Source organism: Myxocyprinus asiaticus, chromosome 21 (assembly GCF_019703515.2).
Source record: "Myxocyprinus asiaticus isolate MX2 ecotype Aquarium Trade chromosome 21, UBuf_Myxa_2, whole genome shotgun sequence".
In the NCBI taxonomy this organism is placed as follows: Eukaryota; Metazoa; Chordata; class Actinopteri; order Cypriniformes; family Catostomidae; genus Myxocyprinus; species Myxocyprinus asiaticus.
This window is the reverse complement of record NC_059364.1, coordinates 39,835,626-40,123,983: the sequence shown is the minus strand read 5'-3', so window position 1 is coordinate 40,123,983 and position 288,358 is coordinate 39,835,626. Positions and strand designations below refer to the sequence as shown.

The 288,358-nt window shown below is 38.4% G+C and overlaps 1 protein-coding gene and 3 long non-coding RNA genes across 5 annotated transcripts; 1 reads left to right on the top strand and 3 right to left on the bottom strand.

Moving 5' to 3' along the window:
• Positions 1 to 109,620: 109,620 nt before the first annotated feature.
• LOC127412415 (uncharacterized) lies at positions 109,621 to 113,729 on the bottom strand. Its single transcript, XR_007892417.1, has 2 exons — positions 113,385 to 113,729; positions 109,621 to 111,075 (listed from the first exon to the last, which is right to left on the bottom strand). It is a non-coding gene; the product is annotated as an uncharacterized LOC127412415 (long non-coding RNA).
• Positions 113,730 to 113,879: 150 nt separating this feature from the next.
• LOC127412408 (homeobox protein Meis1) lies at positions 113,880 to 190,402 on the top strand. 2 transcript variants are annotated; one of them, XM_051648737.1, is made up of 13 exons: positions 113,882 to 114,507; positions 115,905 to 116,125; positions 117,298 to 117,439; positions 117,674 to 117,724; positions 118,314 to 118,364; positions 119,250 to 119,396; positions 128,072 to 128,183; positions 147,534 to 147,679; positions 164,761 to 164,837; positions 182,248 to 182,306; positions 184,309 to 184,398; positions 184,881 to 184,974; positions 189,125 to 189,273. In XM_051648737.1, exons 1-12 carry the CDS (start codon positions 114,496 to 114,498, stop codon positions 184,937 to 184,939), a joined length of 1,167 nt encoding a protein of 388 aa, XP_051504697.1. In that variant the 5' UTR covers positions 113,882 to 114,495; the 3' UTR covers positions 184,940 to 184,974; positions 189,125 to 189,273. The 2 variants fall into 2 exon arrangements, with proteins under 2 accessions (XP_051504696.1, XP_051504697.1); XM_051648736.1 differs by lacking the exon at positions 184,881 to 184,974 and having other exon boundaries at positions 113,880 to 114,507; positions 189,125 to 190,402.
• On the bottom strand, positions 130,437 to 151,139 carry LOC127412416 (uncharacterized). Its single transcript, XR_007892418.1, has 3 exons — positions 151,001 to 151,139; positions 150,730 to 150,908; positions 130,437 to 130,855 (listed from the first exon to the last, which is right to left on the bottom strand). It is a non-coding gene; the product is annotated as an uncharacterized LOC127412416 (long non-coding RNA).
• A 12,464-nt stretch (positions 190,403 to 202,866) lies between the features above and the next one.
• Positions 202,867 to 216,773, bottom strand: LOC127412418 (uncharacterized). The gene is made up of 2 exons (XR_007892420.1): positions 216,576 to 216,773; positions 202,867 to 205,342 (listed from the first exon to the last, which is right to left on the bottom strand). It is a non-coding gene; the product is annotated as an uncharacterized LOC127412418 (long non-coding RNA).
• Positions 216,774 to 288,358: the final 71,585 nt, after the last annotated feature.

Sequence of the window (288,358 nt, the reverse complement as noted above, 5' to 3'; positions counted from 1 at the left end):
GTAAAAAAGTGCCTCCCACGACCTTGTCAGCTCTTCATGCACTTCTGGGAAGAAAGGAATGGGGGCGGGGCGTGGCTTTGAGCGGCGCCGCGAGCCCAGGAACCAATCGTCGAGCGCGAGGGTTCAGGGAAGAGCGGAGGGTTCCACTCTAGCCGACGCTCACAGCTGCCCGGGAAAGCATGTCATCATCTCCACGTCAGCCTGTGACTGGGCAGTCATCCCCGAAAGGAGGAGCCCAGCTGAGGCTTCCATGTCCGACTGGACGAGCCCGCTCCCCGATGCTGTGCTTGAGAGCTCATCACTTTCGCGGGCTCTGAATAAGAGGTCTAACTCACCGTGAGACGAGCCAGCGGATTCATCCGGAAGCGTGCTGGGGAATGGGAGGTCCGTGGGGAGATACCCGGCAGAGGCGGTCCCAATGGGGTCCCCAAATCGCCCCCAGTGTTAGGCGCGCTGGCCTCATACCCGTGGGTAAAAGGACTGAGGTGGAGAGCCTCTGGGGTGGCTTTCTTTCTTATGAAGGCGAGCCGCATCCGCATCGTTGCCATGGACATGTCCTTGCAATGAGTACATGACCATCCACGAAAGCTGTCTCTGCGTGAGCAGTGCCCAGACACGAAAGACAGTGATCGTGACCGTCAGAAGGCAAGAGATAACGAGCGCAACCAGGAATAACACACAATCGGAAAGGCATCTTTAAAAAGACATTCCGTGTGTGCCGCTCTTTTAGAGAAATATACACTTATTTCTGCTGAAGCGCCCAGGGGCATTCTCTGCAGTGCACCAGTGCAGAGGAGGGAGAAGCCGCTGAAATGCACCGTCAGATCCAGCAGAGGTGAATGAACAGTCGTGGGAATTCATCTCAGTGAGCATGACCGTTCGGCTCCGAAGAGAAAATCTGAATGAGTGGTTGCATACCAGCTCCTTTTATACCCGTATGTCCGGGGGAGTGGCATACAAATACCACTCGCCAATTTTCATTCGCCTTTTATCAAAGACCAGAGGTGTCTCGGGCTCCCAAGAGTGACCACTAGTGTCACTACATCGACACAACGTTGAGTGAGTGACAGATAGGGAACTCTAGTTACAGGTTAAAATTTAACAGGCTTAATATGGACTTGCTCAGCATTCTGCAAAAACTTACCCATGCGCTGTGCTGCCTTTATCAAGCAGTGACAAAATTGTGTGTTGTCTGATAACAGGTATAGTTTCATTCATTCTGTTATTATTATTTAGAGGTTATTATAAGCACTAAAGTTGGTCCATCAGTCTCATGCCCTGCAGAGAGAGAAAAACAGATGTCATGAGCTCTACGTTGTATGATCATGAAGGTTATTGAATATTTTTGTAATAAATAACTGGATGCAGGTTTTTATTTGGACTATATAGGGCTACATTTCTAAATCTAAATGTTAATAAGCTTTTATGAGTAAAATAACTTATTGAATGTGTAAAGGACAATGTTGAAACAAGAAATATTATTTTGTGCAATTAGTCATGCAAATGCTTAAAATAGGAACATCTTGTGGAAAGTTCTGCCATACAGTTTATTGTATATTCTTCTAGGATTTTGATGACGTGAATGAGCTGAGAAAATGCGACCTTCCCAACATGAACAGTTACAGCCATAACGGCAACAAAAGTGGTATAAATCATAACTTCAAATTTTTGCTCCCAAACAACACATTTAGGATAAACTGTAATCTTTAAATTCTCCATGGGTTCACTTTCAAATACTGCGAGTTAAGCGAAAGATAAATAAGCAAATGCTCACTCCCATTTAACTGAGCTAATGGAATTTTTGTCCCTGAAAACTTTCCTACTAAAACTACTAATGGTTAAAATGTTTCAGTGACATATTAAATATATAATATATACAACATTGTGTCACTCACTCGACGACACAACGTCGAGTGAGTGACAGATAGGGAACTTTATATATATATATATATATATATAAAGTTCCCTATCTGTCACTCACTCGACATTGTGTCGATGTAGTGACACTAAGGGTCACTCTTGGGAACCCCAAACACCTCTGATATTTGAAAAAAGGCCAATGGGAATTGGCGAGTGCAATTTGCATGCCACTCCCCCGGACATACGGGTATAAAAGGAGCTGGTATGCAACCACTCATTCAGATTTTCTCTTCGGAGCCAAGCGGTTCTATTCATTGAGCTGAATTCTCAGCGATTCTCATTCACCTCCTCTGCTGGATTCTATGGCGCATTTCAGCGGCTTCTCCCCCTCTGCACCGGTGCAGTGCAGAGAACGCCCCTGGGTGCTTCGGCAGAAATAACTAAAACAAAAAGAGTATATTATAAAAGAGTATATTTTCTTCTAAAAGAGCGGCACACATGGAACTTCTTTTTAAAGATGCCTTTCTGTTTGTGTGTTATTCCTGGTTGCAGTCGTTATCTCTCGGCTTCTGATGGCCACGATTGCTGTCTTACTTGTCTGGGTGCTGCCCACGCGGAGACATCGTTCGTGGATGGGTTTTGTCTTTACTGTAAGAACATGACCATGGCAACATTGTGGTCGCGGCTTGCCTTTGTGAGAAAGCAAGCCACCCCAGCGGCTCCCCGCCTCGGTCCTTCTACCTACGGGTATGAGGTCACGGTGGTTAGCACTGGGGGCAATTTGGGGACCTCAATGGGAGCACCTCCGCCGGGTATCCCCCCACGGACCTCCCTTTCCTCAGCACGCTCGCTTGCCCCGGTCGGGCTCTCGGATGAGACCGCCAGCTCGTCTCAGGGTGAGTTCGACCTCTTATTCGGAGCCCGGGAAGACGATGAGCTCTCGAGCACCGCATCAGAGAGCAGGCTCGTTCAGTCTGACATGGAGGCTTCGGCTGGGCTTCCTCCCTTGGGTACGGTCGCCCAGTCGCAGGCCGACATGCTTACCCGGACAGCCACGAGCGTAGGGTTAGAGTGGAACCCTCCACTCTCCCCTGAACCCTCGCGGCTCGACGATTGGTTCCTCGGCTCGGAGCGCTTCTCACGGCCGCGCCTAACCCCAGTTCCTTTCATCCCGGAGGTGCATGAGGAGCTGACAAGATCGTGGAGGGCACCTTTCACGACCCGATCCCGATCTCTCAGCTCCCCCGCCCTCACTACTCTCGATGGTGGGGTGGCCAGGAGCTATTCGGGGATCCCCCAGGTGGATAAGGCGCTCGCGGTGCACTTTTGCCCGCAGAGCGCCACCACCTGGCATGGGCGCCCGAGGCTCCCATCCAGGGCCTGTAGGTTCACATCGTCACTGATGTCTAAGGCCTATGGTGCCGCTGGACAAGCCACCTCCGCCCTGCATGTCATGGCTCTCCTGCAGGTACATCAAGCCAAGGCACTGAAAGAACTGCACGAGGGTAGTTCCGACCCGGGATTGATGCAGGAACTGCGCTCGGCGACTGACCTCACTCTCCGGACAACGAAGGTCATGGCGCGGTCTCTCGGGCGGGCGATGTACACCCTGGTGGTCCAGGAACGCCACCTTTGGCTCAACCTGGTTGAGATGAGAGAGGCTGACAAGGCACGGTTCCCTAACGCCCCCATCTCCCAGGTTGGCCTGTTCAGCGACACCGTCAAGGACTTTGCCAAGCAGTTCTCGGCGGTGAAGCAGCAGACGGAGGCCATTCAACATATCCTGCTCCGGCACGGCTCAAGACCCCGCACCCCGTCTGCTTGTCACCAAAGGCGTCCTCCTGCAGCAACAGCACCGGCTCTGCCACAGCCCGCCCCCATGGCTTGGCCCCGGCGTGGAGACACCGCAGGAAGCAGATGCCACCCATCTCACGGCTGGCCGCCAAGAACCCGAGAAAGGATTCGAAGCGCCCCTAAGACGGGCAACCCAGGGACGAGGAGACCCGCTGCTCTGGAGCTGGTGAACAGACCACTCCATCCCCAGGTGGAGGGCCGGGAGGAGAATCTTTTGTTTCATTTTCATTTAATTTCACCCAAGAGGCTGCAGTACCCAAAAGTTAAACAAAAGAGCGGTTTTCTTGTTCTCTGGGTCACATATCTGGTGCACACGGCCGTCATCATGACCACCGTCAACTATTCCATTTCGGCAGGTTTGGCGCTCCAGCGGCGGCCCCCCCGCCCCTGCGTACCCAGCTGTGGCACAAGCATGCCCACACCGGGATGTTCCGATGGACTGCAGGGACGATATACTTCCTCCCCCCTCCCCAACCGATCCTATGGTGGGTAACAGGAGCCAGGTAAGTGCTTCGATGTCCCTTGACTCAGCACGGCCAAGGGGCTCAAGCCCCCTCAATGTGGCGCCTCAGGCTCTGCCCCACCGCGAGGCCCCACCCGCCGGTACATCCGATGAGATTGTCCCCTTGGTCCCCCTCACCCAGAGCTTGAACGCGTGGCTCGTGCTTTCCAACCTGTCGCGATGGCTGATCCAGACCGTCCAACTCAGCTATGTGATTCAGTTTGCTAGGCATCCGCCCAGGTTCAGCGCCATCTGCTTCACCTCGGTGAAGGGCAAGAACACCTTCTACACCTTCTATGGAAGGGTGCGATAGAGCCTGTCCCTCCGGCCAAGATGAAGAAGGGGTTTTACAGCCCCTACTTCATCGTACCAAAGAAAGGTGGTGGGTTGCAGCCAATCTTGGACCTGCGAGTACTGAACCGGGCTTTGCACAGACTCCCATTCAAGATGCTGATGCAAAAACACATTCTAGTGAGTGTCCGGCATCAAGATTGGTTCATGGCGGTAGACCTGAACGACGCGTACTTCCACGTCTCGGTTTTACCTCGACACAGACCCTTCCTGTGGTTTGCTTTCGAGGGCCAGGTGTACCAGTACAAGGTCATCCTCTTCAGCCTGTCCTTGTCCCCTCGCATCTTCAGGAAGGTTGAAGAGGCAGCCCTTGCCCTCCTTAATTATCTCGATAACTGGCTAATCCTAGCTCACTCTCGGGATGTGTTGTGTGCACACAGGGACCTGGTGCTTACACACCTCAGCCGGCTGGGGCTTTGGGTCAACTGGGAAAAGAGCAAGCTCTCCCCGGTTTAGAGCATCTCTTTTCTCAGCTTAGAGTTGGACTCAGTCTCGATGATGGCATGCCTCATGAACGAGCACGCACAGTCAGTGCTGAACTGTCTGAAGGCGTTCAGACGGAAGACAGCGGTCCCACTGAAACTTTTTCAGAGGCTCCTGGGGCATATGGCATCCTCAGCGGTGGCCACACCACTTGGGTTGATGCATATGAGACCGCTTCAGCACAGGATTCAGACTCAAGTCCCAAGATGGGCATGGCGCCATGGGACACATCGTGTCGATGTCACGCCGATCTGTCGCCGACTCTTCAGCCCTTGGACCGACCTGACATTTCTACGGGCAGGGGTTCCCCTAGAACAGGTCTCCAGGCGCATTGTGGTTATGAGGGGCACCTCCAAGATGGGCTGGGGCACCGTATGCAACGGGCACGCAGCCGCCAGCTCCTGGACTGGCCCGTGGCTACATTGGCACATCAACTGCCTCGAGTTGTTGGCAGTAATGCTCACCCTGCAGAGGCTTCGGCCATTGATCCAGGGCAAGCATTTGTTGGTTCGGACAGACAACACGGCAACTGTTGCTTACATCAACCACCAAGGTGGCCTACGCTCCCATTGCATGTCACAACTCACCCGCCGTCTCCTCCTCTGGAGTCAGCAGCACCTCAAGTCACTGCGAGCCACTCACATCCCAGGTGAACTCAACACCGCAGTGGATGCACTGCCATGACAGGTTACACTCAGGGGAGAGTGGAGACCCACCCCCAGGTGGTCCAGCTGATTTGGAGTCGATTCGGTTGAGCACAGGTAGACCTGTTTCCTTCCCGGGAGTCCTCCCACTGCCCGCTTCGGTACGCCCTGACCGAGGCACCCCTCGGTATAGACGCACTGGCACACAGCTGGCCCCAGTACTACACAAATATGTATTTCCCCCAGTGAGCCAGTGCAAGGTCAGGGAGGATGAGGAGCAGGTCATCCTGGTAGCACCCTACTGGCCCACCCAGACATGGTTGTCAGACCTCACGCTCCTCGCGACAGCCCCCCGGCGAATTCCCCTGAGGAAGGACCTTCTTTCTCAGGGACGGGGCGCCATCTGGCACCCACGACCAGACCTCTGGAATCTCCATATCTGGCCCCTGGACGGGACGTGGAAGACCTAAGTGGCCTACCACCCGCGGTGGTAGACACGATCACTCAGGCTAGGGCTTCCTCTACGAAGTGCCTGTTTGCCTTGAAGTGGTGTCTGTTCGCTAAGTGGTGTTCTTCCTGACGCGAAGACCCCAGAGATGTGCAGTCGGATCGGTGCTTTCCTTCCTGCAGGAGAGGTTGGAGGAGCAGCTGTCCCCCTCCACCTTGAAGGTGTATGTAGCCACCATTTCGGCACATCATGATGCAGTGGATGGTAAGTATTTGGGGAAGCATGACTTGATCATCAGGTTCCTGAGAGGCGCTAGGAGGTTGAACCCCCCCAGACCACGCCTCATTCCCTCATGGAATCTCTCTGTAGTCCTTCGGGGACTATGGGGAGCTCCCTTCGAGCCGTTGGAGTCAGCTGAGCTAAAGGCACTTTCTCTGAAGACTGCCCTCCTGACTGCGCTCACTTCCATCAAGAGGGTAGGGGACCTGCAGGTGTTCTCTGTCAGCGAAACGTGCCTGGAGTTCAGCCCGGGCTACTCTCATGTGATCCTGAGACCCCGACCGGGCTATGTGCCCATGGTTCCCACGACCCCATTTAGGGATCAGGTGGTGAACCTGCAAGCGCTGCCCCAGGAGGAAGCAGACCCAGCCTTGGCATTGCTGTGTCCGGTGCGCGCTTTACACATCTATTTGGATCGCACGCAGAGCTTTAGAAGCTCCGAGCAGCTCTTTGTCCACTTTGGTGGACAGTGGAAAGGAAGCGCTGTCTCCAAACAGAGGATCGCCCATTGGGTCATTGACGGCATCATGATGGCATATCACGCTCAGCACGTGCCACCCTCCGTGGGGCTACGAGCCCATTCTACCAGGGGTAGACCATTCGACGCCCAATAGAGCGTTGGGGGAGGTTACGTGACTGCCTGGTGCGCTGGCTACGAGACACACAGTGGTCTGCCCGTCTCGCACCGCCTGTCCACGTAACACAGTTCAGCTAGTTGTGGTGTTTTGTATAGGGACCCCTAATGTCACTACATCGACACAACATTGAGTGAGTGACAGATAGGGAATATCCTGGTTACTTTTGTAACCTCCGTTCCCTGATGGAGGGAATGAGACATTGTGTCCCTCTTGCCACAACACTGAACTACCTGCTGAAATGGCCGGGACCTGGTCTCAGCTCCTCAGCACAAAACCTAAATGAGTGGTTGCATACCAGCTCCTTTTATACCCGTATATCTGGGGGAGTGGCATGCAAATTCCACTTGCCAATTCCCATTGGCCTTTTTTCAAAGATCAGAGGTGTTTGGGGCTACCAAGTGTGACCCCTAGTGTCACTACATCGACACAACATCTCGTTTCCTCCATCAGGGAACGGAGGTTACGAAAGTAACCAGGACGTTTACCTGTGGTGACAGTCTGTGTAGCTGTCGGTTGAGCTTCCAGGACTCCAGTGCTGTGAGTCAACCAATGACATGGTGGCTTTGATAGAATTTATTGACCGTTATATTCAAAACCCAAAAGTGCAGGAATAAAGAACCCCTAATGCCCAATGCAAAGAACCATTTCATCACAAAAGGGTTCTTCAGGAAGATATGGTTCTAAATAGAACTAGTAAGGTCAGTAAAGAACCTTTGAAGAACCGTATTTTTTTGGTGTGTGCATTAAGCCTTAGTGTTTAAATGCAGCCTAATAGACCTGCTGCAGTCTGCTGACTGTTTACTTGGATAATTGCATAAACAGATATACTGACACAAATTACAGCAAAAAAAATGCAATTGAAAACAGTGATGCACAGCAGCAATAACTAAATATTTCACTCAATAAAGATGTGCGTTGCTTGTTACAAGCTTTTTAACCCTCAGAGACCCTCAGAGAAAAATTATCCTCCTTGAAAGTGTTGTTAGGAAGCAACTGATTTTTCCTGTTTTGTTTTGGGAGGAATAATAAAAAAAATAAATAACAAAAATATAAATATATATATAATAAATATATATATATAGAGAGAGAGAGAGAGAGAGAGAGAGATGTTTCAAAATTTCAATGATGGCCATTAAGGCTACCCACTGTTTTTTAGACAGTAAAAATTCAACACACAGAATTGTTAACTTTTTAACAGTAAAGGTAAGTGCATGATTTGACTACTTTACAGTCATAAGGACTTGGTATTGATGATATATGTGCTGGTAAATCTAAATAATAACAATAAAATATCTCTATGTAATTTAGTATACTTAATTTACCACGAATACCATAAAACAAAGTTTTGTTGTTGTTGTTGTTGTTTGTTAGTTTGTTTTTAGGCTATGGAACAGAAAAATCATTTAGAACAGTTTTATGTGATTTACTGAATAGGCTTGATTGTATGAATATATATATATATATATATATATATATATATATATATATATATATATATACACAGTGTATATAAAGACCACTCATGCCCTAATTTGCATTTTTGCGTGAGATGTAAACATCAGTATGTCAGTATATATGTTGAGAATTAAGAAAAAATATAACAGGTCAGATACTTAGAAAATAGCTACATTTCCAAAAGTGTTCGAAATTATGTCGACTAGAATTTTTTCTTTGTATGTGACTTTAGCAGGCTCTGACTTGTTATGTGTACTGTAGTTTTTACCCATATTTAATGAATATTGATTATTATTTAATTGCTTTAAGCACGCGTTGCAATTCTGCTACGCTGGGTCTCTGAAGATTAAGTTTAATGCTGTTAACTTAATCGAGATTAATTCATTCAAAATCCCTCATTGTTTTTGAGCAAGAAAAATACTGCTCTAATTAAATGATTTCATCTGATTTTCATATTTATTTATATATAGTTACATTTTTAAAAATATATTACCACTTTAAAGAGGGTCAGTGTAGTTACATTTTGTTAGTACTTTAAAAGATTATCTTAACAGTAGCTGAACTTGTACAACTTTTTATTATGAGTAGTTTGTAGCTTGGCAAGCTACAGTTTTAAAGTAGCTTTCCCAATTGGCTCTAATAAAGAAAAAGAGACTAAACAAATGTGCTTTAAGTCTAAATTTATCGCCACAACTTCAAGGCCTAAGTTCCAACAGAGGAAATTGTAGAATATGAAATGGGTCATCTGAGAAAAAGGCATCAGCAAACAAGAATCAAGCACAAGAGGAAGTAAAATGTTTTCAATTCCCACTCGTATTTTATTCAAAAAGTATTTTCTTCCAGTTAAATTTGGAATTGTGACAGACAATGAAAAGAAATCCTTTCGGATAAGGTTGTTACATGGTGAATGCTACAATGCTTTGAACTTATGTCACACAGAATTAACCCGCAAGCGGGGGTGTGAGGGATTGAGATAAACATGTTTGTAATGGTATATAATAATATCCACTTTGGCCAATGCTTTTTTTTTTCTTTCCCGCTGTTTATTTCCATGAATGTATCGCAGGAAGTTGCAACTCCTTAGCAAGCTGTGATTATTTTGCCATCTCCCCCTCATCTTTTCTCTTTGTTGTCATGCCGTCAGTACTTAAAACGTTCCAGTGATTTTAATTTCACTGACATAGGCACAAGCTAAGGCGATACATATGTGCCGCAATGTGTGCAAGATGCTGCTTTTCTTCAGATTTGATCACGCACTTGCGGAAACAGATTGTGGTGCCGGAATGTGCCACTGAGCCTTACAAAGCCCATCTGTTTGGGCGACCCAGTGGAAAGCCGAACGTAGCGGGCAGCAGGCAGAATGATAAAGTACCCATTAAAGATAAGGGAGGCTGGGGTGGCCCACGAGATGGGCCCGCAATTCTTCCCCCTCTCACCTACTCGGTTTCATCATGGTAGCATTTTCTCAGGGACTGACATACTTTCAAAAAAACTGATATTACTTTTATTTTTTTTCTGTTTGTCACGTCACCTATGAAGGTTTGTGATGGGGGAGACATATAACAGCTTTAAATAAGCATGTGTGTGATTCAGTGCTTTAGAATTGCTGGAATTTTTCCCTCACTCGTTGTATTCGGTACATGTGAATTGCTGGTGTGTCATCCTGATGCTAATTCCACCTCTTCTCCAGTAAGGCGTGGAGCGTTGCACTTCAATGACAGCTCGATAACTAGATCCAGTTGAGGTGTCTCGGCTACATTTCCTATTTGCCGTCTAATTCACACATCACAAGCGTATACTCACAAAAGTGCTGCTGAAACCAGGAAAAGACACTGCTGCGGAGGATTCAGTAATGTTGTCCACTGGGAAACATACAGAGAGAGAGACTGTATCGTGTGCACGCTGTGTGTGATGGGTCGGGTCAGTGGAAATGTACACAAGGCATGTTTCAAGACAGATTCTCCTGTAGGATGGCAAAGAGAAAGAGAGAGAGGGAGAGAGAGGCAAATTTAGTCGCAGTGGCCAGGAAAAGGGTTTGACTGGAAAGCTGTGTTGGGTTATTTTTAATTCATGCGCTGCCACCTGGTTAATGGAGTTTTTGAATCTTGCTGGTTTTTCTGACTGAAACATGGCTTGTTTTAGATGATCAGCTCTCAACCAAAAGGACTGAAATTATTCATGCTTCCTACATTACCGGTCCATGGTAATATAATGTTATAATGTTCAAATAGGCAAATGTAAAAAAAACGTTAGATTCTAATGAAAGCAAACAAAATATGTAGTCTAGGTTTTTGGAAAAATGCAATGCAAAGTGCTGTCTGGAGGCTTTAATGTCTTTTTTAAAGGAATATTCAGGGTTCAGTACAAGTTAAGCTCATTCGACAGCATTTGTGGCATAATGTTGATTACCACAAAATTTGACTCATCCCTCCTTTTCTTAAAAAAAAAAAAAAAACTAAAATCGAAGTTGCAGTGAGGCACTTACAATGAAAGTGAATGGGGCCACTTTTGGAGGGATTAAAGGCAGAAATGTGAAGCTTTTAATTTTATAAAAGCTCTTACATTAAATTCTCTGTTAAAACTTGAGCTGTAAAAAATAATTTTTTAAGTCCTTTTAGGGTTTGTTAACATTACATTGTCATGGCAAAGAAGCTGCAAAATTGGCTATAACTATACACAGAAAAGGTTAGTAAGTGGTTTTATCACACTAAAATCTTGTTAACACGCATATTGTTTACGTCTCGTGGCTATACTTTTGAAACAGTGAGTATTTTAATGTTTACGGATTCTCTCCATTGACTTCTATTGTAAGTGCCTCACTGTAACCTAGATTTTTGCTTTTTTTAAAGAAAGGGAGGGGCAAGTTTAAATACATTTTTGTGGTAATTAACATTGTGCCATAAATGCTGCCAAATGAGCCTAACTTGTATTGAACTCGGAATATTTAACAGCTAAACCTTTTTTCCTTTATTTAATTGTTATAGTCAAGGGCATTTTTTTTTATTTTTTTTATTTCTCCAAGCAAAATGTTTGGTTTCCTATTGTTGTTTATTTGTAGGTGTGGGTATCGATACATATTTCCCATTTCGATTCAATTCTGATGCACAAGCTATCAATCTGATTAAAATTTAGTTACGATTTGATTGGAGTCTTTGGTTAAATTTTAATTATAATGTCAATTTTGCTTGCATATGAAAGAAATTCTCTCTCAGCTAATGATGTAAATTATACAGGGGACCTTCAAACTTGGTACATTATGAAAATATTAATTAAAGAAATTAACAACAGGGCCCAAACTATGTAGTTAAGTTGCTATTTATTAAGATAGAATAATCAACACAACCAAAACTGAAGTAAACTTTAGTAAAAAAAAGAAGAAAACTGAATTCAAATATTGTTCTCAGGAAATTAAGAATCAATATCACGATAGTTAAATAAAGATTTTGATTTATCATTAAATTTATATTTTTACCCAGCCCTATTTATTTAACATTAACATTATTGGTAACACTTTACAGTAAGGTTCAATTTGTTAACACTAGTTAACGACATTAGTTAACATGAACAAACAATGAACAATTATTTTACAGCATTTATTAATGTTAATGTGAAATGTTAATTTCAGCATATACTAACAATTTTTTAAATCAAACGTATTTGTTAACATTAAATAATGCACTATGAACTAACATGAACTAACAATGAACAATTGTATTTTTATTAACTAACATTAACTAAGATTAATAAAAGCTATATAAATATATGTTGTTCATTGTTAGTTCATGAAACCTAATGCATTAACTAATGTTAACTAATGGAACCTTTTTGTAATGTGTTACCACATAATTTATCTTTAAATCTTTGGTTTCTTTTAAACAGACTTGCCAATATATTTTTTTTAAATTACTGGTGTTTGATCAGACAAGCATCACATTTTGAACAAACTCCTAACCCTAAGTATTAAAGCATGCATAAATGATTCCTCATATCATTTGGCTTGTTGAGGAGAGTTATGCCATTACTTTTTGGATGTACATATTTTGCCTGGTAGACAATGAAACAGATGGAAAAAAAATATATATATGGAGACCAGAATATCAGAGACTTGGGAGTGAGCTCTTTTGACTTGTGCCAGTAAGCAACCACTTAGAAACCATCCAAAAAACCTTAGCGACCACCAAGCAATGCAAGGGTTTTATGGGTGGTTGCTTAAACACTCAGAACACCTTAGCAACTGCATAGCAACACCCTGGCAACCACCAACATCACATTAGCTTCATGGCAGTGATGTTTGCCTGTGCATACAACACTCCCATTTTCTTTAGAAAATGTAAAAAAGTTTTTGTCTTTACACTTAACTCCAACATCCAGACATAAACCATATTCTTACATAGTTTTTCCTTTATTAAGGATTTTATGTGCTCTGGGATTATATGACCTGGCAAAGAAAGCTCAGATCATTTTATTAGACAAAATGGAGAGTATATTGCCTTTTTTTCTTCATGGGAAATGGTTCTCACATGTAATACTCCAGATATGTAAAAAAGGCTAAATCCTTGAACAAAGAACATCTTAGGTAAAAGAGTTTCTAATTGCAGAAAAACCAATTACCTCGATATTCCCTGTCTCTCTGGTGTGTGCACACAGGGACATGCTCCGCTAGCAGTTTGCTTGTAGAATTAATCACTTTGATGCCAGTTTGAGTGATCCTATCAAATTAAGCTTTTGGTCAAGCATATTAAACAAAAGAGCTTGGATATATCTTTAATATAACTGCAGTGTGGTCCGCATCAAATTGAAATAAATCAAACATCACGTTAATAGGTGCTGTCTAACATCACTTGGCAGCTTGTGGATGACTCGCCGTGCCATGATCAGAGATGCCAGGCAATCTAATCATCGGCTGCAAATTAAAATGATTTTAATAGTCATAGCGCACACATGCACTGTCCTAGAGTCACTCTCCTCTGACGGTGGCTGGTTACACTGCATTACGCATGGATGAATGGACCGTTTTCGGGGGCGAATCGATAGGCTTAACTAAGACGCGTGGTTATCTTGATCAAGGCTGTAAATGAAAACAATATCTTTGAGATAAAGTTATCCATCCGCATGATTAAAAAGCTATCTCTGTTTGATCAGAGTCCAACATAAGTCAGTCACTAATGAGAAAAACTTTGATGCTAAAAAATTATGTTTGTTCTTTTGCCCAAAACTGTAAGTAAAGATTTCATAAATATCTTTTGAAGAAAAGGAGCCTTGTTATTTTCAAGAAATTCTGCGACTTAAGAGAAAAACTTTGATGCAGCTACAAAATTATCCTTTTTTTCACATGGCCAAAACTGTAAGCAAAGATTTTACAAACAGCTTTTGAAGAAGCCTTGCTCTTCACAAAATATTCACGTGCGCGCTCAGACACCAAAAGCCTTTTTAACAAGCACTTGTCATCAGATTTGTTTGTTGAAGGGTATAAAAGTGGGTATTAAGCACCCACGCACGTTTCTGGAATCCTCCTTTTCTGATCATAAGATTGAAGTGTTGTTTATTCAAATATGAAAAAGTGAGCTTTCAACTTTCTCAGTCATATGGAAGACAGGTTTAGTGCAACAAAATGAGCATCAACAAAGTTGATATGGGTATTTACCAATAAAAGCCCCTGTTTTTGTGCTGAAAAGATGTAAGAGGATTATGGTAGTTTAGATTTTGCACTGACCGGGTTCAGGGCCCTTGGCTTTGAATCTAATTGTCATTGTTCTTTCCTTGCAGGCTGAAAATCCTTGCGCTTGTTTCCTGAAGCAGGTCAACAGTCAGTTCAATGTGTTGAAAAGGTGACTGACTGTGCAGATGGTGCTAACACGTCTGGCTTCCTGCGCACTGGTGAGTGTTTATATGCACGAAGGCTCAGATTTACACCGTGTGAGTGTTACTTTTATTCATAAACTTTTTTATTCAAGATTTTGAAGATTAATAAGATTTCATTTAATATTCTAAACATCTCTCCTTTACTTACCATTAAAAACATTTTATAACTAGATAGGGAAAGTTTTCAAAACAAAGTTTGATTTTTGGCTTGACACAGCCTTGTCTGAAAGTTTAAAATAGCTGAAAAAGTCCTGAAGGTGAGAGAAAAAGTATATCTGTACACTTGCTGTTCTTTAACTGGATTTATCATTTGTATATTTATCATTTAAAAATGTATATAATAATAATAATAATAATAATAATAATAATAATAATAATAATGTCCTGTAGGTGAAAGGAAATTTAGGCCTCATGTACTTTAAAATTAAATTTTATAGTGTTAAAGGTTGAATTAGATGATAGATAGATAGATAGATAGATAGATAGATAGATAGATAGATAGACAGACAAACAGACAGACAGACAGACAGACAGATAGATAGATAGATAGATAGATAGATAGATACTATAGACAGACAGACAGACAGTCAGACAGATATAGTTATAGATAGACAGGCAGACAGACAGACGGTTGAGGGAGCATCATGATTTGGGGCTGCTTTGATGCTTCGGGGCCTGGACTGCTTGCCATCATCGTGGGAAAAATGAATTCCCAAGTTTATCAAGATATCCTACAGAATAACGTCAGGGTGGCACCAACTGAAGCTCTATAGAAGTTGGGTGATGCAGCACAACAATAACCTTAAACATCAAAGTAAATATACTACAGAATGGCTTAAAAAAAAGAAAATCCTCCTTTTGGAGTGGCCCAGTCAGAGCCCAGACCTTAACCCAATAGAGATGCTGTGGAATGACCTCAAGAGAGCCGCTCACACCAGACATCCTAAGAATATGACTGAGCTGAAGCAGTTCTGTAAGTAAGAATGGTCCAAAATTCCTTCTGAACGTTGTGCAGGTCTAATCCACAGCTACCAGAAACGCTTGGTTGAGGTTATTGCTGCCAAAGGAGGATTGACCTGTTATTAAATCCAAGGGTTCACTTACTTTTTCCACAGCACTGTGAATGTTCAATGGGATGTGTTCAATAAATACATACACGATTATAATTGTTTGTGTGTTGTTAGCTAAAGCACATTGTGTTTGTCTGTACTTGTGACTTTGATGAAGATAAGATCACATTTTCAATTCAACGGCTCAGTCACGAAAGCTTCAGAATGCTAAAATAGCTCACAGCTTTAATGCAGAAAACCAGCTAATTCTACAGGGTTCACATACTTTTTCTTGCCACTGTAGATGGACAGATGGACGGACGGACAGACAGACAGAAAGACTGATAGATAGACTGATAGATATTCGACATTGTGTGAATTTGCTGAATTTTACTAAATGAACAGCATTGCCAAACTTTCTTTTTCTTAGCATTTAAAAGTCAAATTCTGTATAAGAGATCAGTAATACAGGCCTGTGTGTTGTCCTTGGCCAAGATGGCTGCAGCTCCCGTTGGTCTTGCAGCAGCAGTGGTAGAGGATGAGGAGCCAGGGGGAGGGAGGGACATGGCAGATTTTTCACCTGGAGGCAAATGCAGGAAGAGGAAACTGTGTGCTTCATCAGGGAGCTGCTCGGCTCAGCTCGCCACAGTTCTGGGAAACACATCTCCTCTGTCATTCATTATTCATCCAGCCTCACAATTATTTCCTATAATGCGTATGCTATGAGCATGCCCTGATGCTGTTCTCTATGCAATAATACACAAATTGTGCCTCTTATATGTTTACTTATTTATTCATTTATACCGGTTCCTGCCTAAATATTAGCAAGTAGCTTCACTCTAGAGTTTCTTAGTTAAAGGAGTAGTTCATCCGATAATGAAAAATTTCACATCATTTACTAATCCACATATTGTTCCAAACCTGTATGACTTTCTTCCATGGAACATAAAAGCAATATCCAAACTGCTCTGTGCCATACAAGTGGATGGTGATTTTTTTTTTATTTATTTATTTTATTTATTTATTTTACTGCCAATGTCCAATTAGGGAAAAAAATTAAAAAAATAAAAAGCACCGGTATCATGAAAGCAGTCCATCTGATGTGTGCATTAAGTTTCAAGTCTTCTGGAGCCAAAAAGTATAGCTATCTGTGAGGAACAGAACAAAACATTAATTAATAAATTATTAAAGAAGATTATTTTTGATTAAATACAACAATTAATAATTATTTTATTTAATTAATAAATAATTTTATGTTGTAGGTACATAATTATATTATTATTTTATTATTTACAAATTATGTTACACTTTAAAATAGGTAAACTGTTAGCTTAAGAAGCTATTTCTATATATCTATATATATAGATACATTTTTTTTTTTTTTTTTTGATGTAACCTAATTGATTCACACATGTTGAATAAAATGTTTGACTTGAAGCACATGAGGCACATATTTTAAGGTTTACTTTTTCAGTGTACTTTAAAATAATAACTGCATATTTTTACAATTACAAATTATTGTTATATGTAATAATTGATAATTAATTAATAGTTGTAAATAAATAACAAATAAATAAATAAGTACATTAATAATAATAAGCATTCTACTACTACTACTACTCACATTGTGCCTATCACATCTAACTAGCAAACAGAAACACTGGCCCAGACACTCAACATCCTGTATGTATTTTCCTTACAGTCATTCCATCTCTTTCCTCATGTTACAGCTGCACACACACTCTGTCTCTTTTCATCTCTTTTATATGACTCTGGACTTTTTGCACATTCTCCGGTGTTAATGTAATTCCACATTTTCTTTAGCACTTATTAAATTGCTTGTAATCGTAATGGCTGATGAAATGGGCCGAGACAGAAATACATGGCCTAAAAATCATCATATTGCTTACAGAGACACTTTCCCCATTAGTTTCCTTACAGCCAGCATAAAAATACATTTAAGCAGAGGCAGATGAGAAACAAACCCTCTCATAGCTGCTATCAAATGTCACTTCTTCGTGTGTGAATCGCAAAGTTATGGCTGTGACATAATTAACTGCAAATTGACAAAGCTGTCATCTTTAAAGGCCCAGATTTCTTTAGGTCATTCCTGTTATGCCATCCCTTTTGAGCTCTGTAACTTTAATCAGTGTGCTTGTGTTGTGATTTTAGGAAGTGTTTAATAAAAGGGTATACCAGGCTTTCAGAAATATGTTCTGGTCAAGCTCAGGCACTATAACTTGATTTTTTACACAGTGGCAAGAAAATCTTTCAAAGTAAATAAATAAATAAATGAATAAAAAATAATGCTTACTAATGTTTGAGCAATTGTTTTCCCACCAAAAAACAAAACAAAACAAAAAAAAAAACACTAATATTTCAGTCTTTAAAAATGGTCAGTTTTATATTTTATCTAATATATTAAGGCAAACAGTATATGATGGAGACATAAAAAAAATGTACTGCATGGAATGACCCCATACTCTTATATCTTTATTCTCCTGCTATAGTTGACTGCTGTACACTCTCCTGTACACTCTCCTGTACACTCTCCTGTACACTCCGGTGCATGTTTTCTCTTTTAAATTGATTTCACTTACTTGGAGAACTTATTCAGTCTTTGAAGTTTCTGGCCCCAGGCATTATACTATACGTTTGCTCTTGTCTGACACTTCCTGATATTTGGGCCTTATCAAAGCATCATTTTATCTTAATAAACCTTAATTTGAAGAAATAGCAATTTAGTTCCTGTATCTGCAATCTGCTTTGATATCCAGGATGTCTGGCAGCTATAAAGATTTAATAGATAGAGAAAGTAAATTCAAAATATCCTTTACAAAGAGTCATGCATTTCAATTAAATCAGACTGCAAGGAACAGCATGTCACTCATGCCAAAATGTGGGTCTGTTTTTTATCATAAAATCAATTAATTATTAAATGAGGGTCAATTCTGAATGAGGGATTATGTGCCAAATCAATTTTGCAGGTCTTAGTTCTATTTTTATTTAAAAGCTCTGAAATCTGTCGGGGGTGGGGGGCACTTTTGCACTTTTAAGTTAAGGATAATAATACTGATCTCATTGTCCCCTTATGCAACTGATTTTATTCCTTTAAAAAGCTAAGGTTTTCAGATCCTAAACACTATTTGGTTGAAGCATCAGGAGAACTTTTATCCGCAGTTCCTAATGAAGCACCTAAGGTTGTTAATATGGAGAGCAAACCTGATAACGTTTAGTCCAGCTGAAGCTGTATAATTTATAAAAAGGTTGCTCCTGTGAAGTTCCTAGTGGCCCATTGGGTTAGATATTGCAAATAATTTGAGGGAGGTTTTATTGGGACCTGTGTGGAGCAGTTCCCTATCTGTCACTCACTCAAAGTTGTGTCGATGTAGTGACGCTAGGGGTCACTCTTAGGAGCCCGAGACACCTCTGGTCTTTGATAAAAGGCCAATGAAAATTGGCGAGTGGTATTTGCATGCCACTCCCCTGGACATACGGGTATAAAAGGAGCTGGTATGCAACCACTCATTCAGATTTTCTTTTCGGAGCCGAACGGTCATGCTCACTGATCTGAATTTCCACGACTGTTCATTCACCTCTGCTGGATCTGATGGCGCATTTCAGCGGCTTCTCCCTCCTCTGCACTGGTGCACTGCAGAGAATGCCCCTGGGTGCTTCGGCAGAAATAAGAGTATATTTCTCTAAAAGAGTATATTTCTCTAAAAGAGCGGCATACATGGAACGTCTTTTTAAAGATGCCTTTCCGATTGTGTGTTATTCCTGGTTGTGCTCATTATCTCTCGCCTTCTGACGGTCACGATCATGGTCTTTCATGTCTGGGCACTGCTCACGCGGAGACAGCATTCGTGGATGGTCATGTACTCATTGCGAGGACATGTCCATGGCAACGATGCGGTCGCGGCTCACCTTCGTAAGAATGCAAGCCACCCCAGAGGCTCCCCACGGGTATGAGGCCAGCACGGCTAGCACTGGGGGCTATTTGGGGACCCCAATGGGACCGCCTCCGCCAGGTATCCCCCTGTGGACCTCCCATTCCCCAGCACGCTCGTCTGCCATGATCGGGCTTCCGGATGAGTCCGCCGGCTCGTCTCACGGCGAGTTCGACCTCTTATTCGGAGCCCGCGAAAGTGATGAACTCTCGAGCGCAGCATCGGAGACCGCTCAAAGCCATGCCCCGGCCCCGTTCCTTTCTTTCCGGAAGTGCATGAAGATCTGACAAGGTCGTGGGAGGCAATTTTTTACTGCCTGGTCCCGATCTTTTCAACTTCCCCACCCTCACTACCCTCGATGGTGGGGCGGCCAAGGGCTATTCAGCAATCCCACGGTGGATAAAGTCGCTTGCGGTGCACCTATGCCCGCAGAGCGACGCCACCTGGCGCGGGTGCCCAAAGGCCCCGTCCAAGGCCTGTAGGTTTATGTCGTCTCTGATGGCTAAGGCCTACATTGCTGCTGGATAAGCCGCCTCCGCCCTGCACACCATGGCTCTCCTGCAAGTCCGCCAAGGCACTAAAGGAACTGCACGAGGGTAGTTCCACCCCAGGGTTGATGCAGGAACTGTGCTCGACAACTGACCTCGCTCTCCGAGCGACGGAGGTCACGGCGAGGTCTCTCGGGCAGACGATGTCCGCATTAGTGGTCCAGGAGCACCACCTTTGGCTCAACCTGGTCGAGATGGGTGAGGCCGACAGGACACGGTTCCTTGCTGCCCCCCATCTCCCAGGCTGGCCTATTCAGCGACACCGTCAAGGACTTTTCCCAGCAGTTCTCGACGGTGGAGCAGTAGACGGAGGCTATCCGGCATATCCTGCCCCGGCACTGCTCAAGATCCCGCACCCCGTCTGCTCGTCGCCAAGGGCATCCCCCTGCGGTGACTGCACCGGCTCCACCGCAGCCCGCCCCTTCGACCCGGCCCCGGCGTGGAGCCCACCACAGAAAGCAGACGCAACCCGTCTCGCTGGCGGCCAAGAACCCATGAAAGGCTTCAAAGCGCCCTTGAGACAGGTGACACAGGGACGACAAAACCCGCTGCTCTGGAGCTGGTTAGCAGATCTCTCCATCTCCCGGTCAAAGGCTGGGAGGAGAATCTTTTTGTTACCTTTGCATTTAATTTCGCTGCATGCCCAAGTGGCTGCAGTACTCAAGAGTTCAGCAAGATCGGTTTCCTTGTTCCCTGGGTCACGTATCCGGTGTGCACGGCCGTCATCACGACCACTGTCCACCACTCTATTTGGCAGGTTTGGCGCTCCAGCAGCGGTCTCCCGCCCCTGAGCGCCCAGCTGTGGCACAAATCCACCCCTGATGTGACAGTCTTCATGGGTCACGAGGACAGGCCTTTTCCTCCCCGTCCTAGGCTGTTCCAGGGGTGGTCACAAGGAGCCAGGTAGGTGCTTCGATGTCCCTAGACTCAGCACGGCCATGACATGGTGTGGCACCGCGAGCTCCACCCTGGCGCGAGGCCCCACCTGCTGACGTTGTCCCTTTGGTCCCCCTTGCGCGGAACTTGGACGTGTGGCTTGCGCTTTCCAATCTGTCACGATGGCTGGTCCGGACCAACCCGACTCAGCTACGCGATTCAGTTTGCCAGGCGTCTGCCCAGGTTCAGCGGTATCCACTTCACCTTGATGAAGGACGAAGGACTACCCTCCTACGGAAGGGCGCGATAGAACCTGTCCCTCCGGCCGAGATGAAGAAGGGGTTTTACAGCCCCTACTTCATCGTACCAAAAAAAGGCGGTGGGTTGCGGCCAATCTTGGACCTGCGAGTACTGAACCGGGCTTTACACAGACTCCCGTTCAAGATGCTAACGCATTCCCGCGAGCGTCCGGCATCAATATTGGTTCGCTGCGGTAGACCTGAAGGATGCGTACTTCCACGTCTCGATCCTTCCTCGACACAGACCCTTCCTGCGGTTTGCATTCGAGGGTCAGGCATATCAGTACAAGGTCCTCACTTTCGGCCTGTCCTCACATCTTCACGAAGGTTGCAGAGGCAGCCCTTGCCCCGCTAAGGGAGGTGGGCATTCACATTCTCAACTATCTCGATGACTGGCTAATCTTAGCTCACTCTCGGGACATATTGTGTGCACACAGGGACTTGGTGCTCTCACACCTCAGCCGACTAGGGCTTCGGGTCAACTGGGAAAAGAGCAAGCTCCTCCCAGTTCAGAGCATCTCTTTTCTCAGTTTGGAGTTGAACTCAGTCTCTTTGACAGCGTGCCTCACGAACGAGCGGGCCCAGTTGGTGTTGGCCTGTTTGAAGGTGTTAAAACAGAAAACAGCGGTTCCACTGAAACTTTTTCAGAGGCTCCTGGGGCATATGGCATCCTCAGCGGTGGCCACCCCACTCGGGTTGATGCATATGAGACCGCTTCAGCACTGAGTTCAGACTCGAGTCCCGAGATGGGCATGGACCCATGGGACACATCGCATGGTCATCACGCTGGTCTGTCACTATCTTTTCAGCCCTTGGACCGACCTCTCGTCTCTACGGGCAAGTGTTCTCCTAGAACTGGTCTACAGGCGCGTCGTGGTCACGACGGATGCCTCCAAAATGGCCTGGGGCACTGTTTGCAATGGGCACGCAGCCGCTGGCTTTTGGACGGGCCCGTGACTGCATTGGCACATCGACTGCCTCAAGTTGTTGGCAATTCTGCTCACCCTGCGGAGGTTTCGGCCGTTGATCCAGGGCAAGCACGTGTTAGTTCAGACAGACAACACGGCAACGGTAGCATATGTCAACCACCAAGGCGGTCTGCGCTCTCGTTGTATGTCACAACTCGCCCGCCGTCTCCTCCTCTGGAGTCAGCAGCACTTCAAGTCACTTCGAGCCACTCACATCCCGGGCAACCTCAACACTACTGCGGACGCGCTGTCACAACAGGTTACTCTCAGGGGAGAGTGAAGACTCCACCCTCAGGTGGTCCAGCTGATTTGGAGTTGATTCGGACAGGCACAGGTGCACCTGTTCGCCTCCCAAGAATCCTCTCCACTGCCCGCTCTGGCACGCCCTGACGAGGCCCCCCTTGGCATAAATGCGCTGGCACACAGCTGTGCCCCCTGGTATGCGCAAATATGCGTTTCCCCCAGTGAGCCTACTTTCACTGACCCTGTGCAAGGTCAGGGAGGCTGAGGAGCAGGTCATCCTTGTTGCACCCTACTGGCCCATTCAGACGTGGTTCTCAGACCTCACGCTCCTTGCGATAACCCCCCGGCGAATTCCCCTGAGGAAGGACCTTCTTTCTCAGGGACGGGGCACCATCTGGCACCCGCGACCAGACCTCATGAATCTCCATGTCTGGCCCCTGGACAGGACGCGGAAGAACAAAGTGGTCTACCACCTGTGGTGGTAGACACGATCACTCAGGCTAGGGCCGCCTCTACGAGGTGCCTGAAGGGCTTTAAGTGGTGTCAGTTCGCTATGTGGTGTTCTTCCCGATGGGAAGACCCCCAGAGATGCGCAGTCGAATCAGTGCTTTCCTTCCACCTTGAAGGTGTACGTTGCCGCCATAGCAGCACACCACGACGCAGTCGATGGTAAGTCCTTAGGGAAGCACGACCTGATTATCAGGTTCCTATGAGGTGCCAGGAGGCTGAATCCCTCCAGACCGCACCTCGTTCCCTCATGGGACCTCTCTGTAGTTCTGCAGGGTCTACAGAGAGCCCCCTTTGAGCCTTTGCAGTCAGCCGAGCTTAAAGCACTCTCCTTGAAGACTGCCCTCCTGACTGCGCTCACTTCCATCAAGAGGGTAGGAGACCTGCAAGCGTTCTCTGTCAGCGAAACATGCCTGGAGTTCGGTCCGGGCTACTCTCACGTGATCCTGAGACCCCAACTGGGCTATGTGCCCAAGGTTCCCACAACCCCTTTTAGGGACCAGGTGGTGAACCTGCAAGCACTGCCCAGGAGGAGGCAGACCCAGCCCTGTCATTGCTTTGTCCGGTGCGCGCTTTACGCATCTATTTGGATCGCACGCAGAGCTTTAGAATCTCTGAGCAGCTCTTTGTCTGCTTTGGTGCACAGCGGAAAGGAAGCGCTGTCTCCAAGTAGAGGATCGCCCACTGGCTCATTGACGCCATAACTATGGCATATCACGCCCAGGACATGCCGCCCCTGGTAGGGCTACAAGCCCATTCTACCAGGGGTGTAGAGGCCTCCTGGGCCCTGGCCAGGGGTGCCTCTCTAACAGACATTTGCAGAGCAGCAGGCTGGGCAACACCCAACACCTTTGCAAGGTTCTACAACCTCCGGGTGGAACCAGTTTCGTCCCAGGTAGTGGCATGCAATACAAGCGGATAAGCCCGGGATAGTCGGCCGGGTGTATCACTTGCACATAGCGCCTTCCAACTCCTTTTGAGCTGAGGACGTGCACCATTAATTCCCAGTAGTGTTCACAAACTTTGTTCCCTGGTTGACTTCCTCCGAGTCCTGTGGCAGTCAAGTTTTCGGAGAGACTCGCTGCCGGCCCAGTACACGTGCTAACTAAGAGTCCTATTCTGGGGTAGGTGCTCCACATGTGGTGGTTCCCTGTAAGGCTAACCCCATGCGATATATATCTTCCGCTAATTCGTTTCCCTGTTGGCAAACTGCTTCTTCCTTGGGCAAAGCCCCTCTGCCCTAGTCTCCATGTTTGTAGTAACTCCTCCCCCATTTGGTAGGATCTACCTTGAAGACACTCCACATGGTCAGAAAGACTTAAATATCCCCCCCCCCTCTTTGGGCGAGGTATGGTCTCCGCGGTGTCTTCCCCTTGGGAGGGACACCCCCCGACTAGACCTGGCGGCCCAGTCGGATAATCCCCCTTCTTTTTTAGGGAGTGGAAAAAAAGAAGGGGAAAAGAGGCCACGACTGGGTTAGCCTGTCTCTATCTTTTGGGTAGTTGACTTGTCCCCAAAGGGACATTCGACACTCATAACTATGTTGGGGGAGGTTATGTGTCGACCTGGTGTGCTGGCTATGAGGCACACAGTGGTCTACCCACTACACACCGCCAGTTCACGTAACACAGTTCAGCCAGTTGTGGCGTTTCGTATAGGGACCCCTAGTGTCACTACATCGACACAACGTCGAGTGAATGACAGATAGGGAACGTCATAGTTACTTGTTTAACCTCCTTCCCTGATGGAGGGAACGAGACGTTGTGTCCCTCCTGCCACAACGCTGAACTACCCGCTGAAATGGCCGGACCTTGTCTCGGCTCCTCAGCATAAAACCTGAATGAGCGGTTGCATACCAGCTCCTTTTATACCTGTATGTCCGGGGGAGTGGCATGCAAATACCACTCGCCAATTTTCATTGGCCTTTTATCAAAGACCAGTGGTGTCTCGGGCTCCCAAGAGTGACCCCTAGTGTCACTACATCGACACAACGTCTCGTTCCCTCCATCAGGGAACGGAGGTTACACAAGTAACCATGACGTTAGCCTGAGTTGCCCTCCTCATGTTGAATTTATTGTAAGAATCACTTCAAGGAATACTTAAACAGAATTGTTCTAAAATAATATTTAATATCCTGCTCCAGCCAACCTGGGTGGATCTGTTATATTTGATTTGCGCCGTTGTTAGTTGATCAATGATTTGTTCTGAGATTTAATACTTTTGTCGAGTAAGTGTGGACAGTCATGTGTTGATGTAGGCTATTCACCTGTCTGATGTCATAAAGTTGCGGAAGTTCTGAATAAGTCATTTCTGCAGCATACTTTCAGTACATGGTAATTCTTTGGACTGCACAGTACAGCACAGTACGTTTTGAGTTCTGAAATGTACATTATGTTTTCATAATACATCAAGAGATTTCAGGCCCTATAGCGTTAAGTGCAGCACTATGTCATAAGTCATACACACAAAGTCAATGGGCAAGGCCAGGAAGTTTTGGTATTTTCGTGCAAGCATGCACTAAGTCTAGGCACAAGTGAGTTTGGCGAAATAGCGTGCAAAGCGCTAATGGGCTGGGTCAAGTGCAATTTAATTCTGAGGTTCTTCTCCAGCCCCATCTGCATCCGATTATATACAGTAATCTATTCCCTGTCAAGCACCAGCGATGTAAACAAAGACAGCACATTCATAAGAAGTTGGAAATGTAAATGGACAGTATGCAATGAATTATAGAGAATGCAAATATTATTAATCATTTTCATCTACTGACACACAAATCATGGGTAGTGTTAACAGTGATTTTATCGGAATGCAATTCACTTCTTCCGGTATAAAATTAATTTATTGAAACATGAAAAAATTAAACCAAAAATATTTCTAAACTCAAATTACACTACAAACGAAACAAAACTATAATTAAAATAATGAAGTGCTCAAAAGAATCATACCAAATCCAAACATTTTACTCAATCCAACTTCTTCCTCCACTCTTCCACTTCTGCAGTGACTTAAAATCACTCTTTGACAACTGGTGGAAAAATACCAATAAAAAATAGATCATAAATACAATAGTTATATATAAAAATAATAATAATAATAATAATTGAAAAATAAACCATGACCTAAAGATAGTTTAACACAAATCTTGTAAATATTTGTTTCGTACAATGGCTACAACAGTTAACATCATTGACATAATTTGATGTTCCTCTTTATTAACAGAGTATGGAAAATAACAGATTGTGCTTTGCACCACTTCATTTACATACAATAGACCCACAGATAGTGCAAACACTCCCACCCATGGCCACTTGTGCTTTGCACTGGTACGATAATTGCACTTAGAATTAGTGCTCCCATGAAAATTGGATAAGACATTTTCTCTGCGCTTTGCACACTCACGGAAATAGAGCCCTTCATCTCAGAATGTAAGGGAAAATGTATTCCCTTGTAATTTGACCCCTTTAAGTGACTAAGCATTTGTTAACCAGTTAAACTTGTAGTTTCTCACTAACACTGTACTAGGTTGCACCATTTAGTAGTTAGTTGCAAAAAGTAGCACTTACTAAGCCCCTAGTGTAAACTGTATGTCCTGATTTAAGTAAGATCTTCCAAACATCTTTAGTGCAACGATATCATGATCTCTGAAAGCCTGCGAGCTGGTCTGAGGCTGAGTGTGAGTATGAACAGAGGTGTGAGAGATAACAGTCAGGCTTGAGTAGATGTTCCTCTGTTGATGACTGATGAAGGCTGACGGTGCCAGTGCCCATCAGCGTAAGTGAGCAGCCAGGAGCAAATGAGATTCATTGAAGTTAAACGCTCAGGTTTGGCTAGCCGACCACACAGCACACTGGTGTCATGTCACATTATGACATGAAAGTGACTGGAATTTGGAGCACATGGACGGTGGAAATGTGTGAGGTGTGTGTGTGTGTGTGTGTATTCTCGCAGTCATCTCACAGAACATCCTTACTGCCTGAACACTCACTGAATTGACCCTTCGCTATTGACCCCACCTTAAAAGCGCTTCTCACCAATCCTGTCTTAGCAACTGTTGCCCTGACGCCATTACCTTCCGACAAGCGTTTGCCTTTTTACAATGAGAGCCTATGGGTGTAATGTGTTTGTGTACTTTTAAGTGAGATATTATAAAAAAATAATTTAAAAAAAATTAAAAATCGTTGTTGCAGGGTCATTTGTAATAGTTATGCGAGTTATCCAGAGAGGATACACACAGTGTTTTTTTTCTTTTAAAAAAATAAATAAATCTGGAAAAGAGCATTGGATTAAACTGTGTCAGTCCTCATTCCAAATGAACATATAACATCTGCAATGACATCTACATTTGCTCCAAGGTAAATTAAAGCTAATAACTGAATGTTCATTTATTTATGTAATGATTCATGTAATAGTAAAAGCGATAGTAAATAAAGAGTGCACAGATCATAGTGTGTTATGTGATGTTATAAACAGCTGTGTTCACTTACACTAATGTTATTGGATGTGTAATCGCCATTAAATTAAGTTTTTCTCTTTTCAAGTGCCTTGATTCTGATTCACAGTCTCCACAGTTTTTAATGAAATTACTATGTAATTTAACAGTTTCTTTTACAGAAAACTTCAGATAAAAATGCTTTAAAATGTCACTCTTCTAACCAGCCCATGTCAAAATATTATCCATTCTGTTTATGAGAATATTTAGCCAAAAACTGTCGTTCACGGCAATCTCACATTCATTCCTACTGGGAGTTCTACAGAGCTTGTCAGAGCGAGCAACCGTAACCAAGGTGGGCGGAGCTTAGCGAAGGGCCAATTGCACTGTTAGAAATTATTTACATTTAACAATTAGTCTCATGGAAAAACATCAGTTCCTATCTGATCGTTTGCCAGGTCGGCTGCATCAAAACTGGTTCAAGGCATGTAGTAGAAAGTAAACCATCTATAAGCAGAGCTGTATTCCACTTCTGAATTATGACTGTACTTTTCAGATAACCCCACCCCTAAATGACCCGAAAAAACAAAACCAGTGGTTGGTCACTTTACATGCCGGTAATATGGTCTCTTCCTGTCAAAGTGGGCAGAATAAGCTGCAAGATGGGCCAGATTTTGTGCCAATGGTCAAAAGCCTGGCTACATGTAATCAGCATGTAATGGGTCTTTCATTATTTCACAGTATGCCCACCTCTTCAGACACTACTACACCACTAAATTGGCAGGTATATAAATGCTCAAATAAGCAAACGAGTAACTGAGGTCTTAATCAAAATTATGATGTCATAGATCTCTTCTAGCTCTCTTTCAGAAAGTTGACTGTTGGCAACACTTTTTTTGTTGTCAACTCAAAGGTCTTCTACTTGAAGTTGTACAATCCCATTCCATTTAAAGGAACAACCTCAAACACTGTCTCTCCTTCTATTTTTTCTCCATTGACTTGCCACATTGGACATTGGGCCTTTAGAAAGTCTTGGTTTGAAACAAAGAAAGCTTGCCATTGTCCCTCACAGGAAAATCAGCGAGAAAACAAAACAGAAAGCTCTTCTAAATGAGACAAATCTTTATGGAGATAAAACAATAATCAGTGCTCAGTCGATTCATGCCAGCTAAAACAAAGGAGGCCTTTATTGGCCTCTGTTGAATACTGCTGCTTTGATTGCGCAGAAACACAGCTGTGCGTCTTTATAGAGACAAACTGATTGTCTGTCCATACCTTGACTGTGCTGTGCAGGAAAAAGCCCCATTATACACAGTCACCTTCATCTATGTCGGACTCATAATGAAGATTTTATTAGACAAATGTTTTGGGAAGATTGTCACACAGCCAACACAATGATGTCGCGAAGCAGCAGTATGAATAATACTTACCTAACTGCAGATGTACAATTGTACTTCACAATTTGTTTTTCATTTAATGTTAGGCCTCATCTGTCTTATGCTATTGCGGTTTCAAGGACTTGTGATTTTCAAGCATTTAGGGCATGTTTTGAACTTTCACAAAACTCATAATCATGCCCAGACCCAGACTATGTTTGGAAGAGCATACTATATATTGTGTGTATAATTATTATTATTATTATTATTTTTTTTTCTGTATGAGAAGAATACTCTGATGACTTACAACATTTGCTAAACTGCACACTGCACAAAATACTGTATGCCACAATGCCATTTTTGACTCATTTTGTTTATAAAGTTAAGAGATTTCTTTTTCTTTTTTTTTCTTTTTTTCACAAAATTAAATTGAAAATACAAAATAACCATTTTCAAGATGATAAATGGATGGCACTCACATGCAACATGTAGAAGTCATGTGCCAACATTGTAGCATACTTCTGTTTGAAAGTTTACCATGGAATAATGCAGCCTGATTTCATGAACATTACTTAACCTTGGCGACATTTTTGCAAAACCAAATTATGTTCTTCATTACACGTTTCGCTGCAGTTTCCTTGTGAAATGTGTCATCATTATATGAGGTATTTAAGGTTTATGTATTAGATGGAGTTTTTAATGAGTAAAATGTACCTCCCTAACCTAAAACTTTAACCAAAACCTAAAAGCGAAGTTTAAATTTCTCCCAAACAGATGAGGTTTTTAACACAACCTACCTCCCTTCTCTAAACTTTAAACCTAACCACTGATGTCATAAAAAGCAAATGTGACATGAAAAACACATTTTCTGAAGCAACAACATCATTTTGTGGTGTTTCCATGACAGTTTCAGCTCACTTATCGACTTGCAAGTCGTACCCCAGTCTCTCTATCAGAAAAGCTACCGCACAAATTGATTGTGTTTGAACAAGCTTGCAAATTTAGTTATGTAATCTAAACATTAATATAAATTTAGATAATATTATTTTATTACACAAATAAGTGCAATATTAAATAATCTTGCATTTTTCATCCAATCGAAATGCTGATTTTAAAGTAAAGTATTTATTTTGAGTTGGGATGTAATACATTTAGGCTGTGTTCACATTTGTAGTTCGGTTCTCTTGGTCCTCTTGTTCCGGACCAACAAAGAAAATGATACATATAGTCCTGATTCACTTAGCGTTCACACTGGCATTTTTAACACCTCTCTCTCCTTTCCTTACTTTCCTTCATTCTATATATGTATGTTTTGCTTAGTTTGTTTGTATGTTAGTTATAGTTTCATTTATTAAATCCCTTATATTCACAATTGATTGTCTCTGTGTTCCGCTCACAATTCAAAGTCACTGAATGTTGCTCCTTGCTACATGCTAAACTACTGCTAGCACTGTATAAGTAGGAAGGCTATTGTTCCTTGGCCAGGAAAGTAATCTTCCTAGAATTGATAAATAATTATATTGTCTGCTCGGTGGACGGACAGATCAGGTAATTGTAATATCGATTCTGCTACAGTTAATTCTAAGATCTAATCTAAATATTTATTATTAATTATAACCAGTTATAATTAATTATAAATAATTCCCTTTTTAAGCTAATTTGCTACACAGGTGACCATCCAACCTTAACTAAAACCAGAATAGAGTACTTTAAGCTTAAGCTTCATCTTAGTAGAAGGGTCTAAAGATAAAAAAAAAATGTTGGGTAGAGTTGGCCTCATGTAGCACAGATGACAAAGAGGGCATTGCATTAACATCAGCACTTGGCTATTCACCCTCAGTTTGTGACTGCGGATGGTGCAGTGGTAGTCGCATCATTTCACATAGGGGCTGCTGGTGTGCTGATGGTGCAGTGGGCAGTGTATGGTGTCCTGTTGGAGGCATAGGACATGCAAGTGAAATGGATTGCTGAGGCTGCAGGTCAACTTGTGTCACGGTGTGTTCAGGGACTGACACTGAAGGGGTAGGCATCACTGGGGCTCCCGGATGTGAGTGGAGATAGGACAGTGGTGGGCCAATTGGTTTATCTTGGCACACTGCATTTATCAAAGTGCCCATTACCTGAAAAAACATAGTGTTGGTAGCCTGCTGCTGAGCTTGCAAAGCTTGAAACCTACGTTCTTCGGCTTCCTGGTTTGCTTTCATCCATTTTTCAAAGGCTGCACTCTCCTGTTGTTGCAGATTATGTTCAGATTCTTGAAACTCCTTCAGCAGTTTGCTCTGATGTTGTATGAAGGTCTGGAGGTCAAGACTCTCACCCTTCTTTTTCCTCTTACATGCCTGAGCCCTTGGGGTGGCCTGTTCTTGCATGCTTTTTCCACTCATTTGGTTGTCTGGCATCTGTTCATCTACACTGTACTCAGCAGATGCCAGCCCCCCTTACAAGACAGAGTAAAAATAAAATAAAAATAAAAAAGTCATTGTGTTGTATTTTTATGCAAAGTCATGTATATCCAAAACAATGTTATGATCACATTCAGTCTATTACTACATATTTCTAGATAACCAAACCTCACTCACAATTTCAAATAAATTAAAATAAAAAACACTTTGTTGACCTGAAGGAATTTTGCCTTGCACGTTTTAAAAAACAAAAAAAGACACACTTTGGAGACACAGGCAACACATCAGTAAAAACATATTAAAAAAAATATGATTTTCGATCTGGGGAAGTGTACCGTTACTCAACCTCTGTGCACCTGCCACCTAATATTAGCTTGTTTAATGGCTAAGTAAGCAAATTCTCGTCCTAGCGGGCTGATACCGATTGCTAAGCCTTGGTTCTCGATAAAATCATATTGTTTGATTAGCTAACAATCGGCAACTGGTTTGAATGCTTACCTGAGTCTTCATTGTCAGCATTAGATGATTTCTTCATGTCGTTCAGTTCCAAGTTTTCATCTGTGTCTGCTGTAGTGGTCTCGGTGGACTCTTCAGATGATTCAATGACATTTACAGGGTTGGAAGTCGGACTTGTGCCAAGAATTTGATCCATATCTTCATACCATAAAAATGTATCATTTTCTTCACCAGAGCTGCCACTTCGACGCAGAGCATCATGTACTTTTATGTGCTGTTGACGCAGCTTCTTCATTTTTATGTGGCACTGTTCCACACTCCTGTTGAACCCACTTTTCCTTAACCTATCACTGAACATTTTGAACAGTTGAGCATTTTTGTGCGTTTTTTAGAGAATACTGGAAATATGCTCGTCGGACCAAATGTTAATAAGGACCTTTACGTCCTCATTGCTCCATGTTTGCCCTCTGCTCATTTTGTTTTGCGTAGCGTACACCGCTCTTACCGCCCTATGTTTTCAAATCATGTGATTTTAGGGTCGCATCTTGTGACGTCACATCCTATTATTGGTCCGTTTAGACGTCTTTGGTCCATGTTGCGATCATATTTCAATTGAACCGCACCAGAGTTTGTTTGGAAGCGGACCGAGACCCACTATTCAGGCTTGTTTTGTGCGCACCAAGGTTCGGATGGCAGCGTTCACACTTGTTCAAATGAACCACACTAACAGAGCAATCGCACCAGAGTTCGTTTTAATCAAACCAAACCTGCCCTTACTGAACACACCCTTACTGATATTAAGGAAAGTTAATTTCGAATTTATAGGGCTAATTTGAAATATTTTTGAATTTTTGAAGGCAAACAAAACCATTTACTTCAGATATTTCCATCAAATGTGACAGGTTTCTGTAAAACAAATGGCAAATTCTTGCAGCATAGCATGTTTATAATGCGCTGTGCAGTTGAGACCAGTTTGCGAGTAAACGCACCCTTCTCTGCGCTAGCGCTGCTCTGTCCATTGGTTATTGATCCAGGTGGCAAGAGTTTTGTTGTTCCGCTTTGAGTGTTTGCTGTCTGATGTTTCTTTTATGCAACCAAAAGCAGTAGCACATAAACAGAGACAGTTGGTCAACTCTGTAGTCGCACCAATGTGACCTATAACAAAATTTTGTCGCACCGGCAGGAAAAATGGTTGCAAAATGCAATATGGCAAAAAAGGAAAAACATTTGCAATGCGAGAAACCTCCCATAATTTGGTGCCAGTGTGTTTTATTTATTTTTTTATTTTTTGCAAATCCGCTCTGCTTTAAAACTTCACTTTTGTAATTCTGACCATTTTGTTTAACCTACATCCAACAGTTTTGTCTTCTTCATCACCCCATTCTGCTGTTGTGTGTATGCGTGTGTGCAGTGTTCACCTAGTCTCCTGCACTAACACAGATGCAGCAACATCTGTGCTCTGCGGCTCCCATGTGCAGCCCGCTCTCTCCTATCTCAGCATGGCCCTCTGATTGTCAGGGCGGATGGAGAGAACAATCTGGAACTTCTGTTGCATCACTCGCCCCATGGGATTCTGGACTTATCAATTATAAATCTGCTGAGATGACACACTACATTTATTTTTCCCTTTACCTTTGTCTCTCATTTTCCATTTTGAAATGTCTCACCATTACACGTAGTCTAAATCTTTCCTAAATTAGGAAAAGCTGCATACATCACTGTCCCAGGCATTGATGCGAACTAAACTAACAAAAAGTAGCAACGCGACTAACTTAACTACATTGTTCAGTAGACATTAATTAAGCTGTTTTAAAAACAATGTTTTTTTCCAGTAAAAAGATACTTTTAATCACAGAGAATCTGGCACACTAGTTCCGAGTCCCCACCCTTGAAAATCCTCTGCCCCTATGACACTGAGTTGATTAAATTGGCTGAAAGAAGTTTTTGGAATTCTATTCTATGCCTGATTGCAAATCCTACAGTATTGCTTGAAGATTTAATGTTAATGTTATTATGTTGTTTTAATCATGAATGTACGTCAAATGCCATGTAAGATTCAGTACATATGACCTATCACATTATATAGACAAAGCAACAAATGGTCAAAATAAATGTTTCTCTTTTTGTTGCCATTAGCATGCTAACCTATTAGCCTGATATGCTAACATTCCAAGCATACCTTATGATTCAATTATCCTACTAAGCTAACATACAGTATGTAGCGCAATTACTACACGTAATGCCACATGGTAATGTATTTACTGACTGTATTCACGTGATTATTTACAACAGGAATAAGTAGCAGACACTTTGATTACATCTGATTTTGGCATTTTGACAAGGGGGGACAGGACATGATTTTGCCCCCTTAAGCAGCTTCAGTGTAGTTAGCCACTTTTTGTTATAAACTTGTAGAATAGCTAACAATTTTTTTCAAAACAGCAGCTTGACCCAGTTGAACTATTTTAAATTATGAGTATCCTGTAGCTTGGCAAGCTACAGTTTCAGTAGTTGCAAGTTAATGTAATCCTGTGTTGAGGATAGTGTAAATGTGTGGCTCGCTGTCCAGGGTGAAGGGCTCGAGGCTCGAGACTTGACCAGAGCTCGAATACCACCCCGGACTAGGATTAGTATAGATGGAAGAGATAGGAGGAGATGGGGAGGTGGAGGGATGCCGGAAACACTCGATGCCACGTAGAGGTAAGCAGCTGTTTATATATGCTTACTCTGGCAGAGTGATTTGTCAAATTAAATTAACTTGCTCCTCCCAAACCTTGTTAATCTCTTTCTACCAAAACACTAATTGTAAATGAAATTATTACAGATCATAGTTTGGATGTGCTCTGTTTGACAGAAACCTGGCTTAAACCAGATGAATATATTAGTTTAAATGAATCTTCTTCCCCAGGTTATTGTTATAAACATGAGCCTCATCTGAAGGATCGAGGAGGAGGTGTTGCTACAATTTACAGTGAATTTTTTGGTGTTACACAGAGGACAGGATATAAGTTTAAGTCTTTTGAACTAATAATGCTTAATGCGACACTGTCAGATATAAATAAAAAATCTGTTGTCTTTTGCCCTTGCTACAGTGTATAAATCACCCAGGCCGTACTCTGGTTTCCTTGGTGAATTTGCAAATTTTCAGATCTAGTAGTTAATGAAGATAGAGCTTTAATTGTTGGTGACTTCAACATTCACATAGATAATGAAAATGACACATTGGAATTAGCATTTATCAATATTCTCAGCTCTCTTGGAGTTAGACAAAATGTGACAGGACCAACTCATCACCATAATCATACGCTATATGTAATTCTGTCATATGGAGTTGATGTTGATACTATATAAATTCTACTGCAGAGCGATGACATCTCAGATCATTCCTCATCTCTTGTTTGCTGCGATCAGCTAATGTCACTCAAACTACACCACGTTATCATTCAGGTAGAACTATTCTTTCGACCACTAAAGATAGCTTCACTTATAATCTTCCAGAATTGTCTCACATACTCAGTAAGCCAAAAAGTCTAGAAGAACTTGATGTAATAACAAAAATAAATAAATACAGTCTTCTCTAGCACTCTTGATAGTGTCACCCCCCTTCAAATAAAGAAAATTAAAGAAAAAAGCCCCACACCTTGGTACAATGATCATACTCATGCTTTCAAGAGAGCAGCTCGGAAAATGGAGTGAAAGTGAAATAATACAAAATTAGAGATATTTTGCGGTGTATGGAAGTATAGTGTCTGTAGCTACAGACAGGCACTAAAGCTGCCAGGTCAGCATATTTTAGGAAACTCATAGAAAATAACCACAACAATCCTAGGTGTTTATTCAGTACTGTGGCTAAATTGGTTAGGAATAAAGCATCGACTGAACCAGATATTCCATCGCAGCACAACAGTAATGACTTCATGAATTTCTTTACTGATAAAATTTAAATAATCAGAACTATGCAATCAACTGTCACAGCACCTCAGAAAACAGTGTCTCTGGTTTTTTTTTTCTTTTCTCACAAGCAACTTTAATACTTCATTTTCATAGGTCATGAAGAGCTAACAAAACTTACCAAAAGCCACAACATGTATGTTAGATCCAATACCAACTAAGCTTTTAAAAGAGCTATTCCCTGTAATCTCGGAACCTCTTCTTAATATTATTAACTCCTTGCTATGATAAATGAAATGGCCTGAATCCTTGAGCACGGGACCACGTGGTGTTTAACAGGATGAGCCTGTGTTTCCGTGTGAAAAGTTTATGCTGCATATAAATGACAACTCACTCTGCAATACGAATGGGTTGAGCCATCAAGCACGGCATTCGACGTGAGGGCGTATGTGGTGTTTTTGCTGTTTGAAATGTAGTGGGAGATTTTAGTCGCACGGCCTGAAACCTGGATGGCACATTTGTGCTGCTTAGGGATGTATAGAGACAAAAGTAAACATGGTAACATGGTAAATGTAGTGTCTGCGGATGCCTGAAAGTATCTGTTTGCTAGATTAAATGTTGGGAACATATGTGAAGCAGTGTCAGGAAACATGCTTGTGTGTGCATACATACAATATCATTTAAGGTTGATTTATCGTGAAGGCACCTGAAACTACGTATACAGATAAATACCATAGTCTGATGATTATTTAACTTAAACGTATGGTTTGGATCTTTGTAGATTGTTTTCGAACATAATGAGTTCATAGCACTGTATTATTGGCACGGGGTGACTCGTCTCGTTTGACGAGGACGTATGAAATCATTTGAAGTTTGTGCCTGGGAGTTGGATTTAATAGATACTATATGGGCGCCATTTGCAGTAGTGTGATGAATAAAACGACTTGTTTATACTGATGACCTGTAAAAAAATTCTAGAGAAAAACTGAAATATTGTGAGTATGAAGCAAAGTGGAAAGCCAAATCATCCGGTGTTGATTTAGACCTGTTATTTTAAACTTGGGTGGAGCGTAAGATTATGACAGATTGTTGAACGCTTTTAAAGTCATGCCGCAATTAGAGTCTATGGTCGAGCTTATTAAGAGATAGTAATCCAATGATTTGGGCAAAAGTAGAGAAGACTTGTCTGTAAAATAAAATGATGTATTGATTTTACCTGCGTGAAGTGTTTGTCCTGGGTGGGTGGAGAAATGTCATGTTATGGTCAAGATGAGTAGAAGTTTGTAGAAACACTTGCTTCATGGTTATCGGGGCTGCGCAGCGAGGCGAGCTCGAATACTGTGAGAAGGCAGGACACGTTTGGGGAATGATTATGAATGGGTAGGACACGGCATGCGATCCACCTCTTGCGGAGCCAAATTCGGCTCGTGTCTGTTGAGATAGAGGCTGTGTATAGCTGTAGTGAGCTGTAGAATGATCAGAGCGGGTGCTCCTGCAGCAGCGAGCTTGTATTAAAATGTCTGCGTTGATTTGAAAAGATGTTGTAATTAGAGTAGCGGTCATTTGGAAGGAGTTTGCTTGGTGCATGATTGCCCCTGTGTTCTGAATGGAATCAATCACACTCCGAAGGGCACTTTGAAGGGAGAACAATCGTGATAGTCATGTTGGAAGAAACAGAATCGCTGAATGGATCACACCCTAAACGAGATGCGTGGCGAGGTAATGAGGTTGACAGGAATCACCTGTGTGGGAGAACCAGATTGAAACACTGGGGAGCATTGAAATGATGATTGAATTATATAGTTAATCTTTGTTTTTCCTCATGTTCGAATAAAGCTTTAATAGAGCTCAAGTAGCCGGAGCAGCGCCCATTCGCGGAGGCAGGCTCACGTGAAAGACCACTCCGGGTGGAAAGTTTAGATAAGAGAACATGTGAACTCCCTGTAGGGAGTTGTTTCACATATATACAGCACTAGTTTGCGGAAGCAGCTTCACGCAATAATCTGTTTCGGCAAATAGAGATTAGGAAGAAAGACAGAGTAAAAGTAACACTTAAAATGGTAGCCGTCAATGCTGTAAAACAAATAAGCTGCTACGGCAGCTTCTGTTGAAAAATGAGATGATTCGGATGAAAGAGCTGTTCTGATGAAGGCAAATGCTTTGCAGCGAAGTTGCATCCGATAATCCGAGTCACTTGCACGGGTCTGTTCGTGGGCAATGGACAGGGCCGAATGCCAGAAACACTCAATGCCACATAGAGGTAAGCAGCTGTTTATATACGCTTACTCTGGCAGTGTGATTGGTTGGATTAAATGAACTTGATCCTCCCGAACCTTGTTAATGAAACTTTCAAAGTAGCGTCCTCAACACTATGCAATACTAACACTAAAGCTTGAATTATCCTTGACTAGCATGTTCAAGGTTTTAAAGTTTATTTAGTGTGGTAGATGCGAGTGAGCCAGTGTTTATTGAACAGCTCAGGGCAAATGATTAGCTGCAGTGATTATTATGAGCTATATACCTTTAGTCCACAGCGCAAGCCAAATAAGCACCAGCGCGTTAGCCAAGGCATGTTAATAATGTGCGAAACTGATAATGATTTATGAATGGATAATTAGACAAATGTGTGTAATTGCATTCTCTCCTGGCTTTCTAATTACAGGAAGACTCCCCACTGACTCTACAAGGTTGTTTATATGCTGCCATGTGCAAACGTCACCTCCAATGAGACTTCCTCTCACCTACTGCTTTTTATTACAAAAGGATGCAGTTCAGGTAAAGTAGTTTAAACTGTTTTAGAATGTAATATTATGTTAAAAGGTGACGTGTGTCATTTCTGTGCCACTAGTGGCACCAACGTTATTGCAAACCGTTTGTTTGAGCAGCCCGCCTGCCGGACAATGACGTGAGTTTGAAGCGGGCTGACTGTTTGTCCAAAAAAGGAAAGATGGGGAGAGTGTTTGAAGGCAATCATTATTTTTACAATTCTGTTTGGTTCTGCGATTAGTGCAGAACTTACACACTTCACCTGTAAATGCGAAAAGTTTCACATAAAGCAGAGGCAGACAGGAGCTAAAAAGTGGCCCTGGAGTTTATGGCCCAGAGTGGCCCACCAAAACCATCCCGCAACACACCACACCATAACACACCTGCTCACTGATTTCATTTTCTGGCTCAGTTTCCAATTTTTGTGTTGAAAAATAGCAAATAAATTTCTGTTGACTGCTAGTCATGACACCTGGCCCCACAGTACAAAAATTGGCAAAACTTTAAAACATATAAAACCACTGTAAATCTGATGAGTGGATTTATTAGAGAAAGCACTAATAATAAGAACTTTATAGTTCAGACAAATGTCCGAAAACGTTTTTTTCCCAACATACAGATGTTAGGTTAAAATTCACATGAAAGTTCAAGGGAAAGTGTGTATTTTAGGTGCTGTGACAAGTCAGCATTTCTTCAAAGTTTTAAAAGATCTTATTCTCCTTTCAACTTTTTTCTAGAAGTGCAAATAAACTATTGTCTTAGTTAATATGAGATTGTGGAAACAAGTATAATAATAATAATAATATATTATATGTGTATATATAGCTATACAAGATCATAAAATGTTGTTTAAAATAGTTGAAGAATGAAGATGAAGAAAGTGTCACACAGCAGGACACTGATGACAGTGCTTACAATTTCATGTCTATTACTCATATAACTATGTGTAAATGTCAATGAAAACAAATCAATGAAAACAAAGTTGGCCAGAATATGTACATATACTGTATAAATATATGTAAATCAAAATAAACATACTCTTAAAGTGTTGAACTTTGCAGATATTTTACAGATTAATTGCTCATATTTTCACTCTTTATATCTGCAGTGTTTTAAGACCTTCCCCAGATTATTCTTGAGAAAAAGTGTGGTTTCTGCTGTCCTTTAAAGTAAGCCTCAAAGACTCAAATCCACAAAGTAATATTTTTCATGACTTATTTTCTGCATTTGTATCAGGCATGAACATTATTCAGCAAGCCGCACTTCAGCTCCCAGTAATGCTTTGGGGTATGAATAAATTATGCAAATGACTATGTACTGCTCATGGCTTTACTGTTTGAAGATTTTATATATGCTTCTGTTATTGTATTTGTAGTAACTTGCAGTTATTTGTCATTTTGAGATTATTCAGAGCTCATCTTATACTTAATATGTTGTCTTTGGTTATCACCATCATTGTGATTTGTATGTCAAATAATGAGGTCCACACAAGGTACAGAGTTAATGTGCTCATATATATATGAGCTCCGTTGTGTAAGTAGTTTAAAAACAAAAGCCACTTTATTGGCTATACCCTACAGAGTTTTTCAAATATTAACTCTGTTATGGGGTCTGCATGGGCATGTTGGAGCCTAAGGCGGCCACCTATATCGTGTGTAGGATGGGCCAGTATTTGCGCAGCAACGCACCGGCCCAAATTACCCAGCAGCCCACTAGGAAAATGCCCTGACAGCCAGTCTGCCCCTGATGTAAAGAAATAAGTAGTGGTATAGAATAGTATATTTAAATGATGTACAATAACATTAAATTAAGACTATAGTCATATCAGTATTCTAATAAAAGCTGTTTATTTTACATAGAGCAGGTCCCCTCATGAGTGCCAACATGTTGAGATCACATAAAATATCAATACTTATTTTACAGACATATTTGCTCACAGAATAAATTAATTATGGCTGACTGCAAATAGTAAATTTCTAAAATGGTAACTTACCAACCACTTTATTAGGTACACCTGTAGACCTACTTATTCATGTGATTATCTAATCAGCCAATCATGTGGCAGCAGTGCAATGCATACAGTCATGCAGATATGGGTCAAGACCTTCAGTTAATGTTCACATCAACCATCAGAATGGGGAAAACATGTGATCTCAGTGATTTGGACTGTGGCATGATTGTTGGTGCCAGACAGGTTTGTTTGAGCATTTCTGAAACTGCTGATCTCCTGGGATTTTTCTTACTTACTCTGTCTTACTTACTCACGCACAGTCTTACTCGGAAATGTGCAAAAAGCAAAAAAAAAAACATCCTGTGTGCAGCAGTTCTGCAGACGGAAATGCCTTGTTGATGAGAAAGGTCAACGGAGAATGGCCGGATTGGTTCGAGCTGACAGAAAGGCTACAGTTACTCAGATAACCACTCTGTACAATTGTAGTGAGCAGAATAGCATCTCTGAATGCACAGCATATCAAACCTTGAGGTGAATGGGCAACAACAGCAGAAGACCATGCTGAGTTCCACTTCTGTCATCCAAGAACAGAAAACTGAGGCTGTAGTGGGCACAGGCTCACCAAAACTGGACAGTTAAAGACTGGAAAAACATAGCCTGGTCTGATGAATAGTATTCCTAATAAAGTGCTCAGTGAGTGTATGTATATGTATTATACCTCATAACATGGAGATTTTTATTATTATTTTTATTATTATTATAATTATGCAAGCACTTATATTATCAATATAAATACTTCTCATTCATTTTAAATAGTCACATTTCTTAAATGTTTATGAATATAGCCTTACTGCTTGTAATAATAAAAAAAAGTGTATACTTTTTGAGGTTGGATTTTTTTGTAAATTTAAAACTTCCACTTACTCTCTAAAAACAGTATTGACATTTTTCAACTCTAAATGCTGAGTGTTGCAATTTTGCAATGTTATTCCAAAATGAACCCCAAAACAAAATATGCATATAAAAATAATCAATTTTATAACCAGTGACTTCCTAAAAACATATATCATCAATAACAGTGCTTGGGTCTCTGAGAATTAAGCAAATTTATTCAAGTGCAATGTTCCAGGACGGAACTCAATAAAATGTATAATCTTACACCTCAGCATTGGTGGTCATTTAAGCCATTCAGATCATTTATTGCCCAGCGACTAAATATATTACTATATTTTTTAACTCTGAAATTATTAAGTTGGTTAGTATTAAAAGAAAAGCTATGCAGTCTGCAATATACACAGCCCAAAATACAGTCAGATAAAGAGATGGTGTAATTGAATAAAAGCTTGCTAATTTTGTCTCTTACGCTTCACCAACAATGTTCAGGCTGACAAGTCAATAAGAACAAATCATTATGCACCAATTACAGAAACTGACAAAACACTCAGAAAAACTGACATGGACTGAGACAGTTGAATAACAATTTAACAAAGCAATTAAGGCATCAATTATGTTAGGCTAATAATTAACAAAATGATTAATTCACTGTAAGATCATGAAAGAAATTAATGTAACAATTTCTTCCCCTCTGAAATGTGAAAAGCTTTCGTTTTGGAGGGGGTATTTCCCTGACATTCCGGCAGCCAGGCCTGCTGCTGCTTTAAAAGATGCTTTTTTAATCCTTTGGAAAATTACTCTCCAGCTAACGAGTTCTCCTCAACCGACTCCAGACATCATTAAGAACTGGCTTTTGCCCAAGGCTGCGCATGAACCCCTTTTTCAGACTGTACACTTTATCCATAATTCAGCTCTGTTTCTTCAATTATTCAAGCAAATAGTGCTGGAAAATAATGGAGTTCACTGGATTTTACACATAAAACAATTTTAATGTTAGTTCGAATTTTTGAGGCTTTAAATTTGTGCATGTGCACGTGTGCGTATGAGCGAGAGAGAGAGAGAGAGAGAGAGAGAAAGTAGCACTAGACTTTCCTTCCCTGAACCAACCAGCCTGCCAGTGCCCATAAACACATTATCAAAGAGCCAGCACAGTAAATATATGATCAGTGAAGCCAGAACCCCAACCCAGAACCACGTGCCTCTGTGTGTAGAAGCTAATGTCAAACAGTTAACGCAAATGTTTCCCCCGAAAAATGTGATTTCCTCCTCTTTGAATGATCCATTTGAATTTAAAGCCCTTCAAAAATTTAAAAGTTAAATGCACATATTGCATATACATAGGGTGTTAAAAATCCCAATGACAATGTCAAGAAATACCTAAATTAGTTTGAAAGCATAAACTGTTTTTCAATTAATTTTCATGGATTGCGTTGATGCTTGCATTGTGTTTAGCAATGATCTGAAGATTCTGTGACTTTGTTAGGTTTGTGTCAGTGTGTGCTCATGCAGAATTGTGTCTACCGAAACCAGATGCACAATATGAATTAGGAGTTGGCCTCTCTAAACGGTTGGCATCATTAAAGATGACCTCTGGGGTTTAAGCCTATACACGCGCACACACTGCTGGCTTTGATTTAGCGCTTTGATTCTGGCTCCTGATGTGTGAGGATAAAAAATATATATATATATATATATATATATATATATATATATATATATATATATATATATATATATATATAAGGCAATGATATGAATAAAAATTTTGATTTAATCTAATATTTTCATAAATGGCTTGTTTTCCAAGAATTTTCTGTCAAAGAACTGCTAAGTCTAAGGATTTATATGGGGTCATGCAGTACTTTGAGGGACAGCACTTGCACAAACATGCCACTCTGCAAATATAGTTGTAAGGGGGTTCAGTGGAAAGGAGGAGGCGAGAACCGGCTTGACAACTTAAATAACAATTTATTAACCAAAAACACAACCAAAACACACAACTAAAAACACAGCACAGCTGCCTGCAATTCTCTCTCTCTCGAACTGTCGTCCACGGCCGCCTTTATCCCTCGCGCGCCCCATCAGGCTGATTGGGGACCGGGTGTGTCTCATTCCAGCCCGGCCCCGCCCTCCTCGGCTCTACAATAGTATACCACTCATTAACTGATTTTTTTTGTATTTATTTATTTACTTATTTTTAATGTGATGGCCAATTGTTGACCTAAAAGTGCACTCAGTATTTTATTCCTCATTAAAAAAGTATAACTCCTAAAGATATGAATTGTAATTTTGCAATATATGTAGGAAATCATGACCACTCACATTAAAATGAAGACCCCAGTCATATCAGTAACCTTATAAAAGCTGTTTTATTCTCCATGGAAAGGGTCCACACATGGGGGTGGCCATGTTAGAATCACATGACCAGCCAAATACTACTCGCTTAATCTCAGTAACCGTCCTGATATTTGACACTTTCACTCAAAAAGTATAAAAAAGAGGCATAAATGAGATGTTTGTTGACATACAGTTTGAGTACAGAACTATACAATAAATGTAGCATAGCCGACCTGGTCTTATAGAATCACAATACTATTCTACTATACTAATCAATGCAAAATTATTTTTCCATGGCTCGTTGTGCGTATTGTGGTAGTTCATGGTGAAATTAACACTAGAGGCATTGCAGCAACAATGACTTGTATTCACTTTCACATAAATAACAAGTAAAACTGCAGCTTATCAGTTCATAAACATTTACTTTTCACCCTGTTCCTCACACAATGCTATAATTTGTGATACATTTTAATGTTTGCATTACATAACCAACTACATTTACAAGCTTCAAGTGTGATCAAATTGCGCAGTAGCCCAACTGATAGAGTGTTGCACTTGCGATGCTAACAACATGATCACACGGGAAGTCGGCATGTTGTTTCCGATAGTTCTGGTATCCTAGGATAGGCCACATTATGCCGACACACTGACAAGCGGCGTGTCCTATCAGACATTTTTGCATCAGCTCCTGTGTTTTTACCATCCCATGTGGTGTGACCAGAAGTGTGTTGCGTCAACCAGAGGTGGGTAGAGTAGCCAAAAACTGTACTCAATAAAAGTAAAATTACTTTAAGAAAATAAGTACTCAAGTAGAAATAAAAGTACTAACATAATTACTTGAGTAAGTGTAAGAAAGTATCAAATTAAAAGAGTACTCAAGTAGTGAGTAACTCGTTACTTTCACAAATGACAAAACAGATGTTAACTCCCCTATATTCCATTACATAATACACATTTAACATGTATTACAGAATTATTATTATTATTAATGGAAATTCTGTCATCATTCAACATCATGTTGTTCCAAACCCATATGACTTTCTTTCTTCCATGCACACAATTAGCAGATATTAGACAGAAAGTTGGCCTGAGTCACTATTTACTTTCAGAGATTTTTTTTTTCTTTTCTTTTTATATTTTGAAAGTTAATGGTGACCGAAACTGTAAGTCCCTAACATTCTGTCTAACATATTTTGTGTTCCACATAATACAAAGGGTCACACTGGTTTGGAACAACATGAGGGTAGGGAAATGATGACAGAATATAAAATTATGGCTGAGCTGTCACTTTAAAGGGATAGTTCACCCAAAAATGAAAATTCTCTCATCATTTACTCACCCTCATGCCATCCCAGATGTTTATGACTTTCCTTTCTTCTGCAGAACACAAATTAAGATTTTTAGAAGTTTTGATGCCCCAAAAAGCAAATAAAGGCTGCATAAAAGTAATACATAAGACTCCAGTAGTTAAATCCATATCTTCAGAAGTGATATGATAGGTGTGGGTGAGAAACAGATAAATATTTGTCATTTTTTGTTAGACATTCTTCTCCCTGCCCAACAGGGGGCAATATGCAAAGGAGAATGTGAATCACCAAAAACACAAGAAGAAGAATGTGAAGGTGATCTGTTTCTCTGTTTCTCATCCACACCTATCACATCACTTCTGAAGATACTGATTTTACCACTGGAGTCTTATGAATTACTTTTATGCTGACTATTGTTTAGCTTTAAAATGTTGCCACCCATTCACTTGCATTGTATGGACCTACAGAGCTGAGAAATTCTTCTAAAAATTCTAATTCTTCATTTGAGTTCAGCAGATGAAAGAAAGTCATACACATCTGGGGTGGCATGAGGGTGATTAAATAATGAGAATTTTAATTTTTGGTTGAACTATCTCTTTAAGGGCTCTTGTCAGATCTGGATGAATTTGTCAATAAGAAGAGAGGTTTGGAAACATTTCTAGTAATTATTACAGTGAAAACATGAAAATGTCGTACAAGGACAATATATATAATGCTGAAATATAAACCAAAGCAAGATCATGCATTATAAATGCCTACTTTCACTATTTCATAGCGTTAAAGTCCCGCATGGATTCTTATTTCAGTGTAGTTACAGTTTTCAGTGTCGAAAGAATTTAGATTATTAGTTCTATACAGCAGTACCACCGCTCTTTAAATGCAGAGTACGCAGCCTGCGTAGGGCACCAACCCCAGTCGTGGAACACTCGCTGTGTTTGAAACCGCCACCTATCCACTATATAGTACACTATTTCGAGTGTCCGCCATTTTGTAGGAGTGCAGGACTGAATTCTGAGTGAGCCACTCGTTCCCTACTTTTGTTCACTCATTCTTACCCACAATGCACTCTAATTTCAAGTGTACATTTGATGTACACTCGACAATAGTTAATTGCCCACAATCCACCACGGGGAAGATGTACGAGCTGGGAGTTTACTGCTTCCATTACTCCTGCAATATTTTATTTCATGCTGAATGTATTACATTACTTTTTGACAAATCATTACTTGATTAAAATAACATAATAACATATAGAGAGGCAAAACATACAGATACATTTTCAAATATAATCTTTATTTGATAAAATTTGTTTACTCTTTATATTAACACACAGTATACGTATATTAAAAATGACAAACGGAATAAAGATTTATTTTATTAATACACTACCGGTCAAACGTTTTGAAACACTTGACCGAAATGTTTCTCATGATCTTAAAAATCATTATAAATCAAAAATTTTATAAAAAATAAAAAATAAAAAAAAGTTTTTGAAATTGACGACTTGGACCAAATAATAAAGAAAAGCAGCCAATAATTGCCCAACATATAGATGTTTAAAAAGTATCCCAGGGTGATACCTCAAGAAGTTGGTTGAGAAAATGTCAAGAGTACATTTCTGAAAATTTTAGGCAAAGGGTGAATACTTTGAAGATGCTAAAATATAACACAGTTTTGATTTATTTGGGATTTTGTTTAGTCACAACATAATTCTCATAGTTCCATTTATGTTATTCCATAGTTTTAATGGCTTTCCTATTATTTTAAAATGTAAAAAAAAATTTTCATGGATTAAAAGTTTCAAAACTTTTGACCGGTAGTGTATATTATTTAAAAAGAATAACAAGTAAGGCCCAAGTATTTTAAAAGTTCATATGTGACGTTGTTTCTGCGACAGCCCCAGAGCTCCGACACTCAGTGTATATGTCAGCGTTCACTCACTCATTTCATTCACTCACTGCTGAGATATTGCACTCACTGCCATTCACTATATAGGAAATAGTGAATGAGTAAATGATTTCTGACACAGCCACTCTCTTCGCCATACGATCTCCTCGCGCCCGCACATCTTGCTGTGCATGCGCAGGAATACTGTCTATTCACGCTCCAGTTGTCAATCACGCGAACGGCAGAGCAAAAGGCATTTACACATAACTTGGATGTTTACATGGATTTATTCAGTTAATCTGCCCGAAGTAGCTGCAATAGTTTCCAGTAAATGTGTAAATACTGCTCATGACATGCGGGACATGGGACAAAGCGGACCGATATATTGCTGCACTGATTTAAAAATGTACACTTAAAAACTGATGTCATAAGAGCCCAGTTACATTATCACCCTGAAAATGACCATCACATTACACAAAAAAGCCCACATTAGCATTAGAGCCAAATCTTACCTCAGCATGCTGCCTTAAATTGAAGCTGAGATTTTAATCTTGGAATATCATCTTGTCTTGGTGTTAAATGAAGGCATTGCATGACGAAACTATTATTTTTTTCACTGTGCGGAGCGAAGAAAATATTTCACTTTGAAGAGTTTGATGCTACAGCATTGATGACTTGAGTGACAGTCTGTGACAGCAGCGCACGCAGCTGTGTGCACTTCTGTTCTCATAAAAGTCCCATTCAATAATCTCTCAATAAATTAAGCTTTAATTCAAATTAAACCCAGTAATATAAAGACAGGAACACTGCCAATTGTAAAGAAGTAAAAAAAAAAAAAAAAAAAAAAAAATCGTTAGAAATTTACTTGAGTGAGAGTAAAAAGTACCCACTTTTAAACCTACTCTAAAAGTAGTTTTTTTTTTTTTTAAGTTACTCAAGTAAATGTAATGGAGTAAATGTAGCACGGTACTACCCACCTCTGGTGTCAGCAGTTTGGAAGACCCTGGTTCTAACCCATACGCATTGCAACCAAGAGGTAATCACTTATGAATAATCAGTGATGAGCGCGATGAGCATTTTTACATTTTTACTCCACTAATGGTTAGGTTTAGGTTTGGGGTTTAGGTTGGAGCAGTGCTTGAAGCTGAATAAAAAAAAATTTGCAGGTACTCTTCTTGTTAGTATTAAACTCAATTTTTGGGGATAAATAAATTATATTCGCAACATATGTTTATTTAAAAATAAGTAAATAAGGTTTTATACTATACAGCAGGGCTTTTCAACTACATACTTGTGGGGGCCAAATTATCCAGAAGAAATCTCAACTGGGGCCAAACAATTTTTCTGTATTTATCTTACCTAACACTTTCATTGTAACTAACATGTTAACATGAAAAACAAAACACTGTTAATAATATGAATTTATTTACATTAAAATTGTATTGTGGTGGTAGGGGCGTGGTTGAGCGGCGGCTTGTGAAAGGAGAGCGAGATCAGGAGATGAGAACGGTAAGGATCATCACCTGGCAATGATTGTCTCTAACAGATGTTTGTCATTGCAGTGAGAGTTGGAGACGGATTTAGGAGCGAGCCAGACACCAGTGAGGCAGAGAGAGAGAGCTACCACATGCACTCAGAGACTGAGCTGGACCGTTTCCGCTAAAAAGCATGATTTTTAGTTGTTACCGCTGAAAAGCGTGAATTTGAATTTAAAATAAACATACCTTTTAAGTTGGATTCGCCGTCTCCCACTTCCTCCTTTCTCCTAACTGCAAACTTGTTACAAGTATTTATTTACATTAAAAGAGGTATTTAATTAACTTTTTCAAGGTCTGGCCATAAATTCTTTCTTAAGATCTGGTTGAAGAACAAACATGACCTCACACCCTCAACTAACAAATTAACTTTACTTTGAAAATAAAAACATACATGTAGAGTTATTGTTCATGAAAACTGAGGAAAAATATTTAGATCTGCTAAAGTCTGTATTTTTGACTATATCAACCGACATAAGAGAACAATGGCAATCAAATCTAATCTGTCTTTTTATACGAAATAAATGTAGCCTAAAACTGAAAAAAAGATCATAATGTCTGTTTTTATTTTGTATTATTTTTTTTATTATTATTATCCTCCCATTCAATGAGGGGACAATTAGCCTTTTCTTGTCCTAATGAATTTGCACACAGGAGCCAGATTCTTGTGCAGTAAACAGAGAACAAACTGATTTGATGATGTTTATGATTGTGAACGCTGACACATATCTACAGTATATGTAGAACTTTCAGGATATTTACATAGGCAGGTACAGTGACACTTGACATAAACTTTTTATGAGCACTACAGAAAAGAATGGAGAATAAAAAGCTTATTTTACTGTGTATTTTCTTTGAAGGTTTGGTTTTCATCATCAATTTACCTTTTGTGAAATCACTCCTGTAACAGCTATAAAAAAAAAATAAGTATGTAGTTTTGACATCACCCAGCTGCCCAAAAGTTGCTGGTTCATGTTTTGGAGAAGAATGTAACTGAACTATGCCAAAACAAGCTTACAAACACACGCACCTGTCCGGAACTGGACCACAGATCGCTTGACAACCATCGATGCTGTTGCACATGCTGAGTGTTGTTAAACTCAATGCTGAGTTTTGCACAGAGAGCGCTCGGATGTTTACCGCGATTTTATCAAAATCATTTGGAAGGTCAGATAAAAGTGATTGGCGGGCCTCATCAAATCACTGACTTACGTTTAGTAAAAACATTACCTCGTACAGGGAGACTCTGAGAAGTGGTGGTAAACAAGAAAAACTACCGGTACTCTGTAGACTAAATTAGAGAAGTGCAGGTACTGCGTACCGGTGAGTACCTGCCCACTTCAAGCAATGGGTTGGAGGGTACAGTTTATAACATATGCATTCCTCTCTGCACTTTATTACAACCCGTACAGCTGAAAACAACTCGCTTCACAACTCGCTTTTGGCGCCCCTCCATGGAAATTTCACCAGGAAAATGGAGCTCACATGTTCCCATACGCCCAACAATACTTACCGCTTTGGCCACTGGGGGCTGTGTTTGAAATTTCAGTAAGCACCAATTTCAGCTAAAGAAAAGTCAACCTTCTGTTTCCAATTTCATTGTGAGATTAGTCTGATACAAATGAGGGAAACGTGTCATAGAAACACCACAAAATGACATGTTTGCTTCAGCAATTGTCTTTTTCATCTCACATTTGCCTTTAATAACACTATCGGTTAGGTTTAGGTTTAAAGTTTGGGGTAGGGGAGGTCTGTTTTGCTCATTTGAAACTTGATAGAGTACTAACCTCAAAAACCTCATCTGTTTTTGGGATACAATTTAACTCACTTTTAGCACCACACAGTGGACATTTCCCCTCGGAACTGTCATGATAAGTATAAGGAACCATGTAATATAATTTAAAAATGTTGCCACAGTAACAGAATTTTCATGAGATCAGGGTGTTTAATGTCATTGATGTCTTGGAGAAAAACATTGCTGAATTAAGATCTAAAAGAGATCTCTTTTGTGATTTTTTTTTTTTTTTTTTTTTTTTTTTTGGGTAGACAAAACTGTGGCTCTAAACAAAAAGTATGTGAATTTTTTACTCAAAAAAGTTTGTTAAATGGTATGCGATCCATATATATTAACTGCACCTCATGTTTTGAGACTGTTGTTGCAGCAGGCTGAATGTTTGAGAGCCCCTGTAGACAGCATGTGCAATATTTCTCAGTAGGACGAAGACAAGCCATGTCTGGCTGAGGTAGCGCCTAACTAATGGCCATCTGTGTGAGGCAATAATGAAAAATTTCAATCATGTATGGCAATGCCGGCTCATTAGGGAGCAAAATAAAGCAGACGATGGGCTCCGTTGTGTGAGAGTTATCTTGCTAATATCTCCCTAAAGGACACCTTTCAGATCTTTCAGACAGCAAAGCTGATTTCTTGGTAATATTCCCTATAATTTATACGAGCCTCTTTCGGATGTAGTTAGTGTGTAATCTGGTGTGACTCGTGAAGATCTTGTTCTTGTTGCCTAGAGTTAAACAAAACAGAAACGTACAAACACCCGCTGTTTTGCCAACAATCTTTGGTTTAGGCTGAATGAGGTTTTAACGCTCTTTGCAAATGTACTTCCATACTGAAGGTGCGAACGAGTTGGAGAAAAACAAAAACATACCAAAGAGCAATGTACATTTCTAAGCACAGTGCTATTTAGATGGTCTGCATTTTCATGCTCTACTCAATATTGTAATGTCTTGATTTCAGCTGCAAAAGCTCTGTGTGTGTGTATATATGTAAGCTATTCATAGTGCTCTCACCCTGCGAGTCCCAGGGCGTTGGGCGGGGCAGGTGGGGGTTAAGAGTGAGACGGTCCTGAGATAAAGCCACTCAAGCCCCTGAATGGCGTAACTAATTTGACACATATCTCCGCGTCTCTTCTCTCACTGTCTGCCACCATCAACACTTCCCTCCTCGCCAGCCGGCCGTGGAAATGATCCCAGCGCGATCTGACGCGCAGCTTAGAGCCATCCATGCCGCATTTCTCTTAACAAATGTGGAAATCTTGAGCAGTCTTGCCTTGCTTTTATTGTGGCAAAGGATCAGCTCTGGATTCATTTAACCCCACATGAGAGATTGTTATGTGTTTGCAGGAAATTGGATTCATATGAGTGTCTCTCTCTTTATGAGCATCATGGTTTGATTACATTCGCTTTCTCTCACTTTAAACGCATCTCTCTCACTCATACATGTCTTTAAAAACAAGCTGTCGTGACTGAAGTTTCCCTCATGGTCACTATCACGTGTTTGTAAAGCAAACCAGCATGGTTATGGCTAGGGGTGTATTAATTTTATATCACGGAAATGGTATGTATGTTTCACTATATAATATTGCTACAAATTCAATGAAACCAAAAATAAAGTCCCAACCATGCATAAGCCACCCTGATAGCCTGACAAGATCGAGATCTGTGCATTGTATCATGTTGTATTTAGGCTAGTTTTAATCAGGAGCATCTGCTTTAAGTAATCGTTCATCATATGTGATTGTTTTATGAATAAAAGCAACAAACAATCCACATCTGTTTATAACATATGTAACTCTGTGTGCTTGCAAATACACATGAACACAGTTTAGTCTGTGAGTGAAACAATATGCTTGTTGCATTCTATTCATAAATGTAATCGACTGTCAATCAAGGTTACTTCTGATATTTGCAACACTATTTGCTATGCACTTATTATCTGGTTCATTAAATGAATGTTTTTAGGAGTGTAATGAAACATAATGTTGTTGGGATGTGATCAGTTGCATGTGACAGGGATCATAGGCCCTCATTTACCAAAGGTTTGCATTTATTTTTGTGGGTATGACTTGCAATGAACATGCAATTTAAGACTTACCTCCAATATACGCAAAATAAAGGGTGGTGCAAATTGATTAAATTGCACCCGCAAAGTGATTTATCAAGCCTGAAAGTCATTTTAGAAATGGAAACTGCAAAAGCAAATTAATATAAAGCACTGCATTCGCACTGCATCATGCTTTCATCCTGGCAAAACAGAGACCAGATAATAAATAGACATAGTTTTATTAATTTAATTTAGAACATGAAAGCATAACTGATTATAACACTGATCATCATACAACTCTTTTAACTCTTAGATAAAAATAGCCTACTAACAATGTATGCTGAAATTATGTCGTATTCTGGGTTGTAAAAAGTACTTAAAAATTAAACTTAACCCTCCTATTGCGTTCGGGAAAATTTTTGACCCAGGAGAGGTAGATAATAATTTTTAAACACAGCATAGTTTTCAGTATGGGAACCAAACTGGAACTTTGTCAAGACTATCAAAAAACACACAATAAATGTTTATTTATTTATTTAGATTAGTTTTATAAAAAATTGCTTAAGAGCCATAACCAGTTAAAAAGAGGAAAGAGGAAATTGTCCACATTTTACTCTGCAGCCATCTGATGCCAAACCAGCTTACAACATACTCGCACATCAATGATTGACAGTTGGTGCAAGTAGTCAAGTCAAATCATTTTTATTTGTATAGCACTTTTCACAACACACATCGTTTCAAAGAAGCTTTACAGAAAATCATGCATCACCAGAAAAAGTTTGATTAAATATGATTGTAATTTTTGTTTAAAAATACATAATTAAATAATAATTGTATTTATAATCCCAGTGAGCAAGGTGACTGTGGCAAGGAACACAAAACTCCATAAGATGTTTGTTAATGGAGAAAAATAACCTTGGGAGAAACCAGGCTCACTGTGGGGGCCAGTTCCCCTCTAGCTAAACATGAATATAAAGCCAATATTACTTATTTATGTGCAGTGCAAGTCATGGTTTAAAATTAGTGAACTAAGTAAGTGTTTAGGGCCAATGTTTAAACAAATATTTTGTTTGAACTGTAAGAATAATGACCAGTGTCTTTGAAGTCCATCCTGGATTAACTGCAGAAGTTTACATTGATGCATTGTCCTTTGTTAGTTGGCTGATGAAGGCTTCTGTTGGCAATTAATTGATAGTCTTTATATTCCATTTCAGGAGTGTAGTTCATCATTAGACCAAGGTGATGCAAGCAATCGTAATGAAAGTGATGGAATATAGCATGGTAAAAGGTCACTTAAGTACTGCAGAGCTAGACCAATCAAAGCTTTGTATGAAGTAAACAAAATGTTAAAATTAATATGAAATTTAACACTTAGCCAATGTAACAACGATAAAATGAGGCTAATATGATCATATTTCTTTGTTCTAGTCAGCAGGGGCAGACTGGGAAGAAAATTCAGCCTGGGATTTTACATAGAAACTGGCCCAAAAGTTGTTGAGGGTGGGTTGCTGTCCTTTTCTGCATATCGCTGCCCCCTTCCGCATATTGTGGCGCCGTTTTGTGGTGCGTTCTGCATAACGTGGCGGCCCCATTTCGCGGCCGGCCCACCGGGAAAAGTCCCGGTTCTCCCAATGGCCAGTCCGCCACTGCTAGTCAGCACTCTGGCTGCTGCATTTTGAACCAGTTGAAGTTTATTTATTGAACTTGCTGGACATCCTCCCAGTAATGCATTACAATAATCTAGTCTTGAGGTCATGAACGCATGAATTTAGTTTTTCGGCATCAGCAACAGAAAGCATGTGTCGTAAATTAGCAATATTTCTGAGGTGGAAGATATTCCTATTCCAAAGATATGTCCAATGTTCTACAAACATTGGAAATTTGATTTTCAAAGGACAGATTGGTATCAAATATAACACCTAAGTTCTTCGCTGTAGAAGAAAATGTAACAGTACATCCATCAAGAGCCAAATTATATTTTAGCGACTTATTCTTAGAGGTTTTTGGTCAAATAATTAGTTCCTCTGTTTTGTCGGAATTGAATAGAAGGAAATTTCTGGCCATCCAATCTTTGATTTCACTGATACACTCTGCTAATTTGGAGAATTGTGAAATTTCTTTGGGATTCGAAGAAATGTAAAGTTGGGTATCGTCAGCATAACAGTGGAAACTTATTTCATGATTCCTGATAATATGTCCCAGGGGAAGCATATATAAGGAGAAAAGCAGAGGCCCTAAAACTTTTCCCTGTGGCACTCCATACTTAACTTATGTTTGATTTGACAATTCCTCATTTACATGCACAAAGTGGTAGTGGTCTGCTAAATAGGACCTAAATCATTCTAATGCAAGTCCACAAATGCCAACATAATTCTCAAGCCTATTCAAGAGAATGTCATGATCTATGGTGTCGAAGGCAGCACTAAGATCTAAAAGCACTAGAAGAGAAATTCAGCCATGATCAGATGATAGGAGCAAGTCATTTCTAACTCTGATAAGTGCAGTCTCTGTACTGTGGTGTATATATACTATTTCTCTGTAGAAATGAAGTAGTAAGTCTCTGTACAAATAGTTGTGAGGACACTACCTTTTCTTGTATTTTTGACATAAATGGGAGATTTGAAATCGGTCTATAAATAGCCAATTCTCCTGGATCAAGCTGTGGCTTCTTAATAAGCGGTTTGATAACTGTCATTTTAAAGTGTCTTGGGACATGTCCTCAGGATAGCGAGGAGTTAATAATATTAAGAAGATATTCTGAGATTACAGGGAATACCTCTTTTAAGAGCTTAGTTGGTATTGGATCTAACATACATGTTGTGGCTTCTCAAGTTTTGTAAGCTCTTCATGACCTATGACAGCGAATGATTGAAACTGCTCGTGAGTAAAATTATGAGACACTGTTTGCTGAGGTATTGTGACAGAAAATTGCATAATTCCAATTATATTTCTGATTATTTAAATTGTATCAGTAAAGAAATTCATGAAGTCATTACTATTGTGCTGCGACAGAATATCTGGTTCAGTTGAGGCTTTATTCCTAACCAATTTAGCCACAGTACTAAATAAACACCTAGGATTGTTGTGGTTATTTTCTATGAGTTTGCTCAAATATGATGAACTGGAAGTTTTTAATGCCTGTTTGTAGCTACAGACACTATCCTTCCATGCACTGAATGATTTATCAATTGAATTCCACCTGGTCAAAATTGACCCGCGAATGCAAAAGGTCTATGCAGATTCTGAACTCAATAGGAGGGTTATGTACAAGTATGGATACTGAGCGAACATTTTACTCAATTAAAAGTATCTAGCCAAAAACATACTTGAGTGGAAGTATAAAAGTATTCACATTAAACTGTACTTAAATGTTAAAAAAGTAAAACGTAACTTTTTCCTAGCTGGAATGAAACCATGAGAGGAGATATTGAGAGAGAGGGGATGTTGTGGCCAATTACATTGTATGTGGATTTCATTGGTGGAATAAGTGATGTTTAAATTAAATTCAATTGGTTTGTTAAATCACCTTTTCTCTGTCTCCAACACTAGCATACAACTGTCAAATTTCTCCCCCTAGTGGAATTCGCAACCTGGTATCATAGAATCATGTTTTATACATAAATCTGGGTAATTGTTTTTTTTTTTTTTTTTTTTAACATATCCTGGCAGTTTCCTGGTGGAATGAACACAAGAGGCGCTACACCAATTATTATTATTATTTTATTTTTTTCACTTTTACACTGGTTGCATACTTTGTATAGGCAAATACTCTGAATAGGCTACCTAAAAAGGCTCTTACTATCTCTAAAACTGATGTTTTCATCTGTTTGTGTGTAAACATGTGTGACATCAAGTACATATAAATTATATGCATAAGTATTTAGACTAATAATCCCGAAAATACGGTAAATAACAGTAATGCCTATGTTTTGATAATCCAGTGAATTAAATACTTTAAAAATGAAAAAATACTTTTGAATATTTTCTCATTTTATTTGTAACATCATGGACATAAACAAAATATCATACAAGTCTGGCATCGGTGCAAAAACAGCTTCTTATTATACTGTATAACACTTTGGTTAACAACTGAATTTAAAAAAATGCACAACTATTATTAAAAAATGGATAGTTCTGACTCTAAATTCTGATTGGATAAGCCACATTCAATGTTGTTGTAAAATAGCAGAAATACTGCTCACCTGTGAATGCACATTAGTTAAATTCTGTATTAATGTGGCAAGTTACAACATTGCTCAGCAAACTAAACAATATTTTGCATTGTAGCTAACAAACATCTAACTGTACATCACTGTACATCTTGCCATTGAAGTGTCTAGGCACAATCACAATTTCAAGCTTGAATACTCTTTCTAGTGCTTGATGCATGCATAGAGAGCTAGTTGGCGTTATAGGAAATGTAATCAAGCTTGAAATCATGACTGCCAAGGAGACTGCTGTTAAGATATACAGTGAAAAAGGAGTTATATTTTAGTCTGTGCTCACCCACAACCAACTGGATCACTACAGAAGACATTGATTTAACCACTTGAGTCTTATGGATAACTTTTATGCTGACTTTATCTCCTTTTTGGAGCTTTTGGAGTTCTGGTCACCATCCACTTGCACTGCATGGACCTACAGAGTTGATATATTCTACTAAAAAAAAATTGTTTTCAGCAGAAGAAAGTAAGTCATACACAAGTGAGTAAATGATGAGAGAATTTTCATTTTTGGGTGAACTAATACTTTAATAAAAAGTTATTCGTCTTGACTTGTTTAGGACATGCCCCGCTCTGTGTTTTCAAATTACTCCATGTTTCTTCATCGCTCACACATGTAAATAACATAAAGCAGTCCTGCCCAATGATAGCCGCACAGATATATCAAATATATGTAGTTTAAACGGTATAACAGGATGTCTGAATCTTTATTCTGAAATAGCTGTGAGAAGAAAAGGAAGATCAAGACAGACAGTTCATGTGAATACTAAACAAAGACTTTAACTCCACTATTATGTCTCCATAGACATCGAATTAAATCACTTGAAGGTTTACATTATTCTTTAATGATAGCAAGTCAGATTATAGCCTGGTGAAATCTTAATGCTTTGCGCTCTGTTCTGTAAAAGTGGCCTTGTCTTCTGTAATGAGATATGCGCTGTGAAATGTTAATTACACGCAGGGCGAGAAGCAAGAACTGCTTCCAGAACTGACCCCATTTCTATTCTTTTAATAACAATTACTCGAAGAGAAAGTGGGTTAGAAGAAAATGTTGAGACTTCACTCGGCCGCACAATGAGACAAAGAAAGCCCTATGTGCGAACACACCTTTAACTCACGTCGCAAGCGACAGATACTCTTTTTAATATTCTTTCCAACATTTCTTAGATTTCAATTAGGCCTAGGCCTGTGGGGTTTCTTCGCATTTTCTGTACGAAATTTTGGGAAAAATCTGCGGAAAGGATTTAAAAGTAAATTTAGTTAAACTGAGCTGAGAATACTACACTATTATTGGTAAGCAAAAGCATTTAAACCTGGTCTCAAAAAATCATGTTACTATACCTTAATTTTTGCCTAATGATTCCTACGTGGCTCGTTGGACATTTTGTGGCAGTTCTCTTGTAAAATGAACACTATGGTGCTACAACAATGTCTTGTATTCCCTTTCATACAAATCATGAGTGAAACTGCAGATTACAGTTCATAAACACTTATTTTTCACCCTGTCCTCAATACTCACACAATGCTATCTAATTAGTTGACCTTACTTAGATTTTTCAAGGCAAATGTTTTGCATGCTTTTTCTAAGTAAACATACTTATTTAGCTCAAGTAAACTGAACGTAATTTTTTAAGTAATGTTAACTAGTTACAAGCAAGCTTAACTCATCTGTGATTAAAGTACCGTTGCTTTGATTTAATTATTTAAATTGGGTTATAACATGTCTTATACAGAAAGATATGAGGAATAAGGGAAATTATGACTAGACTCTAAGTTAGCCATATGGCACACTGGACTCTACTCATTACTTCATAGTGCACATAAATCTGCCCTTTGTAAAGTACAATTAAGTAAAGAAGAATGGATTAAACTAAACAGGCTCCAATTTCACCAGAGGTAACACTTATCACCCTCATGGTGACTTAACAAAAATCTCAATTATCAACCAGCTACAACAAAATAACAACTATAGTCATAAGAATTAAAACTAAATACATTTTTAAATAAAGAACTATTATTTTACTACATAAGTTCCCTTGTTTTGACCAAACAAACATAATTTATTCAAGCGCAAGGGTTTATGGGTATTCCACACAGCCGCAATTTTGTACTTGGTAATTTTAAGTTAGTAGTACTCGAAGCCAAATTTTAAAGAACTTAAGTATTTGAGTTATGATTCCAAAATGTGACATTTCAAGTAATGTTTAATTAGAACCACTTAAATGTTTTTATTAATGACAACTTTAGGATTTAGAGAGTAACTGTAACTTTATTTAAACTAGTAAGAATAGTAAAAATTTAAGATTAAGTTGAGTAAACTATTTTTTATAATTTGAGATTACTATTAGTGTTTACAGTGTACTATAGTGCATGACTTTTAATGTTGCATGTTAGCTCAACTGAGAGCATTGCACTTGGGATACAAAGGACCATAATTGCACCACAAAATGATGCAGTTGCTTCAGCAATTGCGTTTTCATGTCACACTTTCCTTTTTTATGACACTCTCAGTTAAGTTTAGGGTTAATTTAGGGAGGTTTTGTTTTTATTTATTTATTTATTTATTTATTTTAATTTAAAACTTGATAGAGCATTAACCTTAAAACATCATCTGTTTGGGAGACAACTGAACTCGCTTTTAGCACCACACAGTGTATGTTTCATGTTTTACAAAAAAGTCACCACAGTTATGTACTGTAATTTTCATTAGATCAGGTTGAAGCATTGTCATAGACTCATTGAGCACTTTATTAGGAACACCTGTACACCTTCTTATTCATGCGATTATCTAATTACCCAATCGTGTGACAGCAGTGTAATGCATGCACACAGATACGTGTCAGGAGCTTCAGATAATGTTCACATCAACCATCAGAATGGGGAAAAAATATGATCTCTTTCGACCATGGCATGATTGTTGGTGCCAGACGGGTTGGTTTGAGTATTTCTGTAATTGCTGATCTCCTGGGATTTTCGCACACACCAGTCCCTAGAGTTTACTCAGAATGGTGCCAAAAACAAAAAAAAACCATCCAGAACTGAGCAGCAGTTCTGCAGACAGAAACGCCTTGTTGATGAGAGAGGTCAACGGAGAATGGCCAGACTGTTTTGAGCTGACAGAAAGGCTACAGTAACTCAGATAACCACACTGTACAATTGTAGTGAGCAGAATAGCATCTCAGAATGCACAACACGTCAAACCTTGAAGCGGATGGGCTACAACAGCAGAAGACCACATCAGGCACTTAGAACCGTAGTGTTCCTAATAAAGTGCACAGTGAGCGTATTTAATAAATGAACACGAAGGGGCAAACACGCAAGAACATTGTGAATGACAGGTGTTCGATTTCTGAGTAAATCTGCAGAAATTTCTGCAAAGTTTTGTGCAAGTGAGATTGACTATAACATACAAACTTTTCTTCCTTTTTAAGAATAAAGATCAGCAACACTTATATAATCGTTTGAAGGCATCCAGTGTGTATTTACAACCAGAATGCACTGACAGGTGATTAAGAGTATTTCTACACTTTGGTACATCTACTGTAAATACAAAGTTGTTCCACGAATGTGGTCCTGTGCATGTCACGGGCTCTGTTATGAATAACAGTAATTGTTCAGCCGCTCTGCGCCTTTGCGCCCTTGCCAACTGGCACCTGCTCCCCTGCGCATCAAATGACACTACAGCTGTGTCCACATGTTCCCGGGGTCAGCACATCAGTTTGGATAATGCCTGCTTTTGATCAGTCCCCCTAACTTTTTCCAAATGATCTCATCATATTACTGCAGATTGCTACATATTATGGAGCGATACTTATTCAGCAATTTAGTTGCAAAATTGCCCAGCTCAGAGGCTAATTTCAGCATTGACATTTCACTGCGATGTGGCTGCTGGAAAGACAGCAAATGACAAAGAGTAATTAACGCTAAATGAGTCCATTGTTTTGTGTGTGTTTAAAGGTCTGGCCCATTCACTGGGTTCTCTTGTCTGACCCAGAAGGAATTAAACTTTGTGTTTGTCTATTAAAACAAAGGCACACACAGCAGTGAGCTAAACAACATAACTCAGAAGTCAAAGGTAATGCTGCAGGGACACTGTGAGATAATTGGTATGTGTTGTGTATGTCTTACACCCTATTTCCTTTGCACACAAAGAGCTTTACACACTCACAAAAAGCAACACATGGATTTATTGTGTCGCCTCACTGGTAATTTGTTTGTAAGCTTACAGAGGACATTGTTGTGGGGGAAAAAAAGACTGTGAGTGATTAGCTGTTTATCGTGATTGTGTTGCATGGGCAGTCAAATGAATGAGCCACTGGCTTTTTCCCAGGCATCGTCTGACACCACTTGAGGAAGAACCAGCAAAAACAACAAATTCAACTGTAGATTTATGCTTTCTTATTGACGTGAGTTAGTATTTTCTCTTTTCGCCAAATTCAATTGTGCATGATTAATTTCAGGATTTAAACCATGTCTAATTGTTTTCATTCCATGTTGTCCTGCTGAAAAAGGTTGATGGGGACATTCTGTGGACAGTCGGGAGGAAAACATACACAAAAAGACATCTTCTTTCTCTAGTCCAGTGTTATGGAAGCTACATTGAAACTGTAGTTTCCTAAACTACAAGCTACTCATAATTTAAAGTAGTTAAACTACTGTCAAGCTACTCTTTTAAAAAATAGTTAGCTACAAGCTACTATCAAAAAGTAGCTAACAAACATTAGCTATGTTTCCATCCAAGTTGCAATTTTAATTAATTCTAAAAATCCATAATATCGCATAAAACTATGTTTATTTTTGATCAATTTAATGCATCCTTGGTGAAAGGAAGCATCAATTTCTTTTAAGAACAAGAATGTCTTTGTGTTCTAAAAATGAAAGCGTATATACTGTACTATATATAGTATAATTTTCATAAGTAACTTGTAACGTAATTACTTGAGTAGTTTTTTGGTAAAATACTTATTTACTCTTACTTGAGTCATAATATTTCTCAGTACTTCTACTCATGTGAATTATTTCTTCAGTAGCAGTACTTTTACTTAAGTAAAAAAAAAACAAATCAGTACTCTTTCCACCACTGATGATAATTAATAACACTGATGAACATGAAAATTTAGTCTACACATCCCATGTGTTCAATTGAGCAAAATCGTCCGGAGAAATTGTAGCCACTGTGTCTCTTTTATTCAGAAAATACTCAAGGTTTACAAGGTTCATGCAGACAAAACACTCTAGAAAAAGATTTAAATTTTTCAAAAGTGTCAATAAACCTGCTATTAGGCACAGTTCAATTTTGACTTATTTGCTCTGCAAACATTTTGCAGGCTTTGGATTTTTTAGACACTGTTATTTCAGGATGACCAGAACAACATTTCAGAAGCAACGATTGGTCCACTGGCTAGTTCAGTTATGAACAAGTTATTCAGTCACATGACCTTTTTTCTTTTTTTTTTCTTTTTTTTATGCGCATCTTGTATTCTTAATAAATTAAGTAGGAGTTTATTTGGTGAATGGGTTTCCATCATAGTTTATGCGCATTTCTTCTTATCGAATAAAAGAAATTATCCACCTCAAGCGAGCATATACGTTTTTTATGTGCATTTTGGAGATTTTATTTACAAAAGTAGCAATCATAGTAAAACCATGGTGAAACCTTGGTTAATTTTCATAAGGGTTAAACTAATAGTGGTGACAACATTAAACTGATTGTAAATTTATACCTAGAAAACACTCTATCACTCAGTTTTATATAAGTGAATTGAAATATAGTGATAAACAGCAGCAATTAACTAAGTCAAAATGCTTTAAAAAAGAAGTCCCTTAAAAGCAAGGATTAGTGAATCATTTATGTGAACTAGTTCATTTACATGAACCGTCCGAAAGAACCGCTTCACTTGCATGATTGGTTTTCCCATCGCTACATGAGAGAGAGGTGATTTACTTTATGTGAGCATGTTTGATTATTAACTCGGCTCCATTGCTGCATTCGCAATACAATGTGACAAAATTAGCATGTTATGATGCTACAACGCTACTTGTTGGAAAATGTAGCTTGTTACTGGAAAATCTACACTATTTTGAAAATAGCTCAGCTACTATCACGCTACTCAAAAATGTAGTTAAGTTAGTAGTGCTGCTACTTTTAGTTAACTACTCCCCATCACCGCTCTAGTCTCCATTTTATCTAAATGCATCATTCAGACAAGGCTTAAAACTGAGTGAAAACAAAGTAAAACGTGCAGAGAGTTATGAACTCATCTCCATTATAGACTGATCCTAGGATTTATGGAAAAGGATGTTAGGACGAGGTAGTAAAACTGAAATCTGACATTTAAATATGCTGCCCATTAAATGTACGAAAACAGAAGCTCCTCCTGCCAAAAATAACTTGCTGCATTCTGCAATTCCAAGGCTAAAATATGGTGCATCGATCAGGCCGATTGTTGTTTCCTCATATGTCTCTCAGGGTCTGGAAAAATCTCAACAGAGTTATATATTGAGAATATTATCTATTAGGAGAGATGAAAACCATGAAATATCTCTCGTGAAAGGGTCAGGCAATCAAGACGAATAGCATGTCCAGGGTTCGGTAGATGCCATTTATTAGATATAACTCCATATTAGAGAAAGAAAGGCATTTGAATGATATACTAATGATGACCTATTCCGAGGCCCCAACAGGACTCAGCTGTGTTTCGGGCCAGATGTATTGGCGTTTGATGAGGAAAAGCCAGACCACTTAATGGAGAGAGCTCTGCCGAGTGGCTCTGCCACCAAAACATATATGCATAATGGAAAAATAATGGAATTTATAATAATTTGTTTAGCTGGGGAGAGAAACAGAGGGAATTAGAGCAGCTCGGTGCTGCAGCCTGCAGACTACATGCACCTCTGCCATAACAAGATTAGAATTTAAACTATGGAGCGAAAGACTGTCTCTGGCGAGATGAAATATTAAAATAGGCCATGCCTTGGTGCTAGGCTGTAAAGCCTGGCTCTTTCCCTCTCCCTTTCTCCATGTGACATTTTCCAATTCTGACATGTGCCTGCCAATCAAAGTGATTGACACCAGACATATCAGGCCACCTAAGCAGTTTCGCACAGTGAATTGCAAAGTGTCGTATAAGCATAGAGACATACGGTGTAGTAGTGGTGTATACATCTGTTTTTATTCTTCTCCTGAGTCCCCAAATGTCCTGTTCATAACTATTTGAATATGTATTGCCATGAATAATCCACAGCATTCTGGCTTGGCCAGAGGAGATGGGATTGGCGTCCCTGTGTGTGCCTGTTTGTTTCACTGGGAGATGGGTTAAAAGGCTGTCAGAGTCTTCTTTAGGGCTTTAGGCTGACAGTGAACACGTGTTCTCCCCTGTGATCTTCTGGGAAGGAGCTGTGTGTGTTGTGCTGGTCAGAAGGCATTTGAATATAGAAAACCTCTGAATGATGCAGAAGGTGTGGAGCATCACCCTGACCTGGCCTCTGTTGAAGAGACACCCCTCCAGGCAGACCTTTACCTGCTACGTGTGTGTATGCTCAATCTAAACACCGTACTGGACCAATCAGTGAAGGTGTCTTGAAGCAAGATGGCGTGAGACCTTTAAACATGCCATATGGAATAATCCTTGTATTGGAATGTAGATACAACCTTTTTGGCTTTACACCAACTTACCGTAGTTCTTGTTGCAAACTTTTCTGTGTCTCAAGGGTGTGTGTATGTTAACAAGTAAATAAAACTGAGTTGCGGTATCGTGATAACAGTGTGAACACAAAGTTTATTGAGTTATAATGGGGAAATAAGGGTAAAGATTTTCACTCACTAATTTGTAATTGCCAGCAGAGGGAGCTAGGATAGTAGCTTTGGGTTGGGATGAGATAAGAGCCTCCTCTGAAAATGTGCTTTCCTGGCCAACCAGATGGAATCTTACAACAGCAAAATTACATTATTCATTATTTATCATTATTATGGGAATCACAAAGGACTAAAATTAGGTATTTTATTAAAGTATCTATTTCTCTAACAAAGTTGATCATTAATCACATTTATTTTATGCTTGACAATAGAAAATACATTTAAAAAAGTATCAACAAAAAGTATTCTGAATTAAACTGCTTTGGGTAGTTACATGGTTATAACATAGTTATAACAAATATATAAACAACATATAAGAATGCTATTTTGAAATGAAGAATTAGGAGGCAGATTTTTTTCTTCAGTATAACATTTATAACTTAAGGCAGCTCATAATAATTCCTACCAGATGGCAAAATCATAAGATATCGAACAACTTTCATTCCCAAACCAGCAAACAGAATTTCAAATAGATACAATACAGGCATGAAATTTTTTGGTAGCTTTCTATCCAACACTTTATATTAAGAAAGGAAACATCTGTCAACAAATTTGGTTACTAATTCCATATTGTTTATGCAATACAAATGACTGATGAATGTCAATACTAATATGACCTATAATATGCTTCCCTCATCTCATTCCAAACCTGATGTTTTCTTTCTTCAGTGGGACACTAAAGTTATTTTTTAAAGAAATCATGGTTAGGTTTAGGTTAGGCTTAAATTTAGGGAAAATCAGAAGAATGCTTGTTCAAAATCCGATGTTTCTCTTTCTTCCATGGTGAACAAAAGTTATTTTCCTTTTAAAATCATGTTTAGGTTTACAGTTTGGATAAGGGGTTAGCATTTATGGTTAGGTTTAGGTTTGGGGTTTGGGTTATGGCTTAAACTTTTGGGAAAATCAGAAGAATGCTCTTTCAAAACCTGATGTTTCTCTTTCTTCCATTATAAACAAAAGCTATTTTTTCTTTTAAAATCATGTTAAGGTTTAGGGTTTGGATAAGGGGTTAGACTTTATTGTTAGGTTTAGGTCTTGTTCAGAGGTTAAACTTAAATATAATAAAAACATAATAAAATAGTTTGTTTGTTTGATTTCAACGGGAGTAAAAGTCGTATATTTTCTTAGAAGCCAACTCTCACGACTTCTTACAATTTCGGCATCTCGTACTCATTTTTACGACTTGTCATGTGACCGGGCTGAACACTTTTGTCCAAAGTAACAAATGAGGAACATATAACCTTTAGTTTGTTTTGTTTTTATTTATTTTTTAAATGAAAAGTTAAACTTAAGAACAATTTCTTTCCACTGAATTATCTTTTGTCAGAGTTCTCAACAACCACATCTAACTTTTCACACACGCATGACAATAAAACTGACTTTGACTTCATTACATTCAAATTAAAGTCAGATCAAGATTGCTGTTGGCTTTCGAAACGGCAACAATGATCTTTTCTCTTTTCTCTCTTAAATCTGTTCACCATTCTCTGGTTCTGCCATCAAACCATCAAAGCAAGTCATTAATGGAGATATCTCCGTCACGTCCACTGAAAGACATGTGGGATTCTCTGAGCCACAATTTAATGCATGCATGGTGAAAGCAAATCCCCTCTTTATCATCTGATTCTAATTTTGATTTTAATTATAGCATATGTCATGCCATAGCTTCCTATTGCGTAATCATTGAGGAATCTATTCTGGTTTTGCCAGAAATCTGTTTAACAAGTGCACACCTGTGCAGCCCAACAGAGATGTCCCTTTATTGACACCATTAGACCAGACTCACCCTCACCCTGGGTGTTTACACACACACAACTGAGCCCACAAGCAATCACACAAACAGATGTCCTGAAATGTAAGTCTTGCAGCTTTTCATACCTTCCATATTCTGGAATGCTCATCACCCAGAGAGTTACCATATCTACTAATGATATGTTTCATTTCACTCAGTAGGTATTCATAAAAGCATAATAGCCAGAGTCCACCTTCAAAGGGTGTTCACACATGATTAATTCCAAAGGTTTGAGAGCACTTCGCAAGAAATTTGACTTACATGTGAACCCTCCTAACGAACTAAGAAGAAGAGTTCATACCATAATTAATGTAATACTGTATTTTAGTGGTCCAGGTTACAGAAAAGGACAGTGTGAATGGAAAGTAGACCTAGACTAAACTTCCTTAAATGGACCAAAAATGAGATGTGAGCCCACTTTTAATCCAGATGGCTTTTGTGAATGAAAAGAGAAATATGTTCACAAACTTTGCATATCACTTTTTGGTTTTCACACTGGAATCATCTTTTAAAGAACCAAATTCACAGACCACTTTAAATGGACCAAAGATTGAACTGGGTAAAAATGAACTCAGTTCTCATTTCCTTTTTTTCTGTCTCTAGCCTTTAGAGTGGGGTCTCTTTTTGGCTGGTTAGCTTCTTGGCATAGAGTCTATTGCATTTTTTTTAAAGACTCACTTTTTTTTCATCTCCATAAATTTATGATTTATAAGCTACTATTGTATGTCATAATTAACTTTGTAAGGTAATCTGTAACCTGGAGTGCTTTGAATTACCAATGAACATTATGCACTGACAGAAAGAAAACCTCAGTTTACTTTAAAGGGCTCTAAGTTTGTTTGGAGCTTATTAATTACTAAATACTAATTTAATTAATGATTAAATACTGCTATCAGACTCTTAAACGAACCAATAATAATAATAATATTAATAATAATAATGATAAAACATAATTTGATTGTTTTTATTTATTTATTTATTTATTTATTTATTTATTTATTTATTTTGTTTACCTAACAATATCAAGGAATTTTATAAAACTGTGATTTGAAGGCCTAATTTTCCTATGGAAAACTGATAACAAATTAATAAAATCTCAAAAATTCATGTAAAAGCCATGGAAATGTCTATGGTGAAATACATTTTTCTAGTTATGCTCTTTTAAGGCCCCAGAACACTCACAGCAAAATGCGTCTTCGTTCTTCATTTAGAGCTAAAAAGAACTTTGAAACAGCTGAGCAATGGCATGCTGTTTGCAAATATTCAGAGGAGCATTTAAATATGAGAACGCTCAAGATTACATGTAAAACATCAACTAATATTACATTAAAATTGTGTTATGAATGACTTCATGCCTATTAGTAGTATTTACACGAGATCAGTAAAAGAAGCTTTAACCACTCGATGATTTAAAGTAATATACAGTAGGTAATGTGTAATTTATCATGTTTGCTATTGCATTCATGGCACTAATGCGCTAACACGCTACACACGGCCATAAGAATGGGTACTTATGAGTATATGAGTAGATTTAATTCCTTTTGCCGAACGAATTAAACAAAAAAGTCGCTTGACATGTTCTTGGAAAATGTTTCTATGCGAACAATCGTACAGCTGTAGGTACATTTGCATCAGCTCGCTAATAACTCTGCATGCCATTGTGTTCATGGTAACTGAATGGGAATTAGTTGTCGGCCTCAAAGTTGGTGGAGCTCCAGGTCACACCTACCGATGACATGGACCAGTGGCAGTAAGAAGGTGTTTGACAGCCGGTAAAATGTGTTCCTGTAAGTCTGCCCTGACGAGCTGTTACGAACCACCTAAACGAATTCAAAAACACCTTCTTTCTGGACAGATTTTGTTTTAAATGATGCCACACCCGTTCGGTCTTCAAATTCATGGGAAATGTGCAGGGCCTTTAGAGTGCAATCTCTTAAAAAAAATATGAACTCGTGAAGAAGACATGGAAATTTGTTGCTCAAAAATTGGGAAACCCTGTGTTTTTTAAATACTTATTTTTCTCTTTTCAGAGGTTGTTAATGCTGTTTTGATTGTTGTATGGAGCCATGGCTCAGCCAATATATTATTAAAACAAATAGGGATTTAAGTGGAACTTGTTTGAATGCTTTTCACCCCTGCAGGGTGGAGATTAACACCAGAGCTCTTAAGAGTGGCCAATAAAACACTACATGGACTCCACAGTTTAGAGGCTGCTACTTTTCCCACTGCAATTTTAAAAACCTGTATTTATATTCACATTTAAGGCATTTAGCAGATGCTGTCATTAAGGACAAATTTAGCTTCACATAAGGGACTGTTGACACAGACAGAATGCATACAAGTCTGAAAATTATTTGGTAGGGAAAAAAAGTGGCACCTTTGCAAATACAACCCCAATCCGAAAAAGTTGGGACAGTATAAAAAATGCTAATAAAAACAAAAATGAGTGATTTGTAAATTATATTCACCCTTTGCTATATTGCAAGCACTACAACTACACATTATATGATGTTTTACCTTGTGAATTTCATTGTTTGTTTTTTTTAATTTTTTTTTTATGTACATGTAACACAGTTCAGTGGAAAGGAGGAGGTGAGAACCGGCTTAACACTATAAATAACAGTTTAATAATAAACTTAACCAAAAAGACACAAACATAAACAGGTGTCAGACAGCTGTCCGTAACTCTCTCTCTCTGTCGCACTGCCGTCTCCGGTCGGCTTTATCCCTCTCGGGCTTAATCAGCCTTATTAGGGGTCTGGTGTGTGGAATCATGACCCGGCCCCGCCCTCCACCCTGCCACAGTACAGTAATTTCAAATCAGATGATTGCAATGCATTCCAAAAAAGTTAGGACAGTCGAGTGTTTACCACTGTGAAACATCACCATTTCTTCGAATAACACTTATTAAGCATTTAGGCACTGAGGACACAAGTTTGTTAAGTTTAAAAGGTTTAATTGTCCCCCATTCATCCATTACGCAGGTCTTCACAATTGTACAGGGTCTTTGTTGCTGTATTGTGTGCTTCAAAATGCACCACACATTCTCAATTGGAGATGGTCAGGACTGCAGGCAGGCCAGTCTAGCACCTGCACTCTCTGCTTATTCGGCCAGTATGTGCTTTTGAAGTTGTCCTACTGAAAAATCTGGGATGTCCCTGGAAAAGAAGGTGCTGGATAGCAGTATATGCTGCTCTAAAATGTTTACATATCTGTCTGCATTAATGGTGGCCTCACAGATGTGCGAGTTACCCATGACATGGACACTGACACATCCCTGGCACATACAGACACTGGCTTTTGGACCTGACGCTGATAATAGCTTGGATGGTCCTTTTCCTCTTTGGCCCGGATAACCCGATGGCTGTGTTTTTCAAAAACTATTAGAAATGTGGACTCATTGCATCAAAAAACATGGTTCCACTGTTCTACTTTCCATCTAAGATGAGACCGAGCCCTGAGAAGTCGGCAGCACCTGTGTGGATCTGTGGATGCAGCGGCGAATGGTGTTGACTAATAAAGGTTTACTAAAGTAATCCCAAACCAATGTTCATGATATCCATTTCAGATTAATTATGTTTTTTAAGACAGTGATGTCTGGGGGATCAGAGATCACGGGCATTTAGAAGTGGTTTTCTTCTTGCCCTTTACGCACCGAGATTTGACCATATTCCTTGAATCTTTTAACTATCTTGTGCACTGTAGAGGGAGAAATGCCCAAAATCCTTCCAATTTTGTCTTCAGGGAACATTGTTCTCAAAGTGCTGGATTATTTGCTAAAGCATCTGTTGGCAAATTGACAAATCTCAAATGATCTTTGCTCTTGAAGGACTATGCTGTTTTTGGAGGCTCCTTATATACTATGACACGATTGCCTCATGTTTTTTACCGTACATTAAAAAAAAAAAAAAACAATGAAACATATAATGTGTAGTTGTCATGTTTTCAATTTAGCAAAGGGTGAATATAATTTACAAATCAATACTTTTTTGTTTTTATTAGCATTTTTCATACTGTCCCAACTTTTTTGGAATTGGAGTTGTACTTAAGAAATTAGTAATACCTACTACAAATAAAAGTAGTCCACCAAACACTTAAATGGATTGTTCACCCATAAATGGACATTCTGTTAACTCATGCTGCCCCCAGCATGAGTTAAATATTTGGGTGACTTATTTCTTTCAGGGATGCACAGATACAAAACTTATGTGCCGATATGGATATCCGAACATACATCCAAACAATAATTTTATTCTCTTTCTCTATATGTCTTAATGTCCTATTGTAAAGCTCACATTAAATTGGTAAGATTTCTTAATTCTTTGAATATTCTTAACTAACATTAACTGAATTCTGAATGATGAAGCTTCTCTGTTTTTAGATGACACAGCCTGAGTTTTAGTTTTAACATACTCTGCATATTCCATGCTGCTAATCAAATTAGTTGTGTTAAGTTTTAATATTAGTTCCACCTAGTGACTACCATTACCATTACACTACCAGCAGTGCAAAGCTTAAAAATGACAACTCTGCTGTCATTGTCACCCAATTCAAAGTAATTCCACACAAGAGACCACAAGAGCATGAGTTATAGGCTAATTGCCATTGTAGTTGATGCATTTTCCCACTCACTTTTACAGAAAACAATCGGCTCCGGTCATCGACTGTTTTTAAACAATTGGCCGATATTCGATAGTGCAGATAATTACTTTTATCAGCTGACACCGATGTTTGGCCGATACATTTGGTGCATCTCTAATTACTTTAATACAAATAAATAAACCAGCACATAAATAAAATCATTAAACTTTAGTAAAAAAGTATACAATTTATAAATATAATAAAATGTGTTAGTAATTATTTTGTTGACCGCTTAGCACTTTCAATGTGCAAAACAAGCTGACACACAGTATATTCTCACAGTCCTGTGGAATTCCATAGTGTGTGTGTGAGACGGAGTGAATGGTAGTGGAAGATACGATGAGACACACTGAGATAATGAAAGAGAGACAATTGTTCCAGACACTGTCTCTTCTCATACTCTGCGTCTCCTTCTGTTGCACAGTTCTGTTTAGAGCCAAACAGTCAAGAATGTGGGGTATCATTTCCTGCCTAGAGATGACGTTCATGGAAAGGAGAAAAAAAGAGAAAACAGTGAAGAAAAAAAGCCCTCGTCAAAGGGAGGCTTAGTGGTGTCAGCCTCAGGAAAAAGAGGTTTTCAGATTTGAGGGGTTACACTGAAAGTGTGTGTTGGGGTGGGGGGGGGGGGGAGCACTAGAGCTTCCGCAGGGTGTGTGTGTATTTGTGTGTAAGAGTGTGTGAGGCAGAGAGCTGGCAGCTGCTGTGGCAGGGCGAGACTGGGCAGGCTCCGGTGCTCGGCCCCAGGGAAGCACCAAGCTGCCAGAGTGTCCTGGCAGAGGCCTGGGATGGATCCGCAGGAAGAGAACAGCCTCTTTGTGCTTACCTTGCCAGCAGAAACTGGGCCTGCCTCCTCTGCTCCGCGCACAGATCAGGTCTACACTGCTCTGCTGTGCTTACCATACAATACATCGACTACAACTCACCGCTAGCAGCTAACCCACAAATCAGAGGCAGAGTCTTGAAACGAGACAGACACTGACTGTTCTGCTGAGATGTTCTAGATTTACATAAATGTAAATCAATGTTTCTAATATCCATTCTCAGGGATGTTGATTTCTGCACAATGTATTTAGATCTTTCACAGACCCATTATTGGGGGCAATCAACTCAAAAAAAAAAAAAAATTAAAAAAAAAAAATATATATATATATATATACATACACTACCGGTCAAAAGTTTTGAAACACTTGACCGAAGTGTTTCCCATGATCTTTAAAATCTTTTGATCTGAAGGCGTATGCTTAAATGTTTGAAATTAGTTTTGTATATAATTGTGCCACCATATTAATTTATTGCATTATAAAATCTAAAATGTAATTAAAAAAAAAAAAACAAGTTTCTGAAATTGATGACTTGGACCAAATAATAAAGAAGAGCAGCCAATAAGTGCCCAGCATATAGATGGGAACTCCTTCTGTACTGTTTAAAAAGCATCCCAGGGTGATACCTCAAGAAGTTGGTTGAGAAAATGTCAAGAGTATATTTCTAAAAATTCTAGGCAAAGGGTGACTACTTTGAAGATGATAAAATATAACATAGTTTTTATTTATTTTGGATTCTGTTTAGTCACAACATAATTCCCATAGTTCCATTTATGTTATTCCATAGTTTTGATGACTTTACTATTATCCTAAAATGTGAAAAAAAAAAAAAAAAAAAAAAAAATTATAATAAAGAATGAGTGTTTCAAAACTTTTGACTTGTAGTGTGTGTGTATATATATATATATATATATATATATATATATATATATATATATATATATATATATATATATATATATATATTGTAAAATTTTATAAAATATTTTTTTAAATATTTTTTTTATATATCGCTTCAAAAAAACAATACGGCTTCATCCAGCATGTATATATGTTAATTGGGCCACAACTCGCCTCCACGTTCTGCGCATGCTCCAGGTGACGAATTACGTGTGTCCTTCCTTCAAATATTTGATTATACATTGTGTCATGTATCCTTGGACAGACAGATGAAGACTGTAATTCGGCTATATATGAAAACTCGCTGTAGCTTTATTATACTGTATTAGCACTGGCAGATTCATTTTATTGGGCTGATCATTTTACTAAGCATCTGAACGAACTGATTCACATCAGACATGCTAATGCTTCATATGAGCGAGAGTGAACATTTTAGGTAAGCGCATTTAATTATTCAGTTTGTTCGGATGTAAAGCTGCACACAATGTGGTAAAAACATGAAGTACTGCATAAAGCTGCATCGCTACTCAATGGAAAATGTAGATTGTTAATGGAAAAGCTATTCTGTTTTGAAAACAGCTGAGCTACTGTCATGCTACAGTAAATTGTTGTTAGGTCTGTTGTTACTTTACATTTATGTTCCCTTTGTTAAGGTTTTTTAAAGAGGGTTATTAACGACTAATTAGTCAGTTACAAATGCGTTAAATCATTGATATGTGGTTATAACTACATGAATACAAAGGGTGACTCATGTAATACCTGCCTAATATTGAGCATTTTAACTTGCATGTTATAAATGCTTAATAAATACACTTATTCATACTTTTATTAAACCAAAACATAAAATGCCATAATTTATGATTTATGTCACAATGCAGGAAACTTTTATTATTATAATGAGATAATATAGAGAGTGAGTTATTTTGCTACACTGTGCTTTGTGTTTATATTCATTACTGTAATGTCTGGACTCACTTGTGTTGTCACTTTCCTTGTCACGTTGATGTCAAAAGAATGGTGCTACTCCGACTGGTGTCCCAACTTACCTAGTCCTAGTAACCTAAAGTCCTCTGCAAAAACCCTTTTCAGGTCTTCATGCTCATTTTCAGCTTATATCATATAATAAAGCCTGATGGCATTTGGACCATACTGAACTTTGTTTACATAGGTTACTAATGTTTGCAACTGCTTAATAAATTCTTCATATGTGTCGAATTTACATTAAGGTACATTTTCATAGGTTACTAATGTTTTGTAAGAGTTTTTAAGCATTTATAACTTTGACTTAAAATGGTTCACTATTTGGCAAGTATTGTATGACAGTCATGTTGTTATATTCATGTTCTTATAACTGCACATCAATGATTTCTAATGCATTTGTACTGTAGATGGTACAGTACAAGTTAAGCTCAATTGACAGTATTTGTGGCATAATGTTGATGACCACAAATATTTATTTAGACTTGTCTCTCTTTTTATTAAGTTAACCCTTTCTCACATAAGATCAAACCATCATGGTTACTTGTGTAACCTCCGTTCCCTGATGGAGGGAATGAGACGTTGTGTCGATGTAGTGACACTAGGGGTCACTCTTGGGAGCCCGAGACACCTCTGGTCTTTGATAAAAGGCCAATGAAAATTGGCGAGTGGTATTTGCATGCCACTCCCCCGGACATACGGGTATAAAAGGAGCTGGTATGCAACCACTCATTCAGGTTTTATGCTGAGGTGCCGAGACAAGGTCCCGGCCATTTCAGCGGGTAGTTCAGCGTTGTGGCAGGAGGGACGCAATGTCTCGTTCTCTCCATCAGGGAACGGAGGTTACACAAGTAACCATGACGTTCCCTATCTGTCACTCACTCGATGTTGTATCAATGTAGTGACACTAGGGGTCCCTATACAAAACACCGCAACTGGCTGAACTGTGTTACGTGAACTGGAGGTGTGTTACGGGCAGACAACTGTGTGCCTCGTAGCCAGCACACCAGGCCAACACGTAACCTCCCCCAACATAGTTATGAGTGTCGAACGGCCCTTTGGGGACAAGTCGACTACCCAAAATATAGAGACAGGCTAGCCCAGTTGTGGCCTCTTTTCCCCTTCTTTTTTCCACTCCCTAAAAGAAAGGGGGAATATCCGACTGGGCCGACCAGGTCTAGTCGGGGGGTGTCCCTCCCAAGGGGAAGACACCGCGGAGACCACACCTCGCCTAGAGAGAGGGGGGATATTTAAGTGGAAAATACGTCACATGGTCTTGCCGAGCTATGTCGGAAGTATGTCATATGGGGAAGTCTCATGGTAGGTCCTACTCAATAGTGGAGGATTTACTACAAACATGGAGACTGTGGCAGAGGGGCCTCTGCCCAAAGGAAGATGCAGTTTGCCAACAGGGAAACGAATCAGCAGAAGATATACATCACATGGGGTTACCTACAGGGCCCAGGAGGCCGTTACACCCCTGGTAGAATGGGCTCGTAGCCCTACCGGGGGCGACACATCCTGAGCGTGATGTGTCATAGCTGTTGCGTCAATGAGCCAGTGGGCGATCCTCTGCTTGGAGACTGCGCTTCCTTTCCGCTGTGCACCAAAGCAGACAAAGAGCTGCAGGTCTCCTACCCTCTTGATGGAAGTGAGCGCAGTCAGGAGGGCAGTCTTCAAGGAGAGTGCCTTAAGCTCAGCTGACTGCAAAGGCTCAAAAGGGGGCTCTTTGTAGACCCTGAAAAACTACAGAGAGGTCCCATGAGGGAACGAGGCGCTGTGTGGAGGGATTCAGCCTCCTGGTGCACATCTCTGGGGGTCTTCATGTCGGGAAGAACACCACTTTGCGAACAGATGCCACTTAAAGGCATACAGGCGCCTCGTAGAGGGGGCCCTAGCCTGAGTGATTGTGAACTGAAGTGATCGAGAGACCACTTAGGTCTTCCGCGTCACGTCCAGGGGCCAGACATGGAAATTCCAGAGGTCTGGTCGAGGGTGCCAGATGGTGCCCCGTCCCTGAGAAAGAAGGTCCTTCCTCAGGGGAGTTCGCCGGGGGGGGCTGTCGCGAGGAGCGTGAGGTTCGAGAACCACGTCTGGGTGGGCCAGTAGGGTGCTACCTGGACGACCTTCTCCTCGTCCTCCCTGACCTTGCACAGAGTCTGTGCAAGTAGGCTCACTGGGGGAAACGCATATTTGCGCAGGCCAGGGGGCCAACTGTGTGCCAGCGCGTCTATACCGAGAGGTGCCTCGGTCAGGGAGTACCAGAGCGGGCAGTGGGAGGATTCTTGGGAGGCGAACAGGTCTACAGTGCTTCCGCTGCAGTGTTGAGGTCACCCGGGATGTGAGTGGCTTGCAGCGACTTGAGGTGCTGCTGACTCCAGAGGAGGAGACGGCAGGCGAGTTGTGACATACAACGAGAGTGCAGACTGCCTTGGCGGTTGACATATGCTACCGTTGCCACTTAAGGAAGTGGAACGGACTTCCAAAATGGTGGTGGGGATTCCCTCGAGGGGAAGTGGTTAGGGGAGTTAGCGAGTGGATGTTAAAAGTGAAGTGGAACGCAGCCTCAGTCCACTCGGACCTTCTCCCATTCCGTCCATCACAACCACTTCCGGGGCTGGGAGAGTGGAAAGGTTAGGTTTTTAGAACCTTCTATACTCCTCCTTTTGTATGCTTTTATGACGATACAAACTCAGATCACATCTTGCATTGCAACGAAAACATGGCAGTGTGCATAGCCAGCAAGCACATTCGCGATCACATCTTATCTATCATAATCATTAATAACATCTAAAAATCATATTTTTGATAATATATAATCTGACCTTCAGTGCACCCACTGTGATATAATCTGTCCTCCAGTGCATCTGCTGTGAAGTGTAAGGTAAGATTTATTTTAATTACAGCGCGTATTAAAGAACTCACGCTGGGAAATCCGTCAGTAAAGGAGAAACTCACATGCGAAAAGTTTAAGTATTTTAAAGTGAAGTTAAAATACTCAGTGCTTTAAAAGTATATCCACAAGGTATACATATATGTGTTAACGTAACAATATACGTGTTAATGTGATTTTACTGTGATAAAACTGCTTACTAACCCTTTCTGAATAAATTTATATTCAGTTTTACAACTTAAAATCCGTAAAGCCTTAAATGATCATAAAAAAACAATATATACAACTTTACAGCTAAAATAATACACGTTTTAAAAGAAGAATTAATGTGTTTTTTCTATTTATTTATTATAAGCTTCACACTTCCGCCTTTTAGACCTTCCAAAAATTGGCCCCATTCACTTCCATTTTAAGTGCCTCACTGTAACCTTGATTTTTGCTTTTTTTTTTAAGAAAAGGAGGGATGTGTTGACATTATTAAGCCACAAATGCTGTCGATTGAGCGTAACTTGTATTGAACCCAGAATATTGCTTTAATATAGGGAACATTAATGTAAAGTGTAACCAGTTAGGTTAACAGTTTCACTACATTTATTTAGTTAATCCCTAACGCTGCTCAGACCAGGAGAAATGCACGCATTTCTTGGATGTCACTCGTGTGTGTGTGTGTGTGTGTGTGTGTGTGTGTTTGTCTGGATGGCTTCAGAGGTGAGAAAATTCTGCCCACGTCTCCTTCAGTGGGCAAATTCAGAGTCAGCTGTCTAACAACGATTCTCAGCTCATTAAATGAAATCCCACAGCCTGCACAGAAGAATTTAAATGAAAACATGCGTTTGATGTGTGGGGCCTGTTACCCCCCTTTTTGGCCCTCTGTATGTAGTATGGCCAGGAAGAGACTGGGTGGTAAACCCCTTGTTTAAGGCACTGACGGGTGAAGGTCTCGCAAGCCGACCTTGGGTAACTTAGTTGAAACTGTATATGTGTAAATCCATTGCAAATCCCCAGACCTTTTTTTTCTCCTTGCAGCTCGACTCCCTCAAGAAACTGGATCACTGCTCTGTTTACAAGACCTCATGATTCATTTGGGATAAGGGGGCTTGACAAGGCAGGACCTGGGTCACTATTTGCAAAGATTGTAACCTAACACCGAGGTGAAAAAGGCTGGCTCAAAGTACTTTAATGAGGACATGAGGTAACTGGTATAAAATAATTGGACTTTATCCCAGCGTTAACCTTCCTCCTGAATACAGTAGAAAGGATTTTGGGAGGAGAGGTGAGGGTGAGGTACACAATTGAAAACAATGATGACACAGAAATCAACATATTGTTTCAGAATGTTCATGTACCCTAAAATCAACCCCATTATGCTGAATTATTGACAAGCTTCATCCCCCATCAGACATTTTTGCATCAGTTCAACTGTGGTCACCTTTTCCTCTGGCTCTACTGATAGCTTTGCGCACCATAGGGTTCTGGTCCCATGTAAACTAGGATGTAATTGTGTTCACATAAGCAATGATGAGCGAGATTTGGAGACTGCATTTTCGCTCTAAAATTACATTTTTACTCCACTGATGATTAGGTTTAGGGTTGATGTTTGGGTTATTGGTTAGAATTACTAAAATATGCATTCCTATTGACTGTATTACATAATTTACAACTGAAAAACTACAACTCACTTTTGCCGCCACTCTGTGGACATTTCACCTGAAACCGGAGCACACACGTGCACATAGGTTCATCAACACTTCCAGCTTCGGCCACTGGTAGGCAGTGATTAAAATTTCAGTAAACACAGACCATTTTCAGCAGCTGAACTTTCAAACTTCTGTTGCCAAATTCACACTGTAATCGGTGTGGATTAAAGATTTCTTCCTTGAGTAATTTTTTAAATATGGCAGAGATAAAGTTAATAATGCGACAATCAAACGAAATAAACTATTACACTCTGTTCCTGATTCTTAATCTCTTTATTTATTTACACAAACGATAAATGACAGGGGTTTGTTTGCCGCCTTTGTATACACTTTCATTATGTCTTACAGACCCTGTTTATGAACAACACAGCTGAACGCCTTTTTGATATCAGGATGCTTTTGCTACACCACATTCCCCGTTGACTTGTTATTTAGTTTTTTTGTTACTTGCACGAAACTGCAAGGACGAAACAATCACTCATAAACCCCCTGATCGGGTTTGGACATGGAATCACATCCACATGGCCATGCAATAATGGTCAAATCTAAGATAAGCAATACAACATTTTATGGGATATTGCAGAACTTACTCACATGGCACCTGAGCGTGAGTGGGTTTAAGGGGTCAGCATAGGAGAAACAAAGATCTGAAGCCTCTGTTCTAAAGTGTTTACAGAGAGAGCTAAAGGAGCTAGTGCATTTCAGAGGAGCATCTTAACCCAACTCAAACCCCCTTCATCCTTTTCCCTTTCCACCCCCACCTCTTCCAGTGCTCTCACACTCTCTATCAGGTTTTGTAAGGGATTTGCCTCCCGAATCCCTCAAATCAACAGAGGATAGATGCCCATTGTGTTTAATCAAAGCACTTCCTTCCCATAATCCTTCAATTCTAAAAGGAAGAATGGGAATGCAAAGGGGAATGCCATGGATGTGGCCCATGAAGGCCCACATTATACGGTCTCATTTGGATTTCTCCAGTAGGCACTGCCATGGCCAAGTCCTTGTTTGTTGATATTTCATTTATCAGTTCTTTTTAGTTTAGTTTGTGTATAAAGAAACCTGCTTGAATGTGTAAATCCACAGACATGCTTGCCAATGTACTGTAAGTGCACACTGTTTACACCACCGTCAGGTGAAAGCAGCAAAATGTGGTGGAGTTGACTTGCTGTAATCCTGTTCAGTTTAGTAATCAATTTAATCCTCAGGGACTCACCCTGTTTTCACTTTCTCCCGTAAGTCCCTGGGGCAGTGCACCCACCTCACACCTAGATAAACTAGACTGTTTTTATTGGCCTCAACACAGTTCTGAACATGGGTTAAGAGCATCTTGTTCCATTGACTAAATGCATGTTCAGCTCTTTTTGTTCAGACGGATCCTTAGTCATTGCAAGACTAGAACTCAATCCTGAAAACAGAATGTCATCGGCAGACGGCAGGCATGAGAAAACAGATAAAACAGAGTGGTTTAAGTTCACACGACATGGACTCTTGGTGGATCATTCATCCTTTACTCTGGACCACAAGCCTGGGCTGAGATCCAACCACAATCAGTTCCTCCGCCAAACCCTTTCCATTGGCCTGTATTACTCCTCAGGGAAAGGTTTCTAAGCCTTCCCCACTGCACAATTTCCCAATGCCTTTCTACTTGAGTGGGTGGCCCCTGTATGCCCTGGCTCCTGGTCTTACAGTGACAGAGACTGCTCTCTGCTCTGGAGGAGGTGAAATCAAATCCTGCAGTTGGAGACGGCCGGAGATCATAGAGGGAAGATTAAAGATCCATCTCATATTTTCCCTCCATGTGCACTGAATAAGCATTGTAATCTGCGGAATCCAATGCTTCTAGTGTAGCCCTCTAGAGTCATGATATCTTGCATGTGACATTTAGCTATTTTAAAATGTTTTCCCATCTCATATCAAATACTGACAGTGAAATCTTGAAAAGAACACTATATGTAGTCTACATCAAATGTCTTACAATGACATTACCTTGAATTTCAGCTTGAATCGCACATGAGAGTAAACTGATAGCTTTGTATATGATGTGTAAATTGATATTGATGATCAAGGTAAGCAATGTGACCCCTCATATGAGGCTTTGATTTGAACCTTTTGAAGAGAGCCCAAACCAATTAATGGAGTTTGGAGTTGAGTCCCAGGAGCTTCATAAGAAATCTGAACAGCGATTTCGAAGGCAGCTGCTATTTCGCTCCTCTGGTTTCCTCTCCACCCCGAACCCTGTTTGGTACAGCTCAGATTTGGTGAACAAACCCATTCATTGCCAAATTGTAGTTGTTTGGGTTTAATTTTGAGTGGATAATGCTAAGATGTGAGAGTCTGTATGTTTGGTGCCTGTTGATCGAAAAATGATGTTTAAAATTTTAACTACAAGAAAACCCAGACGTTTCTTCGTGGAATGGGTATACAAGGAAAAATGTACTTCTTCCTGGGGAAGATTAATGATGGGTGGTAATCTGACAGTGGTAGTTCAGGAGAAGAACTGGTTTACTGGACAATCACAGCCATTACCATGTTGGGCCATTCTCCAAGGAAACAGGAAGTGGTCTGTTTGTGTAAAAAGAGACAAAGACTGCAATCATATATGCATACTTCCCTAATATAGAGTATATCAATGGATTAGGGTGCCCGAATGCTCAGTATTCATTAAAGAGTATGCAAAAAATACCTGGATGACCTACTACATCTGGTGAAGTCTGCACCTACTGGACACTGGTCTGTCCCATAATGCAACTGGAGCTGAGGAGACATCATTTTCAAAATGCTGAATTTTAAAAAAGGCAGAGAACTGTGAGTCGGTTGACTCTTTTCCGCTCCTAGTACTATATATAGCAAAAAAAGTAGTAGTTGTGTGGTCAAATTTTTTTACATTTATTTATTTAGTTATTTATAACACCACAGATTTGAGACACGGGACAGTGAAGTGTGTCCGGGAATGTATTCATACTACTCACCTGCTTAACCAAAGACCGTACTTTTTTACCGGCTGAGAAGTACATTCTTCAACAAATCCAGTATTTACTCAGACAGTATGCAGTTTCAAATGCAGCCAAAGAAAGAGAGATTTCAAACTTAGATTTTAAAAAGCAGAATCTTAAAAAATATTAATCTTTGTTGATGTTATTCACAAATCTTGCCCTTCGCTGTGCTCTCAAATATAATTTGCTCTTTAACATATTTAAACTTGGCACATCATGATCAGTTACAAGATGTACATTTGGATTTTATCCTCTTTTCTCCACAGTTTGGCATGCCCAATTCCCAATGCGCTCTGATTCCTCATGGTGGCACAATGACGTACCTCGATCTGGGTGGCGTAGGATGAATCTCAGTTCCCTTTGCTTCTGAGACAGTCAGACCATGCATCTTATCATGTGGCTTGCTGAGCGCATTACCACGGAGACCTAGCATGTGTGGAGGCTCACACTTTTCAACACGGCGTCAATGCACAACACAACACACGCCCCACCATGAGGAAGGTAACCCTTGTGAATCTACCAACTCTAGCATCCAGGCCAATTGGTTGCTTTGGAAGCCTGGCTGGAGTCACTCAGCACACCCTGGATTCGAGCTTGCGATTCCAGGCATGGTAGTCAGCGTCTTTGCTGAGCAACCCAGGCCTGCATTTTACATTGTTGATGCCAAACTTGGAACAATGCATTGTCATTTGACAAGTTTTCATATGCACATACACAACTTATAGAACTTATTTGTTGATCCAGATATCATAAAAATGCACTTGTTAAAGCATATCCCTAAATTAATTGCTAAATTAATTATTCTTTGCATTATTACTATTCCTTTCAAATGTTTTGAGCTCATTTCTTCTGAGAGTGGCTTTTTCTTCACTCTTTAGAACTGCCAAGGAAACCCCTCACTTACACAGACTTATGAAAAGCAGCACAGCTTAACTGAGGCCGGCCTCCTGCAGGAGATTTCGTCAGTTTGTTTTTTTCACCAGCAACAGGATCAGCCGTAAATACTCTCTTCCCAAGAGTGTGCATGGCGTCTCTCTCTCCCTCCTTTTTGTCAGCCCTACAAATGGCCCAACTCCTTTCTCAACCATTGGTTCCTAACCCAGATCAAATGTTAGGGTTTAAAAAGCTAAGGTCTGATGTGGATTAGCAACTGCCCATAAAACACTTTAATCCCTAATGCTGTAATGTATTTAATTTCACACTCTCTGATGCTGTTGCCCCCTTTTAGGATTACTGAGAGTGGGGGCTGGGTTAGGGTTAGGACAGAGAGGACCACTCAAGCCCTTCCAATGCAAAAGATGAAGAGCAAGCATGCTACCCTAAAACCATTGAGCTCTTCATAGAGCTAGATCCAGAGAATGCCACTTAACTGTTTGGATGCTTGTATGTAAAGTCAAGCAGAGGGCTTTAAAGAGCAGGGGAATGCAATGATATTGGCATTGTCCTAAAGTCTGCTTGAGAGACCTTGGCAAATTCCATTGTATGCATGTTACTATGGAGCTTCATAAAGTTGAAGACCAATATAGTTGTGCCTTTATTAGATGAGGATCTGCACAGACGGATGGGATATTGGATGCAATAATTCCCTGCTAGGAGCGCACACATAGCCTCTTTTATATTGCCCTCTAATATCCAATTTACGGGCGAGAGGACCTCAGCCAACTGAGCCAACTAAAGTTAAAATGCAAAGTCTTCTGCATGAGATGGAATTAAGGCCAGCTTTTCTGCTTTTCTGTTTGCTAACACTTTTGAGGTTTAAATAAATATGATTTTTTTTTATTTTATTTTTTTCAAAATAAAAAACAAACTTATTCATATATAAGATAGATACAAGTAGAAACAGCAAATAAATCTTGTGGAAAACTTTTAGCTTTCCATGTTATTTGGTAAAGGGTTTATTTCATGTTTGCATAACTCTGTTTCATTAAATGTAAATTAATAAGATGCAGTGTTTTCAGAATATTGAAGTTAGCACTGTTGACCTAGCTGTTAACATTACTTTTGACACACTGGAATCCTGTTATTTGGGTTAGGAAAATAACTTTCAACTAAATTCAATTTTGTGATCTTAAAAAAAAAAAAAGAAAAAAAAAAAAAAAAAAGAACAGGTTTCCTTCTATTTAGAAAGATCCTTTGGAGGCATTATAGTGCTTCAGAGACCCTGATTTGTGCTTAGTTTCTCTGAGTGGTTTGTTTTATGTCCTTCCCCAGTAACACCTGCATTTGATCTGTTTCTGCTGAACTGGAAAACTGTGGCATGAGGTTTGAGAGTTTTTCAAAGTATTTCTCTCTCACCTCTGCAAATTTCTCACAGTGATGGAGAAAGTGTGTTTCTGTCTCGACCTCACCAGTGTCACATTGAGCACAGAGTCGTTCTTCCTTTGGAAGCCATGTTTGTCTGTTTCTGCTTTTTTTCTATGTCAGACTGAGCCTGTATTTGGTGAGGATCCGTCTCTGTTTTGGATGTTTTACAGTGTAGAGATATTCTGCCAGATTATACTTTATGTTTAGGACCTGATAACCTGATTCCAATTTATTTCATTTTCCCAGTGGTACAAATATGAATTGTTGCTTTCTTTTATGATTTGGTTTATTCTGATTTGGGTTTGTTTACCAGTGCTGGTCTGAAACTGGTGCTTGTTAGTTGTTAGTGGGTTTGAGTTAGTGAGTTTCAGAGCCAGCTGATAAAGGGGACTGGTTTTAAGCTTCAACTCTTGGGTTTTTAGGGCTTCATGTTGCAGTGTGTTAGTGGAACTTGAATTTAGGTGTGTCCAGAATGTGAGGGATTGTTTCTCTCTCTCTCTCTCTCTCTCTCTCTCTCTCTCTCTCTCTCTACACACACACACACACACACACACACACACACACACACACACACACACACACACATCCAGTCCCTTTCCACTCTCTTTTGCTGTCTAGTTCTCCCATGAACTCTGATCACTGCCAGTGGATGTATTTACTCATAACAAGGGCTTAGTTGCAGCCCTGTAAATAAAAGTATATGGTGATTTATACGCTAAGCACCAAGGATTGTGTTGCCCTGCTGGTTTAAGCATTTTACACTTTGATAAACTCACTCGAGGCTCTCTGCCCCATTGGGTACTAAAACCTTCAGTGTTGACCCAGCCCTGATGCCTTTTGCCCTGTTATGCAGGCAAAAAAATCTGATAAGCATACAAGCTGCTTTTGGTTTAAAAATGTTATCCGTGCTTTACATGTCGTTTCTGGTTTGGAATTGTCATGATTTTTGCAAAAAACAAAAAACTAGTGGAAACTACTGTAGGATCAGTTATCTTGAAAATAAAAAGCAAGTTTGAGGTAAAGTTTCATGTTAATGTTGATGTCAACAACAGTGTTTGGGAGTAGTTTACTAAAAGCAGCGACGGTACAAATTTAACAACCCAGTCTCATGAAAATTCATACATATTTTATGAGTTGGCTATTTCATATAATTTTGTACAAGTTTGTTTGCATAAATTTATACGATTTCATCACGTGCAAATGTATAATGCAGAAGTGTGAGTTCCCCATCTGTCACTCACTCAATGTTGTTTCGATGTAGTGACACTAGGGGTCACTCTTGGGAACCCGAGACACCTCTGGTCTTTGATTAAAGGCCAATGAAAATTGGCGAGTGGTATTTGCATGCCACTCCCCCAGACATATGGGAATAAAAGGAGCTGGTATGCAACCACTCATTCAGATTTTCTCTTCGGAGCCGAACGGTCATGCTCACTGTGCTGAATTCCCATGACTGTTCATTCACCTCTGCTGGATCTGACGGTGCATTTCAGCGGCTTCTCCCTCCTTTGCACTGGTGCACTGCAGAGAATGCCCCTGGGCACTTCGGCAGAAATAAAAGAGTATATTTCTCTAAAAGAGTATATTTGAGCCCACAGCAGGAAGCAGACGCCACCCGTCTCGCGGCCGCCAAGAACCTGCGAAAGTGTGTCTGTCACATCCTGGGCGACCTCAACACTGCAGCAGACACGCTGTCACAGCAGGTTACTCTCAGGGGAGAGTGGAGACTCCACCCTCAGGTGGTTCAGCTGATCTGGAGTCAATTCGGACAGGCACAGGTAGACCTGTTTGCCTCCCAAGAATCCTCCCACTGCCCAATCTGGTATGCCCTGCCTGAGGCACATCTCGGCATAGATGCGCTGGCACACAGCTGGCCCCCTGGCCTGCGCAAATATGCATTTTCCCCAGTGAGCCTACTTGCTCAGACTCTGTGCAAGGTCAGGGAGGATGAGGAGCAGGTCGTCCTGGTAGCACTCTACTGGCCCACCCAGATGTAGTTCTCGGACCTCATGCTCCTCGCGACACCCCCCCCCCCCCCCCCCGGTGAATTCCCCTGAGGAAGGACCTACTTTCTCAGGGACGGGGGACCATCTAGCACCTGTGACCAGACCTCTGGAATCTCCATGTCTGGCCCCTGGACGTGACACGGAAGACCTAAGTGGTCTACCACCCGCAGACACGATCACTCAGGCTAGGGCCCCCCGTACGAGGCCCCTGTATGCCATTAAGTGGCATCTGTTCGTCCCTGGTAGTGGCACGCAATACAAGTGGATATGCCCAGGATAGCCAGCTGGGTGTATTGCTTGCACATAGCGCCTTTCACCTCCTCTGAGCTGAAGACGTGCGCCATTAATTACCAGTAGTGTTCCCTGGTTGACTTCCTCTGAGCCCTGTGGCAGTCGAGTTTTTGGAGAGACTCGCTGCTGGCCCAGTACACGTGCTAAGAGCCCTGTTCTGGGGTAGGTGCTCTGCATTTGGCGGTTCCCTTTAAGGTAACCCCATGCGATGTATATCTTCCGCTAATTCATTTCTCTGTTGGCAAACTGCATCTTCATTGGGCAGAGCCCCCTCTGCCACAGTCTCCATGTTTGTAGTAACTCCTCCCCCGTTGGGTAGGATCTACCATGAGACTTCTTCACATAATCGGCAAGACCATGTGAAGTATTTTCCACTTAAATATCCCCCCCTCTCTCTGGGTGAGGTGTGGTCTCCGCGGTGTCCTCCCCTTGGGAGGGACACCCCCCGACTAGACCTGGTCGGCCCAGTCGGATAATTTTTTTTAGGGAGTGAAAAAAAAAGAAGGGGAAAAGAGGCCACGACTGGGCTAGCCTGTCTCTATCTTTTGGGTAGTCGACTTGTCCCCAAAGGGCCGTTCGACAATCATAACTATGTTGGGGGAGGTTACATGTTGGCCTGGTGCGCTGGCTATGAGGCACACAGTTGTCTGCCCGTCACACACCGCCAGTTCATGTAACACAGTTCAGCCAGTTGCGGCATTTTGTATAGGGACCCCTAGTGTCACTACATCGACACAACGTTGAGTGAGTGACAGATGGGGAATGTCTTGGTTACTTGCGTAACCTCCGTTCCCCGATGGAGGGAACGAGACTTTGTGTCCCTCCTGCCACAACGCTGAACTACCCACTGAAATGGCCGGACCTTGTCTCGGCTCCTCAGCATAAAACCTGAATGAGTGGTTGCATACCAGCTCCTTTTATACCCGCATGTCCGGGGGAGTGGCATGCAAATACCACTCGCCAATTTTCATTGGCCTTTTATCAAAGACCAGAGGTGTCTCGGGCTCTCAAGAGTGACCCCTAGTGTCACTACATCGACACAACGTCTCGTTCCCTCCATCAGGTTTATTAATATTATGCCCTTACCCAAATCCCTTATCTAAACCTAACCGATAGAGTGTGTAAATATGATTGGAAGCTGTTGTGTGTGACAGAAGCAAGTAATTCGAGTGCAGTCCTAAGATATCATACGAATTTGCCAAATTTAGAAAAGTCATATGAATCCTTACGATTTCGAAGTGAGAATGTATAGAACTTAACTACATTTTTCAGAAGTGTAACAGTAGTTAAGTTATTTTCACAATAGTGTAGCTTTTCCAGTAACAAGCTACATTTTTCAATAAGTAGTTATGTAGCATCACATAATCCTGTATAGTATTTGTCACACTGTATAGCAAGCACAGCGATGGAACTGAGGGAATAATCAAACACGGTCAACGTAACAATCCTCTCTTTCTTATATAGTGCTGGCAAAACCAAATAATTTAAGTGATTTTGTTCTTTCAGGCATTTAAAGTAAATGAACTAGTTCACATAAATGATTTACTGATTTGCTTTAGGCCCGCACAGCCTTACAGGGACTTTGCCTTCTTTTTTGAAGTGAAATATTTAATTAAATTCTGCTGTTTATCACTATAATGAAATTCCTTTATATAAAATAGGGTGTTTTCCAGTTAATTCATTTATATTAATTAAAAATGTATGTTCAAATTAATTTTGTCCCCGTATTTGTTTAACCCTTATGAAAATTAACTATAGTTTTACATTAGTAATATTGTAGTGACCGTATTACCTGTTTTTTGTTTATTTGTTTGTTTGTCTGTTTTTTGGCAAAACCATGGTTTAACTACAGTAATATTATAGTAACCAAGACTGTAGTATTCATGATTTTTTCGTGGAATCCATTGTTTACTATAGTAATATTGTACAAACCATCAGGGGTGGACAGAGTACTGAAAAATCATACTCAAGTAAAAGTACTGTTACTTCCCAAAAAATTGTAGTGTTAGTAGAGTAAAAGTACCTGTCCTGAAAACTACTTAAGTAAGAGTAAAAAAGTAGCTAATTTTAAAGTACCCAGAGTAGTGAGTATTGCGTATATGCAATTCCCCTTTATAACACTGTACGCTGCAATTTAGAAATGTAGCTTATATACTGTTATTCACATGACCTTTTGTGGCTGTTTTTCAGAAAGAATAAAACGTATATAGGGATCCTATAACAGTTTTAATTTTGACTGCCAACTTTTCAAATACAAAGGCCCCTTCAAAACAAGTGTAATATTAAAAAAAAAAAAAAAAAAAAAAAATCAAAGGTACATAATAGTTCAATCCTTCAAAGAAGAGGAAAAACCATTACTGTTGCAAGTTCTCACAGTGTTATATAAGCTTAAAAGACATGAGCTTGAGGTACAAAGAGAATTAAGAGTAATTTAAAAAAAAAAATGTGCTTTGAAATAAACTGACAATGCTTTGAACATGAACATGGCTGCAGACTCGCATCTATTTTAATGTATAGGTCAACAACATTGAACACTGAGCCTACATTTTGAATTTATTGTTGAGTTTCAGAATGAGCTGATTCTCGAAATTTGTACAGTCTAGTCTGGCTTGATTAGGTGTGAACAGCTGTCCAGCACAACTAAAAAGGCACTCACATGCTGCAGAGGCAGGCAAGGGAGTGTTCAATCTGAGCCTTAGCTTTTTCACTGAAGGGAGTGTAGCAGTTTCATCTCATCTGAGGCACAAGCCAAGTATCCATCCAATTCAGATGCATTTGTTGATGAACCAGTCTTAATGGAAGAAAAGTAGTCGTCTTCGTCAGAGGCATCATTCTGTGGTTCTTTTTGTTGTGTGTCCTTCATGGCATTGAGATGATGCATGACGTAATCTATACCTAACACATAAACAACATACAAATTAGGGATATGCACGAGTAATGGACTGATCAAGTATTCATTCAACTTGAAATATTCAAACAGTAGAATCACTACTTGAATATTGCAATTTGATTTTCCTCTGTGCCTGTGCCTGCTGTTGGCATCTCACCTAATTCTTGCTGTTGCAAATCATTTGTGGATGCACTGTGAATGCATGATGTTTTTTTAAAGGAATAGTTTCTATGTGTGAGTGCAAATGTTTTTGTCATTTTTTTTTTTTTCAATCTAGATGTTGTCTATGCATAGTGCTATTTTTTTTTATTTTCTTTTTATTTATTTTTTCACAAGAAAAACAGGTTCAAAGGTTGAAGGTTGCACTTAAATTCTAAATTTCAAGTAATCGATCACCTGTTTTGAGTTAGAATATTGGACTACAAAATTAATTAATTCCCATTCCTAATAAAAATATACACAAATATTTGGATGCAGTAGTAGCAGTACAGTTACTAGTGGGGTTACCATAAGAGTAAAATGTCCCATGACTGCTGACATATACACTGGTGGCCAAAGGTTTGGAATAATGTACAGACATTGCACTTATGGAACGAAATTGGTACTTTTATTCACCAAAGTGGCATTCAACTGATCACAATGTATAGTCAGGACATTAATAACATGAAAAATTACTATTACCAAAAAAAAAAAAAAAAACTACTTCAAATAGTTCTCATCAAAAAATTCTCCACATGCAGCAATGGCAGCTTTGCAGATCCTTGGCATTTTAGCTGTCAGTTTGTCCAGATACTCAGTTGACATTTCACCCCACACTTCCTGTAGCACTTGCCATAGATGTGGCTGTCTTGTCGGGTACTTCTCACACACCTCACAGTCTAGCTGATCCCACAAAAACTCAATGGGTTTAAGATCCATAACACTCTTTTCCAATTATCTGTTGTCCAGTGTCTGTGTTTCTTTGCCCACCCTAACCTTTTCTTTTTGATTTTCTGTTTCAAAAGTGGCTTTTTCTTTGCAATTCTTCCCATAAGGCCTGTACCCCTGAGTCTTCTCTTTACTGTTGTACATGAAACTGGTGTTGAGCGGGTAGAATTCAATGAAGCTGTCAGCTAAGGACATGTGAGGTATCTATTTCTCAAACTAGAGACTCTGATGTACTTATCCTCTTGTTTAGTTGTACATCTGGCCTTCCACATCTCTTTCTGTCCTTGTTAGAGCCAGTTGTCCTTTGTCTTTGAAGACTGTAGTGTACACCTTTGTATGAAATCTTCAGTTTTTGGCAATTTCAAGTATTATATAGCCTTCATTCCTCAAAACAATGATTGACTGACAAGTTTCTAGACAAAGCTTTTTCTTTTTTTTTTTGTGTGCCATTTTTAACCTAATATTGACCGTAAGACATGCCTGTCTATTGCATACTGTGGCAACTCAAAAACAAATACAAAGACAATTTTAAGCTTCATTTAATGTACCAAATAGCTTTCAGCTGTGTTTGATATAATGGCAAGTGATTTTCTAGTACCAAATAAGCAATTTAGCATGATTACTCAAGGATAAGGTGTTGGAGTTATGGCTGCTGGAAATGGGGCCTGTCTAGATTTGATCAAAAATGACTTTTGTTCAAATAGTGATGGTGCTGTTTTTTACACCAGTAATGTCCTGACTATACTTTGTGATCAGTTGAATGCCACTTTGGTGAATTAAAGTACCAATTTCCTTCCGAATCAGCAAAATCTGTACATTATTCCAAACTTTTGGCTGCCAGTGTTTGGAATAAATATATATATATATATATATATATATATATATATATATATATAAAACTGTTGTATTTTTTTTTTTTTCAAGATGGGTGTTCTCACAGGATGTCTTGGTGTAAGACCTGTTTTTATCAGATACTATGCAGTCAAATACACTGCCTGGCTAAAATACAATAAAAAAAAAAATTGCTGTTTGAATTTGAATAAGCAGATACTTAAGAGCCTATAAGTGGATCATTATTTCAGTGATTAAGATGTTTCAGCTGGCAACAATTCTTTTAACCCTAACTAATGCAGTGTGTAGCTTCTCATTTCTTAAACAACCATGTCGGAAGACGTATCCCATGGTCGTGGAAAAGATGTTACTGCGTTTCAGAAGGGGCAAATTATTGACTTGCATAAAGCAAAGAAAACAACTAAGGAGATTGCTGAAAACACTCAAATTGGGTTAAGAACTGTCCAATGCATTATTAAAACCTGGAAGGATAGTGGTGAACCCTCAGCTTCGCAAAAGAAATGTGGTCGGAAAAAAATCTTGAATGATCGTGGTCGGAGATCACTAAAATGCTTGGTGAAGTCACATTGTAAAAAAACGATAGTAGAACTCACGGCTATGTTTATTAGTGAAAGTAAGAGCATTTCCACGTGCACAATGCGACGAGAACTTGCAGGATTGGGACTAAACAGCTGTGTGGTGACAAGAAAGCCACTTGTTAGTGAGGCTAATCTGAAAAATGTACTTTAATTTACTAGGGAGCATAAAGATTGGACTGTGGAGCAATGGAAAAAGGTAATGTGGTCTGATGAGTCCAGTTTTACCCTATACCAAAGCGATGGGTGCTTCAGGGTAACAAGGGAAGCACATGAAGCGATGCACCCATCATGCATAATGCCATAATGATCTGGGGTTGCTTCAATTGGTCAGGTCTAGGCTCAGCAATGTTATGCGGTCAGCTGACTACCTTAATGCACTGAATGACCAGGTTATCCCATGAATGGATTTTTTTCTTCCCTGACGGCACGGGCATTTTCCAGTATGACAATGCCAAGATTCATCGGGCTCAAATTGTGAAAGGCGGTTCAGGGAGCATGAGAAATAATTTTCACACATGAAATGGCCACCACAGAGTCCTGACCTTAACCCCATTGAAAGTCTTTAGGATGTGCTGGAGAAGACTTTACGGAGTGGTTCGACTCTCCCATTGTCAATACAAGATCTTGGCCAAAAATGTATGCAGCTCCGGACAGAAATAAATGTTGTGATGTTGCATAAGGTTGTCGAAACAATGCCACGATGGATGCGCGCCGTAATCAAAGCTAAAGGTGGTCCAACGAAATATTAGAGTATGCAACTTTTTTTTTTAAGCCAGTCAGTGTATATAACACTGGGAAAATGTTACCTGATTTAATGATGTGGGCATTGTCTGTCCATGACGTTTTGAATTTGGGAAGAAGAATTGCTGCACTGATGAGTTCCAGATCTTCCATCAGCTCAACAAATCAATTTTGTAGACCCTGCTGCAGTGCATGGATAAGAGGAAGACACACCTTGATTGAAGTCTCCATCTTCTTGAACTTTGAATCAAGAAGGTAGATGGTAGGAAGCAGCCACCCCATCTGAGTGTTTGTTTCAGACTGAATGATGTTCAAGGCCATGGCCACAGGCTTCATGCAGCAGTACTCGGAGAGAAAAGCAACTTCAGCATTATTAAGTCTATAAAATAATTCCACTTTATTAAATATTTTACTTAGATAAATATTTTTTTTTTTACAAATTCTTTATTTTAAAACAATTATTTTATTTAGTCTAAAATGTATTTTACTTAGAACAATGTAGAATAAAATTGGACTTATATTTTAATCTTGAATGCTGCACATACATTCCAAAGGGATGCTTCTCCCTGCTGCTTAAGAATCCATGTGTTCCTCTCTGCAGCATTGTACACTGAATTCCATCTTGTATGGTTGGGCTGAATGAACTGCAGTTTATATTCTTGCACAATTTCAGCGTTGATGGCAGACTGGCTGGTTTTATTGTATAATGCCTGGCATTTTGCAAATGTAGAACAGGAAAGCTTCTTAAACATCTCACTGCTGACCTCTGCTTTGGATGAATCCACAATAGCCACTAAATTCAGGAGGTGGCACACACAATGCTGATGCCTGGGCAGATGATACTCCAAACCACTGTTGGTGTCAAAAATAGAATAGGTGTCCTGAACTTCAACTTCAGCATCTCCATCAATATCCACTGTCATTGGCTCAGCATCCACCACCTCTTGCTGACTCTGTTCCCCATACACTCTAAATGCTTTGATAAAGTTTGATCCACTATCAGTGGTTGTTCTCACTATCTTTTCTCTGATGCCATATTCAGAATGGATGTCATCCAGGGGTCCTGCAAGCACATCAAAGGTATGTGAACCCTTCATGCGTCTGAAGGCAATGGAGGCAGACATTCTTTCCAGTGTGGTCTCGTCAATCCAGTGTGCTGTTACACCAATATAACTCCGCTGTCATGCTGTCCAACAATCAGTTGTGGTAACTACGTAGTTGACTTTGGCCAACTCAGCAATAATGTTTTGCTTGACCTTCGCAGCTGCTATCTGGATTCTTAGTTTCACAGTTGGTCTGGACATAACTGTACAGCTAGGCTGTATTGTGTGGATCCGATTTTTGAATGTTGGGAGTTCAACTATGGTAAAGGGCTGAAGGCTTTCACAGATGAACTCAACAACAAGTCTGTCAATTGTGGCCTGAGCTACCCGTTTACATGACATGGAGTAGTCTTCGATCTTCATCTGTTTTGCAGCTGAATTGCCGCTCTGTCCTTCACCGCTCTTTCTTTTCAGTATGCATTCATTATATTCCTTTAATTTGGATGGATGTTTTTTCTGTAAAAAGAATAGATTTCAAAATTAATTAACTGTCACATCACTCATCTATAATACTAAATGTAGGCTATCTGCTTGCATTGATTGATTAAAAAAATAAATAAAAGGGAAGGGAGACATGATTTTTATATAACAGGCGCTTATGTTAGTAGTTTGTAATAATAATAAAAAAAAAAAAAATAAAAAAAATAGCTCATCCACTCACTCTTGATCTCTGTCAGAGAGAAAACCAGACAGAGCACAGCAATCAGGTAGAATTAATTGGTGTGTGTGTGGGGGCAGGTTTAAGTGGTTTCCATGATTTTTTTTTTTAGGTTACAAACTGGTAATTACAAGGGTATTATGCTATAAATGTGGTTTATGAGGACATTTCTAGTGTCCCCATAATTCAAATCGCTTAAAAAACATACAAATTTATGCTTTTTTGAAAATGTAAAAATGCTGAAAGTTTTTTGTGAGGGTTAGGTTTAGGGGTAGGGTTAGGGTTAGGGGATAGAATCTATAGTTCACAGAGTATAAAAATCATTATGTCTATGGAGAGTCCTCATAAGGATAGCCACACCAACATGTGTGTGATGTACACTATTATCGTTATATTTATATAATGTCTGTAAAGTAAAATAAATATATGTGGTTGGAAAGGATGCTTGAGCTGCTGTGAACTGCATAGCATTTCTCTCTCTCTCTCTCTCTCTCTCTCTCTCTCTCTTCTCTCTCTCTGTCTCTCTCTCTCCCCGTGTGTGTTGACAACTTGGCGCAAAAGCATTTTTAAAATGTGGAAGCTGGTGATTTTGCAGTCAATTCCACACAATAAGACACAAATATGTTATGTTTGGCTGTTGGGCACTTAATTAACAGTCACAAATAAATATATGATGCTACATATGGAGCAGTTAACTTCACCTAATGCAATGATATAGGCAGAGATAACGAGTTAATATCAATTATAATGCAGTTCCATAATATGCTGTACGTTGTTAAAATTGTCTAAATCTCTCAGCATCCCAATAATAGCAGTGACTGATCATTTACAGGCTACATTATAGATACAGATAATCTGGATGTTTTTTGTTTTTGGCACCATTCGGAGTAAATTCTAGAGACTGTTGGGCGTGAAAATCCCAGGAGATCAGCAGTTACAGAAATACAACAATCATGCCACAATCCAAATCACTGAGATCAGATTTTTCCCCATTCTGATGGTTGATGTGAACATTAACTGAAGCTCCTGACCCGTATCTGCATAATTTTATGCACTACATCACATCATCCATCAAAATGGGGAAAAAATTTGATCTCAGTGATTTGGACCGTGGCATGATTGTTGGTGCCAGATGGGCTGGTTTGAGTATTTCTGTAACTGCTGATCTCCTGGGATTTTCATGCACAACAGTCTCTAGAATTTACTCAGAATGGTGCGAAAAACAAAAAACATCCAGTGAGGGGCAGTTCTGCAGATGGAAACACCTTGTTGATGAGAGAGGTCAGCACAGAATTGCCAGACTGGTTCGAACTGATAAAGTCTATGGTAACTCAGATAACCGCTCTGTACAATTGTGGTGAGAAGAATATCATGTCAGAATGCTATTCTGAGATGCGGGTTGGTGCTGTTTTGGTGGCACGAGGGGGACCTATACAATATTAGGCAGGTGGTTTTGATGTTGTGGCTGATCAGTGTATATACAATAAATATATACAGTATATACTGTATATACACTCACCGACCACTTTATTAGGTACACCTGTACACCTACTTGCAATGTTCACATCGACCATCAGAATGGGGACAAAATATTATCTGATGTGAACATTAACTTAAGCTTCTGACCCATATCTGCATTATTTTATGCATTGCACTGCTGCCACACAATTGGCTGATTAGGTAATTGCATGAATAAGTACTGTACAGGTGTACCTAATAAAGTGGTTGGTGAGTGTAATTAAATATACAACTATCAGATTGAATTCTGCAATCAGGACTAATGGCAGAAGTAAATAAAATCATCCGATTGTTATGTATCTAAAAATATTTGCTTCTTTCAATGTAGTTAGCTACTTTTTGTTTGTAGCTTGTTGTGCTGCAATTTTATTTTATTTTTTTTATTTTTATTTTTTTTAAATAACAACTGTTGTTTAACTACTTTAAGTTATGAGTAGCTTGTAGCTTGGGAAGTTGCAGTTTCAAAGTAGCTTCCCCAACATTGTTCACTAATACAGCCAACCCAAAATTGGGGTATATTTTCTGCATTTATTATTGTCTCTCATTAACGGAAAGGTCAGTGAGAGTGTGCAGAATTCATAAAACAATCCTTCATCTTATTATTTGAACATATTTACACGATGGCTTCCTGGCCAAGGAAATGTAATGAAATATTGTGCCTTGTCAATAGTCGATACATAATGACTGTGCTATTTGGCTTTTGCTTTAGAATAATTGAAAAGCTTGGTAATCAATAATTAATCTTGGCCATAGTCAGATGAAATGTAATAAAGTGATAAATGATGAGGTACACTGGCACTGACTTATTTTCACATTTTCTGCTGAGATTTTGGAGAAACATTTGCAGACTAGATTTAAACATGACAAATTGTGTTTAATGGAGCCAGCAGTGCTACACACTGCATAAATCACATTGTTACTGAGTATCATTGTCTTGTTGTCTATAAAAGTATCTAAACAAAAAGTTGATATTAGTAAAATAAGATTATAAGATATTTAGAAAAGTGAAAAGTGAAAAAAAAAAAAAAAAAAAAAAAAAACAATATTCCACGCAACAAAACAAAACTCTTATATTCAAGATTATATATTATATTATGATAGCAAGCCTTATGCAATTTTCTCAGGTAAATTGTTCTTGTTTTAAGGATATTTAGATATTTTTACTGGAAAACAAGATACTCTTTGTTATTATTATTTCCACAACGCATCCAGATTAAAAATTAGTAACACTTATGCTTTTATTGACAAATTCAGCATTTAAAAATGTTTTAAAATAATGTATGTGCTACTCAAGATCCAATAGTAAATTAAATATGTTATTTGATGTTCCAAATATCATTATCTGGATAATAGAATGAAAAAACCTGGTGTCTATTAAGGTATTATTTACAACAACACTTTTTTGCTGCCTTTTCAAAACACAAATTTTGTGTGAAATAAATATTTATTCTGCCATGATGCATCAGGAAGAGAAGTTCAAATATGGATTCCTGGATCGTTGTGATTTTGTGTGGAAGTTCTCACAGGTGTCCTAGCAGAGTGATCACAAGTGTAGATCACATGCTGGCTGAATTGGGACAGGTTAAAAATGTTCAAATACTTTTTGTTTTCCATTTGAGGAGTATATCTGTTGTTTTATCATTTAAAAATCTAACTGTGTAATTTTTTTTTTTTTTTTTTTTTTTTTAAAGTGTACTTGTACTATTGCTTTTTTTTTTTTTTTAAATAAATGGCACTTGGTTTGATATTTTGTTATCTAATGCAGTAACATATATACTTTTTCATGTGGCTTAGGTGTCCAAATACTTTTTGTAGTCATTGTATATCAAGAATAGCACGCATTTCAGTGCAGTTCGGTTGCTTGCATTTAATGGTGGAGGGTCATCTGTAAATGCTTCTGGAGCTTTAGTGTGTAGTATTTAGTGGACATGCTCACAGCTGCTTTGAAACAGACCACTGCTTTGTGCAGGCACCCTGTGCCCTCTGTGACCTCTACCTGCACTGCAGAGCAAACAGAGTCTAGAAAAGAAAGGATGAGAGAGAGAGTGAGAGGGAGGGCACTGGTGGGGTGCTGTTAATTCTTCCATATCTAAGCCTCTTTGCTGAGGCTCTCTTTGTCTTCAAAGTTTGAGTCATTAAGGACTAATCCTATCACTCCACCTAATCTGAAGTTGTGGAGTCGGAGTCCAGCTTTCCCTAAAATGGCCTTTGTAGAGCCCAAATAGACACAGTTAATTTTAGTCAAGAGCATTCAAAAGTGCCCCTCGCCTTTCTTTTGCGACCTCTGTCCTTCAAGGTTCTTCAAGCTCAAAAACCTTAATGGAGTGCTGTTAATGAATCTGCCCTACCGCTTTTTTATTCACTCCCACTCATGTGTATTGTACAGGCCCCCGCAGGAAACAAAGTCTTGCTTGCATGAAAAAATAGCCAGGTTTATTTTGTAGCATATTGTGAATTTGCAGCAACATGACATCTCCTGGCATAGATTGTTGGCCTAACTCTGTTTGAGGACAGCTGTTTCTAAACACACTGTTTAGGCATAGTTGTCTGGTGTATAAAACCATTTAGTAAGCATTGCTCAAACAGTGCAAACCATTTGATTGTGGAAAGGACTGGAGGGAAGTGCTTACAAAGTGTCTTTCTGGGGCTTGTTAGCCAGGCCGTAGTGAAGAGAACTGAATCCACTGTGGTGAACTGGACTGCTTTTGGCAGATATCTACACTACTTGACTAGATGTGGCTTAATTAGACTCAAACAGATTTTTTGTTAATGAAAATTATACCTGTTTTTTTGCATTGTGATATTCACATAACTGTAGTGCAAACCAAAATCACATTAGCATTCTAGTGATTTGAATTATATTGTGTGTGTGTGTGTGTGTGTGTGTGTGTGTGTGTGTGTGTGTGTGTGTGTGTGTGCTGATTTAAATGGAAAATCAGTGTCTTAAAGTATTTTACTGTAATATAGTAAAAAACAAAATACAAATAATAATGAGAAAATATTATATATATTATTTATATAATATATATCTATCATGCCACCAAAACAGCGCCAACCTATTCTTCTCACCACAATTGTACAGAGGGATTATCTGAGTTACCATAGATTTAGATTAGATTAGATTAGATTAGCCTTTATTGTCTCCTTTAGGAGAAATTTGTCTTGGGCATTTGAGAAAAATATTTCAAATGTTTAGATTTGCATATATATATATATATATATATATATATATATATATATATATATATATATATATATATATATATATATATATACACACACACAAATCTAAACATTTAATAAACAAGTAGGTTAGTTATTATATTTTCTTGCCATATGTTTATTTTCTTTATTTTAAAATGATATACTAAACATAGCATATATGTCATTCTCAAACTTTACCAAACATTTGCATGCACTAATACTTTCTCACGAAATTGTAGGCTCACATATACTGTATACATAAACCCATACCTGGTGAAAAAGGCTTGTCTCTGTCTTTCTGCTTTCATCCTCACTGGAGCACCAAATTAAAACCATGTGCTGTTCAAGTGTAATCATGGTGCTGTAAAGTGACAGAACAACAGGAGTGCAGTTTTACTGTGCCGTAAAAGCAGGTAAGAGTCTTTATCAAGGGATCTCATGTTGCAGGGATGCAGGTCTGGGAGCTATGATCCTGCCCTTGGAGACAGAAATGGCTCTCACCGTGGCCCCCACCCACACCAGGCATTACGCCAACTCCGAAGGGTCAGGGGTCAGTCTCTAAAATGTTTATGCTCCATCCTGTGATTTTGAACTGCCCCTGCTATTTTGGTAGGAGCCCCAAATTTTAAAATGACTTCAAATGTGTATTTTTGTTGTCACAGGCTCGAACTCTGAGAGACTGCTGAGGTGTGTTTATGAACACTGTCTCCAATGGTCAAGATCAACTGCAGCTCTCTCCACATTGAGTCGGGCAGTTATGGCTACACCACATTAACTGGCATCACTAGGGAAATTGGTGAACATAATGGAGGTTATTTTAGATTTTACTTCATTCAAAAATCAGCTCTGGATTTTCTTTTTTTTTTTTTTTTTTTAACAAAAACAGAACTGTCGCAAGTAAAGCGTTACTTTTGTATAAAGTGATATAGTAATAACACAGTTACAACAATAGCTTAAGATTATATTTTTGTTATACAAATATAATAACAACTCCATGGGACAAAACATCAATTCATGAAGAAATAGCAACCTGCCAGTCTCAGTAATTGAGAGAGTTGTGCCTGAACAGTACTGTTTTAAATCAATGGATCATCATCTATTTGTGTGTTTCCCAACATTTTTTGTCTTGGGTACTACCACAGCCCCATCAATTAGTCTTAAGTACCCCTTCATCAACATCAAACCAAAAACGTGTTCCTTATACGCTTATTAAACTGGATCACATTTAGCATTATCATTATTATTATTTTTTTTTAATATGGCCATTTTTTACAAAGATTCGCTTCGACAATCAATACTGTGGGTGAACAAGCTCACCAAGTAGTTTCCTCTTAAAAGCTCAGATAACCATTCTGTACAATTGTAGTAAGCAGAATAGCATCTCAGAATACACTTCATGTCGAACCTTAAGGTGGATGGGCTACACAGCAGAAGACTACATCTGGCACTTTATTAGGACCATCTTGTTCCTAATAAAGTGCTCAATGAGTGTATGTTCAAGTGTCATCAAAATGTACACACACTATTTGGTTTTCTTTCCATTAAAAGTAACTCAGTTTTAAGCCGTTAGTTGAACAAAAAATAAGTCATACTTTTCTCTCTCTTTTTTTATTTTTTTTTTTAAGTTTAATAAAGCAAAACTTTTCAGCTACTCCCTGCAGTATGTTTACCCATGGTCAGGAATCGCTGATCTACTTGTCAGCAAAGTCACTGGTGATGGACACAGCCAGCTCATGACCATTAGAACCTTCTTGTAAAGCCACACAATCACAACAGGGGTGTAAAACTCTGATAGCTTGTTATCTTTCAGTGACAGAAGCCAAATCTGCACAGCTTATAGCATCCCAATGTAAATCAGCAGCGTAAAATAAGCACTGGCTAAAACAGCCAGAGACAGAGAGGCTCTTTGTTGCGGTGTGCAGATTAATATCTTAAGCGTGTACTATTGTTCAGAGTTATGTCACCAGTGGCCGTAATGATATCTTGAATTAATGAAGTGATGAAAGTGGTGAGGGGAGAGTCCTGTGATTTACAGGATTGCTTTTAGCTGATGCACACTGCCATCACTGGAAATAAATCAGCCGCTGGGAGCCATGTGGGGAAATGAATGGATCTGCACAAGGGTTTACAGTTCAATTAGTCAGGCACAAGGACGCCGGCGCAATGTAATTCTCCTGACAAGGTGTTAGGATGAAGGCAGAAGAAAATTAAAGAACGGAATAAGAATTTTCTGTTGATGGGAAAACATTCTTAGTTCTTTGTCGTGTTAATATTCAAGTTAAAATGGTTTAAATGAGATTAGATTAGATTAAATTTGATTACATTAAACTTTATTGTCATTGTGCAGAGTACAAGTACAGAGCAATTGAAATGCAGTAGGAATAATATGGTGGCACGTGCACAATGCGAGGCTCGGTGTCTCTCCAGATTTTGCAGATTAGCCATGATTTTTCTAGTGATCTTTAGCTTGGTTGTTTGTTACAAACTTGTGATCACTGTATACAGCCGATACACACTACTAGACATTAAAATTCAATGCACAACCAGCACACTGGAAATGGCACTTGACTTCAATCTGCTACCACCAGAGATACTCAGGTCCACGGACTTGAGTGAGGCGGTTAGTCCGATAGGAAGTGCCCGTCGCCAGAACCGTAAACAAAGACAGGGTAAATGGGGCGGCCTGTGGGCTAAGCTAAAGTTCAACCTGCATCATCCAGCGCTACAGGGTATATTTCTTGCTAATGTACAGTCCCTGGCGAATAAGATTGGCAAACCTTGGCTTCGGTTTACACAAAAAATGCTGTTGGACTGAAACCTTATGGTTTTTACGGAAACTTGGCTTAATAGCATGACTCCAACCAGCTTGATTGTGCTAGAGGGGTGCAACATCTTCAGAGCTGACAGAACTGCTGTGGACTCCAGTAAAAGCAAGGGGGGGGGGGGTGTTTGCATATATGTAAACAAAACTTGGTGCACTGATGCTGTTATTACAAAGTCCCACTGTTCTGCCGATCTTGAGTACCTCTTTATCAAGTGCTGACCTTTTTATCTGCCCCATGAATTTACATGCACCATAATCGCTGCAGTATATGTACCCCTGCATGCTAATGCTAAGTTAGCCATGAAAGAACTCTGAGCTGTTATTAGCAAGCTGGAAACAATGCATCCGGACGAAGCTTTTGTCATTGTTGGTGATTTTAATCATGCCAATTTGAGAACTGCTCTCCCCAAATTTCATCAAAACGTTTCTTGCCCTACAAGAGGAGATAACACCCTTGATCATGCTTACACAAACATTCCGGAGGCCTACAAAGCTGTTCCCCTCCCCCATGTTGGTCAATCAGATCACATATCCCTGTTCCTACTCTCCAAATACACCCCCATCATCAAACATATGAAACCCACAGTGAGGACTGTAAAAGTGTGGTTGGAAGGAGCAGACTCCTCACTACAGCATCAGCTCCAGGACACAGACTAGAACGCCTTTGCTTCTCAGGCAACACTGGATTCCCACACGGACCTTAACATTTACACCAGTTCTGTTATGGATCACATCAACAGATGTGTCGACACAGTAACCACCCATAAAATAATCAAAACATACCCCGACAATTGGATGTTGGCTAATCTAATTCAGTGGTTTTCAGCTAGTTTTGCTTCAAAACACAAATTCCAAATATAAACATAAATGTACTTAAGACCAGTGTTCACATACACAATCTTTTATTACACCTATTATTCTTAAAAAGCTGACAACATATAAGATCATGTAAACAAATTAAATAGCTTTACAGGGGTATGGCCATAACGATTTTTAGTAAAAAAATGATCGGTGCACATAGGTTTTAGCCCATTACTCCAGTTTTGCATTGCATGTAAACACCTTTACCGCCTTATCCAATGTGCGCAAGTGTTGTGCACATGACTGTTTACATTTTAACATCAAAAGCAAAGAATGCTGCAACCTAGCCTCATAGAATAAACATTACTATAACAAAATTTTTGCAAGCTGAGTTTTACATGCCACTTTCTACATTTTGCTGCAGTTTCCCATTGAAACTAACACTGGAGGTGCTATAACAGTTCTGCATGTTATTTACTTTTAGCAAATCATGATTACAACAGCTGATTATGACTTTATAAACACGTATTTTTCACATTATTACTCACACATTGCAATGCTATTATTGTAGCTTGTATTACAGACCCACCTACATTTACACACTTATTCCAATATGATTAACTTCAGCGGTAGCTCACCCCATAAAGTGTTGGACTTTGGACCCAGAGACAGAGCCTCGAGCCCAGCCAAGGACGTTCAAAGTGAAAGTGCCATAGAAGCTAAACAATATGTTGTGGTTGCTTCAGTAAATGTGCTTTTCATGTCGAATTTGCTTTTTAAACACTATCGGTTATGTTTTGGCCGAGGCTAAGGATAAGAATGTCTGTTTTGTTCACCTCTCATTTATCTTTATGAACACTATTGGTTAGGTTTAGGTGTTGTTTTTGTGTAAGGATGTCTGTTTTGTTCACTTATCTTTTTGAATACTATTAGTAAGGTTTAGGTTAAAGTTTTGGGTTAGGGAGGTGCATTTAACTCATTAAAATATTCACCTGAAAAACCTTGTCTGATTGCAACATCATTTTACACATTTTTGGCGCCCCCCTCTGGACATTTCACTTGGAAACTGCAGCGTAACGTGTAATGAAGCAAGTAATTTTGATTTGCAAAACAATTGCAATTTCCTTGCGTTGACATCTTTTTTTGAAAAAGCTCTTTTTTTTTTTTTTTTTTTTTTGCATATTGGTATACATGTAAACACATTCATTTAAATGTGTCAACATTGACATGAACTGCATAGGCGCAACAATATACAAAATAGTAAACATGACATGAAGCTGAATAGGAAAATTGGCCATTTTGGTTTCAAAATGTCTTTTACATTTCAATGGTTTCATGCTCTTGGCAGCCATGAATCGCCAAAACACAGTGTGGTCAGTGCAAACCATGTTTATCCGTACTGCATGTGAACCTGTATTTTATATAGTCTGGGTCGGATATACATCCATTTTGGCATCTGACTAATTTGGCTTGTTTCTACAAAGTTATAGATAGATTTGCAGCAAAACAGTGTAAAGTTTGATTGAACACACAGCATTTGACAACAACATTGCATATTCTCCTCTCTTAAAATGTGAATAAGCCTATTTATTTTGCTGTCCTAAATATGCATGATTATATGGCTAGTTCAGTTTTATTATTTGCATGTAGTATTGCTTTTTCCTGCTGTCTGCAACCCTTTTTAAACAGACCTGTGACCCATTTAGGGGTTGCAAACAACCAGTTGAGAACAGTTGCTCTGAAGCCTTTTTATTATTATTATTATTATTATTATTATTATTATGTCATAGCAGGTTTAAAAAAAGAAAAAAGAAAAAAAGAAATGATGTAAACGGCAGTGTGTAACCTCTTAGTCCTAATTTCTACCAACCTGAGGTTCCCTAGTAAACAAGAACGACCTCCATATGCCCTGATCTTCCTTTTACTCTGTTTAACATGGAGGCTTAGGTAACTGCTAAGGTAACTGATGCCACTTTCTCAGAAAATCAATAATTAAATTTGGTCATACGTGGACTGGTGGCCTGCATCTGAACTGGAGTTTTCCTTTTTTTTTTTTTCTCCTCCCAAAGTGGTAGAGCATTCTCTTCAGATTACTTTACACCATGTCAGATCACATACACTACCAAATGATATTAGGCAAATGTATGACCACAAAACGATATAGTATTTTTGTAGTTTTGATAACAAATCAAAACTATCTAATATCTGAGCTTCTTCAAAGTTGCCAACCTTTACCTAGATTTCAGCTAAAATGACAATTTAAGATAGTGTATATTGTAATGTTATTCTAATCATTATATATTGACGAACATAAATTCAGACAGATGTGTTAAAACATTTGACTGTTATTATACATAATATATGGTTATGCATGCTTTTCCATCTGATAACATTCGAAGATTATACATTTTGTAAGGTCTTGCTGTGACATCTATTCTAAATTGTCAGTATTCCGTATATGTTTAAAGGGTGTTGTGGCTCAGTGTAAACTCATTTAACGGGGTGCTACATGTGACAGTTGTGTAAACTTCCCTCTCAACCAGCACCTCAGTGTAAAGCACATTCCCTGCGGCCCAGCTCAGCACTCCTGTTCCCAGGCCATTTGTTCACAGATGCGACCCCTCTTTCCTGTGACATGAGAGGTTCACCTTGAGAGTGAGAATTTCTTTACTGCTATGTTGACTTGTATGGTGGACAGTCTTCTACTGATATTAATTTAAATCCCTGCAGTCATTCACAGTCATTCTGATAAAATTTTTATCTGACATGCTATAAATGCACTTATTCATATTTTATGATTTATGCAGCAAAAAAAAATAAAAATAAAAAAATAAAAAAATAAAAAAATAAATTGTTATAGTGAGATTTAAAGGAGTCATTTTGCTACAGTCCACTTTGTGTTTATATTCATTACTGTAATGTCTTTACTCACTTGTGTTGTCATTTTCCTTGTCACGTTGATGTCAGAAGAATGCTGCTACTCTGAGTGGATCGTCATGCTCATTTGCAACATATAACATTTAATAAAGGCTGCTGACCATTAAAAATACTTAACTTTATGTACACAGGTTACTAATGTTGGCAAACCTTTCATAAATTCATTAAGGTACATTTTTCATAGGTTACTAATGTTAGATAAGTGTTGTTAAGCATTTATAACATTTAAGGTAAAATTGCTCACTATTTGGCAGGTATGCATGAAAGTCGCGCTTTTTGTGCATGTTGTTGTAACCTCATACCAATGATTTATAGTGCATTTGTAAATTAATTATTAGTTATTAAATAACACTGTTATAAACCCTTTACAAAGGTAACATTAATGTAAAGTGTTACCCAAATGGTTTACTTATAGTTGGCTCTTCATATCAAGCTAGGATAGGAGAAAGTATTACACAGTTCACCTTATATCTAACTTCAAGTTATATTTCTAATTTAATGTGATGATAATTATGATTTAGTAAATACAAACCTTTTCCAGACTTACACATGACCAGCAATGGCCAAGCAAATGTTTGCCTCCCTGTTTCTCTCTGTTCTAGAAGCACCTCCCTCTCCCTTTCTCTGGTTTAAGTTTCCTTTAGGGACTTGGCAAGACCCACAGCATCAGACCCCATTCAGTCTATTGTTAATTGAATGCATCTACAATCAAAGTGTGGAGTGTTTGGGTCAGGAGTCTCAGTGATTGTGGCCTACCCCAGAGCAAAAGCATGGCCCCGAGAGACACAAGCTCACCAACCTCCTTTACACCGGACAGCTATCAGGTTTAGCCTAGGGACTGGAGTGCTTCAAAGAGCTAATGACCAACTCCAAATATATTTTCTTGATTGAGTGTGCGGTTGACTCGAAGGTAACTTTTTTCTGGTATTGATCCAGAGGTGAAGTCTTCTGTTACACTTACACACAAAAGTACATGTTGAATTTTTTTTTTGTCCAGTTCATCACAACAGCAAAAATTTTTAACTATTAAAATTACACATTGCATATTGAATCTAAATATATTTTCACTAATTTAATGAGATTGTGACTAGCCTGGATTATTATGCATCAATTAAGCGTTTTTAACCTATTTCGCTCTGCATGCACTGTAAGAAGTGCATTTGTGCAGTTGTTACTTTAAAGACCCCATTAAAAAATATGAGTTTTGTGGCTGTTAGTCCATGTCTGTCAGCTTTGAGGCCATATATATGCTAGTGTGTTTTGTTGTAAGTTAATGAAATTACCTTTTAGCACATATACATGAGATTTACAGTCTTTCTTTTCTTGAAAATGGACCAAAAATATATCTACACACTGTCAAAAAAAAAGAAGAAAAAAAAAAGAATTGTTGAGCAAACCTAAAAATTTAACACAACATGATGCAGTAAGATTTTTGAGTTCTCTCAACGACTGTCTTAATAATTGTCCTTAGTAACATTACTTTGTTTAGTCAATGTGAATTTGTTTGTTCACTAAATGTAAAGATGTTGAGAGAACTACTAATTTCTTGTTCAGCCAACTATCATTTCACAACATGAGAACTTTCATTGTGTCACCATTTTTATTACTTTTATATGACATTAACTGCAATCTTTGCCCCTGAAGAGGGAGGTATGTCTTGCAAGACGTACTGTACAATTGTTTGACATGGACACACAATAGACCTCAATAGACACACAAACCTCAATAATGGTGTCAATCAACAAACCTCATTAAGTTAAAAGATGAGCTCTTAACATCACCACACAATAACTGACCAACAGTGGTAACAAAAACAGCATAAATAAAGCCTATAACACTAACCACATAATTTATTCTTGTTGCAATGCATGCTGGGAACTTGCAAATCAGCAACATTGTTCAATATGAAATGGTTCGTTCAGACAAGTTGGGACATGTGGGAGAATATTGTTGGTCTAACATGTGTTTTCATGTAGATGCATAGTAATTCACATTTTGAGTTTCTGTGACTCAAAAACACCCATAAGTCAGATAAAATGCAATTTCATTTTTTACAGTGGGCCTATTTCTACCTATTCCAGGTCGTGGAAAAATTGGAGAGATCAAGAAATTTTTCAATTGCAAAAATAGTAATAGAAAATTAATAAAATCTTAAACGTCATGGAAAAATCATGGAAGTTTCTATGGTGAATATACATTTTTATAGTTATGCTCTGCTGTAAAATATTTCATTGACTAGATATTGCTCTTGTGTAGAGTAAAACTTGCTTGCAAGCCATAGTTTTTTATTATTAGTGAGTGAATTGTTCTTTTGAGTCAGTCCTTGACTCCTTTTTAATGAATTGGTCAAACCAGTTTACAAATCTGTCTGAATGATTCATTAGTGAATCAAATCATTTAAAAAAATAAAAATAAAAATAAAAAATAAAAACCTTATCCAGCAATCACAAACATCTGGAAAGGTCATGGGAAATTTTTACTTCCTTTTTTACTACCTTCAAATTTTACTTTTGTGAGTATAACCTAAAGAATAATAGTTTGATTCAGTCATATTATGTCATATTTTTGACTTGAAACCAATTAATTTTGATTACTTCATTAAGCACAATTTAGGTAAACAGACTATTTTGCAGTTCAAACTCACTCATGTGTTACCTGAGATGGCTTTATTGATGATGGCATTAGAGTGTATGGTTATGACTTAAAGGAATATTCCAGGTTCAATACAAGTTAAGCTAAATCGACAGCATTTGTGGCATAATGTTGATTAGCACAAAAATGTATTTTGACTCATTCCTCCTTTTCTTTAAAAAAAAAAAAGCAAAAATCGAGGTTACAGTGAGGCACTTACAGTGGAAGTGAATGGGGAAAAATGTTTAACATTACTCACTTTTTCAAAAGTTTAGCCACAAGACATAAAGGATATGTGTGTATAAACATGATATTTAGTGTGATAAAATCACTTACAAACCTTTTCTGTGTAAAGTTATAGCCAATTTTACAACTTTGCTAAAATGACGATGTAATGTCAACAAACCCTAAAACCCTAAAATGACTGTATAAATGATGATTTAAACAACTTTATTGCTCAAATAATACACAAGTTTTAACAGAAGAATTCATGCAAGTGCTTTGACAAAATTATAAGCTTCAAATTTATGTTTAAACCCTCAAAAAAAATGTCCCCATTCACTTCCACTGTAAGTGCCTCACTGTAACATTGATTTTTGCTTTTTTATTATTATTATTATTATTAATTTTTGTGCTAATCAACTTTATGCCACAAATGCTGTTGATTTAGTTTAACTTGTATTGAACCCAGAACATTCCTTTTAAGTATGCAAAACCACACTGCACATCTTTGAATGTGAGAAGGAGGGTGTGATGTATAGGAAGTGTGCTGGTCCAGCCTTCATGGATGGTCTTAATATTAAGACACCTTCTCGGCGTGTTCAGACAGAGGATCACTGAGGAGCTCATTAGGGTGTGCTGGCACTCTGAGCCCAGGCCTGGCTCTCCCCGTGTCCTTGCAGGAATATATGGGTCTTCTTCACACGTCCTCTGCAAAAGCACTCTTTTGCGCCATCGCTGCCGTCTCCTCCTCCCCCTCATCCCTTTTTGCTCTTCTCTTTTTCTCTCAAAGGTGCTGATCAATTCACAGCCTCCTTCAGAGGTGTGAGACTCATCCCTGCACTTTGTGATTGGCTTAGGCATCACAAACCCTCTGTCGTCTCTCTCCTTCCCTTTCTCCCCCTCTCACTATATCTCAACGAGGGCAGCGGCCTACTCTTTTCACCTCTGGGCTCTGCCAGCCTGTGCTCCACACACCACTAAGTCGGCCAGACTTCGGTCAAATGAAATAACACCAATCAACCAAACCCCCCCCCCCCCCCCCACACACACACACACACACATCTCCCTCTGCCTCTCTCTCTCACTTTCTCCTCCTCTCTCGTGGTTCTGAGCCCATTAGCACACCTGAAATAATAACTCAAGTGACAAATGTTTTGGCACTTCTAGCTGATAGACCAAGAGAAAGGGTGGGAGAGAGCACACAATGCTCTCAGAGATTTAGACACGGTATTTTCCAATCCCAACTGCGTCAACACGGGAAGCTGACAGATTCAGGAATCATCCTGTGTGAAAAATCTAAAGCTTGATGTTACACTGTAAACCCTAAAGTTGTCATTACTGGAAATTTCAAATTGTCTTAATTAAGTAGTACCTGAAATGTCAGGTTTTGGGCTCATAACTCAAATATTTAAGTTCATTGAACTTATTTATCTTATAAATCCATAGATTTAACATTTTAAGTGTTAATAACTCAAACTTTTGAGTTCAAAATTGAGGCAATGGGGAATACCCATTATACTTTGCACTTGAATTATTTCATTATGTTTTCTTGGTCAAAGGGAAGTTATGGGGGCATTTAAATAGCTTTAATTAACAATGTATATAGGTTTTAGCACTTTTGTAATATTATTTATGTTGTTTTGTTGCAAATAGTTGTTTTGTGTGATGTCACCATTAGGGTAATCAGTGTCCCATTTGGTCATGTTGGACCCTGTTGACTAGCTCTCTTTGTGCATGTGCAGTTAAAGTGCAGGTGTATATGCATTTCTTTGGAGAATTAAGTTTATTTAATGACTGACTTAGAATCATGACCTTTATTTGAGCTGTGCTCTTGTTTGATCTAAAATTGAATCAGTTCATGTACAATTATTTACAACAATAGAAACAACAATATTTAAATAGCAAATCTGAGTTAAGTCTACTTGCATCTAGTTGCCTTAACCTAAGTAGTTAAGTTCATTCAATATGAACACCAAGTTCATTGAATGTAAGTTTTGGAGACGGCATAACCCAGTTCAATTGAGGGAGCGAGTTTACTCAATCAAATGAGAAGAGTCAACTTATTAGGGTTTTTAGTGTAGTGAAACAATAAAAACAGATTTGAGTACAGTGTGTTCTTTTAATAAAAATCCCATTTACAGTGAATTCATGTCAGTTTCAGTGATCACATTTATTTAATAAAATCAGCAAGGCCCTTCTATACAATCTACATAATGTAACATGACAATGAGATCACAAATGTGCTTTCTTAATGCTCCACTGGTAATGCATAGAGTAAAATACAATAATGAACCTTAGTGAATACAATTACAAATACAAATAACTGATTTAACAAACAAAACATACTGAAAAGGAAAGACAGCAAAAAGTGTCATTTAATTTGTAAAAAAAAAAAAAAAAAAAAGACCCTTATGATTTTATATATATATATATATATATATATATATATATATATATATATATATATATATATTTTTTTTTTTTTTTTTATGTATTTTGATGCTGGCGTTCAAAAATTCTAACGCTATGTTCGATTAATTTATTCCTAATTTTGAAATTATTCGTGCTTTATGTTTTACTTATTTATAGTGTTTTGTTTTTTGTTTTGTTTTTTCCAGTTACGGAAGAACAGAAAATACTTACAGATGAAAACTTAGAGAAGTCAACAGCCAATTTTATTACGTTATTAGATACAACTCAATGATTACATGAAACACATGCTGGATTAAGTAGTTTTAAATATGGATTAATACATATACAGTCTACAAAACTGTCATATTTAATTACTCGTGATGAACATTTGATCAAATATGTTTAAGTTTCGTTATAGTGTTGCCTGTATTTTGGGCTTTTTTTATATTTCAGAAAAGTCGCTGCGGATCTCATTAGGGAACAAAGAAAGACAATTCTTTATGTATCCAGTAGAAGGCGCACATGATCAAGTATACAGGTCACTGAAAGACTTTGCATATGAAAAATGCTTTTCTTTTGGACCTTGTCTGTTCACATTACTGCAAATGCAAAAGTCCTGCAGTCTCTCGATTAAGAAAGTTTGTTGCAAATAATATATAGGCCTAATAAAGCAAAATAAAATAATGTAAAATACAACTAAACAAAATTTCAAAATGGAATAAAAAAAAAAAAAAAAAAAAACACTTTTTTTTTATTTTATTTTTTTTATCAGGTCTACAAATAAATAAATAAAAAGTAGCCTATAAAGCGCTTCATTGCAAAGCATCCAACCAATGTTTGTAAATAAACAGGCTACAGTAATGTATTTGTCCACCCCTGTAACATTTACAAATAATAAAATAATAATAATAATAAAATATTCCGACTAGTTATAGTAATAAGTTGATGAACGCAACGCTCATATTTGATTTGTTTACGTATTCTGGAAAACTTGAACTATCACAAGCGCCTATAGTTTTATGTCTTGCGGTTGTATATTATTTGTGTATCCTATGCATTCCACTTTGTTAAGTGAATGGATTTTACTTCCCCCCCGATTAGTACTAAATAATGATTATCTGATATTTATCTGACATTTTAAACTATCCAATTGCCTAAAGCGTGTCCATTGTTAGCTTGTGTAAGAAAATCCACTGAGTAAACAGATAAACGAATATTTGAATATTCAAACATATACTTTACATTTGACAAGCACTTTAAGCATGTTGTAAGAGCATTACATCCAGTGACAAAATGAAGAAAAAGTCAACAGCCTACTGTTTTCTTCCCGTGCGTTTTACCCGGTCCCGACAGTCTTGTAACTTTCAGGCGGTTGTCAGTGGTGGGGAAGGCAGGGTTCACTGATGACTGGCCCCTGCTCGCAGATTGCTGCGGGGGGATATAAATGCTGACCTCCGTTTGACTTCTGAACCACAGCGACATGTTGCTCTCAATATAGCGACTAAAGGAGAGAAAGATTCAAATGAATAACAAACATTGAGGCAGGATGGTAACATTCTTAGAAACATCTAAATGACTTGATACGTTTTAACACATTCTTGTTTTCGGCATGAAACAAGGCTAAAATTAATTTCTGAAGCCTGATGTAGGCTAATTGTTGCATATGGCCTGTCTAAAAAGTCGAATTATTTTAGAGGCCCTATATGTTATAGAATAGGCGAACTTAAAGTATACTCTACACTTAATATGTAGGCTACATACTGTATATTTAGTACAAACAAATAATGTGTCTATGAATAATTCTTAAAATAAATAAATACATAAATAAAATGAATAAAACCTTAATCTGTAACCCATAAATAAAACATGAAACACCAGATAGCCCCAATGAGCACTTATACAAATGATGCCCGTGGTGCAAGTAGATTTTTTTTTTTTTTTTTATCTGATAGTGCACCAGGCCAGATCAAATGACCCGATAAAGAGTCGGACTTGTTTTTAAACTCACATTCTCATTCTATGTCGAAAGGTTTACATCTCTTTCTAAGCCCAATTTATCCGAAATGACGGTATTAACTCACTGATGCGTTTCGCAATCTGCTGACCCTCACAAAAAAGCCAACCTAAACAGTGAAAGTCCATGCCCTCATTGTGCTCTTTAGCGTCCTTTTATAGATGCTAATTGAAGGAACTTAATTACTTTATAATGCTATTCTGGTACTGTGACAGCAGTTAAGCGTTTGGGTAAGCAAGGCTTTCAAGTCATTCCGTTTGCTTCTCACATAATTGAGACAGAGACTAAACTAATGTTGAGATTTCAAACATCAATAAAACAAATGCGTTAATAAGTAAATAAATAAATAAAACAAATATAATCAATTGAATCTACAATACATTAATGCTTAACTGGAATCATTTTTTTTTTTTTTTTTTTCTAAAACTAATATTCGGATTAATCAAAACTTTGTCACAGCATAGTGAATAGGCTGCATAAAAAGAGACAATACTTACCAAAAAAAAAAAAAAAAAACGCATGCATGATTATCTATTTTATAGCGTTGGGTCATATAGCCTATCTGTTGCATGAATCCTGTTTTCATTTGTGTTTATATCCACGCGAGTTGCACTAAAGGAAACATCAGATATCTCACCCGCGCAGCGCGCACACTTCGTTTGGGGATTTGATAGTAATTTCATGCCTGTAAATGTGCGCGACGGATCCTACCGCTGCTCTTCCGCGTAAAACGAGGGCTGTGTGATGCTCAAGGCAGCTGATAAGACACTGCTCCTCGCATCAATCGTTTCTGATCGATGACAGATGCTCCTCAGACAAACTTCATACGCCTTGTCACCTTGTCAGTTGTATTGCCCACAATAGTGCACTCCAGGTTATGTTTAAAGCAACCTATTTGGATTTCATTTTAGATTTTAAGGAAGGTGTATTAGTTAATAACACATTTGTAATAAAGAAAAGTATTCATAATACTTTTTTTTATTTAAGGAGCTGTTTTTGACATTTTCCAGAACACAGCCTATACTTCTAATCTTGACTCTTGGGATTACCTGACTATTCCTGATTCCTGACTAAAGTTCTGGTAGGTGGACTTTCAGATGACTCTGAAGACATTGGAATGCCTTTTCAAAGTTCAGTCCTCGAAATGAAAGAAAATGAATAGCAAAATGATGGCATGAAGAACGGTTTACTAATGGACGTGCATGTTGTCAAAAGAGCAAAATCAAAAAACCAAAAACACAATATCATTAATCAAAATTGCAATAATTCAACAACCATTAACATTTACGCAATAAAAAAAGACTGAGTGTCTTGTATGTGTATTATGCTTGTTTCAGTATGGTTTAGTGTTAAATACAGAGAGAAAGACAGAGTAGCATTAAAGCACAACAGAATGCAAAGATGACATTCTTTTTAAGATTACAATGTCTATATTCCACACTTTCTTCATTTGTGGCCACATATCGACTGATTAATTAATGATTGATCATGTTTTGAACCAATAGACGACTTTATTCACTGCAGCACGTTCATTGGACACTGCACCAAACTCCTAAGATCCTACAGTAAGTGGATGAGCCCATTCACAAATGATAGGGGTGTTTTGGCTCAGAACGCACGGCGCACACAGGACTGCTGAAGAGCAGCATGTTTCTGAATAAAGACGTTTTGTTGAGTTATGTATGTGTGAGATGTAAGGAATATGAGCATACAGTGTAAAAATGTTTCATATTAGTGCAGTGCTTTACAATAGGCTACATCGTAATGCGCGGCATGTGTAAAACTTAGTTACGCACCTTGGACAGGGTTCCTCAAGCAAGTTTCTCGACTATTGTAAATAGGCTAGTGTTTTCCATTTTTTTTTTTTTTTTTTTTTTTTTCATTAAGATCAGAACTGATTAAAAACATAAGCAGGATTCAAACAAAGTGGCATGATGTGAAAGACTTCGCACTCCCTTTGGAGAATTGTAACGTTGCATCCTTATTTGCGCTTTTGAATCCATTGTTTCCAAATGCGCACTTGCATCCGTTTATATGTTTTAGCCTATGTCCTGTATGAAATATGAACGCAGTGTCGTGAATGAAAAAGACTTAAAGCGTAACGAGGTCTCTGCATGTTATTCACGCTGAACCTTGGTCCCTGAACTGCCTCTGCGCTTTACCGAGTCCGACACATTTCACCTCCCCCTGCTTTGGCAGAAACTTGATGTGGTCCATCGCCTTGTGTAAGACGCGACCTGTTATGGCCACCAATACTTCCGGGTTTCAGCAGTCTGGTCCAGATTCAGTTGCCGAGGCGCGTTCAACACACACTCATTGTACACAAACGGGGAAAGGCAGCTCGCAGCATCGATCGTGGCTCCTTTAAGAAAAACTAAGCCAGAATATCAGCCCTCCTCCTCTTGATCTCATTTAGAAGCTATTGCATAAAAAAATCAACCCAGGAGCCGAGAGTGATCAAAGAAACGAGAGAGAGAGCTTCATTTTTGTGCATTAAAGTAGTATTAACGTTAGGGGTGCTAACCAGTGGAAGCGCACCGAGGATCATCATTCATTCAGCACTTTGACAAGCTCGCTTTTGATTGATTGACAGCCGGAGTGGCAAAAAGCCACGAGATTTGCTAGTTTTGTTTGAGGGGGCATTTTCATACTGCTTTGGGAAAGAAGATTTTGCTCGAGCCTCGTCGCTGTCCAGGGGAAAAGAAAGCGGAGGACCTATCTATCGCCTGAACGCGTTCGGCTGAACTTGTGGTGAAGGACTGGCTTCATCGCTCGCTTGAAAGAGGCTTTTGGATTTTGGGGGGGAAAGCATCCAAAATTTGGAATTTGCGTGTTTATTTCGCACTAACCCTGGCCTCATAGGGGATATATTTTTGATCAAAGGAAGACGAGGGAGTGTGGAGGGCTATGGCGCAGAGGGTACGTATCCCGAAAAGTTTCTTCGGCTCCGTATATTGTTGAATGCAAGTTGGAAATACTGAAACGTGGCCGATGACAGTCTCGCAAACTTTCTCTTCTTTTGCCTGCCAGTTTTAATAAGTTTCTCTTTTACATGCAACTTTACATCGCTCACTTCCATGCATTGAAATGTTTATGTACTGCCTGGCATATAGCCTAGTTGTGGGACACTGAAACATTTTAAATGGATAGGCTACTCTCATATTTAGTTATGATATGTTCTTAACTAAAGTTCCATGATAGACATGGAACTATCATACTTTTACAATACGGACCGAGTTTCTTAAATCTCTTCACACGGCCATAAAACCTTTGAATAGTTCAACTTTAATAACTTTGCCATTCTAAAATGTGATATGATATTAGTTTGCAGCAAATTCATTTGAGACTAATTATTTCCACAATAGTTTTATATTCAGCACCATCGCAATAAAGTATGGTTGTGCCAACAACATAGTGTAAAGTTGACATTTGGTTGCTCACTTATACTTTGCATTTGTAATCAAATGTAAACAACCAGAAAGTAGATTTCATTGCAACATTCCGACCTTTTGCTTTTGATGGGGGAATTACAACAGCTCCCTGCTGTCTTGCTTACACCTTTATAGTTTTAAAATTGAAATGTGTTCATTTCACATCCTCACACTTTCCCCATTCCATAGCATGACGCTTTCAATAATTATGGTGAACAATCATGGTCACTGGTCAATTATTTTAAAGAAACTTGTCAAAAATGATTGCCACAACCTTGTGGGCAAGATTGGACAATGTAAAACTTGTGTTTAATTAGACTAATCCCAATGCTGCTACATATGTTTATATTCAAACAAGTGCAAAGAGAGTTTGCTAACAAGATAATGCACAGCAAATGTGACATTATATATATCTTGGTTTTGAGCACTTGGGAAAATAAGAATGCACATAATAAAAGAGGCATAACAGCACACATACAGTAACACAGCAGTCGTGAGATATTTTGTGATTATCTCAGTAAAGCTGTAGCTCAGTGCTCCATGTGGATGTGTCCGACGCTGCATTCCAAGTCTCTGTCAACTACAGTCTGTTTTTAAAGCACATTACACTTTTTGAAATAAAGCCCGTCTTTTGGCATAGTGTTAGAAACACGAGGTAGCCTAGTCTGCATGCAGAGCCGATGTACTTAGTTACCTTGTAATACCACATTAAAGTGTTCTGGAGAAACTATCTTTTTTATTAGAACCTCCGATGTAGCTGCTACTGTATTTTATTTTTGTGTTGTTGTTTTTATTTTTATTTATTTCTTATTATTTATTTAAATTAATGTGCTCTGTAAGAGATAAAAGTGACAACATGGGACTGTTCCCCTCGTGTGTGTGCAGTACGAAGATATACCCCACTATGGGATGGACGGAGTAGGAATCCCGGGCACGATGTACGGGGACCCGCACGCCGCCAGATCCATGCAGGCTGTTCACCTGAATCACGGGCCCCAGCTGCACTCTCACCAGTACCCGCACGCGGCCCACACCAACGCTATGCCGCCCAGCATGGGCTCATCCGTCAATGACGCCCTAAAAAGAGATAAAGACTCAATTTACGGGTACGTGTAGAAAGCAGTGAACATATATTTCATGATTGTTTGCTAATAACACATTATTTGAGCCGTAGTGGACAAGAGGTTCTGTTCTAAAACGTGTTGAAAATCTAACTTGGGGCATGTTTCTACTTTTAGTTTGTTTATATATATATATATATATATATATATATATATATATATATATATATATATATATATATATATATATATATATATATAAAGAAAAAGAAAAAAAGAAAAAAAAGAAAGAAAAGAAATAGACTTGTTTTTTTTTTGTTTTTTTTAAACATCCAGACTATTATCTAACGTTTCTAACTTGAATATTTATTTGATAAATAATAAAGAAATCAAAATAATCGTCAAGCACAAAAACACCTATAACTATCGGCTAAAACTTCACGTTTTCATTTCTTAAACTTCAGATTGTCAGTTCTAAAATTGTAAACACTCAGAATGTGAAAACTACAATAAAGACCCATCAGAAGAGTTTAGCTGTATTTAACGTGCACTTTATGTTAATAAAATGTGCAGGTTCTATATATTTTCTGTATATTTTCCGGAGTTGCTCCAAAAGTGCCTTACAAACAAAAGCTGCTGGAGCATACGAGTTTACATCAGAGCGCCGTATATAAATGCCGATGTCGTTCAAAATAGCAATTTATATGTAGTAACAAGCTATAGAACGCACTCTCATTCATTCTGGATTAGATAGGTCCCTAAACATTTACACAAGAGATAGGCCCAGTAGTTGAACCATGGTTAAATTGCATGCTTGGCCTAGCCTCAACACGAGCATTTCTTAGGTACTGTGACCTCGTAGCCCACTGTTTATATTGACTGCTGTCTTTGATAATGCGTTCTAGGAGTCCATATGACACAATATTGTGCACAACTGAAAAGGCTCGTTAGAATGCACGAATAAAAGTACGTTTATATACTTTTATTCTGGCGCAATTGTACGCAAATATTGTCTGCTCACATTAAGTAAAATCAAGTTAATGAACCCAAACTTCTCAGGTATCCTAATTGATTTTTAATAACAGACTAATTTAAATAAAAATAAAAAAATAGCTGTGAACGATTGCATGAGATATAATAAGTTTATAAGATGTCTTGATGTGCTCATACAAAGCTTTCTCCACGCTGACGTTTTTTATTATTTATTTTTATTCCAGGCACCCTCTGTTCCCACTTCTAGCACTGATTTTTGAGAAATGTGAATTAGCCACTTGCACACCTAGAGAGCCCGGTGTGGCTGGAGGCGATGTGTGTTCGTCAGAGTCTTTCAATGAGGATATAGCAGTGTTTGCAAAACAGGTCAGAGACACTTTTATGGAGAGAAAAAAAAAAAAAAAAAAAAGTTTTACGTAGTTTTGTAGTCGCTTAGTTGGTGCGTTGGTGTACTCTAACTTTACATCATAATAAACGCGTAGTCTTATCGATGCATTGTAACTTTATTTTGAGTTTAAAAAAAAATCAGCTTATGTTTGATATATATATATATGTTTTCTAATTTTTTTATGATTATCATTTACATGCATATCGTCTCAGATTCGGGCAGAAAAGCCGCTTTTTTCATCAAATCCTGAGCTGGATAATTTGGTAAGTGCAAATTATTATTTTTGCGTTGTATTTTGCGTTGCCTGAAAGAGATGTGATTTGTTAGAGCTGACTTGTCATTTAAAATCTTTATAAAATATTTCAAAATTGTCTTAGATGGGATTTTTGATTTCTCGACAGCATTGCCATTACAGATAACTGTCGTTTTTTTTATTTTTTATTATATATATATATATATATATATATATATATATATATATATATATATATATATATATATATATATATATATATATACGGGTTTGAAAGTTTGTATTTTTATGCAAATGATTTCTTATCATTAATGCTTTGTTATTTTGATGTGTCACCCTTGTTCAGAGCGTCGGTTTCAGACAGAGCACACTTATCTAACTCATTAAAACATGTATTACAGTGATAATTTATTCATAAATTATGTATTATCTGACTTGATTGTAATGCGTTGTCTAGATCGTGACCGCAATATGATACTAAATGTCATACATCACTTAATTTACTTATAATTGGCCTGTTTGTCGTCACATTCATATTGAACATTTGTTTTTTTCATTTTTTTTTTTTTATTTTTTTTTTTTTTGTCAATTTCCCCCAGATGATACAAGCCATTCAAGTTTTACGGTTTCATCTTCTGGAGCTCGAAAAGGTAATCAAAGTTCACCCCAACTGTTAGGTCCTCTCTTCAAACCTATGGGCCTCATCTGCATAAATGTATTTTTCCTAGTCTGTTGTAATTAGTGCCAAAATCAATCATGCTGCCGATTTCCCCCTCTGAGTTTAATTACAATGCAACCTGCTACAGCGGGCACAGATATTTCATATAAATACTTTCAATGTCTCTCTGCCGTGCCTCATGTTGTACCACTTTATTTTTACTAATGTATTATTTGATATTGACAGTCGACTGGTATTACCTGATTAAAGGACACCACATCGATGGCACATTTATCTGTTATCAGCAAAACACTTTGAGGAATTTTATCAACACCTGTTTCACGACGGGAGAGGGCCTATCAAGTGATTTATCGGCAGAATATATAGCTTTACAATTTTGAGTGCACACTGGCTCCAAGTTATTTGCATGAGCCTCTGAGGCTATATGTGCTGAGATAACACGGCAAAGCGATAGTTTGAACATTCAGCCATAAATGCACTGAATGTCATGCACTGGCCTGAGAGAGCATGTTATTCCCTTGTAAGGAGGTGGTAATTAAATAACTAGACGAAATTAAACAGTTTACCTTAAATGTCAGTCAAGCAGGTCATCTCTCTAATGGCCACAACCCCGGGAGCAGATGCATTTAGCACGGGTGTTGAATACGGTGTAGCCCGTGAGTCGTCTTGTCAGTGTCAATTTTCGGCGATATCTCTATTTTGAGAGGGAGTAAAGTTATTTGGCATTCTGGATGCGTTTGATAGCTATCAGAGAAGGCCGTTGGGAGAGGTTTTCCATGTCAATAGGAGTTCTGGATGCACTTGTCAACTCGCTGTGATGACCCTTTGTTATCTCCAACCCCCCCCCCCCCCATAGGTACATGAACTTTGTGACAATTTCTGTCATCGGTACATCAGCTGTTTGAAGGGCAAGATGCCCATCGACTTGGTTATAGACGACAGAGAAGGAGGATCCAAATCAGACAGTGAAGATATTACAAGATCATCGGGGCCCCTCGATCAGGTACGTGAAGGAGTCCATTTCTTTTCTGGCCATTGAAATCATCTTTTGGGTCACTTTCTCGGCCTCGCTGTTATTTGCATACGATTAAGCCTTTTAAATTCCATCGGATTGAAAAATTTAGAATAATGTGGCTTATTATTGCTTCATTAAGGTTTGATCCCGGAACTGACCCGAGGAGATTAGCTCCTGAAAGCATTGCCATAAACTTGACCTGTTTCTTGTCGATTTGAATTTTGTCCTTTCCCTTTTCTTTTCTCTCTCCTGCGTTTTTGAATATATATATATATATATATATATATATATATATATATATATATATATATATATATATATATATATATATTAGCATGGTTGGGCTATCTATGGTATTTATCAATTACTATCAAACCTAATGGAGAAATATCTTTGGTGGGTATTTAGAGGATTGGTGCGTTTGGTCAACAGCATTGTCTACTGTTGTTCACGCTTCATTAGTTGCCTTGTCAGTGTTCAGACAAGAGCGCGCATTGCTAATGTGCATCATTTTACCCAAAGTGTTTGAATAGCAGACGCGACGCGCGCTCATGTTTGAATAGTGCTGTGTCATACAGCATTCTGTGTGTAAAGGAAAATGTCTGGAATTATGTACTTCTGTGACATTTATGCGACAGCCTTTATTTGTAGATCCTTTGATGTTTCATAAAGTTTTGCGCACTTTTCATTCCTCAACTTTTACGCGTTCCTTGCGCGTATCACGACACCTCAATATTGTAAAAATGGATGTGTTTAAAAAACAGACCCCCCCTCCCCACTAAATTGGATATATGAGTCCTGGGAGGAGCACTGGTTAAAAAAAACTAAGTGGTCATATTAAGGGGATTAGTACATAAAAGTAATGAAGCGATTAGGCTAAATAATTTAAATCCTTCATCTTCCATATGGCTGAGTTATCAAATAAAGCACTGACCAGTTGTAGCTTTCCAATGAGTGCGTCGGTCACCAGCTTTTATATGAGGGAGAGAGAGAGAGAGAGAGAAAAAAAAAAAGAAAAAACCCTGTTCCATTCACTACCAAACAGGGACTGCAATAAAAACGACCTTTGGCTGCCTTAGTCTCTTCTATTTCGGTTGTATTAATTATTATGTTAATGAGCAGATCTGTTCGGATAGGCTAATACTTCTAATTCAAAGGCAGCATTAAATAGCACGAGGTCAAGTCTTTTAACAAAACTCTGTAGTAGGGAAGTTGCCAAGATTCTTGAATAGATGAATTCTTGAGCAGAGCTTGAAAATTGAATTTAAGCGATAGACATAAATTAGGCTTATAATAAGACCCATGGGTATGCAGGTATATAACTTGATAAGAGCAATTTATGTTTTTTTCTCCAGGGCACGAATTTAGATCTTTAATTGACTTTAAGATGAAGACATGTCCTATATTTTCCTTGATGACGACTAACGCCTAAATATCGGGGCTAGTATTAGGTGTTTACATCTTAAAACATCATTAAAAAAAGTCTAATTCCCAAGTGACCAACTTTTCAAAAGTTTGCTAACCTGAGGCATTTATTTATTTATTTATTTATTTAATAATCACACAATTGCCGCTGTTTTGTGTAGTGTTAATTTAAAACAGTGTTTATATATATATATATATATATATATATATATATATATATATATATATATATATATATATATATATATATATATATTATTATTCTTTACATTTTAAAATAAAGTATTCGATAACTAGATGCGCAGTGGGCGGTCTTTGCGCAGTTTTTGACTGACAAATAAATAGAGACAATGCTAACTCCACCCAGCATTCGACTCTAGGTCTTATATATGTAATATATCTTATTTTTGTGACTACAGTTCTTCTGTGCTTGCTACGGTGACATCCTTAACGAATTTGCGTCGCTCGTGCATTATCTCGTTCCATATGTATTTTTAATATATGCCCTCGGGCATAAAGTTGAATTGGACTGGAAAAAAAATCTCTTTTGTGCAAATTCCCAACAATGTTAACAAGAGGGAGAAAGTCGGTTCATTTATTCAAAGGCCAATTTATTCCAGCAAGAATACTGCAGCACACAAGAAGAAAAAAATATCAGGAATATAGCCTTCGTAGAATGTATTAAACTCTTTGGTTCGCCGCTGTACAGTGTTGTCATCCTCAGTCAGTTCACCCAAGCATCGTATCAATAATGTCTAAACTCCAGCTTAGCATTGTTTTGCAAGGATCGAGAGAAGAGAAAGAGAAGCAGAGCTCAGGGTGAAATGAGCGAAAGGACTAGTTAGCAACTAGTTAACCCTTTCCTGAGGTCTTCATTCGGGAGAATCTGTTAAGAAGTTTTGGGTTGTTTGATTGCTTTTGGTAACACTTTACATTGCAGTGTCACACATATTACATGTTACTATACGTAATTACTACTGTTATTACAATAACAAGTAGCTCCACAAAGTAAAGTTGAAGACATTAAGTATAAGGTTCATTAGTTGGCCATTTATTCATTAGCTTCCTTACTTAAATGAATAAACAGGACATAAAAATAGGCTTATACAGAAATCTGCTAGATGGTCATATATTTATAACACATTTATAACATAGTTATACAATTACAATTCCTATATTTGGGCATATATGTACAGTACCTATTCAAATTACACTATTATTTAGGAAAATATATGTTACATATATGACAACATCCAATCTGTTTTTGATGGTAGTATTTTATGTTGCACGCATGTTTAAGTATGTTGCTTTTTGATCTCTGTGAAAACCATACATGGACATGCATATGATGTACATACATTTTCACATTTTAGATTACTCGATGGGTTTTCCATATTAAACATGAAATGTGCGACTGTCTTTTAGAAATGACTGAGTGAAAGTAGTCATTATTGATCAATTTTCATACAAATATTTAGCTACCAATGAATTGGCCAAGTAATGTCTTAATGTTTTATATCGGCATGTTTATGGCCTTTTTGTGCCTCAGTTCTAGGTGGGCTAATTTGTTTTCCAATTGGTTGGATCTTGGTAACTTGTTTATGACATATTTGCTCAGTGCTGACGCTCACTTTAGAAGGCCAAGTAAAGGGTCTGAAGACATTTCCATGGGCCGCAGCATTTGCACAGTTGTCTTTAATTGCAGACAGGCACTGCCATTTGCTAATGAACTCAACGCCATGAAAACCTCTGCTGTGCTTAAGACTTCAGTTCTCGAGGGCTCTTTAGATTATTCCGTGCGGCCTGAAGAGGGGTTGAAATAATTGAAATGCTGAATAGTTTCTCTGTTTGCAGTTTCCTTCTATTTTGTTCAGAGCCAATTTAAAAACTAGTGCTGTTATTACAGCGTGAGCTAAGTTATTGATGTAGTATTGCATAGGGGCCACCCAGACGTTGCACCATTTTTGTGCTTAATAATTTTTCTTGAATATCTAATGTAATTTTACAGGATTTTGTTATAAGTGCAGCTTTCAGCGAATGCGGATAGGCCTGTTTTAAGGGGTTGCATAAATAATGTCACCATTTCATTGGCATGAGAGATTCGTTTGGTGGTTGTTGTGCACTCACTGTCAAATGTATCACTTGTGCTTAAGCAAACAAATGTTTTTGCACATTTGGTGTTCAAAATATATTCACCTTATTTGCACTGCATTGCTCCCAATTAATATGGTGTTGTTTTCAATATATAGTTTCTTTTTATTACCATGAATGTTTTTGTTAATGTGAACCAAAGAAGTTCTCTTTAAGCTCAGATTCTTTGCTTTATTTGTTGGTATAGTAGTTTGGCAATGCCAAAATTATTACTGCGCTGTAATCATGGGCTTTGTTAAAGTAATGAGAAGCTGGAATCCCTTTTTCTTTATCTAGACCAATGTTGGCCACTGTCAACGATTCAACAAGTGATGTAGGGCAAACACATGACTATTTTTTTCTTCCTTGGAGTGAAGTGGCATATGAATATCAAATGTTGGTTTCTCTGATTTAAATTGAAAACAGGTGTTAAGTATTGGGTTTACTGCTGTTTTTAAAGAGACACCCTGGGTTTAGTTCATGAAATTTGCTTAAAAAATTAGCCTTTTATATATATATATATATATATATATATATATATATATATATATATATATATACATATATACATTAATGCGTGTTATAATTCTGCAAGTTATGCTGCAATACCTCATTTTCCTTGCAGTTTGTCACACTTTTGACTGTCATTAAAATGTTCCCATGGTCTAACACTTTTAAGAAAATGGCCAACATCATACCCTTTTATTATTACAGGTTTTATGAAATTAAGCTTCAGTATTCCACTCCAAATCTTTTTAGCCAGTGATGTGAAAGCTGTTGTAATTAAAGACGATATGTGATTATCCTACAGTGCCATTAAGGGTGACTTTACTGGTTCTAAAACGAGATATCACTCACAGGCCATTTACAAACCCTTTACATTCTCTGTAGACCAAAACTAAGCAGTTGTTTTTTTTGTTGTTGTTGTTGTTGTTTTTTTTTGTTTTGTTTTTTTTTTTGCACCCCTCCCTGATTTTGCTCCATTTTGCATTGTAAGATTTGAGGAAGGAGTAGGTGCTGTTTGTGGGACTGGATTGTTTTAGCGTTCTAGCTCTCTTTCTCTCTCTGTTTCTGTGCATGCTATTACCACATCCATTCATTTAAGGAGCCCTAATGCTTTTGCTTGGAGTTGAACCAGCAGCCACATGCTGTGTTATCAACGTCGAGGATCTCGGCCTTATCAACAAGCCGGAGTAAACAAATAAACAAGTGTCCTGAACAGATTCGGTTTTTGGTCTCGATCCATTGGGCAAAGTTCATGTGTAACTTGTGATTCCCAAGTATTTTTTTTTTAGAAGAGCTTAAGTATTTTAGTGAGCTTGTCCAGATGCCCTTGCTAATCTTGTTTGATGAGGCATATACAAACTTGCAGAACTCTCTTTCTCTCTCTTTCTCTCTATTAGAGTATTGTGTTGTGCTATCTAGTTGAAGCTAGTACTAAAAATAGTACAGTATGACTCTGGTGATCTGTGTTAAAAAAAAAAAAAATAAAATAAAAAAAAAATTAAGCAACTTGAAATTGTAAACATAGAGTTTTTGAGTTTTCTTTCCCCTCTAAATTCTAAGTGTACAGTAAAAAGAACGTGATGCATTTTTTTTCTTTATTATTATAAATGAACTGGAAGCCTAATATTTTTTGCATGAGTGCTTGTATAATGTGGGGAGAAAGAGAGCTTCTATCTAAGACCCACAACACAATGAAAATGCAATGAATTGGAAAGCCTCACCGATCATGGCAGAATCAGAATTTCCAGGAAGGAAAATCTTTTCATGGCGAATTAAGTGGTGGAGGAAGAAAATGGTAATGCAAAAAAAAAAAAAGGAAAGGCACAGATGACAAACGCTGCTCCCTGGGCTATGCACCGCCGATTTAAGAACTTCAGCTAAAGCTATGCAGAATAGAATGTGGAAAATTGAATTTACTAAACAATTAAGCATTGAATTAATCTACATCCTGCACTGGAGAGAGAGAAGGACATAAGGAGGGAAAGAGAAAAGGAGCAAGGGAAGAAAAAAAATTCAGAGGGGGAGGGGTGGAGCAACAAAAAAAAAAGCGACTGAATAAATTCTCGCTAGCTCATTAGAGGGACAGTGAATATATCAAGTGTGTTGTTGTGTGCAGCAGGACAGCATTCTCTCTGCTATGGCACTCATCTCTCCCGTAACCATCTGCATCCACACCACCTCCACCCGCTGTTCATTTCGGCCCACATATTTACTCCTTCCCTTATGCGCCTGTGCATTTCCTCCGGGTGTCTGCTCGCTGGTGGACTGCTCTGTGTGTTTTTTTTTTTTTTTTGTCTTTATTATTAATTAGCTGTTAGATCATTGGTGGACGGGAGTGTTGGGGCAGTTATAAATAGACTGGAGTTCACCCTAGAGATGTCACTCACCCTTGGCCGAGACCCTCCCCCATTCCCATGGGGCCGAGTAGCAGCCTCCCTCAAGCCCCGCTGCCTTTTTGTTCAATTAAAGTTAATGCAATAGTTTGCTATTTTCTCGTTCTAATTATATTTTCAAGTGGGATTTGTTGTGTGTAAAAAACATCCTTTTACGCGAGGAGACTCTGGGGTTTTCAGTCTCCAGGGTGCTGTACCATTCTTTTCCACAAAGCTCTGAATAAACAAGTTCCCTCATTTCAATCTCTCTCTCTCTCTCTCTCTCTCTCTCTCTCTCTCTCTCTCTCTCTCTCTCTCTCTCTGCTTGCTTTTATAAAAAGTGGAGTTATAGAAACTGGCAATTTTAGTTTTAACTGTTTGCTCCCTGGGCATGTGTTCTAGATTACCTCTTACGGCATACTTTTGGTATGCTGCAGAATACACTTTTTTTTTTGTTTTTTTTTTTTGACTTTGTGAACAATTTAAAAAAATAATACATCTAGAGTGGCTGGCACTATTATTCCTCATACGTTTTTAGGAGACTCATGGCAAATCTATCAAATGCAGTCTGGCTCATTCCAGCCAGTATTTGTTTTTGTTGTTGTTTTTTTTTTATTTTATTTTTTTATTATTATTCTTTTCTTCTTCTTCTTTTTTTTTTTTTTTTTTTTTTTTTTTTTGGCTGAAAGAAATGTATCTTTGACCATCTTTTCCTTCCAAAAGTATAGTTTAAAAAAAGAAAAGAAAAAAAAAAAAAAAAAGATCAACATTTACATGTGTTTAGTTACTTTAAAGGCATCAATAACAGTTGCTAACTAGCTGCAGATTTGTTCAATGCATTAGCTCAATGTTAGAAAATAAATAAAAAATTTTTTTTTATTGATTTATGTTTGAAATAATTAAACACACACACACACACACACACACACACACACACACACACACACACACACACACACACACACACATACTGTATGTGTATTGTGTATTATTAATGTAACATTTGACTGCACATATTCAGAATTACACATGCTTTATAATGAGTGGAATCTCCTCAGTGAATCTGTACACAAAATTCTGCATAAAGCTCCACATATTTCTGCAGAATTTGGAATATCTGTCATTCACAAAGTTACGAAATATGGTGTTTGTTCATTTAAAGGTGCACTCTTTTGTCATTTTTTTCGTAAAAAAAAAAAAAAAAAAAGAGTTTTACTCCTAAAACGATTTATAGTAATTTTGAAACGTATGTATAAAATATGATCACTCACATGAGATAAACACTCCAGTCATATCAGTAACCTTATAAAAGCTGTTTTATTCTACATGGAGAGGGTCCCCACCTGGGGGCTTCCATGTTATAATCACATGACCAGCTGAATTCTACTCACTTTATCTCAGTAACCGTCCTGTTATTTGACACTTTCACTCATTGATTAAATGAATCATGACTGACTGTGAATATTAAATTTCTACAATGGCATCTGAAACTGAAAACTATTGCATTTGAATAATGCTGCATCCATGTACATAGGTGTGTGTAAGTCCATGAGAACATAAAAAAATAAATAAATAAATATTGAGTGCACTTTTATTTTTCTGGGTAATTTGCATATCCATTCAGCTACCAAAAAGAGTGTAATGCTCTCAGCTTTTTTTTAAACACATTTTATCATGTTGGAATGATAAAATCTTCCCCTCCAAATCAGCACAGAGAATGTGAAAAAAGCCTGCAGATTCCAACTTGGCCTGATAATGAGTTATATCATCTCTGATACTCCTCTTTTTACATCAGAAATGATGCTGCAACCTTCATCTCCGAGCTTATTTTCCTCCCACACTAATGTTACTTTTGTGGAGGTGCCCAGTGATAAGAGGCAACATCTGTTTTGTTCTATAGGACAAGTAGGCCCTGCATGGGGCTGAGTGTGTGCAGGCCCCTGCTTGCCATTGTTCCGTCCACTTCTCTTTATCCCCATGTCTGCACCATTTGCCACATACCATCCGCCTAACAGCTGACACTTTCTACCCCTTTATACACCTAAGCTTAATTGTCAATAGGATTTCTCTCTCTTTCTTTCTCCTACCCTTCCCAACTTAATGGAGAATGGGCTCTTATTTGATTTCAGTTTGATTCGCTAGGCCAGCGAGCACACATGCACAGACACACACACACATAAACACTCCCCTCGCTCTGGGATATAAGAGAGGTGACTGACTGGCCCTTGTCGTCTTCAGAGATCTCAAGTAAGCCAGTGTGTGGAGACGTTCAGACTGTTTGCAGCCAAACACGCAATCCTTGCGGCTATTGCTAATTTTTCTTTCTTTGTTTACAGTTTTATTTCTGTTTCTAAACTATGGATATACTGTCTCTGGTAATGTTTACTACTTGAAGTCTAGTTTGTGATTCTTAAAATAGTGCCGTAATTATTTTATTACAGTACTTGCATTCTGTTTGCTAAACTGAGAAATGCGACTAAGGAAGCTGGCAGCTGAGTTTCAGCCATCGTTCTCATGAGATGTACTGACTAAATTGTTGTGTGAGGTTGCGGAATGAGGCAGAGGCCTGGAAAGAGGTTGTTTCCCTGAAAAAGTGAAATTAGGAACATCTGATAGGGATGGCTGTCTTTGTAACATGCGACTGCAGTGTCTGTGATCTGATGCCTGATTCCCTCTCTCTCTCTCTCTCTCTCTCTCTCTCTCTCTCTCTCTCTGTCCCTTACCGTGCAGACTTCATGGAATAGAGACCATGATGATACAGCTTCCATACGCTCCGGGGGCACGCCAGGACCATCCAGCGGAGGACACACATCACACAGCGGTGACAACAGCAGTGAACAAGGTAAGGTTCTGAGACATCCGTTAATGCATAGTAAGGGATAATGTAAAGAATGTCAGCCACTATTGCAAAATAAACCTTAAAGGAATATTCCGGGTTCAAAACAAGGTAAGCTCAGTCAACAGCATTTGTGGCATTGTTGATTACCACAAAAATTTAAATCAACTTGTCCCTCCTTTTCTTTAAAAAAAGCAAAAATCTGATTTACAGTGAAGCACTTACAATGGAAGTCAATGGGGCAATCCGTAAATGTTAAAATACACACCGCTTCTCAAGTAAAGTCACAAATCATAAACAGTATGTGTTAACATGATTTTAGTGTGATAAAATCACTTACTAACCTTTTATGTGACGTAACACTGTAAACTCTAAAACCCAAAAATAACCGTAAAATGAAGATTTAAACAACTTTGCAACTCAAATAATACACGTTTTAACTGAATAATTAATGTAAGAGCTGTTATAAAATTATAAGCTTCATATTTATGGCTTACAACTCTCCAAAAATTGACCCCATTCACTTACATTGTAAGTTCCTCAACCTCGATTTGTGCTTTTTTTTTTAACAAAAAGGAGGGAAGAGTCATAAATATTTGTATATTGAGCTTAACTTGTATTGAACCCGGACTTTCAGGACTTGTTGACTACATTATCCCACTTAATTCATGGCTACTTACCAAATAAATAAACAAAAGGACATGAAATAGTGATTTGAGTCTGTATTATTTTATTATGTAAGAAGATTTGTGAGACTGCGGAGTGATGCGAGAGATGCGAAACAAGGACATCTATGTTGGAAATCGATTGCATGGGAGAATGGACATTTATTAGACAATATCTGACCACAGAATGCAGCAATTGACCGATCATTATCAAGTATTTCAGAGAGCTGTGAAATAAGTGTGTATATTCTATGAAAATTCCACTGTCCTATTATGCAGATATGTCCAGCCTGTTAAGACTATTGCTAAAACAAGCATGTGGATGGAGAGAGCAGGAGTTAAAGCAGATGTTTAGGCGGCCGCTGGCCGGTGATGTGGCATTGGTCCATCAGCTGGTTATGATAAGACTGCATTAATGAGCCCTCCTATGGGCATGTCTGGACAGGGCATCTGAAGAAAGCCGCTGGTGATGACAGTCTAACAGAAGAGCTTTTACACAGCTGGGGCTTCATATGCTCTGTTATAATCCAGTCCAAGATTTTTGAAAGTCTGGGCAAAGAGAAAAGCATAGATCCTCCCAAAGAAAAAAAGTAAATACAAAAATAAATAAATAATAATAAAAAAAAAAAACTCATGGATGTTTTTTGGTTAGGATTTCCCTCTCAGAGGAATGAAAGCTAATGAAAGTCAACTTCACTCACCTCGTCATGTCAACGGAATTCAAACAGTAAGCAGGGTCATCTGTTCTGCACTATGATAGGCTAGTTGTGTGGTTCAGCCAATGAGAGCAGGATGTAGGAGGTGCTGAAGTGGAGGAGGGTTTAAAACAAACTAGAAAAAAAGCAACTTCATTTATTATTGAAAGGGATGTCAGGGCAGCAGTTTGTGGGCTGCTCAGCCAGCAGGCAAAGCAGGATGAGAGCAGAAAGGACCACATTATGTTCCAGATGACTGAGCAACGATTTATATACCAGTAGCGGTTCTCTTCCTCCACAAAGAACAAGAGCAATAAGAGCAAGAGAGGCCGGCCTGGCCAAGTTCGTCAGATGGCCGATGACTAATGGCCTGGGTTACTCACCACACTCTGATTGGACGCCTTAATGAGCACATTTTGTGCAGAGTTTGGGCTCCAGCTTGTGGTGACCTTTGCTCTTTATTGACCAACCTGACACATCATTTTTCACATACTTCCAATTATCGCCAGTCTTTTAAAGCCACTCCCACAACCCCTCCTGCCATCCCTCATGTTCCCTCACCCCAGTGTTTTGGATTTGTGTTTGTTGTGTCATGGAGTATTTGGAAGGATCATTGAGAGATATGAACCTAGACAAATGCTGAATTTGTTCAGCTCTTCAGTCTTGTGGAGGTTTACTGAAAGTATTATGTTAACATGGGTCAACATGATGATTGTGTAAAGCTGTCCTATTAACTGTATTAGCATGTTCTCTAAGGAGGTCCTTTAAAATCCCAATAGAGTGCAACAGTGCCTGCCCACTTTTCAGCAATCTTGGTTCCGGGAGTATTTTTCCCATTATTATTATTATTTTTTTCCCCATAGTGATTTCATAAAGTACTTCATAAGAGTTTTAAGCAATGAACCAACCAGCCAGCTCAGAGGTGAATCACAACATTACAAACTTTGATTTGAAGCACAAATGTATTTGAAAACCAGACAGAAAGACAAAAGTTTGAGACTGTGTACTTAATATCTTTATTGAGGGAATGAATTACAATCCAATGAAGCATTTTGAATGACGTAATCGAGCTGGAAACGATGGAAAAATAGCTGTTGGCTATACATATAGAATCAATAAATTGAAAGTCTATAAAAAAAATAATAAAAAAAAAACCCGAAAATATATATACAAATTTATTGGTAGACTGCTTCATTCGCAGTGCGTCATGGAAGTGGGCGGTCGCTGCTGATCTCTTCTGGCTCACTTTGTTGTTTATCCACGATTGGTGGATCTTTCTCTGCTGGATCAAGGATCGTGTAGTTGTTAAGCAGGAATTCTGCAATTAAAAATAATTAAAAAAAAATTAAAGGTTAAATAACACAGACTGATTGCTTCATCAGAATCATATACCATCGATTAACAAACTCTAAACTCATGGTAGGTCTTACTTTAAAGGTTTATTAAGTTATCATTAAAAATCTAAATTATAATGGGATTTTCAGTAAGACCATTATTCTCCTGTTGACCACGATGCCAATGACAATCTTTACCAAACTGGTGCTTGCCCACTCTGTGTTGTTTTCTTTCTCTACTTCCTTTCTGCTTTCCCTTAAAACAAAAAAGTTTTCTTGCCCCTTTGTGTCAAAAACAAGAATGGCCTTTATGCAATAGCAGCATCACTGCATCATAACAAATTCCCATAAACCCTCAAACTGTATAGGAATATCGTGCCCACATGCATAACATTGTACATCTGTTACCCATCAACACAGAGACTGGCACTGCTGCTGACGGTTTTAGCAGTTGCCATCCACACCATGTTTTCCATATTGCACCTAAATAGCATCTCAATCCAACTGAGGAAAGCATTTCTCTTGCTCATGATTCTATGCCCTTCAAAGTGCAAGCACCCCTCTTAAAAGATGAGGACAAAGCCCGCTCCTCCCTCTCTGTTCTCACAGAAACTTTCTTAGTGGAGTCCAGCAGAGACCCAGCCCGGCCCATCTTTAATTAGACCCTGTCTATTAGTGTAGGCTGTTCGGATGGTTCTCGTACATACCCGCCTTTGTTTAATGACCGTCAACTCGGGGGACATCTTCTGGAATCATATCTTCTATTTTTTTGTTCCAGCCTCAGAGGGTAAAAAGAAAACAAATCATTATTATTGCCTCTGAGTCTCTGACTGTATTGCACACTCTGGACTATTGGCAAGACCAGATTAAAAGAGACACCCTTGGCCTGCAGCGAAAACGCAAGTGATTTCAATCCCTACCAAAAAAGGGGCAGGGCACATGGAAAATGACATGCTCTCACACACGCAGTGATCATGCTGAGTGTTTTGAAAGGCTTTGGGTTTCCTCTGCCTCATCAAAGGGTCTGGGAACAAGGTGATGACTTCAGGAGTCAGATATGTATCAGCAATTACCAAGACCCATTTGTGAATGGCCCCATGTGTGCCAAGTCAAATAGTTCCTGTTAGGCTCTTGTTATTGTCTGCATAAATTTACATGCAGAGCCGCAGTCTCAAACACAGTACATTGGTAAGACTGTGGAAGCGTAAGAGAGCTTATGTAAGTTTAGCAAGTTTAGAGGCTGTTTACACCGAATATATTTTTGTGTCTGTCCGCTCTGTTTTTTTAATACTTTTTCTATGTAAACATGGGCTAGATGGACGTCTTTGAGCGTTGCACCGTGTCTGGCTTTTTGTGCATCTCGAGTAGGAGTGTTCTGTTCTATTTGATGTGCTGCATCTGGCTTTTTTTAGTGAAAGAAATTTTCGGTCTGAATGGTCCATAAGAAGTTAATTTACTTTGACTGAACTTGACTGGAATGACTATTGATGAATGCAACCACTCAGTTGAGATGTAAACAGGTCAATGTACAGTAAAAGCAGTGGGAATGTTACATGGACTGTTGAAGTCTCGTTTGGTGCTGGTACTTCAGTCTGTGAAGTGCAAAGCTACATGGTATCAAACTGATCATTATTTTGTTAGATTGATTGTGTTGAGTGCTGTTGTCACCACTGACCTAATGGTCAGTTTGTCATCAGCCTACGTGAAAATCAGCTTTAGCGAGAGCCCTCATTGGCTCCCAGCCACCATCTCTGCTCTGCGATTGGCTAGCATCTGAGACTGACCAGGAGACGTGGCCTTAGACGAGATGTCAGTGAACCTCCTGGATCCACCCACCGAGCACCCCGCCTCATGTGTTTGTCAAAGTCACCCATTAATTGGAACGATTGTCCAGCAGACTGGAATAACCCGGCCCCTTTCTCTCTCTCAGGCTCTCACTGAGTGCCCACCAGCGTGCCTTTGCATTTCTCATGTGCTATTTTCAGCGCTCCTTCAATTTTGTGCACTACAATGCTGATCACTTTCTTTTTTGATGTTATAGCAGTGTCCTGCCTTTGTTTAGTGAAGACACATTGAGTGGTTAAGAAGACGCCTCTACATGCTCTCGTTGTGTCCGTGCCCTCACTCTTCCCTTTGTATTTTGCTTTAATCACTCCTGGTGTGTGTGTGTGTTGTGCTTCAAAGAGCCATGGGAGCTCTGTGTTGTCATATAGGTTGTTCCTGCCTTGCTAGATTTTCCTCTATGAATGCAAAAAGTGTCTCCTTGTCAACACTCTCCATTCTCTCTGTGTATCAGTGGCAGCACGTTGGTGGAGTAATCTAGTTAAATCAGAGGCATAATGGCTGATAAAAGGTGTGCGGTTTTTATAGAGCAGGGATCTGAGACCAGCACCGGGCGGCCTGAGCAGCTCCTGCTGTTTTGTTCTCTCATTTACATCACACATACACACAGAAGGAGCAGAGAAGAAAGTAAGAGAGGGAGTGGGAGAGAGAGAGAGCAGGGGATGAAAGAACACAGGAAAGAGAGCAAGGTGCCAATTTCAGTGCAGGTGAGTGTTTGGAAATGCAAGCGCTTCACAGGAACTGCCATATCAAAGAGCAGTTTTTATTTCACACGGCACATCATGTTCCAAGCCCGTATGCATGAAGCTCTCGTGATTTTCACATTGTGACTGCAAATGGCTAAAATGAGCTATTACGACAAAGTCATGAAGATGCCAGCAAGGGGCACGGTTGGAGCCTCCCTGATCTCATGAAAATTATTTGACTGTGACAGTATTTTTGCAAAATGATATTACGTGATTCCTTTCTTGTATCCTGGAAGTTCTGAGGTGAAATGTCCACTGTGTGGCACTAAGAGCGGGTAAAAATTTCTCCCAAACAGATGAGGTTTTTAATGTTAATGCTCTATCGAGTTTTAAATCATCAAAACATACCTCCCTACCCTGAACCTTAAATCTAAACTTAACCGATAGTTTTAATAAATCAAATGTGACATGAAACACGCAATTGCTAAAAGGTGTGCTTCTGTGGGGTTGGGGGGGGGAGGTAACCCCGAATAATCAAAACAAGCAAGTACCCCCCCCCACACACACACACACACACACACACATTATTTATACCATGATCAATAGAAACATGTAAATACTTCACACTGACCCCCCCACCATTTTTTTTTTTAAGCCCTCAAGAGTCGACTCGCATGCTCTTCAGGACTCATACCCCAGTCCTTTGCATTGTAAGTGCAATGCTGTATTAGTTGAGCAACTGTGCAATTTGATCACACTCAAACAAGTTTGTAAATGTAGTTGATTATGTTATGTAAACGTTAAACATGTTCATTTAACAGGAAACTGTTGTAATGCATACAGCAAGCGCCGTAATAAATCATTTTGCAGAAATTTAGGAATAGTAACATGATTCTGTGTGACAAAGTTGTAAGTTTGTTAGGTTACCTGGGGGAATGACACAGGAACGTCCAATGCAAACTGCTAGCTTGTTTATGACCCAATTGAATCTCAGTAATGATGCCACAGCCAACAAACTACTACTTGTTTCTCCAAAACCAATCACCACCAATGGCTTTATGGCCCCACTCCTGATAAGGCTGTGTGTACGCACAGTGATCCCATGGTGAAAAAAGGGGAAACACCACTTGTTCCCACACCAAGGGGCAGTTTGCCTTTGGGATTAGGCCGATGCCCTCTGTCATGTGGGAAAGAGGATAGTGAAAATTGAGAAAGTGCAAGCAAACCCCCCCCCCCCATATATCAGTCGTTTCTTCTGCTTTCCTAATCATTGCCTTTAACTAGCTTTCATAGCCTGATTGAAGACATTGTCTCTGAGCAGATAGTACTCATAAAGCTGGTATGATAAAATGTCACTGTTGTGTTTGCTCATCTGTTTGCTTTGGGATTTAACCATTGCTGAAGTACATCTCTTCTCTCCCCTCCACCCCTTACACTGACCATGTGAACTCTGAGAGATTGCTGGCGATAGTGCTATTGCCATCATCCTCTCGCGGACCTCTTTCTGCTTTCTCTGACATAAAAATGTTTGGTTGTAGCCTATATGACAAAGTTGCATCTCTTCTTGTAAATACACTCTTTATCCTCTTAAAAGTGCATTTATGTGCCACTAGTGGCACCAAATGGAATTGCAACTCAGTTGGACAGCATTTGCTCGAATTTGGAGCACGATTAACTGTTTCTCCAAGCAATGGACAACAGGGGAGTTTTTGATAAACTAAGTCATTATTTTTGCAATTCTGTTTGGTGCCACTAGTGGTGCAGAAATGACACACGTTACTTATAACTGTGTTTTGTCCCAGGGAAAGGGAGTTTTGGGCAGGATTTGCTATATGATGTTCAGTTTAAGTGGGGAGCAGATGTTAAATTTAGATCAAATGCTATAATTGTGGTGTGTGTTAATGATGTAGACACTTTGCATCTGTCTCCATGTGTACAGGAAGTCCTTCTCAACCAATCCTTTTCCCTGCCAGAACCAGATTTTTGGTGTTTGCTAAATATTCCCTTCTTAGCCACTAACTGTCATCATCGCTCATCTGCTCGCACAGTGTCTAAAACTTTGTGCGGAAAACTTTCGTCTCTTTGTCTCTCTTCATTAGGTCTTCCAGTTAGCAATTTAGCAAACATTTTTGTAACATCAGATTATTCATATAACTAATGAATGATCATAAGTAGAATATTGATTGTAACAGTTAAATAGTAGGTAAGAAAAAGGTGAAATTGCGCTAGAAAGCTCTTTTTAGAGGTAACCATTTAGGGTGCAATGCTACATCCAAACCACAAGGGGTGATGTACTTTGACCCTTACTCAAAATTCTACATATGAATTGTCCTCTTGATATGTCTCTTTATATTGTGATTTTGATCTATGTCATCATAAATTCAAATTCCCCTGGAATATCTACTGCTATATTATATTACAGTCTACACATGAGTAACTCACTCAAAGTGCATTTTATATATATATATATATATATATATATATATATATATATATATATATATATATTCTTGTTTTGAAATAAATTAAGCGTGAAGTTTTGTTTCCCTTTGTGATTTAATAACCCATGCATCAAAGGGTTAAACAAAAGATTTGTAGTTGATTTGCCAAATGCAGGGTAACTGTTGAATTGAGTAATATCATAACAGACATAAATGATATAGGGGGCAGGTTTTGTACATTCTGTGTAACTTTCCCTAGATCTGCTCCTAATGGCTGGGAAAACTCTTGGCTCCATTCGAAAAATCCCCACTCCATGGCCCGGCATCTGATCTGTGCCGTAGGTTCATGTGAATTTGACAGAAATCAGCGCAGCTCATCACTGACGTGTCACAATGCATTAGGGCTGCCTGTAGAAGACCCGAGTGAACATTACTCAGCATGGCCCGCGAGGAGCAGCATGGACCCAACTGCCGTCTATCAGATATGCTATATGTAAGTTTTCAGGAAAGAGCTGATATCACACAAAGAGATATGCTATCACCATTTGGCTTGCCTGATAGAGAGGGCAGGAAGGCCATGGTGGGGAGGCAAAGAGGAAAGGAAGGGGAGGGAGAAGGAGGGATGGAGAGGGGGAAGTCGGGAAGGGAGTTTGAGAAACAGTGAGTGACAGTAAACAAACAGGCTTTAACTCTTTGTTCATTAGACAGGCACACTTGTTTGGCTATGTGACATGCACTCGCCTTTAGTTTATTTAGGCTTTTGATAAAGAGATTAGCAAAGTCATCCTCTGCCAAAAAGATGTTTCTCGTTGACAGTTCTCTTTTACAAACTCTGATCGACTTCTAGGAGATATACTTGTCAACCGTGATGAGCGCCTGATAGATTGTTTTTCAAATAAATTTAGATTAAAAAGTCTAAATCTTTCAGCAGCCATTGCAGGATAAAGCATTATCCCAGCAGGGTAATCCTCTCGCGATCTGTAGGGATGTACATTCTTTATCTAAGCAGGAGGCCAGTCTTTTTATTAGTGGTATCACAGTGGGTTCGAGTCTAGCTTAAAGCCACAAACAGTATTGTGCTAATTTTAGCCTCCAAAGAGGATGAGGATGAATGGCCTGCTGCTAGTTTGCCATATGCTGCCCAGCCGATAATACTGCGTGAGGAATATTTTCCTGCCGATAGTGACTAGAACTGTGCGTTTGTGGTCCTGGGACTGTTACAAAGACATTCGAGCAGTTTGTAAGGAATATGACATGGAGATGCTTGGTAACGGGCCATATTGTACTCTTTGATAGCCCTATATGTCTTCCTCTTTGCATTTCTCCAGAGCCTTCATCATTGTTTTTTCCCTGACATGTAAATTTACTCTGCTGAATATGAATGAACCTTCTACCGCTTGACTCGAAGTAATTCAATTTAGACACGTAAGAACCTCCATCTCAAAGACCATTATTGCATGAAGCCTAACAAAGAACTAAAGAATTTACCAGGCCTGTTTGGAGACGACACCCCAGAAAGCCAATTTCATGCGAGCAAACACTACCAAAGCTCCACATTTGGGGAATTTGGCTTTCCCTGCACTGTGTGCTAAAGCTATTTGACCTTTGTATTTGTCACTAGAGGCTGCTCACAGAGAGGGATTATTTGCTAGGGTGCTGGAGGTTTTGAGTGGTGCTGGATGGAGGTGTGTGCAGAAGGAGACCGGTGCAAAAAGGACTAGGGGGAGGGCTGTGTTAACAACAGGCCGAAAGCTTGACCCGGAACTGACCCTTGCTAAAAAATCCCCTCCCAGAGCCCAGCCCCAGTCTTTTGACATGGATACCTGCTGAAGGGATTTAGGTGGAAAGATAAAGACCTCCTCAAGCGTTTCTTTAAGATTTAAGGAGTGAAAGAGAGATAACAAACAAACAAAAGTGTGTATGCTTTTAGAGGGTGTGTTTGCTTCAATGTGTGCTTGAGAGAGAGTGAATGCATGTGTGTGTCTGCATGATTGCATGTGTTTTTTCACAAGTGGTAACCCAATCACCGGCCATGCCCTGGGAGCCTGAATGAGTCAAAGAATGGCAGGAACCAGAAAGATTCCCATGTTGATAACCTAAAAAAAGTGAAGGTTCTGACAAAATAAAAAAAGGCCCCAGAGCTGTCCCTGCTCTTTGTGAATATATGCATAAGAGCATGTGTGTGTCTGTGTTTTGTGGTCTCAATGGAGGAGTGCACGGCCTGAGTTGTAATGGTATCGCTCAGGTCCAGTTGCTGTCAGGAAGCAGACGTTCAGCCCAACTCTGTTTCCGTCACTTCCAGTCCTGAGCCTTATCTCTCTGCTTCACCCCAAGCTGATAGAACTACAATTCCCCCACATCCCCTCTGCTCCACTTCCTGTGGCCTCAGCATGTCTTTCAGGGTTGAATCGGAGGCCTTTGTTAAATGCAGTATGATTAAACATAATGGCTCTGCCACTCTGCATGAAGAGGCACCTATCAAAGTCAGAAAAGCCCCCTGATGTTACAGTTCATCCCTTGGATGACTTAATAGAGATTCCTTCATCTTTCAGTGCCACCCCTTTCCTTACAAGCAGGACTCATCATGTGTAATTCTGCCATACAATTCACCCTCCATGTTAACTTCATTTAACAAACACAGGGGAAGCCAAGCAGGCTATTATTAGCAGCGAAATAAACATGCATTATCTACTGTACTTCAGTCCAATGGATGGCGATACGCTACAGTGGGGAAAATCCCTGTGCATTAGAGCACTTATCTCAGCCTGTGTCATTAAGATAGCCACCATGTGGAAAATTTTCTGCCAGAAGCCATTAATAAAGACCGCCGCAGTTAACCAGATGGCCTTGGTCTTGTTTCACCACCAATATATATCTATATATATATATATATAAAATGGCACGAGACAAAAGAGGGGTATGTGTTTCAAAATGACAGACCTCGGTCAGTTACCGATATTGTAAAAATAACTGTGCTCAGTTGACCCTTTGCTAAGCTCCTCCTCGGGTGGTTACCGCTTATCACTCAGACAATTAGCTTATTAAAAAATTCTGACAATGCAAGAAAACCGTGTTTAAATGAAATCAATGGATTATTCTCTGCTTTTGACGTCAAAACGTTAACAGTCATGCAACACTTACGTACATTGGATAAGCCCGTAGTGTAGGAATGCCAGTAAAGTTGGTAAAGGTCAAAAATCTACATGCGCTCATCATTTTTTGCTTAAAGGTATAGTTCACCCAAAAATGATAATTCTCTCATCATTTACTCATGCTTGATGCATGGAAAGAGTGCTGTACATGCGCTCTGTGCATGTTCATGTGATACAAGCGCAAGGGAGTTTGATCGAGCTTTAAATCATGAGCGTGCCTATCATAGGAGACTGCAGATTTGTAGTGAAAAAGGAGTTATATTTCAGTCTGTTCTCACCCTATTGCTTCAGAAGATATGGATATAACCACTCGAGTTGTATGGATTACCTTTATGCTGCTTTTATGTCCATTTTGGAGCTTGGAAGTGTTTGACCCCATTGACTTGCATTGTATGGATATAATCACATTTTATCTCCATCAAATTATCTTTGTTTGTGTTCCACTGAAGAGAGAAAGTCATATGAGTTTGAGATGGCATAAGGGTGACTAAATGATGAGAGAATGACTATTTCAGGTGAACTATTCCTTTAAACCGTTAATGACCTTACCTCTATAAAGAAAAGCCGTTTAAGGCATTTACATGAACTAAAACATTGTCGGCTTATTAAGAATAATTGGAATAAGATCAGGCATGTAAACATTCTCATTGATGCAGATTATAACTGATAACATTAGTGTAAATCAACAGGACTATAGTACAGTGAAAGCTTAAGTTATTATCGTTTTACTATAGAGCAAAACCTTGTCTGATAATACAGTGGACGGCAACAGTAGAATTGGTCAGTAATGTTTTTAAGGTGGGGCTTGAATTTCAAATTTCAGAGTCAGGGGACGAATGTCATGACTTTATTAGGCCATGTGTGTGTATTGTTTTAGATTCATCTAGAGTGGATGACAAGAATGAAAAATTCTGGGCAGATTGCTGCAGTAGCGCCATTATTGCGAGACAGTGAGGACTCTTAGTTTTTTTTTTTTTTTTTTTTTTTGTGAGTCATGTTTCTTTTTTTAAAAAAACACTCTCCTCTCAGCCATCCAGTCTGCCTGGATATCGAACAAAGCTGGCCCTGGAGAAGGTGTCAAAAGCTGTCTGAGAGAGAGAGAGAGGGAGGGCAAGAGAGAATAGAGTATGTATACACTTTGTGTGTGTGTGTGTTGCCTCAGTGGAATCAGAAGACTCTTAAAGTGTTCCCGTTTGAACCTCCCCAGCCTCCCTTTTCTGCCTGCCTTATATCTTCAGATTAAAAAAAATTACAAAGGAGAAAAATCAATAGTTACACAGTAAAAGTGCTCAACATGAAAGGGTAAACTCAGGGCCCTACACTTTCATTTGACCGTTTTCCCCCGCGAGGAGGAGGAGGAGGGGAAGGGGAGAGAGCGAGAGAGACGGTGGTTTAATGCTGTGTTTGTGCCCCTGGGCCCCTGTACGCTTTTCAACGTGTCGGGGGCTTCAGTGGAAGTGACCCCTACACAGACATGGACGAAAGAGAGCCGTAACATTTGCAATGACATTTTTGCCATCACCTGTGGGTATGTCAGCGTTCTGATCCTGGAGACCTGGGAATTTGGATGAAGAGCTCTCAGCTAGCTCACACGGGTGACTCGGGTTTAATTAGAGGCATTAATACACTGAATACCAGTCACATTATGCACTTATTACCCTCTCTGTTAGCCCCGCTGCGAGCAATGACAGAGACGCACGAGGTACGGCTGAAAGAATTGTAATTACACTCTCCCCCCCCCCTCCCCAAATTATGAATTACAGATCCATCACTAAGAAAAAAAACCAAAAAAAAAAAAAAACACACTGTCATTATTTTTGATGCCTGCAGTTATTTAAAACCGTCATTATTTACTGTCATTATTTAAAATGAATCCTGGGTAATTACATATTGTAATTATGACTCTCCACAGATTAGTACATACAGTGCTATTTTTTTTTCTTCCTAATTAAAAATGGGGGGGGGGGGGGGGTATTTATCTTAGATAGTTGAGCATAAATACACTAATATGCACAGCTGTGCAGGGAAATATCACATCACACAAGCGATCAAATCTCAAAGAGATCAACCATGTTGCATGTACTTATCTCAAAATAAAATGAAAAACCCTCTGCTTGTCTTTGAATTTATTCAGAAGCTACAGGATCTAATCACATTTAGCTATCAGAGCCAGTGATTTCTGGAGCAGACCACTGCTAATGTTTGTATGCATTTAAGGAACAGAAAATGTATGGTGGGGCACAGTGAGCAATGCAAACTCCCTGCAACTCTGAGTGTTTCTTGTTGAGAATCATACCGCAGGAATTCCTGCATGTTCGGAATATTTTGAAGTGGGAGGTGCTTGGGACTCAGGCAAAAGGGAACCCCCACTGCCTGGTCCATTCTAACCATGTGAATGGCCTGAATACAATGAACCCGGCTTTATCTTTTCTTCCCCAACCCTCCCTCTTTCCCTCCCTCCTTCCCTTACCCCCTTTCTCTCTTTATATGTGACTCTCTGTGTGTGTTTGGGAGAATGAAGAGTGTGTGAATGTGTGCATAGTGAAAAGGCGGCGAATGGCAGGCCCTTAAGGCTGAGGTTTTGCTGGACCAGGAAAGCCATAGTACAGTCATATGAGTGTGTGTTTGAATGCCAAGGGAGAATGAGGAACAGCACAGGTCACCTGACTCTATCCGCAGGGAGAGGGCAGAGGTGCTCTTGAAATCATCCATGGACCAAATGTGGTGTAAAGCAAAAGCCAGTCTGTTTCCAAAGCTTGGCCCATCCATCAGAACATGGCCAATAAAATTTGTCAAAACACTTCTTAAAATTATTTTAAAGAGCAAGCAGCTGTCCTGCATGAGACACTAACTTATAACTTTTGGCTTGAATATTAAAATTCACAGCATAGCTGGGGCCACCAGTATGTTTTGTTTTGGATGCTGGTGTGCTGGTGTCCCCATCAGGCTTCTTCATGGTGAAGTGTGTAATAATAAGATGTTTCAAACACTCCCCCTATCTTCCATTTGTTGGCCAAACAGGGAGTTACGCCATTGAGCTTGTTTACATGGACACCAGAAAGCCATTTATTGTGAGAAAGCTGCTTAAGACTGGAAAGTAGCCTTTCCATTTACATGCACTATGTTATTGGCTTTCTCTTTACCCCCATATACATGTGGCTCAGTCAGTAAGCAGCTTTCTCAACAGCAACGTAATTCCCCTGCATCGCTTGTATGAATAACAAACATGGCGTCTGAGGACAACTTCGCTATTTTTTATTCTCTATTGCTTGGCTTTATTTCCTGATATTCCAGAGTTTTTGCTGTGTTTGTTTTCTTAACTTTCCATCCTGACCTGCTGCAGAATTGTGCTGCAATAGTGGGGTTTCCCTCTTATGTCAAACTCCGGAATTCCCCCAAGGTTCTAATTATAATTATCTTTATTTATCACACATTTGCACATATACAGTGAAATTCTTCTTTTTCACATATCCCAGCTAGGCTGGGGTCAGAGTGCAGGGTCAGCCATGATACGGCGCCCCTGGAGCAGATAGGGTCAAGGGCCTTGCTCAAGGGCCCAACAGTGGCATCTTGGCAGTGCTGGGGCTTGAACCCCCGACCTTCTGATCAGTAACCCAGAGCCTTAACCGCTGAGCTACCACTGCCACTGCATCCAAGTGCATATATGTGAAATGTGAGGAACTGTAGTCAATATTTCAGTAACTTATGTCTTTGTGTCATCTTGGACATACACTGACACCTAGTGGCTTGGATGCAGCATCATTTTAAATCAACTGTTTAATATGGATAGAAATTACTAATAGAAATGTAGTATTCACAGTTAGCCATGATTACTTGAATCAGTGAGTGAAAATGTCAAATCACAGGATGGTTACTGAGAATAAGAGAGAAATATTCGGCTGGTCATGTGATTCTAACATGGCAGCCCCCATGTGCGGACCTGCTACATGTAGAATAAAACAGCTTTTATAAGGTTACTTATATGACTTCCTGCCTATATTGGGCTCAGTGGTTAAGGCTCTGGGTTACTGATCAGAAGGTTGGGGGTTCAAGCTTGACCCTATCTGCTCCAGGGGCACTGTATCATGGCTGACCCTGCACTCTGACCCCAGCTTAGCTGGGATATATGGAAAAAAAAGAATTTCACTGTATATGTGTGATAAATAAAATTATTATTATTATATTGCAAAATTACAATTCATGTCTTTAGGAGTAAAACTTTTTTAATGAGGAAAAAATTACTGAGTGTACCTTTAAATTGGTGTGTGATTTTACCTTGTCCCACTGTTCCGCTGTTGACTTGTTGATATGATGTAGGGCTACATCCTATGACAATAGTTATCCGGTCTGTTCCATGCACATACACACTCTTCGAACACCCATCAGAATGCTGGTTCTGCATTTACATGGCCACAAAAGCCGCGCTCTTTGAGAGAAACCTGGTGTGTTTAACCGTTTTTTCTCTTAATCCCTTAAGTGGCATAAGGAAAATTACTTTTGCGTTTACATGATGTTTTAGAAAGCCACTTTCTGCAAAAACACTGGAATAAATTTCTTTCTTAAGTGCATGTAAAAAAGGGTCACTGTCGTTATGTCACACCAAGTCTGATTTTATTTGAATTGAGTTTGGTGCTGCTAGTGGCACAGAAATTACACACTTCACCTTTAACTAGTTTAACCAGCAACCTTTCTTGGTCAACCAGCTTCACTACTTAAATTTTGGTTATGAGCAGCATAGCTGTGTGCCCACCACCCAGACCAGCACCAAACCAGCGCTAAACCATTCTAGTTTTTCTTTTCCACAGGGTTGGTGGATGTCAATCTCAAAAACTTCAGGTCAAGTTATCTTTTTTCATAGCATGTAATGAATGTTTGACATCGTGACATTGGAATTTGCTTGATGAATCGGAAGTGCCCCACTGCTAATTTGTAAACCAGCAGAAAAATGGCTCACACTTTGAAGTTGTGTACACAGTAGGCAAGAGGAATAAGTAGTGCCCTTTTTGAGTAATCAGATCATAACAGATTAACCTATATCTTACTGATAATGTCAGAAAGTACCATGGGAGAGGGAGAGAGAATTGTGGAGATAGATAGAGAGAGACAACTAGAGAGATCGAGAGAGCAGCAGAAAAGGTATTGAGAAGGAAGGGCTGAGCCAATCTGAAGAGTTGGCTGACAAAGACATGTTGAGCTAACATGATTTTAGCAGCAGTAAAGCAGCTCGAGCATCATAGGCTGATCTCATGCGCAGATGTGTGTGCGCGTACGTGGGGTCATAAAAAATCTCTCCCTGGTTAGCCGCGGGGCATCCTCCTCAGCCTCTGGCCTGCTCCAGTCACTGGCTTGCTCTCTAATTGCTGCATAGACTCCATCACACATGGCCAGATGAGATGACATTTTCCCTCTCTGTCAGTGGCGAACTGGACCGCGCAGCCCCTCCATACCACGCACCCCCCCTCCCCGCACTAGTTGCTAAGATGCTGTCATAACCCATTAGCAGTTGTCCAAAGTTTGCCCGTGGCATTTCCTCATGGCATCAGCGAAAAGGCGCATAAATCTGCCAGTGGAGGCTGCTGCTGGACTAATGAGGCTGTGAGCTTGTTTATGGACTAGCATCATTTTTATGATTATTTCCACCTTTTCAGACTCGCCACCATCATTCGTCTTTATTTGGCGTGGGACGAGTGCGAAGGGTCGGCAAAGGGTTGACACTTTGACACAAATGTGCTGGACAGATGTCGCCATATGACTGCGCTGACACTCGGATGCGTAAAAAAAAAGAGGCTAAATTATGCCCAGACTCTACTAAGGTGAACCGGTATCAAAACATGTTGAAAATGGAAATACCAAAAAAACATTGGCAATAAACAGTGATAATAATGCCATGCTACCTGACAGATATCACTGAAATAGGTGTCCTGAAAAATCACACCTCTGACAGCCCTGGACTTAGCAAAATATAGTCAAGGAAGCAGCCCATGTTTTTTAGCCAATGAGAAAGATAGCCAATCAGAAGTGCTCTCTGCCTGTGAGTCATTTTGTGTGTTCAGGTTGGTTGACATCTACGGGGGGTGGGGTTTTGGAGAGTTGGGGTGTGGTTGAAGTTAACAAAATGGCAGAAGTTAGTAAAATGGCTGAAATCACCTACAGCACCTTTAAAATTGGCAATTTAAATCTCCAAAAGTCACTTCAAGTAAGAATTTCTGCAGAATGTATATGAACGTTTAACATTGTTTGACATTTCTTAATTATTTCAACCTCTTCAGACTCGCCACCATCATTCGTCTATATTTGGCAAAGAAAGAGCATGAAAGATTGGCAATGAGCTGGTGTTTTTATTTTTTTTTTTTAAGAGAGGGTGCATGGTTGAGGTTAGCAAAATGGCAGAAGTTAGAAAAATGCGAGCAAAATGGGAGATTTAAATCTTTAAAAAGTAATTTCAAGTTATTATTTCCATAGCATGTAAGTGAATATTTGAAATTGTTAGACTCTTTATGATTATTTCGACCTCTTCAGACTCTCTACCATCATTTGTCTTTATTTGCCACAGGAATAGTGCGTCAGTGGGCTCACATTTTGCACAAACCTGCTACACAGCCATATGCCTGCGCCAACAAAGAGGTTAAATTAGCCCCAGACTCTACTAGGGTAATTCTGTATCAAACTGCATTGAAAATGGAAATACCTATAAAATTGACAGCTTTTGTTTTTTTCCCCCCAGTTGGTTTTGAAGGTCTAGGCCTTCAAAGGTCAGATTTTAGTGAAAAATATTGGGGAAGGGAGGTTAAATATTTCAAAATGGCTTGAGGAGGCGGAAGACAAAAGCTCTAGAGAGCACACACGCAACAGAGTTACCTCAGACATCACTCAAACGCCCCCTGCTCTCTTTCACTCTCTCGTTCTACCCCCCTTCCTCCCCCTGACCTGATATCCAGCATTTGCTCCTGTTTTGCTAACTCGCATGGGACAAGCCCTCTGTTTATTATTTTAGGCTTTGCTGAACACGGACCGGTCTTTACACCGGATTTGTAGCATTTGCTTCTAATGAAAAATGGTGTCTAAGATTGCAAACCAGCGGTGCCACTGCCTTCCCAGATGGGAGTCGGGAAGTTCTATTTGCCTAAAAACAGTAGGAAGACAAATTGCTCTTTAAGCCAAGGCTGTTTTTGGCATCAGCTAATGATGTAATCGAAACTAGCCTTTGACGACTTATATTGTGTTTGTTTTCTTTTTTTGTGTCTGTGTGTGTTGAGGGAGGGTGAATCGGCTTAAGCTCTGGTCAGTTTCTCAGTAAAGTGAGTGACTGGGAGAAAGTGCCCTTGTATAAAAGGCAAAGCCATTGTATCTACATAAGTCTTCACTTAAAAAGTCTCAGCCTTTTCTGGAGCTTCTCTCCTAGGCAGAGAGGGTTGGCGGAGTGTTTTATATGGAATGTAGAAAGCCTTCACTCTCCTAATGGCGTATATAATTCAGGTGCCCACAAGGCATGCTTTCAGGAATTCTTTTGCCTGAGGTAATGGGGAGCAAAGACTCTTTTAGACCCTTGATTATTCTATTGATGCACAGAGCTGGGGAAAAAATTATCTCCAACCGGATTACTGCAGACATTTACATTAATTATCAATGATACAGGTGCCTTATGTCGCCGGCTGAAAGCTACGAGTCAACCCACCATAATATCTCTGTACGAATACCGGCAGGGCTTTTGCAAGTGCTTTACTGTAATCAATAAGTTAGTCTCTCCATTCCTGTGCCTTCACCATTGAAAACTCAGCAATGTGCGGTTGTTTACCTTGCTTATGTTTCTTGAATGGTTTATTATCCGAATCACAAATTCATAATAACAATTATAAAAAAGTCTTCTCAGTGGTACATTTGGGCTCTCATTGGTGGAAAATGCATACGATAACTGGGGATCAAAATAAAATCAGCGTACACAAGCAAACGTGAAGTTGAATAGGCAATGTAAGCCATCTCCTCTCTGTTGGTATGTTGAACTGCCCATAATGAAGTCTTATCCAGCACCCACAGGTTGCTGCAAGCACCCATGCAGCATTGTTATTAAAATGCAGTGCTTTGAAAAGCTGCAGTTTTGTGCGGCAGCCACATTCACCCCCTCTTTCCTCTTTTTCATAGTGTGTAACTCCCCCAGCTGAGGTAAAAAGGCACCAGGGCAAGCTTCAATCAATATTTCCCTGGGATAATGAAGACTTAATCTCTCTGTCATTCTCAATTCTTTGGTGACTCACTGTGTTGGAAGGCAGGGGGGAAATGCGACCTTACAAGTCCATTGTGTTCTCGTTCTCTCTCTCTGAGCATTGCGTGGGGGATGAGAAAGGGGGGTTATTTATAAAAGTATTAAAAATGAATGCGTTCAGATGTGATGCTTCAAAGCTGTACTGAAGCACTATTGTTGCCAGCTTAACCCGTTGCCTAGTTTTTGAAAAAATAAAAAAATAAAAGCAAGGAAGCCCTGTTTGGGGGTTTCTGTCAGTGACCAGGAACTGGCTTCCCTGACATCCCGTGTTTGTTTGACAGGTGATGGTCTGGACAACAGCGTGGCATCACCCAGCACAGGAGATGATGACGACCCTGACAAGGAGAAGAAGAGGAATAAAAAACGTGGTATCTTCCCAAAAGTGGCAACCAACATCATGAGGGCATGGCTCTTCCAGCACTTGACAGTGAGTCCAATAAACAATATTCCCTCTTTCTGCCTCTCTTTCTTTCAGGCATCCACAACCAATACTGCACACTGCACTTCAAAGCAACCGAAATGGTCAAATATAGTGCTAATGGTACACACATGCTCGCTCACACACACACATTCACTTTATCTTCCTTTGCCTTAACCACACACACTTGATAAGTTTTAAGCCAAGGAAAAAAAAAAAAAACAGCCTCTAGCTAAAGATAGCAGAGATAGGTATTACAGAAGTAAGCCACTGCTTTCCCTTCTTTTCTGCTGTTATTAGTAACGAGTTTTAGGAATTCTCCCTAAAATGTGTGTCAATGTATTATCCGTATTAACAATGACTGCACAGCTCAAAATGGCATGAAAAAAGGCATTATGAGACAGGCAGAGGCTCCAAAAAGTATATGGACACTAAAGCCACACTTCAAAACTGCATCAGATAACCAAATTTTATTGTGAAGAAAGATAGCACAAGCACACTTTTTAAAAATTTTTTTCACAATGTGCTTTCAAAAATACTCCAAAACGTTTATCAAAAACATTTAGTTTTTAAAAGGATGTTTGTTTGGTTTAAAATGGTAAAACCATAGATGTACTCTTCAATATGAAGACAAAAGTCATTTTTTTTTTCAAAAAATCACCAGTTTTTTTTAAGTTATTATAAACACTTCTCAGAAAAGTGAAGTTAGTTCTGAGAAAAGCACTTGAATATGTTTTTTTATTTTATTTTTATTTATTATTATTTATTTATTTTATCTAATGCAGTGACATTCATACATTTTATTATTTTTATTTATTTATTTATTTCATCCCCTTTTTTCCCAATTTGGAATGCCCAATTCCCACTACTTAGTAGGTCCTCATGGTGGCGCGGTTACTCACCTCATTTCGGGTGGCGGAGGACAAGTCTCAGTTGCCTTTGCTTTTGAGACAGTCAGTCCACACATCTTATCATGTGGCTCGCTGTGCATGACACCGCAGAGACTCACAGCATGTGGAGGCTCATGCTACTCTCTGCGATCCACGCACAAATTACCACATGCCCCATTGAGAGCGAGAACCACTAATCGCGACCACGAGGAGGTTACCCCATGTGACTCTACCCTCCCTAGCAACCAGGCCAATTTGGTTGCTTAGGAGACCTGGCTGGAGTCACTCAGCACGCTCTGGATTCAAACTCGTGACTCCAGGGGTGGTAGTCAGCATCAATACTCGCTGAGCTACCCAGGCCCCCGACATTCATACATTATTAAGTGTGGCTTAGGTGTCCAAATGTGGGACCATTGTGCGTCTAGGTTACACAGTTTGGAACAGAACTGAGTTAGCTGGTTAGTGGCATGTGCGTGTGTTTTGGGGGCTGGTGGTTAGTTCCATTGCTGTGGCTGTCCACACCTACTATAGAGAAGTGATAGAGCAGCATGTGCCATTGATGTGGTCGACTCTTTCTCCTGCTTTGATGGATTTCACTTCCTCTATTGCATTCACCACAAAGTAATCGGAGTGCTGTCAAGACACCACTTATCTCCATATATCTACCCTCCTCACAGACTTAACACACTTCTGCCATTCTCTTTGAAACACACAAGCACACTCTGAGCAATACTGCACAACTCATAATAATAATGTCTCCTAATTAAAGACAGTGAAAAGTTCACGTAGGTGTTTTTGCGATAAACATATTACTTAAGGCTTCACACTGTATGTGTTTCGCTTTATGATTGTGGGCTGAAGTAGCTATTTGGGCCAGCGGTGTGTTTTTTAGGTGTTAAAAGGACATGTTTTTCTAACTGGAGTCAAAAGGGAGCCCATTTGATCAGAGCCAAAAGCCCCCACATGGTATCCAACCCCCCATTCCCACATCTGTGACACAGAAACTGCGCCTGAGTCCCCCGAACCTTCACCTGCCCCAAGCATGCCCCCAACACACACACACACCCTCAAACCCCCACCAACTATCACCTTTAGGGGCCCCAGGAGAAAGGTGTGTGAAAAGAAAGCCATTTGTCAGTTCACATATACACACACACGTACACACCACAACAATGTGGAATACCCAAAATAAGCTTTCATGTTTGTCCTGGCAGACTCATATGGTGGAGAGCATTGTGTCATTGAGAGCTTGCTCTGTCTTCAAGTGCGTGTGTGCATGTGCGTGCATGCGTGTGTGTGTGTATATATATATATATATATATTGGATTCTAAACAAAGTAAAAGGTTTTCCTTTAGGGTAAGGATTGGTCTGTAGTATTAGTGGTGCTTGGTAATGCAATAATTACTATTACTATTGCTCATAGTTTTAAGTAAGTATTTACTAGTTTAAGTAAGTATTTAACTTTGGCACGATATGAATGATACTTTGTACTGTTGCTTTCTAGTAGGCATTCTTTCTTCAACTGTATCACTGTCTTCATTCCCATTGCTAGTTGCCAGAATGTGTCACTGTTTATTTGCATAAAATTGAACTCAGTATGTCAGTTACTGTATGTGCGCTGCAAATCGCTGTTGGTGAGAACCCCCCTTAATTCTGGAGAGCGAGAGCAAAACAAAGAACTTAAGATCAATTAAGGCAGAGAAAAATAACCCAATCTCATGGAATGTCTAGGGGAAAAAAAATAGAGAGATAGACAGAAAGTGAAAGGAAGACTTATTTTGAAAATAAAAACAAAAAACGCTTAAACGCTAAAGTGGCTTGTTGGTTTTAGCTGGCTACAAAACTGGTTTACGTAAGACTGGTATGCTTTAATGGTTTAAGAGGGATGTGAGGCTTATAAGACCAGCTAAACCAGCTAAGACCAACAAACCACCCCTGTTTTCAGATATTTTTTTCAACAGACGATACATGGAGTGACAGCTATCAGATGGAAATATAAATGGAAACACTTTTAGACTCTGTTCTAAATAGGTTTGCACTATGATCCTTGCGCCAAACTCTGGAAATTAGACTCGTTTCACTTCCTGCTTTGAGCGCCTCACACTGACAGGTCAGCATTTGTGTGGGGAACAAAACAACACGCAGCATGTGAGGTATGGATGACTGACCTTACGGACAATGCAGTCGCCTCGCCTTCCGTCTCCAACTGGCTTGTACTCAAAGGACAATGGAAAGTATCAACCAGGGCTACAAGGAAGCAAGAAAGACTGAGAGAGGTAGTTGCAGAATCTCTGATGTCTGTTTTCCTCTGAATCGATGTGTGAATGAACAGGCCTCAGGTCTGGCCCTTGGAGATAAAGACAGCAGCAATTAGCCAGCGCTACAAACACAGACAAAGATGACAGCCTTCTATCTTAGAAATATAGAAATATAGATTACATATATGCCGTGCAGTTCATGACCCAACCGCAGCAAGAATGCGTTCTTTGCGAGTCACATGAATCAACTAGTGAAGCCATTGTGCAGTGACGGAAGTGTGAGGTGGGTGGCGGTACGAGATTATTCTGACGAGCCATTTGGTGGAGGAGAGGAGGAGAGGAAAACAATGAGCGGAACAGAGAAAGATACAGAGGAGACGGCGTATGTGTTATAGAGTAGCTACACCCTGAAGCCGCTCTTTAATCAGTTGTTTTCGGTCCCTGGTTATTAGCCACCTTGCAAAGTGAGTAGAAGAGGGTGGTTTGCTGGTCTTAGAATAGTGAAGAGAAAGCAAGAGAGAGAAGCTAGCTAATTACTCGGCACTCACAAGCGTTTTAGCATGCTGTAAATGTGGCGCGAACACATTCCAATAAACTTTGTGGAAAAGAAAACACACACACACACACACACACACACACACAAGAGGCCCTAAACTTCTGTTATTTTTCCTGCTTTAAGGGTTGTTTGTTGTTTTATTTTATCTGAACAAAGATGGTGTAATTATGCCAGGTATCCTGGAGAGGAATGCTGGGTGCACTGGGCTGCTTTCCTGTTCCCGTGGCCGTGAAATTAGACTCTTTGCACCAACCCCCCCATTCCTTTCTCCCTCCTGATTTTCACCCTCTATCTCACAAACAGTATTTTCTTGTTTAATTTAACAAGAAATGAGGTATAAATGGAAGCCATTGCCCCAAATCCTGCTGTACTTATGTTTTTGCACAATTTGCAAAATTATGTGATAGATTAATTAGATGAAAGCCAGTCTTCAGATTGTTGCTATGCAGCCGTGGTGAGGCCTGATCCTGGGACATCTGAATATCCGTCTGGCACGCCTGGCTCTGGGCTTTATCCTGTTTGTACACAGAGCTGGAGAGCGGGAGGGAGCCTCCATCGCAGCTCGTAAAAAGCAAACTACAGTGCAATGTGCAACCGGCTGTTTTTTCTCTCCCTATTTTACGTGGTGCTTGTGTTCGAAATGAAACTGGAAGGCATAATTGCTTTTAATGCAATTAGGCTCCAATTTAGCACCCTCTTCACACACATGTACCAATTCTGGTGGAGGTAACATTCTTGATTTTTTTGTTTTCTCACTGGGAGCACATTTTGCAAACCTCGACTGTGCTGCATCTTGAGCAGAACCAGGTGTGAAAAATGCTATAACTCATTTCTGCACTCAATAGGCTGAATTGCACAGCGGGCCCAGAGCTGCTTGGGGGGGGGGATGTCCTCTTTGGGGAGTTGGGCTGAATTTGTTGCCCCATAGTTGGAGGCTGGAGTTGGGGGGAGCGAGTCAGGTTTGACTTGGCCTGTTGATGATTTCCTGGGCAAAATTACAGATGTTCAGCATATGACCTCCTCAAGAAGTAGTAAGCACAGAGGGTTTTTCAAGAATCTGGACTTCTCAGTTTTACTTTAAAACAACACTGGCAGGGAGTTGTACATTTGGCACAGAGCAGTGACTTATCCTTCATGTCCATTTTCATTCACTCTTTAAGTCAATATTAATTTTTTCTTAAGTATCTCCCACATTAATCAGAAACTTAGCACATATGTAGGATGTAAGGATATATGTGGTACAGTGCAATGGTAGTGGATAATATAAATAGTTTTCCTTTAAATAAATTTGTAGATAAAAAGTTGCCATCATATTCATAGTTTCATCATTAAATTCCATCCAGACAATTGTCTGTGAAATGGAGTGCTGAGTGTTGAAATTGTTCCATCAGTAACACCCTGCCACTCATATTGCCATAGCAACAGGGTGCATTGACAGACCTTATCATAAGGGCTTGGACTGGCTGAAATGCTGCCTTGACCAACTGTGGTTGTCATGATAGCCTGCTATTACCTCAAACAAAAAGTTCTGAGAATTGCCAGCCTCATGCTTTTTCAGATTATTCATTATGTACTCTTGCAAAAAAGTGGTGATACTATGGTTCAGTGATGTATCAGATGATAATACCAAGCTACTTAGAAATATACCATGGTACTTAATGATTAATATATTCATACCATGGCTTTTACATTGAACTCGAAGGTACTTTTTTGTTGTTCTCTAGACATAAAAACACCCTTAGAATTCCCTTTCCACAAAGTATCACAGCGTCCATTTTGTATCACCTTAAAACATGGCTGCCATTATTTCAAGAGAGGCTCCTCTTTGTCAGGGAGAGTAGCCATGTGACTAAAAAAGTTTAGGCATGGTAGCCAAGAACCCACTCTGAATGGCCTTGTCAAAAAAAGTTACCCCAGCCTAAAAGGTCAGAGGTCAACCAGGCCATTAGTATGTGGTTGTTTATTGCTGAAGCCCTGGGATGTCAGCGCACTGCTCACCCATGGCAACCCCAGTGTGGCACTCTGCCTTCGACCTGGCAGGGAGCCCTTCTCTCAAGCCATCTCTCACCCTTACCATGCAAGGCCAAACCTCAAGAGATGCACACAAATCAAATGACTTCAGCCAGCCTCTATGAAAAAACTTAAGCTCTAAGTGTATATTGTCTTTTCATTCATTCATTCGTTCATTCATTTGTTCATTTATAATGAGAGCACAAAGTCCATGCAGAGTAATATTTGCAAATTTAATTTAGAAGCCTAAGGTCTCTGGTTATTTCTTAAGTAGCAATACTGGAGGTTCCACAAAATTGAAAAAGCTTCAAGAAATTCTTCAGACAGTGAGGATCAAGTGCTTTAACTGTGGGTTTTTGAAAAAATTAACTTCTGTCCCTTGTGCACTTTTGAACCATGCCTTTGCTGTTTTACTGTGTTCCATGCAGTCGACAGGGTCACTACCTTCACCTTTTCAAGCTTTTTGGTCTCTCTGGTGTTTTTGTTTCAGAGAGAGTATACATGTTTGTGTGGATGACATTTGGAAGCAGTGACTTGAAAAAAGTTGGTGTCAAAGAAGAGGCAGCTGAGTCAATCTCAGGGTTGTGGTGGCCCAATGAGGCAGGATGCCCCCCCGGGTCCCACATCTTGTAATGAAAACATCATCAATTACCCCACTGACAGGCCCCTGGGATGTGGGGCAGGCAACACTTTTGGGCTGGTCTTTGTGGATAGACAGCCCCCTTGCACACCCACCTCTCACCCCCAGAGAGGGAAAGAGAGAGAGTGTGGAAAAAGACTGTACATCCATCATTGGCAAGGCTTCGAGGGTGACAGCGTAAAAGGCATTGGTGTGTCATGGGCAAAATGGATTGAATTGGCAGGCTCCACATGGTGCAAGGAGAGGTGAATGGACGCTGCTCTGTCACCACTGATGCAGCCTTTCACAGGCCATCTGTGCCCTGATTGATGAACGCCACATCAGTGGGCCTTTTTCTACCCAAGCCCACAATGGAGTCCACAACATCAGCTGCACCTTCTGCATTGAACACATCAGGCCTCAGAACAAAGAAAAAACAGTGTTTAATCGACACCTCTCTCGTTCTGGGTCTCAACACACTGGTGATTGGCTGCCTTCATCTGTAATATCCCTGAAGGGCAGTTAAGTTTTACTTCATGTAACCTCTGAACTGCTGGAGAATGGCTGGTCCAGATGAGAGCTGTCCCTCAATCTTACTCTCCCATCGATCGACCTCACTGCTCCCAAGAACTTTATTATTCCCTCAGGGTCAGCCACTGTGCAATGGTGTCAGAGAAGATGTTCATGAACTTTAGTTTCCACAGGTGGGCCTCAATGAATTCAACCCGTCCTCCTTGTTAACATGCACTGTTAGTATATGTAGTTTCATTATATTGTCCTTTAGGCAAGGTTATATGCTGGCCCACTTTATCATAACAGTAATGTTTTTCATTATCAGCTACTGGTGAAGATTTAGCAGGGACCGCAAAGGGGCTCTTGACAGTCAGATCATCCTAGCCCTGAATGGCCAGTATGGAAATGCAGTGGCCTACTGGGGAAATAGAAAGAGAGAAATATCCTCAAGTTTAGAATCCACAAGTCTCCACTAGGTTGGAAATTGACCAGTGAAATGAATCAGTATTGTTGACCATAGCAGTGTCATCGCTGTTGTCATTGGGATGGGTTTATGGGGCATTTGGGGAGGGTGCTAATCGTGGATTATGGTAGGTACTTCAGCCACCCAACTTCTAGGGGGGGAAGAGCAGAGGATACAACCTGGGGTAACATGAGGACAGTGGAAACAACAATGAGATTGAGACGTCCACTTAAGACTAGGTTTGTGCCAATTGGCAGCTGCCAATTAGCACCTCTGGGTTTCAATTCAGCATACTATGTTCTGTAATCCAACTTAATCCAAGTCATACCATTGGACAGGGTTTTGCTGTGGTCTTGCCAAGCTAGGTGAAGGTTCAATGGTGGTTTTAAACTGTATAGGGTGCCATGTTAAGAGCCGTTCAGACTGAATATGTTATTGTGCAAAAAGGCTAGATGCAACTCATCGAATATAACACGATGCAGGTGTCCTGAGGGTTTTTAAAGGTTGAAATTCTTTTAAAAAATGTGGCACTCACACACAAGACACTTTAAAAAACAGCAAGATGTCCATCTAATGCATGCTTACATAGAAAAACTATTGAAATGCAGCACAGAAGGAGACAAAGGCATGTTCAGTGTGAACAGCCCCTTTCTCGTTATCCACCTCCCATTTGTGGCTCTGCTGTAGCTCTGCTGTAATCGGCAGTGCTCGGAGATCTTTCTGCCTGCAGTCAGCAGCTCAATACCTTTTACTTACAGCCACTGCAGAGCATTCCCCTACAGAGCAATGCTCCAGCAGTCTGTCCCAGATACTCTTGGCTCACTCTGTTTGTGTGTGCCTGTGCACGGCAGTGTATGCCTGATGGATTATATGGCAGCAGAGACGCGGTAATCAGTTTGCACGTTTGCTGAACTAATTTATCAATTCAGTTCCTCCTACTTGTAATCTCAGCCATGCATGCTGCTCTGAGCTCATTGTGCTTTTCATCAGGGGACAAACAGTTCTTGAGGAGGAAACAGCTCTACCCTCAGGCTTCTCAATGGGGCTTTTTCCCCTTGGTCATGGATAGTCACATAGATTCAGCAGCGTAATTGTTTGGCAGTGCGTCTGAAACAAGAACACACACATTAAAAAACACATTCACTCTGTTCTGCATCACTATCAGGCACACCCAAACTAACACTGCTTCATTTAGCATTTTCCTATTCCATTTGAAAGTGAAGGAGGCCAAGACATTGGCAGGCCTTTTATAGTCTATAGTTAATTCTGCTTTCTTGGAGACAAGATCAATTTAATTATTTTATGCCATCATGTGTAAATTCATAAATTGTTTAATGGAGCTAGCATGGCCTGTGCACTGAATCCTAGACCCTTTAAAGTGCCGTTGTCTTTGTTGTCATTGATTTCCCAAGGCGATGAACAAAGGGGAAATGGTCTCAGACACTTAAAACCTCTTAGATTTGTCTTATTTGCCTTAACTTTATCCAGGAGCTGGCACATGCTCAACTATTGAATAGGATTCTCTCCATTTAGCTCTGATAGTGGATCTTGACCTTTTCCTGCCGCGCTGAGTGCATGGTGTTTCCTGTCGCAATAAGGGATGCATGGCTGCATTGGACCTGTATTGAGAGCACCTGCTGATCCATGACGTCCCCACAGAGATGGCCGCGTGCAGCCAGGGGATCGCTCCCCTCTGTGTGAAATGTGCAGTGTGTGTCTCGAGCCAGATGAAACTGCATTTCATCAGATTAGATTCACACGTTAATAGAAAGCATGGATCACTATAAGAGAAAATAAGAAAGAGAATGTTGTTCCAAGGCCTCTTTATTTTTCTTTCTTCTCTCTTTTATCAGCAGAGTGTTCTAGCTGAGGTGGAGGAGGAAACAGTCAGAGACAAGGCTCTGCTCACTTGTTTGTTACGACAGATTAAGTCATCGATTTGTATAAGCTGTGCACCGATGGAGAAGGATCTCTCTTCCGCTTAGTGAGAGAGAGAGAGAGAGAGAGAGAGAGAGAGAGAGAGAGAGAGAGAGAGAAAGAGAGAAAGGAGGTGGTGGAGGGAGATAAAGGGAGGCAGCAAAGGAAGAGGAGAGAGAAGAGGAGAAATATGTCCCTCTGTGTTCTCTCACTCTGTTCTTTGTTTATCCAGTCTGGGAAAAGGCATAAGGTAGCAATTGTAAAATACATTTACCTTCTTTTAACTCTTTTCCAACCATGACCAGGTTTCTCCTCCCCCTCAGGCCCTCCACTGAACATTAATTAAAACGGTGAGGGCAAAAGGGTAATTATGATAATAACATAATAATATCGCACAGATTATTAGAATTTTTTGAGGTCCTGAAATTGCTTCCTTTGAGTATCGCATTTCTTGGGCATTAGCTAAAGGATAATTTCCTTGAAAGTAAAGGCATTGGAATGGATTCTTTGGTCAAGGTGCAACATGGTAACCTGATTCTCTTAACATTTAATGCACCATGAGTTCCTGCTCTTGCAACTCGGCCCCCACCTTCAACAAACCCAGCTCTGGCTGCTGGGAGGCAGGAGGGAGGAGCAGCTTGTGTACCGAAGCATGCCTTAATAATGCTGCTTTGCATTTCACTCGAAGTTCTCTTGAAAATAGCTAAAACAATCGTTTGGGTTTTTAACAGCTTCAAATGAGCTGGCTGGCAATCTCTGGACCAGGGTCGACAAGGAGGTGCATAGCTCTTTGTCCATGATGCTACCTGCCTGACTGTGCTCAAATCCTTATCCCCGCAGATATCAGCCTCCCCCCACCGAGTGCCGGCAGCCCACCTCCAGCTGCGGTCGGCGTGGCACGGAACGGCTCGGCTGAATTGCTTTTGAATGTTCCCCCCTCAAATAGGCTGTAATTACAAGCTTAAAGTGGTTTAGTGGTCCAGTAAACTACATAATCACCCCTGAATTAGCCCGGGCTCATCAGCCGCAGTCCACCGAGCTCCAGTCACTGTTTGCAGGCTGGCCCCCTTATTACCGTGCGACTGTGAACAGCAGGTGTGGAACAACACGCATCCCCCTTAAACACAGACTCCACACCCTTCAACTGGGATCTGTAATGAGACTGAATAAGAGGCTGCTTACCCTACTGTGACTGACTTAAGATCAGTGCCTGAACCTGGCTTACCGTTTTAAACTGTCTGTTGGTGCTTGAAGCTATAGGCCACGCTATGAAATATAGCTCTCATCTCCTCTATGTAAAGGTAGTCAAATACTAGCCACTGTCTTCAAATGAAGTGGCTTTGAAGTCCGGGTGTGCACATAAGTGTTATTTTCTCTTTTGCCTGGTACACTTTGCATTTTTGAATGCAAAGCCCTTAGTTCAAATTTGATAATGTTGATTTAGCACATTCTGTACTTGGATGTTTAAACAGATATGGATAGATCTGATTTGTATTCCAGCTCACACCCATCTTTTAATTTTAGACTTGCATTATATCCTCAACTGCCTTCAAACCAAGGGCGCCTATTCCCTATTCAAAAGCACTTATGTTACACCCTCTTCCCTAAACCAACAAAAATGTTTTTTTTTTTTTTTTTTTTAAGAGGAAGACTAATTAAAGTGCTGGAAACCAAACTGAACATATCTTCCTTTTTATTGACATACCGATTAAATGACAAAAAGCTGGTTTCCAAGGGTGAAATTTTGCCAGATTTAGCTTGTTGTAGTACAAGGATTTCTAAAAACACTTCCTTTGAATAATTCATGTGCTGGCTTTGTGTTGACTTAGCTTGCTACAAACTTAGTAGTGCTCCCAATGAAGCATTCCTACTTTCTGTCAGCCAGTTAGTCACCAGCTCTGCCAGGGCATCTTAAACCATGGCTTCTAGTTGTTTTCCAAATCTAAGATCTTTTTCTCTCTTTTGTTGTTGTCTCATTGGTGAATCAGTCTCAAGAAGAAATTGGGCTCTGCTGTTTTGTTTTATTTCTCTCTCTCTCTCTAATTTTCCTTTTGAAACATGTTTTGTTTTATGTACGAGGGTATAAACTTTAAATGTTTATGCATCGTACAGAAAAAGGAATTTGAAATGGCTTATATCTCAACTCTCCCTCTGCCAAGGAAAGTCTCTGAGGTCAAGACCCATTGTGCTATCTTGCCAAATAGTACCTTTTTCTGATAGTAAAAAAGTTGTATCAAAGCAATGATTGTTTGTCTTTCATCCATATCTAAGTGATGAAGACACCAGCTATGTAATTGTCTAGTGAGATGATAATGCTCTTTGCCAAATATCAATGGTAATCCCTCCTCCACCGGCCTATGGTTTAGGCTGGCTGTTGTTAGGTGGCCATATCTGCAGAAGAAGGCCCGGAACTGGGATGTGGTTCTTGTGAGTGCACTCTTAATGCAAGCAGATCCGGAGTAGGTGGAGCACTAAACTTCAGACTTTTTCTCAAGAGCCGAGCCATCGATGAGCAACGGCCATGGCCCACTCATACAGGGGCTGGTTCTGAGATGGGATGTTAAAATGATACTCGAAGGACTCCTCGGCCAAAATGGCCCCTGGATCAAGCCTCAGGAATTCCTCAGGGGCAGCTCGGCTTCCATGGGGATTAGCCACAAGGAATACAGAAGTGAGGCTGCAGCAGGAGATCTAGCTGAAATGAACCCTTGCAAAGTCACCTTGTAAGGACCCATTGACCTTGGTCAGCCCTGAATCATTCAGTATTAGACATTACTAGGGCTGAGTATCACAAGCACCTCACGTTACAATATGCATCTCAATGCATACCTCACTATTCAAAATATTCCGATGAATTATTATCTCATTATTGGATGGTGATTGAGAGAGACCCAGCATGTCCATCAGAGAAAAAGTGAATTTCAGGTTCAGTTTTAATCTCTCTCGTGCCTCATTAAATTGGTTCTGACCACACTGAGAAACACTGGCCTCGGAGATTGAACTTATTTAGATGACATGCTTTGTTATCATTAAACTTTAGGACTTGATATGAATACACATATAGACTAATACAAATATCAATACAGGGGTCTAAAGTTTGTGAGAAAAAGTATTACAATATATCGATATTTAATTGTACAGTCCTAGATATTACGTAATTTCTCAACACTTAGTGGAGCCGTTTGTCAGATGGAGCCACCAGGATCAGTTCCTGTGTCTTGTGACTGGGTCATCATCTTCTTCCCCTTGCTGCTGGGAGGCGCAACCCTATAAGAATGCCTTTTGTTATTGTGCTGCGCCACCCCACTTGGTTTCTGCAAGTGGAATAAGCAGCATGTTCAGCACACACTTATTTTATAAAGTTCATCTTGTGTGGAAAGCTTCTTTAATCCAAATCACACAGGATAGAGAAATGTTCCCTTAAATAGAATATCACAATAATAATGGTAATGCGGGTAATGAAGGCGGTGAAGTGGAGGGAGGGGGGATTGTGGCTGATTGTAATTATCTGGTTAAATGGAACACAAAAAGATGTGTCCACAGTGATGGGGGAGGATGTTTTCAGTGTGTGGACCTAGCCAACCCCGGGAGTCGACTGGTAAAGGAATACGGCTGGGATTCAGGGACTTTTTTGCGGGGGAAGCGAGATGATGAAGAAAACACCGAGATGAAAGGAACTTCCAAAATAGTTCTCCCCTCACAGTGAACCAGAGGATCCTGTCTAAAGACCTGATAAGGAGCGCAGCTGGAGCTCATCCAGACCTCCTCCTCCCTGTTCAACATAGACAGAGCTCTCCCCACAAAGACATAAAGAGCAAGAGTACACACCTCTCATGTTTCTGCTCTCATAGTCTGGCTCAAACCTCTCAGCTTTCAGGGTACAGTGCAGTAAATACTGGAATCCTACTCGCTCCCATGGAAAGGTCTCCTGACAAAACTTGACTCCTCATATCTTGGCTGTATTCAAAACAGCATTCTCATCTGCCGCACTGAATTTTGGGTAAGGACAGTGGAGTCAGCCGAGTGTTAGGGGGGAAATTCTGAGTTCTGTTTGGAGCAGCAATCTTCTGCTCAGACAAAGAGCAAGAAAGAAGGGGAGAGACCTTTTCACCCTGTCTTATCTCACTGATAGGACATGGACTTCCATGCTCTTCCCCACCATTCTCTATCTGAGGGGGCCGTGGAGGAAGACTGGAAGGGACTATTGTTGATGCACTGCTAGACACACAGAGATAAGATACATGATCAAGAATTGAGCACAGGGAGGACATCGTTGGCTTGGCATTCACCAGTGCAGAAGAGGCTGAAAATTCTGAGGAAAGGAGTAGTATATTTGGACAAGAGGTATCATTAAGGCGAAAGGAAACAGGGAGGATGCATTGAGATCTTCCATCTGTTCTTCCAGCAATGCTATTGCTTTCTTGCTAAAGCATCACGAGACCCGGAGAAAATAATTTGTGTCCAGTACTGCTGCCAAGACGATTAAAATACTCAGCCTCTCTCTGACTATAATAAAATCTGTTGGTTTCTTTCAGTTAAACCAGATTGTAAATCACCTTGTTTTGATTCACAATGATAATTTGGTGTTTGGAGACACAGACAATGAGAAGAAAAAATGCTTTTTAAACACATCCACTTCATAACTTCATGAACACTTTGGTATTATATGGCAGCAGGCATTAAAATGTGTGGGCAGACAGTTGCAATAGGAAGAACAGAAGAGCATTTATAGATGTGTGGAGGGAGGGGAAACCTTGTTGAGAACAGGCATCAGAGCAACATACAAAGCATGTGTAATTGGGGGCCTATGAGGGTTTTTATGGACTTGAGTAGTCTACTACCTTGTCTCCTTTCCCAAAGCTGGTTATGCATCTCTTTCTTCAAGCTACATACATTATCTTTACTCATCCCCTTAACCTCTAACACAAACAACAAGTCCTGCTCGCTTTGCCTGCCAATGAAAATTATTCAATCCAAATATGTACAATATATTTTTGCAACAAAGCAATTTAATAAGAAATTGCAAAAGAAATGGATGGACATGCCTACAAACATATGTAACTAGCAATAAGAAAGGCTAAAGTCAAATATAATAATTATAACCCAAAATCTAGCTTGGTAAATTCATATAGCCACAGAATTTCAGTAGCACCCGCGTGAATGCAAAAAGACACTGGACGATTGGGAAAAGCACAAAGCATACCATCAAATTTCTGGCTAACAGATCCACTTTTGTTTGGGCAGCTGTTAATGTAATGTGGATAAATCATATATGGGTATTATCCATATATGACAAGTGTTAATGGGTTCTTAGTCCCTGCTGCCCCATTCTGCTCAAATACAGGTGCGGCTTCCTGAAGGTCGTTATGACAACAAAGGTGAGGCACGTATGATGCTGTCAGTGGAAGAGCTTGACCCAGTTGGCATTTGTACAGGAATCCAGTTTGGGTAATGCTGAATGCTAATGGTTGGAGCTACCTGTCAATCATAGAACAGGCATTTGTATGGGGTTTCTAGGGTTTAATGAGCAGTTAGGATAGGATTTGGTTACGGTTTAAATACAGATGAAACTTGACTGCTCGTTTTCTCCACCCCATTGTGCATTGTTGTAACATTTCTTTTAGTAAAGTTGTCTAACAAGTTGCCTTAGTTGAAAGCCCTCCTCCCACCTCTTTCTAAACAGCTAAGCTTGTACAATGCATTCTCCCTTCAATACTTAATGTTCTTTTACAATACTTAATAAGTTTACAAGCAAATGCTAGATGAGATGTTCTTTGTTCTGAATCATGAGTACAACCGTGAATAAAACATAGGAACATAGGAATGGTATTGAGCTGAACATTGTCCATCAGGAAGTGTGAGCCTCATTTAGTTCCAATTGCCTTTTTCACGGCCTTCCCCTTGCAATATTGTGGGGCTTCTGATCCTCTTGTACAGACATGTACTTTTTTTGTAGGGCGACTAGCCAACGCATCTCACTTTATGCCATAATTTTTCTCTCCAGTCCATTTGTGAAGTTGAGTGCCACTTTTGTTCCATCTCAGAAGATTTGATGAACTACAGGTACGGCAGAGATGACATTTGGTTTTGACCTCAAAGTGAGTTAAGTTGAATTTCTGATTAGAGCTGCCATTATATTTTTGATGCTCAAAGCCCTGCTATCAAAGGATTATCACTGATCAGATGACAGCGAGAGAGGTTGGAATGTTGTTTTCTCACATTTTCAGCCCTGGCCCTCAATTCACACAAATCTCATCGTCGTGGTTTGATAAAATTACCCAAGTGTCCCGATGTAGACAAGGCCTTGGACACTGGAAACAAGTGATAAGGCAAAAAAAAAAAAAAAAAAAAAAAAAAGAAGAAGAGTGAATCCAAAAATGTACTCTGAAGTGGCTAGAGGCGACACTGCAATTATAACTTTCTGCATGAAATTATCCACAGTTTGTTCCAATTACCTACAATTGGATCACATGAAAATGACAGAGAGCGACAGGAAAACAGCTCACTTTCTCTGGCAGTACCAGTAAATAAACATGCATTCAGCAACATGAAAGACATTCCAATGTATTTTTTGCAAAAAAAAGAAAAAAAAAAAAAAAGAAAAAAGAGCAGAAAACCCGTGGCGCCAACTACATTCTACATTTCTGTTTGTTCATTTGGAAGCCTTGTTCTCATTATACCTCTCAAAAGGCGAATCAGAATCAGAAATGATGACCTCTTTTCTACACTATCACATAGATAAATTATTAACTAAATACTTTCCTTGATGAATACACGACTTGGTTACTAATTTGCTGTATGGAGGTTGTTGAATCAGTTTGGTTTGGAGACTCTAGCGGGGATTTAGTATATTGCGGTCGCTGTAGCTTGCCATTGTTTTTCCTAACTTCGAGTTTTCCTAACTTCCCTGATGTAAAAATCAAGACCAAGTTAAAGCCCCTGCCTGTGTTAATCCCTGGCAGGCTGCACCTTCGTTAATGCTCTTAGAAGGCCTGGATCTGCTAGCACAGTAGCACACTGATCTGTCCGTTTTTACTGTGTTGACAAATCATAATTTGAAAATAGTATAACACAGACATGGGTGAAGGGAGAGTTATTGCTGTGCCATGAGGCCATGCATTGTTTCTCTCTCTCTCTCTAGGTATAAATGTGGTGTAAACATCTTTGTGCACTGTTTCTCACCACAGGCTCTGTCTTGTCTTTTTCATGAACAGCACATTGTTTAGACTCTAAGGTAGCAAGCTTCATACTTCTCCCCGACGCTAATATAAATCAAGCAAACCTCACCTTATCCTTATTTTAACAGCTGGATCAGCTCAAAACAAGTTCGGAACTTCACTTGTGAATCGGCAACATTGAAGACTCGAACTGTTTAGTATCATCCATGTTTTAGCTATCTAGCTAATTGTCGAGAATGTGGGTTATCTTTGAGCGATTTAACAAAGAAGAGGTATATATCAGATTTATGGTCTGTATTCCATGCTAGGCAGGCATTAGATATCTAACCTCCATCAGGCATTCACGGCAGCAAGATGACTAGAATAAATTTCAGTGGGGTTGTACAGCACAGCACTCTAATTACTGTTTCTGTTCCTACACTTCACTTAACTTTATAATTGGCTTGCCTTTTTTGCTGCCATTAATTACACGATTTCATATTCCATTAATGACTCTAAGAAAGAGACACACCTCACATTTTCACACTAATTAACAGCTGCTTTGCCACTTTTCCTTGCAAATGTGCAAACGGCGTCTCCCTCCTTTACCTCAGACCTTTCTCTCGCTAACAAATGCACTCATTAATTGATTTATTTACAATATTTCTCATGTAATTTGCTGTTGTTTTTTTCTCTCTTTCATCAGCACCCCTACCCTTCAGAAGAACAGAAAAAGCAACTGGCACAAGACACCGGGCTCACTATACTACAAGTGAACAACTGGTAAGTCAATTGTACTTTTGTGTTTACATGCAATCAATAGCTTTGCCCCTGGCAAGTGGCTCCTAATGATTTGAATTAATACACTCCCCTCCCCCACATTTGTTCCCGCCCCTCCCATCCATCTCCCACTTATCGCCTCATCTCCTTCAAATCAATTCACCCAAAGGGATATTGCCACCAGGATTTTTTTCTGAGATTTTTCTTCTTTTCTTTTTTTCTTTTTTGTTTGCTCGTTCAAATATGAATCCCTGGGAGAGCAGCTCCTATCTGAATTTTGGGTCACACTTTATATTAGGTGGCCTTAACTACTATGTACTAACATTAAATACAAACAAGACTATATATTTACTGTGTAAATACATGTTGTTCTGCAAAATTCCCACATTTGCTGCTACTGAGGTTGAGGTACGGGTAGGTTTAGGAGTAAGTGTAGAGTTAGGATTAGGGGTTAGAGTTAGGTTTTGGGGGAAGGGTTGGGTTAGGGGTAAAGTTAACAGTGTAACTACAAATGTAATTAAATGCAAGTACTTTCAGTGTAATTACAGTGCAACAACATGTATGTACATACTAAGTAAAATTATCAAATAGTTAAGTACATAGTAGTTAAGGCCACCTAATATAAAGTGGGTCCGAATTTTGCCGCTCCCACCGTTAAAAGTTACGTAAAGTTTAAACGAGCCCTTGCGTGGGTTCGTATGTTATCAGAGATGGCTATCAGCACATACTTACTATTATTAGCCATGTCTAATGAAGGGCCTGAGATAGGGTGCTGGGGAGGTAAAACTGGCACAGGCAGGAACGTTTGATGTTGGAATACAAAGAAAAACTTTTGCCACATATTTCTTCTTAACAACCTCGCCTGGCCCTCACACACTCTCTCTGTTCTTGTTCTCTTAGTGTCAGAGATTAATATTCCTAAGGCTCTGATTACATGCCCTAATCCATTTTGCTGAATAAACCAGGCCTTGATGTAGACACTGACTACATTAGCAAACAGAGTTGGGAGGGTTACTTTTAAAATGTATTATGATAAACATTACTAATTATCAAACTTATACTAATTACTAATTAGAAAGTGACAATCTGACTACATTTAGGTACTTTAGGTACAAATGCAAAGACAAGAGAAAAGCAACATCAACTAGATGACTTTAACTTCAATGTCCTCTGTAAATTAAAGGAATATTCCGGTACAATACAAGTTAAGCTCAATCAGCCGCATTTGTTTAAAAAAATAAAACTAAAATCTGGGTTCAGTGAGGCACTTACAATGGAAATGAATGGGGGCCAATTTCTGAACATTAAAATACTCACTTTTTCACAAGATGTAAACAATATGCATTAACATGATTTTAGTGTGATAAAATCACTTACTGACCTTTTCTGTGTAAAGTTATAGCCAATTTTACAACATCGTTGCCATGACAATGTAATGTCAACAAACCCTAAAATGACTGTAAAAATGATACAGCTCAAATAATACATGAGTTTTAACAGAAGAATTAATGTAAGTGTTTTTATAAAATTATAAGCTTCACATTTCAGCCTTTAAACCCTCCAAAAATTGGCCACATTCACTTCCATTGTATGTGCCTCGATTTTATTATTTTTTTTTTTTTAAAGAAAAGGACAGACAAGTAAAATAGATTTTTTGTGGTAATCAACATTATGCCACAAATGCTGTCAATTGAGCTTAACTTGTACTAAACCTGGAAAATATCTTTAACTAAAAACATTACCAGTAAAATGGCACTGTTGTATTTTACAATGAGAAAATAATACAGTTTCCATGCAATGGACCTTGATTCATGAAACAAGCCAAATTAATTTCTGTGCAATGGACCTCGATTCATGAGGTCCTTACATATATTCACACATTGAATTTATTTGATTGAGAACACATACTGTATATGTCTTTCGTTTGAAAGAAATCTTGCTGCCCATTTTAACAAAACGTATTTTGAATTTTTTGAATAACGCAAACTGATTACGTTATTTTTAATGTAACTGTAAAAGAACAGTTTTCTTTTTTTATATCCTGATTATATAACACCGTTACAAGTATTCCATTACTTCCCAAGCCTATTAACAAACCATGCCTGGCTACATACATCAGAGGCCATGAGAGAGGGAGACACAGAGATGTGATATTTATTAAAGCCCATTCCACAAAATGTAATTTCTGACAACATAATCCTTACCATTGTTCAATTTGGTACCTTGGAGACAATGCATGACTAAGAATGAGGATTAATTTACAAAGTGGCCTATTAGTGGGAAGCAGACTGACGGACACTAGGGAATCTTGTCAGGGTTATCAATTTCTGTGACCTCACAACAACTCATGGGAGATCAGTTCTTTCAGCCATATTAGTTAGCACAGAACACACAGGCAATTACTTCACACACGGTCCTGTCCCAAAACATCTCTCTGTCTGCCGGGCCCACTCGTTTTGTTGTAGTGTTTGGCTTATGATGAAAGAATTGTCACGCTGCAGGAGTGTTTGTGTGGATGCTGGAGAATGAATGTGTGTCTGTGCGAGTGTGTAAGTGCCGAACCAGGGGTGGTCAACCTAAGCAGTATTAGCCGCTAAACCCTGCATGCTGAGATCTCTCTGCCCTCTCCCAGATTGTGTGCATCAGTGTGTATGCATGTTCGGGTATGTGTGTAAGGCTATAGACAACATGGAAAGTGTTTAAGAAGCGAGAGACAGAGAGACACTCAGAACATTAGGGGTTAGAGAGTGGGACCTGTCATTTCATAGGCCTGATGTTGTGCTTAGTAGGAAGCTCGCCATTGGGTGTCTCCATGGCAACCCCTGGTGATGTTACCTCCAGACCTGCTGATTTTTAGAGGCAATTTCACTAGCTGTGATTCTATTTATCAGACTAGTCAAAGCAAGAGGCCAATTCAGCTCACTCCCAACAACAACTGATGTACAAACTACAGCAAGATTTACAAGATAAATTCTAGCATTTTGCTCCAACACAAAAGCATATAGAGTTCATGACTTCATATCATATCTCCAAGCAAAAACATTGCTGATGAACAGACCCTAGGGCAAACATGTGGAAACTAGAACATGATGCCAGACAAACAGCAAACAGATGGAGCTAAACAAGAAATGAAGTAAAAATGACGGCTTCCTTAAGAAGCTGCTCCCGTAGACTTGTTAACACACATGTACATGTCCATTATTGATGAGGATTCCGAGAATCAGCAGGCTGAAAATTAAATAAAAAATGCCAAAGGCAGTGCAGGGTGTGGATCACTCATGAATTATTGGCGCTACATAGTGTAAGGGACCTCTGCAAATCTGAGTTCACAAATTAACAATCGGCACGCATCCTGGTGCATTTGTTAGTTCGAAAACAATTCATCAAATCTGAATGATCCACAGTAGATGTGCACTTAGTCACACCCTTGTGGACACCCTTATGCACACATGAGCAAAGACACACATGCACCCACACACAAGGGACACGCATGAGCACACAAAAACGCCCGAGACATCGAGGAAGGGATGTGGTTTGACTGTGAGATCTATTTTTGGAGGAAGTCAAACCTTTGATAGTGCTAATGTACAACCATATTATGATATGACGGTACAGTCAGTTTTGTTCTACAACCCCAATTCCGAAAAAATGTGGGACAGTATGAAACATGCTAATAAAAACAAAAAGGAATGATTTGTAAATTATATTCACTCTTTGCTATATTGAAAGCACTACAACTACACATTATATGATGTTTTACCTTGTGAATTCCATTGTTTGTTTGTTTTTAATGTACAGTAATTTCAAAAAAGATGATTGCAACACACTCTAAAAAAGTTGAGACAGGGCAATTTAAGACTATTTTATGAGTTAAAATAACAAGGCAATGTGAAACAGGAGATGTTAAACAGGTGAGGCAATTGTGTCATAGTATATAAGGAGCCTCCAAAAACAGCCTAGTCTTTCAAGAGCAAGGATCATTTTGAGACTTGTCAATTTGCCAACAGATGCTTCAGCAAATAATCCAGCACTTTGAAAAAAATTTCCCCAAAGACAAATTGGAAGGACTTTGGGCATTTCACCCTCTACAGTGCACAATATAGGTAAAACATTCAAGGAATATGGTCAAATCTCGGTGCGTAAAGGGCAAGACGAAAACCACTTCTGAATGCGTGTGATCTCTGATCCCTCAGACATCACTGTCTTAAAAAACATCATTCATCTGTAATGGATATCATGAACATGGGCTTGGGATTACTTTAGTAAACCTTTGTTAGTCAAAACCACTCGCCGCTGCATCCACAGATGCAAGTTAAGACTTTACTATGCAAAGCAGAAGCTCTACATCAACACTGTTCTCATGTGCTGACTTCTCTGGCCTCGGTCACATCTTAGATAAAAAGTAGAACAAAGAAACTGTGTTTTTTGGTCCGATGAGCCCACATTTCAAATAGTTTTTGAAAAACACAGCCGTCGTGTTCTCCGGGCCAAAGAGGAAAAGGACCATCCAAGCTGTTATCAGTATCAGGTCCAAAAGCCAGTGTCTGAATGGGCCAGGGGTGTGTCAGTGTCCATAGCATGGGTAACATCTGTAAGGGCACCATTAATGCAGACAGATATGTGCAAATTTTGGAGAAGCATATACTGCCATCCAGCACTGTCTATTCCAGAGACATCCCAGAATTTTCAGCAGGACAACTTCAAACCATATACTGGCCGAATAAGCAGAGAATGCGGGTGCTAGATTGGCCTGCCTGCAGTCCTGACCATCTCCAACTGAGAATGAGTGGTGCATTATGAAGTTCACAATACAGCAACGAAGACCCCATACAATTGTGAAGACCTGCATAATGGAGGAATGGGGGAAATTTACACTTTTTTCTCCCCAATTTAGAATGCCCAATTCCTAATGCACTCTAAGTCCTCGTGGTGGCGTAGATCCGGGTGGCGGAGGATGAATCTCAGTTGCCTCCATGTCTGAGACCGTCAATCCACATGTCTTATCACGTGGCTTGTTGAGCGTGTTACAGCGGAGACGTAGCATGTGTGGAGGCCCACGCTATTCTCCATGGTATCCACGCACAACTCACCAGGCACCCCACCGAGTGTGAGAACCACACATTATAGTGACCATGAGGAGGTTACCCCATGTGACTCTACCCTCCTTAGCAATCGGGCCACTTTGGTTGCTTAGGAGACCTGGCTGGAGTCAGTCAGCACGCCCTGGATTCGAACTCATGACTCCAGGGGTGGTAGTCAGCATCAATATTCGCTGAGCTACCCAGGCCCCCGAAAATTCCACTTTTTAAACTTAAACTTGTGTCTTCAGTGCCAAATTGCTTGGTAAGTGTTATTAGAAGAAATGGTGATGACTCGACTGTCCCAACTTTTTTGGAGTGTGTTGCAATCATCTGATTTGAAATTACTGCACATATAAAAAAAAAAAAAAAAAAAAAAATGAAATTCACTAGGTAAAACATCATATAATGTTTGTTTTTATTAGCATTTTTCAGACTGTCCCAACGTTTTTGGAATTGGGGTTGTACCATTGACATACAAATGTGAAAACTTTCTTTGCATTGAAGCTTCAACAAGAGAAAATGTGAGAGTAAGAAAAAGGATGATGGTAGAGGGAAAGAGAAAAGTTTCTAGCCTTTCGTGATATGCAACCATTTTGATGTGGAAGTAAAGTCAGTTGTTCGGGCGATAACATACAAAAGTCACAGTCACAGCTATTGAAATGAAACTTCAACAAAGAAAGAAAATGGGTGAGCAAGAAACAGGCAAGAGGCAGAGCAAAAGAGAAACATTTTCAGCCTTTGATGATAAGAGCGAGTATTCTCAGAACACTCCATAAAGATCAGTGATGTAAAATCAATGGGCGGGTCATCGAGTTTCACGTGTTGCCCGTTCTTCCCTTCCTGACTGAATTTAATAATCCCTTTAAAGATGCTGTTTAAACCTTAGGGATGGATTGTTTTGTCAATAAGGCAGCTTTTATGAAAGTCTTAAAAGCATGGAGTGAAGTGTGGCAGGGCTACTTTAGAGAAACATTGTCCACACATATGGGATCAGGTTTCTGCGCCTGAGAGAAGAAACGAGAGCATATTAAAGAGAAAGAGAGAGAGAACTGGATGACTGGCATGCTTCAGTTCTCTGACAGCCAAGCCCGCCCATGTCAAGAGAAGTTGAAACTTGTTCAAGAAAAGCTATGGATGATTGCTCTGTGTGCTTTTCGTGTGTAATATTTGGCAATGTTCATATAGCTTAAATGTGACCTCTGACACAATAGGTATCTCGAAGAGGTGATACACAACATTTTTACCCATAGGAAAGGAAAGTCACAATTGAGAATTTTGTAGTACCTCAATTGTTTCTCCTAGACAGCAATGATATTAAATTGAAAGTGGAGACTTTTGCTTGAGAATAAATAAATAAACAGTAGTCTCAGAAGAGATCTTAACAATGTCTCAATCTGTCCTCAGATTTGCTAAGATACCAAAGCATTCAACCAATCAATCGGTAACCAAATTATCTGAGCTACACTATTCACCTTAATTTTATAGCTTTGGAAACTTAGATATGGCAAAAACATAAGATTTCTTGAATGTTAGCTCATACAAAAACATAAAAATGAACAATATTATCACAATTTGTCCTATGTTTAAGCCCTAACCCAGACCTAAACATAAAGTCTAACCCCTTACCTAAACCGTAAACCTCACCATTATTTTAATAGTAAAATAACTTTTTTGTACCACGGAAGAAAACATTGGTGCTTGGAACAAGACAAGGGAAGTGTATCACAAGATATTGACATACATGAGTCATTTGTATTGCATAAATAAATATGGAATGAATAACCAAATTTTTTCACAGACATTTCCTTTCTTAAAATAAAGGGTTGGGTAGGAGGCTAGCTAAAATTTGATGTCTGTATTGGGAATAAAAACTGTACCTTTTCATATGAGCCAATTTGTAAGATATTTTACGATTTCGCATCTCGTACAAATTATTATAAGTTGTCATGAGACTATATTGTATAATTTCTTTTTTAGGAATTTGAGGAGAAACATCTGAGACAAAGCTGATACTATAAAACATAATTTGAACTCCTCAGCTATCAAAGAGCAACCTCTAAGAAATACAATTGTCCTCTAAGTACTGGTTTTGGACTACAGTATATTTGTGTTTGCGAGTATGTGTTTGCTAAATCTATCATTCTAGATGAGTAGTGTGTAGTGTGCATACATGTCTGTGAGTGTCATTGTGCATGCATGCATATGTATGTACATGTGTGTGTGTGTAGAAGTGGCCCACAGGATGTGAAAAGGTCTGGATGAGATGAGCCAGAGCCTGTGTCCTAGAGCGCTCTTCACACAGTCTTTCTGTCAAGGTGTTTTAGCATGAATATCCATGGTCTTTCAACAAAATACCTACACACCCTGGGGTCAATCTGCCAAACAAAAGACATATTTACACCAGAGAGACACCAAGCATGCCAGCCCAGCCTACACCCTCAAAATCCCCTTGCTACATTAGGAGTAGATGGAGACATTGTGGAGAGCTCAACTCCATGAAGCTGGATGGATATAAGTTTGCCTTTTTCTGCACAGTTGGGCTCAGTCTGTTCTCAAGTGTTTGCTAACAATTCTGCCATACTGGAATTTCAGCACTTGCTCAGACCTGATCTCTATCTGTGTTGTGTCAACAGCAGACAAGTTGGAGTGGTTCTGTGTGTGTGTGTGCGTGCATGTATGTTCATGAGTGTGCATTTAGTCATCTGATGTCGTTTGTCATGTGTGTGCACATGTAAACGAGAACAGCGCAGTTAATATAAATTCTTTCTCTGCGAGAGAAGATGTCTCTGTATGTGGAAATATATGTGCATGGATGGCTCTTTGGCAGTAAGTTGTCGTGGGATATGTGCGTGTGTGTGTGTGCATGCATTCGTACAGAGTCTGTGAACCATAAAAGGGTGCACCCCTCCTCTTTCTCTCTCTCTGTCTTACATCACAATGAGCCCCAGGCACTGCTTACATTTTTTCTTCATTTCTCTCCTTTTTCATCCTCTCTTTTGTGGGGGAATGTGCACATGACAGACTGTGGGTGGATCTGCACTAGAGCAAATTGGTTATGTTTATAAATCTAGGAACAGATTGGACCACTGATTAGCAAGCCGACCACTGATTAGCTAATGAGCTTTTAGCATTACATTGATTGCAAGGTCATAGTGAACTTCACCTCGCCAACAACAACCACAAAAATAAGCATGCTAGAGCAGGTAACACCTCATATATTTATATTACGTGCTACAGATAAAAAAAAGATGGTGCTAGCCTTGGTATTTTCTCCTTAACACCATGTTCTAACCAGGCGTGATAAGGTAAAGTGATTAACGATGAAACACTCTCTTTCATTTAAATTAGAGTTTTTGTCCTAACAAGCCGCGAACACAACGACATTTTGTCAGCCGCTTAGTTGATATTTTTCAGCATCTTTGAAGCCCCGCCCACAGTGAAATCTCATTGGTCCAAAAATCTGCCATATACAACTCTATATTAAACATCACATCTGTTCTTATTGGCTGGGATTGTGTTGCGTCGTGCAGCTTTTTCGATTTCAGTGTGGTGAAAATTACTTCTTACTTTACTTTTTAGTAAAAATTACATATTAAATTGCACCTATTAAAGTCCCTTTAAGTCAGGTCACTCGGTGGCCATGTTCGTAACACATTCTGGCAGCCCGTGGGGCGCTATTTTCTATGGATACAAGTACAGCTTCTATCTATTTGAATGGGGAAAGACCAAAATCTCCAAAATTGTTGGTCAAGATTATGAGCAAATAACATTTTTAAAATATGTAAAATCAGACAACAATAGTATTATAAATTCTGTTCCTTTAGCTCAGATCACACTACAAAATACTATTTTTTAGGTCCAGCTCATTTAACTGCTAAGGCGAAGCATCCATTCATACATATCTGCAATATTCAGCATTAGTTTTCATATTCATAAGTAGTGGTCAACCGATATATCACAGAGGCCGATAAATCGGACGGTATTCTGACTTTTTTTAATTATCGTATTGGCCGATACATTTTCCTGTTTGGCCGATTTGTTTCTTGAGGGCGCCGAGAATCGCCTGCTTGCATGTGAAGCGACTGAGACATGTAAATGACCAGTCACAGTTCGTTTTGTTGTTACATGCCATCGTGTTACTACAATAATAGACCGTGTGTAACACAGTCTCTTTTAAACGTTCTGCATATCAGAGCCACGGCAGCCGCGTTTGAGCTCATAATGTTAAAGTGCTCGCCTGTTTCATTCTCCCTCTCTCTCTCCTCAACAGTTCCTTGTAACTTTTATCTGTCTTGTCTAATGATAAAAATGCAAATATCAATAAAACGAATATCATATACTGTCTGCAAATATGCACATATCTCTTTTAAGCAGATGTAATAAACCAACCTCACACAACTTGAGCAGATCCAGCATCCTTTGGAACGCTCATAAATCTTCCTCTGAAGTGTGTATTCTAACAGTCTATCCTCAACAGCTCCCTGTAAGTTTTAACTTTCTTTTCGAATGATAAAATGTACTTATCAATAAAACTTGTATTATATACCGGCTGCAAATATGCAGATATCTTGTTTAAACAAATGTAATTCATGATCCTCATGAAAATCCAGCGTTTTCTTCCTATTGAGCGCTCATCTAATATCTTCCTCTGAAGCTGGTATTCTATCAGCTAGAATCAAAACTTCAGAATCAGGATCAAATTTTTCTCTGATACACAAATCATGACAGTCAGTCTGTGACAATCCAAGCAGGTGGTCCAGGCCGTTTAAACTGTCAGGAGATTGTTGTTCGTGCTGGATCCGCACAACCACGTGAGTGCAACTTCAAAGTAAAAGCGCTTCACTTGTGCTACAGGTAAATGTCTTATTCACTGTGCACTGTATGTAGAATTGGTTTGATTCTCTATTTTTATTTTTTATTTTTTATTTTTTTTGAGAAAATGCAATTTCTAACATGGACATGCCATCCATGTTTGCTAGACTACTGTGTGTACTGTTATTTCCTTCTTCCTAATATATTAACAATTTCTTCATGTGCAAATAAATTACTAAAATTTGATGACAAAATAGAAATCAGAAGAAACTGCTATCTACCATTGAAAATACAATATTATTTTTTAGATTCTTTTTTTGTAGTTTTGTGTGAAACTGAGTAAGTATAGTGCTAAATAAGAGTTTTGCTTTTTTTTTTTAGCAATTTATGTTTATGTTATTTACTATATTTAATTGTGTGATATATCAGCATTGTATCAGCGTATCTGCCACCCTGCTCTCTGTATATTGGCATCGGCCATTAAAAAACCCATATCGGTCGACCACTATTGATAAGTGTACCAGTGACCCATCTCATTTTATACAGTCTCTGATTAAGCCAGGTTGGGACATACAATAGTGTTAGATGTCACAGTATAGCAAACAAAGTAAAAGTGTAAAAATGTAGCATCGTATTACAATTAAAAATATACATTTGATATCACTTCCAACACTATGGAATTCTTTGAAATACCTTAAGTTGCCTATTAAATACCATAATATTTACATTTATGCATTTGGCAGATGCTTTTATCCAAAGCGACTTACAGTGCACTTATTACAGGGACAGTCCCCCCGGAGCAACCTGGAGTTAAGTGTCTTGCTCAAGGACACAATGGTGGTGGCTGTGGGGATTGAATCAGCAACCTTCTGATTACCAGTTATGTGCTTTAGCCCACTATGCCACCACCATAATATGATCACAAACAAATAGTACCATGGTAATGTATAACGTGTATGATCTGATACAGTCATGGTATCGCTGCAGTTTTGTATGGGAAGTTAAAAAAAAAAAAAAAGTGACTAAACTGGTCAGACCACAAATCTCAGGTTTTCATGTATGTCCTCTACTGATTATGCAAATGAACATAGCATCAGAATTTAAAGTAAAAAACAGTGGTAAATGCCTGGCATGGTTGGTGATGACAGTCAGATCTTATGTATGTGTGTGTTCTTCTCACTGAGGACTTGTATGTGTGTTAATAAAGCTGGCAGTGCCAGCATGAGACCACCAAAGTGACAGCTAGGTGGAGACCCATTAAACCTGCTGCTGTGATGTCATTCCCCCCCCACACACAGAGTTGCCAGTTGACTTCCTACCAATGTGTGGTTGCTTGTTTGTGTGTTTGCCCAGACGAGAGGCAGTGCCCTCTGGCCCAAACGCTTGCCTGCGGCATCAAGCTGCATGAAAAAGCCCTCAGAGATACTAGCAAGGAGAATTTTACAATGTTGTGTTTGGGAATTGGGCATGTGATGATGCCCTCCCTCACTGATGTATTATTGCTCTCTTTCTCTCTCTGGACTGGGTGGGGAATCAGAGGAGAACAGGCATGCCAAGAATGACCTCATATTCCCCAGCTCCAGAAGAGTGGGAACTTTCTCTTTCTTTCTCTCTCTGTCTCTCAGAAGCACATCCAGCACCTCACAGCAGTTGCGCTCAGCTAAGTTTTCAGTGTTGTGTTTGAATGCTGAAACAGAGGTAGATCACAGCGATGGTCTCCTCTCGCCTCGGGCTGGAGTTGTTCAGGCCTGTAGTCTTCCTGCATGTTCCTGGCTGCATTCTTTACTCAAACGACTCATTGCGATCGCCGCTGCGCCCTTCGCTCTTTCTCACCAACCAGCTGCATGTTTATAAAATGTGTTCCTCAGCCCCCAGGCAGCGGCCCCTCTCTTTAAAATCAACTTTAGAGGGGACTTCACAGCTCTGTTAATGGAAAGGTTTTGACTTTGTTTGGCAAGCAGAGTTTGTGGGGGTGCACCGGGGGTAAGTTTGCTGAAGTAATGGCCAGCCTCTGTTGGAGGGGGGCTGATGCAGCAGGGATTATAGACCAAGCCCTGCTTGAGACTTGCCCAAAAGCCCCCTTTACATCTTCTCTGTTTTCTTTGGAAATAGGCTGTTCTGCTGTGCTAGAGTGGACTAGGTAATCCCCATAATGTCTGTGGTAAATACAACCAAGGAATACCTGGCCACGTAAACACTGCAGAGTTTTGGGAATGACAACCACATTTAAATGCAAGTGTGAATCCCCTTAATTATCATTCCTTTTGTGTACGGAATACAGGAGTCACTCTCGAAATTGTGATGGTTGATAATGATAATCGAGCAATTGTTTTAGGAGAAGTGCTTTGTTTGGTTTTTGCTCCTTAAGCTTATTTTAAGCAGTGCACTCTCTCTTGACCATACTATACGGGTTTCCGCTAGACTGCAAGGATGGTGGGAGCAACTACTGTGAAGAGAGACAGACTTGTATCAAAATTGAGTCAAGACACTCACCTAGCAATGTCCAAGGGAGAACAGTATAACTATTTAAAGGGTTAGTTCACCCAAAAATGAAAATCCTCTCATGATATACTTACCTTTAAGCCAGCCCAGATGTGTATGACTTTACTTCTTCAGCAGAACTGAAGTGAAGATTTTTATAAGCACATTTCAGCTCTGTTTGTCCATACAATGCAAGTGAATGGGTGCCATCAAGCTGCTGGCTGTTTAATGGTCCAAAAGGCATATTTAGGCAGCATAAAAGTAATCCACATTACTCCAGTCGACCAATTAATGTCCTCAGAAGCAAACTGATTGGTTTGTGTAAAAAATAAATCAATAATTAAAACTTTATTAAATAAAAATAAAAAATCGATGCCAGCCTGATGGTAACTGTTTACTTGCATTGTATGGACAAAAAGAGCTGAAATGGGCTTATAAAAATCTTCACTTCAGTTCTGCTGAAGAAGGAAAGTCATACACATCTGGGATGGCTTAAAGGTAAGTAAATCATGAGAGAATTTTCATTTTTGGGTGAACTGTTCCTTTTAAGTTTTTCAGTTCGGTTCTGTACACCACATGGTTTTAATGAAAATTCAGTTGTCGCTACTTGAATTTTTTGGGAGTGAATTCAGTTGTAGTAGAATGTGTGTTACTCTGTCAGTACATTTACATTCACATTTATAATTGTGCTACAGCAGGTTTTTGCGTTGTTGAACTACAGTCTTCATCTGTCATTACATAATGCGTAATCAAATATTTGAAGGATGAACGTCAGCTGAGGAAGTGTTAAATACATGTGCGTTTCACCACTGTCTTTTGGAGCATGTGCACAACACCGAGGCCAAATTAATGTTATTTGTTTAGCACTCAGAAGAGGACTACCTTATTTATCTGCATTGTGTACATGGCCACTGTTTCCCTCAGACCCAACAGAGTGAGTCCTTCTTATGGGATTCCATCTATTTGGTCTAAGACGCATCACAGAGGCTGAGGGGAACGCCAATGTTATTAAGAACAAGAGGAGAGGTGAGAAAGGCAGCAATATGGGGAGGGAGAGGGGTGTGGTGGGGCTGAACGGAATTGTATGAGGTGAGAGATGCAAGTGGGTGTCAGTAAGTTGGTCCTTTATGCACTCCCCCTCGCCTGTCTCCACCAATGGAACAGGTTAACAAAACTCCTCCAGGCCTGAAGTATTAGAGTTGTGCGCTGATTAAAAGGAGTGTGTAAATGTGTGTGTGTTTAAGAGCGAGAGTATATGTGTGTGAGTGGGGGGGGGGGGGGGGGGGGCAGGAGTGTACATGGAATTTGTGCAGCAAACAGCTGGACTACTTTATTTAAACACAGGCAGGCCATAACGACTGACCCTAGATTGACTTCAAGTGGGGAGGAGCCAAGGTGGACTTTTATGACTTTGAGGCTGAAAAAAGATGCTCATATTTTTTTTAAATCTCCCCTCGAGGCATGCCAACATGTGAATGACTAATTACTTAAGTAAATGGATCTGTGGAGCAGACATAGATAATAAAGTTGGTTTCACCCGAGGGGCCTTACTTGAAGATTATCAGTTAGCAAGCTAAGTTAGCACAATGGGTATTAGTGCCTACTTGATAAAGCACTTTAACTTTATTTTAACTAATTACACCTCATTACATCTTTGAAATCTTTTATTCAATGCATTTTTGGGGGGTTAGATTCCAGTAGAGCCACAGATGCAGATCTGATTCATCCAGATCATTCTACTCTGTCAGTATCACCTATATGCCTGTTTGTGGGTTTTTAATATACATGTAAATGTAGCTGAGTGTGTTGAAATGCGATTTCATGAGTGAATTTGGTCCTCTGTAGTCATGCACGTGCCTCCTCACGCAGTTTACATCTGAAAGAGAGAGGCGATCAAGTGAATGAGCAAACGAAGAAGGCATTTCTGAGAAAAAACTACACACTTCATATGCATTTAGATAGACATACTGAAATCTAACCTTTTGTATCTCCAATCCAGATCTTTCCAGCAATGCTTATTAAATTATTCCCTAATTGGTCACGCAACAAAGCCAGCTGATGAAAAAGACAATTTCTTGCTTTTAATTGGCCATTTCATGTGCCGTTCGCGCTACACCTGTGCATTTGTAATGAGAGTGGGATATTAGTGGACGCCCTGGCAGACCAGACAGAGATCACATCGACTGTCAGTGAAGATGAAAATGAGCTATGGTGCTCCAACACATTACGAAACACACTCTCAGTAACGTAATGAGAAGAACCAAACTGTGGCCTCTATCAAGGTTCATTTGGCTCATAAGAGCTCCCAATTCGATCTTTCTTCTCTTCCCTTTCAGTAAAGTTCTGTATTTTTAACCCTCCTCTTTTTACTCTACTTCGGAGGTGCCACTAGTGGAATTTTGCTTTAAAATAGCCCCCCATTGTCCCAAGCAGGCCTGAATAGTCGGCTTCATTGTGTGCCTATGGGAAGTAGAAACCGAACAGGCCATAAACGCAGTCCTATAGCGCGGAGAGGTCGCGCAAAGGTGAACTTTTACTCCTAATGGAGGCGGCAGCTTTACCCGGGCCCATATGGCTCCCTGCTCCTTTTGATTGCCTTCTTAACCGTCAGCGCCAGGGCGTCCGCCTGGCTCACAGAACAGAGCATGACCATTCTTTCTCTTTTTCCTCACACTTTTACACCCCCCCCCCTCCCCCCCACATGCCGCCCCCCACCCAAATCCATCCCCCTGCCTGGTATTGTGTAGCACTTGTCCTTTGTTCCAGCCTTTGGTGCATCTGGCCTTAGATATAGTGAGGACCGAGAGAGGAAGCTTAAGATACCTTAAAAAAAAAGAAAAAGAAAGAACAGCCATTTCCACAATTTTTTCCAAAAAAAGTGGAAAAAGAGAGAGAGAGAGAGAGAGACTGAAAGAGGGAGGAAAATCCAAACGGCAGAGGTCAGCAGATAGACAACAGTGGCCCCCCTTTGACCCCAGCCTGAGATGAAGGTAGTAAAAGGAATGCCTAGTCTGAGACTCCCCCTGCTTTGCAGCCCTGCTGGTGATAAAACTCCAGACATTCCCTCATTTGATGGTGCACTGCCATGTCAGTACATTCCTCCCTGCTCTTTTTTTTTTAAAGGTGATGTCGTAGAGTGATATTGGCGATAACTGTGTGCTCTGGTGAAATAGATTTATAGGAACAAAAAACATTCTAACTGTTTGTCTAATTGAACATTCAATGATTTTACCACTCTAAAAGTGTGTTCTTAAAAGGATATTTCATTCAAAAATGAATATTCTGTCATCATTTATTCATCATCGTTGTTGTTTGAAACCCTTGTGACTTTTTTCTTCTTCTGTGGAACTCGAAAGTAGGTGTTTTATGCATTATGTTAGTCTCAATCACTATTTACTTCCATTGCATTTTTTTTTTCATTCAACGGAAGTGAATGGTGACTGAGTTTGTCATTCTGCCTAACATCTCCTTTTGTGTTCTATGGAAGAACGAAAGTCATGTCACAACATTAGGGAGAGTAAAATTGTTAAAATCACTATATCGCATGGCTTTGAGTGGCTTATAGCTTTTACAAATAATGGAAACAGTTCAATAACCTGTTTATATTTAATGCTTATTAATTCAACTTATGGGAATAAACAATTCGTCGCTAAAGTAATATAGTTCACAAGTCAAAGTTCATCCACATTAATCCTTTTTAGTTTGAATTCTGTTTTTAGTTTCCTAACATCATCGTTTTACAAAGTATGCGACAATGGGGAGCATTTTCGAAAGTCTCCATTTTTTGATGGAGGAAAACGCCATTCTATTGTGGATGAAAGGCATAAATGTAGAAAAAACAATGTGTTTTCAAACCAAAATGCATTAATCTGGATGTGGCCTAACTGTAGACTGTTTGCGGTTGCCAGACAACTTGCCGTATTAATATAACATATGCGGTCGCAAGTGTGCATTTATCAGCATTTTGCAATGGCTTTCAATGTGGCTCATCCCAGAATGTCAAGTTGAAACTATCCGTTTTATAATTAAGAAGAAAGAAGCCTAGAAGATACCTATGTGAACATCTATTTGTCTGTTAGTTCTGCTCTCTCTTTATTTCTCCCTTTCTCTCTCCCTTAACCCCAAGCTCTTCTCTTTTGCTTTTCTCAGGCTGAAAAGACTAGCTGGGCTATTGTTTCCTTAAAAGTCTACTAATGCCCCCCTAAAAGGATGAAATGGAAGTGTCCAACTGTGGTAACAGCAGGAGGACATAAATCAAGTTGGAACCCCTGAGCTTGGTCTCCTGGAGGTGACCAGGGTCACGGGGTCACAAGAGGGGATTTAGGCACAACAAGGTCCAATGTATGGTGCGGGGAGGCTGGGGGTCAGAAGCTACAGGGGCCAGATATGTTTTTGTCGTTAATGTTATGCGTAATAGCAGAAATGCAGTGCATGTGAAACCAGTCTGTTCTTTTCTGATGAAAAAAAGCGCCTCATTCAGTCCACAGTTGTATTCTTCTCTCTCTAGGGAGACACAAGGAAAAAGAAAACATGGCTTGTACTAGTGTTCTTTTGACAATGCAACACTTTTTCTGTTAGCAAACATTTCCTAAACAAATTAATTCATGTGGTGCATAGCAACTGTGTTACATCTGGCATGAGGATTTTGAACGGTTCAACTGTTTAAAATAAAGTAGATAAAAAGGAAAGTATCTTGAACGTGCACAGAAAGATAAAAACGCAATTTTCCTAAAAATGCTTTTGTGCACCACAGTTAGTAGATGACATACAGAGCCAGCGCAAGTTTGTACAAGTCATAAGCTTTGTGAGCATTTCTGTTATGGAACAACTTCTCTCTGACACTCCCACTAGAGTACTACAGGATTAGAGAAAAAAAAAATCCCTCAATTACCCCTCCGATTAGTTATCTGGGCTGGCCTGGACAGCAGCAGGCTTGGACGTGACTGTGTTCATGGGACAAATCTCCCAAAAAATGCATCCACTTTTTCTTCATGTGTTCCAAAACCTGACCATGTGTTGTTTCTTCTTGTCTCTTACAGGTTCATTAATGCAAGAAGGAGAATAGTGCAGCCCATGATCGACCAGTCCAACCGAGCAGGCAAGTCCCCTATAGTTTCTGTATTCAAGTCGCGCAGGCGCAAGCCCCCAGCAAGCCATGCACCCGGAGGCCCACCTGCCGGTAAATACTTAGCCCAGCCTGGATGTCAACAATGATTGACCACTAAAATCCATCCAATTAACCCAAAGCACTAATCATGCTGACTTGGGTGCAATATAACCCAAAGATGGAGGGGAGCAAGCAAACACATACACTTGATTAAACTATTGAAACTAACTACAACGAGACGTCAAATGTGTGACTGCTCCTTATCTAGCTCTGTATCCTCCAAAATAACTCCAAAGCTTAGTGGAGAGCCTTTTGACTAAGCAAACAGGAGGATATTAATATGTATTTTTATCATTACATTTTTTAGTGACCGTGTTTTGCCTTCCATCTTCCTCTAAATTTGTCCTGTTATTGAGCAGTGCCCCTGGTGCATGGCTTGTTGTGGACTGCTGTAAAGTTTATTACCTGTAATAGAGTTCAAGGGGCAGGGTTGCATTAGGGACTCAGTAAAGTTCAAAGGCATTCATTGGGGTTGAGCTGTTGTTTTTGACCAAATAACCCCCTCAACACAAACACACACACACACACACACACACACACACACACACACCCTTTAAAAAAAAAAAAAAAAAAAAAAAACAGTGCAAACTCCTGGTAAGTACATCTAAATTATCTCATGTGGTAAAATTGTATTTTGTATTTGTATTTTTTATTGGACAGTTTAATCAGTGTACTGCTAATGTTGAATTAAGATTTAATGTTGTCTAAAAATTAAGGCTGTTGATTTAATACATTAATTCAGTGCGATTAATTATATAAAAAATAATGCATTACAATAAATAACACAATTAGTCATACCTCCTGCCTGTACACAAATTCTGTAATAGCTAATTTTCCTACCTTCGGAGCAATTCAAGCTTGAAGTAGGTACCACCTTCCTGTTTTAGTGAGTCGCAGTCAGCAGGGGGCAGTCAGCGCAACTCCAGCTGTAAAGAAAATCAAAGCTACTGCTTTTTAAAGAAAGTTGCACTCCGAATGCAGGGATCACAGTTGACATTTTTCAAAGTTTAAAACTAAATTTAACCTGGCACATCATCCTAAAAATGTGCCATTTATGGCTAGAAACGCTGAAAACTAGTGAAAAGCAATGTAACCACAGTGAGATATTTAAAAAGCTATTTGGGAAATATGTATGTAGACCAACAGAAACAGCACACGCAAAACAAAGAAATGTGTTCTGTGAGAACAGCCCTTCATTTTACCTTGGACAGATTGATGAACATCAATTGCAAAATAGATTGATGTGGCCACATTTTGTATTGTCTAACCTGGTGGTTCTCAACCGTGTGCCTGCGGAGGCCCCCTAACACTACACATTTTGGATATCTCCCTAGTCAAACACACCTGATTCAACTCATCAGCTCGTTAGTGGAGACTTCAAGATCTGAATTGAGTGTGTCAGAAAAGGGAGATATACAAAATGTGCAGTGTTGGGGGGCCTCCAGGAACAGGGTTGAGAAACCAATCAATGCTTTACTTGTCTGCCACAATAATTTGATGTCTTTGAATTATCCAAATTATTATATTTCTAACAAATATTCTATTTGTAATTATTTTTACTATTTTATATTGTGTTTTGTTAGGGAGCCTTTTTCAGTTAATTTCGATATATATAAAATTATTTGCGATTAATTTGATATACAGTATTAATCAATATATCATGTAATTAATTCAATTAAAAGTTGTAATAGATTGACAGCCCTTCTTAAAATGTATCCAATATCTATACGGTTAGGTCTTTGTTCCCAGTACTTAGGCATTGGGCATGTTCTGTCAAGTGTGTTAGCTCTCATGAAACCCTAAGAAACTAGGCGAAATGCTTCAGTCTGTGTGTGTTAACAGATGATGTTTCTCTTGCAACTGAAACTTAATTAAAAGCACTAATTGACCGCTGTTCATTTCCCCCACATTCCCTCACCGTGCCCTCCTGTAGTAAGTCAAGGGGCTCCCTACAACCCAGATGGTCAACCCATGGGAGGCTTTGTGATGGACGGCCAGCAGCACATGGGAATCAGACCACCTGGTAAGACCTTGGCATGTCTTCTTCATCTCTGACATCTCCCACCTTCCCACAAGCCCCCCTCACTACCTCCTTCTCAGTCTGACTCCGATACCCTTGCCTGGCACAGGTGTGGTCCAATGCATTACACCCCTCACTCTTCTTTTCCAAAACCCATTTTCCCAGGATTCGCTCTCCTCTCTGTATCCAAGCCTCTTCCACCATGTGCAACTGGTCACTGTCGCTAACCACTCACCCCCCTCCCACCTCACCAGTTAAGCCGCAGGATTTGTCCAAAGCCAGGCTTCCTTCCAACCTTTAGCCTTTGAATGCATTATTTACTTGTTTGTTTACTTGTATTGTCTAATTTCCGTATGCTTTTCCTCTCTTCTCTATTAATAAATGGGGGATTGTGCTTTTGTTTCTTGTCCTTCTGTCTCTTGAGTTGTGGTCTGTTTATTTTCTCATCTTTTGGCATCTTCTTCGATTGTTTTCTCTCCTTATAGGGCCTATGAGTGGGATGGGCATGAATATGGGCATGGAGGGACAGTGGCACTACATGTAACCTTCTAGTTAACCAATCGCAAAGCAATGGGGGAAGTAAGTACAAAAGCAGGGCCACCAACTATTCATGATTTGTGACATGTTTTCAGCAATTCATTTGATTTGCTTTTACGAAATGGGAAAGAAATGTCTTTTTACTTCCTGCTTACCAATACTAATATTTCCTCTCATGTAAAGATTTTTCTCAAGGGTGACGAGCTTCGAGCAGGAGTTTGTGTGCTTGTGTATGTTTTCTTCTTTCTTACTTCTCCACAGTTTTGGCTATATTATTAAACAATGCATAGAGTCATATGGAAGGGTTAAAATGAGAGTGGGTGAGATAGAGAGAGATAAAGAGAGAGAGGGAGGGAGGAGGGATAGCTGAACGGGGAAAGAGGCAAATGCAGGGTGGGGGGATTGAGATTGGGGTTTTAGTCGGAGAAGGGGAGGGGTGCGTTACCATAGCAACAGACTGATTGGCAAAATGTAAGCAGTCTGCAGCAGTGCAAGGAGAGAAAAGTGCATGCTCCCAAAGTGTCTCCCTACAGCTGATGCATGAGTTACATATATACACCAACCTGCGAGGCAACGCACAAAGAATTGCTCTCTCACTCCGCAGCCGAATACATTCAGAATCTATATTAGCCTTACTTGGAATGTTTCAGATGGAGCTGCTTCTTTTGACTCTGAGACTTGGTCCACAGTTTTCTCGTTTGTCTTTACTAATAGGATTATTAATGGCAAAGGCAGAGGAGATGAAGCTGTGCAAAATGGAGGTGTGCACAGCAGGGTACACAGCTTAGTCCAGCCTAATTGACTATATCCAAAATTAAATATGCCATCACAAGTGGTGTGACAAATGGATTTGACTTATTCGGTATATAAAAATAAAGATCATTAAGGCAGCCATGCACAGAATACCTCTGTTGTCAAAGATGCTCTTTACTTCACTGTCTTTAACCAGGAGACACGGGCTGATAACAAACTCTGCGCTTTAAAACGTCACATCCCTGTGTGTCATCTTGTGTGCATATCTAAACACACAAGAGTGTTTCCCCATGTGCAAATGGCTGCTTTTCAGCAGCTGCCATAGTTCCCAGAAGACAGGAGAGAGAAACCTGCTTTAAACAGCCTCAATTTGCTTGCCGAATTCTGTAATTGGGGGCCGTATGTAGAATCTTAGATGAGATGGGTTGAGGTAAAAATGAGAGCGAGCGAAAGGGGGAAATGAGGATAGAAAAGGAAGCAGAGTGTGACAGAAATATGTCGCCATGGTGAAGAATGCCTGGTTTTTACAGCTTCATCTCTGAAATTTCCTAGCTTGTCTAATTTAAATATCGTTACTTTAGTTTCTAGGTCAATTAAACGTAAGTGGTGTTTTATACTTCACGGCCAATTAAATTAATAGGTTATTACAAAAAAAAAAAAAAAAAAATTATCTTATTTGATTAAGAGACCAAGGCTTCATTATATTTTATAAGCAGTTTTCATTAATTGAGGAATTTTCCTCAAGGCGAGATTAAGCAGTTATTTGCTGGGAAGTCCTAAGACCTGAAATTAAGGTATTCCGAGCAGTCAAACTGCAACATTACTTAAAACCGAAGCCAATTAAACATACTTAGCAAAGCGTTATGCTTTCTGCCCATGACGATTATAGAGCTTATGGCTCTCAGAAACAATACACCTGTCAGCGTGGATAAAGCCTAGCTACTCAAGCAGAAGAGGGCGAGCCTTTGATAAGTGAGGGAACGACTGTTTTATGGCCATTTCCCCCTGCACCGTTCTTTGTATTTTTTCTACAAAATTAGCCAAGGATGGCCAATTTTTTTTTTTTTTTTTTTTTTTAATAATTTCAAGACAAAAGCAAACACAGAAAGCATTAATTATGGGCATATGGACAAAAATGTTGCCCCCTCCGCCCATACTTGAATGCTGCTGGTATGCTTTGGTGAGCTGGAAGCTCTGCTGGAGACTCCTTTGTCTGAATTTTCATTCCTCCCAGTCATTAAGCAGAAGTTTGTTAACCTTTTGCAGGGTCAAAGTACCCATTTTTCTGCTCTGAACTTTTACTTTTAAGGGGGAAAGGGGGCCTTTAGGGATTTAGCTCCTGTATTGTCTGTGTCAAACATCCCCTGTTGATTCGGTCCCATGGCACCTCTGAAAATAGACAGGCAAGGAACTCAATGTATTGATTGACTTATTAAGTGAAAAAACACATTTGCAACGTGTGCCCTTTTCATGGCCAAGCATTGCTTTTCTGATAGAGTGGATGTTTTCCTTCCTAACGATATTCACCAACAATGTGTTCAAGGATTGAAATCAAATACAGTTGACGACCCCTCAAAAGCTCGGGTCAGACCTTTAGCTGTGAATAATTGCAGGGGCATACAGATTACTGCTTCACATGTGAGTGCAAAGCACAAACCATTCTAAATGCTATTCAAAAGCTGCAACCTAAGACCTATAACTAGGGCAATCATAAAATAGTTCTTTTTTTATTAACTTCAGTTTTATTTGTTGCTTTGTATCGCTGCTGTCACAGGGTTAGTGGCCTTTCCGGTAGTGGCACATGTACGCACCCAGGTGAGGCCTCTCAAGTGACGGCCTTTGTAAATTTTCACCTTTCGACTTTAATTTGAGCACAATGGCGGTGTTTCTCAGAGGGACTTTCAGAGCAAGCCAAAGACCTTTGCTCATTGTGTTTAAAGTGAGATAAGTGAGAGGAGAACGTAGAATAAAGGCATGGCTTATTTTACCTCATTTGTCATTGTTGTGGTCTCCTCTGGCAGAAAGACTTGGCTAGTGCTTGGGACACTTAGCAGTTCATTTCCACCTATGTGCCATTTAGTGTTTGGACAGATTCATTTTCCAAATTTTACATTGGACATTTGTGATTTCATGTACTGATTCAGATGGGATTGGGATATCTGTAGTTTTTTCAAAGATGGGAGTGTTTATTGTCTGGGTGCAGGGGTTATGGGAGTCATGCACTCTGAATTTGTGCACCACAAAACCAACAGAAACAAATAAGACTTATACATGTAAGTTTATAACATTATGTATGTAATAAAGGGAATTAATTTAGGTGAGGATCATACCTGGCTGATTTAACTTTCTTATTTAAATAAAATATGATGATGTAGGCAGTACTTGATCCACCACCTGGCATGTTGCCCAAAAGTTGGCAAAAAGTTGTAAATCCATAGTGAATTTGCACCTGGCAGTGCAACAAGACATTTATCTTTAGTTACAGTAGTCCATGAAGGGCAAAATTGAGGAGGATAAGCATTGTGAAAATCACAGAAATCACAGTTATTAATATTTGGATGGAATTAGATTTCTCACAGGTTTACCAGTTAGCCAAAAAACAGAACATAATTTGCTCCATCCTTTTATCGTTGTGTTAGAAAAACACAGATATGTTTGATTTGGATGGGATTAAAATCACAAAGTATGTCTGTGAAACGAAATTTTTCATGGCATCCTCAAGGAAAACTAGTACCGCCCAAATAGGGCTATATCTGTATTAATTTTAAGGTTCTCTTGGCTACTAGAACATATACTAGAATGTGGTTTAAAAGTTTAGAGAGTGCACATTAATCAATGCTTGCCCTCTTATCAGAAAATAAAAGTCAATGCCTTTTTCATTATAGGCACATCATAGTCACTGTTATTCAGTGGGTAGCCAATTATATAGATTTCATCACAGTGTTGTTTTTTGAGATGAATATAAAATTTGCAAATTAGCCAAACAACAGCTGCATATCGACCGTTGGGTTGACCTTAGTGAAGGACAGCCTTCCGGTTGACTAGGCGGGTACAACGGTGGCCGGTTCCCGGCTTGATAGATAAGGCACTGAGTACAGATCCCTGCAAAGTGCTGTGTTCAGGCCAGCGAGTTAGTCCCTAAAGAGGCACCCTCTCCCACTACATGGATTGCTCTTTTACTCTCTTCCCATTCATTACAGAGGACAGTACTCTCTCAGAGGCATCTCTTACAACCACATGACTTAGTCACATGTGCATTTCTGCTGCTGTGATTGCAGAGTCAAACTGTCCTTGAAAAGGGAATTATTGGCTTAATGACTTCCCTAATGGATAAATGCATAAACAAAGGCTAAAATGGATAATGTCATGTCTAACGGTTCCAAATGCAGCTTTAATAATATTGCTGTTCTGTTTTTTTTGTTTTGTTTTTTCATTCCAGGACTGCAAGGCATGCCAGCGGATTACCTGTCACACAGTGGCCCAGTGGGTATGGCTATGGGACAAGTAGGCTACAGCGCCTCCCAGATGCCCCACCCTGCTCAGTTGGGGCACGGACCTCCCATGCGTTCTTACATTTCTGGACACCCCCCCCACCCAGCGATGTTGATGCATGGAGGACCGCCTCACCCTGCCATGCCCATGTCAGTCTCTAGCCCCCCCATGTTCAATCCAGGAGACCCTACCATGGGCGGACAATTCATGGACATCCATGCCCAGTAATGTACTAAAACGGATACTTTAAATGACTGTGATGGACAGAAGAGGAACTGCGATTGGTTTTCTGGGGCTCACGTAGCACCCATTACATTCTGACTTGTTACAGAGACTGAGGAGCTTGTATCTTGGCTATACATTTGGACCAAGAAAGCAGCCAATTTCTGTATACTATTGGACACATTAAAAGGATGTGCCCTTTGTGTAAAACAGAGAGAGAGAGAGAGAGAGAGAGAGAGAGAGAGAGAGAGATTGAATTTATTACTATATCAGCCTCTAGAAGGGAGGGATGAGGACATACTGTATACTGTTGTAAAATTGCATTGGACTTTCATAAGAACTGGGGGGAGGGGGGGGGAGTATTGTAAATGTTATCGTATTGTTCTGCATATTATGTTGTTTCAAATATTTTTTTTTTTTTAAAGGATGTGAACTTTTTTTTCCACACTATGTGTGTGCCATCTCCATAGACTTTTGGCCTCCTCCATCATTTTGCGTTTAAAAGAGAGAGAAAAAAAAATATATGTGAATAAATCAATATTTCATGGAATACATGATTTGCTAGGCCATTTTTTTTTTTTTTTTTTTTTTTCTGTCCTGTGGGATGGTGGATTACCTGTGACCCATCAGGGCCTTAAGGAAGACACAGAATGATATCCACCTGTCTGAGCCACAGTCTTTAAGGAGGTCTTTATTTTGCATTCCCAGTTTGTACACATAATGGACACCCCCCCCCCCCCCCCCCCCAACACCTAACACATCAGCACTGGAACCAGTGAAATTTATTTGGATGTATGAGAAGCTGAATGTGATTGTGAATGTGTGTCAGGCCAACCCATCAAACTTTAAGCATTTAAGTTATTAATGGGACTTGGGATTCATATATGCTTTTGATTAAGCAAACTGTTTTTTGGGATATTGGTTTAACATGTTGCTATCACTTGTTTGAATTTTGGAGAGTTTATGTATACATTGTAAATGAATAAATTTTGTGTAAAAAGAGGGGAACATGAGCTATATTTCATATATTTGTGAATTCCAGGCCTGGTTTGATCTTAAATAACACTGGTTCATTTTTCATGCTTTATATCTGCTCAATATAATACTTACATATTCTAAAAACTAAGTCTTCATGGAACCTGTGCATGCAGAAATGAGCAGATAGCTCTGCAGATTTCCACAGAGTTTGAATAGCTGCTATTTACAGTGCAGATTCCATGCTGGCATACCAATAATTCTTGACAACAGAATATGTGGGATATTTTTTCATAAGAAACTATTACAATAGATTTTATATATATATATATATATATATATATATATATATATATATATATATATATATATATATATATATTATACATAGACTTTTTTATATATATATATATACTTGTTCAAAGTGGTTATATTATGCATATATTCAGTTGCCAACAGATTATTTTTTATTCCATTTGCAGTTTTTTGCTCTAAATTTTGTTAACATGCTTTTACCACCCTGCTTAATGAACCCAAAATTAAACCTCCTGGTTTAATTTCCATACCATTACACAGAGGTGATAATAAAAAAATAAATAAATAAATAAATAAATCTGATAAATGCCCTAAAGCAAATGATAATTTATGGTTCTATAAGACATCTATAGATTAAGCTGGGGATTGTTATTTTAGACTTGAATACTCACATTTTATTCCACCTGAGAACTTTTGGCAAAACCTTACATTACAGTGTAAATGCTAGAAACATATTAATGCATATTAATGTTAACATGTTGTAATTGCACATTGTTGTTTAATTAATTATAATAACACATAATATTACACAGACACTGTTATGTAAAGTGTCACCAAACGTTCTTATCCCATAAAAAAATAAAAATAACAATAATAAATAAATAAATAAATCTGAACACGAGGCGTTAAAATGCACAACAAGGTGAGTCCAATTTTTTTTTTTTTTTTTTTTTTTTTTTTTTTTTTCTAAAGGGAGCAGCATATCATAGCCTATATCGTGTAAAAACAGGTGCTCAAATCCGGAAGCAAACAGGTTGAAATGACGATGTTTGACTGCACATTCAACTTTCTCACGTTTGCTAGTGTGCAAAAATGTGCGGCCAATTTGACGGAGGCTCACACGGGGGACTAGATGAGGTGGAGGGACGGATAAAGGAAGAATTATCCCCCGTTTAGCATTAAAATTCATTTAGATAAAATTGCCACAAACACTTAAATGGGAAGATTAGTTCCCCCTCACGCCTTATTTCACTCACTCAATGGCTCCGTCAAGAGCGCTTGAAACGGCATTATCCAAGCGATGGCTGTTTCCAAGAGACCCGCTCAAGCCGAGCGCTGAAATAATCCCAAAACAGACACAACTAATCGAAATGTATGTTTACGATGGATTCAATACGACCACGAGAGGAAAATGTGGTATATAATTCTTGTGGGAATGCTGGAAAAAAGTTAGCCGGCTTGTAGAAAAAGGGTTGATGGCAGGTTAAACTACACTCCCATAATAAATCAATAAGTTCCCTTTCACAAACCCGTCCCTCAGTTTTCTATCGCCATTGTAGTTTTATTACCGTCTCTTCGCTGAATGTTTTGCTCTCAAGCAACGCGGAACACAGGCGACGTTTTAATGACACCGTTTCAGCTCCTCAGATTTGGATTCCTCAAGCGTTCGCCATTCGGTGCTCTGGAGACACGGGCGGAGATAAATGCCATGTTTGACTGCCATCTTTAGGGGATCTGGAAAACTGTCCTTAAGGGGGCATGCATGCATATTTTATGTTGCGCTGTTGTCCAGATATTTCCTAATGGATTGCAATAGTCGATAACTAAAATGATGTAGAAAAAAAAAAAAAAAAAAAAGATATATATATATATATATATATATATATATATATATATATATATATATATATTATTTTTATTTTTATTTTTATTTATTTTTTTATTTTTTGTGGATAATTTTATGTATAAAATTTATGCTAGATACTTAAAAATAAACGATTTGTTATGTATTTGGGTCAAAATTCACAGTGTTCATGTTGCCATGCTACTGAGTAATATTAATGAATACATCCTATACTATTATATTAATACATAATTGTTTTGTGAAGTAGCTTGAAAAAACGCATTGTTGTTGTTATTGTTGCTGTTGTAATTAATTATATTAATGTGTAACATGGACACTGTAATCTGATTTAGCCTATGGACAAACTGGAATACTTATAGTTCATATATTTGAGCATAGGCTACATATTCAAATTCCACTATATTACTTAGGGGAAAAAATATAAAAATTATATATATATATATATATATATATATATATATATATATATATATATATATATATATATATATATATGACATACATTTAAACTGCCATTTTTGTAGCATTTTGAAATGTACGTTCCATATATGTATGTCTAAGTATGTGACTTTTTTAAATTAGTGAAAACCATATGTGAACATATATTTCTTATTTGTGTTTTACATATAGTCCTAAATCAGATTTCTGTATGGGGTAAAGTGTTGCCCGTATTAAATATAGGCTACTGCCAATACAAAACCACTTCACTTTATTCAGTATTTTATTCAGGCTAGCACTTTTTTGAAAAATCAGTTTTTACAAAGTGCTTAACAGAAGACGTAGCTAATGTACGTTCACATAAAGAGATACAAGACAATAAACTAATAGGCCTACATAGCCAAAATATAGCTAGTACAAATTTGTAAACCTTGTTTCAGTTTTTCAATCCAGTTTCAACAGCGTTTAATAAACGTATCATTTCGTATGGCTATACAGATATACGTTTAAATTCCCACCGGTTAGTTTAGTCTCCTAATGAACGTTTCGTGACCTTTGCAAAATTAACATGAATATTGATTTTCTTTATTTACACGCAGTCAAATACATATAAGGACGACGCCTTTTCCATCTGTTGTTTAAGAAGAAAGCAGAAAGCTTTTATCTGGCTCTGACCACATATTGAACCCTGTGAGTAATGACTGAAAGAAATGTGTTCCATAAGCACAGAGGTGCCCAAACAAGACTTTCTGCCTCCCATAAAGAGCAGCATGGTTGTGCTGTTGCATGCTTCTGTCATCTGTACTCTCTATTCAAGTAGTTTTGCTTCAGTTTGAAAACTTTCACAAAGGGTCATGTGTCCTCCCAGCACGCCAGCAGAAGCAGTGACAAATGCAAATGCGGTCAGATCCACTGGTCTTGTTTGAGAGGGTTATGTCCACTCTCCATGACGTGTGTGTTTGTGTCTGTGACTTTTTGTATGTTAGTGAGAAATACTGCAGAAGCAAAAAATTGCCTTTAGCACACTTGGGTTATTCCATAATTTATTTGTCATTTTACATAAATAAAAGATCAAATACAATACAAATGTAAACTTGTATGTTCGGAAAACGCCATTAAAAGAAACACTACAGGCCATATGATTTTTTGTTGAATGTGGATTATACAATGTTACAATCCAAACCATTTGAGAAATCGTCATTTTTAAACATTTGAAACAATTGCAATGCGATTTGTAATAAATTACAATGCATTAATCAAAGCGTTTTAATGGCCAAAACAACTTTCACTTTAGTTGTCCAACTAAAGCATTTACCATTACTGGTGGTAGGCTATACAAAGCTAAAACTCGTTGTGTTTATTTAGCCTAATATGCTGAAAAAAATTCCAATAGACAAATCCACTCGCCCAGCAATCAGACTAACGCATAAAACTAATAAACAATAGACTAAATAAATATATTTGATCAGTCAGGTCGGTTCAAATACAATTGTAGGCAACGGCATGATGCTAAATACACAGAATTGTGATTTGAAACGAGAAACCGGTGCAGGATGTGTCTCTATGAAAGTGTAATTCTGTTTCAACAACTTACCAAGCGTGTTAACACATAGAATAATGCTGTGTGCCAGCTGGTTGACTACTAGAGAGAAAAGTCTGAAGAGAAGAGATGGAGTGTCCAGAACTGCACCAGGGCCATTTTGGATGTCATCTGTTTCCTTGGTGACTTTAGCCCACCCCTGAAAGCCCCTGGGCTCCAGGACTGTTGGAGAGAAACGCGCTATTTTCTGCACTATCATCTATCACTGTCACCACGTAATGATTCCCTTCGCAGCTCCTTATTGATGTTTGTAATTGCATTATCTCATAAGGGGGTGATCAATGAAAGCGAACTATGCATTGTGGGGTCAGAGGATGCAGGATTGCTTTCTTGTCCGCTCAATTCAATAAGCGGTTATTATACCGCGTCGTACTCCACAATTAAGATATGTATATATATATATTTTTTTTTCTTTTCCAGAGAAATAACAGAATAATTCAAATGTGTACCTCGTGAAAGCAAAAAGCACACGGAATGCAAGAACAATTAAGTTGCAACATCATGACTGAATGCCAACATGTTTTGCAGGGCCAATTGGACAAATAGCACACATTTTAAGCCACAGATGAAGCTCGTGAAAGTTTTGTTATAGAACATTTATAGCGTCTAAGCGCAATATTTGGATTGTTATTGTGCCACAATGGCCCTGAAGAACATTAGAAAAAAATAAATAAATAAATAAATAAATCCATTTAAAAAATCTCAGGCATCTCAGGGTTTTTTTTTTTAAATTTTTATTTATTTATTTATTTATTTACAGATCGCACTTGATGGTTTTGGACGTTGAGTCCAAAATGAGGCACGCAAATTAAGTCATAATATCATGTTTCAGGTTCCAGAGGGAGGGTTTGTGAGCCCACGAATAAAGCAAATGCGTCTATTCAATGGTCAACACAGAAAGATACATTTAAACGGGTTATTGTTCCCCTGTACTTATAAAGACAGTAAGTCATAAAATATTTTAACGGGAAAAGCAGCAATCACTAATTTTAAATTCAAACTAAAATGTAAATATGAAAGTTTTTAAGGAATGGAGTGCTTCAGTGTGAAAACATGGTGCTTGTTTATTATTATTATTATTATTATTATTATTATTATTATTATTTATTTATTTATTTATTCCTTCATTCATTCATTTTACACAACGTGATGGCATTATAGCAAATGTTTTGAACGGCGGCAAATCGGTTGGAAATATACGATCGATATATTTATTTATTTGCTGATGCATAACTTGAGCTTTTAGCTCTGTTTTGGCGCAGGAGGAGTGCTGTCAACAGATGTGAATAGAAATATTCCAGAGAGAGAATGGAGACGTGCGTGTTAGTCTGTTCCAGGAACCACAATGACGCGCTCTGTTGCAATAGTGTCTCTAAATGTAAAAGCTGTTACAACGTCTCTGTTTCTCTCTTCACACTGACTGCATGTGTACATTTATTATTATTATTATTATTATTATTATTATTATGTATGCTGCTGTTGTTGTCATTATTCGAGAAAAAGGTAAATTATTTGACTATTTTGGTGACAAAGATAATTGTATAAATAAACAGCGCCTTGCCAACTGGGACATGGTTTAAACAAAACCTTGTGATTAGTATCTCTCTCTCTCTCTCTCTCTCTCTCTCTCTCTCTCTCTCTCTCTCTCTCTCTCTCTCTCTCTCTCTCTCTCTCAAGGTCACCACGGCAGCGGATTATGAAGGACAAGAGCTGGTAAAGCAGCCTCGGATGTCAGTGAAAGGTGCGCCAGCCCGTCTCCCGTCTTCACCTGGTGAGATCCGATCCATAATAGTCGTTGTGTGTTAGGCTTTAATGAGAGCTCACCGACCCCCACCTGCCCAACCGTCCCGATGAAGCAGCAGCATCTCTCCGCTCTCTTTTATGTTATGAAGTATTATGTTTCGCTTATACAATAACCACTTATGTTCTCTCGCCGCTTTGATCCCCGGTGAGACAGTGAAGTGCGATGCATCTGCTGCTAGGGAGGAAAGATAAACGCAACACACGTTCAAAGACCGAAACAAAAAGGGCCTATCAAGTTATGAGAACTTTTATAGGATTAAGGAAGCTTATCCATTTAAATGAACAAATAGCCATACTTTAAAATACATCTACACTAACAAAACAAAAGCATATACACTCTATATGGAGATCAGTTTAACATAAAATCACTACATTATCATATATGTATTATGCACATAGCCCTTTAATAATTAAATGTTATTCATTTAGCTATTTCATGTTAAGATGATACAACTTTAAAATAATATGAATGAAACTTGAAACTATGAATGTTTAATTTTGAAAGTAGCACACGACTTATTGGAAAATTACATATATTCGGATAAAAACATGCAAAACTGCATTTAGCATGTTTGCTGAACAATCTTAAATTAGTAGCCTATATATTTCTTGATTGTTGCTATTAAAATTTTGAATTCGCCACCATTTGCGTGCAAATAAATAGATCGGAATTAAAATATTCTAACGGATATAATTGTTCAAAGGACAATATGAAAACAATTTCTTAATATATGAAATTCAATTCATTTGTGGACTGAAAAATGTCTTCTAATGAAGTCAAAAACGTTTTATTGATCAATTTCTTAAAGATTTTAAGTAGCCTATAGAAACAGAGGAGTTTTGAGCTTTACGATACAGTAGAAAATCCCTGTGTGTCACATGACTGGAACTGAAGGTGAAAAGGTCACGACTGCTTTAGGTAAATATGTGAGTTGCAAGTTGAGACAAGGCAGAGAGTCACAAATTCCACTCGCATAGCAGAAGAGTGATAAACCTCCGAGTCTGACCCGAGGCCAGTGGCCTCCTCATTTATTTATTCTCGGAGGCTGTATTTTGGTCTATGGGAACGTCTCTTTTTGATGTGCCATATCTTGCTGCTAGAAACCGACAGATCAAAAAGGGAAAGGTTTCAGTATTACTGTTGAATAGCAGTAGCCTATTATAATCATTAAGCTGAAAAACTGTACACTTTATGGTAAACAAGAGAATAAATCAGTATATTAAAATGACAGTGAATTAATTATTTAATAAATAATGGTAGCCCCCGACAATATAAAAAAAGGGTAACACATCATACCAACGTTTATTAATTAAATAATAATACAAATATGACCATTAGTTAATGTCCAAATATATTTATATTTGAATGAATACGAATTACTGATCTGTTAATTAGGCTATTATAACGTGTTTACCAAAAATTAAATAACCTCTTAGACATTCTACCAGCAATATGTTTGTAATAAAAAATAAAACACGTTTTCTTACGCGCAAAACAATTAAACGTTGGCTATTACCGAGCTCTTTCAAAAAATAAATCGGCCTATGTGTGTATATTACGTAGACCTACATAGCCTATATTTGTTCCAGCAGGCATTTAGTCTCATTCTGCATCAATCGTGGAGCATGGTCTGCATCTCCTCTGTGCAAAAGGCGCCTTTGTGTCAGGAATGCTTCTCTAGTAAGCTAATGCTGTAAATAAAACAGTTGTTTATCCACACATCACACTCCGTTTTAAGACAACCGTTTCCTAATGATGAATTAAATCCGGTAGCAATTTCAAAGTAACACCCAAAGTGTATGTGTGCCTTACAGCACGCATAATTATCAGCCACACATCCGTGACGGGTTAAAAATGTCAGCGAGAAGCTCTCTCACCTTGTCAGTTTTTCGGAATAGCTTGTTTTCACTTTCCCACCCTCAAGTCTTAGTGCGTGAATCAAACACAAATACTTTGTTATTGTTGTCGAGAGGAGCAAATCCGCAGGATGCGTTCAGAAATGTATGCGCGATGTGTTTATTAGCTAAAACCCAATTATAAGTTTGTGGTATGCAGCTGTTTTATTTTATTTTTTATTTTACTTTTAATCAACGGGAGTCACTTTCACACTTTATCGCGAATGCATCATGTGTAAACACTGTGCAAACGCAGGGAAACTATTATTTTGAGAAAATGCAAATACGCAACGCTCAAGTAAACAATAAGAGTCTGATTAGTGTGATATAGGGGAGACAAGGGTAGATGTCACACATATAAAGTGAATATATATATATATTATTTTTTTAATTAATTTTTTTTAATTTATTTTTTTGGTGGTGGTGGATTTAGTTCTGAATAAGCACATACCTTAATTTCTTGGCTAAAAAAGCTATTCAACATTTCCATAGTTATTGCCCAGGAAAAAATATACAGTTCTTTTAATTCATGTTGACACTGTATGGGGTAAGTATAGGAGTCTACCATTAAACAGTCTAAGCTTTTCAGCAAAAACAGTGATCAAACATGGTACATCAAAACTAGCAAATGGAACAATTATTAAACCATTGTTTTGGCCAACAAAAATGAATGTAATAAATAAAAAAAAAAATAAAAAAACAGTTGCCCCAACCTGGCATTATGAAAAATCCCCTTGTTCTGTGAAGTGTTTTCAGCCTTTAAAATTTGCCTTTGATATATAGTTAACCCTTGTCTTAATGAATGCCAGTGTTCTTTTAATTGTGTTTACTTCACTTTTTATTCTGCATCTACAAAAACATAATGAAATTAGAATTTTAGTTTGGAGGATAGAATTTAGAAAAACTAAATATTCTAATTTCAGACAGTTTTGAACTCTCTCATAACCACTGCTAAAAAAAAAAAAAAAAAAAAAAAAAAAGTATAGGGCAGTTGAATACTTTTAACTCAAAGCTTGTAACTGATATATCTCTTGTGACAACTAGCCCCATACTCCCCTATTCAATTTGAACACAATTCCTATATAAAATATATCATGCATATAATGTTTAATATTTACAGTATTTATGCAGTTTCATATTATTATGCAACAAATGCTGTTATGTTTTTATTATCTGTATAGCAGGAATCAATCTTAGCATGACTGACAGTGCTCATTATAACAGTCTTGAGTTCAGCAGTGTATGTGAGTGAGTGATTACATCATTGCTGGATAATCAAAATAGATTATCCTGCCGGTTCATTCATGCATTCGTTTGAAAATCTTTATATTCATCCATTTAGTCATCTGCTTTTTTTTCTTTTCAGTCATCTCTCACTATGAGCTTATTGTTGCATGATTAATTTTTTTTTTTTTTGTCTTTTTAATGCTTTGCAACATTTGACTGTGCATCTGGCGTTAGACCATGTGACAGGCCACAAGTTTATACCTGTACAACTGTTTATTTTACACTAGCACTTTTAAGACGCACCCATGCAGCAAACAGTAGGGTGATGCTCACTTGGGTGGGTGTCTACTACAATGTGAAATTTAGCTGCCGTGGTGTCATGATGCCAATATATCTGTTTTCAGCTGAAAAATGCATCCTAATATTCTGCTGTCTGGATCAAAATATGCTCACTTCCTTTTAGTCTTTGTAATATATGGAGCAAGATTCCCATTTGCAGTAATAGAAGCTACCAGAGGTCTTACTCCTGAACAGACACGCACAAACCAATGCTACGCTTTCTGCTGTGTAGTTTATGATCCATAGACAGTTTATAAAAAGCAATGTAGTCTATCAAAGTGGCTGACTGACTCTGCACAAGAGGTTCAGTTAGAAATATTGTGCTCACTCTGCTGTGGAGGTTTGCAGGTAACAGTGGGGAGCCCATCAGCTACTTACACTAAACCAAACATTTGAAGGAAGTGGGGAAAGCCTCTTCTCCATCTTTAACTCTCTTGAAAAAGAAGAGTGAGTGCAGAATAGATGACAAGTACACTTGTATTATGGACTCCAGTCCACTGATGTTCTGCTTCATACATGGTTTAATATTTAAAAAGAAAAAACTAATCTTACTGCAAGAATAAAATTTTAGCACAAATATAAGAACTCTGTTAGGACATTTTATGTAAATTATACTGTTCTCACTATTGCTATGAAGGGTACAAATTCTGGGACTTGATAATTTCTTAAAACATACAACATTTAAAGGGGAAGGATTAAATGTTTGTTGACCAGTAGTGGACAGAGGGACAGGTTTGGAAAATCTATTTGATTATTTTTTGCAATTTTCTTTGGTGACGCAAGTGGTGCGAAATTACACACCTTTAAAGACCGCATCTCACTCACCTTCTCAGCTGAAATTAATTAATTTATTAATATATTGATATTAAAAGACTAGTTCACCCAAAATGATAATTCTCTCATCATTTACTTACCCTTGTGCCATCTTAAACTCGTATGACTTTCTTTCATCTGCGGAACACAAACAAATATATTTGGATGGAAATATGATGTGTTTTTGTCTAGATACACTGCAAGCCAATGGGGTGCAAATGTTAAGGTTGAAAAAGGACATAAAGGCAGCATAAAGGTAATCCTTACAGCTCTAGTGGTTAGTCTTCTGAAGAGATAAGATCGGTTTGGGATAAGAAACAAACCAAATTGTGAAGCTCGATTACACTTGCTTGCATCTGACGCATGTGCAGAGTGTTGTGCAGTATGTGTACAGCGCTCTGCACATGCATCAAGCGCAAGGAAGTGTATTCAAGCTTCAAATCATGATCACGCATAGAAGACTGCAGATGGCATGATTAATAGTGAAAAAAGAGTTATATTTTGGTCTGTTCTCACCCAAATCTGATCGTATTTCTTCAGGAGGTATGGATTAAACCACTCGAAGTGTTGGACCCCTTTGACAAACACCTCATACCTGCATCAAAATATCTTGCTTTGTTATCCATAGAAAAAAGAAAGTAATTTGAGTTTGAGATGGAATAAGGGTGATATAAATTATAAAAATAAACAAACCAACAAACAATGTTTATTTTTTTAATTAAATCCCCAACCCAAACCCTAAACCTAACCATTATTTTAGTTGGAAAATAACATTTGTGTACTGAAAGAAAGAAAACAGCAGTGTTTGAAACAAGATAAAGGAAACGTACATAATTGACGTACATAAGTAATTTGTATTGCATAAAAAATTTGGAATGAGTAAAGTGTTAGATAGGAGGCTAGCTAAAATGTAATGCCTGTATTGCATCAATTTAAAATTATGTTAGTTCATTGGCTGGTCTCTATGGGAATAAAAGTTGTACCTTTACGTACAAGCCAAGACGTATGATATTTTACCATTTTGCCATCTTGTATGAATTATTACGAGTTGTCATTAGACTCGGTTAAACATTCTTGTTTTGGTTCTCTTTTAGACCTCCCCTGAAATCCTCAGTCTTTATGTTGTTTTCCACTACCACAGTCATTTAAAATCTACCTGCATCAATAGGGTTGAAATAACCCTCTGCTTCTTTCAGTCCAATAAAGGATTAACTAAAGTGTGAAAGAGAGACAAATTCATCACCTTCCTTGATGTGTGAGAGAGCTTGAAACAGAACGCCCAAATATTTAAGCTGGTTCAAAGATGTGCCACCGCCATTCCTGCAGTCCAGAAATGTTTATGTCTAAGATAAATCCCTCTCCACTTAGATGTAAAGGTAACACATCCATCTGATAAGGCACTCTTTGGCCCCTCCCCACACACTTTACTTTGGACAAGGCTACACATTTAGCATAAAAGCTTTTAGCGTGCCATGCCGCAGTTGAGGCAGGCTATTGTTAGGCTTTGTGATGGATTAGCCCGAGATCCTACTAAGAATGTTAGTGTTACACGCTATAAAATTTGTGAATTTATTAGGGTTTGTATAAGCAGGGTCATTGGTGCTAAATGAGATGTCAATGAGTAAAACAAAATTCGAAGATAAATATTAAGCACTTTAAACGAGTAGTAACCTGAGTTGCACCTCCACAGATCCGGGATAAAAGCATTATTTGAACTGAAGGGTGTTGGCTAAGGGGTGAAGAGGACAGTCAAATCTGAGCTTGGTTGAACTGGTCTAATAATGTCATCAGGTGTTTTTTGATTGGATTATACATTGAAAACAACATCCATCAGCTTTAGTAATGTTTTATTTTATTTTAATCCTGTACATCTTTGTTCTGGATTTATGTGTTGCAGTAAAAATCAGTTTCTGCCTACATTATATATGTTTTAATAACACACACACACACACACACACACACACACACACACACATATATATATATATATATAAATAAATATTTTGAAATAACTATTTATAATTATTTCATCATAATATATTAAATTATTGTTATTTGAGGGGCTTTCTCAGCAAATATTGCAATTAATTCGATTAAGTAATTGGCACACCATGTAATTAATTTGATAAAAAAAATAATTTGTGTGTGTGTATATATATATATATATATATATATGGTCCATATATTTGAACTTATTTGGATATATTCAAATTCCACTTGTAACTGGGAAACACACTAAATGAAAATGGCAATTTTTGTAGTATTTTGAAATATGTGTTCCATATATGTACAAGTATGTGACTTTTTATATCAAAAACATATTTTTATTTATTTATTTATTTATGAAATGCACATTGGCCCCAAAAATAATTTGAATACTTAAACTACTCTTAAAAATGTTGAATGTCATAATGTCATTAAACCAAGTACAATTAATTTTTTAAGACAGAAGGCAAGTACACTGTCAAGCAAAACATTTCACAAAAATAAGTTTATTAGGTTTATAATTATAGAGCAATATAATGTTCAAAATAAAGACAAAAAGTATTTGGACACTTGCAGGTTGTCAAACATTAGCATAACATGTTCATAGTGAATGTGATGAACAAAAACCTGTGGTTGCTCTGCTAGGACACCTGCGTGAACTTAAAGGAAATTGACTTTATACTTCCTCTAAAAATCACCTTGATTAAGAGAGCAGTTAGTAGGTCTAGATCAAGCCATTTGGACTGATATTTTATTATCTAATGCAATAAAATTCATACATTTTTGAGTCTAACTTAAAGAAATATATCGGGATCAATACAAGTAAGCTCAGACGACAGTATTTGTGGCACAATGTTGATTACCACAAAAAATAATTTCGACTTGTTTCTTGTTTTCTTTAAAATAAATTAATAAATAAATTCAAAGTTACAGTAAGACACTTTAAATGGAAGCGAATGGGGCCAATTTTTGGGTGTCTTTAAACACAGAAATTTGAAGCAAATACATTTATAAAAGCACTAACTTCTGTTAAAAGTCATGTAAATTCGTTTTAACTTGTATTTAACCTGGTGTATTCCTTTAAGTGTCAAAATATTTTTTGTTTGTGGCCGCAGTAATTAATAGTTTTTATGTTCTCAGTGAAACCTTTTGAGCATTATCCATTGCATTTTCTCTCCCTTTTTCTCTCCCCCTCTATTATGGTGTAGTCCATGCCCACTCTTGGGACAAGAGACCTTGATTTTTTCACTTACAGCAGCAGTTTAGTTTACCAATGAATTGTAGCTGGGTGCTAAACTGTGTCCAGGCTGCAGTCAATGTTTATGTCTACCAATCAACTGCAGTGTGCTTATGTTCTATGGTATTATGGACACAGAAACCTTAAAACATGCCAGGCGTATTCAGAGGGGCAGATTTATGACATGCTGAATTTCAAGAGCTGGAAAAAAACATGCTAGAGATGCATGTGTGAGAGCATGTTTGTTTTTCTCTTAAGAAAACCTCTATTGTTTATTGTTCATGTGACCACAGATGTTGTAGATTCTTATCCCATACAGAAACATACATTTTTGATACTGTAATGAACACATATCCATACTCTCGCAGAAGTCAAATGTGTGATTTATATAAAAATTAATGATCTGAAAGGAAATTTAGGCAGATATTCTCAGTGCAAATGTACATTAATGTATGTAAAATCAGCAGATAATAATATTGTTTTATAAGATATGAGCAATGGGCACATTTACAAAAATTCTTGAAAGATAATTTTGTGAATTAAGTACAAATTAAAAGATGAGGCCTCACTTGCTCCCAAATGAACATCTGCAACCTAGTTTTGGTTTTCAAAAATGTTGCCATGGTCACGTAAATTTCTTGAGATCAGGCTGAACATCTGCATGATACCATAAAAATTGCAACTTGTAGTAAATAATTTGCTTTTGTTCTTAAAATGACTTAAAGAGCCTAAGTATCTAGAATAGTTGATGCTTTCTATGAAGTAGCATCTGTTATTTCAAGTTTATAAAAATTCATCCAATTTAATGTGTTTGGGTTATTAAAATGTATTTATTTATTTATGCAGTATTCATGGTTATTATTATTATTATTATTATTATTATTATGTGTTTGGGTTATAAAAATATGTATTTATTTATTATTTATAATGATAATTTTCCTTAATCAGAATCAGAATTCACATTTATTGGCCAAGTAAGTTGCATTAATGAGGAATTTGACTTGGTGGTTTGCTACAAGAACACACAACATAATACATACAATAAACAAAACAATACAATATATGGTATACAAACCAACATACAAGATGTCCAATACAACACAATATACACAGTATGCATTATAATACAGTATACAATACAATGTACAATAAACAATACCCATGTAAGTTGTGTAATGGTGTAGGTTGAGAGTGCAAATGTAAACATCAATTAAATTGTATTTAATTGGCTTTGTTGTCTGTTTTAAATATTGCTGTTTGTCATTTGCTTCCATCTTGGTCACTCATCCATCTAGATTTTTAATCTCAGTGGTCTTTTTCACCAGTTTCTTGGATGTACATATTGTTGTTTTAGTAAGATTTTTTAAAGTTTTTTTCACTTTTGCACAGTTAGATGATATCACATATGTAGCTTGGATCTCTTAAAGGTGTGCCTAACTCAGTTCAGCATCCTGGGAGACGAGTACAGTGGATTAGAGAGGAAAACAAATGGCAGCTGAGTCTGTCACTTTGATAATGTCCTTGTAAAGAATGACCAGCAAAGCCTAGTATTCACACATGCCTTTAAATGGAAGTTGGAGAGGCCAGCGGAAGAGTGCGCAGACTCTCTACATGAACTCAGATGAGCAACAGAGATTAAAGTTTTGTTTCCATCCATGTTTTTGTAACAGAGGGCAGGTTGAGATGCTTTGTTTGGAAGTGAGGCGACTCGAGCTGTTTTGTCCTCCAACTGCATGTGAGCAAAAAGCAAACAGACACTTAATCCTGACAGAGAGAACAACTTGACATCAATTTGTCCCAAGAGGGGAAAGACCAAGAGCAGCCTCTACTACGACAGATTCAAATCTCAGGTCCTTTCTTTCTGCACAAATAGACTTTTCAAACAAACCTTTTCACAAAAAGAAGTTTAAGGTTGTAAATTATAAAATAACTGACACTGTTAAAAGGCATTATCAGTTAATGTGTTGAACTAAACTTGTGGTTACTGACTTCATACATCCACTAAAAATCACCTTGAAATTAGTTGGTTCAAAGTAATTGCAAAAGTGGCTTAGAAAAGTGAAGTTAGCTTTGAGGATTGTTACGATTTGATCAATCTATAGCCAGGGAGCTTTGTATCATATTATAGACTTATACACATGCTACCTCAGAACTAATCCATAAAGACCAGGTTAACACCAAGGGACATCCATATATATTGTAACTCTTGAGACCCCATGCTCATGTATTGCAAAATAAAGCCATTTATTTTCCTAAAGTGCTCTCTACACATGGAATTCCCATCTCACAAGAACTTTAGTGATTGAGAGGTTTCTTGGACTTTTGGAATCCCAAGGGAGAGGTCAGCGGGCCAGAACACACTAGTGAGGACAGAGGGAGTTGCCCGTTTCTGAATCCCTGACTCTCGGCATGGCCATTGCCTTCAGAAGGAGAGGCCCAAGCCAAGGGGAGTGGGGGAGTGTCTGGGAGAGGCCCAGTCAAACATTTCCCTCTTCTCCATAAGGTAAAATAGCAGCAGAGAACCTAGGGGTAACTCAGAGGACATTGTGTCTTGTAAAACACATGCACTTAATATAAGAACCATAAAACTTGTTAAATTAAAAGCTATTTCGGAAAATAGAAAGGGAAATATTTATGTGTCTGGCTCATGATAGAAGCCATTTTATCCCGAGGCCAAGGGTCTGCCAGGGCACAGGTAACTACTGTCAACAAGTGAGAAACCCTGCGGTACAAATTCTCAAGTGTGGAAGGGGCCTTTTAACAGGCCTGCACAATTCATTTGACTCTGAAAAAAAGAAATAGCGTAAATTAAGTCTTTGTTAAGAATGAGGTGAAAATACCCCTGTGCCACTGCGTATGGTTCAGTCCTTAAAACGAGGAGAAAAACAAAGCAAAAAGAGCTCTCAATGATTGAAAATCTGCAAAAAGCAATTATGATTGTGCAAATATACAGACCTCTGTGTTTAGCTGTTGCAAATGTCATAAATCCTGCAGTACACTGTGTTTACACTATGATGACCTCCTAGTGACTGAACGGGATAAGCCGTTTTCAGTATAGGGGGACACATGACCTATATTTTTAGATTGTTTTTTCCAACAAATTTAAAGGTAAATGGATAACACTTTTCATTAATGTTCACTTTGTTAAGGGTTTATAAAGGTGTTTATTAATGACTAATAAGCCATTTAGAGATGCATTATAAATCACTGATATGCAGTTATAACAGCCTGAATAAAAAGAGTGACTTTAATGCACCTACTTGCCAAATAGTGAGCATTTTAACGTAGATGTTGTAAATGCTTAATAAATACAATTATTCATACTCAACTGACCACATACTTTGATCTTTGAAATAAATTTACAGCAATTGCAGTTCCTTTGTTTATAGTTGTATTTGACTTTTGCTTATAATAATAATAATAATAATAATAATAATAATAATAATAATAATTATTATTATTATTATTATGTGTATGGTTTTATTTATTTATTTATCAAAAACATAAAATTCCCATATACTTAGGATTTATGTCACAATGCAGCAAAAATACATTAATATAGTGAGATTTCTACAGGTATATTTCTAATTTCTTAATAAACTATTAAAGTGTTTCCACTTTAGATTATGGTACATTTTCATAGGTCGTTAGTGTTAAATAACTGTTATTAAGCATTTGTAACCTGTGAGGTAAAATGGCTGACTATTTGGCAGGTATTGCATGAAAGTCACCCTTTTTATGCATGTTGTCATAACCACACATCAATGATTTACAATGCTTATTAGTCATTATTGAGCCCTTTTATAAACCCTTAATAAGGTAAAATTAATGTAAATTGTTATCGGTATAATTTCTGACCGTGCCATTTTATTTTATCACTGTTTAATAAAAAGTCATTTGATTTGTATTCCTATTTAATTTTATTTTAATAATGATTTTTGATATAATGAAAGTAGTCTTTTGATTTAAATGACTTATCTTTAATGTGAACAGTATAATTTTTCGAGAAAGAAAGAGTGAATGTGGCATGCATGCAGCCACATCTTTTGATGCTTCAAAATGCATTGGATGGTTTGCCTTCCAAGGATTTTTCTATCTTTAATGTAAACCAGCAAGTATGTGTAGGAACTCCATAGAGTACTGAAGATTTATGGACCATTTGATCTTTGAATGGAAAGGCACTTTAAGGCCCACAAAGGTTTTGGTGTGTCTGTGTGTGTGTGTGTGTGTGTGCTCTCTCCAAAATGACATTATTATTAAAAATAATAAAAACACAGACGCAGTCGCACAGCGAAAGTCACATGCACAGACATGCATTTACCCAAACACATAGCCAAAATGCACTACAAATTTATGGCTCTAACATTCCTGCAGGGTCAAGCAATTTATCAAATCCTACACATTCTGGTTTCAATTCCAGAGCCTATTGTGAAAAGCAGCTATTTTAGCAGGTTCATTTGACTCGGTAGGGGACACGAAGGCTTTTGGTTAATGTGCCTTCTCCGAAGGCTGCTAGTTTGGTCCTCACCGAGGAGCCAAGCCTGAGTTTTCTGAGAATAATGGACAGTGGCCTCCCTCTCTCTTTCGGCTTTTAACAGAGAGAGACACGGCGAGGGCTATGACTGTGGTAGAGAGGTTATAAATCCATGTTTTATTACTGAAGAATTCCACTCTCTCCACAGGCCTGACAGCTCCCCACGTTCTCAGACCCTTTTGGACAATTTCGACACCGTGTCCATCTGGTTCTGATTAAGTCCCAACTGGCATGCATCGCATCCGAAGAGGAAAGATGGTGAGAAAGAGAGAGAGAGAGAGAGAGAGAGAGAGAGAGAGAGCAGGAGGAGAGAAAAAAGACAGCAAGGTAGAAAGTGAGATGGAGAAGTACTGCAAGCAGATGCCAACAGCAGAGAGATCCGTAACATCAGCGTCATCATTGAAATGCAGTATTGTGACATCAAAGGCCCAGCCATGGCCAAAAAACATTATCTGGAGTGAGTATCCAGCTTGTTCTGTGTAGCTGCTGTTTATTAACCTCTCTTTTGGCACCTGCTCCCACACAACGCATGCCAGCACTGTTCCTCGCCCTCATTCTGCCTCTCAAACTAATGAAGGTGATTCTGTCTATGGGTTCAAGGAATAGTTCAACCAAAAATGAAATTCTGTCATTTATTTTAAATTTTTTTAATAAACGTTGTGCAGTTCTTTTTTGTCTTTGGACTGAAATTTAAACAGTTATTTACTGTAATCTTCCCCTCCGCTGCATTATTTAAATCTCATTCACACTTCCGCATATTTTAACTAGTACGTCGCATTCAGCTACAACCAGTGTTGGGTGTAATTTCACTGCAAAGTAATTACTAACTGCAATCAAATTATTCAAAAAAGTAGTGTAACACATTACATTTGAAGTTTTGTAATCAGATTACAGTTACTGATTTTTCAATTAAAGTAATACTTTTATATTACTTGTAAATTACTTGGGTTACACATATTTTGCAAATAATATTATTTATAATACAGTATAGTATATTTAAAACATGAATTTAGAATTCAATTCATGAAGGGTGTGCAACAATGAACAAGGAGGAAATATACACATTATTTTGAATTTGTTGAGCAAAAAAAAAAAAAAAATAGTCATGTGATTACTAAATTGAATAAGTAATCTATAAAGTAGTCAGATTATAATTTTAGAGAAGTAATTCACAATTTGTAGTGGACTACTTTTTGAGCAATTTACCACACTGGCTAAGACGCACATGATAAACAATGACATTAAGCTTCAGTGTCGTCAAACATGGCGTGCTGCATTGACACACCATTTTGAATCTGAACGCAAACGACATGTTTGAACTACAGCAGGGGAAGACTGTTAGTGTTTAATTTTAAATTTCAAACTGTTTGCCACAAAACTGATTGAATGATTTCAGAATCTTTGAAATATAATGCATGAGTCCCATGGACTGCTTTAATGGTGCTTTTTTGTCCTTTTTGGACCTTGACAGACACGGTCACTATGAACTGTCATTGTATGGAAAAAAAACTGCATAAAGATTCTAGCTAGCATGAGTTGTGCTTTTAATGGTTATTTAAATGATGATTTTTTTTTTTTCTTTTTTTCTTGTTCTTCTTTTTGGAGCTTGACCACCATGGTCACTATGAAATGTCAGTGTATGAAAAGAGCTGCATGAAGATTCATCATATTTTCTCCTTTTGTGTTCCTTAAAAAAACACAAGGGTGAACAAATAACGACATAATTTTCATTTTTGGTCAAACTGTTCCTTTAAAAAAGAGGTGGCCTTTTAGGTAATCTCACTGAGCTTTATGACATCATAACCCAAATAATGCCCCAAGCAACAACTCCTTGACAGCACCTGGGCAACTCTCACCATAACAACCTTCACTCCCATATCACACTGATTAAACAGGGATCAGTACACTCAAAGGTTAACCAGCCTCTGATGTTCCCACAGAAAACATGATTGGGGATGGATTAGGGGAACAAACAGCGTATTTAAACATATTTGCTACATTTCCTATTTCTCTCAATACAATGCACTTTGCTGGCACACTATAGTGGGGAAGGAAGGTAATGTACATGTGTGAGTGTTTGAAGGATGGGAAGTGGGGCGGATGGTGGAGATGTCATGGTGAGCCTGACCCGCGTAGACCCCACGCCTCATCAGAGGATAAAACTCACCTACACAGCTCGGCCTTTTCTCTTGAAGAAGCTTCTCTGTAAAAATAGTGTTATTAATAAAAAAACAGATGTGGACATGGACAACCACAGGCTGGCTCTCACTGAACATGTGCCTCAGATTCTCACAATGAAATAAAAATCACCTCTGCATACAGTATATACAAATTCATAAAATAGTAAATAAACACATTGAATGGAAATGTGTCATTCATCAGCACTGTAACCAACAGATTTTTTACAAATTGTGTTTGTCTGACCTCTGTATTTGTCTTTGAGAAATTTGAATGAAATTTGAATGAGATTTTGGTGCTTGCATATGACAAATGCACCATCATGTTAAGGTGTTCTGGGTGGTTTATAGCTACTAGGGCATTGTTAGGTGGTTGCTAGTGTGTTCTGGGTGGTTGCTAGGTGACCCACTCCCAAGTCTCCACAATCTTCTGGTCTCTAGACTTGGCTCAGACACATCCCTCAATGTAAGTCTATGGGATCTTTTATCATTCACCAGGTGGAAAATCAAAGTCAGACAGACAAAGTCTGATCACTTCGAAAAGTAGTGTTAAAAGAATTTGCCCCTCATTTATTTAGTTACAGTAAGGCACTTACAATGGAAGTGAATGGGGCCAGTCCATAAACGTTATTGTTTCAAAAGTATAGCCACAACATACAAACATTATACATGTTAACGTGATTTTAGTGTGATAAAATTATTTACTAACCTTAGTATAAATATGTATAATGTGGCTATACTTTTGAAACAATGTGTATTTGAATGTTTATGGACTGGCCCCATTTACTTTCACTGTAAGTGCCTTAACAAGATTTTTGCCTTTCTTCTTCTTCTTCATCTTCTTCTTTTTCTTCTTCATTTTTTTTTAATTATTATTAAAGGATGAAAGAATCCATTTATTTATTTATCTATTTATTTATTTTGTGGAAATCTACATTATGCCACAAATGCTGTTGATTGAGCTTAACTCCTACTGAATATATATATATATATATATATATATATATATATATATATATATATATATATATATATATATATATATATATATATTATACATTATAATTTGAGGTATCATTCACATTCAGAATACAAACAATGTGGGATGAGTAACACTGCAAGTTTGATATTTACAGTTAAGAGTTTTTTAAATCCCTAACACTCAGTTTAAGCAACAGTTTCCTAGGAAACTAAAATTACAATTATATACATACATTTATTTCTTTATTTCCACAATCTAAAAATATATGGTGTGAACACTATATGATGTTATGATTATTTTACAAATCACTATGCAGTCTGGAGATCACATAATGTAGGAGAGTTTATTTGCTGTTTGGAACTTGGGAGGATGCACATTACTCTGTGGAACAACAATATCATTAAAACCCATGCCGGACGAATAAATCATTTTTGCCATTAATGTCTGCTAACCTATTCAAATAGTCTTTTCCTTTCTAAAGTCCACCCATCTGTGTGAGCTTGTGTTATATTCAAATTACCATAATCAACTTTGCCGTGTGTGCTGCATCTGGAAACGATAATTAATGGCATTGTTTAAAACCTAATTTTTGCATCCATGATAAATGAATAGATGGCTAATGGTATCATTTGAATAAAAAATGAAAGCTAAAAAAAACATATTAGTGGGAGGGGACTCTACAACTGTGCCATGTTTATGGTTGTTTTGAGCTAATGACCACTATAATGGGAGTCTTTAAACAAAATCATGGTTTAATAATCATAAAAAACGAAAATAGGATTAGAAATTTGTTTTATGCATTGACATCACTCTGTATGCAATTCCCAAATAGATGAAATCAAGCCTCACGTCCTCACCTGCAATTTGAGCCTTATTCTGACAGCCCACCGTTTTTCAAACAACATTTATCAGTCATGACGAGTTAATCTGCCATTTAAGATTTTGTAGTGTATTTGTTTTATTTGAGGTGAACTATACTGTAAAAAATGGGATTAGAGTGATTTTTTATTTAAAGTTTTTTTTTAATGACAAGAGTCTGTGTAATCTAAGAAACTAAAAACAAACAAACTGACAGAAGACATACAAAATACACTCTGAAATAAATCAATTTTCCCATGATTTTCATAGGTTCAGGAAGTAGTAAAGGTTATTATTGGGATCTCTAAGGCCCAATTAAATGTGATGGATCACCTTGCTTGTGATTGTATCCACTATCGACGCCTGTGAGCTCAGGCTACAAGAAAAAGAGAAATGTAAGAAGCAGACAAGTTACGTTAAACAATCAATTCCCACTTAAGCTCAGTGACATGCTCCTTAAACTGAACGGAAAACTGAATTTAACACATAAACACTCAAAAACAACTCTCCAGATTCCTCAGGCAGATGGATATGTTTCCTGTAAGCACCACATCAGACTGCGGTGACATTGATTATGATTTTCAACATCTCTTTGGTTGATCTGCCCTCCAGTGCAGTCAGACTGACCTGGTAATGCCATATGTCTTAAGTACAGGCTTCTGGCTAGGAAAGAAATCTGACTCTACAGCCTGAACTGTGGCTCTGCCTTGTGTTATTTCTGACACAGCAGCCAATATTTTTGAAAATTTCAGAGAACTGTGTTGACAGAGATTTTACATCAGTCTGACACAGCTTCATGACTGCCCAGATATGCTCCAAAAGTATTCACAGAAGCAGACGTTAAGCTCGAGACGAGCACAATTTATGAGACAGGATAGAGTGCGGCCTCCCAGAGATGGGGGAAGATTGAACAAATTAATTTATTTTGGTAATCTCTCTCTGCCTCTCTCTCTCTTTTGCTGTCTTTGTCAAAATGAATGACAACAATTTGGCGGAGGATCTAGGATGTGCAGGCAGCATTGACAGGCGAATTATCAGGGGCCCAGCGCTCCTTATTATCAACGGGGAACTCATCAGAGGTGCGGGTCCAGGAGCCCTCACTGCTGTCACTATCTGTCAGTAGGACAAGCTCTACTGCAAAGGCCAGCTGACAGGTCATTTCAACAATAACAATTACTCAGATTACTGGTGTCATAAACAATTCACCCAAGGCAGAGCAATAACAAAGCTTTATAATTCACAGCCACATAAATAAATGCCAGCAGGTAACAAGTAATTTACCAGAGGAATGGGTCCCAATATGTGGTGTGTTTCATTGTTACAGGGCAAATGAAAGCCAGGCACTGGAAACATACATGATAACAAGAAACAGGAATTCAGCTATTAGAGAAATTACATGTTAGACCACAGCACAAGGTGTGCACTGCAACACTACAATGCAACAGAAAACAAATGCAGACAGACAGACAGACAGACAGATAGATAGATAGATAGATAGATAGATAGATAGATAGATAGATAGATAGATAGATAGATAGATAGATAGATAGATTTTTTTTCCATTTATAAATGCATTATAAATTATTTATATGCGAGTATAACAACATGCATAAACAGTGTGACTTTCATGCAATATCTGCCAAATAGTGAGCCATTTAACCTTACATGTTATAAATGCTTAATAACATGTTTTCAGCATTAGTAACCTATGAATATGTACCTAAATGTAAAGTGAACCCATATTATGTGTTTTTAATGAGTTTCCAACATTGAAAACCTATATACATAAAGTTCAGTATGGTTTAATGATCATCAGGCTTTATTATTATATATATATATATATATATATATATATATATATATATATATATATATATATATATATATATATATATATATATATGCTGTGAATGAGCATGAAGACCTGCAAGTGATTTTGCAGAGGACTTTAGGTAACTAAGACTAGTTAAGTTGTGACAGCATTCAGAGTAGCACCATTCTTTTGACATCAACGTGACAAGGAAAGTGACAACACAAGTGAGTCAGGAAATTACAGTAATGAATATAACAACAAAGTGGACTGTAGCAAAATGACACAATCTCTCCTTTTAATCTCACTATAATAGTCAGTTTTTGCTACATTGTAGCATACATCATGAATTAGTGCTTTGTGTGTTTTTTGTTTAAAATAAGTATGAATAAGTGTATGTATTTAGCATTTATGGCATGCAAGTTAAAATGCTCACTCTTTGGCAAGTATTGCATTAAAGTCACTCTTTTTTATTCATGTTGTTATAACTGCATATCAGTGATTAATTATGCATTTGTAAATAACTTATTAGTCATTAATGAACCCCCTTATGATACCTTTACAAAGGGAACATTAAAAGATAGATAGATAGATGGATGGATGGATGGATGGATGGATGGATGGATGGATGGATGGATAGACAGACAGACAGACAGACAGACAGACAGACAGACAGACAGATAGATAGATAGATAGAAAGACAGACAGACAGACAGACTTTATGGTTATTATATTTGCTATTTTTCTCTCCTGTGCTTAAAATTTAGTTCTGAGAAACATGCAGGTTTTCTTAATATATAAATTAAAATTATATAATATACCGATTGATATAAGCAGGAGTGTAGGGAAGTGTTCAGTTGTCAAATAATGTATGTGTCAGTGAGTTGGGTGCGGACAAACATCAGATATCCGGCCTGCAGCAATTCAACTGTTCCACAATTCCTAATTAGGAGAGCTGTTGAGCAATTAACACATGTCAAACTCGCCATCATCAGGTGCCTCTCTAATTTCTCACTAAAAGGCAGCACTCTCTCTCTCTCTCTCTCTCTCTCTCTCTCTCTCTCTCTCTCTCTCTCTCTCTCTCTCTCTCTCTCTCTCTCTCTCTCTCTCTCTCTCTCTCTCTCTCTCTCTCTCTCTCTCTCTATCTATACCCAGGGCATGTGGAATCAGATTGTGCGCTAGTAATGCACTGTCTGTCGGTCTGTCGCACATACAAAGCGCTTCTGTGATTACCAGCCCACAAATCTTTTACTCGACACGCGATTTCTTTCTTTTTAGCAGCAGCCAAATTACATACACCGGTTAACAAGAAGTAATCGCAGCAGTCGCAATGGTCTTATCGACTTCACAGCCAGTGCGAATAAAAAGCACATACTGAAACAAGAGAGCTACATTTTTTAACCAAAAATTATCACTATATTTTCATGCATTTTACCAACTTTTGTGTTGAGTTCTTTTGCGATTCAGGTCAAATGTAATATGCATATTCTATTCTATTCTATTCTATTCTATTCTATTCTAGTCGAACGAGATTAAATCAAATATCAAATAGACTAATTGAGTTTGAAATGATATATTGTTAATATAAAATATGATCTAATATAAAATATATTTTTTGTAAAAAAAAGAAAAAAGAAAAAAGATTCATTTAAATTAATATGTCACATGTAATAACACCTGACATACGTAGCACATTTTCAGATAATTTACAAGCGCCGAAAATTAGTTAGAAAATGTTTAATAATGAAATCCATTTAAATACTAGTAAGATAATGTTTAACGAAAAAAAAAAAAAAAAAAAAAAAAAAAACTAATATAAATGCAAATATGTTTATTACAAATATATTAGTTCAAATGTTAAATTATTATTATTATTATTATTTCCCCCTCAGGAACAAATTCAGTTATAAAAGGAATCCAAACTCTTTCACATAATTTGTCTTTGACCTGGACAAATTACACTTGTTTAACCTCAATAATCTCAATAGTTTAATCTCAATAGTTACCATGACTGTGCATTTTATAAATGTGCATTTGTTTAATAATAAAAAAATAATATATGATCTAATAAAAAATATATTTGTTGTAAAAAAAAAAAAGAAAAAAGAAAAAAAAGATTAATTTTAAATTAATATGCCACCTGACATACGTAACACATATCTAAATCTAAATATTCAGTTTTGCAAAACAACAGAAAACATCTTTAATTATGTATAATAGCCATAAATGTATCATATTTCTCATTAGCTAATAAAAGCTAAATATTTCACTGTTGCACAGCATTAAAAATAATTTCCCACCATGTCTCAGAATAACATTTTTAAATAAATAGTACCACTCAAACTTTACAGATTCCATACAGCAAAATCACAATCAGTGTTGCTATGACAGCATTCTTATCCATAAGGATCCTCCTGACATTTCTAATTATGCCACAACTGATTGAATATATCTAGAGGAATCAAGCAGAGAATAGAGAGAGTAAGACCCAAGTGCACCCTGACTTCTGATTAAATAAGTACAATTCCTTGGGGTGTAATTGAAGATAAGCTGGAAAGAGCATTGCTTACAGTGGAGGATGAGAAAATGTGCTTTTGTTACCAGTTCTCAGATGTGAGAGCAAGAGAGAGAACTCATCCTTCTCACTCAGTCAGTTGCAGTTCGTCTTCTCTTCTTGGACCACCATCCTTTTTGGGTTGTGCATCTCATTTACATACATTTGTTTCCAGCCGAGGAGGCCTTCAGCTCATTAAGGCGTTCTCTTACAATCTCCCAGAACCCTGCTGCTCCCAGCCACTACCTGCTGCGGAACGAGAGCACTGCTAGGCACAGGGGGGAAAAAAGAATGAAAAAGGAGAAGGGAAGAAAGCAGAAGGGAGGGGGGAAAGGCAACACGTTCTTCACTCCAAAACAAAAGCACAGTGCTGGTATAAAGGAATCCTCTGTGTGTGTTTGTGCCTTGTTTTTTACACTCCCTTGGCAGCGGGCACTGTTTTGTGTTAAGTAGCCTCCTGTCATGACAGATACCTCTGTGGGTCAAGAGTCAAAGTTGAGAAGGGGGTCAGGAACACAACATGCAAGCCAAGCTCTGAACTGGATATCTTGCCAGTGGACTGCATTGGCAAGCCTGTGATGTGATGCAGGGTTATGAAGTTTCTCTTTATTTTTTTCTGTATGTGATGTTGAAAGACAGGTAGAATCAAGAAAAAAACATATAGTTCAAATGGGACAGTTCAAACCAAAATTAAAATCATATCACCATTTACTCACCCTCATGTTGTTCCAAACATGTGTGACTTGCTATTTTTTGTGGAGCACAAAAAGAGGCTTGTTGTTCACCTCAGTCACCATTCACCTCCATTGTGTGTGTGTTATATACAGTATATATATATATATATATATATATATATATATATATATATATATATATATATATATATATATATATATATATATATATAAGTGAATGGTGAATGAGACTTACATTCTGCCTAACATCTCCATTTGTGTTCTTTGGAAGAAAGAAAGTCATGAGGGTGAGTAAATATTGGCAGATTTTTCATTTTTGGTTGAACTATCCCTTTAAACACACAAAAACCCGAAGCAGAACATCAAATGATAAACAGTCCATTGAGTGTAAAGGCAAGGGTAAATGCTGATACCCGGTTGAAGTGCTGGAGTGATTTCAGTTTATTTAAAGCATGATGACCCCTGGCCAAAACCTGCTTCAGTGGAGGGATGAATAAAATTTTAATGGCTCATAAAACACAGCAATTCCTCTCAGTGCATTTTTTGACCGCATTATTCACGGCTGCGCCGTGTCGCCTCTTTTTGTCTGCCGAGTGAAAGGCTGCAGTGAGTGGCCACGGTTGGAGCTCTGCTGGGATGAGGAGGAGGGAATAAAGGGAAAGCCATGAATACAACGGCATGATTGGTGCACTGAAAGAGATTTTCACACAGAGAGAATTGGAAGTTGAAAGTACCCTTTATTACAATATACAATAAAAATAAAATTCAAATTTACAAAGTCAAAACATTGAATAATTCACTAAATAAATAACATACTATTAATCTCAGAGATAATGAAGATCTAAAAAATTTCATATAAATTACAAAAAACACAGTTCTACCTTATTACATCAAATGAGCTCAAAATTTAATAAATAAAAGATTATGGGTAAGACTTTATTCCCTTTGTAAAGGATTTATAAATGGGTTAATTAATGACTAATAAGTTATTTACAAATGTATTATAAATTATTGATATGCTGTTATAACAACATTAATAAAAAAAGAGCGACTTTTATGCAATACTTGCCAAATAGTGAGCATTTTAACTTGCATGCTACAAATGCTAAATAAATACACTTATTCATATTTATATTAAACAAAAACACACAAAGCACTAATTCATGATGTATGCTACAATGTAAAAACTGACTATTATAGTGAGATTAAAAGGAGAGATTATGTCATTTTGCTACAGTCCACTTTGTTGTTATATTCATTACTGTAATTTCCTGACTCATTTGTGTTGTCACTTTCCTTGTCACGTTGATGCAAAATCACTTTCAGGTCTTCATGCTCATTCACAGCATATATATATATATATATATATATATATATATATATATATATATATATATATATATATATATATATATATATAAAGCCTGATAATCATTAAACCATACTGAACTTTATGTACATAGGTTTTCAATGTTGGCAACTCCTTATTTTTTTTTATTTTATTTTTTTTTAATATGTGTTCACTTTACATTAAGGTACATATTCATAGATTACTAATGCTGAAAACATGTTATTAAGCATTTATAACATGTAAGGTAAAATGGCTCACTATTTGGCAGGTATTGCATGAAAGTCACACTTTTTAGGCATGTTGTTATAATGACATATCAATAATTTCTAATGCATTTGTAAATGGTATATAAATAAAAAATCTTGCATTGTCTCTTGCTTAACTAAAAACCTTCTCAGCCATATTCATGTTTGCTCCACCCATGACATGCATCATTTGCTTGCATGGAAATGGCCCTGGTGTTGATTCACTCAACACCAGGGTAGATAAATGAACATGCATCTCTTGTGTTATTTAATGTTCTGTCTCTTACTGTCGGGTCAAAGTCTAAAGGCTTCTAAAGACACAACTCAGCCTGCCTGTCTGGCTAAAGCTGTTAGCATAGCGGCAATCCATCACTCTGTGTATACGTGAGTGTCTGAGAAAAGGTATGGAAGAAATAGAGATGTAATCTGGATATCGCTGTGTGCTTGCTTTGTGAGTTTGTGTGTATTTGGGGATTATGGAGACTGAGTGTCAGAAAGGACTCTATATAATGGATCATTCTCAGTGGTTACAATCAGAGTTTGAGTGTTAATTGAATTTGCTCTTCTCAATACTGTGACATTAGGGTGTTGTTAAATTGTCTATCGATCTATCGATCTATCTATCTATCATGATGTCAATACATATTTGAAACATGGGAAGGCAAGAGCATCCTATTTTATTTTTTAAATAAAAAATTAAACTTTAAAACTCTTCCCTTGACATACTGCCATTCAAAATGCACTGTAACAGATGTCTTAATTTTTGCATACTGAATTGCAATTGGTCTTTGTAAAAATTAATTTGCATACCAAAATGTGATTGGTCTTTTCTTGCATCTGTTTTTGTACATATACTTTGCATATTCTATGAATCTATGCTCTCTCTTTCTTTCTGTGTGTGAGTTTGTGTATTTTTCTGTATCTTTTAATATCTTTTCAGTAACACTTTACAATAAGGTTGTTTTAATTAACATTATTTAACAATACTTAACACGAACTAACAATAAACAACAAGTTTACAGCCTGTATTACTCTTATATTTAAGAGTATATATATATTATATATATATTTACATTAAAAGTTGTATATGTTAACATAGTTAATGCATTCTGAACAAACATGAACAAACAATAAACAATAGTACTTTGATAATTAACATTAACAAACATTTATAAACACTGCAAAAGTCATTGTTTGTTTTTAATTGATAATAACTCATGCATTAACTAATTTAAACGAATGGAACCTTATTGCTAAGTATTACTAACTTTTGCTATTATAATTTTAACTACACCTTTAACACTGTTCTTTTGATTCCTTGAATCACTTGTATTTCCTTCGGGAAATCTAGTTCTATATCTGTGCATCAGCATGTCTGTGTGTACAGTATGTGGATAAATGTTTCTTTTTGTCAGATGCTGCAGCAAAATTGCCCTTCGAAAAGACAATAAAATTAATTACAGCTATTATATGATCATTTTGGAATGCGAGTACACTTTATACTATATATTGGCATTACAGAAATTATTATCATATCAAATTTATCACTGAAATGAAAATGATGTTTAAACAACCATTAATCAGACATTTCTAATACTTATAAATACCTAATGCATGCCCCATAGCTAAATTGGTGTGGAGCTTTGTTTAAATGAATATCATTTGTGGACCAAAAAGTTTATAAGTTCTTTTTTAGATTGTTTGTGTATATGGAGGGCTCATGCCCTGCTCTTGAACTGTGGATCTGCACAGGTCGTGAGACTGTAAATATACAGGCAGAGACCTGAAGCTATAAATCTCTCTGCACAGTGCCTGCTGCCTCTTACACATGACCATTACAGCACACACCATAACACACACACACACACACACACACACACACACACACACATAACCTTCATAATGTAACACAGGTCGCCTCAAACCCACAAACATAGACCAGAACCCAGTTACCACAGGCTGCATACAGTTGCTTGTCTGTGTTTCTATTGCAAATCCAGATTTATTAGTACATTTGTTTATCATCTTCAGAATGACATATAGCATGTTACAGTGATATGAAAACACTGTGTTTGATGGCAGATCTTCAAATGTATCTGTTTTTTTATATTTGTTATAATTAGATACACATAGTACCAATTTATTAAGATTTAAGAAGAGCAATGTGCAAATCATAATGAATTTTTCTATGATTTTTAAAATATAGTTATCTGACTCGTAAAAAAAACAAATAAAAAACAAACAAAAAAAAAAAAATCTTCCATTAAATATTGTGTTTTTTCAAGGGCATAAAAACACAAAAATGAATAGATGTAAAAGCATTTTCTGATAATTATTACTGTGCTCTTGGGAAGTTTGGCTCTCTTATTCATCCAAGACATGCAGTGACAGTTCCAGTTTGATTGTAAGCCATTATTTTATACTCTTTCTCATAATTTAACAAAACATAAATACAAATCTCTCACAAAACAAAGGTGCGTTTCCTTGAGCACTGTCAGTTTTATGCATTTGTACAATTGTGTTTAATTCTTCCCCTTTTAGTTTTTCCCTCAAAATTGTGAATGCATGTGTTGGGGGATGTTAATTGATTTTTTTTTTTTTTCTCCTTGTCTTATTTACCATTTGTTTGGATTCACTGCACGGATAAACATCACCTGCTGCCTTTGCTTTCTTTGTCTAAAAGTACAATACACAAAATCTCAAGGCATTTTAATGTAACCCTAGCACAGATGTTTTAATATTAAAGTAAAAAAATAAAGAAAGCACAACTAAATTATTATTTAAAAACTTATAAATACATGTAGCTGGGTAGTAAATGGTGTTTACAATAGCTTTAGATGGAGTACAACATGTCTCACAGGATGTCAACTTCCCAAAATATTACATGTTAACTACCCACATACATTCATTTGTTTATCTGTTTATTAATCTGTATGTATATATATATATATATATATATACGCAATAAGAAACAGATAAAAAAAGATGTATGTGTGTAGTTAACATAAAATACTTCTGTTGACAAATCCTGCAGTGTGACATGCTAAACTCCATCTAAATCTATTTTAAACATTATTTTTATAATTAATATACTTGCAGTTTTTATGACTGTATTAATTGAGAGACTATTAATGGAATATATATTAATTTATCACACTGCAGAATCATTTAAATTGGTTCAAGTGAAAGAAAAAGGTGATTTAAAGATGATTTGTTGGAAAAGAGAAATGGTAACAGCAATCACTGCAAAATGTACTTTTTTATTATTAGACATTTATATAAATCTTAATCTAAAATCTTTTTTTTTTTTTTAAAGCACATAGATTATATGGATTGTTTTGCCATTTTTTTCCATTGTATTTTATTGAGTGTTCTTTTCTAGCTGAAAATATGAACTGTGCATATCTTAATCAATTCTAAATAATTTTTAAAGGCTAGTTAATTTTCCTTTCCTTTTGTTTTTCTTTTTTCTTTTCTTTTTTTTTTTAAGATGTGTTTCATGGTAAACAAAAATGTATTTTGTGTCTCACAGCACATCAATGCATTGTCTCATTAACTGCCTTAGCATATCTGTGATTTTTCTGAGGCTAAAGAACACACTGTGTGCTGACCTGATGTAAAACACTCTCAGAGAGTTGCTGCTGTTGTTGTGTATGAGACAAAGACCCTGCTGCCCCCTACAGCCCCGCCATTATGACATCACTACCTCATTGTTTTCAAAAACAAGTTAGATGCCCATGCTATTGCCTGAAATGATGGAGGTAATAAAAAAAAGTAATATTCTGAAATTCAAAGGAATAGTTTACCAAAAAATGAAAATTCTGTAATAAATTACTCACCCTCATGTTGTTCCAAACCAGTATGACCATATGATTTCCTTTCATGGTATAAAAAAGGACATCTTAGGCAGAACGACGGTCACCGTTCACTTTAATTGCATCTTTTTTTTTTTTAAAACAATGCAAGTGAATGGTGATTTAGGTTAACATTCTGCTTAACATCTTCTTTTGTGTTCCACAAAACAAAACAAAAAATGTGTTACGGATTTAGAACAACATGAGGGTGAGTAAATGATGACCAAAATGTCATTTTTCTGTGAACTATTACATTAAGTAAATGTTCACTCCACAGCCAATGGTTCAATACAAAAATAATTTATTGATTATAATGTGGATCTTTAAACACACATATTTTTAAAGGCTGTAATGTCTTTTATGTTCTCATTAGAATTCATTGTATTCACACAGATAGCAAGGTCACCATTTGTATTGACTGATGAGTGCTGGGGGAGAGAGAGAGAGAGAGAGAGAGAGAGAGAGAGAGAGAGAGAGAGAGGGAGGGAGAGACAGACTGTCTAAAAGTAATTTCTCTGATTCAAGTACACTAAAAGACCTTGAACCTGTAACAGAAGTTTAAATCACATTGTAGGGAGACTGCTGCTGTCCTTTTCAGGAGATGCTCTATAATGAGTGTTGTTTCAATGCTCTTGCAGGGCCTGCTTATAATCCCATTTCTCCACAGCTGTTTTGTTTAAGATATATGCTTTTATTCATATGTTGTGAAAACACATTGATAGAACATCATATATTAATTGATGGTTGTTTCCTGAACTTCCGACACTTTCATGTCCCAGGGGTTGATTTTTATTTATTAAAAAGAACATATATATATATATATATATATATATATATATATATATATATATATCTTGTTTATATTTATATTTAACAATATAAGTCTTGTTAAAATTGAATTGAAACTATTTACTAGGACTTCATTTACCATTTATGATTTTAATGTTTTAGACTTGTCCCAGATGCAGACTTTCAATATTAAACTATGAAAATCCATTACAAATTACAAATGACTGCATGTTTAAAACTATGATAATCTAAAAAAAAGTGTGAAATAAAAATAAACCATTTCAATATTTATTGTGTGAAAATAATTTATATCAATTTTTCAAAAACTACGACTGTCCCACAATTGTGGCGTCATTTTCAACACATCAAACAATTTTGCCCCTAATAGTGTAAGTTAGTGTACTTGTTAACAAAGTCAACAAAAGTGTCAGTATATAAATAATTAATATATTAAATAAGAAAAATAAATAAATAAAATCAAAAAAATATCACTTGTGAGCAGTATATTATTTATGTACATTACAATGTGTAAAAGTGTAAAAAAAATATACATATATTTTTTTGTTATTATGATATTTGTTTCCAGCACGTTTGGTACGTTTACCTATAATTGTGCAAGTTTAAGCAATTAGCATGCATGAATGGATGATAATAGACATCAAACACTTGCTCCATCATAGTGAGATAAACGATTTGCAAAGTTTTGGTGTTTTTTAACTCATATAGCAGATTTCACTGAATTTGGTAATTGCAGATCTAAATTTTTCTTCTTCAGCAGGCTGTGGTGTCATATTAGGAGTTCATGTCTCCTCCCATCTATGACAGCAGGTATGCACATCCCGGGTCCCAGACATTGTCTGCACAGGAAAATAAAACAACACTGAACAGATCGCCTTTCTCTCCAGCACACCTCCTGTGTCAGTGTTGAACTCAGTCCCACAACACTGAGCTCTCTCTCCCCAAACACACCAGACTCCCCTTGGGAGGACAACATAGCATTGCAACACTGATCATGCTGGCACGAGTGAACTATACTGCTGAAATGGACAAAAAATGCATTTCGTTCTCATTTAAACAAGTAGTTAATTTATATAAACAAAAATGCACCTTCCTTGGACAACAAACCATGGCAATACCTTGATAAATTAATATGGCACTCATTCAGTGCCATGGTACTGTATACAGAACAAGTGAAAAGTTTGGACACACTTTCTATAGTTGATCCTTTGAGTAAAAATTCACAAATAATATTTTTAATATGCACATTTTCAGTTTTTCTCTGTGAAGAAGCAGTGAACACATTTCTCACGGCTGGCGCTCTAGTCATCCTTTCTTAGAGCTTGCTATGAAGAGCTGCTTCCTGACACAAGAGCCACAGAGGAAAGAGGCAGCAACGGTCACAACTACCACAGCACTGCACCACGACAAGTCATATATCCGCACACTACAACACATGCTATTCACCACACACACTGCAGACCAGGCTCTGCCACTGTTACTGAGCTGTATGAAGACATGATGGATGTCACGATGAAAGCCAAACAGAGATTGCTAACAGAATGCAAGAATGTGAATGCTTGCAGACCTCAAAACCTAATTTACTTCAGTAGTTTTATATCATATAAATGTTCTGTAGGATGATAGGGATCTGGTATGTATAACATGACTTTGGAGTCTCATTAAAATTACGTGACTTTGCTGACATTTTTTAAAAATGATATTACATGGTTACTTTCACCTATCACAGCAGTTCTGAGGCGAAATGTCCATTGAGTGGCACTAAAAGTGAGTTAGATTTCCTCCCAAACAGAGGAGGTTTTATATAAAGCTTGCTTTGATCATCACCTCAAATATCTAGGATTCCCATATTTTACTTAGAAACATGGAAACAAACACAGACATACACACTCCATTAGTGAGTGCAGGCCCAGCCCAGGTCATTTGTGTGATAAGGGCAGCGGGCATAAAGAACAGGGAGTGTAGTGGAGTGGATCGGCACCTGCTGCTCTCTTACTGTTCTACCATTACAAGCCATTACAAGTGACCTCTGACCCCATCCACCCTTAGATGAAACAGCAAGTCTGGTCTTGCTCCACTCGTTCAGGAGGCAGATAAAAAAAGGGTGGGTGGGGGAGTAAGTGACCCATTCTTCAGACATGTCCCAAACCCACAGACACACAGCTCCAGGGCACTCCCATGGCAATGCAGATGTGCGAAAATGCAAAAGAAAAGAATTTTAAGCACCCCAGAAATCTCCAATTACCGCACTGCTACCCGCTAAGAATCTGTCTCCTTGGGACGCGTTCCAGAAATGACAGAGATGCTTTAGCTGGGCCTCGGCACCCTCTCTGCTCGGCACACGCCACCCTCGCGCACTCATTCTGACAACAGACGTATCTATGGTGGATGTCTCCTATTTACTAGATGTCTACTCTGCAGCCCTGTCCCCTGTGTCATTCACCACTGATCTAAATGAGCCATACACATGAATTCTGATCCAGGATTGGTCGGCCATTTTCGCTGCAATCATGTGGCATGGGTTCACTGTACTGTCCGCAGCAGCACGGTACAACGGACACGTGGAGTTTGTGTTAATTAACATGGGGCTTGTGTGGAGGGGGCTGTTCTGTGAGTAACTAACCTCAGATGAGACGTTGTTGTCAGATTTATTCAGCCATGTGTATAGTTCCTCTTCCTTAAAAGCCATTATTATTAGAATGCAACGACCGATTTAAAAACACTGGAATTTTCAATTAAAAAAGAAAGGTCAGAAAAAAAGTCAGAAAAATGCATACAGTTGATATACAGTACATTCCTCTTTAATTGAATTGGATTGTAATTTTATTTAGTTGGTAAATACACATTTAAAAAATGCATTGACAAAAATGCACTTACAATGGAAGTCTATGGGGCGAACATTTGGCCCATAGACTTCCACTTTAAGTGCATAACCCTTAACACATTTGTGGCTATGATTTGAAATTATTTTCTGTAGTAATCGAGAGCATGCTACAAGTATATATGAGAAATAAAATTGCAATTGAGAGATAAATGAGGTCCACTTATTGTGACTTTAATTCTCATAATAACCTTACGCTTAAACCCTAATCCCTAACCCTAACCCTACCTCTAAACCTACCCGTACCTCAACCTCAGTAGCAGCAAATTGTTTTGCATGTAATTTAATGTAAGTACATGTTAGTTAAAGACCTAATATAAAGTGGGGCCGTGCCTTTATTTCTCTCAATTGCGAGTTTATATCTCGATATTATGAGAAATAAAGTCACAATAAGTGGACTTCATATATCTTGATATTATGAGATATCAACACATTTGTGATGGAAAAAAAGTCACAATTGCGTGAAATAAAGTCTCAATTATCAGATATAAATTCAGAATTTCCTTTTTTATTTTTTTTCCATAGTGGGATCAAGGCACTATATGCTTCCCCCGAAGGGTGTAAACACGAAAAGCTTATTGCTCTGTTTGTTTAAGCATCCTGACTGTCTGACATAGCAACATTGCCTAAACCAATGTCGTGAGTCTGGGTTGAGACAATCTGCTTGTCTGGCCAATCAAATATAGGTGGAGTGTTCTGGAAACTTGTTTGAAAACAATATTTTGTGCATTTCTTTTAATACAGGGTTTGTTGTGTATGAATACATTTTGTACCAATTTATTATATTTTTAATTAATATGCTTTTGTACATCCAACTCTTACTAAAATTACCACTTCTTCTAGCACAGAGTCAGATTTTTGGTCATGTTTTCAAGACAACATTTGATGCGTTCTAACTCATGTGCTACAATTCATTATTGTCAAATAAATAATCTCTGCATTTCTGCCAAGCTAGCTCTTGGCGCTAGTGAGAATGTGTGGCAGCAGCGCAAACTTCAAAACATCGACGCAAATCCCTTTTCAAAATCCTCTCGTCAATAGCAGAAAGCAAAATTCCTTTCTTCACACCAGCTTTGATATCCTTACGCTGGTGTCAGGCTAATATTCAAATGTAAATATTAAACAAGGCGAAACAGAGATCCACGCAAAAAGTCTTTTGTTCGGAGGCACTGGGTAAGCAGTCACCCTGAAACAATAGGTCAAATTAGCATGCACCAGCCCCGGAGCACAGGGCCGTCGCCCAGTGACGAATCCCCCCTCCTGCTTGGGGGGGTTGTCACTGCTGAAGATCCGTCTCAGTCACTGGCAGTATGTCAGGCCCATTCGTTTCTTCTGTGCCAAGAGAACTTACTAGCATGAAAAGAGGAATTCCAAGAAGTGAAAGTGTGGGAGGGCAGAAGACAAGATTAATATAGAAAATACCTGGCATGTGAATGAGGTGGAAGCCTTGTGATGTGACAAATGATGACAGCTGATAATTACCTGTGAGCCTTTGAGACCGGGTGACTGAGAAGACCATCCCCTAACACGGTAATCTCATTCTAAACCCCTCATCTGAAGAGCAGGAAGATTTTTCACCTTATACCCTACTGTTTATAAGTATGCTCTCACACAGAAATCCAGAATACATTATAAAGCCAATGGCTGCATAGCTGAAAGAAGATACTTGCAGAAACTGGAAAATACAGATAATTTAAGGAAAATGTGAAGGTAGAGAGATTAAAGCTGAAGTGTGATTTTATGAAAATTATGTGACTGTGGCAACACTTTTGTAAAATGATACTAAGTGGTTCCTTACATGTATCACAGCAGTTCTGATGTGAAAAGTCCACTGTGTGGCACTAAAAGCGAGTTCAGTTTTCTCCCAAACAATTTAGTTTTTTAAAGGTTAATGCTCTATTGAGTTTTAAATCAACCTACCTCCCAACTAAACCTAAACCTTAAACCTAAACCTAACCAACATAAATGCAAATGTGAGATTAAAACACAATTGCTGAAGCAACCATGTAATTATGTGGTGCTTCACTGAAGAAAAAAAGAAAAAAAAAAAAAAAAAATTGGAGAGAGGAAACAATTTCCATGCAGAAATTGCTAGTAAATTTAACATACCACATTTTCAAGTAAAGACCACACACAATTCTTGATGGCTTAAATTAGAACTTCTCAAGTAGAATGTACTCTGCAATACTCTGTTTCAAGTAAATTTTACTTACTTTTTGTTTGTACATTTTACTCAAGCAATGTAGCACTGAATTATGATATACACATTTAAAGGTGTACTGGCATTTCAATGTTATATATATATATATATATATATATATATATATATATATATATATATATATATATATATATATATATTTTTTTTTTTTTTTTTTTTACTTCATTATGTACCAACATGATACAGGGTAGCCTTCCACAGGAAAGCTTAATGCATGCTTTGTAGTCTATCAGACAACCTCACCATTGTTTTAATGGTGATAGAAACATGATCCAGAGCTGCACATGCAGACCTCAACAATTGTTGCATAAAACATGATGAAGGTAACAATCAACAGATAATTTTTTGTGACCATGAACAGGAAGTTACCAAATGTAAAAACAAAATCAGCAATACAATTGGTGTAAATCAACTTGCAAACAGTGAAACTATGCAACTAGTTATTCATGCCCGGTGTACGATAGGAACACCAGCTTCGAAAAGTTAAATAAAATGTACTTATTTAATTTAACTATGAAATGTACTAAAATTAGCAAATAAATATGACAAGGTTTTCTACTTTATAACACACAATCATGAATAATATTTACTTATAAGCTAGATCATTATTTTTTACATGTTTGAGTTGAGTACAAATGTAGAATTTACTTAATATTTTCAAGTTCACACCTAAACTAACTTATTCAATGTAGAAAGATCATATTCACACTCACCTCACGCATCGACTTGCATGCTATTCAGGACTCGTACCCCGGTCCTTTGTTACTTATAGTTGTCAATGCATATTCAGATTGTATAGGAGAAAATACTCCTTAAAGAAAAATGTGAAGGTAGCAAAACTGAAAAGGTGATTTAAAAGAAAGAAAATGACATCAACACCATTACCACATTAGAAACATCGAGAGCCCTTTTACATGCAAGGACACTTGCATAAAAAAAAATAATAAATAAAAAAAAACCCTAAGTGATCGTCCTTAAAACAATCATGATTATTCTGCATTGCAGACCAATTATGGTGCCTGTGATTTGCCATTAAAAACATCTCAAAGCAATTCAGAAAATATTTCAAGGACACTTTGAGGTAATGCCTTGGGTTTCCAACTAGCTTTGAGGTGGCAGATGCAATTATAAAGACACATGTGCACAGACACACACACACACACACACACACACACACACAAAACCCCCCACCCATCATCACAACCTGCATAAACAGGGACGACAAGTTGAGATTAATGAAAGGGCCCAATTTAATTGTCAGGCATCAAGATCAAGTTGAACTTAACCAGAAAATACACTAAAGGTTATCAGGCTTTTAAAAGGTTTCTAATTGGTTATGACCAGTATATAATAGGAAAAACTGATCTGTATGAAGGGAACATTCCATGATCTTTGAAGAATTATCAACTACAACAAAATCAATAGAAACTAAAAAAATAAAAAATAAAAAAAAAAGATTATCAAGATTGCACTGTGTGGAAATAGGAGGATGAAAAATGTTGGCCGAGGGTAGAATGACGTATTGCAGTGTTTTGTGTCATACAAATCAAGCCATTCAACAAAAGACTGCCAGGTTCACTCCAGCCTGTCTTTTGTGAGGCCAGCTTTGCTTTTATTTTCACATCAGTAGAGTTATACACTCAATGCACCACTTCAGTCTTCCTCGTGGGGAAAAATCACTTAACTTCATATTGTAGCAGTCCAAGGGTTGTGCTGCCACTCTACTACAACATTCTGTCATATTCAGCCCCGTTTGATATGCTTATATATTACATCAAGCACACTCTCCAACACTGTCAAAATATCCCAGAAACAAATTCACAAGGACACAGAAGGTTAGAGTCTTGCACATTTCACACCTGTTTTTCTTTTAAATTTCTCCTAGACTTAGATGGGAGTGTATTTCTGGCCAGCTCTCCTGAGTTCTAATTGAAGACCAGCCCAAGATAAGCTGACAGCACCCTTGCTCTGTTGGCTTGAAAAGGGAGAACTTTTGGCAGTCCTGCGGCCCTGTTCACATCAGCATAATGGGAAAGAATGTGAAAAGCACTTAACAAATGGAATTTGCATTCTGCAGGTGTGACCCTGCACATCACAACACACAAAAATACAAATCTCATACAAAATTATACTGTGCCTATACAAAAGAACAGTGATGGTATTGCATGGTAACACCACGGTACCTTGACATTGTATAAATCATGGTACTACTGAATGATTACCAGATACCAAGGTATTAGCATTGCACTGCAATATACTTCATTGAATACCTTTGTATTAGCATGGTAAATGTCTAAAAACATGGTAGTACCATAGTATGTTAAGCGGTATTTGATACAATGAGGAATTTAACAGAAAAAAACCCCTCAAAACTTATAAAGAAACCTAAGAAACTATCTTAAATGTTAAATCAATATGTCAAATAAAGAAAAGTAATATTTCACCCCAAAAATAAAATTCTGTCAGTAAATACACCCTCATGTTCTAAAACTGCTGTTTACCAGCAAAGAGGGACTAAAGTATTTATAATAACGAATCAGCTGCTTAAAGAGTCTTTTCAACATCACAATATCTTTATTTTTTATGTTACAAACATTCAAACAATCACTAATCCAGTGGAGCTGACTGTTTTGATGCAGCGATGCGGACATGTTTTCTGATGTCAAACAAAGAATACAGCCTATAAATTAGTTTGTCCACTTGAGCCTTCTCCCATTTCCATCTGTCACTCATTCTCACCACTTCTGGTGCAAAAAAAGTGGAAGGGCTTAGAACCTTCTATGGCTTCTTGATGAACTCAGAATTCCATGCTGCATTGCAATGTAAACAATATGGCGGTGCGCATAGCCGGCAATCACATTCGCGATTGCATCTTATTTATCATAATCAATCGTTATAAACATCTGAAAATCACATTACATGTTTGATAATATACACTCTGTCCTCCAGTGCATCTGCTGTGATTTTTTATTTCAGTGTGCATTAAAGAACTCACTTTAGGGGATCTGTCAGTCAGTGGCGGTTCTAGCTTGTATGGCGCCCTGGGCGAAACCCACTTCAACATGCCCCCAAAGTTGTTAACCGGCATCTTGCGGGGGGCGGCACGAGGCACCCACACAGACACGATGGGGTAGGCTACTCCGCAACCCACAGCAACACAGTCTTCTATGGCCCAGTTTATGCCAAAGTCTATGTCTGTAGCAAAACAAGGCCAAATTGATATTGCATTGGCTAAAATGATTGCCACCGATTTCCAGCCATTTACGATCGTGGATGATAGAGGTTTTAGAAATTATAGCAATAGTCCAAATCCAATGTACACAATTCCAAGCAGGAAATCCCTTTCAAAATCACTTATTCCACAACTGTAAGAGAGCTCACAGGCTTCAGTGTGGGAAAGAGTCCAAAAAGCTACTGCAGTTTGCCTTACCACTGACTGCTGAACATCAAGGGTAACCACTTCTTACATGTCGGTTACATGTCACTTCATTGAAGATTTTTCGATGTCTAGCTGTCTTCTGGACTGCTTTGAGTTCAGCGACAGACACACCTCAGAGAACTTGGCAGAGGAACTGTTGAGAGTGGCCAGAGAATGGTAAGTAGATGGAAAAGTGGTCTGTTGTGCTAGAGACAATGCAGCTAACATAACCAAAGCCATGAAAATTTTAAAATGGACCCATCATCCATGTCTTGCCCACACAATCAACCTGATTGTAAGAGATGCTCTGAAGGTGATTAAGCCCACTGTGGACAAAGTGAAAGCAGCTGTGGAATACTTCCACAGGAGCACAGTAGGGGCTGAAAAACTGAAGTCTACACAACGACAGATGGGGATGCCTGAGCTGAGGCCTAAACAAGACTGCACTACAATGTGGAATTCAACATTTTATATGTTGAAGCAGTTTCTTGAGTCAAAGGATGCTATCATCTCTACCCTGGCCATTGTCAATGCACCAGTTGATGCTCTGACCCAAGAAGAATGGGAGGTGGTGGAGGAGGCGTGTAGAGTCCTGGAACCCTTTGAGCAGGTCACTGTGGAGGTCAGTGGAGAGAGGTACAGTAAGCAGTTATTACTTCATCATTATTTAATCCAGTATTTTTATATATATATATATATATATATATATATATATATATATATATATATATATATATATATATATATGAGCAGTAGATGAGAATGTAGTATCAGTAGACAAAACATGAACCTGAACTAACAGCTATGTGACAGCCTCAAAATAATACTCCTGTGTAAGGGTCTGCAGCGAATCACAGCCAGCCACCAGAGAGAACCAAATGTAACCACAGCACGTGACAGAGTTGATGGACACTGTAAGTTCATCAATGGACAGAAAGTGCCACAGAATGGAATATAATCACATACTATCAGAAACCACTGCACTTGACCCCAGGTTTAAGAAGTTAGCCTTCAGTGATGCCAGAGCGATTGATGAGGCTCTTCAATGAATAAACTCAGCAGCAGGGAGGGACAGCCCCAGAAGTCAGCTGGCTCAGGCACCTGGGCAACAGGAAGAAGAGGGATCAGATAGAGCAAAAGCACCAGCAGTAGTGCCACAAACGTCTGCTGTTTGGATGCTGTTTGACGAGAGAGCAACTGGGGATGCAGCACAAAGGAATCCCTCAGCAGATGCCATAATGGAGGTCCGATCCTATTTGGAGGAGCCCCTCCTCCAAAGATCTGCAGATCCTCTGAGCTGGTGGAAGAACAAGGCCTCTGTCTACCCACGGCTTACTAAAGTCATGACAGGGAGACTCTGTATAGTGGCCACATCCATTCCCTCTGAGAGGGTCTTCTCGAAAACAGGACAAATAATTACTGAGAGAAGAAACTGCATTAGCCCCTCGAAAGTGAGGCAGCTTGCATTTCTGAATGCTAACCTCTCATTAAAGCAAAATATGGTCAACATTGCTGTGTGCTGCTGGTTATAATATGGCAATAAAGAAGAGAGAGAAAAGAGGGACCAGTTTAATGTTTTAAGTGGGATGCTGCAGTTTTGCACTTTGTTATTTATTTTTCTTTGATATTGTGCAATATTCTATTATTCTGTTCAGATTTTATTCGTTTTGAATTGTTACATTTATATGCACTTTGTTTATATACATTAAAAAGGTTCTACTTTAAATGCACATGTGTAATAGCATCCTTCTTTTTTTACATTTATTTCAATTTGTGGGATGCTGCAGTTTTGCAAATTGTTATTTATTTTTCTTTGATATGGTGCAATATTCTATTATGCTGTTCAGATTTATTCGTTTTGAATGGTTAGATTTATATGCACTTTGTTTATATACATTCAAAAGTTATACTTTAAATGCACATGTGTAATAGCATTCTTTTTCATAACAAACCAAAGCATTTTTAAATACATTGTGGTTAAGGTAGAGTATGATTTCATTTAATAATTTAATTAGAATTGTTTTAACACCAATCATAGTCAAACTATCACAAACTGTTTGACTTCAAAAAACATATATTTTTAAAGAGCCGTTTGGGAACCAAAAGAGCCGGCTTTTTTGGTGAGCTGAGCCGAACAAGCCGGCTCACTGAAAAGAGCCAGAATGCCCATCAATTATCGGTGACCTGCTTGTCGCCCATAAACGTGGCAATTCACCCGCCCCACCAACTACGTCTCCACCTGCTAAACGCTCTAAATCTGATGCCCCCAACTCAAAAACTGCAGAAATTCCTGGAATTTCGTCTCAGCCATCTAACTCCAGTGGTAATATTTACCCCCAAGTCACCACGGAAGTTCGGTGCTTGCACAGAACCTCCAGTCAAGGAGCACGCGTCACTATCTCCTCCCCCGTTGAGCTCCTCCTTCTCTCTCTCTCCAACTTACCATGGCAAATCTTCACTCAATAACATAATTCTCAGCAAACACATCTCCCCACACGCAGCAAGCTCACCACCTGTCATCAGAATATTTCACTGCTCACACGGGCCATCCTCCTCGTTCTTCAATGATAGCCCTTTCAAACGTGCAACCTATTCTTTCTGCCAACATCCATCCCTCTATCCCTTCCTATCCATGGGCTACTGGAATGGATTCCCGCATGAGGCTGCCTCCGCTGGAGAACCCCGCTCCAGACCCATTCCCCTCTTCACATTTCCCCCCTCCTTTCTACCATTCTAATCTCCCCTACCCCAGAACCATTCCTTGTGCGAGGCTGCATCAGCAAATGAACCCAGCCCCGAATCCTTTCTCAGCTAACCCGGACCTTCCAGCTGACCTTCCCACATTAACTCTTTAGACAGCCATACCTCTTGCTATTCCCTCAAACGCCGCAGTTACAGAACCTCCGTCAGTCTCCAACCACCTCCGCTCTCAAATTCTAGCAGGTGCAGACATAGTTCTCTCTTCTTTACTTTCAGCAGTCCCTCACAACAACACGGTTAGATCCATAGACTGTGGCAAGTTCTCAGTAAATCTAAAAAATCCCTCTCTCAGCTCCTCTCGCACGCTCTCTTTCGCCGAATTTTGCGTCAGCTTTGGGCAGTGTACCGAAGTCATATGTTCTATGTTTCCACACAGACAGCGAAGCTTAACAACTACCTTTCTATCATCACCAAACTACCGCTCTCTTATGGCGGCAGTCATTTTTTCACATATCACAAGCTTTTTTCAGCAAAATGTGCAGCAAGAGTAGCGCAGTGGAATCACTGCCAGTACTGGGGAGCGCTAGATCTAGATCTCCATAATAGAGTGTTCCTGGGATGCTGGAGCATTTCATGCGCTGTCTGCAGGTCGACTGATCACCAAACCACTTCCTGCCCCACAATCACACCCCTTCAACCCATCGCTACCGCAAACAAACTAACTAACTACATTCCTCAACCCAGCCAGGCTCCTCCATCAAAGATTACAAAGGCAGAACAGTGAGCTTTTCAGCAGGCAAACAAATATGACCTAATAATAGACCTCTCAGCCCCCCACGAAGGGCCACACCCGAGTATTAATATTCCCTTTGCTACCACAACGTCGATCAAGCAATCTCGAATGACTAAAAAAGTAGGCAGGGAGGCATGGCTCGCTAAAGTCGACATAACCTCAGCATTCAAAATCATGCCCCTGCACCCTGATTTCTAGCACCTCTTCGGCGTCCACTGGAACGAAAAAGTTTACAGCACCTTTTGCCTCACTTTCAGCCGTAAAAGCAGCCCCAATATATTCGACATGCTATCTGAAACAATCTGCTGGATATTGTCAAATAATCACTCCGTGCCTTACCTTATCCATCTGCTTGACGATTTCCTCACCATCTCGCCTCACAATTGTCCCCCGGCTCTCCATCTAACCACAGTTACGAAGGTGTTCTCTGATCTAGGAATTCCTATCGCCCAAGAGAAAACCGCCAGTCCATCCACTTCTATCAAATTTTTAGGCATCCAAATCGATATGTCTAAATTTCTCACTTCTCTTCCCAAAGAAAAGATCAATAGGATTATTTCAATCACTTCTAAAATCCTATCAAACCCAAGCTGCATCAAACGTGATCTCCTCTCCCTCCTCAGCCATGTAAACTTTGCCATGCGCATATCATACCATGGCCACCCGTTCATCTCATACCTCCTCTGTCTAGCTTCATCCATTCACTCCCTAAACGACATTGTAGTCCTGGATCAAGCATGCCAGGCAGACTTACAACTATAGCTAACTTTTCTCAGCCACGGGAATAGCCTTTTTCTTTTCTACAATGATTTCATCTCCTACCCTGACGACATCCAATTGTACACCAATGCAGCTTCATCCATCGGACCAGGGCCATTTGTTTGCATCCACCTGGCCCCCCAATATGATCAACTCCCCTCCTCTGTTCGAACTGTAACCCATCGTGGTAGCAGCCTCCATCTGGGGGTTGGAATGGACATCTAAAAGTATCTTAGTTCACTGTGACAACCAAGCCACCATCCAGTGCATTAACAAAGGCAGATCCCGTTCACCAGAACTGTCACCATTTCTTAGGTGCCTAATTTGGATTTTATCCATAACCAATTTATAATTAAAGCAAAACACATTCCAGGCTCAAAAAACAGATTGCTGACTCTCTCATTTTCTCTTTCAGAGATTCAGATCCTTGGCCCCAGAAGCGAACCCAGCACCAGCCCCAGATCCTCCCTGTTCAGAACTGAAATCCTATAAGTCACCCTCTCAAACTCCTTCACCACGCTTCCCTGGACTCCATTCTTCAAGCCATTTCCCCACGAACCCTCCAAGCATACTGGACAGCTTGGAAATGCTTCAAAAATATCCACCTAATTTACAATCTGCAATTTCCCAATTTTTCTCACACCTCAATCAAACCAAAAACATCTATCCCAAAACCATTAAAGGGTACTTAATGCATCCATTACTTCTATAAATTAATTTTCAGCAAAAACTCCACCACAATAAGCCACCCCCAGATCTCACTTCTCATTAAGGTTATCCATAAATCCCAACCCATCAGAACTGATACCAGGCTACCCCTCACCATCGATCTGCTAACTCGATGCCTAAACACTCTCTGCCAGGGCTACATTTCTCCAAACACCTCAAAAACCATAGATGCTATGTTAATCCTCGCTTTCTGCAGCTTCCTCCACTGTTCAGAGCTCACCACCATGGCAAAATACAACCCAAGAATCCATCCCACCATTTTGGACCTCCATATCCTAGACAACGATACAATCAGATACTACATCAAAAAAGAAAAACAGACCAAACCAAAAGAGGGCATTCAGTTTTCCTTTTCAATCTGCCAACTCCCATCCAGCTCTCCATTCGCTAGCACACTATCTCCATTACAGAGGGTCCCAAACCAAAACCACTCTCGATCCACTCTTCATCGACAACAAAAATCAAGCAGTTTCCTGATTCTGCTTCCAAAAACACCTCAAATTTGTCCTGCTGAAATCCAGCATCTCAGAAAAACTATACTCAAGCCATTCCTTCCGTATTAGCGCCACAACCACAGCAGCCCACAAAGGTCTGCCCGAGCACAATACACTTACAATACGCTTATGCTGCTGGTCATCATACGCATATCTCAGCGATATCCGTTCCAACCATCTCCATATCAGAAAGGCACAACAACCTCTCATCAGCTAACCATGAAACATTCACGATCGGGGTCAGGGAGATGCTTGCTTCATCCTCGCCTGATCACTAGGTCGGCCCCGACATTTGAATGTGGCCGTAACCACCACTGTCTCTTCAGTGCTTTAGTTTATTTTCATTCTGTATTCGAACTCGGGTCAAGTCTCGAGCCTCGAGCCCTTCACCCAGGACAGTGAGCCAAACACGTTTACACTATCCTCAATGCAGGATTGCATTAACATGCGAACTACTGAATGTGTATTTAATACTACACTACTGAATTATATCGTTTTCCTTTCGCCACTCCTAGTTCATAACCAGTGGCATTATGCAGTGTTGTAGTTCCAGACCAGCTCATCCGTATTCAAGTCCAGTCCAAGACCAGAGTAGGTTGAGTTAGAGTCAAGACCGAGAGCGGAAGAGGGTCGAGTATGAGTCAAGACAAAGACCGGAGAGGGCCGAGTCGAGACCGAGTCCAGTAAAGGATAAGTCTAAGACATTAGTTTTTTATGAATGTATTAAATGTATAGTTTAAAGAACTATTTAATCTAGGCGCATAAATCAAATAAACCTAATTTATTATATTCATAAGCTTATGTTGGTTAAACAATATTACCAGTTGAGAATAAAATTTAAATAAATGACACTAGGTTAAGTGAACAAACTGGTATTATAATTATGACATGTCAGTGTTAACAAAATGTCAGTGAAAATCTCAAATTAAAGGTTCAAAGTGCCTATGTGGCAATACAAACTACCAGCTTCTGTATACTACTATATTCCACTCAAGTCAAGTAAACATTTCTGCTTTACAAAATACAGTATAACTTACAATCACTAAAAAGGCATAAAAACCAAACGATAATGTATTAAAAATGACAATGTTTACGCAGAAAGTTAATATAAACATTTACATTTAATTTGTTAATAATTTCCTCAATTGCACTACTATATTTCATTAATTGTAAGTGAAGCAAGCATTTCTGCTTACTTTTGCCTGCAAAATTTCATCTCGGGTATGCACAGAAACTTTTTTTTTTTTTCTCCATTCAATTCTGATGACATTGAGAGAAGTAATTTTTTTTTTTTTTTAATTCAGTATGTGTAGCATTCATGTAACTAATGGCTAAAGCATTTCTAAAAGACTAGAGGCTGTTCAGACCAACGCAGTGCAACGAACCCAGATAGCACACGTATGTCTCCGAGATGTCTGTTTAAGATCTTTTTATCTGGAAAGCATCTAACATCTGCTAAACATCTTAAAAAGATCAGATTTACAATCATTCTAAATCACAAACGTCTTAAAGACATTTGCGGAATGTCTTATTGACATCCGAGACATACTTATTGACATACGTCTTACAGACGGATTGCAGATGAGCAAACAACGTAAAATAGACATCCTCCAGATGTAAACATGCACCTCAAATAGACATCTGGGTGTTGTGCTATCAGGGAATAGAGTGTAACACAGGTGTCTCGAGACATGTTTTTAACAGTTGCTTTTATTTTTTTTTACTTGACAAAAGAACAAAAACAGCATGGGTGGACGCAACAACACATTTGGTGTGAACAACCACTTAATAACAAAACACAGCACCAACGAAAGTTTCTTAAAGTTACCTCTCAAAAAAGCAGTCTTTTGCTGACAGTAGGTAAATATCCACTTTATCCAATGATTGGTTTGTTTTCTGTTTTCTAAAATATCCCGATGCTGTTTTAATGAGTGAGAAGCTTCTGCAAATTATTCATTGAGATAGCAGTCCGAATGAATCGGACTGAATAGCCAGTCGATTCAGACCTTTTTGCATTTGGCCAGTTTGCTGAAAATAACCGACTCAATAAAATGAGTCAGGAGTCACATTCTCCCCCATGAACATTCGCAGGAGGAGCGTTGTGTTCATAGAACAACAGTACCAACCACCCCTCACGCCCCTCAACATGGGCCCAGAGGTAAGTCAATGCGCACCTGAACACTGAAAACATGTAGGGCGAAATGAGGATTATGGGTAAAAATATACCTGTGTCGATCGGTTTATGCTTAAACTGTTTATGACCTGCCCCAAGAAAGGAAAGCTGTTTAATTTGTTTACATGACCACAGATGTTGTAGGATTATTGAGAATAGTCTGTGTAAATTGTGCATGTAAATGCGCTCAGTGTTGGGGAAGCTACTTTGAAATACTAGCTTGTCCAGCTACAAGCTACTCATAATTTAAAGCAGTTCAGTGTAGCAGTAAGTACACTAAAAAAATAAATAAAATAGCTCTTTTGCTGAACTTGATTCAAAAGTGGACAGTGGTTCCACATCTTTGAATTGAGTTTTCTTAATTTGAAATTACTATGTAATCTCAACCTAAACAACTGATCTGAATAGTTGAATTGAGTAAACCCAACACAGTTAAACCTGTCAATGCAACTCAAATAAATCTCTTTTAAGTACTACCACAAAAAAGTTTTCATGTAGTCCCAACTCAAATGGATTAATTTAACTTCCATTTAAAAAAAATAACTGATAGAACACAATTAAATCATGTTGTGACAAAATGTTTTAGAATTGTGTTGCTTTAGTTCATTTTAATGAAGAAAATTGAATAACCAGCAAAAATCTTTTTTTTATTTGTATTTTTTTTTATTTTTTTTTATCTAACTACTTTTTCAAAAGAGTACCTTGTACGTTATTTTAAAGTACTTTAAATTATGAATAGCTTTTCGCTTGGCAAGCTACAGTAACCCCTCAAAACTTCGCATAGTACAGCGCTGTGAGTTTGGCTCGTAGTAAGAGAGAGGGGAAAGAGGTCATGAGAAATTTAATAGAACATAGTGGACAGAGCATCATTTATTTCACTGCTTACAGGAGGGAAAATGAAAACTATCCCTCTTACACTCTGAAGCTCATTAAGCGCATCGACACAACACTGGTGGGAGGTGGATGTTCATTAGGATGTGATTTGCAACTTGGCACCCACGCAAAAAGACGTCTGCATTTAGACCGCAAAGGTGTGGACAGATCTCGTAGACAGACTAACGCAGGCAACCAGACTGTAAGCGAAAACAACCTCAATCTGTGCAACGTTGACTTTGCCGCATTGCCATCAACCCCTCTGTTACATCGCAGACAGCACAATTACCCATTCATTTATGCAAACACAAGTGCACAAAGAGCATTTCCACATGCACAGCTAAATCATATTTAAAGTGTTGACGTGCTCGCCGCCTTTTTGCCGCCATTCACTTTAAAGTGTAGTAGCAAATTATATGTGTGTGTGTGTGAGAAAAAGAGGTAATGGGTGGAGAGAATGTGCACATTCTCCTGCTGTGCTGTGAACCTGCTCACTAAAACAGGAAGATGGTGCATCCTCACTGCTGACACAACACAATGAGGGCCTGATTGCCATCAACGCAGGCCCTGATCTTAACCCTGTCACCCCACACTGCTCTGAGACACACCCGACCTGTCTGTTACCCTAGACCTCCTGCAGACCGACCCGACTCTACCTACAGCACACCAGCACCAGTTTTGCTGCCTACTGGACATGCATCCACATCCATGGTCTCGTCTGGGATCTGCTTATTTGTTGATAAGACCGGTTGAGATGATAGAAAAATCCAAGGGGTCAAGGTTTGGTTGGTTGGTGTAGGGCTTTACTGGTTGTTTAGATCAATGTTACTATCAGAAATAATTAATAATTATTTCTTTAGTTATTAATTAATATTTAAATTAATTAATTGAATCTAACTCATTAAAACCTCATATGGGGCTCCAGTAAATGTAGTGCACTACGTTTAGGAGCAAGTTTGGTTATTAGCAATAATTAATAATTATCAAAGATAATTATTAATTATTAAAATCAATAGAACATTGATGAGAATCAATGTTAGCTTTTTTTAAATCCTTTAAATCAATAATTATCAAAGATAATTGTTAATTGTTAACATCGATGAAACATTAATTAAAATTAACACTAGCTTATTGATCATTCAAGTTCAACAATCATCAAAGATAATAATCAATTATCAAAAATCAACAGAATATTAATAAGGATTAACATTGACGGGGCACCACTCTGGAATCAGGGACTAATAACCAGATAGTATAACAGTCTCAATATTAGATTGTTTTCTTAGGAAAATCGACATCTGAAGAATATCAATTTTCAGGAAAAAAAACAATGAATGAAGGCTTGAATCTGAGCACTGACATCCCGTCAGCATGACACAGGTGTATGCAAAACAAACCAAAACACTTCTCTTTGTAATATAAACAAAGTTTATTTATGCAGTAATATCAATTAATAATTAATACAATGCAGTCAATAAACTTCCGACTTACAACTACAAACTAAACAGTGATATGATTAGATATGGAAATCAAAATAATCCTATAACACATGAGGGTGTGTGTGTGTGTTTGAGAGTGTGTGTGTGTGTGTGGTTAGTATGAGAGAGAGAGAGAGAGAGAATTAAGTGACGGCCCTAAAGCCGATTTCACGATCGTGGGAGAGAAAGCAGCTGTTAGTTTATCGCTCAGACGTTCTTTGACTCTTTAGTGGATAAACTCAGTTTGCTGGTCTCATGCGATGGCGAAAATACACAACAGTCCAATTTGGTTGGACCACAATACAGCAAAACAAATTCGTGATAATTAATACCCTGAGTATTAATAATGAGCGGACATAGTGGTCCGTAAACTGTACAAGCAAAAACCTTGAAACACAAGAATAGCACACTATAATATTCTATCTCTGCCCAGACGTAAACTTCTTAATTGAATTGCATGAGGATGCAGAATGTGTGTTCATCCGTCCTTATGCTCCGACCCGGTTCCTTGAGGCTCAGGTGATGACGGGAGGCCGTTTCCTTGCTCTGTCGGCGGGCATACGGCTGACTGTTTCTCGGCGGGCTGGCGGAGAAATCAGAAATGTCGACTTGATTGAAGATGGAAGAGAAATCTTTAATCTCTTCACTTCTGCAGGCAAACGGATGAAGATGCGGATTGCTCAGCGGTCTCCTTCGGATCCGTTAGAGTATTCGGTTGAACAAAGAGTAATCTCAACTCATCCAGCGAGATGGAGATTGTATGGCCACAGTTTCAAGTCGGACGTTACTTCCTTGTGCCACGAGGTTGCACCTGAGAGCAGCGATGAGCTACGTCTATACTCGGCGAACAAAGTTGCTGGAAGCAAATCCCGGAACCATTTCAGAGGTATTTCTACTCCTGATGATGTCATGGTTTGAGGGACATTCTGTTGTGTGCCTCATCCAATAAGAGTTGAGAGTTCGATCCTTTAGCGTGCAAGGCTTCATGGGATTTGTAGTCTGTTTTGGACTCCCTTTGTTTGATTTTGGCGCGATTTTTATCAGTATAATTTATGACCTGGTATGTGGGGGCCTGAGTTAGGTTTTTACGACTGTGTTAGGCCTGCCTTTGTCTTCTATCTGAATACATGAGGCCCAACATTGGTTAGCATAGGCCAGTTAGCCTCTGCAGGTAGATCCTGAATGGGAATTCTAGCAGACAGAAACCTATCTGAGGTCTTAGTGGAAAAATCTGACTTATATGAGTATGAAGCTAAGATTGTGCTTCAGGTATGCTGTATTCAGCAATGCTACAAGAGTTTGTTTTATATATATATTAAAAATGAAATGGAGGGTTTCATGATGTGCAAGGTGAAGTAAATTAATTAGTGGTGGCAGAGTAATTAGGACATGTGCAGAGATGGAAATGATCTGGAGGCTTCCCTACTGCTTTGATGAATGTCCCAGCCTGTCAAATCTACCTCAATGAGCCTGTGAGACATCTGCAATTCACAGAATATTGGCACTGGGCATGTGAGAGGCACACATACATGAACACAGAGACTTAACAAAAAAACAAAAACTAAAAATGGGTGGAAAGGGAGTGTAACAGGAATCTGTAATAAATTACTGAGAATTAAGGGAACAGAAACAACATTGATGATACTAGTCAAGTCAAGTCAAATTTATTTAAAGAGCACATTTAAAAACAACAGAAGTTGACCCAAAGTGCTTTACAAATCAATCAAATAAATATTCAATGACAGAATTATATACATAAAAAATAAATTATAATAATAATAAATAGATGCAATTAAAAACTTCATCAAGTATTTACCTAATTTAACCTATTAAAAAGTCCTATTCAAATGCTAAAGAATATAAATACGTTTTCAAAGAGGATTTAAAAATGGCTATTGAAGAAGCTGACCTTACATGGTAAGGGAGACTATTCCAGAGTTTAGGACCTACCACAGAGAAGGCACGATCACCCTTAGATCTATAGCGACAATGAGGAACCCTCAAAAGAAGTTGATGAGAAGACCTTAGTGCTCTGGTGGGGGAGTAAGGGACGAGAAGATCACTGATGTATTTGGGCGTGAGACCAGATAGTGCCTTGTAAACATTAAGCAGAATTTTAAAACTGACCCTGAATTTAATGGGAAGTCAGTGTCTAAAAGTCTAGCCGCTGCATTTTGAACCAGCTGTAGGCGGGATAACGCAGTTTGAGGGAGGCCAATGTACAATGAGTTGCAATAGTCTAACCTTGATATATAAGTGGATCACAATTTCCAGGTCTTTGCTGGAAAGAAAATGTTTGATTTTAATGATAGAAAAAGTGGAAAAAGCTACCCTTGACAATGGCACTAATTTGTTTATTAAAAAGTAATGATGAATCTAAAATCAGACTTCTTACAAGATCTTGTACATTCGACTACAGAGGAACTAACTGGGTGGCCAGGCCAGGTAAGGAGGACATGGGGGGACCTAAAATCAGAACTTCAGTTTTGCTTTTGTTTAATTGTAAGAAATTGTTTGCCAGCCAATGTTTAATATCTTCAAAGCAATTTAGGATGTTATCAAATGAACACTTCTTGTCTAAGCTCACTGGTAAGTAAAATAGGGAATGGTCAGCATAACATTGATAGGATATGCTGTACTTTGGGAAAATAGAGCTCAGAGGTAGCATATACAAGGAAAATAATAAGGGTCCTAAAATTGACCCTTGAGGGATGCCACATGATAAATGAGCCGATGTAGAAGATAAATTCCCTACATTTACAGAAAATGTCCTATCTTTAGATAGGAGGCAAACCACTGGAGGGCCATACCCTGGATGCCAACCCTACACTCAAGATGACCGAGAAGAATGTTATGGTCGATAGTGTCGAATGCGGCACTAAGATCTAATAAGACTAAGGCAACATGTAAGCCTGAATCCATGGAGAGAAAAATATCATTAGTAACCTTGAGCAATGCAGATTCAGTGCTGTGCAAGGGTCTGAAGCCAGACTGAAATATGTCTAAAATGTCAAATGTATTTAGATAGGACTAAAGCTGCAAATAGACAACTCTCTCCAAGATCTTGGAACTAAAATGCAATTTAGAGATTGGCCTATAATTACTGTGTATTGTCGGATCAAAAGAAGGCCTTTTTTAACAAAGGATGTAGAATTGCATGCTTAAAACTGCTTGGAACAACTGTTCCTGTTAACAATCACTGTCACACTGGAACTAATAGTTGTAAAAATGTCTTTAAAAAGACGCAGAGATAGAATATCCAGCTTGAAACTGGAACACTTCGTCTTGGAGATGGGGAGCTGGACCGGGAAGGTATTAGTGGTTGATCAAATTGTGAAGGTACAGTAGCACCTTTAATATGCTCGATTTTGTGAGTAAAAAAGTTTAAAAATTCATCACAGGTCTTTTGAGTTGCATCCAAAAAAGGACCTCTCATAGGGTTTAAGACAGAATGGATAGTATTAAACAATACTTTTGGTCGATTTGCATTATTAGAGATTATTTTAGAGAAAAACTTAGCTTTTGCTTCTATCACTACTCTTTGATAGTTTGTATGTTAAGATGTGTATAATGCTTTATGTATTTTGTTTGTGAAGATGTCAAAAGAGACATGAGGCTTGTCTCTTTTCCACTTGCACTCCGCTTTTCTACACTCTTGTCTGTGAGCGCGTGTGATGTCATATAGCCAAGGCTGTGAAACGCCCTTAATTCTATTTGGCTTGAGCGGAGTGACATTATCAAGAGTGAAAGTACAAGATTTATTGAAAGCTTCAACCAGTGATTCAGTATTGAGAATTGAGACATCATCAGTAAAATGTGATAAATAAAATTCTGAAAAAAGATTGGCAGTAGATGACTGAATGGACCAGGAGTGGTAGTAGGGAGAGGACAAGTAGAGACAGACTCAAACTTTATTTAATAATGGTCAGAGATGCCAATATCTAAGATCTCTAAGTTAGATACAGAGATACCATAAGATATGACCCATGTTCTGGGTAGAACCAGTGAAATGTTGAACAAAATGTAAAGACTCAGTGAGGGAGAGAAATTCATTTACCAGCGGTTTCTATGGACAGCATACATGGATATTAAAATCCCCAAGAATCAGGAGTCTATCACCACGTGACACCAGTCCAGAAAGAAAGTCTGAAAATTGTTCAATAAAGTCCCTATTAAATCTGGAAGGTCTGTACACAAGTGCACATAAGGCACAAAAGAGTTTCTAAAAACAGTGGCAACACCACCTCCTCGCCCTGAAGTCCGTGGAGAATTTAAAAAGTCACACCCTGGCGGTATTAGATCCCCCAGGGCCATTTGTTCGCTAGGGTTCAGTCAGATCTTGTGACGAATAAACAGTCCAATGATCATGATATAAAAAGTAGTTCAAAATAAAAGACTTGTTCAATATTGATCATGCATTTATGAGGGCCATCTTAATGGTGGCGACATCTGCATTTTTTTTTGCTGGAGTAAAAGATGTGTGTTTTAGCCTGCTGAGATTATCGAAAATAACCCCGTGCTTCAAATCCCTTGCACCAGTCAGAGGGCAATGCCGTGAAGACCAAATGGCCAGTATGTGGTGGTTGTCAGAGGAGTCTGCCAGGAATCTGCCGGGATGTTGGCGTAACCTCGATGGACATACCGGGGGCGGCACGCAATTCCAAGGGCAGTGCAATAGATGTAAACTCCAGCTGATAGTCGGGCCGAAGAATTCAGGCGCTGTAATTCCAGGGATGAGTAATATAAAACCATATCGGAAGCTAAATAACAGCATGAGCCTGCAAACAGGCAGGGAGCTCACCACTGAAACTGGCAAGGGCCAGCAGCAAAACTCCAGCAGGCCAGGATGGGCAACAGAAGGCAGAACATCTTCAATGATCCACAAACACGACCCGAATTTCAGTTCCGCGCGCTCCAGCCCCACTGGACATGGACGATGGGCAGGGAATCAGGCGGCCCATTTGAGACAATAGTCCTAGTGAAAGTGTTCAGTGAGTACAGCAGTTTGTTTACTCCGATGTAATCAAGGCAGACGAGAGGATGACATGGAGTTTAAAGCGTAGAGAGAATGGTTCGAGTTGGTCAGGTGAAGGTGTAGTGTAGTTTCCCTAAACAAAAAATATAAAAAAAAATAGAAAAGTCAACAGTCCATTATCCATAAAAGAGAATCATAAAACTTGATTTCCTGAGGTAATGATCGGTGATGATCTGGGGGTGCTTCAGCAAGGCTAGAATCGGGCAGATTCATCCTTGTGAAGGACGCATGAATCAAAATATGTACAAGGTTATCCTGGAAGAAAACTTGCTTCCTTCTGCTCTGACAATGTTCCTCAACTCTGAAGATTGTTTTTTTCCAGCAGGACAATGCTCCATGCCACACAGCCAGGTCAAACAAGGTGTGGATGGAGGACAACCGGATCAAGTACCTGTCATGGCCAGCCCGATCTCCAGACCTGAACCCCACTGAAGCCACCAAACAAAGCCGAGCTGCTCGAATTTTTGCGCCAGGAGTGGCATAAAGTCACCCAACAGCAAAGTGAAAGACTGGTAGAGAGCATGCCAAGACACATCAAAGCTGTGATTGAAAACCAGGGTTATTCCACCAAATATTGATTTCTGAACTCTTCTTAAGTTAAAACATTAGTATTGTGTTGTTTAAAAAAATAATATGAACTTGTTGTCTTTGCATTATTCAAGGTCTGAAAACACTGCATCTTTTTAGTTATTTTGACCAGTTGTCATTTTCTGCAAATAAATGACAATATTTTTATTTTAGATTTGGGAGAAATTTTGTCAGTACTATATAGAATAAAACAAAAATGTTCATTTTACTTAAACACATACCTATAAATAGTAAATCCAGAGAAACTGATAAATTATAAAAAATAATAATATTCAGATAAATAAAAATGTATTACATTATTGCGGCATATGAGTAAAGCATTGATAAGACAATTCAAAAGTGGCTTTAGAATCCAGTGTATTGTTTGTTTGCATATGATTAAACATAAGCCAATCATTGGCCTACAGTTCACAGCAATCCAGTTTACAATTGAATTTGTCAATCAGTCCGAGATTTATTATGAGGGCTTGTCTAAGGACGCATCAATGTACACCTGCATCAGACCAATGCTTTTTTCTCACTTTGGTTTGCGTTGTGTCATATACATAACATTTTTAGGTGGCTGTGTCAAGTTAAACGTACTTTAATACCTAGAACAATACATCTTGAGATCCCTAAATTTGGATTTGCACTCCATCAAGCTGTGTTTTGAACGCAAGAACGCATCCTCCTGTTGTGCTGTCTGCTGAAGGGTTTTTTTGTTCTCTGTATAAGCTGCACGTTGCCTATACAGTTGAAGTTTTGTTTACTGCCCCCTGGAGAAAACAGGTGGTACTACAAGCTTGGATTGCTCAGGAATCTTCCTTATTACAATCTGGGGACATGATTAATTGTGTTATTTTAAACACATTATTTTAATATATATATATATATATATATATATATATATATATATATATATATATATATATATATATATATGTAATGTATATATATGTATATATATAATCGCACTGAATTAATGTGTTAAATTGACAGCCCTAATTATTATTAATATTATAGAAGTGTATCCACTAAGTTACTTGTTACTGATATAATTAACAGAATACAGAAAGTAATGAAGTCACATTATTTGATAAAACCTATAAAACAATTGTTTTTTATTGAAATTTCAGACAATTTGCATGTCCTCAGTAATTACTATTACATTTTAATAAGTTATACTGTATATAATAAAGAATAAATAATTCTACTGACACTTTGCTGTTATCGCAAATAAAATAGCATGTGTCTGTTGTCTATTTAGTTTGTTCTATGTAAATAATGCTTTATGTATTTTGTGAGAAAATGCAGAATTTTCTTTGTCCCTGCACTTTCTTTACTACCCTGTTATGCTTTGACATTTCCCTTTTAAAAACAATGCTTTGATCTATCAGATATCATATTTAAGAAGGTGATATCATAAAGTGTTCAAACTCATTTTTAATATATATATATATATATATATATATATATATATATATATATATATATATATATATGCATGCATGTACATCATACATGTAATCAGCTTTGTTATGGGAAAAGGAAACTGATCTTTTTTTTTTTTTTTTTTTTAAATAAAATATTCTTGGCACAAACCACAAGAGTGCTCACAGCAAATAATGTGGTCTGGTGCAATTAAATTGGCTAGCTAAGGTCATTATTAGAATTTTTTTTTTTTTTTTTTTTTTTTTTACAATGATCTTCAATTCTGTAACATTCATCTCCAAAACATTTTGAATGTAAAAGGGTTGATATAAAAAATGTCGAAACAAAGAGAAATGTCATGAGGTATTAAAATGTTTTTTTTTTCCCTTTTCAATGTGTAATTTAATCCGTTTACCCTATTCAAATTACAAGTATATAAATTCCAAACTTACAGTGATGGGGATGAAATAATGCAGTGCTATAGGGTTATGATTAGGGTGGTTAACAATAAATCACTTTTGGTACTTTGCAAGATTTTAACCACATATTTTAGATTGGGAATAATAGTTTAACAATAAATAATAATAATAATAATAATAATAATAATAATAATAAACTAATAATAATAAACTAAAAAATAAATGTATATATTCTCTGTGTGTGTGTGTGTATATATATATATATATATATATATATATATATATATATATATATAGATATATTAATAAATCTATAGTATTTACACTCAAGCATCATACAACACTTTGTATTCATTCTTATTGGGAAATTACGGAAATAGAACACAAAGCAATTTAAAATCCTTAATTTTAACCTGCCTATAAATCCTACAAACAATACCATATGTGTGACTTTGTACCTCTCTGATTATACCGTGATAAGGTCTGATGTTTTGGTTGAATAATGTGGCTGTAGTTTATTATTTCATGATTTTAGCTGAAAATAGTTAATTAGAGATAAATAAATCATGGTGTCACTATCAGTAGCACATACACAGAGGGGATCAAGTGCTCGGTTAAAGGATCTTCAGATCAATGTTATTGCAGTGCACTCGGGTTACTGGAATACAACCGGCAGGAAATGATGATCATTAATAAAAACAAAATGACTGTTTTACTCTGAGGGAATCGCTGATGGACTGAACAGGAAGCGTCATAGTACATTTGGTGATAGGCCCTTCTTTACCAACACACTGTAGAGCCTGAGATCTGGCTGCATGAACACTGATAAAAATGCCAAGATTCTGAGGAAACATCAGGCTAACACCTGTGTAAATGGTAGCATCCATTTAGAACAGCAGGTTTTGCAACTGGTTGTGCTTCAGGATCCAGATTTTACACCTGGTACCACAAGTAGCGACCCAACACAGTAACCAAAATGTGTAACACTTTTCATTAAGCTTCCCCTTTTTAAATAGTTAAAGGGTTCATTAATGACTAAAATTTCATTTAAAAATGCATTATACTGTAAATGAATGCGATTATAACACCATGTATAAAAAGGGTGACTTTATTGCAGTACTTCCCAAATAGTGAGCAATTTTACCTCACATCTAAAAAATGCTTAATAACAATTATTCAACATTAGTAAGCTATAAAAAAAGTACCTTAATGTAAAGTGGACACATATGAAGAATGTATTAAGAAATATGCCTGTATAAAACTCACTATTTTAATTTATTTTTGCTGCATTGTGACATAAATCATGAATTAGGGCATTTTATATTTTTGATTAATATAAGTGAATAAGTGTATTTATTAAGCATTTATAACAGGTAAGTTAAAATGCTCAATATTTGTTAAGTATTGCATGAAAGCTACTCCGTAATTTATGTTGTTATAAATAAATATCAATGCATTTGTAAATGTCTTATTATTTATTTATTAATGAACCCCTTTATAAACCCATAACAAAGGGAACATTACTGTAAACTGTTTTCCAAAATGTTTATTATTATTTTTTTAAGAAAAAAAAACAACAACAAAAAAAAATAAATAAAAAAAATTAAAATAAATTATATATATATATATATATATATATATATATATATATATATATATATATATATATATATATATATATATATATATATATATTAATACTAACTGCATAGGCCAGCAATATTAAACATAAACAAATAAACAAATAGGTCATGTCACACACCTGTGCATGTTGGCATCTGGAAACCAAACCTGGCAGATGAATTACAATAGAGTTTGAATGGACACACAACTTAACAATAAAACTTAACAATAAACAACATGGAAAAGTTTTTCTCCTTCCTTTTAAAAGTTAAGATAAGCCTATTTATTTTGCCATCCTGTTCACAACTCTCTCTGTTTTCTTCTCCAGAATCAGACCACTTGACCCTTAAACTGCAAGAAGTATAATAGATAGTGAACACCATTCTTAAAAAAAAAAAAAAAAAAAAAAATTATATATTGTTTAAATGGCATTCAATCATCATATAACATAATTTTTTTTTTTTTTTTTTTTTTTGTGTGTTCAGCTGCGCACTCTGGGGTTTGGTATACCCTAAATGCGGCTTAGAACCATGGGAATGAAGACTCGCTGCAGAAATGAGGTCATGTTATTGGATTAGACACACAATGCAAAGGAGGAGAAACTACTAAATGACTCACAAATCCTTGTGAAACAGTTTTCATAAAACATAGAAGGTTTTTGCATTTTAGATGAAGTGTCCTTTGAGACGCAATTCAAATGTGAATTTTAAGAAATTAGGACAAAGTGCCTCATTATCCTTTACAAGAAAAATAAGAATAACTTAGCTCCTTAGAGGAAATAAAAAATGCAAAACTGGTCCAACACAGTATTTAGAATCATTTTAAATACTGTGTAAGAATTCACAATTATTTCCAAATGTATACATTATTTATGTAATACATCAGAACATCATGCATATCATATCATTCTTTTTTTACTGCTTGATCTCCACAAAAAAAAAAAAAAAACTGAAACTGTGCAGTTGTTACCTTAAGGAGCTAATTTTATCTGATCTTACCCTTAAAATTGGCTTTGTCTGTGTAATTTAACATAAGACATTTAACAATTTGACTTGAAGAAAATCAGTTAATTTAGATTTTTTAGTTTACGTTACAAAACATGTTAATGTACAGATATATACTGTATTCAGACAGACAGGTAGGTAGGTAGGTAGGTAGACTGACTCGAAAGTACTGACTGCATGACACAATGAGAAGTGGAATATGGATGGGTTTTTGTTCTGTTGTTTCTCAGAAGTTCAACATGTGTAACACCCCAGTAGAGACTCTTGGGAAGGTACATATGGGAGTACTTGACAAGGGGGTAACTTGATAAATTGGTTTTCTCTTCTCACTCTGCACTTGTTTCATCACCTCACAGAGCTTTGCTTTGCATATACTATGAAAAACAGTCATTGTAATTAAAAAGGTGGCATAGTTCAGCTCTCAGTGCAGATCTCAGTGCTTATGTCCCCTCCACCTCCTCAGGTCTCTGCCTCTGAGACATCTGTGTATGACAGTGTGAATGAAGCACCCCTGCTTCTGTGCATGCATCACCTACAATCACCTTGGAAACACATCTGTACGCATCGAGTCTGGCATGTTTAACAACCAGAATTTTTGTATAAAATAGTAAGTGATGTGGTGTGTTTGTTCTCTAATTACAAATCCATTTGGCTCACTTGAATGTGTTTAATTAATTCATTCAAGAAGCGACAAATTTAAAGTTGCTCTCTTGTTGTGAAAACATTAGAGTCGTAAAACACTAAAACGTATTTTTTTTATTTTTTTATTGTTCAGACATGTATGTGTAGTGCATTGAAAACATACATTATTTTTAAATTGGTTCATTTATCTTTAATTGGTTAGTAGTTTTTTTAAGGAATAATCTGTGTAATTCTTATATATATATATATATATATATATATATATATATATATATATATATATATATATATTTAATTCTGTCATCATTTAATGTTGTTCTAAACCAGTTTTTTCTTTTTTTTTTGTCTTTTTTTTTTTTTTTTACACTTTCATGTGTCATGTCACTATATAATGAAAGTTAATAGTGATTATCAAGCTCCAAAAAAGGCCAAAAAAACCCAAAAAAACAAAAAACAAAAAACAAACAATACCTTAAATCTATAGTAAAAGTTGTCAATACAGCTCAGTATACTCACACATGCACTCACTTAGCACTTTATTAGGAACACTATTGTCCTAATAAAGTGCCCGACGTGGTCTTCTGCTGTTGTAGCCCATCCGCCTCAATGTTGTGCATTCAGAGATGCTATTCTGCTCACTACAATTGTACAGAGTGGTTATCTGAGTTACTGTAGCCTTTCTGTCAGCTCGATCCAGTCTGGCATTCTCCATTGACCTCTCTCATTAACAAGGCATTTCCTTCCACAGAACTGCAGCTCACTGGATGTTTTTTGTTTTGGGCACCATTCTGAGTAAACACTAGCGACTGATGTGTATGAAAATCCCAGGAGATCAGCAGTTACAGAAATACTAAAACCAGCCCGTCTGGCACCAACAATCATGCCACGGTCGAAATCACTGAGATCACAATTGTTCCCTATTCTGATGGTTGATGTGAACATTAACTGAAGCTCCTGACCCATATCTGCATGATTGTATGCACTGCACTGCTGCCACACGATTGATTGGTTGAATAAGAAGGTGTACAGGTCTTCCTAATAAAGTTCTCAGTGAGTGTATACTCACATGAGTTTGCTGAAGGGATATGATCACTTTGTGTGATGAACATACCAAAAATTAAGTCATTAGTCACTCCCAAATAAAATATGGCGACTACATCAATAACACCAATTGTGGGGGCCTGGGTAGCTCAGCGAGTAAAGACGCTGACTACCACCCCTGGAGTCGCAAGTTTGAATCCAGGGCGTGCTGAGTGACTAAAAGCAAGCCATTTGAACAGGTCGACAGAATGGCTGTTCTGATTGAGTGTGAAACCTTAGCTGAGGCTTTCTTTGATGTATGTCTGAATCCAGGGGTTCCCACTGTAGTGCATGTGTTTCGACCTTGGCAAATGCTGTGGCATAGTCCCCTGGCGCACACCCCAGTTTACATGGCATGGGACCAAAGATCTGTACAGAGGCTCTTCAACACTCATCAGCAGTTCTTGCAAGAAACTCACAGTCGTCCTCTCTCTGGAAGATCAGTCGCCCCTTGTATTTTATTATGTTTTGATTAAATCTGATGAAACTTAATATTTTAATTGAATGTTTGGAGCCAAACCCCTCTGAGCAATACGTTTCCTGCATCTTGCTATTGTGTTTCTCCAGTAATCTCATTTACATTAATGATGTTTGGTGGAATTATCATGCAGGTTACGTATATGAGCACAGGATAGAAACAGTTGGAGAGACATCTAACAGGATGAGAAAGACATGCTGAATGAATACACAAATCAGCTTTATCCATTAAAACTAACAGCAAACAATTAACTGTGCTAAAGAATGCCAATTAAGTTTAATTCCGTCTTTACACTTCACAACTCACACATTTCCTTTACAAAAAAATGCTGTGGCGGTACCTGGTACAGTGATGGTATCAATGGTAATATCATGGTCTTTTGATATGCAAACCATGGTACTGAATAATTACCATATTCACATGACATGGGATTTACATGGTACCAAAGGAACTTCAAAGAATGTCATGGTACTACCATGATAATTGTACAAAATAAATAAATAAATAAAATAAAATAAATAAAAAATAAAATACAAATGGTAATACCATTTTACTTCTTCTGTAAAGTAAAAACTGTAATCACTTCTGCACTTCTGTGTAATATCAGTCAACTTTCATTAATCAGAATCTAAAAAACATGTTCATGTCACATTTCACCCCAAAATATTAATATGAATATTAATAACAATAACAACAACAGCAATAATAATAATAATAATAATAATAATAATAATAATAATAATATATTGTATTGTGACATTATTTTCTCATTTTAAAATTCAAATATAAACGTAATGTTTGCAAATATTTTATTTAGAATTTTTTTTCCTTTTTTTTATTATTATTTTTTATTTTTTTTTAATGCCCATTATTCGTAATCAAACCAAATTCGATTCTTAAAATTGTAAATAAAATCCGGTAATACAATTATGTTTTTATTTAGCATAACATATCTAAAAAAAGCAGACTAAAATATGGCAAAAACTGCAAAAAAGGCAGTACAGCAAATGGAACCATGTGTAATTATATACTAGATATATTTAATTTTGTTTTCCGCATGACAGTGATGTAAGGCCTTGTTCAGACTGCCACTAAAAATCAGATTTTTTGCATATCCAGATTGTATCCAAAGTAGTTTTTGATAGTCTGGACAGCAAAAAAAACACATGAAATCTTTCCGAATCTGATTCAAACCACATCGGGAGGTGGTTTCAAATGCGACTGAAATCAGATTTTTTCAGATGCGACTCAGTACGGACGCTCTGGCTGCTCAAATCGGATTTTAAATGGTCTTTTGCGTCACTCTTAACGCGACACACAACGATGACATCAAAAACTGGTGACTGCAGCACGGAACATCACAATATTTACCAGTCTCCTTACCAGAGTTCTGCACCGCGGCTGGACAGGGCGCTAATTTGGAGAGCGAGATGGTGCACCTCCATTTTTCCCGCATCTGTTTTGAAAGCATCCTTACCAAAGCAACCCATGCAGATAGGTTGGTTATGTCTGAATGCACAAATCTGATTTTTGCACTTGCAGTTAATAGTGCGGACAGTCTGCCTGAAACGATCTGATTTGAGAAAAAATCAGATTTGCCTGCAATCTGAACATAGCCTTAATATGTGTTTTTTATTTATTTATTTATGTATTTTTGTATATATAGTTATGATAATTTTGGGTGGAAATATGGTTTATTGTAAAAAAAAAAAAAAAAAAAAAAATACAAAACATCTTAATGAACCTAAAACAGGCTTTATTTTTTTTAATCAAAACATAATTTTTTCTCACGTTTGTGTTGATTTTAGGTTGAAATGTAACCTTGGACATTTGGTTCATGAGAAATCAAACCCATATACCTACATCCATCCATTCCTTTAAATGTATAAGGGAAAAAGCTCCACATTTCCACAATGATCAGATGGAAAGAAAGACATAAATGTTACATTTATAGATTTTGCACATCAAAACTGACCCGCCATAGCTGTGCATCTGAAAAATGATGGTGTTCATATCTGTGGAAACCGTCCACCAGCACACACTTACTCAGCTCTTAAAATAGTCCTTATTAAGGGCAAAGTGTTTAAATGAGTGAGAGTTTTACACTGCTGGATTCTGCTGGCCGGGGTCAGTGCCCGAGTTATTTTAAGGATGATGTAATTATAGCCGTGTTAATTTACAAAAGTAATTTATCTCACGTTTAAACTTCAGAGTCGTCCATCAACATTGGGAGTACAATTACAATGTATAAGTAATCAGTTTCTATAGTCATCTGAATACAATAAGCTTCATGCAGGAGCAGCTATTAATGTGCCACTCAATCCTTGACTTCAGCGCAGCACTAAGACAGGTTGCTCTGTCAAACCTGTAAGTAATGGGTTGAGGTAAAGGAATCCACTGTAACATGAATACCTCTTGTGGCATATACCAGGGGTTCCCAAACTTTTCAGCCCACGACCCCCAAAATAACGGTGCCAGTGACTCGCAACCCCCCGCCACTATCCTCAGAGGTGGTTAAAGTATACAAACATAATAGGCCTATCCAAACAGCATAATGACAACAACACAACAGAACACAACAGCCTAACAACCATAATATTATTTAAAAGTAGCCTAACTTAGTCATTACTTTCATTTCAGTGTTAACCTCACCTAATGAGATGGGTGTGCCCAATGCTTTGAGCACAGCAAGTCCATTCTTGGTTTAATTTTGGAGACCGCCACTCGGAGATCATCCTCTATGTTCAGTTGCGATCTGTATCTATTTTTAAGGTACGTGATTGCCGAGAAAGTCTTTTCACACAAGTAGGTAGTGCCAAACGGCATCAGTACATCCATAGTGGCCTTGGATAACTGTGGGTATTCCCTCTCAACTGAAATCCAAAACTCAGCAAGTGTCTTGGAATTAAACGCTGTCTTTAATGTTCGGTCACTTGACAGTTCAACCAATGCGTCAGATGATTTGCCCTCGTTACAGTGAATGGTGATCTTATCCAGTCATATTGTTCTGGAGCTCTTTCGTCTGGGAAATACTTGTTAAAGTGTTCCAGGAGGGCTTGAAGGTGGGTAGTGATAGACTTCCTCACTATGTTAACACTCAGTTCATTTTCCTCCATGAATTCATCCAGCTCAGAAAACATATAAATCCTACCCATTTCAACTCGCTCAATCCAGCGCTCGAGTTTTCTCATGAATGCGTGGATTTTATCATTCAGTGACATGATGCTTGTGTTTTCACCTTGCAATGACATATTAAGTCCATTCAGTTTTTCAAATATGCAAGACAAATACGCTAGCCTTGTTAACCAGTCCGGATCAATGAGGTGGTCAGCGAGCTGGGACCCATGCTCCATCAGAAATAAGTGCACTTCATCCCGCAGCTCATAAAGGCGGCTGAGCACATTCCCTCGCGAAAGCCACCTGACTTCTGTATGTAACAGCAAGCACTCATGCTCCGATCCCAGTTTGTTACAGAGAGTGGCAAATAGCCTGCTATTGAGTGGATGCGCTTTTATGTAGTTGATCATTTTTATCGCAGTCTCAAGAACACGTTTAAGTTCTGGGTCAAGTGTTTTGCTCGCAAGAGCTTCTCTGTGTATAATACAAAGCGTGAAATGTACGTGAGGCGCCACCTGTGAGACTCTTGCTTTAAGACCTTTCTTTTTCCCCAGCATCACTCCAGCACCGTCTGTACACACACCGATGCACTCGTCCCAAGACAGTCCCTCTCCTTTTAGTTTGTTGTCAAGTTTTGTGAAAATGTCCTCGCCTGTGCACGTTCCCTCCAGCGGGGTGCAGAACAGTATGTCCTCGTTAAGTTTTCCGTCAAAATTGTATCTGAAGAATACAAGCAGCTGGGCAGAGATTGATATATCTGTGGATTAATCTAACTGTAAAGTGTATTTTTTCCCTTTCTTCACTCTGTCCACCAGCTGACACTTTATGTCCTGGGCCATGTCGGAGATGCGCCAGGCAATAGTCCCGTTAGACAGCGGCACTGTTTCTAGCTCACGGGCCAGTTTATCCCCATGCATAGCCCGACTTATAGCTATAGCAGTGGGTTTGATAAAGGTTTCCCCGATTGTGTGTGGCTTTTTTGCCTGTGCAATTAAATATGCCACCTCATATGATGCCTGTTGAGCTTTGGCAGGGATTGTTGTCTGTTTAGTTAGGACTTTCTTTTGGCCATGCAACTCTTGCTCCTTTCGCCGGAAAACATCTACTGGTTTAGCAATGAGAGACGGGTGCTTGGTTTTTAAGTGGCATAGCATTTTTACAGGCTTTAGACTTTCATGTGCAAGCACCTCAGTGCACACTACACATTGGGGATGTTGTATTTCATTGACGATGACACATGTCAATCCATACTGGATAAATTCCTCTCGATACTTTCGGCACTTGGAGTAAGGCTGATCGACTGTTGATGGATGTCTTCCTTATGCACACGCCGGTCTCTTCACGTACCTGAGGTCGATGGCCTTTCTGACGGTGGTGCTTCTCCGCTCTCCTCCGCTGACCTCTAAATCTTAATTTAATGACTATTTTTATCTTTTGTTACAATTATGGCTAAAATATACTATTTCTAATTGTTTTAAAATTTTATTTGATTTCTGGAATTCATCTCGCAACCCCCCCACGCTGTCTCACGACTCCCCGGGTGTTGGGTGTAATCTGATTACAAAGTATGTACGTCTGTTTGCGTTTCCATGAGAGCTGAAGAGTGTACACCCAAAAATGAGTCATTGTAAGAGAGAAACGTAAGTAGGGACATCCTGATACCATTTTTTTTGAGAAAGAGTACGAGTAACGATACTAACGATATTTGGTACTCACCGTTACCAAGTCCAATACTTGTTTTTTATTTGTATTTTCCTCTGAATTCGATATCAAGAGTTTATTTCAATTTTATCATCAAAATAAATTAATTCATTAAAACTTTTATCAAATGAAAATATAATAATTAATTTTCAATATAATATTGTATTATTTTTTTATCAAATGAAGTGCTTTTATACAGAACCTCACAGCACAATCCAAAACATAACATTGGAGTTATTTTTGTCAAATAAAATGCTGCATAACAGAGCATCACAGATGTGAGATATTGCTTAAATACAGTATAATACGATTAATATTGATTTCTTCTTCTTATTATTATCCGTAGTAGTATTAGTAGTATTACAGTGAATATTATATAACTATACAGTAGTGACCTATTTCTGTACTTTTTTACCATTTAAATTGAGCTTTTATTTTGGTTTAAGTGTTTCTGTGTTGTTACGATGGTAGCTTCTCAATTCGGAAAAGCAGGTCGCTACGTGACTCAAAGTGATTATTAAACTGCAAAAGGCTGCTATTTAATTTAATAAACGTGTAGTCTGTATGTCTCGCGCTACAAAGTGAAATAGCGCTCTGTTCGCTGTCATCTGCTACAAACAGAGTGTGCGATGCTCATGATGGTGTTTTCTGTGTATGAGCCAAGGATCTCTAAAAGGTATGAGCACTTTGTGTCTTTATGTCAGCACAACTCCGGCTCCACATATTCACAAGCACTCACATTCAAAGCCCGCAGCACGTCCAAACTATATATTTATCTCATTAAATCACAGCCTTTGCGGTTTAATAATCACACTGACATTACATGATTTTAATTTGTGTGATTAGGATTTCAGATGATATAGGATTTTGGTATTGGGGCATTTTTACGAGCACGAGTACCAGTATCGGTCTCGGGACATCCCTAAATGTTAGGTTCAGAGTTTATTACTTGCAAGCGAAAATGAACAAGGAGGGAAAATAGGTAGTATTTAGAATCTGTTGTGATGAAAAAAAAAAGAAAACTTTTTGTGAAAATTGTTTTAGAGTGTAACTTTAAAATAGAGTAGTTGGTAATGTGATTACTTTTACATGAAGCAATCAGTAAAATGTGTTAAAATCTGATTACAGTTTTAGAGAAGTAATTTGTAGTGGATTACTTTTTGAGTAACTTGCCCAACAATCTCCCTTATGTTCTGTATCGGTCTTTCGTTGTTTGGGAAACAGGTAGTCCTGCCCCATACTGGTTTATCAGACTGCTCAGACAATGTGTTGAAAGCACTACAGATCCACAGTGTTTACACTCTTTGGGAAGTCAGCCTACAAATGAATTACTTTTAGTTTTCTTTGGCATAGCTTTATTCAAAACTACAGATACATAGGCCTACTCTGGAGCCTACGCTTAGGGCCACATCCACACAAATCCATTTTCGTTTGAAAACTCTGTTTTCAGTTTCCTACGTCATAGTTTTCCAATATATGCATTTTTGGTGGAGGATAATGCCGTTCTAGTGTGGCGTAAACATAACAAAATCGATGCATTTTCAAACAAAAATGGATTAGTGTGGATGTGGCCAAAAACAATTCCCACTGCCTCTTCCCATCTCTATTTCTGTTGCTAAGGGGAAAAAAGATGTATTACACCATCTAAAACCAGGGTTGTATTTTATCCCTGAAGATGTTTGGAAACGAGTAGTCTGCTTAAGGCCTCAGTGTTCAGCAATCCTATTAAGAACTGCCTTGTAAGAGCTTTCCTCCCCTTCTCACAGGAAATGGCTGCCGTAATGTCTTTCTCTCACAGTTTTGGAATGCTGCTCAGCTCCCATGCTGGGAAAATAAGTGAGAAAGAGAAAAATGATTAAATATTTTTTTTTCAGGGGGGGCCTCTTAGAACAACATTGGTTACATTGTCAAAGGCCGATTCAGTGCTTGTGTTACACAGACTGACTGACTTACTTCCATGGAGTTTTTTTTTTTTTTTTTTTTTTTTTAGCTCTGCACTGCATGTGATGGCAGTTAAAATATGTCAGGGCTGGAGCGCTGCTTACGGTGATGGAGGACTATTACCGACTCCGAGTGGCAAATACAGGTTATGCTGAAAGGATAATTTGCAGCACACGACACCGCTGGAGACCGTAAACTTTTTCTCCCAGACTCCCTCTGAGCATGGAGTCTCGTCTTCCACCAGAGAACTGCCCATTCCTGCCTCCATGACTGAAAAATGATATCATAATTAGCAATCTGAGGGAAGGCTGATGTGCTATCTAAGTCCCATCTTAGCTTTTGTCGTGATTAAGGGCATAGTCCGATGCCTGGGAGCAGTCTCCTCTTGTCTGAATGAGACAGATTGTATTACCAGTCCCGCACCAGACAGACTAGGGCAGGTAGCCCATCAACAAACTGCTTTATGATGGCGAGACAGAGAGCATGCTAGCATTGTCAGTGCTGGCAACTCACGCTCTGGGTTTTGAGTGTCACGTCAAAGGCTTTTTCTTCCCTCATCTTTGAAATGCCGAACAGGAGGCTGTAACACAACTGAACTGGGAAAACAAACAAAAAACTTCAGTCTTGATTATCTGCCTCATCTGATCCAATTACCAGAGTGCTTTTACAATAACTCCAGTTTTATTTGGGGGGTGCTGGAAGCTCTCCTATTTAATGCTTCTCATGCAGATTACCTGGCAAAAACATCAGACTGAAAATGTCCCAACATGCACAATGCATTGCAAAATAAATAGCACATACTCAGAATCCAAGCCAATATTGAAACAATTAAATATAGACTTACTACACTCTGTTCTAAAAGAGACTGATCTCACTGTGATTTGGCGGTAGTAGGTCGAAATGTCTTTAACAAAACTCTGTCTGTGTTTGTCTGTCTGTGCGTTCTGTACTGTCTATCTGACATTTTATCCACTGCCACCAGTGGCCAGCACTGGAAGTGTTGTTGATAGTATAGGTATGAGTGAGCCAAAGTTTCCAGACTGTTGAAATGTCCACAGCGAAGTGCAAAGCGAGTTGTAAAGTGAGTTGTTTTTAGCTGCAAATTATGTAATACAGTAAAGAAGAATGGATATTTAATTAACTCGGCCCCGAACCCAAACCCCAATCCAAAACCTAACCATCAGTGGAGTAACAGTGTAATCTTAGAGGGAAAATGGAACCTCCAAATCACACTTGTCATTGAACGCAGCTACTTCCTGGTTAAACACAGGATGAGAACCTGTGTCTCTGAGGCTATGCTCTGTCGTAGGTGTTACAGGAAAAGGTAAACACGTTTGAATTGATGCAAAAATGGTGGATGGGAGATGGTGCTTGTAAGTCATTTGGCAAAATGGGGCCGATGTCAGGGTACTGGAACATTCAGTAGCAACTTGTCGACTTCCCGTGTGATCATGTTGACCAAAACCTACTGAGCTGTCTGCATCTGCCTACTAGGTTAGCATCAGAACTGAAGTTGAACATCAAATGTGACCTATTTGGAATGTTCCTGATTGATAGCAACTCTGTGCGTAATACAAATAACACTTCTTTCGTGAAGCCCATTTGAGATTCAGCTCACAACTGATTTCTGTAGAGTCTGGTGTTAGCATGTTGCTAATCTAACAATGTGATACTCTAATAAGCATTAAAATACATATCATACACAAATGTTGTGTAAAATTCAATAGTCCATTTGATTAGATTGAACTAGCAATATGTTTCCATATTGAATTAATTCTAAGTATATTTAAATTTATTTATTTATTTATTTATTTTTTGCTTCTTCCACCATCTTTGATGGATTTTTTCACCGAATTGTTGCAATAGAGTGCAACAGTCAGGTTCCGGAAGGAAAGATCCCATTTATTTTTCCATAGGCAAATTGATTTTTAACCTTTAAAGACATACCTACCATGAGCTCTGAGGTTGTTAATCGATGGTATATGACCCTGTTGAAGCTGTTAGTCCATGCAATTTTTTTATTTAATTTTTTTATAATGTTTAATAGGCAAATTCCTGAAGAACTACACTACCCATGATCCTGAAGGGAAATGATGCACCAATCATAGAAACGCAACCTGCAAAGTGCAACAAAAGAGCTCTGCAGCGACTGACCACTCCCATGAATGACGCAATAGAATTGTTCTCCCTACACTCTCAAACTACTTGTATATTGGCAAAAATATAAAAAAAAAAATAAATAAATAAATAAATACATTGTTTCTATACTTATAATCCACAACTTTAAATTATTAGTTTTATATTTTTCCATTGTTTTTAATTCGATTTCATCATTCACCATGCTAAATTGGATTGTATTTCATTCCCTCATGAAAGATGGTAAGTACAGTCTTGTACCTTTGACTTTTTGTCCATTTTTCAAATACTTTTTGTTTCAATTCAAAGTCTGTGATGTTGTGATTCACCTCAGAGCTGGATGGTTTGGTTCACTGCTTAGAATATTTTCATAAAGCATTTTATGAAATCCCTATGGAAGAAACGAATGGTAAATATAGTTCTGGAACCAAGAGGGCTGAAAAAGTGGGTGGGCACAATTATGTATGTTGAATCATCCTTCTCTGTTAATGATAGATGTGATACTGCTTTATTATTTAGCCAAAATGAGGTGTCTCAAAAGGAAAGTAGCCAACCAATATGATGCCTAATTTTGGGTCAGCTTTTGGATCAGGAGCTTGTCTTAAAAAGGCTGCCTATGAAGACAGCTCCGTAGATTTTGGAACACATCTAATAGCGTCACACAAGCTTCCTGTTGACCTTTAGTGCCTAAAACAGTGCATGAGTAAGTATGGGACTGCTTGTCAAAGGTTGGGATAAGTCTAGATGAGCCGCAGTCACTCGGTAACCCAATGTGTGATCTAACTTAGATTACGTACGCACTTATGGCAAGCAGAACTTCTGCTGTCAAAGCCTATTAAAAGCTGTTTACATGTGCATGTCCAATTAGATGAATATGTATGTGGCCTGCTTCTCTGGTGGCTGCCCATTTGGCACATGGGCCTGAGGCGCCAGGCAGCACCTCTCATTGAGCACAGCTTGCATAAAGGCGGTGCTTTAACACTGCTGAGAAGCAGCTCCCCCATGCCTGGCCTGACCTTTAACTGTGTGGATTTAACTGGGGGATAATGGAAAGAGAAAGGGTTAGCCTGAAGACAGAGAAGAGGTGGAGGCACTGATTTAAAATTCAGGTTCTGACACGCCTTTATGAAATAATCCCACCGAGCTTGTCTGTGTGTGTCTGGGCCGTACCTTGTAAAGGAGTGAGGTAGATAATAATCTCCAATCATAACTGGACTTCATTTTGGCAATTTAACAAAAAGATACATTCTGGAAAACCCAGAGGAAAATGTTTTCGCACTGAGCTTACTCTTTCATAGCTCAGTTATATTTCTGAAAGTCAGGTGTACCTACTAAAATTTCTTAGGAGAAATAAAAATAGAAACAGATTGTAAAAGTGACAATTGTTAGAGGAATAGTTCACCTAAAAATGGAAATTCTGTCATTTACTTCTGTTTTTTACTCACCCCCATGTTGCTTTTAATCCGTGTGACTTTCTTTCTTCTGTGGAACACAAAAGGTGAAGTTTTAAAACTTCTTCACAGGGTTTATTTGCCATAATTACAGCGAATAGTGACTCCGGTCTGTCAAGTTTGAAAAAAGGAAGATATAAAAAGGAAAAAAATAAATAAATAACACCATAAAAAGGATTGTGTATCGTTATTCACTCTTAAATCAACTCAAATAAAATCATCAGTAAACTGCTCAAATCAAATATGTTGCATGTTTGGTCATGAGACAATAAAAACCAATGAAGTTTGTTGTTATAACATATTTTATTTGTGCACTTTATTAATGATTTGAAATGATTTGATTTGAGAGTGCATAGCCATTTCTATGAAGATAAAATAGTGCCTAAATGATTTGCATATGCAGAGTAAGATTTGTAAAAGCGTAAATGAAGTTAAAAGCGTGATAGAAAATTTTGCATACACAGAGTAAGGTTTGTGAAAGTGTAAATCAAATTGCTAGCGTAAAAAGAAATTGCATGCACACAGAATGTTTTGTAAAGGTTTAAATCACATTGCGAGTGTAAGAAAAAAAATATTAGCAATACTTAAATGCTTTGCATAAGTGTAACTCATGTGTTGTGAATCTGTAATTTCGTATTAAAACAAAGTAAATTTAGTGTGTATTCTTCTGACTTTTTTTTTTTTTTTTTTTTTTTTTGCACTTACACTTTTAGCGCTGTTTTTGTTCCTAAACATGGCCAAAAGCATTGCAAACCTGCACTCAGCGATATGCAAGCAAAGAAAGGGTGTCATGAACAGCAAAACGGATTGACCGTGTACAATCAGTCTGTATGTGTAAAATAAACTACTGCAAATGTGTAAATGACTTCTGTTTGTGGCATAAATATTTTCCAGAAATAATCCTGTATACCCTGTTCCGTCTTCCCTTGGTTGCGCTCACACTTTTGGCACAAATTTCTCTCTGAAAAGAGCTTTGCAAGTGCAGGGGCAAGGCGGGTCTACCTGCTTCTAGTAACCAATCAAATGAGGTTTTCCTTGACCAGTTTACTCTGATCTGATTGGTTTAATAACGTGACAGACAGCTTCTTCTTCATATGGCTAAGCGTCATTCCTCTGGGTATCTCTCCTCTCTTAAATATTAAGCTGAAATATAAATATACAAGTTATTTTATTGTGAGTGTAAAGTTGAGCTGACACCATTTATTGAAATTTGTGAAATTTGTGCCAAAAGTGTGAGCACAACAAAGGGAAGACAGAACAGTGTATATCGGATTATTTCTGGAAAATATTTATGGCACAAACACAAGTCATTTACACATTCACAGTAATTTAGTTTACACATACAGACTGATTCTACGAGGTCAATCCGTTTTGCTGTTCGGACACCCTTTTTTTCTTGCATAACGCTGATTGCAGGTTTGCAATGTTTTTGGCCATGTTTAGGTGCAAAAACAGTAAGTCAGAATAATACACACCAAATTTGTGTTAATGAGCAATTACAGAATCACAACACATTACACTTATGCAAAGTATTAAAGTATTGCTAATATTTTTTTCTTACACTTGCAACTTGATTTACACCTTTACAAAACGTTCTGTGCGCATGCAATTTATTTTTACGCTTGCAATTTTATTTACACTTTCACAAATATTAGTCTGTACATGCAGAATTTTCGATCATGCTTGGAACATCATTTACGCATTTACAAATCTTACTCTGCAAATGCAAATCATTTAGGCACTATTTTAACTTCATACATTTCCTTATGTTTAGCTTCAAAAGACTTAAAAAAAAAAAAACACCTTTTGTTTTCCACAGAAAAATAGAAAGTCATGCAGGTTTGAGAGACATTGGGGTAAGAAAATGTCTCAAGCCCTTTCGACATTTAATCCCGTTCAGGATCATTTCAAATTTGCGATGAGTCTTCTTCATTTGAGTTGGATTGTCTTTAGTAACCTCTTGTGCACACTGCACGGGCAGATGTAATTGGAATCCTTAATAATTGCCACCTCTTGAAAAAACTAATTAAAACCATGGCCAAGGTCAAACTGGCTTTGGTAATTAACAAGGGAGAAAGCTGAAGGTAATGATCACCAGCACTGCAAGGGCACGTATTGTGTGTGTATGTGTATGTGTGTGCGTGTGCGTGTGCGTGTGGGATTTGGGTGGGTGTCTGTGATGGGGAGGCAATCAGACTCATTTCTACCTTTGTCTACCTGGGCAGTTCAAGGGTAAGGCATCTAGCCTATTATCTGCAGACTTGAGAGAGACACAGATGATCTGTTCCAAAAGCTAGAAAGCTGCCTATGTAAGCAGCATGTCAATGCATTATAGTAATAATGCATTTTTACCTCTGTTGTGTGTGTTTTTTATTAATGCAATGTTAACCGTCCACCAATACTAAAGCAGCCACTTGAGGTTGTGCGTTATGGTGATTTTATCACAGATAAGGGGTGTTATAGGCATAGCATGAAGCAGGGTACCTACCTGTAAAATGGTAAAATTTCTGTAAAGCATGGCCTGTAGTGTTTAATTGCTTTAAAGAACAGGGACAACGGCAATATGGTAAAAGATACAAATTTTAAACTATTCTTATGCCAAGCAATGTAGTTCATTAGCCTAACTATAGGCTGTTTATGGTTCCCAGACAACGTATGAACATGGCACATAAATACAGAATTTGTGGTCACGGGTGTGTATCTGTTTTATATGGTTTCTTCGAACCTACAGAGAAAGTGGCTATTCTGTTGACATTCTGCTCTGTGTCTATAGCATCTGAGAATAAGCTCTATAGTAAAGCACACAAACTTAATGTCATGTTATAACACGCTATCAGTCCTGTTATTCTATTACTCCTGAACATCAAAACATGTAATTTAGTCACTTTCCACTCAAAACAATGAGTTTCACTGTGGAAATAAGAGACTTTACTGTAACAATATCTTCCTCACTCTGTACAAGTTCACTTCACGAGGAACCTGAGGTAGTATTACATTTGCAAACCAGTTGTACAAAGTGAAAATGTACAGTTGTTAGCTTAAGGAGTTATTAAGGAGTTATTTATACCTGATTGAACTCTAAAAGGAATAGTTCACACAAAATGTAACATTGTGTCATCATGTTGATTCAAAGCCATATGACTTTCAGTCACCATTCACCATCCTTGTGTGGAAAAAAAGATGCTGTGAAAGTAGTGGTGACTGAGGCTGACATTCTCCTTTTTTGTCCTTTTCCATGGAAGAAAAAGTTACACAGGTTCGGAACAACATACTGATAAGTATTGTATATAGTAACGTAATTTTTGGGCAAAATTTTTTTGGGCGAATGCACAATTTGATATAATAAGTATGAGGTATAAATAATGATACTTGCCCTAGCAAGCACCACTAACTATTACACAACAATTACAGATTATGACTTTCCATTGTCAAAGTAAATGACCTCTGTCTCTTTGAGATAAACCTCTATTTCTAGTCAGTAACATCCTTCTCACTACTTTCCTAAAGGCTCAACTGGAAGGAAGTGAAAGGGGGAAAATTACACTTGTCGCTATTAATGTCCCAACTCAGGCATTTCCCGAGCACTGGGGGACAATGTGCTGTCTGTGCCTGTCCGTGACACTGAGAGGGAGCACTTTGTGTGCGGTGGCACCACAAGCGAAAACATAGCCGCCAGACCGGCGGCCCATAGTGTGCGGCAGTGATTCAGCAGTCAAGTATGCCACACTTATCTATATTTTTGTGTACACAAACAAAAGCGGAATAGTTGGGCCATTAGTAATAGAAGAGTGCACACAGGAAGTGGAGGGTTCAAACGGGCAAGGCCACGCAAGCAGACTCCCGCGACCCGTCCTTTAGCTTGTCAGAGCGCAGTTAGTTCACACTTATTCTTCTGCGGCGCTATGTCATGTATGATTAGCAAAGCAACACGCTAAAGGCCGTGGTGTTGGAGAACCAAATTCCTCTGGACAAGATTTGTTTTCTTTCCCATTGATCAATGAGGGCCGATGACTGATTCTCAGCAAAGCTGAAATACTGCAGATATTTTCTTTAGAGTTTAGCCATGAGGACAGAGCGTGGGGAGAAAGACACAGTGTGGAAAAAAAATGTGAGGTTCAGTCTCAAGGACAAGTCCAGCCAGACAATTCAAACATTTGTGCTAGATTGTTGACTAGAGCACTGTGTTGTGACTTCTTAAAGGGGTCATATCATACATTTTTTATTGTTTATTTATTTTTTTGTCCCTAAAGTCCACTTTCAGGACTATTTGTGCCAAAACAGTCATCATTTAGTTTTCTTGATCATTTTTGCCCTGGATCAGGGCCGGTTAATTTTTCGCAAAAACATTCAATCTAAATGTAAACGCTACCACAACTGAGGAAACTCTGTGACACTAGCTACTTTACAGTAAGGAAAAATGTTTTTGTGCAGGATAAAACTCAATTGAAAAATTGCGAAGACAAGTTGAAGCAGAAAACAACACAACCTAAGTTGTCCAGCACAGAGCAGCACTTTATGTTAAACATTTTTAAGATCATAAGCATACGGTTTAATGTGGACCAGTTGCTTAAAAGTTTCTCTCTAGCGCATCACTTCCATTTTACTGATACTTTCTATATTGTATCATGTATAAATGTTATGAATTCATAATCAGGTGCACATTTCCATTTTGCAAAACTGTTTGTCTTTACTACAAGCGAGTCCCCATCAGTTCACTGAGCAAGCAAGCATCTGGTCGATCAAACCGATCGCTACAGAGACAAGAGGCACAATCATTTTGATTAAATTTTGCCGTTTGTTAAGCATTGGTTTTAGACATCAAATTTAGGTTTAAATGAAACCGTAATTGAAATCCTACATATAATGCAAGAAATAATATTTTAGAAGAACAGTAACTATACAGAGTTACTTATATTTATAGAATAAAGAAAGTACACAATTGTACTTCAGTTAACACTTAGACTGTGGTTTTGTTTTTCTTTATTATCATTTTGTGGTTTAAATTGTCTTGCTACTTCTAAACTGTTTTTTTTTTTTTTTTTTTTTTTTTTTTTAATAAAAATACAGGGGGAAAATGTGGCATTTTTATCTGATTAATCAATTAATCAGAGAAATAATCAGCGACTAATCAATTATCAAAATAATGGAAAAATAGTAGGGGAGACTAGGATTAGTTGGCTACAGGAGTTGGTTGGAGTTAATTTCTGGTAAATCTGAAATTATTTTCATAAAAGTGCAAAAGGGCTTGAACTACACTGACTAATTCTGTCAAGGCATCTGAATGTTAAAATCTTTTATTGTGAAGACAACTTTTCATTTTATCTATGTCAAAACAAAATTAAACTTATCTGCTAAAAAATGTTATAGAAATAATAACAAGAAAGGGTTTTAAAATATTTTAATTTTAGTTAATATTGATGGGTATCACCTATATTTTTATATAAAATTTGTGAGCCTATGATAAGCTATGCTAGCTGGCTAACATCATTTATCAAAAGAGTGTGTGTGGGGTTGCTTGGCATATTGTTTTCTGGGTGGGTTATCACACTGGGTATAAAAAAGAATAGATAATAATTCATAACCTTCATAGACACTATTTACCAACTGAATAGCTCTAAATACACACATACTGTACATATCATAAAATGATGTATAAGAATAATACATGTTATTATTATTATTATTATTATTATTATTATTATTATTAGGCATATTACTTATACACAGTTCAAGCCAAGCCATTTTTGTGATTAAAAATGTTTTACATTTATATATAAATGTATATTTTTATTGTAGAAAACAAGTTTAAGTAAATAGTTATATATTTATAAAAGTTTATATAAGTAAACATTGATCATATTAATTTCAAACTGTAAATTTGTATATGTGTATAAATCAGAATCATATAATAAAATAATATTAATTACATAATCATTGCTCATTTTATTAATATATAACAAACATGTGTTGTTCTGTTGTCCTGGTTTAAAATAAACTGTTGTTTGTTTTCTGTGTTGCTTCTCTCTTAAAACTATAGTGTCTTAACACTGTGCCAACCAACCACACAACCTGTGCCAACCAACCCAAATATGGGTATGTTTGGCACAAATGCACAACATAACTTGACCGTTAATAAACAAAGTAAATACATATTTGGTAACATTAAATCTGCTTGTTTTTTTTTTTTTTACCTAAGAACTTAAGCTTTCATTTGCACCTAATTGGTGCATTTTAATGTTTGTTCCACTAGAGATATTCAGTGAAGTATGAAAAGTGTGCCAACCAACCCCGTTCTCCCCTATCTATTATACTTCCTCTGTATTATAGGTCGACCTAAGTGTTTTACTGAATAGGCTTTGTTGACAGTGGTCAATAATGTGTTGACATGTTCAAATGTATTAATCATCATAAAGTTGCAGATGTATAGAAGCCGTCCTTGCATTTTAATAAAAATAAAATTAGAAAATGCTCTTTATAGAAAGTGAAGGAACTTTTCATTTCTGCAAGTTTTTATCACAAAGTTTCAAGGTAAATTTATATCCTCATGAAATGTCCATTTTGAGAGGAATATTCTCACCCGATGAGGAGCAATATACATCTCAAGTGCAAAAAAAAAAAGAAGAAAAAAAAAGAGGATAATAGGATTTCTGCAGCCACATTGAAGACACTGACCACGGTGACCATAGTGACCTAAGTGAGCTCTCTGATTGGCCAGCGGCTATTCTCGCTGGCCTATATTGCAGCAATCCTTCCTCCTTTAATAAAGGAGCAGCAGTGGTAATTGCAGTCTGTGAGGAGTCCATTATTCATGCAGATATCCAATAAAGACCGTGGGAGGGGATGGAGAAGCATGCGGAACCTGTACATGTTGATCCATAGGATTGATTTTTTCTCCACCTACCAAACTCAATTTTTCATATTCAGTGAGTGACTAGTAGATCGCATCAGTCAATACAGATACATCTCAATTAAGTCTCACCCAGAAGTCATGGATTAAGGTGGGCTTTCCAGCTGCCTGCATACTCAAAAAAGCACCCATATCGAAAGTGAAGATAAAAATGATAAAAAAAAACAATCTAGTGAGCTACCTCGCTGCATTATATGGCAACATCCTAAATAAAACGGAACCTTATAAGTGACTGATTTGGAACACTATGCCGGCAACTTTGTGCATCATACGGTACAAATAGTGTACTGGAGATTCGACTTTGATTTTTGAATTGATGTCAATAGAGTTTGATTTTAGCAAGTTACCAAGCTAATGACACAATACTCTACACTCAAATTTGGTGTAAAATATATGTTTTAACTGTATTAAACTATAGTGGCGAGAAAAATTATGTGAACCCTTTGGAATTAGCTGATTTTCTGCATTAATTTGTCATAAAATGTGATCTTATCTTCATCAAAGCCACAAGTATAGACAAAGCACAATGTGCTTAAGTAAACAACACACAAACAATTATAATCTTGTATGTCTTCATTTAACACATCCCTTTAAACATTCACAGTGCTGTGGAAAAAGTTAGTGAACCCCTAGGTTAAAGACACAAACAAAAGCTAATTAGAGTCAGGAGATGGAGATTAATGAAATGAGATTGGAGGTGTGGGTTAGAGGTACTTTGACTTATAAAAAGCACTCAAACATGTTGAGTTTGCTATTCACAATAAGCATCTGCTGACGTGGACCATGCTTTGCAAAAAAATAAAAAATAAATATCTCAGAAGACCTACGATCAAGATTTGTTGCTTTGCATAAAGCTGTAAAGGGTTAAAAAGTTATCTAGAATAACTTAGATATTCATCTGTCCACAGTTAGACAAATCCTCTATAAATGGAGACAATTTAGTACTGTGGATACTCTCCCTAGAAGTGGCCATCCAGCCAAGATGACTCAAAGGGCACACCACAGAATGCTCAATGAGGTAAAAAAGAACCATAGAGCGAAAGCAAAATACTTGAAGGAATCATTGGAACTGGTTAACCTCTCTGTTCATGAGACTACTATACGGAAAACATTAAACAGGCATGGTGTCCATGGCAGGACACAACGATGGAAGATGCTGCTTTCTAACAAAAAAACAAAAAAAAAATTGCTGTGTGCCTGAAGTTTGCCAAAGAAAATGTTTTGTTGACTGATGAAACTAAGGTTGAATTGTTTGGGAAGAACACGCAGCAGTACGTATGGCGTAAAAAGGCCACCGCATACCAACATGAAAACATCAACGGTGAAGTATGGTGAAGGGAGCATCATGATTTGGGGCTGCTTTGCTACTTCGAGGCCTGGACCACTTGCCATCATCGAGGGGGAAATTAATTCAAGATATCCTACAGCAGTGTTTCCCAACCCTGTTCCTGGAAGCCCCCCAACACTGCACATTTTTATATCTCCCTTTTCTGACACACCCAGTTCAGGTCTTGGTGTCTCCACTAACAAGCGGATGAGTTGAATCAGGTTTGTTTGATTAGGGAGATATCCAAAATGTGTAGTGTTGGGGGGCCTCCAGCAACAGGGTTGGGAACCACTGTCCTACAGAATAATGTCAGAGTGGCTCTGCGCCAGCTGAAGCTCAGTAGAAGTTGAGTGATGCAAAAGAAGTGTGACCCTAAACATCGAATTAATTCCATTACAGAATGACTTCAAATAAAGAAAATCCACCTTTTGTAGTGGCCCAGTCAGAGCCCAGACCTTAACCCAATAGAGATGATGTGGAATGATCTCAAGAGAGCCATTCACACAAGACATTCTAAGAATATGGCTGATCTGAAGCAGTTCTGTAAGGAAGAATGGTCCAAAATTCCTTCTGAAAGTTGTATAGGTCTAATCCGCAGCTAGTGGAAACTCTTGGTTAAGGTTATTGCTGCCAAAAGAGGACTGACCAGTTATTAAATCCAGTGGTTCACCTACTTTTTCCACAGCATTCTGAATGTTTAATGGGATGTGTTCAATAAAGACATGAAAGATTATAACTGTTTGTGTGTTTTTAGCTTAAGCACATTGTGCTTTATTTGTACTTGTGACCAAGGATGGATTAAGAACTTAGAGGCCCATGGGCCAGTACACCATAGAGGCTCCACTACTCACCTTTATACGCTACAGGACGCTTGGCAGATTTGGTTGGATTTTTCAAATAGATGGAAGAAACGTTTGGAGCAATGTCTTATACGGCCAATTATATGTACTTTTTAATTATGAACGGTCCAAAAATCATGTGTTATTAATAGGGATGTGCACGGCGCCTGAATTCAAATAGAAAAATCACTATTTGGTTATGCTGCACGTGTACAGAGGTCTTCGACCCAATCTGAGTGCGATGGTACCCAACAAACCTACAGGTTTTGGGCCAGGTTCAGTTTTTCAAGTAGGCATAGGGCAAGTTAGGGGCTGTTCACATCTGTGTCTGTGCTGTTTTTAAATAGTTTTTCTATATAAGCATGCATTGGACGGACGACTTTGATCGTTGCACCACAACTCACTTTTTTCAGCGTACCACACAGGCCTGTCACATTTTTTTAGACACTGTTAAGTTAAAAAGAACTTCAGTATTTATTTATGCATCTCTAGACACCTGCGTTCTGTTTTAAAATTTGTTGAGCAGGACTGTCACATTTTTTAGACTCTGTTAACTTAAAAAGAATTTCAGTATTTATTTATGCATCTCTAGACACCTGTGTTCTGTTTCACCATTTGCTGCTTTTTCAGAGCTGGTGTCACAAATCGACATTCTGATAAAGTTCAGGTTGCAAAGAAGACTTAATGTGACTGAGTTACACATGATTCCAGAATCCAAATTGTTTTTCACCTGGCAAAGTTTCAGCGCTTTATAAACGGGGAGCCAATGTTTTTTCCCCCTTTTTCTTTAGTGTTTGCAGACAATAATAACATTAATATAAGTTAAATGCTGAATCATTTAAAAATCAAAGCATCCTGAAGAGGCTTATAAACCATAGCGTTCACTGCCTCATGGAAAGTGAACATGCCCCATCAGAATTACTCATTTTCCATTGACTAATAATAGGCCTACTGACAGAGATTATTTTTGTTCAACTTTAATGTGATTTTATCATTTGAAGATCTATGTATTGTGCTATTAAGGCTCATAGCTCACTGTGCACTTTATTCCCTGCTAATCTTAGTTTGTGTTGACGCATCCATGGCAATAAACTTTCTTTACTCCTGAGTCCCGACTCCTGACAAATAACATAATAACCATTCGTGAACTCTCACGGTTAACCAAGTATCACAAACGGTTACCGTGCACATATTTAGGGTATTAAGGCATCTTTTGCTTTATCATTTCACATTAAATGCATGAACAACTTAAACATTTTAAAGTACTCTATACTGTTGCATGAATTCTGTCGCTTATATAAATTTTAATCATCGGCTTTGTACACAGCCAGGGTAAACTGCACCTTATCTTTGTGTTTGAAAGCATTTTGTGAATCAAAGGCTGTTTTCTGTAGTCCTTTAAATAAATGCGCTGTACCTGTGAGACGCAGATTCTTTGAGTGGTCACTCGAGTGCCTGTTCTCACGCTGCTGTAGTCCAGGATGCATTCGGCCGAACAAATGGTATTTTACATAAGGCTGACTTTTACGTGGATTTATAATAGATATCTCATTATAAATAAATAACTTATTTAGAGCTTGAGGCCCCTTGGGTTTAGAGGCCCCTGGGCAACGGCCCAATCAGCCTGGTGGTTAATCCGTCCTTGCTTGTGACTTTGATGAAGATGAAATCACATTTTGTTACCAATTAATACAAAACCAGCTAATTCCAAAGGGTTTACATATTTTTTCTTGCCACTGTATATCGATACTTTTCAGTATTAAATAAATTATATTTCTAATCAACATTTAATCCACCATCTTTTATCCATATTAAACTATAGGCCTATTCTATTGATACTTTTCAGTATTGAATGGTTTATAAGTATATTTCTATCAACATTTATCTCGTTTAGTACCCCCATCTTCTTATCTGTCTTAAACTATATTATATTAATACTTTGCAGTATTGAATGAATGGACCTACTTTATATTAGGTTTTTAACTACTATTTACTTAACCAAACTTATTAAGTGCATATGTGTTGTTGCATAGTAATTACATGTAAAGTACCTGCATTTAATTACATCTGTAGTAACACTGTTAAATTTACTCCTAACCCTAAACTTTGTCCTAATGTTAGTAAATAGTAGTTAAAGACACCTAATATAAAGTGGGACCGAATGAATTATATTTATACAAATATTTTTTCAGTATTGAATTAAATATAAGTATATTTCTGATCCAAATTTATCTAATTTAGTTCACAATGTTTTTATTTATATTAAAGAGACCCTATTATGCTTTTTGGGATTTTACCTTTCCTTTAGTGTGTAACATAGCTCTTTGTGCAGGTAAACGGTCTGCAAAGTTACAAAGCACAAAGTCCACACAAAAGGGAGTTATTCTCTCCCACAGACAACACTGATCAAGAACTTCATGAAACGGCTGGATTGTAGTCCAGCCATTTCTTCCGTAATGTATCTATGTCACTATGTAACACATTTGCATAATGCCCACCTAAGGGCTACTTTGGCCCACCCTCAAACAAACGTAGTTATAGCAGAGGCCAGGATGAGTTGGGTTAGTGTTGTCACCATTTCGAGAAGATGCTGTTTTCTTCACTGCGAAAGCAAAACCTCTTTGTTTAGACTTCCAAAGGCAGACGAATTGAAGTATCAGTGGTTAAAATGTATTTTTACCACTATTCCTCAGCAGTACAACCACAACCAGTGCCGGATTTTCAAGTCGGTTACTCCTGAAAGATGTTAAAGATGCAGTTCTCACTTTGTTGGGACAATCTGGCACTTCAGGATCACAACCTGTAAGTATGCTTAATTATTTATCTGCTACCGAGTGTTCATATGCAGAGTTTTGTGTTGTAGCTATGATGTACACCCAGTGCACAGCTGTAGGCCTCTGCTAACCTGCTAGCTAATGTTATTGTGTTGAAATAGTTTTGCTAATCAGCTGCGGGCCCACTTTTTTGAACCTGTAAATTAGCATAATATGGGCTCTTTAAACTTAATTACAGTATAAGTACTTTTAGGTATTCTTTAGGTTCTCTCCTTAGGTCCACCATCTTGGAATTTGTTTTCACTGTGTTTGTCACAAAGCATTTCAGGATTGTCTGCTCCTTGAAGTATATATGTGATGTTGCCTACTCTCTGCAAACTAGATATTTTAGAAGGCAGCATGCCTTTTAGAATAGCTGTGCCTTTAAGACTATGGTGACATAAACTGCTGCCTACGGAGGCAGCTCACTAGGTTTTGCATCAGAACGCAAGCGTTGAGCTCTGATGTATTAACATTACTATTAATTATAAACTAATTTCTTGGCATGTTCCTTCCCCTTTATTAACTCTCTTGGCTTGCAGAACTAAACTGTGTATTAATTCTCAGTTGTAGAGGATTGTATATCACTACTCCAGACCTCTCCACTGTTTTGCGCTGCTCAGCATTTTTTTCCTCGCAGTGCAGGCCGGAGAGGATCATTTACAAACATGACATTGTGGTCACAATATTCACTTGCGCACTTAATCATTCCCACCCCTGAATGGACAGCTATTTTTCTCTGCTCCAAGGGCACAAAGAGCATGATTCGTGCAGAGAATAAATGGCAATGAGTTGATGGGAAATGGTGGAGGTTTGGTTTGGTGTAATTCTGTACCAAAAACACACATGCAAGCATAACTTGAGTTCTTTAGGAAACATTATAAAAAAAAATAAAAAAATAAAAAATTAAAAAAAAAATTAAAAAAAGAGAGATGAAGATAGAAAAGGAGCAAAAGGGAAACTATTTTTCATTTAAAGAGACCATAAGTACTTTAAGATGTCTATGGGATTGTGGAGAAGGAATATATTCATTAGTGGTGATGCTATGAAGTCACAGAGGGCCTGCTGCTGGCATCCTTCTTCAAAGACATACATAGATATTTAAAGCTGATGTGTCTATTTTTTTTTATTATTTTTTTTATTTTTTATGTTAAACTACTTTTTCAATGGAAGACAGGGGATTGTTTGTGTTTTGGAAACAGTAATTATTATTTCTCAAAAGAATGGTATAGTGTAAACTACCAGTAATGAAACAGCAGAGAAGAGACAAAAAATAAATAAATAAGGGGCAGAGACAGACAGACAGAGAGACAGACAGAAGACAACATGCCCAGGGCCACATCCTCCCTGCAGATAAATTATAAAAGAAGCAACATTTAAATAAAAAAAGGAATGTGACATCTTTTACGAGAGGACAGGAGAGAGTAAAACCATGACACAAAATAAAATGCATGTATATATTGAATTACAGTAAGCTTAGCTGCTGTTTGCTGTAAATCTTTCAGAGATGACATTAGAGGGCTAGAATAAAAAAAAATAAAATAAAAAAAAAAAACCCTGATCTGATTATTTTGACTCATCTGCAGAGGCACACTCATTTTGCCTGTGGACAAGTTTTTGTGAGGAGCCAGTCATTTATCACATTGGAATCCACCCATGTCCTAACAAATATTTTCAGTCTGTAAAAGAGAGACACTCATATAAAAGAGACCAGTGAAAAAAGACATCTGGAGCGGATAAAAGCTTGAAGGGCTACTATATAAAACATTAACCAAAACAAAAGTATTTTAATAATATTACAGCATCTCCCCCTTCTGTGGTTATAGTACAATAGTGTCGGCATAAAGAAATCTGATACCTGGCCATACATTTTTACAATTCAACTTTTTTTTTAATTATTATTATTTTATTTTTATTTTTTTCCCCAAAAGTCCAGTTATAGGGTTTGTAATGTTTTGTGTGTGTGTGTGTGTGTGTGTGTGTGTGTGTGTGTGTGTGTGTGTGTGTGTGCAAAAAAATAATTTTGCTTTTTATGACCATTTTCTGTTCTCTCTCTTATCCTTGGAATTGAATGGTCTATTTTGGCTGTTGTGCCTTTAAAGGAATGTTCCAGGTTCAAAACAAGTTAAGCTCAATCGACACCATTTGTAGCATAATGTTCAGTACCACAATTAATAATTTAAACTCATTAATTCAAATTGTTAACTTTAAATTTCAACTTGTTTTCTTTAAAAATAATAATAATAATAATAATTACATTTACAATAAGGCACTTACAATGGAAGTGAATGGGGTCAGTCCATAAACATTAAAATACACTCTGTTTCAAAAGTATAGCCACAATACCTAAACATTATACATTTTAACATGATTTTAGTGTGATAAATTCAGGGATTTACCACTGTTTCAGTGTTTACCAGATTACAGGGTTTACCAGATTCATCGTGGGAACAAATTTGTAGTTTTGGATATAACTTTACATGGATATGGTTAGTAAATGATTTTATGACAGTAAAATCATGTTAATATGTATAATGTTTACGTCTTGGCTATACTTTTGAAACAGTGTGCATTTTAACATTTATGGGCTGGCCCTATTCACTTCCTTTGTAAGTGCTTTATTTTAACAATATTTATTTATTTATTTTAAATAAATGAGGGACCAGTTAAAATTATATTTTGTGATAATCAACATTATGCCCCAAATGCTATCGATTGAGCTTAACTTGGTAACACTTTACAATAAGGTTCCATTCATTAACATTAGTTAATGCATTAGGTATTATGAACAAACAATTAACAATACATTTTTAACATCATTTATTAATTTTGTTAATGTTAGTTCATCAAAATTGTACTGTTTATCGTTAGTTCATGTTAGTTCATAGTGCATTCACTAATGTTAACATTTACAACTTTTGATTTTAAAAAGGTATTACCATATGTTGAAATGAACATTTACTAAAATGTATACATGCTTAATAATTATTGTTCATTGTTAGTTCATGTTAACTAATGTTGTTAACTAATGTTAACAAATGGAACATTATTGTAAAGTGTTACACTTAACTTTTATTGAACCAGGAACATTCCTTTAAGACTTCTATGTAAAAGCTTTCTTAATCAGTACTATGCTGCACTTACATACAGGTTGCAGGTTTGCTGTCTATTCCAACATAGTTTTATTAATTGCTTTTTCAATAACAGCCTCTGAAAAGCCTGCATTACATTGTGAAATGTTCATAAAACAATCCATGCTGAAATGTGTAACACAAACTGTTCAATAGTCTAAAATAGTCAGTTATTGTTAAAAATAAACTTCAGTCACTCTTTTCTGACCTTGGGATTCTTCAGAATGATATGCAGAGTGGATGGTGCTACACAGTCAGAAAAAGCACAAGGTTTGGTATATTTTGGCAGATTTTCCCACCTTCTACTCTTATTGTTAGTTCTTCTGCTGTTTAGGAATAATTGTTTCTATTCGACCTCATCCTTATTTCATCACGACTGGACGGGATACGTTTTTGGACAACAAATAAGCATCATTGACATAAAAATTACATGTAGGCAGTCATGTGTGCATGTGTTCAAATGTATTCATTTGTCTGATGTCCAAACATTGAGGAAGAACAGAATGAGTAGTTTTAGCAGTTTAATGCTGAATTACACTACATGACTTTTAAAATCAGAAGATATTTCAAAATACTAAGCATCATACACTTACCGACTTACCGACAAAAACTGGGCATCACACACAAAATGACTGAGAATCATTCACCACACGACTGTTAAGTCGACCCGTTTACATAACCTTGCAGAAACACGCATGGCCGTCCCATCCTGGGAGCCGCATGACAGATGTAAACAAACATGGATATGGGAACTGGCTGCTGTTGTTGTGGTTAATGCTACTCTGTTGTCAGAGACGTGAAAGACATGTGCCAAACGCATGTGAGTGTGGTGCTGGATGGGAAGACGCGGCCAGGATGCAGAGACTGCAACACGAGGTGAGTGGCGTTAAAAGTTAAACTCCACTTGAGTTCTTGTTCATCAACTCAATTTCCATAGGCTTCTCTCCATGTGACTTTTTGAGTCGTGAAGCATCATACTGTATACTAATAAGATAAGATTTCATCTGTAGTTGTGGATAGTCAGCTAACAAATATCAAATATGTTTGAAATCTTCTGACTAGATGGAATGTGGGGTGGTGTAGTGGACTAAAGCACTGAACTGGTAAGCAAAAGGTTGTTGGTTCAATCCCCACAGCCACCACCATTGTGTCCTTGAGCAAGGCGCTTAACTCCAGGTTGCTCCAGGGGGATTGTCCCTGTAATAAGGGCACTGCAAGTTGCTTTGGATAAAAGTGTCTGCCAAATGCATAAATGTAATGATCAATACCCATCATGTACTATGTGATTTACTCTGACTTTACCAAAATCTGCAGATTGGAGCCAACTTGGTGTGGCTGAAAAACAGGTATAACCATAGAAAAATTGTGTTGTGTAATCCAGCCTTTAGTTAATTTTTTGTTTTGAAAGTTATGGTATGTTTTCATAGTATAATGGACCCTAGTATTTTTAAAAGATCAAGGAAAATTTGATACCTCTCATAATGTGACCCTTTTAATGGAAGAACAGAGAAAGACCAAAAAAGATATAGAGGTCTAGAAGGAGGAGAGTGGATTCTTCCATCGTACTGTGAGGAGGAGGACACTTAATCAACTTTTACCAGGTGGTGCTCCGGCAATGTCCAATATGCAGCGCTTGTTATCTTTCTCACAGCCAGCCCGCTCATATTTCTGCTGACTTTCAGCCCCAAAGACCCCATCCTATATGTTGTTCCTCTCCCTCTCTCCATTCATTTGCTCTTTCTCTTTTACGGATGGGAGGAATGTGGGGTCTCCTTAGTGATTTATAAACATACACGTAATAAATGGCCGTCTGTAGTTTAAGCAGTGATGAAGCATTCTGTGCCTGGCCGCCAAGCCCCGACGTGATTTAAAGAGCTGACATTTACAGCAACCAGGCCTATTATTCAGAGTGACTGTCTGTGTATAGACTGTATTTCACAATGGGCCACGTGAAGGTGAGTCTGGGCTGGTCCAGCTCGGTGTCATAGTCAGTTCATAGCCTCTCTTCCCAGGCCCCTGGACACGAACCCCCTGCATGGTGGGAATCGAGGTTGTGACCGCCAAACAGCCCTTTAGACTCTCAGCTGGCTTGTTATCACAAAGATCTATGTAGTGCGATGCGAGATTATGACACTCTGTGCGATATAATAAAGGCTAAAAGTTTTGCAGATAAATCTAAGGGGATAATCCAGATGACTGTACTGCTGTGTGCGTGTGTGTGTGTGTGCATGGGTAATTCTTTAATTAGTGGAACTTTTCTGCTGACTATTTACTGTAAAAGACAAAAATGTATTAAAAACAATCAATCTAGTTTTAAATGATAGACTATAATAATTGTAAACTTTTTCTTTAATTAAGGGGTCTACGCTTTCCCTGATGTGTAAGTGTTGAAAGGTAACATTTTTCCAACATAGTCTAATGACAACTCTCAATAATTCATATGAGATGGTGAAATCGTAAGATATCGTACGACTTGGCTTGTACAAAAAGGTATGACTTTTATTCCTATAGAGACCAACCAATCAACAATCTGAACTTTAAATCAATGCACATTTTAGATAGCCTCTAATCCAACACTTTATTTTAAAAAACTATTTGTCAGTGAAAAAATTTGGTGACTCATTTCAAAATGACTGATGTATGTCAATAACCTGTAATACACTTGCAAACCCTGATGTTTTCTTTCATCTGTGATACACAAAAGTTATTTTCCTATTAATATCATGGTTAGTTTTTTGGATTTATGTAAGGGGTTGGACTTTAAGGTTAGGATTTGGTTTGGGTTAGGTTAAACCTAGGAAAAATCAGATTAACATTCTTAATAAATTGGTTTGTTTATTTTTCTCTATTGGGTTAAAAGTTTTTGTACAAGCCAACTTGTATGATTTCTTATGATTTCGACATCTCATACTATTATTATGTCTTCTCATGAGACCAGGTTGAATCCCTTCTACTATAAATTTATAAAAGTGTTAAAATCAGGGAAGTTAACTTTATTATTTGTAAATATTTTCAATTAATTTGTTATGTTTGTGTGCACTTTCTAATTTTTTATAACAAAGAATCACTGCTAAAGTACTGCTGTCATTATCATCATGCCAAGCATTTTAACCTTGTGCGACCCTGCATACACATGCATGGACGTTGTATTTTGGCTATGCAATGCATAATTTAATTTCATTTAAACTGACTGATCTCAGTTCAGGAGACTCTGGGCTGTCAGTAAAGGATTAAACTTTCAATGGACAGAGTCATGTGACAAAACAACATGGCACCAATCATAGCGGAGTTTGTCTTTGGGAGAGATGCCAACAAAACTACATCTGGAAAGAAACCTTATTAAGTTTTTACACTGAAACCTGTTTGAGTAAAAAATGTAGTCTCTAGTTCCATACAATATGCCATTTTTTACATTTTAGCTATTTATCGTGAAACGCCACTCCGTTAAACACAATATACACTAATAGGTACAACAGCACAAGATTTTCATTAGATATATATACTGTGCATTTTCACATTGAGAGAAAAAAAAAAAAATTGCTTTCAGAGGGTTAATATGGAGTAAGGAGGAAAATACAGTGCATTTGGAATACACCATAGTCCCGCTGTCCACTATATGTGGACATCAATTTTTAGGAAAACTATTTGCTCTAGATTTTATTTTAATTTTTTATTTATGTATTTATTTATGTATTTTTTATTTTTTTGCATGTTTATTAGGTGCTACTAGTTACAAATCAAAAAGGTAAATGGAAAATGCACACAGCAGTCACACTCGGGTCTCAGGAGGTTAAAGGACAATTTAGAGAAATTTGTCAGAGTTTATATTAGGTTATAATGGAAATAAGAAGTTACAGGGGAGCACATATCTTCCTTTTGGTTTGAAGATCAGAAATGTAATTAATTTTAAGATTGTTATGTCAAGATCTGAGAGTGGCTTTATTAGGTGTCATTACCAAAACCTTTTTAAACATTTTAATTGTGAAACGATTTCTATGTATTTTCATACATTCATTGTTAATTGACCACTAGCTAGCTTATTGTGTTGGCAAGTCCGGGTTTTTTCCAACCTTTTCTGCAATGACTGAAAAGTGTCTTTACCACCATACGTCATTACCGTCTCACACAATGTCTAAATTCCCAGCCTGGTCTCATAGAACTACATTACTATACCTATATTTTTGCAATAAATAAATAAATAAAGAATAATAATAATAATAATAATAATAATAATAATAATAATAATAATATTAATAATAAAATGTTTGGATTACTGTACAGTAGGTATTGCTGCAGTTTCATGGTGAAATGAACACTGGAGGCGCTACAACAACAATGACTTTTATTTACTTTCATACAAATCAGAAGTTGGAAAACAACAGAACATGTTAAGTTCATAAACACTTTTCACCTTGTTCCTCACAAAATGCTGTCTTGTGACATCTACTGTAAACACTTTTACTATTGCGCATGACTTGTAAGGTGATATGTTTTAACATTTGCATAATACTGTATAATCATCTACATCTACAAGCTTGTTTAGGCATGATACAATTGCACGGTAACTCTACTGTTGGAGCATTGCACTTGAGATTCGAAAGTCCAGGGTACTAGTCATGAAGAGCGCACGAGTCAACACGTGAGCCGAAAGTGTCCTAAAAGCATCACACAATAATGGTTGTGTTAGCTTTTTATGACACTATCGATTAGGTTTAGGTTAAATGCTTAGGGTAGGGAGGTCTGTTTTGTTGATTTAAAACTCGATAGAGCATTTACCTTAGAAAATTGCACTCGCTTTTAGCGACACACAGTGGACATTTCTCCTCGGAACTGGCGCAATACGTAATTTTGCAAAAATGTCACCACAGTCACGTAATTTTCATTAGATCAGGCTGAAACATCCATACAGCACACATAATACAAAAATCCACTTGAAGTTCTATCAATACCATGAGGAGATCTTTATTCCAGAAAATGGGATAAATTTGTTAAAACAGATGAAACAGTTTGAAGAAGTTTCATTTTTCAGGATTTCAAGTTGTCACAAGTGCCACTAATTGAAGGATCACCCATATATGTGTAGGTGTATGGAATACACAACCTCTCCATGGTTCGTTCGCAATACTAAACTATGCATCAGGTAATGCAACTCTGTTTTTTGCTAATTCACCGTGACATGGTCCATGTTCACCGTTCAAACACAGCTCTGTATGCAAGGCTTTCACACACAGCAGACTTTAGCTTTTCCTAATCAACCAGAGGCCGAAGTAGTGCACTTCATGAAAGAGAGACAGTGTCCTTGCAAGGGCTTTACATCCTTCCATGAAATTCATCGACTCTGTTTTCAAACATTTCAGTCAAACATCTGCCAGACGGCCTGGATGTACCGCCTCTCAAGTTTCCATTCGACTGGTGTGGAACACAAACCCACAGGACAGAACTCATTTTCACGGCGCCATGTACTGTACATGAAAATCAATAATGCTTAAAGAGAAAACACTCATTTAGCATATATCTACAATCTCTGTGTTGATCTTCTACCCTGAAACTCCTTCCATTCTCCTTGTCAGGTCTTGAACCCTTTGCTCAGGGTAGCTAGTAGACAAACTCTGAGGCTGAGACATGTGATTGGCAGTGTTTTCTTGATAAGAACAGTCTCTGGAACTGCATTACTGAGCCTTGTAACTTAATTCCAGAAGCTGAGTAAGAAAATAATTGAATCGAGCTCTGAAGATGGATCCCAAGAAGAGGGCGCAGAAATAAGCTTTGGCTGCTATCTGGCTTAACTCACAGGAGATTAGAAGCTAACCATGAGGCTCTGTTGGCATGGAGGCTGATTGTTCCTGTGTCTCTGAAGGCTAATAGAGCAGCCTGCGGCCACTGCCCTACCTTTCTACAGATTAGAGCTGCAACGTTTTACATCTCGATAGCACCTTGAATTACACTACTATGTTACTCATGCTGTCTCACAGCATCCAGTGTCTGCTGTCTTCAACTTCATGCACTGGTTGGTGATGTACGTATATTCTGCAGGCAGGGCAGTTAAAGGAAGTAAGTGGCGGTATTAGGCAACTACAAACATGGCCAAATGGACGGTTTAGAGTGCTGCAGTCAGGTTCCGGAAGTAAAATCACATCCATTTTCACCATAGGCGAACTGATCTTTAATGATAGCTCCGATGTTGTTAATTGAGGGTATATGCCTCTGTTGAAGCCAACAGTCCACATGATTTCAACTTCATTGTTTAAAAATGGTGTTTAATAGTAGAATTCCTGGTGAAGTACTACACTACGTATGATCCTGACAAGCACCAACTAGAGAATCGTGCCCAACAAACCACGCCAAACAAACTCTGCAGCAACCACCCACTCACATGACTCACTGTGAATGACGCAATCAAGTTTGTCTCCTTACAATCAAACTACTTGTGCAATACATATAATTTTGCAATACAATTAAATATATTGTTTCTGTACTTATTTTCAACAACTTCAAATCAATAGCTTTATTTTGTCATTTTTAATTAAATTACATCATTTGCAATGCTTCATGGAAGTGCAGTTTGTGCCCTCATTAAAGTCGATAAGTACTCAGTTTTGTACCTTTGTCTTTTTGTCCAATTTTCAAATACTTTTTTCTTCAAATCAAAGTTTGTAATGTTGCGATTCACCTCAGAACTGGTTGGTTTGGTTCATGGCTTAAAACTCTTTTATGAAGAATTTTATAAAAAATAATGGAAAAAGAATGTGAAAAAAAGGGGGAAATATTTCCGAAAAGAAGGAACTGTTATGCTCTGTTGTTTTGGCTTTCTAAAATAGTCCATTAAAACAAATTCAGTTTTTATAACAATGGATATTTTTTTTTTTTTTTTTTTTTTTTTTTTTTTAAGTAGAAAAGAAAGTTAATTGCCCATTTTACTGTTGCTGAAGTCTCACCTTAAGCTTATAACTGATTGGTCCGTGAGTAAACATTCTGAGTTGATGTGCAGCTTCCAGTGTAGATGTGGTGTTAGCCTCAGAACAATGTTGAGCTGTCCACTCTGAGGTGAGCTTTAATGAGGTAAAACAGCTGTCACATTTTATTATGTTTTGAGGGTTTTTTGTTTTGCCTGTAGGTAAATTCAGCTCTCTGCCACCCATGGAGCTAAAAAGGAGGTTCCATATCTGTGTGTATGTGTGTTTGTATATGGAATCTTAGTCAGGTAACTGAGGCAGTTCAGTGAACAGGGTCCGAGCCAGGGTCATAGTTTTGTCAGGAATAGAACAGGCTTAGGTTACCGCACAGGAAGGGTTGGAATGGCCTGAAATCAGTGCAGTACAAGCAAAGTTATGTGAATTTACATTACAGTGACCCTGAATGAACCTTGGGTGATTCTCCTTACACTGAACCCCACGATTAGTACCTTAAGAAAGGAAACAGAACTGAAAGAAATGTTGAAAATAATTTGGTAAAATGCAATGTTGCCATGTCTATCTATTAACAGTGTAAAGCAACGTTTTTAGCAACTTTGGTTTACTTAGGTAAAGTTCTTCTCTGATGGAAACCAGTATTGAAACAAGTATGAACATGCAAGTTCACTGAAACAATTTATCAAGAAAGCTGTAAAGTTAATACTACAGTATGTTAACTACTCGTTGTGAAATTAGTGAGAAAGACTTCTAATGATAAGGCAAGCTAAGGCTACCTACAGTACAACCTTAATGTTGTAGGTAAACAAGTCGTACTGTATCCTTTGAACTTTTATAAAAAAAATTATATAAATTCAAGACATTTGCAAACAGCTGTTAATATAATGCTGTTTTCAAAAGACAGTCTGGGCTACATCATTATAGTTACTTTTTACACAGTTAAAGTCATGAACTTAACATTGGCAGTGTTTACATTGGCATGTAAACCAATGCTCTGATTATTGCAATAATCAGAGTATAAAGAATAATCAGATTAAGACATTTACATGATTTGGGCAAACATCTTCAATCCTGTATGCTACTTGCCATTACACTGATTATTCGCTAAGAAATGTGATGTTTTTGTGTTTTTATTATTATTATTATTATTATTATTATTAAATATTAAATTCTTATTTATAACAACAACAAAAAACAAAAAACAAAAAAAAAACAAAATTGTTGCAGATATGTATCGTTAGTCAGTCAGTTCATGAGTCTTTTTGAACGACTGATTAAAAGAACCGGTTCATAAGAGTCATTTTTGGCTACAATGGATGCGCTGTTGTTGTTTTTTTTACCGTGGCGTAGTATATTATGCAGCGGGGGAGCACCAAAGCTCGAAAACGATCCAAGGAACTGCCGTTCCACATGAAGCTGAGAAGTAAAGGCCTGAAATCCACCTTTTTCTGTTTTCAATTTTCGGTCTTCAGTGTTAAAATTGTCAAAAAAACCTGTGGCTCTAGAATGCCGATACTTCAAGGAGTCGAGATGATGATTTTTTTAATGACAGTGCCTCACCTGAGTGTGTAGATGACAGCGATGGTCCAAGGTGAGTTACGTTGATATCATTACTTACTTTTTATGTTGTTATGACTGAAAAGTTGAAGTTTGAAATAAATTTTTACTCCAAAAAACTTAAATGGCTGTTGTTCTCTATCTGGATTGCTCGTTTCAGTAGTTTTTACATTGCGTCTCGAGACAAGAAACAGAATACAGGCAATTAGAATCATCATGACTCTGCCCAGTGGTTGCTCAGGAAAAATATGT

Excerpts from the sequence above, each read along its gene's own strand:
- LOC127412408 (XM_051648736.1), top strand. Across the intron at positions 118,365-119,249 it reads ATCTTCTGGAGCTCGAAAAG|GTACATGAACTTTGTGACAA; the intron begins GTAATCAAAGTT and ends CCCCCCCCATAG. Across the intron at positions 164,838-182,247 it reads ATACTACAAGTGAACAACTG|GTTCATTAATGCAAGAAGGA; the intron begins GTAAGTCAATTG and ends TGTCTCTTACAG.